Genomic DNA, 226,337 nt, shown 5'->3' on the forward strand with positions numbered 1-226,337 from the left:
TCCCAAAAAGCAACAGAAATATGAGTTAACAATTTTATTACTGAGCTCTTCCAGACATTTAAATAAAAAAAAAGTATTACTTTTTTTGTAAAACGTAGAGTATAAAGATAATAGAAGAAGCAGTAAAGTGTGACAGTGTGAATTTCAAAATAAAGGTGCATCTTCAAGTGTATGTACAGTATGTATCGATATTTTCAATTTGCATCGATCATATTAGATCGTTGGGCATTGAATCGATATATCGATCCAGATCGATGTATCGTTACACCTCTACTGCTGCCTTTGTATGATTATACTTTGCTGATTTGCCTTTATATCAATAGATTCATGTATTTGTGTCTAAGCAAGGGGATAGGGACCAAGTACCCAGGGCCCCAACATGGAGAAGGCCCTCCAAAAGCCTGGAATGGAAATTATTGGAATTACTGGAAATTTGACATGTGCTAGTGTTAATGTTTTAAAATCTTTTACATCCTCACAGTGGGAGCTTCACACAGTCTTACAGTCTCTCCAGTGTGTTAAGAAAAGAGGACTGAAATATGCAGAGATTTCACACTGACTGTCGGCACTTGCAACATCGTGAAGAGGAATGGCTTTTTCTTCAACAAAGATCAAATCTGCCTCAACTTCAAGCTCCTGGATCAAAGCCTGTATGGAGTACAGAAACAGCCAGGGTCTTCCCACGGCACAGCTGCGACCCTGTACATTCTGACCTCAGACCGGACAATGTGGGCCGCCAGCAGCAGCCACTGAAAGTCAAATGTATTGACTTTGCCCCGGTAGGTCCTGTAGTCTGCTGTTCAGCCTGGTGTCTGTGCGCAGACCACCTGGCACACAGCACCAGAGCTCATGCTGCCTATTCCATTTAATGAGGCCATCAACATGTGGTCTCTGGGCATAGTAGCTGCAGAGCTGGCTAGTGGCGGCCCGCTCTATCCCGGGGAGATGGATTATGACGTGCTGAGCTTCACCGTAGAGACTCAGGGCCAGCCAGCAGACTATGTGCTGGACCGTAGTAAAGGAACAGACAGCAGTTAAAAAAAAAACAGAGCAGTTTCATTACAAGCTCAAGAGACAAAATACTTCCAGCTTGAGCGTCATGATGAACTTGTGTGCAGGTGATGAAGATGGACTGTGGACCAGCATCTATATTCCTAGATCTGGTCGAGAAGATGCTGCAGCTGAATGCAGACCAGCGCATCAAACCCTTAGAGGTTTTGCATTAATCAATTTCTTTTTTTTTTTATTACCGGTATGTAGTCTCATTTTAAAGCCCCAATCTTCATCAGTGATCTCTGTCCCACATCCTGCACAGTATTATTTCTAATTAGACGTGTTATGTAACTAATGAGGTCTATACCATAGCTCCTAATTAACACAGTGTATAATTAATATGAGCCGATTAAAATGACTGATACCTTTGGACTGAAATGATATGAACTAATGGGAATCAGCACGAAGTGACACGGGGTGCAGGGACCTTTATTGTCACTCATATATAATGAATATAAAAAAGAATCTGCTGAGGGTTTAAATATAAGTCCTCTTCATATTCTTATGCTATAATGCCATTATCATAATAAATCTCCACAGCCCTCTCTATCCTGGTATATGACTCTAATTGCTGTTTTACGTAAGAATGAATTCCAGACTGTATATTGCGTTGCATGACTATATTTAGAGTGCAGCTATGAAAAGCCTGCTGTTTAATATATCTCCCTGGCATATGGTATTATGATAATTACGCAGCTATTACTTCAGCACATGGGTTTGTGAAAGTGAATGGGCGCCGGGGCCCGGGGCGTTTTGTTGCTCCCTTTAACCCCACTTCAATCTCTGTGCATGTCTGGTGTGAGTGAGTGACTGTGGGCATGTGCATGTTGCCCCCCCCTCTCAACACACACACACACACACACACACACACACACACATACTCACAAACGCATACCTTGCCATCTGTTGACATGTGCAACTTCAAAAATAGCCTTCTACCAGAAGCTTCCCTTAATGGCCCACAGATAAGCAGAGCAGGATTATTTCCATGTGGCATTGCAAGTGGTTGAGTCTCTACGATGACCACGTGTTGGCCGGCAATACTTACCACCGCAAGACTATTTGATTGGCAAGTTTCAGTAAGCCTGTCTCGGTTTGTTTTGTTTTTTTGACAGCTATCCAACTGAAAATGGAGCCCTTTCCTGATCAGTTCATGGAATTCCACCCGATCCATGGTACAAACGTCAGACTGGACCACTCAGGAACCCAGGCCACCCGGGTGGAGAGTTTCGCAAATGGTGTGTGTTTCAGCAAACGGCCTCTGAAGCCCGGGGAGATTTTTCTCATAGAGATCGAGGATAAGGAGCTGGGCTGGTGCGGCCACCTCCGAGTCGGCCTGACTGCCAAGGACCCCAGGAGCTTAGAGGTGGTACCTGAATACTCCATCCCAGACCTGACAGACTCAGGGGACAGCTGGATTTTTGCCATCACTCGCAACCACAACAAGATCATAGAGGATTCTGGAGCAGGGGGTCAAGAGGCTGGAGACGGAGGACTGGCTGGGGGCCGGAGGCTCGGGCGAGGGGAGGTTGAAGATGGAGCTGTAGGCGAGGGAGATAGAGGAGGAGGAGGCGGCAACAACAACAACAACAACAAACCAAAGACTTTCTTCACTGACTCTCACTTGCACATTGAGAATATTCGGATCCCCAGAGACAAGCTGGTGGGTCGGAGCAGGCCCGGACGCTACAGCCACATTTTGGATGACTTGTATAAGACCAACTGCCTGCCTCCCACGGCCAGACGCAGCCGGATAGGGGTACTGTATGTGCCTAAAGGGCAAGACCTGGCTGATATGCACATGGTCATCAACGGTGAGGACATGGGAGCTTCTGCAAAGGGGATCCCCTCCACCCAGCCTCTCCATGCTGTGGTGGACGTCTTCGCTGCTACTAAGTGTGTCCGAATCGTCCAGGTGGAGTATGGATGTAAGTGTCACAGTGATACTTTTTATCATGCGTGGATTGTAAAACAAAGGGCGCCCGGGCACAGGCGTGTAACTGTGTAACATTTTGCAGGTGATCCACTCGAGACAAAAACGACTTGTAGTCATTTTGGGCGTCTTTGTGGTCAATTTGAGTCTCTTTAAAGCTTTAGTGCGTAACCTTTTGATATTAATAAAAGTCCGTTACATTCAAGCCATTGCAAAATGAGTTGATACAAAGCTAATCAAGACTATGGCTGTGTTCAGAAGATTGTGGCGTCCGTTGACTTTCCCACGCAAAAACGCAAGATAATTACCTCTTCTGAAGAGTCTATCATGTTTTTTTAATCCTCCATGGCTACTAGCAACTGTGTGGGGGAGGGCGGGTGCGCGGTCACGAAAGGCTTGTATCATGAGGCCGACAGTGTCGTTGTCATTACTTAGAATTCTTCATGGGGGCGGCAGAAACTACGCACTATAGCATTAGTTGTTTTTGCATCTCTTTGTACTAATTTGCATCTCTTTGTACTAATTTGCATCTCTTTGTATTTGTTTTGAGTCTCCTTGTATTCATTTTGAGTCTCTTTGTAGTCACTTGGTGTGAGCAAGGTTACCTCCCCTTTCTCTGCTTTGCCTGCCCAAAGAATTTGGTCCACCCATGAGAGAGAGAGAGACATCATGGCTTTCAAACGAGCAAAGTGGCAGTTGGTCAAGGCCACACCCCCACCCTCCACCTTGCCCCTCTCTCAATAGCTACAGATACAGAAATGGCACATACTAAGTAAAGCTCATTGTGGGACTGGCTTTAGTGGCTGTAATTCTGCACCAAGGCTGGATTTCGGGAAAGAGACTTCAGATACAGTATTAGGGGACCACTAAGGTCTATATAAAAGCATCCAAAGAGCACCATGTCATGGGACCTTTAATGCATATTTCTTCATAATTTCTTCTTAATTTCTTTTCAGTACTTTTATTCTGCTAATCCAGTCTTTTGTGGGGTTTTTTTTTGTCTCCTTCCTCTGTTGCTTCAGTCTCGTCCTTGCAGACGTTGTGTAGGAAGGCCATCCAGAAGCACATTGTCCACAGGATGGCCATTGACTGGCTGGAGCTGCCCGAGGCCCTGAAGCACTACTGCAAGTATGAATAAAGGATACAGACCTGCAACGGACAGAAACTCCAGTGGTGGCCTAAAGGTTAGAGAAGCGAGCTTGTGACCGGGAGGTCGTACGTTCAATTCCCAGACCGACATGATAAAATCTGGGTGGGCAAAGTGAAAGTCGCTCCCTCATTACCACCACTGATGTGCCCTTGAGCAAGGCCCCTAACCCCAACCGCTCCAGCGGAGCTGCTCAGACTGTGGTTGTACTGGGCAGCTTCCAGGTATGTGTAACTGCGTCAATGTGCTCAGGCCGTTCCTGCAAAAGAGAGGCTTTCTCTCAGTGAACCTAAAAGTGAAGGTAAAAAAAAAATTATAATAATAATAATAAAGAAAAACATTTATTTATTTTTATGATGGAAGTCTGTGTTTCATTTCTAAAATAAAGAGGGTTTTGACAGTTATACTCTTGATACCTGCCAGATACTTGATAACGCTGGAATCATTTCTCTGAAATGGCAACTGTTAACACTATTTGTCTACACTATTGTCACACTATTTATTTAAATTCACACTATTTCATAGGTTGTCTCTCCGTGGATTGTGCATCTACTTTCTCCTCACAGTGTAAGTGTTAGGAAGAACTATGATATGATTCGTCATTACTTTCTTTTCCTCAAGAACATAGTTGACGTTACTTGTAAGTTACATGATGATAATGAAAAGATATATTGATGAACACCAGTTTACAAAAACAGTGAGCCATGTATTGTCTACTGTGTGTATTGTGATTTTAAACAATGTGTATAATTTAACAAGTAAATCATTCAAGTTGTCGCAATGGGCATGGTTTCGTCTCAGATCACACAGAACTGCAGTCTTCTGTGTCTACAGGGATCACACCGATACATTTTCTCAGAAGTTGAAAAATCAGAAAACCTCAACACAACAGAATCCAAATTCACATTTTTTTGGGATGTCTCCTGAGTTTGGTTTTTTACAAAATAGTGTGTGAACGAAACCTAGTCCCGATTGTTAGAATGTGAGATGAAACGGTGACTATGAGGACAAACAGACTGACTTGACTGTCAGTATCTTATTTCTTTGAGATCTTTGAGATATTTTGATTCTTTTCATATTTCCATTTGAACATGTATTCTCTTACGCCTAACTCAGAATCGCTAAGTAGGTTTTCACATACAAGGAATTTGTATTGGTGTTTCAATAAACATAGTAAGAGAAAACTAAAGAGAAAAGCAAATACTGCTACAGTCAAGAAACATAAATAAAATCACATTATCTTTTAAAATGTGGCCAATATCAGATTCCAGTGTTTGCGGTTTCAAACTGACCTGCATGCACAAAAGAACAACAACAATGACATCAGACACAGCATGCTGTTGCACTAAAATTAAGGAGGTTATAGAGGAAGTAAGCATTTTCGCTTTTATTTCAAAATGTTTGTGTAATGGCAGCTGTAACATTGATGAGCGTACACTAATTAGGTCTAACGCCTCACTCTCACCTCATTGACTTGCTCCATCACTGTTCTCCATTTTGTAGGCCTAGTCAAGTTTTTAATTTTACTGTCTGTGTCTAGGGCTAACCATAGGGGCTAACTCCCGCTGGCGCATAATTGTGACAAATGTCGATGTAGATTGACGTAAAAGTCGCATCAAATCCGCCTTGGTTGTTCACACTGCGGCCGCATTGAAAAAAATATCAGACCTGGGTCTGATTCAGGACCACATATGGAAGATCGAAATCTGATTTGAAAAAATGTGGGCAAGATTTGAGTGTTCACACTACTTCTGTCTGATCTGGTCTCTTGACCCCCCCCCCCCCCAAAAAAAAAAAATGTAGGCCAATTTTTGCCTGCAGTCTGAACGTAGCCTATGTCAAATGAGACAGACTGTGGGGATGATGCCATGTAGTAAATCTGTTTTAGGGGTAAACTTTTGACTCAGCTAGTGCTATGGCCAGTAAAATGCCTCCATCATGGAGCACAGTGCATCCACACAGTGCACTCCTGTTGTCCGACACTGCCATCTAGTGTGGATGCGGGTAACTGCAGCGGGCGGAGCTCCCGTTAAATCTCTTCACACGAGAGGAAGAGAAACAAGAAGAGCGTCACATCATCTGGCACTGCCGTTGGAAAAGAAACACTGAACCCGATTGAGAGTCATTTTGGGCCTTCAGCTGATCCGTGCAGACACAACAGCATGTCTTTCTGTCACTTCTCCGGCGGGGAGGTCTACAAGGATCATTTCAAACCAGGTGAGCTGATTGTTGAGAGCAGTGCTGTGATGTAACCTGCCTCCCTTTTTAGTCTGGATTACACAGGACACAATTAACATTCCCTTTTTATGTTCGGCCTAGGTTTGCCTTCAAATGAAGCACTTTTAATGGACAATTATTATTATTATTATTATTATTATTATTATTATTATTATTATTATTATTATTATTCAACTACTGTATTGTGTAATATCACAGTGATGAATAGAGAGGAAGGGCACGTGGTGTGGCATTATTGGCCATATTTTTATTATCCCATGATATTTCAGATTTGTAAGATTTAAGGGAAGTTTATAATCGAAATTTAGTAGTAATCATAATCATAATCAAGCTGCTGTTAATGATTGTGGTAAAACACAGCAGTGTTTATGTTGAATACTGAAATCAACTTGTACTACTATTAAGTAAAATGACCTTATAACAGTGTTTCCAAGCTTTTTTGTCTTTCTTTTTTTTTTTCACTGCTTAAAATAAAGCAATTCGGGACCCCTCATCACATATTATAGCCTATGTGTTGACACACGTTTCCAGCTGTTTCTCAGATTATTCACATGTAGTGAACATTTCAAAGAAAGGGAAGCAAAATGACAGAAAAATAAGAAAACAATGAATTCATTAGGTTGTTTTTGTGTTATTTACGCGGGGGGGGGCGGGGCGGGGCCGGTGGGGCCTTGGGTTGGGGCTTCTTCCTTCCCTCCCCTCAAAGCCCACACAAAAAACACACCCAACAAAAAACAACACCACCCCGCGGCGGGGGGGGGCCCGGCCCCGCCCCCCCCCCCCCCCCCCCCCCCCCCCCCGCGGCCCGGCCCCCCCCCCCCCCCCCGCGGGGGGGGGCCCCCCCCCCCCCCCCCACCCCCCCCCCCCCCCCCGGGGTGTTTTTGTCTAACTCACTGCCTACAAGGTCAGAGTCTTCCGGGCCCTCTTTGATTTACTGCTGCTGCATCATGCACACGGATCAAACATTTCACCTTATTGCTTTTTATGTTCCATCATCATGTGACCCAGGAGGTTGATGTGATTGTGTTTCACGTACGCAGGTTCTGTGTGGAAAGTGTGGCAGCGGGCTAGGCCATGAGTTTGTAAATGACGGCCCAGAGGAAGGAGTCTCACGCTTTTGAATATTCAGTCACTCGCTCAAGTTTGTCCCCAACAAAGGTAAGATGAACACAGACATGAGTGATTGTGCCATTACACTACAATTCAGCAAATTTGCAATATCCAGAAGTGCAATTTCCCAGCTTTTTTAGTGTTTTTATAGATCACAGCAAATGCATATTTTTTTAAAAAAATATATTTTGATTTTTCTCTATTTGTAATTATTTTTCGAAATGTGTAAATGCACCGTCAGCATTGCTACAAAATTTTCATCGTGCAATGACAATAAAGGGAATCTATTCTATTTTGAGGGTGTGTTTGTGTGCAGAAAACATAAATGGAATTCCATTCACCTGCATTTCTCTGCCTTAAAACCAAATATCAAAATACATGGCTAAATATGACTGGGAGCATGTGAAAAAGTGTTTTTGTGTGATTTAAGTTCACTGATATTTTAGCAGGCAAAAGTATGAATGCATCTGTGTAAAAATATCCCATTACAAGTAAAACGGTCCTTCATTCAACAGCGTACTGAAGTAAAAATACAGTAAGTGTTAACAGAATAATGTACTTAAAGTAACAAAGGTAAAAGTACTCATTATTCCTATGCGGAATGGCCACTTTCATAGGGGTATATACTGCAGTATATTATAGGATGATTATCAGCATTATTACAAGGTGGATAGTTGCACCAGAAGAATAAAAAAAAAGAAGGTTCTTTTGATTCTTGATAAAAGTGGATTTGCATTGAAAACAGGCTGAACTATTTCTCCTACATTGGCAGATGTGTTTTTATAAGAAAGTAAAACTTCTTCCAGAGTAAAATGACTTGAATAGAGGGAGATTTTTTTACTCGCTGACCACTACATGATATTTTAGAAGCCGATCAAATGTTTTTCTATGAAATCCTACTATTATAATAATAATAATAATAATAATCAGCAGAATATTTAAAGTAAGCTTAAGTAAACGTGTTCAGAAACTTTCCATTATATTCTATATTTGTGACATCTGAGCTTAACTAACAAAAGTGTGTGTCTCTCTTTTCCAATTTGTCCACTCACCATCAATGCAACGTTCTGCTGCTGACGCTACACATTCATCTATTTTTGTACGACTTGACTGACAGCAAGTTTTTGTGTAATTGGGAATCAACATTTTTTTCTGGCTTCGCATAAGGGTGTTTCTCATTTGTCTCTCTCTCTCTCTCTCTCTCTCTCTCTCCCAGGCAAGGACAAGCAGTAAAGAGCGAGGTGCATGAGTTTTGACTCCAGTTGCTGTTATCTGCTGCTCAGTCCAGGAGCAGCGAACGGGTCGGGTCAGTGGGTGACGTGGACGGGACAAAGGCCTGACTGGGACATCCTGTCCACTGAGGAATCTTTGACCAGCCTGTGACACTGTGACAGGACCACACCTCTGCAAATATTCCTTTAAGTAAAAACAAATGTTACATTCCTGGAATACCTCATATTTTAAAACATCTTAACTTTCTTGAGCTTATATCTTATATCAGTAGATTCACGTCATTTTAGCAAGGAATTAGGTTTTTGTTTCTGTTTGATTTTTACGTTATATTGCTGTTATCCTTCACTCCCATTCACTTCCCAAGGGCAAATGTAACCATATTATCTATGCACTGAAGAATTAAAAAAAAAAAAATTGTCAGTCTGCTCTTTTGATGATCTGTTTTGTATGTTTATTTCAAGCCGATGCAACAGCAAAGAAACTAATAACTGTTATAATCAGCATTTTCCCTCCTTTTTGTTATTTACTCTAAGCCAGTGTACATGAACAGATACGAAAATGCTAAAGTCAATGTCTCAGAACTTTTGTACATTTGCATTTTATTTTGAAAAGCTCACATTAGAGTCAAGAGTTTAGTGGACAAATGCACATTTTGCACATGTATGCTCCATACAGGATATTGACGCTCGCATGAAAGAACAAACAATAAATTCTAGTTTGATAGATTTTCTCTTGTCTTTTGTGATTTATTTGCAGCGGGGTGACCTCAAGTCTACTTAACCTTGTAAAATACTTGAGTACTTCTATTTGATGCTGCTTTAAACTTCTAATTCAATCCAATTCAGAGGGAAATATGATACGTTTTACATTCCAAACATACGTATATGAACATTTAAAGCATGATGCATTGTTATAGATTAAACAAATCTTTGTTACCAACAGTATGATTAATTATTAAAGTCAGGGCTACTTCTGCCTACTATAACATTAAAACGCTACTCTAACAGTAATAATAACCTAATACCAAAATGTAAGGGACCATTTTTCTTGTTCCCCAGACAGACCTGTAGATGGAGCTGTCATCCTGCTGGATCCCATTCACTCCTCTCCAGTTAGTCTGATGTTAACCATATACAGTAAGTGATACTATCGGTGGTTTTTGTATGTGGTGTAGCCTATTACCTGTACGTGTAAAAGCTTGCTTGATATGAACACAAGCTGTATGTATATGTTTGTTGTCTTGCATTAGTTATGAATGCTGGTTGTTTCAGTAGCTAACAGGGTAGGCCTGCACGATAAATCGCGATGTCGATTCACCCCTCTTCACAATTTCATTTTTAAATGATTTAGATTTTGATTTTTTTTTGTCTTTTTTAAATTTTTCTTCAATTAATTTATTGAAAGCATTTGACATTGACATTAACATGTTTTAATTACGTAAAGACATGTTCAAGGAGTTCAGATAGAGCCTGTATCAGGGCCATATTTAGTTAAATGTGTTATATGTCACTAATTTTGGTAGCCTACTGTACTTAAATGGCCAGTATGTACTTTATTTTCTTCATTCATTGAAGCCTCTATGTTTACAGGTTTGTGGTGATGTGCAATGTGCTATAGGTGCCAAAAGAAATCTGTTTGGTACTGCCAAACAACACCGATTTGTTTTGTTTTGTCATGGTTCATGTGTGCAATAAACATTACACAAAAAATCGTGGCAGAGAATCGTGATATCAATTCTAAGCTAAAAAAATCGTGATTCATATTTTTCCCTGAATGGTGCAGGCCTATAACAGGGGCTTAGGCTCTCTCTGTGGCCCAGCAGCAGGCCACATTCCCTGGGCTCCAGGGGTTGGCAAAGACCATGAGGTTCAGAAAAGTAGCCTGGCTGCCTGGTGAGAGAATGAGGGCTGTCATTACAAAGGAAGCACACACACGCACGCACAACACACACACACACACACACACACACACACACCCACACACACACACACACACACAGACGTGTGTGCCAATCAACACATTGCTCTTGGATGTCACACACATCTCACAAGTCTCTTTTCACCTTATGTTATGACATGCGTTGATGTCTTACACACTACTTTCGCACACACATGCCGAAACACAAACAAAAAGACACGCACTGTCCTCTATTTTATTGGTCTCATGGTCTCACCACAGACAAGTAAAGTTTGAAGTATATTTTCTTTCAAAACATCACTTCTTGTAGTGTGCAATTATGAGAGGTCATCATAACAGTCGTAGATGTCATTGAACTCTCAGCATCAACAATTTGAATATTCTGGAGCACCACTCCACATCCATCCAACTGCGCTTCTGCACGCGCTGCCAAAGGTACTCAAAATGAATTTCAGCCCTCAGTGTGGTGGAAAAGCCTGCATTGAGCTTGTTATGGCTGAGTAAATTTCCTCTTATGTTGTCTTGGCAGGCAAACGCTCAGCAGTTTATTCTTTTAACATTTGGTGGATGTTTTTACCCAAGCTGCCTTACTGTAGGCTACTGGGAGTGCGTGCAGTTTGAGCTAGGTGGTCCCGCTAGTAATCTAAGCCACAGCCTTGGCAGTGGTTGTGTTGTCCTCTGCCCGTCAAACTGTGCAGGAGTGTCTATGTCTGATAATCATAAAACAAATATAGGGAGACGAGAATGTGATTGCTACGTCTGATAAGTTAGGTGAACTCTAATTAAATAAAAGAAACAACCCTTGGATCATCTTGCACTGTTATTACATCGGTCTGTGTGAGGTTTGCTGCATTCCGGTGGTAATTTTAATGTTAACGAGCCCTTTATGGGGTCGTCCCCATGTTCCTAGGTTCCTATGCTCCTAGGGTCCTATGTTCCTATATGGTCTGTACTTGATATAACCTAACATTGTGAGCTTGGTAAGGGCTATCTTCACAGTTTAAATTGCAAAAGAACAAAGGGAGATGGTCTTTTTGAATGTAGTTTGAATGGTAAAAATACGGTAACACGCTCAATAAGCAGGGAACAGTTAAACAATAAGCAGGGAAGAGTTAAACACAGTCCTTCACAATGCATTCAGACACTGTGGAAATATTGATGTCTAAAGTCAAGAAAAAATGTCTTTGCGCTGCAAATTTGAGAAATTTGCCCTTTGCTGCGTGTCATCCCTACGGAAGAGGACTTTAAACTCTGAATTCTGAGAATTAAATCAGAACTCAAATACATTTTTCAACAGTGGCCCTAATCCTCTTCCGTACATCCCCCATCTCTCTCCCCCTTTCAAGTCTATCCACTGTCACTTCATAATAAAGGGGAAAAGCCCCCAAAAATGGATCTTTAAACATTTTTTTTAATTATATTGAGCTAGGGAATAGCACACACACAGATGTCAGCTGTAAGCTAGGTAGCAACGTGTGTGTGTTCTTGTGCATGTTTTTGTTCTTTCAGTTATTTCCCGCCAGTCTCTCCTTTCTCCTCTCAGCTCTGTACTGTTGTGAAGATTCATTCATGCCACTATGGTTAAAACCTGTTGCTGTACTTTACTTCTTTCTTTTTTTTTTAACTCAGAGACTGAACCTTCCTTCTAATGGTTTTCCTTTTCTTTCTTTCTTTGCCTGACACCTGGCTATATTTTTTTATGAAATGATGTTATCCTCGGGGTAAAGAAAACACACCTTGAGACTGTGCTTAATTGTTTTTCCTTTCAGGTTGATGGAGGTAAATGATAGTCACATTCCTGTCAGTGCTTTATAATTCTATTTCCCAGAAAACCACTGTTTTGGCAATAACAAAGTGGCATGTGTCTGGACCACAAATATGTTGACTACCAGCTGATTTGCACGGAGATGCGGTTCATAAAATGCTTCCTCCGTGCATTTTATGCTGAACTACAAAACAAATAAAACAAATACATCAGCGATAACTTATTTTCTCATCGCTGATATTACCAACTACATGACTCATATTTTATCTTCAGCAGCATTTTGGGGTTTCCCATTGTGTTTTCCCTTGATGGAATGAAAACAAATCTACAGAATTGAAGTCTTTTCTCAATGCAGTGTAAATTCAAGACACCTTTTTTTTGTACCACTGAAATTGAGGTTAATGGCGAATCTCCGCAGAGGGCAGACGGTACGCTGCCGGGTCACATGGGCACTGCATTAACCCAGCTGCCCTGAGACGTTTTAAACACGGGGTTAATGTTTGATTCAATGGGGGGGGGGGATGTTTGCGTAGGCAGGAAAGAGCTATATACACAATGTTATAAAAAGAAAGGGTAATCAGAGGACAGCTGTATCTTCTTAAAGGTCATTTTCATTGCACTGTTGCATTCAAGGACCCACACCTTTCCTTTTCTCAGCTGTACAGGTGACTCTTCCATTAGAAGTGAACAGTTCTGGTGGAAATCCCCTTTACACAAAATGATTGAAAAGGTAAATGAAACCAAATTTGTGTATTCTACAAAAGTAAATGCTTTGGTCTGTAAAACAAACACGTTTTCAGACTTGATAAACATTATTTCAGAGAAATGTACCATTATCCCCAAAGTGGATAAACCCCCGGGGTATTTCGGAAAAGACGACTTCTCACATTTATGGTTTGTAATTTCTTTGGGTTTCAGCTCATGAGCTCCTGATCAGATAAGATGATTATTCAAAATTGTCCCATCAGTCATCGCGGCCCCCGGGGCCAAAAAACAGGTGAGTTACATCATGGTTATTAGGGCATATTAGAGCAGGATGTCGTGCCAAAACACACAAACACACACACACTCACACACACAGACAATGGTTTTGTTATGGGACAGTGGAGCGCTATTCTCTAGATCTAGATTAAGATTAAACCATTAAACATTCATATATATGCCTACTCATAGGGGCAACTGCTACACACTGAAAGCTTTACCACACCAGCATCAGGGCATGTTAGTGGTATCCTGTCCGACAGGAAGACTAGTCTAATCTCCTTTTTCAGGAGTATTATACAGAATCTAACCTGGTTAAGCAGGTTATTAGTGTTATTATGAAATGGCCACCACTCCCTCACCAACCCTCAGCAATGGCTTAATGGGCCTTTGAATGTCATACTTATCAGGAAGACAGTCTTATGCAGGTAGATATGACAAATACGTTGTAATTGACATTTTTGATGTATTTTGTCTCAACCTGTTATGTCCTACATTCCCCAGGCCTCAATTTGCTTTCACTCAGAGGTATGTGATGTAAAGGCAATGTGCACAAAGGCAGTTATATTCTGCTTAGCTTCTGTGGGCAGCCAACTAGTGTTTTAGCAGCAGGTTGTGTCTATGATGTCAGCAATGTACCTCTTATACTTTGATGAATTTCCCCATGTATGCTTGTTGGGTTAAGGTAACATAGGGTTACATTGGTGCAAAATTATGACATTTCATGGATGCAAGTTCACCTTAAAAGTGCAATGTGGGACAGTATGAAAGTACTGGTGCAGGGCAGTGTTCGTTCATTTGTTTAGCAGTCCTTACTTTGCAATGGGTGTCAAGTTTGAAGTTAAAAGCGGTTTAAGTATTGCACTTAGATAAAGTTAGAGGAATTAATTTAAAAAGGATTAGCCATAATGAATGCAGCAGTGGCCGAGATTTACTGACTTTTGTCCCCCCATGTGTCAAGGTCCAAAAACACCGGATCCAGATAGTTGCTGAAAGCTGAATTTAACCAAAGTTGACCCCAAAAGTAAAAACTAACTTATTTAAGCTGCAGATTGTAAAATCAGTTTTCTAAACAGCATAGTCTTTAGCAGTGGTGTAGTCTATGTGATATGCAGGTATACAATATACCCACTAAGAAAGCTCCATGATATACCCATTTAAAAATGCCCAATGACACGCAACAACATACTTTCCATTATAGTTTTGATATATTTTGTTATGAGATGATAAATGAATGTCCCAGTTGGTTAATGTAATTTGGTTGTTGTTTGGACAGACCTGCCCCCACTGCTAAAAAAAAATCCTAAAGGAAACACTATATATAGCACTTTTCACAGATAAAAATCACAAAGTGCTTTACAAAATTGGAATATAATAAATAGAAGACATAAGAATACAAGGAAAACATAGGTACATAAAATCAGACCATAAAAGCCTGTTGGAACAGCCAAGTCTTCAAGTCTTCACTTATACTAGCTGTAGTCATGTTGTAATTGTTCTTTAATATATATATATATATATATATATATATATATATATATATATATATATATATATATAGTATATATAAAAACATAAATATTAGTTATGGTGCTAAATCATAAAAATAGTTATCTCAACCAGAATCATTGAGTGCTGCAGTTTATGACAAATCGACTGGGCGCACTAGTTTCAGTGTTCAGTTGTCTTAGAGCGTTTTTTAGCAGTGAAAAGTCCAGTATAGTACCGTATGAGTTACTTAATTTAGATTCTAAAATTTCTATTCAAGATGATGCCCTACCACAGGGCTCCAGACCAGAGAGGGAGGGAGAGCATGTGGAGCATCGCACAACAAATGAAACAGGTACATACTGAGGGTGGTGAGTTTTCCTATAAAAGGGCCGCGTCAGTAAAAGTGTGATAAAGAGAAAGCTAGATGCTGCGGACAATAGTATTCTTAATTTAAAGCTACATTATGGAACAGCTCCATCTTTGAAGGGGTATTGCCTTTTTTCCACTGTGCACGTCCCTGCATGTGACAGAAATGTAAGCTCTCTGATTGGATGTTTCTTGCACTTTGGGAGTCTCAACTTTGCTCAAACTTGTACCTTTTGACTTTTTAATCATAGAACCAGATCATTTCTAACCAGTTGTTAATATTTCATATATATATATATGATTTAACTGGGAGACTTTCATGCTGATCCAAGCTGTAGAAGAGCTCCATATGTGAGTCACATAAAACTGTCTATGGAAGAAAAAAAAAAAGAAATTGGACTTTTACTTCCGGAAACCAGGGGCACCCAAAATAGCTCCTTCCACTTCGCAGAGCCACAACGTCCTTGGTTTGATTCCAGCCTGGGGCCTTTGTTGTATCTCATACCCCTCGTTTCTCTCCATGTGTTTGAGGGTTAGGGTTAGTAGTAGTATTCCAAATGACGTGTAAAATCGTGTAAAATCTGTAAAAACTGTTGATGTTATTGGCAATTTCAGAGAAAAATAGCCCCTACTTGCAAGAACACTCACCGGTAGCTGTTTCTTTACAGTGTTCAGGCAGTGGTAGCCTTGACATTAGTACAATTAAAAAAAATGTAATTGTTAATTAGTCTGAAAAGTGTGTTCTGTCATCCTTTTCTGGTGTGGGAGGATTGTGTGGTCTGCAACCACCATCATCCCGCAGACAAGTATCCTGTCCATCAGTGGGACAAGAGTCACTTAGCATCTGGGCTAAATTATGCTCCATCCTCTGGACACGGATTAAATCTCTACCATCCATCTTGATGTCCTGACATGTGGTGCCTGTAGACTGCAGCGCCCAGCTCACCAGGTCTGCTGGGTGTCCCCAGTGTCAGCGGCATCTCTCGGGTCCCTGCGGGCCCCACGCACGCATCGCCATGCATCATACTCGGAGATCCAGAGCATTGAGCTGCCGCTCAATAAGCCAGTTAACAGGCTCCATGGACAGAGAGGTATCGACACCTTTTAGCTATTGATGGGGTTTGAGTTAGAAAGCAACAAGGGGCTTACTGACTTATTGCCTTCATTTCTCACAATGACTCTGCTTGTGTAAACAGTGTTAGTCTTAAATGTTATACATGTGTCTTTATAGGCTACAATGCTCTATGCTCTATGCCACCACACTATATCCAGGTGTGCTTGACACAAACTAGTTAGTACAAAGTGTCATCCAGCCACGTCTATTAGCATAATACCAAATGACCATACTCGAGAGTTACAAAAACAACAGTGTAGTTACCAGAGTGGGGTTTATGGTTGACACCTTAAGGCCGGATACACACTGCTCGCGTCTCGCGAGCGTGGCGTTTCTGTTGCGTCTCAGCTGCGTGTCAGCTGCGTGGATTTTTCTGTGTCCTACATACCAGAAGCGTGTCTGCCGCGGCGCTGCTCCTGCTGCTAGGTACAGGGAGGGCTGATCTCGGGACATAGTGCCGACAGATTCAAACTCTGATAAATGGATAAGTGGGCTGTCTGAACAACTTTGTGTAGCTGTAAAGAGCCTATATAGCCTATCTGATGTTGGACCGTCACTCAGAACACACACTACGTTGTTATCGTAGCCTATCCTACCCTTTATATATAGCCTACTGATTTGATTAAAGCAAGACAACGTCGGCAGTATTGACTGCAAAATAAGTTACAGAATATTTCGTTCTGTATGACAGGTGCAATATTTGAAAATCTTTTCTCTGAAATTTTGTATTACATTTATATCTACATTGATGTCAAAACCTAGACTTTCAAACATCAATATGTCATTTATTAATATGTATTTGTGTCTAAATGACATATGAACATATTTTCCTATTCTATTTTGCCTGGAAACGCTTCCAACACGCTCGCGTCTCGCGTGAAAAATAGGCGTCGGTTCTATTTCTAGCAGGCACGCGTCTAACGCCGGCAGTGTGTAAGCTCTAACCTGTTAACAGGGGAGCCGAAATATAAACGGACACGCCACGCAGCTGACACGCTCGCGATACTTTCGGCGTCTCCTCTATTTCTTGCGCGAGACGCGAGCATATGTGTCAAGCCAGCCAGGTAATCACATACAAGAAGACCACAGTGCAGCTGGATATCTTACCAAAATAAACACATTTCAAAATAAAACCGCCAGGTTTATGGTGATTTTGGCTGTCTTGACTTCTCACAGCGAAACACGCGATCAGGCACACGGAGAGAGAGAGACCGACGGACGGACAGAGAGAGAGAGAGAGAGAGAGAGAGAGAGAGAACACACGCAAAAACACATATAAGCTACAATTACCACAGTTTCAGTTTTTCTGTCTCTTTCTATGTGAGAGAGAGAGGGAGAGGGAGTGTTCCAGCTGTAAAGGCCTTTTTATGCTTCTGCGTAGAGTCGACGGTGTACCCCCAACAGACCTCTCTGGGTCTACGCCGGACCCTACGCCTTAGCCTGACGTACACCTCTCGAAAAATGTAATGGAGCGTTCTTTTTGTCCACCGAAGTCGTTTTACGACTCGTCAAGTCGTCTGAACTCAGAGGACCCCGAGCTCACTTTCAAAGATGGCTACGTCGTGCATCACACGTAGTAAACATTGTGGTTATCTACAATTTTAAGCGCTTTTGTCTTTGTTGTAACCAAATGAAGAAGTCGTACACATAGCGCTGTATACTGCTACCTATAGGCATGTCGCTACAGTCTTATTATGTTATTTTGTATTTTGTAGCTTGTGCAGCTGAAATTGGCTAGAGACGCTCGGTTGCTATATGACAACAATGGCTTTAAGCCGAGTCTTGAGCAGAAAGCAGAGCAGTAGCCTAACGTTAACGTTAATCAAAACGTAATTTTCATGTATCAAACTGTGAAATATATGCGTGTAATATGTCAATAACTGGGTGAATAGAATCCTAAATGTTACTAAAAATGTTACAAAAATCCATTTTTTCTCCGACTCGTAATATTGTGACAAAAAGAATGCAACAACCCGCGGTTATTCGTTTTTCGACACGGATGTGACGTCACGCTCGAGCTACTAGTCGCGATTGCAAGACAAAAAGAACGCACCATAACTACACGTCGCAGCGACGCACGTCGCCCGGCCGTGGCTTGGTAGCGTTGCATTTCCCCCGACTCGTTTCCTGGTTCTCCTTCTCCATAAACAACATGAAATCAAAGAGAGGGTTCCCTTTTCCTGCTACAGACCATGGTCAGAAAACACACTGGAGACACTTTGTTTCTCTCACTATGACTCTAGAGTCGCTACTCGCTCCTACACTCTCTCACTTCTCCCACGCAATAACACACTCCCCAAACACATACACACACATGCCAGCTCGACGCACACACCAGCGCACAAACATCAGGCCACTTACGTAGGCTACAGCGTAAGCTCTGCGTGGAGCCTACGCAGAACCATAAAAAGGCCTTAAGGCTGCATTCACACCAAATCACGCTGCTGCAAAAATACCAGTCTTCCCGTTCATTTGAATGTGGGTATGCATTTAGGCCATGGTGGCGGGGATCGCAGGGGATGCTGAAAGTTGAAACAGAATCCACTTTTGGAGAAACGCAACCTGACGTCAGCCATGATCAGGCCAAACACAATGAAGTGGGGGAACAAAATGGAGACACTAAAAGGCCAATTGACACTCCCACACCACCGCACAACCACCGCATCGCCGGATTTGGTGTGCATTGCAGCCTAACCCCGAGGCCACCCACTGTTTGAGTTTTGTTAAATGTCATTTTTGGATACTTTGAGCCACAGAAATGAAGTTCTATTCACTTCCATCGGGGTAAAGAAGAAACTTCAAAGACGTCGTCAAATCTGTGAAATATAGTGAGAAAATAGGTCGCCACGTAACTTTGCGTTAACAGACATCAAATGAAAAAAACAGGGACAGCCACGAGCCGATTCAAAGTTTACACAAAGTGCTTTCATGGCGTGTCTGGCAGCAGCAGGTAGAAGCACATCCAGACTTAGAGCTCCATCTGCCCAGCCATCACCGTCTGGTTTGCCTTCTGCTCAGCCACATTTCTGCATCACCGTGGATACCTCCTGACAGCCTTTGCGGACTGTTTGTAAACACCGTCTCTGAGCTCTGTCTAACCGCGTTATCTTCAGTCCCGAGAGCAGATAACAGCCGAACACAGCGACTGGCTTCAAAGCTGCTGAGCGACGCACGCTCCCAAACTATTTAATCAGGAGCTTTTCTCTTGGCCTCTGCTGCAGACCTAGGAACTGTGATACGCTCTGAAAGCAGACGTGTGTGTGTGTGTGTGTGTGTGTGTGTGTGTGTGTGTTCTTGTTTAACGATATTTGTGGGGTCCAAAAAAACGGGAATACAGTATACTTGTGGGGTCCGGACAGCTTTGTGGGGCCAAAATGCTGGACCCCACAACTTTAAAGGGCTGTTTGAGGGTTAAGACTTGGTTGTAGGATTAGGGTTAGCATTAGGTTATGGTTAGGGTAATGGTAAGGGTTAAGGTTAGGCATTTAGTTGTGATGGTTAAGGTTAGGGTAAGGGGCTAGGGAATGCATTATGACGGGTCCCCACAAAGATAGTGAAACACACTGTGTGTGTGTGTGTGTGTGTGTGTGTGTGTGTGTGTGTGTGTGTGTGTGTGTGTGTGTGTGTGTGTGTGTGGTGTGTGTGTGTGCGTGTGTGCGTGTGGTTGAAGGGGGTCATGTTTGTTTAGGCTGCCTGTCTCTTTCAGTGGGTCAGGCTAAGGCTCATAGAGGTATAATTCTGTGGTGAGACTGCTGAAGATCTTGCTAGTTTTCAAAGTTTTCCCGAAGCCCCTCGTGCTCCACAGTCCAGTGATTTCCATAGCTTAAATTGTCACACACAAAAAAAAAAATCTAAATCAAACGTTGGATTCTATGACATGTTGATGAAGTTATAACTTTCAAAAGCTCGGCATCCACACAATCGCCGTATCAGAGGCCGATGCTGGCATTAGTCATTTTTGATTCCGTCCTTGGGTTCTGCAAGTACCTATCAGACGGTCTACCAGTGCTGTGTGTCTGTGTGTGTGTGCGCGTCTATATTTACAGCCGCGTCCAGCATCTGATATATCATCCTCCTCTGTGGAGTTTCATAGCAGAGAGAAGAAGGGACCAGAATGATTATAGGCCAGTTTTTGTTGCATGAATGACATCATGACTGTAGATCATGGAATCGTATGGTTTTGGAAATCCTCTATACACGGTGCAGTAAATCGCACAGGAGCTGTGGCGTGCAATCCAAGATTCTTGGCTAAATGTTTGAATTTGATGCAGAGGAAAATGGAAGGTCAATGAGGGGATGCCTGCACGCAAGAACACACACACACACACACACACACACGTGTACTGTACTCACATAACCTGGGAGTAGAGTGCTGATCAGCACTTTTTACATGGTGGCCTTATTACCGTGAGTTACAGCTGTCAGATAAGCTATCAAGGAAGCTGATTGCTTACTGCTGTGAAGTGCAGCACAGATCAGCTGATAGCTCTGCTGTCATTAAAAGAGCCTGACGTCCCCTGTGCTGTAACTCCACTCCTGTGTTTAGATCTTACCTGTTTGATGGCTTAACTTGTTTTTGTCCAACTTTAAGAGAAGGGTTTTTAGGTCAAGGAATAGTTTATGAAATACGTTTATTAGCTTTCTTGCTGAGTTTCGGATGAGAAGATCGATACCGTCTCATTTTTGTCGGTTAAATATTAAGCTAAAACCAGGACACAGTTATAGCTCAGCTGGAAAGTAACTGAGCACATTTAAAGGGACAGTTCGATTGTTTGCGCAAAAGTGTAAAGTGCAACAGCTGTCCTGGAACTTTGGATTGAATCACTTGGACTGACTCAGGCCCTGTTTACAAGACAACGCTCGCGGGTAAAAACGTAAAAAAATATCTTATTAGATGTGCCTTTCGTTTAGACTCTGACGGCGTTTTTGGGGCTTAAAAACAGGAAAAAAAGTGAAACCACCCTCCAGAGTGGAAATCTTAAAAACGCTCCACCGTCGCGTTCCCGTCTAAAGGGTAAAAACGCAAAAGTCTGCAGCCTCTATTGTTGCGGTGGCTGGCGACCCACCCCATATTTCGTTACATGAATCAAAATATAGAGTGATTACTCGCCCATGGCCACTCCGCCGTTGGGTATCCACAGCCTGCCTGTACTTGGTCCAGATGGCTGTCAGCTTTGATGATATTTGACTATTACAGATAGCGTCTTTCTCTTGTGGATATGACGTCCCTCCAGGTACAGGCTACTGCTGAAGAAATTCGGTCCAATGTGTCTATATATTTTGACTGGCAGGGCTCCCAGTCTACGCCCTTTAGTGCCACCTCCTCGTCTGTCCAGACAGAATTGTCAGCTTTCATGTTTTGGTTTCGCGCTACTAGGGAGAGAAGTAGAAGGAAGGTTCTACGCAGGCGCGCAGACTTGGTGGTGTTGTGTGGCAGTGCTTCACACTACCACCTAGCCGCCTGGTGTGCATACTACATCGAATTTCACACACTTTTGCGTCACCATATGCACGCAGATTTTTCCCCCCCCCAAAAAAAGCTTGTCTAAACGCTAAGGGTGTGACGAGATCTCGTTTTACGAGATCTCGCGTGACGAGATTTATCGTCGAGGTGAAAAGAGTGAAAGAGTGACAGACAAGACAAACACAATATGTAAACATTGTAAGAAAAATGCCGTACTACTAACTACTGCACCCGCGAGTCGCGGGTGCGCAGTAGTTAGTAGAGAGCTGTGGTGGTGCTGTAAGTGTTTTTGCATAGTGCTCCGTGTTAGCCGCGTAACCGGCATTTTTTCTTACAATGTTTACATATTGTGTTCGTCTTGTCTGTCACTCTTTGCCGCTTTATTATTTCCGCGAGGAAAAACCAAAATGTTGCCACACAAATGATTTAAAAGTGGCAGGGGATTTTCAATAGTAATTCCACGCTCCATCACGCTGACATCACATCGCCACGCGGACAACTTTTCACCTCGACGAGAAATCTCGTCTCGTTCTCGTGAACCCAATCTCGTGATGTGTCTCGTCTCGTGGAGTAAGCGTCTCGTCACACCCCTAGCTTGTAACCTTGGTTCTCTGAGTAAAGACTATTTTTCCCAGTCATATTTCTTAACTGAAGTTTTCTTTAAATTAGTGTTAAAATCGCGTCTCGCTCTCGTGACCCCAATCTCGTGTCTCGTCTTGTCTCGTGAGCGAGTGTCTCGTCACACCCCTACTAAACGCGGAATAGAAAGTGAGAACGCAACGCCACTATTGCGTTTTCTCTTCAGATCGTTTCTGTCTAAACATAGCCTTAAAGAAAACCTGCATGTATCTCATCCTTTAATCCGTGCTGGCCTTCAGTGATGTTGATCTCAGGGGGAATTTGGTGACATGTTTCTCTGTGTGTGTGAGACACATTCCATCTAGTGGAGCAGGCCAATTTGTAGATTTATAAAGGGATGGGTTGTTTTTTTTGCCTCTGGACAGAGCCAGACTACCTGTGTGATCGAGAGAGTGAGATTTGAAACACTGAACTACTTGAAAAATGTAACACCTGCTCCTGCAGATAGAGATCAATTCCTGGTACTGCGGTCAGATAAAGGCCTTTGTAATTCCCATTTTAGAAATAGTTGTGTTTTTATAGTTGAAGGACTTTTAAAAGCTTTGGGCGCATGCAACCTTTTCGAACTCAACGGCCTCAAACATGCACACAGTTCCTGAAAAGTGGACATTTTGAAAGCCTTTGACCACTCAACTTGTAAACAGAAGTGTCTTAAATCTTTGTTTGAAAAGAAAAGAGAAGAAAATCTCACTTTTGAACCTTTTTATATTAGCGAAACACATGTATACCCTTTCCCAAACGACCCGTCATCTCACTGAATGTAACATTTAGTGTCACCCGTCTTCTCTCGATCTTGTAGCAACAGAGATGTCAGATGTCAGGAGATAAGCCGATTTCTCTCCGTGTTGTTGTGTCTGCCTCGCAACACTGCATGACACGCCTGAAGCCCTATCTCCTCCTGCGTTGTTTTTTCCACAAGGTTGGGATTTGGGCCCAGAAAGCTGGAAGCATGTGATTGGGCAGCATGCTGTCAACACAGATCAACAGGGGTCTCATTTATAAATGGTGGCGTACGCACAAAACGGGGCTGAAAATGTGCGTACGCAAAGGTTGTAATTTATAAAAAATTTAAAAAAACTTGCTTTTCCCCCGCCAGTCGTCATGATTCGGCCTAACGAAAGAACAACTGCCAGGGTCATTAACGTACTGATCAGCATTCATGAGGTGCTTTGCATTGACTATTTATGGTTATAAATGGGCGTGTACAGGGCGGGATGAGAGGCTGATCCACGTACGCACGCTTGTGGGTAATCTGTGATTCATAAAGGGAACATTGCTTACAGATGTGTGTACGCACACTGTTTTTTTTTGCCGTTCACCATTTTTGGCTTTTGGGCGTACGTACACTTTTAGTAAGGATCATATGCACAATTTTATAAATGAGACCCCTGATCATTATGGATTCCTCCTCCCCACCCCCAAATCCTGTAACACAGGGAGTACATTTAAAATGACTGAATGACAGTAGGGCAGCAACTAACGATTATTTTCATAGTCGGTTACTCTGTCGATTAGTTGTTTGGTCTATAAAATGTCAGAAAATGGTGAAAAGGGTCGATCAGCGTTTTCCAAAGCCCAACATGGCGTCCTCAAATGTCTTGTTTTGTCCACAAAAACATATGTCAGATATATTAACTGTCATATAGGAGTGAGGAAATAAGAATAGTTTTTTTCTTGTACATTTTTTTTCATAAAAAAATGACTAAATCCGATTAATCAATTATCAAAATAGTAGACATTTAATAGTAGACTGATTGAGTAATCTTTGCAGCTCTAAATGAGAGTCAAAATATTTATTTTAGTGCAAAACCAGAATGTTTCCACTAAGGAGGAACCATCTGTAGCTCATCTGTTCCCTTCCAGTTTTTCTCTCAACCAAGGTGCTTTTTTTTCCTTCACAGTTTACACAATCAAAAAAGACAAAAATCAGACAAGACATAAACAACAAGCTGCTATTGCTCCCTGTAAACAGCCAGCGCAGAACAACTGGGAGTGGTTTTATTAGAGACGATGGCCACAGGTTAACCACAATGACCTGCAGTAAATGTGGAAATATGATATGACAGGTCCCATGGAAGCTGCTGCCATCACCTTTTCCCTTCTGTAATGACTCAGCTTTTAAACTGATAAACAGTTTTTATAATTAACCTCAAATATCCCCATGTCACACACAGTGAGGCGATGATCCTGTGCAGGCATGCCTGGCACTCTACATGCTTTCTTTCTTTCTTTCTTTCTTTCTTTCTTTACTCCTCAATTGAAAACATTTTTTGAGCAGTGAGCTCGTAGCCACACCCATGTGATAATGCACAGTGCTGCCGTGCCCTATACTTACCCAGCTCGCCGCAGAGCTCTGCCCTGCAGTTAAGGCTGAGTATATGGCCCTGCCACTGGCTTTCACACAACACACAGGCTAACAGTGCACAGACACTATAGGACCGTATGGGCTCTCTCATTGGCTGGTGCCTGCGCCGTGTCTGTGTGTAAGAGTTTTTAAATGGCAGTCTGCCGGGGCTTTGTTTTCATGTTGACATCTTTGGTGCCGAGCACAAATCCCTGCGTGGTTTCTGCTGAACGAGAGTAGCTATCAATCAAAGAGTTTTGTCCAGTAGTTCCTGCAACATTTTTTACCTTGGAAGTTTTGTTGATGGAGTAAGAGGTGTGTCCAGAATAGTTTATGTCCCAGGAGTGGCTCAGCATCGCACTGTAGCAGCACGGGGGTTAAAGCACAGATAACCAGCAAACAAGCATTCACTGTCATACAACCGGAGGCTTAAAATGATCGTATTTTGAGGGGAAATGATCATATGCGAGACATAACCACAAGAACAAATAGGCATAAATGTGTAATTTTACAAAACTTGCCTACAGATCGGGGTGTTTTTTTTAAGCATGCTGATGTAGCTATGATGCATGGAAGGGGGTGTGCCTATAAATCCATCAGTCTGAATTTTTTTGTAATTTAGCCTGCTATGACAAAATGAAATTACGACTGGAAGCCTGTTCATATTCTAGGTAACTCGACCTGAACGCAGCATACCTTAGTGAGAAAGTTCAGCCGTGCTCGCGAGTCTCGTTCATACAGAAGAGGATTAGGGCCACGTGTGAAAAAAATTTATGGAGTTCTGAGTTTAAAGTCCAAATTCTGAGAATAAAAAATAAAAAATTAGACTTTTAAAAAGTCAGTCAGGCTTTTTTTTTTTTTAAAAAAAATGTTCAGACTTTAAAACAAAAAAAAAAGTCTGAATTCTGACTTTATTCTCAGAATTCTGACTTTAAACTCAAATCCGTTTTTCACACGTGGCCCTAATCCTCTTCTGTATGTTCATCATAGCCGACACCAAGCATGATTGGCTGGAAGAAGAAATGCGTATCCATATATCTATTATAGATGCTACATAATCATGTCGGGAAATAAATTAAAATGAGACAGCACAGACTAAAACCAACTTCTAATTGTAAGCGTCACAAAATAGTCAAATTATCGTACATTATGGCACTTTCGGCATTATTGACTGTGCATCATACAGAGAGAGAAATGCTTGCACAAATAATTAGTGTACATATGGCTTTAGCCTCTTTATGGCGCTTACACAAGATTGGCGGTTCGATCCCCAGCTCCTCCTCAATTCAGGGAATAAAAAAAAAAAAAAAAGCTACACACTTATTTCTGGTTTCATTGTTTAACAAACTGTTTCAAATGCTAATTCCTGTTTAATTTCCATTGGTCTGGTGAGACGTCAGAATAACGGAAAGTTGTTCTGTTCTTCCCATTCTGCCAATATGGCACTGAAGTAGTTTCATATGATAGAGTTGCAAAATTCTGGGAATTTTCTCAGTTGGAAACTTTCCATGGGAATTAATGGGAATAAACAGGATATGTTTCATATTGCTTGTTATAATCATGTTAGTCTATAACAGGGAACTTAAATGTAGTTGAAAAAAAACACATCTTGCAGCTTAATCTTGGTTAAAACAATGCGATTTAATGCAACTTTGTTTGAATGTCCTCACTATATTCGTCAGTGACATGCACTCAGGCAGTAATTAGCATAGGCTACTACATACTGGGCAACATTTAGTTTTTAAAATACGGGAGTTTACATAACCCATTGCTATTATTAACCTATGTGTGTTAATTGTATAGCCCTCTAACCATAGTAAATAAAAATTGGAATGTTTCCAAAATTCCCCAGCTAAACTTTCCATGGAAAGTTTCCAGAAATTCACTGGAAAATTCGCCCCTTTGCAACCCTAATCCTTACTGCTGATAACCATCTTCTTCTCATCTAATATTAGTAACTGTGGTTGCTGCTGACATGTAAGGCAAGGCAAGGCAAGGCAGTTTTATTTATATAGCACATGTATGTTTGTAGGTGTGGGTGGTTTATAATGTAGCAGCAGATTAGAAATGTAAAATCACTTGGAAAGTGTAACAGCTTTTCCTGAATTTGGGATTAATTTACTTGGACTGAAAAAAAAAAAAAGCCTGCATGTAACTCATCCTTTAATCCGTCCTGGCCTTTAATGATGAGCTTTGTGTGTGTGTGTGTGTGTGTGTGTGTGTGTGTGTGTGTGTGTGTGTGTGTGTGTGTGTGTGTGTGTGTGTGTGTGTGTGTGTTAACAGGCCATTTGAAGAGCTGAGGCCTGTACTACGAAGCAAGATTTGGCATTAACGAGGTAACTTCAGGTTGAACCCAGGTTTTTTTTTTATGTATCCGGTGGGTCACTTGTTACCGGGTTAAATCGCTGTGGTAACTTATGCTGAACACCTAACCTGCTCGGGAGCATTTAGAGACCGACGACCCCGTTAACACTCCCTGATGGGTATTTTTATGAAAGATATAGATTTTGAGCGGAGGGAATTACGTATAGGCTATTTCTCAGGCTTATTGAGCCGTGTGTTGCCAATGTGACATATCGGTTTGAATTATGTTTTTACATTTTTTATTTGCTCTCACGATCACTTACCACTGCCAGGGTTGCAACTGAAATAATAGGCTAAAGAAACAACAGTTTATGGAAAGCACAAGTGTAATTATGGTCAGATCATGTGCCTGACTGATGGGGAAGTGATATTGATAAGCGTTGTGATTTATGCATTTACAGCGTCGGCTATTTTTTTTTTTGCCAGCTTTCCTTACTGTTTTAGGAACCAGCGACTGTGTTGCGTTTTGCCTGTAAAACCGTGTCTGTGTTCTTCATATTAATACAGAATTATAGTTTGCTCTTCTTAAGTAGAATATGCGGCTCTGGTAGATGTTTGCGATTGGTCGTGCTGTGCAAACGCCGCCTCTTTTATGTGAACGCGCGCGCCGCTGGATTGGGAAACCCTGGGTTGATTGAACTAGTTGTTAACCACCGTCGTGACACAGCTTATGCGGGACCGCGGTCGTTAGGTTAGGTGAAGCTGGGTAACTGAAATCAATCCAGAGCATGTTGATCTTGATTGGTAGTACAGGCCTCAGCTCTTCAGTAGATAGTCGCATGTATTGTATCCTCAGTGATCCAGTGCGATGCTGGGACAATGCTCTGTATTCTCCTGCGGGACAATGACTGCAACGCCCTCGTGGACAACTTGAGAAGCCTGGTGTATTCACTTTGACCTGAAACGGTGAGGGGATTAGCTATTGTAGGGAACACAAAACAGAAAGCCTTTTAAAAGAGACACAAAGGGGAGCCCGGATAGCTCGGTTGGTAGAGCGGGCGCCCATATATATATAGAGGTTTACTCCTCGACGCAGCAGGCCCAGGGTTTGACATGTCTTCAGCTTTCCTGTCAAATAAAGGCCTAAAAATGCCCCCCAGAAAATAATCTTTAAAAGAGACACAAAGCACAATACCAGTGCATGCATTGGTTTAAAATGCATTACATTTCTCGACCTCTGAGGAAAATCCCAGAGCTAATTGGTTACGCGATACAATTTGGTTTCGGTTTCAGAGGTGAAATCTAATATTTGCTGCAGCCACACTAGTTTGTCTGGGGGTAAAGTCAAGCTGTTTTTATATTTGTAACCGTTTTGAACTGCTCTTTAACGTTTTTATGTGAAGCACTTGGAAGTGCCTTGCTGACATGTGCTGTACAAATAAAGCTGCCTTGCCTGGCCTACAGGTTTTTGTAGGACAGTACAACATCTGCAACGCACGGTTTAAATAGCTTTTTTTTTTAAAGTCAGTTAGTTGGACTTTTGAGTTGAGATTATATTTGTAACACCTGCTTGTTGTTGTTTGGTGTCCTCCCCCAAACTCCCAAGTATGCGAGTCCGAATTTGGGGTAGAGTATCTGTATTGAGAAAGGCCTTCTGTCTTTAAAGCAGCCGCCGCGGGTCATCACAGGGACTTCACCGAGGATTACAGAACACAGTCACTGCTGAGCTTTGTACAGCTGTCTGCCTTCCCACAGCCACAGACCTGCCACAGGTATTCAACACCTGTGTGTGTGTGTGTGTGTGTGTGTGTGTGTGTGTGTGTGTGTGTGTGTGTGTGTGTGTGTGTGTGTGTGTGTGTGTGTGTGTGTGTGTGTGTGTGTGCGCTCCACTGTAAACTAAAAAGAGCAAAGTTCCCATACATTAGAGATTAGACTGTCATTCAGGATTAGACAGATACTGTACATGATGGCTGATATCGGCCTACACATACAACACACATTGCAGATATGGCGGCTTTGTTTTGTCTGCAGCAGCTACAATATAGTATAACAATAAACCAGCGAGTGTGTTTTTTTTCCCTTTGCACATGTTGATATATGTTGAATATTTTAGTTTGACTAAAAATGTCTCAGTATTAATCAAACCAAAGTCAAGCACATAGACTCAGGATGAAAAGATACAGATACAAGAAAAGATACAAAGACAAAATACAATCAAAATAAAGAAAATGGAGAACAAACGTGACAAAACACGTTTTTTGTTGTTGTTGATTTTCATTTTCGGCTTGCATCCCATATAGATTACAGAGTGCCCTTATTAAAATGATCTTGCAGACAAACAAACACATACGAGTGTAAAACTGCCTTCAAACACCTAAATCCTTTGAGCCGGCACCTATAGTAAAGAGAACACAGCTCTGTAATGGCACACATTAAACAAAACAACGCAAGCCCACATTATTGATCACGTTGACTACAGAGTGGCACGTCTCCGATTTGTTTTTCAAGATCGCAGTGGATCAATATGGAGGAGTGCCCGGAGAGTACAGAAGGGTAAATGATGCCTTCTCTGTTTAGAGACTCGGGGGGGGAAATTGACGTACTGCCAGGTTGGAGGAGGCCTGGGTCGATAGATATTGTCATCCCCCTTCAGATTTATCATCCGTATGGATGTGTTGCCATGTAGCACCTCACTTATATTTCAACATACGTATAGGGTGAAAGTGCCAATAAATTGTGATTTATACTGTAACACATGTATTGTCAAAAACTATTTTGGGAAAATGGGTTTAGTATCCAGAAGCATCCATTTCAGAACAGTCTGACACGGACACTGAAGGCTCATTACGTTTTTGGTCAGTTTAGGATTACTCCACTATATCTTACCTGGAATTCCACAGTACATCAGACATAATATCATCTCCCTAGACAGTACAAGGGACCCAAAGGTGGTTCTCTATGTGCGGTAGAGAGAACAACACTGAAAATCTATGTGACAACAGAGATTTGCACTCCACTAACAACAAACCAGATTCCAGTTGCAGTTGTTTCTGTCTGTTCTATTAAAGTGCTCATATTGTGCTTTTTGGCTTTTCCCCTTTCCTTTATTGTGTCATGTTTCTTTTTTGTGCACGTCATAGGTTTACAAAGTGAAAAAGCCCAAAGTCCACCCCAAAGGGACTTACCATCTCCAAAAGAAAACACTGTTCACCAACTGCTCCAAACAGCTCTATTGTAGTCCAGCCTTTACTTCAGAGAAGAACATGCGTCACTTTGTAACACACGTTATAATACTCGCCTAGCTGCTAGCGTGGCACGCCCTCATACTCTGCTTCTGACTGGCTAGTAGTCCTGTCCTAGCTACTGCGCATGTGCCCAACGAAGATGGAACACAAGTGCGATGCCTCACTCTGTAGCTAGAACAGAGAGCTCAACGCACAGGGTGAAAAGAGGAGCTGCAGCAATGTGCAGTACAACAAAAATATGGCGTTTTTTGAAAATTAAACCATGTAAACCTATTCTGGTACAACCTCTAAATACAATTATGAATCTGAAAATGAGCATAATATGAGCTATTTAAGGTTTATGTGGGGTTTGGAACTAGTCTGTCTCTTCTGTCTCCTTCCCTGTGTTATTGCCAATCATCAGTGTCAAATGGATATGGGAAACTGTGACAAGACTGGAAACATGGTTTCTCCATTTTTGTTCTCCATTTTGACTAGTTTGTTTAAAGGCACAATGAGCAGGCTCTTTAAAAAAAACAACTATGGACTCATTCCAAAGTAATTCCCTCAATCGTCACTTAAGCCCCACTAGAAGTGTGTGGCGGTGTCTGTAAGTGCAGAGACCCCGCCTTCTGCCGGTATTTTCTTACTTTGCTGTGTTCAGGACATTTCTGGGCATCAGTCTCTACCAAAACAAAGCGACCAGGTGCCAGATCGTAAGCAAGAGGAAGCTAAGAAAACGGTGGAAAATGCGCAAGCTGACACTTGCAACAAGTCCTCCGAACCATACGACGACGTATATCGTACATTCCCTCTAATAGGAGCCACAGGAGCGTTTCATGAATTAGCGCCCCTAGCGGTGATGGGGAAATACCACCTGCAGGAACGCTTTATCTAAACCAGAGACCGTTAACGGTTGCCATTTTAAACACGTTGTTAACGTTGTGAAACGGTCGCAGTTTGGTTAGGTATGAGCACAAAAACTACTTGGTTATGATAGGAACCAAAACGACTTAGTTAAAGTGATGGTATGTAATTTAGCTTTTTCACCTGGATCTAACATTGGGCGAGTTAGCGTAGAGTAGCGTTAGCCGCTGAATAGCTTAGCGCAGGGGCTAATGGACCCACGTTTGTATCTCGTAAATGACCCAACTAATAATGCCCGAAATGATACCAAACGTCTACAAGTAGTACAAATAGGTTATGCTCTCATAAAACGATGGATTGGAAAGTTTGTAAGTACACAAGAAGTTTATGTAAATAACACTTGCCTGCTGGCTTCTGCTCTCTGTTGCTGCTGCTGCTGCTACCTGCAGTTAGACGAGTGCTTAGGGCTGTCTACAAATTACTACACCGAAAAGAGATACAACAAAAATATGTATTAATTTAATGATTAAATAAGGTAATGTCTCCAAACTTACCTCAATTATTACTTGTCTCCTGCTAGTTATATTACAGCACTTACTTTAAAAAATAAGTTAAATTAAAAAATATTTTTGTTGCATCTCTTTTCGGTGTTGTAATTTGTAGACGTCCCTAAGCACTCGTCTCACAGCAGCAACAACAACAGCAGAGAGCAGAAGCCAGCAGGCAAGTGTTATTTACATAAACTTCTGGTGTACTTACAAACTTTACAATCCATCGTTTTGAGTGCATAACCTATATATACTAGTGTAGACCTTTGGTATCATTTCGGGCATTATTAGTGGGGTCATTTAAGAGATACAAACGTGGGTCCATTAGCCCCGCGCTAAGCTATTCAGCGGCTAACGCTACTCTACGCTAACTCGCCCAATGTTAGATCCAGGTGAAAAAAGCTTCTGGGGGGGTGTTTGGCTCGAGGTCATGGTGCAAAGGACCCTAGGGTAAATTACTCCGAACCATCACTTTAACTAAGTCGTTTTGGTGCTCTTTAGTCTATATCCTTGACGTTCCATTTCCGGGATTGCTCCGTTGCTGCCGGAAAATCCGCCGGATTTCACTCATTAAGGCCGGATATCCGTTGCCTTGGGCTTCCTTTGTGTTGGAATTTTAAACTCCGGTCGATTTATGAGGACTATGGTTAACCTTTTTTTTGCAGGGTAAATCCAGACAGCTAGCTAGACTATCTGTCCAATCTGAGTTTTCTGTTGCACGACTAAAACAACTTTTAAACGTACACATGTTCCACCAAAACAAGTTCCTTCCGAGCCTATTTTGCAGCGGCACCGTGGCTTTTCTCCGGTGCTTAGCACCGCCCAAGACGATTGTGATCGGTTTAAAGAAATGCCAATAAACCAGAGCACGTTTTCCTCCCATCCCCGAATGCTATGTGGAGTAGCCAGACCCTCCTCCAGCGCGCTTTGGAGGAGGGTCTGCAAAGCGAGACTAGGTGCTCTTATACCTTGTCACCTTACTTTCTGCTTTCCCCCGTCATAATTACTATGACCACTAGTGGCCGCCACCACTACAAACGTAAATATGATTCGTAATTGCTGCTTAAACAAACGACATATGTGGGAGTTTTTCGGGTGAGGGCAGTCTCAACACTTGCCATACAGTAGCTCTGTTGCTTTAGCTGTCTATTGGTTGTTTTGCTGCAGCAGGGAGTGCAAAATGTGCAAAACTACTCATATGTCTGTAAGTGCCAAGAATCCCTTGGGAACACAAATCTCAATTGTGACTTCATATTGTATCTCACAATTGGGGGGGAGCAATAGATGATATGGCAACATTTAAAGTGATTGAATTGGTAACTTTCGACAAACCAACAGAACAAAGACAAAAATATGTGCACAAACTGATTCCAAAGAAATGTTTCTAATGGATGTAACAGTGCAGCCATGTTACTACAGCTTTTAAGCCACTCAAAGGGGGGATTTTAGAGGGGAATATTGCGATCATATGGGTTCACAATAAAGTAAAACAGCTGTAAACTGTGAGGATGATCGGTGCAGCAGTAGGCTACACCTCCAGAGAGCGATCGGGACATTTTTATCTGTCTGTGTCAAAGCTGAAAATATTATCTGTGTCCTTAGGCTTTCTTGGTAAGATTCAGGAACAAATGGATAGATTCCAATGTCATATACAAAGATTTTGTTCCAAAAACCTGCATATCAGCAAAAGCCTCAAATGACCACTAAAACTGTTTTAATCGGTTATGAATGTTGGTTTTAAAAAATGGTTATTTATTTATTTTTTGATTGAACAATATATATATATATATATATATATATATATATATATATATATATATATACAGTACAGGCCAAAAGTTTGGACACACCTTCTCATTCAATGCGTTTCCTTTTTATTTGCATGACTATTTACATTGTAGATTCTCACTGAAGGCATCAAAACTATGAATGAACACATATGGAATTATGTACTTAACAAAAAAGTGTGAAATAACTGAAAAAATGTCTTATATTTTAGATTCTTCAAAGTAGCCACCCTTTGCTTTTTTATTAATAAAGGAAAAAATTCCACTAATTAACCCTGACAAGGCACACCTGTGAAGTGAAAACCATTTCAGGTGACTACCTCATGAAGCTATATATAAAAACAAAAAAGTGATGAGGAGAGAAACTGAGGGTGGTCTGGATTACTCCATGTTTATAACCATGGAGCCGGGTTGTTAGAACTGTGGTCTCACACACACACAGACACACACACACACACACACACACACACACACACACACACACACAGAGGGAGAAAGGAATTAGTGAAAGCTAATGACACCTGTCTGTCCATGTTGAGCAGGAGTGTAAAGGTTAAATGTGTGTGTGTTATATAGCTGGCTCCATGGGTGTGTGTGGTCAGGAGGGCTAGCAGACAGCAGGTGGCCACTACCAGCCCATCCTACAGCCAAACAATTTGGGCAAAGACAGTCACAACCTGGAGCTCATGCATCACTGGTAAGGCAGCAGAAGTGGTGATTTAAAGGGGAAATGAGGGGAAATTGCGTCCTGGGTCTGCAATCAGAAACTAATATCCCCTCTTCATCACGTTCCCCTCCTCTTCCAATGCGTTGAATACACTTAAACTAATGGCTACATTTCTCTAAAATAACAACAGTTTGATATGCGAGTTTCTCCCTCTCTGACAGCTTGGAGAGAGTGCATTGTCAATTATTCCTCGGTGTTATTTTAGTGTGGCCCGGGCTGATGATGGAAGGGGCGTGTGTGTTTGATAAACAGGGCGTGGATTTGGCAGTGAGACGGGAAAGGGTTGTTGAGGGTTTCCTATAGAGCCGCTGCCGCTGCTGCTGCTGCTGCTGCTGCTGCCAGGGAGCCGCACGGGAGCGCACAGAAGGCACGGAGCGCTGCGGGACATTACTGTAGTTATTCACAGACACCTTTCAACTACAACGTCGCTCGGAGTTGGCTCAAGCTATTTAAACATCAACAAGTTGTGTGTTGATGAGGAGTTGACGAGAGAGAGAGAGAGAGAGAGAGAGAGAGAGTCAAAGGGCGAGTGCGATAATCCGAGGAACATGTGGAGCTTTTTGACGCGCGGGGGCCAAGTTTTGCGCCACTTGCTGTTGTGGCACGAGCGCGGTGATTATTTAAAAAGCGTTCTCAGTTCTGAGTGACTTTTAAAGTAGACTATGCAGTCCCTTGATGTGGCATGTTTCCTGCGTTGTGTCCCCGTGCTCAGGATTGCGACTCATGGGATGTAGTAAATGGAGAGCTGCGCTCAACTTTGGACACCTGAGGGTGCAGTCCAAGCTGTCCGTCTTCTTTACCATGATCCTTCTCTTCACTTACCTCTTTTACTGCCTCAACGGATACTGTGACTCATTGCCCAGGCCAGTATATGACCAACAAAGTCATTTTCAAAACAAAATCCTCTTAAACGATGGACACGAAGCGTCGTCGCCGCAGCAGCAGCAGCTCGGCGCGCATAACGCGTCTCAGGTTGTCCGGGAACAGCTGTCGGACCTGTCGGACAGCGACGCTCCATCTAACAACATCTCTATAGCGAATAATTTCGGCAGCAAAAAGTTCCCTCAGGCCATCATCATCGGGGTGAAGAAAGGTGGCACCCGGGCTCTGCTGGAGTTCTTGCGCATCCATCCGGACGTGAGAGCCGTCGGCTCCGAGCCGCACTTTTTTGACCGCTTCTACGAGAAGGGACTGGACTGGTACAGGTAAGCAGTTCTTCTTTTCTTTTTCTTTTTTTTTAACTTAATGATAAAACAAGTCATTAAGTCGAATAATAATAGGCTTACATTTAATTAAAATCACCAGTTTCCCTGCTTTGCGCAAACGGGGAAGTGACCGAAATAGCAATGAACTGGAAGGGTCAAAGTTCAGGGCAGAAGTCATGGACGCGTGATTAGAAGTTGTAGCTGCTTACTGTCCCTTTTCAGAAGCTCCAGACTTTTCTTTTTTTCTTCCTCAAGATGCGTATGATCATGTACAAGGCCTTATATCTTACGTTTATTAAGCTAAGGCATTGATTTAAGGTGAATTAACTCAGTAAATCTAATGATATTATTAATGTGTTGGGTTATACATTGTATTATAGGCCCAGCTAGTAGTGTTAATGTGCAGTAGTAAAACCAGGTCAACGCAGGGCAAGTAGAAGAGGGCCCCCACTACAAGTGCCCAAAAAAAAAGCCCCCTGTTTTTCTCTTTTTGATTATTATGAATTCCGCTCTGTACTGCAACATGTGCATGATGACATATCTTTTATCTTCAATATTGAGTCACTCTATAAGTGTTTCTCATAGATCCCGTCTGATGGGGTGGATGATGAGGTGTGTGATCAGGCAGATGTACACAAAGTTACATCTCATTTAGTTTCTTTGGAATCCGTTTGATCTTCAGACTTAAAATGTAGAAATAAATGATACAGCATTTAAGGATTACAAATTGAGAAGTGGGCAGTTTTTACACTTTTTAAGTGCCATATCGTCACCTTCCTAAAAATAATGGCCTATGTCATTTTTTGACAAAACTTTTTTTTTTGCCTAAATCATCTTATGGTGCTGTCCACCTCTGGTACATCTTCATTTGAACAGGTCATTTGATTCTACTCCTTTAGCATAATGGCCTATGTCAAGCGTGTGACTTAGGCTGTTCAGTTTTTTGTTTTCTGAAAGACCTGAAAAAATACTTTATTGACAAAAAAGATTTTTTTGCCTAAATCATCTTATGGTGCTGTCCACCTCTGGTACATCCTCAGTTGAACAGGTCATGTGATTCTACACCTTTATTATAATGGCCTATGTCAAGCGTGTGACTTAGGCCATTCAGTTTTTTGCGTTTTCTGAAAAACCTGAAAAAATGACTTAGCCCATTATTTTGGGAAGGTGACGATATGTATAAATTACTTTTTCTCATACTTTTAATCAATCTGGGGCCACAGTGGGAAAAAGGTGGCATTTTCATGTGCTGTCGTCAGATCATTATGTATTTTCTAGTTCCCTTTCAACAGTCTATAATGAATGACGTAGGCCATGAGCATGATGTAACAAAAACAGCAACATTTCAAATACACTCCCCACTTACAGTATCAGTCCACAGGAAGCATGTTTTTGTGCAGGCCAACACATCCTCTCATGCGTGCTGTGATCAGTCCCTCTCCTCTCTTCATTAATATCCCTCAGCACCAATAAGAGGCTCTGCTGATAGCTACCAAGGATGGCAGCGTATTCAGTCCCCTGCCAATAAATTGCTGTTTATTGAGCTGACACACTGCTTCCCTAAGTGTCCCATGTTGGTCCCCTGAGGGCCTGATCACAGAGGGAGGATGGGTCGTTGTGGACGGTGGTAGTGCGGATGACCCCGCAGTCAGGTGTTTGTTTGAGGATCAGCCGAAATGGGCTTTTGAAGGCTGACCGCGATATTTCTCTTGTCACAAATAGCCTCCATTTTATTTTTTCCAATGAAACCCGGACACATGATTTTTTTTTCTTTCTTTTTTTTGTCTCGCCGGGATAGCAGCACGCAGAGAGACACGAGTCTGAGTTTATGGACTAAAATGTTTAAACGGATAAATGAAATGGGTGATCTTTGTTGTTGAAATGTTAAGAGTGGGTTTTTTTAGTAGCTATTGTTAGAAGAATCTTCATGTCTTGGGTGGACATGAATGCCTGATATCTGATAGCACCGAGATGAGAGAGAAAGGAGGAGGGGACTATTACAGAGGAAGGATGAGGCAAAAAGATCTGGTGGATTAAATGACGGTTTGATAAAGTGACAAGTAGAAGAGAGAGGAGAACACGGAGGTGTGGCAGTAAAATGTCGGGTGGGAGGAGAAGCAGAGATCAATAGAGCCGGGTAATGTGAGGCTCAGGTGGAACAGCACTAACTGACACAGAGATCAAAGTGTGTGTGTGTGTGTGTGTGTGTGTGTGTGTGTGTGTGTGTGTGTGTGTGTGTGTGTGTGTGTGTGTGTGTGTGTGTGTGTGTGTGTTAGTTCTTATTACTCAGTATGTTTTTTTCTGGAGGAGGCTGGGGTTTTCCTGCTGCATGCAAGCTACATCAACATTTCCGTTGCATGTGCGATGATACAGTTAATGAGTGATGTGGGCAGCAGCTCGAGGCAGTTTTTAACTTTGAGTTGATGAATTACTAAAACGGTATCCCCTGGAATGTTCTTAACACAGACATGTACATTTTATCCATCTGTAAAACAGCTGTTTGCAATTAGTTTTGCATAGAGGCGAAAATGCAAAAATACAGGATGAAGTGTTGAAGAAACAGATTCATTTTAGTGAACTGTTCTATCTATAAAATGTCCGAAAATTGTGTTTCAAAAATGGACATCATCATTTCCAAGATGACAGCTTCAAATTTATTTTCTTTATCCCACCATCAGTCCATAAGCCAAATATAGCCAGTTTACTATCATACAAGCAGAAAATCTTCACATTGGAGAAACCGAAATTAGAGTATGTTTGGCATTTTTGCTGGTAAAATAACTGAAATGATTTATTTATTTATTTTCTCCAGCTCTAATGGACTGTTTTAGATCTTTATAACTTGTTGGGATTTAGGGAAATGTGAATAAAATGATGCACAAACCATCTCTAATTTCAACATTTAATATAAACATGAAGCTATAAAAAGGTGTAGAAAAGAAGGAAAATCTAAGGCACTCTTCTTAAAAATTAAAAAGCCTTTATTTTATTGGCTATTTCATAGTAGAAATTTTAAAAGACCTAGGGAGAGGCAACCAGAAATATACATAAAATATATAAAAAGGTTCCTGAATGTGCATGTTTTACCCCAAACAAGCATGATTTGTCTTGAAGGAGAAATTATTTTTTTACTAAATGTGCCCTTTTATTATAACATTACTGTCCTATTCTTAGCAGATGTAAGGGGATATTTAGGGAAACTTAAGGGTTCAAGAGACTAGAACTGTGAGACTTTAGCTGTCCTTTATGTCTGTCCCGAAATAACCGACAGGAAATAATCCTACAAAGCAGCAACTATAGGATACCATAGACTACATCATGATATTAAACAATCTCAAAATACATTTTCGAACCTTGTATCCCTATCCTCTCTAATAATTTCCGCCAGGCTTCAGATTTAAACTCAAGTCGGACATTAGATTTACAGAACGCTGTGAATTCAGAGATTCCACTGTCTTCTCTTCAGTAAAAAGTATTGGCGTCATAACTTCCCAATCCTTTTACAGTAATACCACAATCCCATTGGACGACTGTTGTGGTCGGCATGGGTCAAAGTTCAGTTTAGTTCAAATTTGGCCTGGCGGAAAATCAGCGTGGTGCTCACCACAAAGGCCTGCGACTTTGCTTTTCACAATGCTATACATGCACTTTTTAAAGGTATAGGAGACCAACTGCAAACAGAAACTTTAAAATGCATAACATATGATCTTCGCTGATAAAATATAACAGTTTTCTTTTTTTTGTGTGTGACGGTAAAACCCAAACAATGGCATGCATTTTCAGCTGCTCTTTAGGATCTGTAGTTAGCAGAAGTGAAAGGTGAGAAGACGAGCAACCTTTACGTGTTCCTTTTACGGCTTTGTGTTGACGTTAAACTGACCTTACCTTGTACTCTCTTAGCACAGACATGATTTATTCACCTCTCTTTTTTCTCTTCCTCTCCTTTTCTCTTCTGAAGGCTTAATGAAACGTGTGTTTTTGCTCTGTCCTAATCCGCCGACAGCTCTTGTCAACACTGTGTGAATTGGACCGGTGTAATGACAGGTCAGGCATTAATATGGACAGCTCAGGGACATGCAGAGTGGCTGAGAGGGATTAGGCCCCCACTCGCAGTTAAACAAGGCTTTATGAAGTATTAGTCAACACCCCCACCCAGCCACATCCTCATCTCGTATAGCACTGGGCTAGGATGAGCGCTTCACTATTCCTTTAGTGCTATAGGGGAAGCTTATTGTACCCAGGGGCTGTGTAGTTCACTGGCTTACAGACAAGAAACAAGAGTCACTGGGACTTTTATTTTATTTTAATATGAGACAGTTGGAATTGTTCGAAGCATGTGCAAGTAATGTATAGTCCGGGGAAAGATTGTGGAGTAGGCTCAACTTATTTAAAAAAAAAAAACAGAAACTATTGTATGATTTGATTTTAGAAACTATAGCTACGTATTGAGTCAGACGTAATCTCGCTTTGCCAGACCTTCCTCCACAGCGCTGCGGAGGAGGGGTCTGGCTAGTCCACACAGCATTCCGTGACGGGAGAGAAACGTGCTCTGGTTTATCGGCATTTCTTTAAACCAATCACAATCGTCTTGGGCGGCACTAGGCGCCCGACAGAGCCACGGCGGCGCTGCAAAATAGCCTCGGGAAGGAAGTTGTTTTGGTGGAACGTGTGTACCTTCAAAAGTTGTTTTAGTCGTGCAACAGAAAACTATAGTCAGATAGTCCAGCTAGCTGTCTGGATTTACCCTGTTAACCATTGTCCTCAAAAGAGTTTAAAATTCCAACACAAAGAAAGCAGTAAGGTAGCGGACACTTCCGGGTGAAAAGGAGCAAGCATCGGAGCAATCCCGGAAGTGGAACCTCTTTGATGTAGACTAAGTCAGATGTAACACAAGGACTGTCCTCCCAAGACAACCACAGAATCGGCCTTTTCATTCAGGTGCCAGAGCCCTCCAGCGGCTGTAGGTATTGTGACTCTAGACCAGGGGTGTCAAATTCAATTTCGCTAAGGGACAGACTGGAAAATAAGAATCACATTAAGGGCCAGACATGTACAGTTTATTGACGGGCTTTTATTGAAGAGAAAAAGTTAAATATTTTGACTGTATTATTGCATGTCTCATATAGCTTTCTCACTTTGAGTTTGGGCCCCCAAAAAGTCAGAAAAAAAGTTGCTTAGCCATCATAGAAAAAAGCGCCAACATTGTCTAAAAAAGCGCCACAAACATCAGAAAAAGGGGCAAAAACATCGGAAAAAGTGCCTTTATTTATTTATTGTGAACCTATATTGAAATGCGGGCCGGATCAAAATCTGCAAGGGCCTCGGGCCTTGAGTTTGACACATGTGCTGTAGACCCTGAGGATAAAGTCCACAGAGGGATGTAGTCGGGGGGGGGATCGCTGGCTCCACGGAACGTCGGACGTCTCCATGAGAGACCTCTGTTCGTTTCCCGGTTCCTTCTGACAGTCAACTTTGGTTTCTTTTGAGCATGACCACAACCACTCTCTAAACTTAACCCTCTAGTTATTACTGTAACCATGACAACGAAGGTCCCAAAACCTTAACAAGAGTAGTCACAGGTCGCATTTTACTGAATTTGTAATTTTAAATGATTTCAAGTGGCAAATAAATACATGGATTGATCGAAGTAGTTAGCTTAAGTAATGGTACATTCTCCTTTCCCTGCCTTTCCTTTAGCATCGCATGACCTAACCCATCACACATAGTTCTAAAAACAGTATTCATTTAGTTTAATATTGTGTTAGGTATTGATATCTCAACATTGACTCTCCATATGTTGTGGCTAATGAATAACCAGTCGGCACAGTAGACTTCCCTGTGCCTTCCTACTGTCCTTTCTTCCTTCCCCTTCTGCCCTACTGCCTATTTTTCATACTTCCAGATATTCATTTAGTGTAATCACATGTTAAGTACCCAGTGATTCACATATATCAATTTGAAACAGAATCGCTGTATGTGAAGCCAACAACATCATCTGAAACCGGGCTGGAAAGTATCACTTAAACATTTATTCTCTGACAGAGCTCTTCATCTCAAAGTGCTGTCTGTGTCTTTGAGCTCGGAGAGAGAGAGAGAGAGAGAGAGAGAGAGAGAGCCTTGGCCCCTGTCCTTAGCTGGTAACCAAGTAAAACACATGGACATCCTTAAAGGAAGCATTTGGCAAATTGTTTTTCGAAAAAATGCTTATATGTGGAAAAGCCTTGGCCATCTACTGGAAACGATTGTGTGGTTTGGTGGTGGAGAATGAGGGTTTAGACAGCCATGGTGTGCAAAGTGAGTGAGTGTGAGCATATGTGTGTGTGTGTGTGTGTGTGTGTGTGTGTGTGTGTGTGTGTGTGTGTGTGTGTGTGTGTGTGTGTGTGTGTGTGTGTGAGCTCGGATTCATTCACACTGCTCCAGCTCTACCTGAAAGTCCGTCCACTGCCCCCTTCTTCTTTCGCGTTGCTTCGCCTTTTCTTGACACTATAAATATCCAAGAGATATAAATGTCTTTTCCCGATATCGATCACCTAAAATAGGTTCTTTCTATTGATCTCTCTCTCTCTCTCTATGCCTTTATCACGCTGTTGCAGCAGAAACGAATTGACTTCTGAATATTCAATCTTGTTGACAAGGAGCTGTTACTCCCTTCCACAGCTGACATTTATACCCCACAGTGTGAGTGTTTGCTGGGCCTGGATTTATAAAGCTTGTTCAGGTCACTCAAAGCGTGCAACGTAAAGCCACTGGACGTGTCTTCGCTCCTGTTAGCTATAGAGTCAATGTTTTTTTTCCTCTCTCGTCTGTTAAATCTCTTTCCTCATCGACTCCTTTCTTTGCCTCATAGTCTCCTCTCTCTCTCAGGACGCCCGATGTATGATTCAGCTACCTACACAGGAATGTCCAGGTTTTATTTCCCGTCAGACTTTTCTACCAATCACAGGGGATTCTCCAGTTGAATTCCTCTCCGCTCTGCATTCTTGGAAGCTGCGCGTTGCAAGAGTGTTGTTCAGACTGACAACGGGTGTTTTGGAGAAGAAGAGAGGCTTCCAGGCAAGAATTTGGAAAAATGGGAAATGTACAGATCTCGCTAGAAGAAAGAAGGCTTTGTGCCGAAGACGGGGCTGAATGCTTTGCGAGTATTTGAAGCCGCATCAGCGCAGGAAGGGAAAGCTAGTCGGTTATACATATGCATGAACATGAGCAGCATTGTACGGCATGTCTGTCAGAGCCAATAAACATGACATGACACGTGCTGCTATTTACATGTAAAGGGCTTTTTTGCCAGAATAAATATGTAAATGAAGTTGGAAAACTATAAGGATGAAATCTAACATGACTTGATAAATTGGTGCGAGACGGATATGGATTTTTACTCGGAGAAAAAAAAAAAAATCCAACTCGGTCATCAATATTTTGACAGCTCGTCATTGGTTGACCTTTCGACTCCCAGCACGCCGTGTCTCATCCAATCAGAAGTAATGCAATCAGATGCACGATGAGAGGACCACTGGTGGAACTCTGAACCTCGCCGCACTTCAATCAGTTAGAGAGCGCAGGGAACGGTTTGTGTCGCCCATCACTGTGGCTGGTTTCAATTTCAGCCGTCTGGGTTTTAATTCCAGACGGTCAGGCTGAGAGGCATTTTAAAGAAGACTCAAGACATGCTGTTACATACTTTTGCTTGAGCCACAAACTCCTCAAAGCCTGCCTTTCCTTGTGACACAGACAGAGATCAGGACGACTGACGAGCCGCCGTGTTTAATGGACCACAACAAAATGATCTTCTGTCTACTTCCTCCATCTTGCCTCGTCTATGTCGTTTGCTTTCGTTTCCTCTAAACGTCTTCTCTTTTTTTATTTCTTCTCTTTTTGCTTTGTGTCATCGGCCTTTTGTTTTGGATTAGCGTGCGTACAGGAAATGAGTAAAGATGAGTAAAGATTAGAAAGAAATTAGTAGTAAGTAAAGTAAGTAAGTACGTGCTCATAAGAAGACGAAGGTGAAAGAGGAATAGAAAATGGGAAAAAAATGTTACACGACAGTAACAGACTAAAGTGTTGTACAGTTACTAGTACCGTTTTCTCACTTTAACTTTGTACTCCAATACTCCTATACTATAGTTACTACTTTTTCAAATGAATACTTGCAATACTGACGATCGGATAATAAAACATGATGTCCTGATCAGTAGGGTTGGGCATTGAGAACAGATTCCTATTTAAATCGTTTTAAAAATATTACGATTCCAGTGGAATTGTTTCTTTATTGGAATCGTTTGGAGGATTTGGTTTCAAATCTGATCATGGGTTCCATATTTAACATGCGCAAGTTTGCGTGTTGCGTTGCAGCCATGGAGCACAGTAAGCAGCGCTCTAGTGTGCCTTTATTTTACGTTGAAAAAGCCTGGTAAAACTGCAACCCACCATTGAATCAAAATAAAACTTTCCTCTTATTTGTGAAATAAGCACGTGACCCGTTTCAACTCCACCCCTCAAAGAATCGGAATCGAGAATCGATAAGAACCGGAATCGAAAGGAATCGCAATTGGAATCAGAATCGTTAAAAACGATGCCCAACCCTGCTGATCAGGTTTGTAGTGCTGCCGCAGCGCACCGGAACAACGCTCTGCTACTTTTTCTTTTCTGTGAAGTGAGGAAATAGAATATTCTCCGATCGCATAATACGGTTCAAATTCATATTTTTCATAAAGTGCTTACGATCCAATCCTCACTAAAGCGTATGTCACGCAAGAGGGACAATAAAATCAAATGGAATGATCAAAGTTGTCATATTGACTTTTAAGGCGTGCTGGTTGATTCATGACGTCTACTCATGCATTGAGTAACAACGCAAGAAAACATTCCACCTTAAAAGTTACCGGTGGCTGCCGGCGGTAGCCTTTGAGCGGCACATTGAAGGAAAATAATTTTTCAGTCTATAGCTATTACTGTAACTGTTAACTAGTAAAGCTGACAAGGCAGCAACACATCCTTTTCATTTTATAGTTATAGTTGACTAATGTATGTAAATATTGTATGCCACCGTAGGAACAGTAGTTACATAACCTTCCAAACAAGCCAAAATGTAACCGTGCGTGTGCATGTATGGAACTTGAACAAATAGCAGTATACCCCTGGACCTGATTGAACAACACATTTTTTTAAGTCTGTCTTAAAATAATTATCATATAATCATATAAGAGTTATTGGTCACTGTAATCATACTGGCCACTAAAGGGATAGTTCAGATTTCTTTAAATGGGGTAGTCTCAGGTACTTCCATATGTCAGTGTATTACCTACAGTAGTAGACCAGCAAATTAAAATAAATTGAATCACACTTCTTTTTCTGCTTTCTTCTGGCTCTACGTATCAAACTGTTTTGCATTGAAGAAAGGATCTTAATACAATATCAACTCACTTTCTCCATTTACATCAATTACTTTGAAATGACTGAAAAGAGATGGGTAACTGACAGTTACTTTTTTTAATTTTTTTTTTTATTTATCCTTTATTTTACCAGGTGATGTCCCATTGAGATAGTCAAATCTCTTTTACAAGGGAGCCCTGGAGACTGACAGTTACATTCATACATAGTTACTGCTGGTTGGTTGTGATCTGGTCTGTCTGGAGAGGCACGTAATTATTGTGCGTGTGTGTGTGTGTGTGTGTGTGTGTGTGTGTGTGTGTGTGTGTGTGTGTGTGTGTGTGTGTGTGTGTGTGTGTGTGTGTGTGTGTGGTGTGTGGCCTTGGACCTCTCACTGGTGTCTATCTCTGTTTAATGTCTGACTGGCTGGCTGGGTGGCTGGGGGGTCATGAGAACCTGCAGCCACCCTGAGAATCTGACAGAAAAAAACACACCTTTCTTTGTCCGCTATAAAACCTTCCTAGAAAACTCCAATCGGTTTGACTCAACCAACTTGAACTGGTTAATTGTCAGTGATGCCTGTGCTGGCTCTGGGAGGAAATGAGATTAATTATGCCTGAAACTCTGGCACTGAGAGCTGGAGCTGAATTCGAGGACAAGTAACACATCAAACAAGACGCGGTGATGGGAGGAAATCTGGAAACCGACACCAGCTCCCTCTTCATGTCCATCCAAACTCGACTGTGTCCTGTATGTTTGATGTGTGTAAACGTAGCCAAGGCCTGCTGAGTCCACTCTGATGAGTGTGATAGACGGCACTAATAGCAGACCGCTGAATGGACTGTTTCCAGTTGTAAAAGCCGTGTCTCTGCCAGCAGTTATTTCCGTTTTTAGCTTAAGACACTGCTAACAATGAGCTGAGAAACCACAAGGAGTGGGAGGCTGAAACTGCTAAGAAGTTGGTTTTCAGCATCGGACAGTATCGAGTGTTCTTATTGGTCGGGACCTGAGGAGTTGCCAGACGAGCAAAAGTCCATATTGAGTCGATTACAGTGTTTCTGAGGTGTGTGTGCACATGTGTGTGTGTGTACTCATTTAGAAACGTTTTTTAATTAGTGAAGAGCTGGTTGTTTTCTGTCTCCTGTGTGAACTCAGAGAGGACGGTAAACATTAAAGTATGTACATGTTGACTCATGTTTAATCTGCTAAATCAATCAGTCTATCTATCCATCTAACTAGCTATTAATATCATATTGAAAGGTGACAATGTATCTGTGTGTATTACAAAATATGGTGAGTTCCTCCAAATATAAATAGCAACTAACGTAATATGTGTATATTTCAGAATATTCCCACTTGTCGTGTATGTATTCCATATTCCTCATAACTAAAGTATTTAAATCTAAGAAAAAACAAACGGTGAGGTACAATCAGTATACTGTCATAACCTAGCTACTATTTATGTTCTATTAAGTAAGATTCTTAATATGTTTAATACATGAATATGTGCTCTGGCTGCAACAAATGTGACATTTTCTTAAATAATTGATCAATTATTTGGTCCATAAAATGTAAAAGAAATGGCAATTACATGTTCCAAGAACCCAAGTTGACATTAAGCAAGTTGCTTAAAATGACTTAAACAATGAGTCGATTATGAAAATAATTCCCAATCAATTTTCTGTCAATCAACTATTGAATAACTGACTAATTGCTTCAGGTTTAATGTGCTGATTTCAGGGTACATTTAAATATGTTTTTATGTCAAAAGACCTCTTCCTGATTAATTTGAAATTTAAATGTCCACATACATTCATCTTACTAACAGCCCAATTATGTAACTGTGGGAAGGACGTTGTGACATCACTGGGGTCAGGATCTACCCGATCTACCCCTCCCTCCATCCTGTATCGGATGAAGGCAGGGTGGGGCCCCCGGGGGCCCCGGCATCTCTCTGAGATAAAGCCACACAAGTAGGCCACTATGGGCCTGGCAGGAACAAGACTGCAGATTTTCCCATTTGATAAGTAAGGATGTGGGGGAGGTAGCAACCAGTGCGCACACACACACATACTGTACACACACTTACACTCACTCATATGGTATATACACTGTGTACTATACTATGTCACACACAACAGGTTTAATCCATGTTCCATCATTACACGTTGTTACGATAAGATAAAAGATAAAATCACTGCATCCCCTCTTCCTGTTCTTCATTTCATCTCCTTTTCCTACTGTGGTCATTTTAAAGTATAAAGTACCCTGTTAATATGTTTGGTGCTCATAATCATTGTGGTGATATGTTTGCACTTAACTTCCCAGAGATAACTTGTCACCTAATCATAATTTATATTTGGATGATAAATAATCTTATCTTATCACTGTATGTCTGTATGGTAAATATAAGGCTACAGCCAGCATGCTAGTTATCTTAGCATAGCATAAAGACTGTAAACAGGAGGGGAAAGCTAGCCTGGCTCTGTCCCAAGGTAACAAAATCTGCCTAACAGCTCCTCTAAGGCTCACTTTTCATGGTAACACTTCATATCTTACTTTATGCTGTTTTATGGGGGGGTTATGTACGGAAAATTGCTGTTTTTACTTTTTTTACAAATTAAACAAACAAATATAACGTGTCAGCTTTGGACAGAGCCAGGCTAGCTGTTTCCCCTGTTTTCAGTATTTGTGCTTAGCTAAGCTAAGCGCCTGCTGGCTGACAGCTACATATTCTTATCTTCTCATCTAACTCTCGCCAAGAAAGCAAATAAGCATATTTGCCAACATGTCCTTTAAAGCTATAGTGCGTAGTTGCTGTCTCCCCCATGAGGAATTCTAAGTAATGGCAACAACACTGTACAAGCCTTCCGTGGTCGCGCTCCACCCCCACCCTTCCTCCGCGCAGTTGCTAGTGGTTTATGGAGGACACGGAGGATTAAAAAGACACAATTTTTTAAACATAGCCATACTGAGAGACACAGAGAGAGTTGTGTGGAGCTGATAGGCTTAATTAGCTTTGTATCAACTCATTTGGCAATGGCTTGAATGTAACGGACGTTCATTGATATAAAAATGCTACGCACTAAAGCTTTAAGACAAATGATTATCGTGTTACATCAGTCAGCAATTAAGAGATCGTTCGAACAATTACAAGCTGTACTGAAGGTTCAAATGGCGTAAAATTAGCGTTTGGTAAAATTCACACACAGACAAATAGATCTCCCTCTGTCATTAGGGCTGTCCTGGTTTCTCAGAGGAAACTCTGACTGACCACTTCTCACTCACTCACAGCTCTCAGGCCCTGTGATGTCTCTATTAACCGTTACGCCTCTATTTTTCCCCTCAGCTAGACACATTCTTCATCTCTTTCCTACCGACCTACCCCAGTGATGCAAACCTCCTGTAGTAAAAATACTCCTCACCACCCTGGTGCGTCAGCCAGACGGTAACCTTCGGAGTGTATAATGGTCCGCCACACACACGCTGAAGAGAGATACAGTAACATGAGCTGTGGGCAATATGGGTTTATGTAATACATATATTATGTAAGGGGCTGATGGATGATATCCTGTGCTAATATTCAGTGTAGAACAGGGTATCTGCAGGTCTTGAAAAGTCTTAAAAACCCATACATCAGTTCCCTCAAATAAGGCCGTGTAAGCCTGCTATAGACAGCAACATTATTTTTAATCAATCTATCAATTTTCTGCTGCTTATGTGGGTCCAGGTCATGTTAATTGTTTAATGATATTACTAGGAATTATTGTTATACAGCACTGGGAAGTGCTAACACAAATGTGACATACAGTATATGTCAATCAATTAATATACTTAATAAATTAATGTAGGCCTTATTGTCGTGACTGGCTTTCTGTTATTCTTTGACCGTAAAAATGGTATGAAATTGCATCCTATGTGGTATTTAAAAGGTTTTAAAAGTCTTAAATTTGAATTGTGTTGACACTGCAGAAACCCTGTAAAATGTTGACTCTTCATTCCTAAAACTTTTAAAGTTTAGACCATTTTCATTTAAATGTTCTTCTTTACAAGAAAAGCCTCTGAAACTTCAGGTAGTTACAAAAACTCTGCAACGTAAAACCAGATGCAATTACTTATCATTAATTACTTTGACCTTAAAATCTCATTTTGGCAGCCTGATAGCCAGAATACCTGAAAAAAATGAGAAATGTCCAAGAAAGACTTTTTCCTCTATTTTTACATAGCAATGGATACATTTATCAAAAAGCTCAATTTAGGCCAGAAACATCATCCAGCTAATGTAATGGCCCGACTCCAACAGACACAAAGAGAAGTACTACTTTACCTCCTCTTTTATTGAGTTGCTTGCAGTCCCCGCTGACTTCTAATCAGCCCACAGAAGCTCCTCAGCCCTGTATTTGTCGTCAGTAATGACAAACCTGTCCCTCCACGCAGCAGCTTTTGCACATCTTTGAACACATACAGGCAGACTGTATCTGTCTCATGTGTCCCTCTGTAGTGGTTGAAGACGTCGATGTGTCTTACAGTAAAAATTCTTTCAGACGTGTCAAATGTATTCATAACAATCTTACTTTGAAAGATACAGTAGAGGCCAAGTGGAAGCTTTAAAGTTGTAAGAGGGAGTTGTAGAAAAGTGAAAAAAAAGGGAAGGAGAAATGGAGGGATAGAGGAAGGAAAAGAAGGGGGTTACATCGCATGTACGGGAGAGAAATCTGCACATGATGACATGTTGCATTACATGATCCCCTGTGATCCCTGGTGGTCTTGCCCTCTGAATCACAACCATCTGCCTCTGACCGTCAGGGTGGAGGAGTCCATTTCGGCGCGGGACAGGCTGGTGGGGATTAGGAGGGTTCGGGGGTCTGGCCTCGGCCCAGCAGAGCCGGTATGGATCACAGATTTCGGAGCTCTGAACCCCCGGCACCAGAGGGAAACTTCCTAACTCAGAAACACTTCCCTCATCTCCGCCCCACACACACACACACGCACGCACACACAGACGCACACGCACACACACTCAAACTGGACTTCATTGCTCCCAGATGTGGAACCATCCTGTGGCTGGAGTGTGTGTTTCCCACTAGAGAAGAGATAATAGCCACCGTGTTTACCGTACCTGCAGGTGCCCTTTTTACTTTAAAATAAACACACATACACTCACATTTGAGAAGCACTATAATGGGTGAGCCCTTTTATGCCCTGCAAAGCCATAGAGCAATAACTACAGAATCAGTGAAGTGAATTGCAGGGATTTTCAGGCTGCAAAACAGATGTTGTAATGCAAAACTTTGTAATGCCTTTGCTTTACGCCCTTTTAGATGTCATATTTTGTCATAGTCCATATAGGGCTCAAACGATTCCTCGAGTCACTCGAATAATTCGACAAAAAATCTTCGAGGCAAAATGATTTGCCTCGAAGCTTGGTTTAAACAACGGTACAAATCGCTCACGGTGTTTCCGCACGGAGGATTATTACTTTCGCACACCGGGCCTGTCGCTGCTGCCATGTAGACAGGACGGCGCAGATTACGAAATGAAGAAAGAGAGCGTAAATAGCGAGGGGCTAAGAGAAGAGACAGGCTGGAGGAAACAGACTTTAAGTGTCCAAAGTTTGGAATCGGTTCAAACGTAATTAAAACGAAAACTCTGTACAGGGTGTCTACTGCGAAATCCAACTAGCTTACCACAATAATAGCACGACGTCAATGCTTCAGCATCTCAACAGAAAACATGGAGTCTAACTTAATCATCCATTCCACGACAAAAGTAAATCACAGAGTCGTGTGGACGATGAAACTACACCAAACACAACAACTATCAAAATCAAAGACAAGAAAATACGGAGTGGTGACCACGATCTGATCTAAAGAGCCGACTTGTTGACTATCCCTTCGGAAAAACAGCTGATTGTTGCGCGCCATTTTCTCTCACTCTCTCTTCACGGAGAAACAGCTGATCAACCATCTACTAGCATAAGTGTAACAGAGCTATGTGACATTGTAATCAAATATATACATGAAAATAGGTTAAGTAACTTATATATACTTATAAGCCTATATACAGATCAACTTGTAGTTCTGAAAGTTAAGTTGCACAACTTAAGGTAGTGTTTATGTTTAATGTATGCCTTAGTTTGAGGTTGTTATTGCATTTTTTTAAACAATGTAACATGGCACTTAAATGCACTTAATATGTTTAGTTGTTTTTTTTGAGAGATGATATTGTAAGAAATGTAGGCAATAAAAAAAAAGTTTTCCTGTCAAATCATAACAGACGTTATCTCAGGACACTTTAAAGATTAGGTCTAGACCACACTCTATAATTTACAGAGACGCAACAATTCCCCCAAGAGCAATTGCATATGGCGGCGAGGGAAAACTTCCTTTTAACAGTCAGAAACCTCAGGCAGAACCTGGCTCTTGGTGGGCGGCCATCTGCGATAGAGAGAGAGATAGAGAGAGAGAGAGAGAGAGAGAGAGAATAATACCTAACTAAATATGACTCATAATTATTATAGCAGTGGGTATAATGGAATGGCATGATTAACAGTGGCTATTATAGTAACAGTAAAACTAATAGAGCTATGGCTATTAATATTAATACAGTAGTCCGTTTTACTGTGTCTATCTTTCAGTCTTCCGTTTGTTACAATTTTTTTTATTTCAGCTATTTAATATTGCACTGCATAGTTGGGAACTGTGCAAAAAAGACATTTTAAGAAGTAATGTCAAATTCTATGCAGCTGACGGTTTATTCACTAGCATGGGTCAAACTCCAAAAATGCTATATCCTACATTTCCCATCATGCAACTCAATAGCATTTTTCATACAACTTCCTTGGCCTTCTTGACATACAACTTCCTTGGCCTTCTTGACATACAACTTCCTTGACTTCCACCCACCTCTTGCCCCATTCCCCTTGGTTCGTATTGCAGGCTTTCTTTTCTTTAAAAATGTGTAGTCTCCACGCTGAAGCCGAGTTAACCCTGATGACATCACACCACCATTATATTTTCAAACTTTAATAAGCTCCTCCAGAAGGCTCAGTTGTACTCCCTAGAACTGATGGAATGCCCTTTAACAAGATCAAATTGTGTTAACTCAGTTTGAAGCCGGAAGGTGAGCTAGCCGTTACTAATACTCTGCTATGCTAGGCTAGTTACTAAACTTAAGCTGTTTTTAGTTTTTTTCTCAGTTGTGATTGAATTTAGCAACTGCACGTGTATCAAGATGGCAGTTCATCAAGGTTGATATTCTTCAATTACAGATAACAGCTAGTGGTAGGCAAATAAACTAAATATACCTTTAGTTAAGGCTAGCTGTGGCTCGCTAGCTTTGACTTGATATAGCCGTCTCTCTGTGGCAGAGAGTGCAGTTTACCAAGCCAGAGTGCAGAGTGTGGTTTGGCTTGTATTTTACTTGTATTCTGTAAAGGGTTTTCATGAGAATGTTTTTTTTTTATTATATTATTGTAATTTTTGGGACGTTTTATATAAAATATAAATCAGCCTTTTAGTAAAAAAAAACAAAAACATGAATGATGTGCTTACTAGCCTATAGATAAGGTAGTCACTAAGGTAGCCACCCACAGATCCAGTTAATGCTGAGGATTCCTTGTGCCACATGTATGTTTAACATTAAAACATGATTTATAAAATCATGCCAACAATTATTATTTTAATAGCTTAGTATTCTACGCACTGAAAGGGTATGTATAAAGGCTTTAGGCCGCCCACACGTTATTGTACTATAAGTTTAATATGCAACTTCATTTTATACAATCTATGTCTCAGTCTGTCTCTCTTAGTTAATGGGTCTTTGGCTTAAAACAGGTTGAAGGTCCCTGATGTAGTTATCTCAACTTGGCTTGTAGAGCAGAAATGGAAAATGCTATTCAAACAATCTGTCTACATCACATGAAATAGCCCCTGCTTGTCACCTGACCTGTCACTTTTGTTGAGAGGCGGACGCGGGTCAGTGTACACAGCTCACTCATATTCTAGTCATAAACAGTGGCCTATTAGCCAGCCGTGCTTTAAACAGGCCCTAATAAAGCTCAGCCCACCCACACAGAGCACAGTTAGAGTGTCTGGACACATTTGTATGCACAGATAAACGCACATCTGAGCACTTTCAAAGCCGACCGCATTCCTGCTCCAGATGCTAATGGTAAAGGTGTGATGAAAACAAACATCGGGTCGATAGGTTTCCCTAAACACTCTGGTATCAGATAAAAAGAACAAACGCTGTTTTCATCTTCATAAGAGAAAATGAGATTAGATGCGACTCCAGGTTAATGAGAGGATTACAGTAAGCTGCTGTTTTTCTCCTCTCCATCTGTGCTCTTATCTCTCATTACCTCCTTCCTTTTATTCATGCCCGCTCTTTTTGTTTTTCTCTTCTACTTCTTCTTCTTCCTCTATCCCTCTTTTCCCTCCTCCCTTTACTCCACCACTGTGTGGCCTCCTCCTGGGCTTTCTGTTGTAGCCGGGCTGTTCTGTGATTACAGGCTAGTGGTTCAAAATGTAAACATGATGTCAATGGGAGCCCCACTCGGCCTCGAATGGAACACCATGGCTTCCATTAGACTGATTGGATGAAATCAAACATCCATTTAGTGCCATAAACACACTTGCAAACACGCCGGCACTTCAGTTGTTTTTGCTTTCAGATCTGGTTGTGGGCTTCGGATGTCACTGCATTATGCAACCACAGAAAAAAAATGAAAAAAAATGAAAATACCTTGCATATCTGGGCCCATATTGTTGTTCTGTAGTGTGTTTTTCTTTGCATTCTTTTGGATAAAAAACAGATGATGCCAATCGAGGTTTTTTCCAGTCCCTTAAAACCAGAGAGATTATTTCTGCAGCCACCGTTTTGCACTGATGCACACCAGTCATACTGGGAGAAAGCAGTGGGAGTCCACTGACAGTTATATTGAGGGACCCGAGTGCATCGCAGCCAAAAATATGTTGATTAAAGGATGCAACGGCCCCTTTTGCTGTACTGGAAATACTTAATTGCTTAGGCATGTTCTCTCTGGGGTTGTTGGGAGTCAGTTTCTAAAATGTAGGAAACGCAGGTAGACTAGGCAGGTAGAGGAGAAGCAGGCGAACCAAACCAGCATGCAGTTACCACAGAGTAACCTCCCAGATTGATGACACATTAGAGTACAAACCGTTCTCATTCCCAGCTCGTCAAATACTGACGCTCGGTCAGTGGCTCTCAGCGTCAGGTTCAGATGCAAAAATCACCCTTTAGCCTCTGTGTAACAACACAGGACTTTCACCCAGGAGACGTGTCCTGTTCTTGTCCCGCGTGTCACTGAAACGTACATTTTGTAACCCCATCCGCGATCTTTTTCAAACCCTAACTAAGTGGATTTACCCTGCATGGTGAAAAATGATGCCAAATCAGGCCCAACCAAGCGCGAAAAATGTCACCAAAGGCACCTGACGGCATCAAAAAATGACGCAAAAGGCACCTGACCAAGCGTCGGTTTTTTTTTTTGGACGCGCTGGGAGTGCGAATGTGTTGGATAGTAACAGTATCAAAGGGTGGAATTCCCTCTCAAATCCAAACCTGCTCTTGGATCCAAATGAAAAATGTAGCTTTAGATTCACTTTAGAACTATGTTGCCACTCACGTCATGTGGTGACCTGAAGTGAGCCCCCCAACCCACAGTCTCAGAGACTTGGCTTCGGAGCGATAGGTTGCAGCTTACGCTTTGGCTTGAAATGCTCATTGTAATACATCCCAATGTTAAGACTAGCCATAGAAACAGTATTGAGTTTCCAAACTTTGCTCCCTTTGGTATTTGCTGTATTTCTCTCCATTTTTGTTAGGCCCAGGCTAAACAAAGCTCAGGTTTTTTTAGTTTTTTTTTTTTTTTTATGAATACCATAAATTGTGTATTTGGTGTTACCCTTGTAGTTTCATGCCAGGGGACATGCAGGACTTGGATCTGACTGTGTGTCTTGGATGAAAGAGAGAGAGAGAGAGAGGAATGGAGTCGGCTCCATCACCACACACCAGAGCTCAGAGCCCCATAAGCCCTTCACTTAGAGTACAGACCAACCACGAAGACTAGTCTCCGACCCAACCGTCACCACATGCCTGCTGAGGAGGGAGGGGGGGAAGCATGGAAATTAGCTGAGGGATCTTTCACAGTTGCAATTCTGGCATTCCTCATTGCTTAGATTTCAAACAAACTGAGCATGAGATTTGAATCTCTTCTTTAAACTCAACAAAATGGGCTATATTTTGTGTTTTGTTTTTAAGAGAGGAAAATTGACAGGATATGTTTTTACAAATTAGGTTATTAAATTCCATTTTAGCGTTACAGTAGCATTTGAATGAAATAAAGGACACAAGGCAAATAGTTTTTCCTTTCCCTTCCATTTCCCTCGTTTTAAATACAATCTGCTCTGGCACGTTATAGGGACTCTGAGTCAAGCGCAGGCTTTGGTCAGGGTTTGTTGAATTTTTAGAGGTACTACTATGTCTTCTCAGCCTCTGAGTCATCTAAGTAGGGCTAAAGATCTAAAGGAAGAGGGCAGCCAGTCCTCTTAGAGCCAAAGTGTGCCTAGAATACTTCTACCACTGATGATAATAACAATCTGTGGGCCAAAGGCAACAGCCAGGATTGAATGCGAACACATGGCTACCATAAGACAACACTCAATTAACCTGTTTGTTACGGGATACCTTTGGACTTTTGCCTGTTAATTCAGTAGGAATTACTGCAGCCAGAATGTTGTATGTATTGCATTTGGTCTTATTTTCCTAAATTTGGTCCTCATTTCTATCAGCAATGATAACATTGTACTCACTACATTTATTCTGGAAGGGTGGCAAGGGGGCAAACAAGGGGTCAGACAATTCAGTTAGAAATAGCCAAATGTTTTGCCAAATCATCTAAACCACTTTATTCAGATTTAAAAGTGTTTTTTTCTTCCATTTTTTTTAAAGCAATATGCTTTTAAGCAAATAACATGAAACATGAACATGAAAAGCAGAGGTGTAATTAATAAAATTACACCTCTGATTTTCATGTTCTGCTTTGGTTTCCGAGTCTTGGCATTGGTCACGCTGGCTCTGTCACACTGTCATGGCTTATGGGGACACTTGATAGAACAGAGCCATCCTTGCATTGTTAGTAACACTGTGCTTTTCCCTACTATATGACAAGTCAAAATGTCTGTGAAAAATGCCGATCAGCTTGGGCAGAACATTCTTTTCATTACCAATTCTATGAAAACTATAAGAATAAGATAGGGTCATCGCTGTTATAAACCAGAGTTATTCTTAAAACTCTTAATCATCTCTTGTGTAGTTAAGTAGGTTACTGCTACTACTAACTGCTGTTTTTCCATCTTTTTGATATGATACAAAATATAATAGAGAATATGTGATGGATTTTGAGGATTTGGAGTTGTTCACAGGCACTTCAGGCAGAGCGGGGCTAACGTATAATGTAGCTAACTTTAATTGTTTTTGCTGTTGAGTAATTAGCAATGTAGCGTAAATACTTTTTCAATGAGTAAAATGTCATGGGTCATTTATTACACTTTTCAAGCAATTTGTCGCGTCAACACTCGTGATACGGATTAGCTTGTAGCTAGCTAAACAAAAGGGGAAAAGGAAGGAATTAAAGTGAATAAATGTAGTACATTGGAAGTAACAACCCTACTGTAAGACTACAAATACCAGTGGTGTGACAGAAATGTGGCTATTATTTCAGTCCTGCGGGATGGTCCCCCAGCTTCAAGGACTAAAAGCAGAGAAAGAGTCCAGCCTGTTTAGGAGGAGGCAGCGGATGAGAGGAAATTACTTTCCTGAGGTTAATACAGCCATGTGGTTTTCCTACAGTAGCCGCTCACAGACTCCCTCCCAGTCTGTGCTGACATGGTCACTCCATCAGTGCCAGTAGCTAATGTCATGTTTATCTCCCTCTAATCACAGATTTAGCCAACTAATTACAAAGCAAAATCCAAAAGCCTTCAAGGCAAGTCAAAGGAATGCTATGTAATTATGAGAAAATGAAGGGAATGTATTAATTTCTTCTAATATATACAGGTTTTTGTAAAAGACATACAGTACAGGCCAAAAGTTTGGACACAGTTTCTCATTCAATGTGTTTCCTTTTATTTTCATGACTATTTACGTTGTAGATTCTCACTGAAGGCATCAAAACTATGAATGAACACACATGGAATTATGTACTTAACAAAAAAGTGTGAAATAACTGAAAACATGTCTTATATTTTAGATTCTTCAAAGTAGCCACCCTTTGCTTTTTTTATTAATAAGGGAAAAAAATTCCACTAATTAACCCTGACAAAGCACACCTGTGAAGTGAAAACCATTTCAGGTGACTAGAACACCAAGGGTTTGCAGAGTTAACAAAAAAGCAAAGGGTGGCTACTTTGAAGAATCTAAAATATAAGACATGTTTTTAGTTATTTCACACTTTTTTGTTAAGTACATAATTCCATATGTGTTCATTCATAGTTTTGATGCCTTCAGTGAGAATCTACAATGTAAATAGTCATGAAAATAAAGGAAACACATTGAATGAGAAGGTGTGTCCAAACTTTTGACCTGTACTGTACAGTATGTTGGCATTTTCTTAAGAATATTCCCATGGAATATTTTATTAATGGCAGAATCTCTTTTTTTCATGCAGGAACCTGATGCCTCGTACTCTGGAGGGTCAGATCACCATGGAGAAGACGCCCAGTTACTTTATCACCAAAGAAGCCCCTCGCCGCGTCTTCTCCATGAGCCGCCACACCAAGCTCATCGTGGTGGTGCGTGACCCCGTGACTCGGGCTGTTTCTGATTACACCCAGACTCTGTCCAAGTCCCCCGGGCTCCCGTCCTTCCAGAGCCTGGCCTTCCGAAATGCCACCACAGGCCTCATTGACACATCTTGGAGTGCCGTGCGCATCGGCATCTACGCCAAGCACCTAGAGAACTGGCTGCGCTTCTTCCCGCTCTCACGCCTCCTCTTTGTCAGCGGCGAGCGCCTTGTGACGGACCCAGCAGGCGAGATGGGCCGGGTTCAGGACTTCCTGGGACTCAAACGGGTGGTAACAGACAAGCACTTCTACTTTAACCAGACCAAAGGTTTCCCCTGCCTAAAGAAGCCCGAGGGGAGCAGCAGGCCGCGCTGCCTGGGGAAGTCAAAGGGCAGGCCCCATCCCCAGATCTCCTCTGAGGTCCTTCGTAGGCTCAGAGACTTCTACAGACCCTTCAATCTAAAGTTTTACCAAATGACCGGCCACAATTTTGGTTGGGACTGAACGGCTACTCGCTAAAGCTCTTCAAAACTGTTAGTAGCATTGTTGTTGTTCAGCCAACTGCCAAAACCAGCCAGGACTATCTGGAAGAAATTCAGTGTTTGCCAAAGCTTTTACTCTGCAGCGTATGCATTTCCTTCATTTCTTAAGCTATGAAAGCACCTGCCTTCCTCCAGATCGATAACAGCCATGCTAACAACGTTTGTGAGAGCTTTGATCCATTTGAGCCACTTTAGCAAGCAATGCTAAAATAAAGCTTGTGAAAAGCGCTGGTTGCTGCCACCAGAAATATGCCAATACTGCAAAGAGATGCCTTAAGTTAAATCAAATGGCAGAAGAGTAACGAGCCTTGACAGCCTGGCAAAGCTAAGATAAACCAAATGACATATTGGAGCTTTTTGAGGGACATGACACGGGAGCTCTGCTAAATAAAAACATTTTTAAAAATTAAAAAAAAACACAGACTGCAAGGAAAGAAGCAAAGGGTTTTGAATTATGCACAATGGCACAATCAAAATAAATGTAAAAGTGGGATTTTGAGACAAATAAATTGTTCACAATCATTTAATTTCCATGAGCGTTGTACAGTTCGCCTCTGTCATGTTTACAGTGTATGCAGTTATTTTTGTTTCAGTTCTTTTAATGCAAGCTCCTTTTTTCGCATTATCTTTGATAAAAAATTGAAGATGTAGCATATGCAGGAGGATACCTGGTACTGGTGAAAAAAAAGCTACCAGAAATGTAAAACACAGTCCACTATGTGCTGTAAATTTGCTGTTATTTATGCTGCCAATACAACGCTTGTATAAAATGTTCCCTACAGATGACACCTGTACATCTGTGATTGTTTTCTACTTCATTTAAACAACACTCACCTCCAAAAACGGTACTTACATGCAACTGTATATTTCTAAAAGCTTAATTTATAAGATGACAAACTATTGTTGAGATGTTTTCTCTAAGTCTTTTGTATTTGAACTTCAGCTGGAAGTTGTGACTAAAACTTTTATTCTGAAACATGTGTTTTGGGCTCATTTTGGCTCTGCATTTCTGAGAGGCACTTAGTTCATCCTCTTTGTGTTTATTCCAAACAAACCGATGTTGCTGCTGCCGGGAATCTAAAATACATCTGTTTAGCAGATGATTTTGTTTTGTAGGGACCTACTAGAATTCGGATGATTGGAAAAGAAAATGGAACTAATCACTGTTGTGTGATTTTAAGCTGATATTTATTTACATTGCTATAAAATGCTATGGATTGTTACTTTAAAGTTTAGTCTTTGCTTATTTATAAAAGCAAGTGTTAAGTTCACAAACACCATGACTAAAAAGGTTATTTAAGGATTTTAATGAATAAAGAATATTATTCACATCAACAGTTGAAGCAACAGCCATGTAGCTTAGCTTAGCATAAAGACTGAAAACAGTTTGCCTGGCTCTGTACCAAGGCAACAAAATCTGCCAACCAGCACCTAAATGTCAGGCAGGGCTGCCAATTGGGCTACTTTTGAAGTGTTGCCACGGGTTGAATTTTTTTGGCCGCTGGTTGGGTAGACCAGACACACAGCCACAGCGCGCGCACACACACACACACACACACACACAGCCCAGCACCGGGTGCTGCCTCTCTAGCGAAGACAGCAAACGGACTAGTAAGCAGTTTACAACTAGCGGACCGATAACGGATGACAACTGAGCTAGCAAAGCTACAGCAAACAACAGGTTAATTTGTGCATCAGTGAAATGCTGTACAGAGCTATATTTATTTATTAATGATAACATACTGTCTGTATCTGATTACACAAGGCCCCTTGAGGACCTAGGTGAACTAATGTTTAGAGAAAACTGCTTTTAATGCTGGTACACTAAACATTTATGTGTTACTTTGTGGATATTACAATACATTTGGCAACTCTAGTAATGCTGTTGGACTTTAGAAGGAGTGTATATGTTTTGGCAGGGGCATATTTTGAGTTCTGGTGTTGGGCTGGTTTTACTGGCCATTGGGCTGGTTTTGATTGGCCATTGGGCTGGTTTTGTCATACAGACCTGGCAGGTTTCATATGGCTGAAGGGGGCTAAATTTGAAGTTAACATAGAACGGTGGCTTTTCCAATGCGTAAGCAGTCAATTCACTGGGGTGATTGGAGACCTTTTGGGACTGGACAATCTTTGACCTCCTCGCTCCCCCTTTGACCTGTGATCCTGGCCGCCATAAACTGCTGACCGCTACCACAACGCTGGGTAATGGAGTCGCCCTGCATGAGCTATGAGCGTGGATGCATGCGCTCACACGCATGCACACACTTGCACACAAATAACCACGCACACATAACAACTCCACCCTGATCCATTAATATTGCATTCTCAACCTCTGGGACCTCCACTGAAGGGAGATGGTCCCGATCAATAACTGCCTGTTTAGTTTATAGGCGGCGGGGATATGTGCTTATACGTACCATGTCCCACTGTCACTTTGATTTAACTCAGGGGTCGAGCATGGGTCGCTATCATACATTTGTAAAATATTATTTAACACCTGATATATCTTCCATACATCTGTAATCGATGCAGGGCCTAAACGCACACAAGGGAGCGCACATGGATGCTGGACCAGGGAATGACTTTAATCTTTCCATGGTTTCTGTTCCATCCATCTACTTTGTTATTTATGTCGTGGGTTGAAGTTCATGTTTCATTTTATTACAAGTCAGTGGTGGTATCAGTTTTATTATAATTATAAATAATTATAATTGTTACCCAACTCTGCAGTTCCCCCTCGGCACTACAGAGCATTGTAGCGAGTTTCAGCTTGTTGTTTTGGTTTTCCAGTTCGAACCTTTGCAGTTGTGATGTTTTTGGCTGCAGCAGGCAGCTGTTTTTACCAGAAATACAAAGAAAAAGCTCTGATGAACCCACTGTATACTACCTGTCCAGCATCAAACAGGAGACAAATTAAGCAACTAACGTTTAGCTGTTGAACGTAATGGAACATTAGCACCAAAAGATATCTAGATATCTATTGAATCGAGACCAAAACCAGAGCTAAAAGGAGGGTCAATAATGAACTTACATTTGCCAAGTGTCCGTACTCCAAATGACTGCTAATGTTGCTCCGTATCTTCTGGATTGTTTGTTCCTGCTGCCCCCAAACAGCAAAATAACTGAAAACAGGATTAGAAAACCTTTAATATCATCATAGCTTCACATCAAGCTACACACATCACATTTCAAAACTCAGCAGCCACTTTTACAGCCAACTCCATTTTCAAAATAGACTTTAGATCAGGGCTCTTCAACTTTTTTTAAGCCAAGGACCCCTTAACTGAGAGAGAGATAGAGCAGGGACCCCCTACTGCATATATTGTATAATATTAAGTTGCATAATAAACTGGGCCTACAGTAACGTGTAAATACTAAGCTATTAAAATAGCCTAATAAGTGTTGGCGTGATTTTTTAAACCATGTTTTAATGTTAAACATACATGTGGCACATTGAATCCTTAGGATGAACTGTATTTGTGGATGGCCTTAGTGACTGTACCTATAGGCCAGTAAGCCTATCATCAGAGGGGAGTTATATTTGCTAATAATATGTTAGATTAATGTTAAGACTTTTACATTTTTGGAAAAACTAACAAACAACACAACACAACAATTAACAATAATTTGGAGGTCCCCCTGCATTGACTCTGAGGGCCCCCTGGGGGTCCCAGACCCCCTGTTGAAGATCCCTGCTTAAGATGATGATCAGGTACATTTTTACCCCAAAACTTGCTTGCATTTGATGGAGGTGGATGGTGTTCATTTTCCGCCCTGCATACTCTCCAGTTATAGAATATCTTAAAGTCACACAACCCCATTCATGAGTGAGGAGTGCTTAAAGGGAGCCAGCCAGCTATGTCACCGAGCTTCCCGCTGGTGAAAAGTTTCCTTTATGTCTCTCTCTGCACCAAAGAGCTCTGAGACTTGAGATAGCAGCAAATCTCTCATTCATCAGCTGACTGAAGTTATTCAGGCCTGAAGGTATTGATATGCAAACAGGATGGTTCAGCTGCAGGTCTGCAAAACAGGCCTTTATCCAGAAAGCCCTGGCTCCATTCCTGATACATTTCTCTGTCGCTCACACAATGACCTCCCTGTCAATGGTCCATGTGAGCGTCTGGCTCCACTGAGGGTGCATGGGATCCAAACCTGCACGGATTAGACCAAACCCGGATATTGGGATGGATGGGCGAATGTCACCCCTTCAGATCTTTACACCCCTAATGAAAGTGACTGGTGACCCTTGTTGGGTAGGTCAAGTGTCCTCACTTGGGCGGGAGAGGAATGGCTGCTTGAGGACTGCCTGCCGGTTTGCCAGCCTGCTTACGGGCCACTGCATGGGTTTAATCAGGCATGGAACAGCTGGAGGACACAACACTTGCCAGGCAGTTACACAACTTACCACATAGTGCCTACGCATGTCCACACTGGTGCAAATGAATCTTTATTTCATTTAGTGAAATTACACCATCCATTCTGAAATACCTATCACCAACATCAGAAGGATACATCACCTGGAAACCGTGGATATCTGTACCAAATTTCAGGACAATTCATTAGATAGTTTAGCTATTTCAGTTGGGACCAAAGTGTTGGACTGTCTGACCAACAGATTGACAGACATGCCATTACCGTGGCAAAAAAAATGTGCAAGTTGAATTAGGCGATAAAATAAATGTAAAACAGAGTTTATGTAAACATGAAATTGAATATACAATTTTGATAAAACACTAGTGTAAGTGAAATAAAGTGGCAGCTGTGTTCTTTCAAAATGTGCACCTCCAAGTTCTTTAATTCAGTGGTTCCCAAACCTTTTCAGGTCAAGCCCCCCCTCCCCTCCCTAAACTGATAAATTAGACCAAGCACCCCCATTTGAGAAGATGTCCTAGGGTCCCCCATCTGGTAGGGTTTTTGCTTTAATTAAGATGTTTTATTACAGAAAGTGAATGAAACCTATGACCCAAAAAAGTCATACATTCTGTGTTACTTTCTGAATGGAATTATAGTAAAAACAAATGATTCCCCTTTTTGCCGGGGAACCCCTGGGACCTGCTCAAGGACCACTGGCGGTCCGGGGACCCCACTTTGGGAACTACTGCTTAAAATGACCAAATCCCAATGACTAAGCACTGAAATGCCCATACTGACAACAGGCCTGATTTGCTCCCATTTACTGTCCACATTCTTCTTTAATGTCTGAAACAACATCTCCTCTCAACCCTTGAAATGACTTGAGCAACTGGTCACTGCTCCGCTCCACCGCTTGTTCTTCTCTGTGGAGGTCAGGATCAGCCCCCTGGCCTGATCAGAGGTCAGAGTTCAAAGTGCATTCCACCACCAGGGTCGCTTATGGTCATTTGACCCCCATATGCAGAGGGTTATTCTCAGACTGATGAGGGGAAAGAGATTACGATCTGTTACCATCCCCGTGTAATGGACTCATTTACTGTGAATGATAGAGCTAAATTGGTCATTATTGTGGAAATTGCTCAGGGAGTACCATTATTGACATTATTATGTATGATCCCTTATGTTTTGCCAGATTGCGGCTGAGTGTGACTGTGGTTGGATTTCAATCATCAATCTGAAATGTAGATCAATCAATGAAACATAACCTGAAAAGAAGTAGATTCTAATGAAACAACTGCCTACCGGAGTGATTTCTCTGTGGCTCGGGTGTGTATGGTGGTCATTTAATAGAGGAGTCATCTGTTGCCCTTTGACCTCAAAGTATGGAAGTGTGAGGAAGAGGAGAGTCTGCTGTCAGCCAGACATTCGTCTGACATCCTAACTCTATCACTCTCAACACTAAGATCCTTTATTAACGTGTAACACATTTTGTCTGACACTTTTTTTGATTTTGGCAAAATCTTCAGTGCTAAGCGTTAAATATCCAGTTCCTCTATTTAATATTGTTGCCAGAAACCAAAGGATCTTTCTCAGGATATACCACCGGACACTGACTGACCACAGACTGAAACAATTCTCAGATAATTACTACGCTTCTGTCAAAAGTTTAAGGAATCTTGGCTAAGAAACTAACATCAAAACATGCATCTCTGTTGTAGAAACTATGCCGTGCCCCGCCTACCAGAGTCAGGAGGTGATAGGCAGTTGGCTTGTTAGTATTAGGGGTGGATTACTTATATGGGCCTGGACCAGAACCTCTGTATGAAGTGACTGTTAACATTTCCATTCCAGTTTAACAGTCAATCGAACGCCCACAAAGAAATACAGAATGACTACACTGAGACTACAGAGAGTTGGAAAACAACTACTAGAGACACAAAATGACTACAAACAGACTCAAAACACCTACAAAGAGATGGAAAACAACCACAAAGATACTCAGAACTACTACAGAGAGACTCAAAACGACCCCAAAATGAGATACAAAATGACCACGAAGGGATGCAGTTGGAAAACGGCTACAAAGAGGTGCAAAATGACTACGAAAGATGCAAAACGACAACAAAGAGATGCGTGATAACGTCAAAGAGACACAAAACGACCACAAATACATGCCAAAGGACCACGAAGAGACGCAAAAGTGACTGCAAAGAGGCACAAAATGACCACAAAGAGATGCATAATAACTTCAAAGAGACACAAAACAACCACAAACAGAACAAGGGATTTAAATTTGAGTCTTAACACATATTTACACTTTACTTTTAAAAATGTGCTCTACATTCAAAGGTTTTTAAATATACCCCTAGAGGGACCACACTGGCAGTAAAGTGATTGAATTAGAGGCCAGTTCTGTGAAAGAGGACTGTTGTATCTCGCTCGTACCCTGCAAACAAGAACTTGGTCAGCTCCAGAGGGAACTGGAATCAAAGCCTTGAACATCAAAAAGGTGTCCTTCAAACTCTCAGTCCTGATGTTGTCTGTTTACCAGATCTGAACTGAATGGACGCCAAATCATACAGCCTGTGATTGGTTTAATATGAGGCCTTCTCTGCTTTGACAGGCACGCTTCAAATTAGGAGGAAACGCTTGGTTCTCTGGCTGCAAGAGCCGCATTCCTCCAGCGAAGCGGAGAGGATTTGCACCCGTGTTTCCTCTCTAATTAACAAATCAAGGGAGGAACAAAGACACGTACCATACATTAATTACAAATCACTGGGAACAAATCCAAGTTCCTGTGTTACATGCTGGTATATGCTATTTTCCATCTGACCTGATGACAGTTTGCTTAATGAATGGGCCCTCTCATTGATTCCACCATATGTTCAGCAGAGCCAGTTCATTGAGGTTTTGTGTTGTTTGGGATCCAAGATGTTTGGTGGTTTAGTCATTGAACGTCTCAGGAAAGGAAGGAGATGGAGAAACAGCCAAATGAAGAGATTTCAGAGAACAGGTTGTAGAAAGAAAAAGAAAGAAGCTGAGTTAATAATGTATAGGTATAAAAGCACAGCTGACAACTTGCCCTCAGGGAGGGTCATTAACACCTAATGAAGCTGACCCCACGGGGGGGTATCTATGGATGACCTTTGACCCTTAAAGTGCATTTCAAACTCCTGAAGCAGGCAAATTCTTAGAGAAAGGCTAATTGTCCAACTGGGAATATGCAGTTATTTTTGATAATGAACCATGGCTATTAATAATTAATGATTTATTATGATCATTACTGGTGATTTTCTGAAATTATAGAATGATTGTGTAAAAAATAAAATAATTTAAACAACACAATGTTTTGCATACTAAAGTCAATATGATATGATACATATTTTCAGTCCGGTAGCCAGAATTTAAGTGGAGCATATAGGAAAAGATAATACGGTTATTCGCTAAGATATGTAGTCACAACATACCTAAAATAAAAATATTCTACATGTTTAGCTTGACATAGACAGTCCAGAAAGTTAAACTAATATCTTAAAAAAAAAACAAAGCTATAGATACACGTAAGCTTAAATAAAAGTTTTGTTAAATAAATACTTAATAATTAATTAATTTAATTTAACAGATTTATTACATTTAATCTTTTATTTTTGTTTAATTGAATTGAATTTGAATCACGTCATTACAATTTTCATAACAGAAGAGCTGAATCAATGTGAGACCTAAGAACCCTGGATGACCTGCCCCCCCCCCCCCACCTCCCCACCTCGCCTACTCACTGTTCTTCTTCCCTATAGTTTACTCAGTGTTCATTAGCCTGCTCTGTCACTGTGAGGGAGTTACTCCATGTGAGGGACCTGCCATTACACAGCTGTTTCTGGAGCCTGCACTTGGACAATCCAACAGGCTGCTCACTCCAGTTTACTTCCCAGACAGCATGGGAGACTTTGTTTTAGTCGGTACACACACTGCAAGATGCATTTCTCAGTGCCAAGTGCTCATTGGAGTTGTGTTTCTGGACTGGAATGGAACGTGTGTGGGCTGTGATGTGTTCTTTCATTTCTTTATATACGTTATTGTATCTCACTTCCTGTGTATGTTGAATCACTTTTTGTGGGGCATACATGTTTATAATAAATGCCATGCATTAGGCAGTAGCAAAGATGGAGTCTAATACACACACACGCAGACTTCTATTTCCCATTCCCCACCCTATACTTCCCTTCCACCTCCCTCCCTCCCCTAATGTCCTTTGTTTTTCCCTCTGCACCAAAAGGTAAATTAGATGCCATTCCACATAACAGATGTCTTGGGAGTCAGGTTTGCTCTTGTACGCTGAAGTCTCTCTCTGAAGGCTCTCCTCAGGTCAGATGGAGTTTCCTCTCGCTCTCACTGAGGAGAAGTAGCATGTCCTTAAGGACCCGATCGTCTTTCAGCAGCTCAGGGGGGGAAGCCGCAGAGAGGAAAACTAAAACCTCCTGCTTGTTCGGAAAATATGCTGTTGCTGTTATTGATGTGTGTATGTCCCAGGTTATTAGAGGCTCACCTGACAATAGTGAAATGGTAAAAACAAGATTTAATTGTTTTCATTTTACATCCATCTTTTAATTTATTAAATAGATAGATAGATTTCTTTATTGATCCCAAAAAATGGGAAATAACGTTGTTGCAGCAGCAAAATATCAGACACACAGCACACATACAGAGTATACATTAAATAATAGGAAACAATATATGAAATAATAATAGAATACTACACGAGCAATATTTAAAATATATACAATTTGGAAATAAAATGTACATCTGTTTCACTAGATATAGATAAACTTATAGATCCAGTTGGGGAGTAAAAATGTGCAACTGTTTCAATTCAGTTTTATTTAATTGTCTTAGGGTTAAGTTTTTGAAACAATTTTCATTAGTTTATTTTCTACAGAGCCCCTAAGGGGATATGAGCAAAAAAAAAATAATCAAAAGTTTAGTTTCATGTGCTCACACGAAACCGTCATGTGCGCACATGGAACTTTTTCGTGTGACCACGCAAAACTTTTGTGTGAGCACATGAAAGCCGTATATTGATGTAGCCCAGGCCATACTGGAGACAGTGACAGCTAGAGAAATGACTAGGAGTTAGTTGCACTATATTTTAATCTAGGTCTTCATTATAAGGACATTGCTGCTTTGATTGCAAGTCGTCACCATTATATTGTTTCGATACAACATTTAAAACAGATTTTAAAGTCTTGTAATGGGTTTCAAAGCGTGCGTTTTCGGCGCACGTGAAAACAAATCTAAAGTTTAGTTTCAAACTTTCATGTGCGCACATGAAAAGGTTTTCCGTGCACACATTAATGTTTCACGTGAGCACATGAAAGTTTCGTGTGAGCAAATTAAACTAAACTTTAGATTTTTTTGGGCTCATGTCCCCTTAGGGGCTCCGTATTTTTCTATTGAATTAGGATTTTAGTTTTTTAGTATGTTTTAATTTCAGATGATGCATTTAGTGTCCGATGATGGTTTAATGCTTTTTCAGATGCTGTCCTATGGAGACACTGACAAAATGCAGTAAAAGGTCATCAGACAACTCAAACCCATAATACTGAATACATCAATAAATTTTATTGTTGGTTGGATAATTAAAATAGAGTGTAAAAACAATTGTAAGGATTCATACTTTTCCTTTAATCAGTTAGTTAAAAAAAACGTTTTATGTTGTTTCTTGTACCCCTAAGCAGTTGATAAAATAAATTCATATTGTATTTAATTCACTTTATTTTCACTTTGTGTGTCGTGAGTGTGTGTGTGTGTGTGTGTGTGTTATATCAGTGGACCAATGAGAGGAGTGGGTGGTTAGCTAGCTTAACTGAAAACACTACAGTAAACACAATGAGGACTAGCCTTTTCAGCTAGCTATCAAGCTGAAGTTAACTTTTGTCATAAAACTACACCAGCCAGTGCATGTAATGTTACTCATCCGTATCCTGCGTTCTGCAGTGCATACAGCATCACAACTCTTGTACCAGTAACTAAAGCATTTTAGCCGGAAAGCTAACACTTACAAAGTTAACATTAGCTAGCTAACGCTACTTGGATGCTCACCAACGCTCCATTTTCATAACATCCATTTTCAAGTGCATGTCTCTTGTTTTCAAGACCACAACTGTCTATCAGTGCTTTTTATAATACCTATTAGTTTTATTTTACCTTTCAAAATCCCTACAAAAGTGTAGGGCTTCTTATGCTGACTCACTGTATACTCACTAAATGTCAGTAGCTCAGTCAGAGTAAATATTATCCGTCAGTATGAGAAAAGATCATGAAGCTTTATTATCTCCAGCGATTTCCCGAGCACATAGAAGACAGTGTCCTCTTCCTGTGTACTGCTGGGAGCCAAGCTGCAGTTAATTCCCATTTTGGAGCCAGAGATGGGAACAATATCACATCTCATCCCTCGGGGGCCTGACAGGGGACCAGATCACCTCCCCGAGTCTCATTATTTAATATCAGAGTGCTTTACTCAGAGGCTGCAAGGAGGTCAGAGATGTATTGTCAATGTTCAATAAGAAGCATTGTCACACACACACGAGAAAATACAAACACAGACGCACACACACCAGCCTACGATTTACAGACACTAGTTTTGCTGCAGAAATGGCAAAGTGATACCGAGATAGAAAGAAAGAGACAGATTATTGCAGATTCCGACAGCACAAACAGGTTAACTGAGAAAGAGAGGGAGAGCAAAAAGCTGGGATGAGGGCGATTAGACAAGGATGGAGAAAGGGGGAATGAGTCCAGTGTCCAGGTCAGGCCTTAAACACCGGGGAGAGAAATGAGACGAGAGGTCCCAAGAAAAATAAAAATGTTTGGCCACACACACTTTCCATCTTTCTTTTCCCTTCCCTTCACAATAAGAAACACACAAGCCGAGATAGAAAATCACCAACGGTAACTACAAACAGATGTGGTCATCCTTCACAATTCAAATTATTAAAAAAGAATATGAGTGCACTGACAATATAGACGTAATTACTATTCATCTACTCGAAAATATCACATTGTTTCCAGCCATAATGGCCGTACACTGCAGTTTTGTCATTGGTGTCACTCTGGGGACTTCCTTTGTTGAGTAATAAGACAAACATGAAATTAACAAAGAGAAAAAATCACATTGCCATGTTTTCTGCCATTAAGCCCAATGACTTTAAGTAGCACTTGGAAAGACAAACATTACTACTGATATTATTTTTTAATAACATTAAAAATGACTGCTGTTACTGATGGTCAACTCGGGTGTCTAATTCATCAGTAGGCCCACAACACTAGGCACTGATACCGCTGCACATGTTCTACAATTAAGGTTAATTTTCATACTATAAGATATGTTCTATATCTTGAAGTCTGGTATGGAAACAAACACAAGACCTGACACCAGACTTAACATATACAGTATTAGACCTTTCAATACAAATTTGATATTGGCAAGTCATTCCTCACTGATATGATAGTGGTTAAGATTTTATTTTTCAGCTTCTTGGAAGAAGTCATGAAGTCCTCATTCGGTCAGGATGTGGCAGAGTAATCTAAAATCAAGATTTCAGTGGGCTGTTCGGTCTTACAAAATGTTAAGAGGTTGTTCCTCTCTGAAGTCACTCTCTCCTTGCTATCTAGTTCCCCATATGTACTTTCCACCATTTTATTTGAGTGTTGGAATACTGTCATATATAGTGCCCTGAAACCATAATAAAATGTTGTGCCGTTAGCATGTGCAAGTTTTTTTTAGCAGCGCAGCATGGCTCTAGGAATGGCAATATCAGTCGATCGGTAAATATCTCAGCTGTCATCTGATGGATTGCAATGAAATTTTGAACGGACATTCTTGGTCCCCAGAGGATGAATCCTATTGACTTTGGTGATCCCCTGACTTTTTCTCTAGTGCCACCGTGAGGTTTAGATTTGTTTTTTTTAGTGAGATGTCTCAACAACTATTGGATGGTTTGCCATTAAATGTAGTACAGACATGTATGCCTCCTGCAGATGCATTGTAATAACTTTGGTTATCCCTTAACTTTTCATGTAGTACCTAATCAGATTTAATGACATTCCCATCAGCCTCAGCTATACTTTTTGTTTTGGGCAAATTCGCAAATGCTATAGCATACAATCTAAACTAAGATGGCGAACTCTTTTTACTTAAACCCTATAATGCAATTCTTCCTTCCTTTTTTTAACATATGAATTAATGTCATCATGCAACACAGTACCTGTAAAATTGGTTGTCTGTAAAATAATTGTGATAATGTGTCCAAAACCCTAATTTACTGCTCCCTAAACTGTATTGAGAGTTTTACATGGTTTGAATAGTGGATTAGTGAGCAAGGGGGGGGATTTCCACACATCTGTAATCTGCGTTGTTTTCGGTATTGTAATGGTCATTTTAAAATATAATAATTGTTAGAATTGAATTCCACCTTCCACACTAAGCCATATCTTTTAGTATGAGCCTTTAGAAATCCATACCGGTCAAAACCGAATCCATACATCCTATACAGGCCATCATAACATGCTCCAAATGCCATAAGGCGTCCATCTGTACCAAAAGACACTTCACATTCCCAGAGATGAATGTGTAGGCTGGACAAACCATCAACCCCCACCGCCCCAGCCCTCCCATGATGCTCACTCAATCCCACCACCCCGATCTGAGAGGCTGACACTAACACACAGGTAATAGAGCACATCGTAACCAGCACATGAACAGCCGCTGCAGGCATGATCAATAGGCAGCTAAAGGAACAGGTAATATGATATTGACAGAGCCACAATTACAAGGATGGGGAGCAGATGCATGTGATTTTATGTCTGTGTGTATGTGGTAGCTCTGCAACCGCCAATGCGTGCATATGTGTGTCTGAGTTAATATATCTTTTTACAACACAAATGTAGCTTTAGCCAACTTGACATGCCAAGACATGCATTCAGAGCAGCTACTTTCCAGGCTGCAGCTCCCTGGGGCTGATCAGTCTGACACACTGGAGTAGTCATGAAGCCTAAAGGAAATCAATTACACAGCGACTGTGCTGTTAATATCAGGACTGCATGGCACATAAGTCCCCATTTACACATATATCAGTTGTTATTGAAAAATAAACAAGCAGGGACATTTCCCTAATAATCTTTTAAAGAAGAATTAGCTTTCACGTCACCAATGTTCTGTTGTATACAACAATCTGCGACTATTCCTTAACATTTTCTGTATCATTTTCTCATCACAACAGTGTGCAATAGCAGGAATGAGCAGCAATGAACGCTTTTGAGTGAAAATCCTTATAGTTGTAATTATTCCTACATATACTGTAGGCATGTAATCCCAAGGCCAGAGTGAAATACCAGAAGTCCAACTCTGGTGGTCCAGAGTATAACGTCACTGACAGTGAAGGGGAAAACGACTTAGAGGTCAAAATAAATGTCCCAAAAAGAGAGTGGGAAAGCAAATCAGGCGAGCTGGTGTCTTCTAATCCAACTATAACAGACGTCTGCGTAGGTTCAATGAAACAGACCCGTTTTAAAGACAGACAGAGACGATGAGCTGGCATGGAGGTCTGTATCAAGTGACCAAACACAGTGAAAGGGTGACGGAGAAGGAGACAGTAGCAAAATTGTTGAATTTGAGCTCCAAAATAGCCCAGACAGTACCCGGCCAAATATAAGCCTGCCGCCTTGAATCTCAGGCAGAGATTGAAATGGTGACATAGAGGTCAAATTCAGAGAAAATACAACATAACAGGCAGTGCACTTGTCCTGATGGAGCCATTAGGATTCCCTGCATTGCTGTAGGTCTGAACTAACCTGTCATCTCCTGCGCTGGTCGCCAATCTAAGGACAGACGTGTCACTGCATATTGAGCCTGGGGTTAAGGCCAGGTCTGCCCACCCAGGAAGCACCAGCACCCACTTTCACTGCCATCCGCTCCGCTCATGTCTTCATCCGCTCTGTCATTCTCTTAATCAAGCTTGATTGACTTTTCACATTTACATAAATAGACAAGAGGCAATACGGTCATTAAGGTGGTGGGGTGACACTCTGAGGTGGTCTCGGTGGTGGGGTTGAGACCCCCATGAGAGGTGAAATGTCAGGGTGAGGCTCCCTGTAAGTGGCAAAGACAATTGTGTCAAATAAAATAAAAGAAAGATTTTTGCCTACACTAAATGAAATGCAATTTTAATGTGAACACCACAAACTACATTGTCTTAACTGGTATTTACTGCACGGTTATTGTATTATGTTTTGAGGTGTTTCTGTTATTTTGTCACTTGTGGGCTGCCAAACTGGTATATGGAGAATTTATATCCAGATGTCATTGAATATTATTTTAATTCACAAATAAGTAGGGGCGAGCACTCGCAAATGTTCTTTATGCATTTGACTTTTTTATTAAAACATTAGCAACAGTCCACTTACTGTATGTGTGCAAGTGACCTGTTGCTAGTGATTTAATAAAAGAAGAATGGTAGAAGAACTTTGTGAGTGCCTGTCCTGCTTGCTTGTGACTTCAGATAATACTTTTAAAGATGTGAATATGTGTGTCCCTGTCCCACTTGTGGGTGTAAGTGGGCTGCTGCTTTTGATTTAGTCAGAAGAAAATTGCAAGAAGAGATTTGTAAGTGCTTACCCTATTGTATATGAACTTAGTAGATCTTGGCCCATGACGACGTAGTACCCTCAAGCAGTGGTTCCCACTATTTAAGGCTTGTGTTTCCATTTAAAACAAAGCAATATCTACATGTTTAGCATGGTATATAATAAATGTACCCTGTGGAGTGTTTGACCAGAAGTACCGCAATATGGGTGTAAACAAAGCAGGATTTAAAGTATTTCAAAAATCATGTTTACAAATGATTTATAATATATATATATATATATATATATATATATATATATATATATATATATATATACACTCAACACATTCAAGGCATTATGATTAGTAACACTAAATGTAAACTTTTGTACATTTACTTAAAATCTTCCCAGGGCACCTTTAACTTCTCTTTAAAGTTCAATTTGAATAATTTGTAGAGGCATAAAAAGGATAAACTGTACATGTTTTGTTTTTAAACAAATAGCAAAGATTATAGAAAAGTCATATTTTTTGCTTCTTTTCCATCCTTATCTTTCATTTTTATTGCATCCTCTTTGAGAACCAGCACTCTATGAGATTTTAAATGAAAGCAAGTAAATCCCGTTCTTTTCTTCTTTTTGACTATTATTATTTAAAGTCACTCATGATCAATCACTTATTCAGAAAGTCAATCAACTCCGCCGTCAGTTTAATATGTCTCGTCTCCAGTTTTACATTCCTGCAGCTCTACATCTTCCTCTCATTCTCGGTGGGTTCTACACTATTTAATCACCAGAGACTCCATGCGACTCACTTATTTAGCTGAGCATGACATACTCTGACTTCCATTTTAATCAAGACTCGGCTTAACATCCTTTGTGAAACTGCTGTTGACGTTTCATTAACCCTGGCAGAGCCTGTCTCTGTGCTGCCCACAGGCTTACTCTCTCTACATATCTCTCTGTGTGTTCCCCCTCTCTCCACCACAGCATAGAACCCATAGAGCCTTACTGGTTATTGCCGGGGAACTTGGCCCTTCCCATTCACATTCTCCCCCTCTCTCTTTCTCTCTCATCCCTCCCAGTCTCTGCTGGTCTGGACTGGCTGCTTAGGTCACGCTAATGCGCTGCAGTACATGATGGCCCTGGCTGGGATGGGAACATAATTCGTTCCATTCCTTTTTATTAAACCCATGGCCACACTGTTATTAGTGCTTGGTGAGGAGAGCTGCTCTGTAACAGCATGATGTCTTCCATATGTGATGTTAGTACCATCCCAAGTGGAGAGAGCTGGGAGAGACAGATGAGACGGAGCCTTTTCCCTCTAATGGCAGAGTTTGGTTTGAAGAAGGCCTAAGTAACATCCAACAGGATATGGGTTCGGAGTGGCATGGCTCGCTCTTACAGGCGTCTAATGCGTGAGTGCAGCACTGCAATGCAAGACTCATTATTGACATTTCTGCAGTGGCATAGGCCTACTGGCATTAAAGAAGTGTACCTTTAATGCATTGCACTTGCATTAATCTTACAATCGTATTAAATTACAGTTTTTACTTCCACATTAGCGAAGGCAACACATCTCTCAGATTACTCCCTGCTACAGAATTTGTGGTGTCTTAGAAAACGAGAAAACATTTATTTTCCCCTTTTACTGTTAAAAATGTTTAAATATTGATCTAAAAATAGACTTTGTTAGTGACATCAATATTTTTTTACTATACTTTACAATACTTTTCTGCTTCACTTTTTCTCTATTTGGAATAGGTGTTAAAGGAATAGTTTAACATTTTAGGAAATACAGGTATTAGCTTTTTTTTTGACGAGAGTTAGATGAGGAGATAGATACCATGTCAAGCCACACCCTAAATATGACGCTACTGTCAGTTAGCTAGGCATAAAGACTGGAAGCGGGGGGGGGGGGAGCTAGCCTGGCTCTGTCCAAAAGTAAAAAGTCTGCCTACTAGCACCTCTAAAGCTCACTAAACACATTAAATCTGATTAGTTTAACCTGTACAAAAACAGAAGTGTAAAAACGACAAGCTGTGGTTTTACAGGGGCTTATGCGGGAAGTTAATGCTAAGCTAACCAGCTGCTGGCTGCATTATTACAGGCAAGACAATTAGGCTATTTCAAGTAAAATAAATTAAAATAGAATAATGCTTAATGGCGGAGATATCGAAGAGAAGATGGATACCACTCTCATATCTGTGTCTGTCAAATATGAAGCTACAGCCAGGAGAGGGTTAGCTTAGCTTAGCATACAGACTGGAAACAAAGTGAAACCTGCTAGCCTGGCTAGCTCACTTCTTAAGATGTTATAGTTTCTACAAAAACCAAAGTGCAAAAGTGACAGGTTGTGGTTGTATGGGAGGTTATGTGCTAACTGTTAGCTAAGTGGCTGCCGGCTGTAGCTTCATATTTAACGGACAGATATGAGAGATTGCAGGACATGGTGTACAGAACAGACAGCAGAGATATCGTGTTAATAGACAGAATAAGCTTGAGATCTTGAGAAATCCAAATATCCACGGATTTGGTGGTCTCTGTTACTAGCCAGTAACTCCTTCAGTAAACAGATATGATAAGTAAAAGGGAAGGACAAAAGAAGAGAAAACAGAGACACTTCTAACCACATTATGAACATAAACAATGGATATGCAGAAAAAAATACAGATCTGATCAATTATATTTTGTTTTATATTGTTACTATGAGATTCTTGAACCTCTCACTGTGTATTTCTAACCATGGCACTAGAAAATTAAAGGACAAAAATTCCAGTGTGTTCATTGTTTGGAAATTGGTTGGAAAGTCAAACTCTTACAATAAGTCCAATAATACACCATAATAAGTTTTATATTACAAACAGTAAGCACTTTACTAGACTTGATGTCACTGTTATTCAAACATTGCATACTTTATTCTCTAATGAAACTCTCACAAGGCAATATTCCATTATAAATAATAGAAAAGCCGTTTGTCTGCATATGTCGATGCCACACAGATGATGCTTTACACAGAACATCAGTCCCACATACCATAAAATCAGCACCTAAACAAAGCAACACTGAAATAATTTAACACTCAGCTCATAAATGTCATTATAGCGTGGAAATGTGACCTGCTTTGTATCACTTTTAGGAGCGATGCGCCAGAATATAATGATTTCATTGTTCAGTGGAACACATGCGGCAAAGAAATGAAAGCTTCTGTTTCATATATCATTCTGTAATAATTGAAGAAATGTGTTTCTCCACTCATTTGAGGAAGAAAAAACACTTCAAAGATTTATTTATTTTAATTTGGAGAAAAAAAAAACTCTTGGGGTCAAATGTGGAGCGAGATATTTCTGTCAGGGCTTGTCAGAGGGGAACTATACCTAAACAGTGGATGTTATGAAGGCGTTTGTGATAGACTGGGACAGCAGGGCGGGCTTTGATGTAGCTGAAATACAGCTCTGGGCCCTTCCACAGTTAAAAATGATGAATGGGTGAAAACTTCTCTGGGTAACATTAAATTGACAGTGGCAGTATATCAGGCAGGATTTTTTGTCCAAGTGGATAAAAAGTTTGAATAGAGAGCTACTGAAAACTATGTATGTGCACACATTCAGGACGAGTAAACCGTACCCCACTGTTGTCCATAAAATATCTCATACCAAACATCTTGTTCCAAATTCAGATTGGAAAGAAATGATATACTGTACTAGGAGCTGAAGGTGTGTGTGTGTGTGTGTGTGTGTGTGTGTGTGTGTGTGTGTGTGTGTGTGTGTGTGTGTGTGTGTGTGTGTGTGTGCGTGTGTGGGGTGTAGAAAGTGGTACATATGTGAAAAAAACACATCCGTTTAAATATATATTATCTTCAAGATCCGTAGTTTTTTTTTAATAGTTTTCCACAGGGCCACCACTTTGGTCCAGACTGAAATATTTCAACAGTTATTGTATGAATTGACATTCCTGATCCCCAGAAGATGAATCCTAATGACTTTAGTGATTCCCTTACTTTTCCTCTAGCGCCACCATGAGGTTGACATTTGTGATTCAGATTGAAACTCTCAAGAACTGCTGGATGGTTTGTCATTAACCCTTGTGCTGTCTTCCTGTTGACCTGCAACTTTTAGTTTTTCTGGGTCAAAATTTTAAATTAAAACTTTTTTTTTTCTCAAAACTTTTGTCGCTTTTTCTGATCTTTTTGTCGAATTGTTCTGCGCTTTGACGTGTTGTTGTTTTTTTTCCCACGTTTTTGAAGCTTTTTCTGACATTTTTGTCATTTTCAAATGCTATAAAATTCAATAAAACACCCAAATTCAATGAAAGTAGCGACCTGATCATTTATTTGACTTGTGAAGAGCATTGTTGTGAACCATCCACATTATATTTTTTGAGAATTTGGATGAAAAAAAAAACTAATTTCTGATATAGAAACTTTTTAAAAATGGGTCAAATTTGACCCGAGGACAACAGGAGGGTTAAAATTTGGTATGGACATGTTCCCGATGTTCCCGATGGGATGAATTGTAACTACTTTGGTGATTCCCTAAAGCTGGAGTGTGGAACTTTTGTCTCCCCCCTCTGGCAGCGAGAGTAATCACACAAACAGTGTTGACGTGCTTATGACTTATGCATGCAGGTGAGCTCAATGACTTTAATAGTCATTTTTTGATTACATTGTTTTCTCCATTATCTTTACACAGCAAATTCTCGACTCCATGATGGCACTAGCAGTGGTTGCTGAAAGGTTTGTGAAGCAATGCCAGACTGAATTTCTCCGCCCATCCCCCACTTTTTCTAACTTGTGTATGAGGGCACCGCAGCTTTGGATTAAGGCCATAACTGAGCGAGCCAGACAATATAAAAAGCATGCCTCAGTTGGGCGTGTAGGTTGTGTTACCTGTTTTGTGTAGACGGTGATGTTAGAGCGCCCCAACCACAAGCTGCATCAAACAACATTCATTTTAAAGGTTATTTTTTGGGGGCATTTTGGCCTTTTTATTTTTACAGGACAGCTTTAGACACGAAAGGGGAGAGAGAGAGAGGGGGAATGACATGCAGCAGGTCGGTGTCGAACCTGGGCCCGCTGTGAGGAGCAAACCTCTATATATGGGCACCCACTCTACCAACTGAGCTACCCGGGCGCCCAATGAGCGTTCATTTTAACATTCGGTTAGAGCGTGGTAATGTTCACTGAAAATGCACTACAATTGAAAAGAGATGTTGTTTTATTTCAATTCAATCAATTCAATTCAATTTTATTTATAGTTATCTCAATAAACTTTACAGATAGAGTAGGTCTAGACCACACTCTATAATTTACAAAGACCCAACAATTCCTGTAATTCCCCCAAGAGCAGGCATTTAGTGTGACACTGGCGAGGAAAAACTTCCTTTTAGGGAGAAACCTCGGGTGGTGAGGAAAACTGTCATCAGTCATGTTTTGCAACAGAAATGTCATTTTCCCCCCATTTATAGTTTATCGTTATTTTTTGTCATGTAAAACGTTTCCTGTCTCACTTTAGTCTCATGGGTTAAGACTCGTAGCAATACTGTAACATGACCAATGCCGCAGTGTTCCTAACATTACCTCAACATGGTGGCATACAGTAATAATGGAAACTGACATCATGCATGCCACTGATTTCTGTCTTTGTCCTGCTTTTCAACAGCACGTTATTAACATCATTTAACGTTTCCTCCACAGTGGTACACCTTCCCCTCACTGGACACGGGGATTAGGAGACAGACTGCATTGTTCCACCAGAGCCCAGCTGGATTCAATGGCTGTGAGCAGACCCAGCGGTGCAGCAGCAGCAGCAGCTACAGTATAGTTAGTCACACAGGTGGCAGGGAAATTACAGTGTACACACATACTTGTAGTTTGGACGTCTTCCACTTCTGGAAGCCAATAAAGACTGCACAGGCTGCTGCCAACGACTGCAAAAGCTATACTTGGATGTAGAGGTTTGGGCCATGCCAAGGTATTGCTCACCGTTCAGAACTATATGTTTTAATGATCAGGTTCAATAAAATAATAACGATTGGTTCCATTAGATCCGTACGGAATATCTCTTTTAAGAGTTGGTGCACTGTATTTCATTATTAAACAACAGCTCTATTGTCTATTGCATGTGAACTAAAACCTTTTGGTTCACCAACCTAAATACTACAACTTGTCTGCCCACTTCCTGTATTCCTGTGTAGGGGTTTTTGGTACATCACATGTGGATATAGTGTGAACACCAGTTCGTAGACTTCCTGATTACAAATGGTCATTTAGATCAAACCATAAGTCTGTGCAGCTCGGTTGTTAGACAATGACCGAACACACAGAAGACTACAGAGGGACTATGTAGCTGTCACATCCTTTCAATCCCCGCAGCTCTAAAAGGACTTGGCTTTGTGTTGTCTTTGTGTTGCCATGCCTCTGAGCACTCGCTGGTGTCTTTGCTTCCTTCTCTCTTCTCATGTTTTACACAGGATGTGCAGCTAAACCACAAATCTCCTGTCTGGTGCCATTGTGGAGGTCCAATGGACAGTTGCTAAATATGAACAGTAGTGGAGGAAGTATTTAGACTTTTTTACTAGCAATACTGCAATGTAAAAATACTTAATTACAAGTAAAATTCTTACATTAAAATTTACAAGAATGTATGTGAGCAAAATATTTTGAGCAAAATATACTTTAAGTCTCACTGGTGGCCGATACAGACCTCAGTGTCACTGTCTTTACTACTGATGCACTAACCCCGATTTATAGTTCCTTCATGAAACTGCTCACAACCAGGTCTGTGAATTAACTTGAGTAACCGGCCTCATGGTTTCTGGAAAGAGACATTGCTATTCATTTGTTCAAATGTATTTTTTGGCGCTTTGCGCACCACAAGCCGAGTGCCGTCTAGTTCCATTATATTGGAGAGAAGAGAGGCTTGACATTGGCTATACTTTTTATGTTATATTTTCTAAAAACATTTCTTATACCCAGGTGAGGAAGATACATTTTCTCTTTTACAAGAGAGGCTGAACCAAAAAAGCAGTATACAGTTAGTCACCTAACAAAATAAAAATAAAATGACTTATATGTAGCAAGCATATAAAGCAATAACATAAGGTGTAAGTAAAGAAGAGAACTTAACCGTTAAAAACAGCCATATATTTTCATGAAACATGTTTTGAATGTGGTGTTTAAATGTCTGGTGTTATGCCTTCGTTCCCAGATGAAGTTATCTTATTATTCCAAGCCGAGGGTGTGCAGCGCACAATGCAGTTTTCACAATAAGACGTTGATTGATGTATCAGTGGCATAATATTGAATTCCCTCAAAAGAACAGCACAGAAATCTACTTAGTTTAGTTGAGATGGACAAGCTACATACCACAATCAGCTTAAGTGTTTAGGACCTCCAATATGGCTGCCTGCAGGTGTGTTAATGTACATTTGAAGGACTACTAGTATTTTAACCTTACAACTTCAAAAAGTATCACTTCTGATTGCAGTTATCATACTTGCCTCATGTTCAGTGGAGACTAAAAACAGCCTTGTTTTCATAATGCCTGTGTCACAATGAGCATGGTAGGTCTACACACAACACATAACCTTATGCATTGACATGCATATGGAAAAGAATATACACACGCACGCGCACACGCACACACACACACACACACACACACACACACACAGTGAGATGATGGATTAATAGCCCAGGAGTGGTCAGACGGCTGCAGGCCCTCCAGGGAGCCGACCTGTGGCAGAGAGGCCACCCAATCAGAACACATTCCTGCAGTGACTGCATGTGTTTGCAGCCCTGCAGATATGCCACCCTGCAGGTACTTCCTGCTTGGCTATGAATAAAGTCTCGCCATCAGAAGCGACAAGCAAAGACCCGATGTGGCTGCTTGTTTATCATGAAGAAACTCAAATAGTTTATTCAAATCACTTTTCAGGAACCAACTGAATATCGGAAGAAAGTGTGATTGATGAAAGATTAACTGAGGCCATGAATTCATTATGGATAAGTCATTGAAGCAAACGTGAGTTTCACTTGATTTATCTGATGAGGATTTACAGTGCTGCTGTGATTAATGGACTCACAAACTGTAGTCAGAAAAACCTAATGAAATTACAATTTGAAATTTGGTTTCATTTGAATAGCCAGGCACTGGTGCAAATAGCAAATCGATTCCTCTGCGTATAGCTACATGTCCAATGTATTTAATCAGTTCACATTATACAACATTATACAAAGTCTATCAATACATTGATGGAACATTACACACCAGGCTGTCTGCTGATAAATAACCTCACCATGCTGTCTTATTGTGTTGAAAATGCTTTTATTGCTTCTACTGCACTGTGTTCCCTCAGCGATTAGGAACACATTGACTGTAGAATCACATCAACAGACATATTACTGCCTGAAAATCAACATTAGTCACAGGGATGAGATATCAGATCCAAAGGCCCGACTGCGAGGATTAGTCACAGTGGAAGAGGAACAAGGCTGTGCAAAGCTGAATAAGGGTTTACTGTTACAGCGTCTGACTCCTGGTTAGGTGTGTGAGACAGTATCACACTTCAAATACAGCGTTGTGCTATCAAAACAAACCAGGAAACTGTCAAATTCATCTCAGCAAAGCTGTCTGAGAACAAATCCCATGCTGTGGATGATGACTGGGATGGATTAGCAAGGTGATATCAGAGTCTGAGCTGCAGGGATACCTTTCACAGTAGAGAGTTTAAAAGAGATGACTCACATAGTGTTCAAATATGATTTGTGTCCGTGAGGTTAATGTGTGTATAATTGACAGATACCAGTCAGAGATAGCAGTTGTTTTGTTCAGTCCCATTTCATGCACGTTTGCACAGCTGTACAGATGTTTACTGTACTGAATGGGTGTTGAAACTGTAGATTTCATCCTGGGCAACATCATGTAAAGTCTGTCAAAACATTGCATCTCTCTCTCTCTTTTGATTAGAAAATACATTTTAAGTGACCGTAGTTGTATCTCATCAATCAACCAATTAAGTACATTCTAATGTTTAAATTAGCAGGGCAAATTATGCACTTTTACTAGGATATTAGCAAATGTAAAAAATGTTTTGGAAATGTTTATGGAGGAAAGAAAATATGGTAAAATAATAGACTTTTTCATACATGCCCACTCACAAAACTAATATAACTCCATAAACTACACCCATAGAAGTCTTTTTTCTTCCAGATAGATTAACTGGGGAAAAGGAGTGCAAGCATATTTGCCTCTGTGCGCTTCTCAAAAATGTCTTGCTCCATCCATGAGTGAACTCCAGCTCGAGCATTTAATGCAAAAATAATACTGTAAGAGAAGTAATGGTTTAGTAAGTAAAATATAGTAACTGGTGGTGGAAGTTGCGATGCAAATTACTTAATCTTGTGTTATGGAGGTTTATTTTTGCCTGTAGGATAATAGCAATATCTACTAGCTCCTAATAAAAGGACCATAACCATAGATCTATGACCATATTTACCTTATACAATATATTGCTAAAACATGTCCATCAGTAGGGCTATGTATCAAATCCACGACATTGTCAGACATTTTTACTGCGACACTGACCTTTTTTCTTTATCAGATTAACCCGATTTGAAATTGTATTTTTTTCCGAACTACATTTGAAGGCAGCATTTGAGCTCCCCAGATTCTGTCGCGTGCGGCAGTTTTGCCGCGATAAACCATAGACAGTATATAAGAGCGATAAACTCGAATAAACTGTGAGGAAAACAGAGCAGCAGGTAAGAAAATAAAACTAGTTAAAACAGAAAAAAAGGTCTTAGGTATTGCTGAAATGAAGCTATTTTAATCAATAATGAATTACGAAAAAGTAGAATCTCTCCAAAAACTCACCATGTTACCAGTTAATGTTAGAGGTGTGATATAACAGTGAGTCGGCTAGCTAACGTTAGCTAAAGCTAGCCATGTTTCACTCTTAGCCAGCTAGCTAATAAACATAGCTAACAAAGTTCTTTGTGTATTCGTTTTAAGCTACAGTAGCTAAGTATTAGCTAGATCTGGGGTAACAATAATGTTAGAAAACGAGAAATATGCCTAGCTACTTCTTATCCAGGAGGAATCAAACTAACGTTATATGTGTTAACTCTCATTGTTTTATTTGTTTTTCCTCATTTTACAGAGTCTGTAAATGTAATTAAAACTGGACTGGATAATGATTTAAGTTATGAATTAACATGGCTGCTCAGACCTTCATTGCTATATCTGAACTGCATCCCAACTTCTCTCATCCGGTAAGTTCCGATGATTTTCAGCCAATTACAGCAATGTTATATCGTTTTGTTCTTGCAGCAGCCCTCAAAATGAGTGTCTAATAGTCAGAAATACTTTTCTTCAATTGTGGAACTCAGGATGTATTTCAGGCCTGTATTTCTGTTGGCTTTGTAAGCTGTATTGAACTGCAAATGTCTGCACACTGTCATCGCCCTTGTAATATTTTTCAGAAAGTGGCAGGCATCGTCATTGGGAAAACTGACGTCAGAAGCTTTCCTGACAGAAAAAGTTAGTAGCTTTTTATATTAGTGCATCTAAGCTGTTACTTTCAATTACCCATGTTTGTATCACTGCACCTCAGTGTCTTGTATACCATCTCCCTCTGCTGGACATTTGATATCCATTCTCTTAGCTTTTTTTTCTCCTCTTCCTTTCTATTGAACAGAACTGCAACACTAACCGAACCTATACATCTGATTTTCAGATATTGGTGAAGACAGATTCACTTTTAGCTTCACCATTAAGGACTCACCTGACTTCTTCATCAATGTGACATCCTGGGGTAACGATGGATACATCAACGGGCTCTCCAGCAGCTTCAGCACCGGAGACTGTGGTGAGGAAGTTACCCTCAAAGTCGCAGAACGAAGCCTTAAAAATCCTTGAGAATTAGTGGTTTGTTTTCGATGGAATTTTTTATCAATATCTAGTGTCCAGATTCATCAATATCACTAGTACAAAACTAAGCTTTGGCCATGTCCAGCTTGTGATGTACCTAATATCTTTAGGCATAGTTGTAGAGTGATAGTCAAGTAACCCAAAAAAACTTAATAGAACGAGAACAAAAAATTCATTTTTTTATTTTAAAACATGTTTTGAATCTAAAACAAAAATATACTCTTAATGTCTTTGCGCAAATATTGTTTCTTATTGTTTTTCCAGTCATCATTGAAAATCCTTTAGTTACCAACAAAGACCCGGAGAAAGGGGACAAATTCTGTCCCACAACACCAAGGTAAAATGACCTTTTAATACAGACATTGTAGAAGAGTTAGTCCTGCTTACCCTGTGGTGCTTTAAACAGCTGAAGGTGAACACAGTGTAATGCTGTGTAAAACATGATGTAACATTGTGTCAAAGGACTTACTGGTTCAAAGGCCTGTATCTGCTGTCTTAGCCTCTACAGGCTGCTGGTGACAGAGGCTCATTCCCAGGTGAGTCTGTGTGCTGACATGGACGCCATCGACAGGCTGCTGCCACTCATCCACCTGCCAGTGAAGGACTGTGCAGATTTCTACTCTCTGGGAGACATTATGGCCAACGGGCAGAGCCTGGATGGCACAATGATAAATATACTGGCTGCAGTGAAATCGGTAGGGCACCTTAAAGTCTTTCAGCCTGAAATAATATTAAAGGAGAGGATCACTTTTTAATACATTCACACTTTGATATATCAGTTATTTTGTTTTTTTACTTGTTAGTCTTGTTTAGCTTTACTATGTTAGTTATTTACTACATTTCCTAGAATGCGTTTCTCGGGCTATCAAATTAGCGTTGCTTGTCGACTCAATCCCAGTTCACACTGGTGATGAAATTCTTGGTATATATTTTTTCAAACAGGGAATGAGAAAGAAAGTCCATAAACTAATTGCGAAACAAAAATATATTTTCCAACTTTTTCACACACTGGTTGCATCAGCTGCCTTTTTCTCCGCAGTAAGCTCAACTATAGTGGAAAATAGGCTGTTAAAGTTTCCTGAGCTTTAAAACAACTTTACCAAGAAGGGGAGGGTTGTTAAAAGGTGGTCTGATGTAACATTATGAAAGTCAGTCATGGAAAAGTTGTGGAACCTATCACTGAGGCCGGGGTGGAAAGCCTGATAAACATGAAGTGGGACATTTTTGACAATGAGTGTGGATCTGGAGCAAAAATGTCCTTGGTTTTCTAAATTTACTGAATTCATATCTTATCAATGTCCCAATAAACTACATTGTGTTTGTTTTGTCTTTGTGGATCTATGGTGGTATGCTTGTTGTTTGTCTAATAGTGGCCCCAAAGGCATGCCTCCGAGTTCAGAGAGAGGCCAGACCCTGCACTTAATGTCACTGCATTTGTTACAAGAAGGGACGATCTTGTGATAGGAACTTTAGATGATTCTGTTTACATTTACAGATTGGCGAGCTGAAGCAGTTCACCACTTCAGACAGTCGCAAAGGGCAGAGGCTGGAAGTGAAGCTCTTTGATGACTCTGTCTCTTCCTTCCCTCTCGTCTGGTGCGTCATTTTCCTTTATTAATTTGGAAAATGAATAAAGATTTATGGATTTTGTTGCCTTTGTGTCATATTCCATCTTATTGGCCCTGCGGATCACTGCTTTGTATCTTTAGGTGACCACAAATTTACTTTGGTGACATGAAGCTTTAGATTAACTTGCTGAACTCCATGTGTGTTTGATTTTCACTGAGTAACTCCCTGACCTCTGTTTCACTCACAGCTGGGACAGAGAAGCCATTCAGCTCGTGCAAACTTTGATACCCAAGGAGACGGGTAGGTCAACAGCTGCTGCTCATTCTCCGCCACAAAATGAATATTTATTGAACTGTTATTCCTGCCTGTCACGTCCCATTAACATACTGTACTGAAGAGAAACATGGAAGTGGATATCTGAGATGTAACTGCACATTTATGTTAAAGATAGCTTACTGTTGTTTTAACTTTTATTTTTCATTCAAAGTGCTCTTCATCGCTGATGCAAAGATAAGCTTTGACAGCTTTCGCAACGGCATGACAGCATCCGTTAACTCGAAAACCATTATCACTGTCAATCCCGGTAAGATATCACAGTGACATTTACAACAACGTAGGATCTCCTATAACTGTGCAATTGACCATAAAAAAACATTGTAACAAACCAAGCAGCCACGGTGTACAGTGTAAGTAGAATATTGTCAGTTTGTTGCTGTCCAAGTCAATCGCAATGTGCTTTCAGACACCAGAGAGGCCAGTCTGCTGTTCAGCTACGCTAAAGAGGCATCAGAGTCTGGTGTTCTGGATCAAGATGAGAAGCCAGAAGACATGCCTGGTAGGTTATAGTGAAGAAATCCCTTTCGATCCGATACTGTGAATATTAGAATGAGTAGAAGTCCTGCTATATCTTACTGTAATGTAAAATGTTTTTCGTATTCTAGGCCTTACCTCTTATTTTTGTCTTTTCTCTTACTCTTTTAAATTTCCCTTTTGGGTCATAATGTTAATAGATGGTGCACTATGTACTGTAACTGCACTCCATGATACATGTAACTTAAATCAAAAAGTGTCTCAAAAGTGTATTATGATGAAGTTATTTGTGCTATGTAGCTAAAATCATATATATATATATATATATATATATATATATATATATATATATATATATATATATATATATATAATTTATTTATTTTTGCTGTAAAATGAGTCTTGTAGTTTTGTAGTTGTTCTTCAAATAAAAAGACTGCAGGCATGTAATGTAGTGCTGCTTTTGTCTCTGCAGTGGACTCCATCACTGACGTGTACACAGTGAGCCAGGTGAAGCAGAAGGCCCAGGAGAATCCTGAGGTTTTCTTTGGCATCACATACGGCTTCATCTCCAAGCTCGACCTCAACTCTTCCGTTTCAAAAGTCATCAAGACGCGGTGGTAAGTTCACACACACAAGTGCATAGAGTGGATGCATTATTAAATAGTTGCTGTATAAACTTTTTCCCCTCACAACTTTGATGTTGCACTTCAATTATTTGAACATTAACTGCAGAGGCTAAACCCAAGCTTTAAGCCCCGGAGGTGCTGTTCCACGGGTAGAGTAATTGACACACTTTTTTTAAAATCTTTTTTGATCAATGAAAGTTAAAGTCATATTTGCAGTTAAAACCGTTGGTTCCATGTATTTCCATCAAATCTTTGGATTTCCAGACGAACTACGGCGTGTGTGTGTCTCTGTGTGTGTGTGTGTGTGTGTGTGTGTGTGGTCAAAAACTGTATGTGCTTCTGGGTTGTACCTGAGGTACCAAAGATTGGTTCCTATTTATACCAAGGGCACTAATAGGCTGTTACAGAACATTAAAATGATTTTTTTTTTTTGCCACTCATGATGAGCTATAGCTAATGAACAGTTCCTTGATCAGTCTGTTTTCTCTCCTGTCTCAGCTCCAGGTGTAAGTTTCAGGTAACTGAGGACAAGCAGACCTGCACCAACCTGTTGTGTCCAGGGAGGGATCAGGCCTTAGCATCCAGCACAGGCTTTGACCTGCTGGTGGACATCACGGACCACACCGGCACCCTTTATTCCTGCGCGCTCAAAAGCCCCGTGGCAGAACAGACACTTGGCTGTACGGTCAGTACCGCTTTACACGAGGATGTTTATTCAGCCTCAATTCTACACGCAGTAGCCCCTGTGTGAAGGAATTAAAGAACATGAGAGAAGAGACATGAATACCAGTACAGGTTGAAAATAATACAAACAACACTACACTGTGTATGTGTTTAAAATTTAATTTGATGAGAGGTTTAGCATCTTCAGATGAGACCAACAGCATTTCCACCTCATCTGTTGCAGACAGAGGAGTTTACCAGTTCGACTGATGACGAGCGGACTGCAATGAAGTGGAAATTTCTTTTGGAGAGATGCAAAATACATGTGAAGGTACTGCAGCTTTTGGTGTTAGCCGTGTGTGTTAGCACTAAAAGCAAACCACCAGTTGAAATATTCTTTGAATATGTTGTAGATACTCCCATCCACTAAAATGAGGACTGGGATCAGGGGCCTGATCCTGGCCTGCTCAGTGGCTGACCCCGGAGAGGTGAAACAGCACATGTCTGCCCTGCTGCAGCGGCTGTGATCACAACACACACTGACTGAGCAGGAAAGCACTTATGTTGCAGTTGGCTGCTTTACCTGCTCTGCCGTACTGTTCTGAGATGTTAACAAAGGCAGTAGTCGTTTATACATGCGTTGTGTTTTGTGAATAGATGCTTTCTCTGCATTATTTATTTATTTATTATACTTATTTATTTAAATGCATATATGAAAGAATGTGCTGTTGGCTTGATTGCTTTTTTTTAAACTGTTCAATAAACTAGCTTGTATGTATCAATATGTGTCAATCCACCTTTTTTGTTCCATGAAAGGATATTTAATAAGCAGCCACTGTCACACATAATAGGACAATGATAAGACTGTTCTTATTTGTTACTGTTGTTACATTTACCATTTACCATCTATAATGCCATCCTGTTTACCATGTTTTTATTTAAAATAACATCCACATAAGAGTACACACTTTGTCAGTGCTATGTCAGTATGGTTAGACTACATTTTCATAACACCAGTTATGTATTCATTACACCAGTCAATTTAACCAGTTGTAAATGAAGGCAACAGTTTAGCAACAAGTTTATTTATTTTTTTCCCTGGATGCTTTGGTACTTCTTTTACCAACAGAATCTTACAATGTCATATCCACCTGTTTCCGGGGGCGTGGGTGCTAATGTACATGACAGCACAATAAACAACAGAATATTATATAGAGTTGAATAAAACTATGTGTGAGTTAAAATAACACGTCTCTGTCTGTAAGAGACTTCGCAAACACTTTGATCATTTTAACCCCCAAGTAGTCATTACATGGCTGTGGTCCATTCGTCCTGCGATGATCAAATAAGTCACTAGATGGCTGCAAAGAGCTGGTTATCAAAACGGAACATTTGAAACGTCGTATGTTGCCAAGGGAAACTTTACGGGGACGTACTGATTTGTCGTCAACACCAAAGGTAATCAGAAAATGTCCTATTTATTCTGTCAAGCAGTCGAAGTGGTCGTAACATCATCCAGTGAAATGTCGTTACAGTCACAATGTGTTAGCTTTTGAAGTAGAAACGTTAGCTAGCTAGCTAACTGCCTGCATTGCATGGACATACACATAGCGTTAGCTAGGCTACTTTGCTAACGTTACCCTGCACCTTATACGTTGACTCTTTTATGTCCACAATATGACAATAAAATCAACCACTTTCCTGTTTAAAATGTTCATTTAACGTTCGGAAAACTGCAGCAGCTGACTGTCTCCTGTATTTCCGTGCAGTGTCCTACATGCCTTCACTCTGAGCACTGACGGCCAGCAGTCAAGCATGAATGTGAACCAGGGGACGGTGGGCAGCGACCCGGTCATTCTGGCCACGGCTGGATACGACCACACTGTCCGGTTCTGGCAGGCTCACAGCGGGATCTGCACCAGGACAGTCCAGCACCAGGACTCCGTATCCTCTCAAACAGTGCGCTCTGACAAATGCCATCTGGAAGAGAGTTTGTACTGTTGATATTTAAATGATTTGGGCAGTTGGCAGATCATACAAACACAGACATGGTTGTCTTAGCTGCAGTGATGTAGTCTAATGTATTGCAGTGGGTATAATGTACTATATATTGGCCAGAATCTGCCTTTGGAGGAGGGGGGTGGGGGGCATATCAAAGTGGGGGGTCTGGGTGTCCTCCCCCAGGGAAGTTTTGAGCATCAACAAGGCAAGGCAATTTCATTTATGTAGCACATTTCAGCACAAGGCAACTCAAAGTGCTTTACATAAAACCTCACAACATTAAAAAGCAAAGAGCAAAAATAGAAAATAAAAAAATAGTAAGGAATACAGATTTAATACAGATAAAAACAAGAATAAAATTCACAGTTCAGTATAAGAATTAAGGAAAGGCAAAAGAACGGTCTTAAGCCTTGATTTAAAAGAGCTGAGAGTTGCGGCAGACCTGCTTAATTAACAACTTAATTTCCTGCATTCAGATACCCTTTTATGCACCAATTTACGGTGGAAATACCTTTATTTAGCCTATGTGAAGAAGAAAAACACAGATGACAACTCAAAATATATCAAAAATATAATTTAAAGTATGTTGTTGCTTGTCAATGAGCATTTTTAAGTGGGTATATGGAAATCATGAGGGTTTCTTAGTGGGTATACTGTGTATACCTGCGTATCACGTAGACTACACCGCTGCTAAGCTGGAAACTAAGATTTAAGTTTCCACTGACATATTTCTTTGGAGTTGATCAATTAACAGCGGGAAAAGAGACTATATAAAATAACCTTCTACTGTGTGTAAAATCAACATGGATTCTGTCAATGGAGCTGTTGTTCACTGTCTTTGGAGCGTCTCCAGGATGTGTCTGTAGTGTAGATGGCATCATCACTACAGTGTGTCCCTCTGGTGTTAAGTATAAGGAGAGGACTACTTGTAACCAAGCTGTGAAATATTATAGAAATAACCTAAACAATCCACTTCCTTAACATTTGCTCCCAGCAAGTGAATTCACTTGAGGTCACACCTGACAGGAGCATGATTGCAGCTGCAGGTTTGTTTAAGAATTCTCTCTCAAAACCTTCTCCTTCTCCTGGATTGGATAATTCAACGCATAGCTGCTATATATATATATATATATATATATATATATATATATATATATATATATTCACAGTGATTTCCACTCTGCTTTTTTTGTTTTTTAGGTTATCAGCACATCCGCATGTACGACCTGAACTCCAACAACCCCAACCCGGTGATCAACTACGATGGCGTTAGCAAGAACATCACGTCTGTGGGCTTCCATGAAGACGGCCGCTGGATGTACACAGGAGGAGAGGACTGCATGGCTCGCATATGGGACCTGAGGTACTGCAAAGGACGCTCGTTGTGCTAAAACACATTCGCTCTGCGTTCACCCAACCTAACTTTGATCCCTACTGCTCCTCCCCAGGTCGAGAAATCTACAGTGTCAAAGGATATTCCAGGTCAATGCTCCGATAAACTGCGTATGCCTGCATCCTAACCAGGTGATACTTTAAACGGATTCATCAATTGGTTGTAAAATGTTTGTTTACTACTTGTTTCATTATAAGTCTGAGTATGTGCAAACTGCTGGAAAATGTCAAGACAAAAGTCAGTGTTAATAATACATTTTATTTGTATTGCACTTTACATTTCAACAATCTCAAAGTGCTACAGAGCATGTAATAATACAATTTACTTAAAAAAAAATATAAATGTTGTTGCATGTTTTTCAGGCAGAGCTCATTGTCGGAGACCAGAGTGGAGTGATTCATGTCTGGGATCTGAAGACCGACCACAACGAACAGCTGATTCCTGAGCCAGAGGTCTCGGTCAACTCCGTTCACATTGACCCAGATGCCAGTTACATGGCAGCGGTCAACAGCTCGGTCAGTACCCAAACAGTCTGAAAGAGTGCTGTGTATTGATACTTTTGGTGTGTTAAGTTATATTCAGTGACGGGGTGGCCTCTATGGCTCACCTGGCAGAGCGCGCGCTCTGTGTAGGCTCAGTCCTCGCCGGCGGTCCGGGTTCCAGGGTTTCCGCTGGGTCTTAAACATTCTTAAATTCGTTGAAGTATTGTGTTCTATGTCTTAAATCATTTTAAACAGGTCTTACATTTCCTACGTCCGTGCAGCGCTGCCTCTAATGCTCTTTATTTCACTTCCGTGGGGTTGTAGTTCTTTCTTCGGCTAGTCCAAATATCATTTTTTTTTTTTCTGTATTACGACTACAAATGAGACCAACGTGCAACTTATATTGCAGCCAATCAGCTTTCTTGTTCTTGGCATGGCGTCTCTTTCGGATTGTACCACAGACATAAAACAGATTTTATTCTTGAGTGATACTTGGCTTGGAAAAAAAACTGAACTTAGGGTTTAGTTGATGTTGATGAGGTCTTAAATTTCATTAATAATGGTCTTAAAAAAGGTCTTCAAAATTCTTAAATTTGACGTGGTGAAACCTGCAGAAACTCTGGGTTTGAATCCGACCTGAGGCCCTTTGCTGTGTGTCATACCCCCTCTCTCTCCCTTCAGCTGTTCTAAATAAAGGGGAAAAGCCCTTTTTAATTATATTAAACGATTAAAACATTATCTCTGTTCTCCTTAACAGGGAAACTGTTATGTGTGGAACCTTGCTGGAGGCATCGGCGATGAGGTGACTCAGCTCATCCCCAAGACTAAGATCCCCGCACACAAACGCTACTCCCTCCGCTGCAAGTTTAGCCCCGATTCCACGTGAGAGCCCTCCTCCGCTACACAGTATGAATTGTTCTCCGATGCTGTCGCTGATGTAACCCAATGTGTTGTGTTCGTCGTCATCTCCAGCCTGTTGGCCACCTGCTCAGCAGACCAGACCTGTAAGATCTGGAGGACGTCCAACTTCTCCCTGATGACGGAGCTGAGCATCAAGAGCAACAATCCCGGAGAGACGTCCAGAGGCTGGATGTGGGACTGCGCTTTCTCTGGAGACTCCCAGTATATTGTCACTGGTCAGTACATGAGCCCTGGCGAACGGCTTTTTAGCACTACATTGCAACGTCAACCGCATTTCTATAATGAGATCCTAAATGATCATCTCGCGATCAGAGCAGCGTTACTCGCCGTGAGACAGTAAACACAAGGATCACACACTCCGGAAAGTCCTGCTGTTTTGGAGTTAAGCTGTAAAAATTAGATCTTTTTTTTTGTCTACTGAAAACGTGTGGTACAATATTAGATTATAATTTATGTATAATCTCGAGTCGAAAACAGATTTTCAAAGACACAGCATTTGGAAAACAGGTTTCCTAAAGCAGGATTTGTGGTTCTGAGGAGGCTCCGCGCAGAGCTTTGGCCGTAGCCGAGTGTGTGGAGAGTGTGTGGTAGAGCGAGTGAGAGCGTGACGCTGGTTAGCTTCGGAGCGAGTAGCAACTCTAGAGTCATAGTGGGAGAACCAAAGTGTCTCCCCTGTGTTTTCTGACCACGGTCGAAGATCTGTAGCAGGAAAAGTGAACCCTCTCCTTGATTTCATGTTGTTTATGGAGAAGGAGAACCAGGAAATGAGTCGGGGGGCACGTCAGGTGACGGCGTAGGGTCCGTATTTAGACGTACCTACGTGCGTACAGACGTACTAGGGGTGCAAAGATTCACCGCTACAGAATCGGTATCCGGTTGTATTATAACAGATGCGACTACATCCATACACTGACCCCTGGATCGGTCTAAATCAGGGTTTTCCAACCTTTCTTCATCTAAGGGTTACTTTAAAATAACGAAAGTGGTCAAGAGCTACTTGGCATCACATCGCTTACATTTATTTACATAACACACATAAGCTGAATGACGCTACTGTTTGCTTATTTATTTATTTCAGGTTTATTTAACAGGGACACTGCACACTAATAATACATATAAAAATGTAAAGTGTGCCAGAATTAGCCAAAAGGCTATTTTACATCTGCTGTCCCTGGACAGATTGTACAATGTCACACCTAAAAAGATAAAAGGATTATAATAGTACATACAGGTTTAGTCCAGTACAAGTAAAATTGATCAAGATCAAGCATATAAACAAGAACAGTTGGTCAATATCAACACCAACACACACATACACACACAAGCCACACTGTCGGTCTATGTAACAGACAACCTCATAGGCATAGCACAAGTGGCACAAACAGGCAGGACAGGAAAGACAAAATAGCAGCAAGATTTTGTGACTACATGTAATGTTGACAGTCCTGATTACCTGTTAGCCACTCCTTTAAGTTAAATTGAAAAGAAACGTAAGTTTTAAAATTCCTACGTGCTTTGGAATGAGGTTCCATTCACGAGCAGCCCTGACTGCAAAAGCTGTTTGGCCGAATGCACCTCTTGCTGCACTCCTTGTAGATCTGTAAGCATTTGGTACTGCGTTTACAAACTGGCTCAGTTCATGAGGAGCCAGTCCATGTAGAGTTTTGTACATAAGACAGAGATCGGTATATCTAATCGAAATTGCAATACCGAAAGCTTATGAAACATCTTAACTAACACGTCAAGGTTCCTGTCTATTTTACACTTCTTTTAGCCCACATAGCTGGCTACATCACTGAAAATATTCCAATCACGGTCCAAGAAAAAATGACCACTGTACACGTCTATGGCCCACAAAGTTAGCGACCTCACTCTTAATATCGGGGTCATTTTGTGTCTCCGCTTGTCAACCTATCCGCGAGTTACTGGACACCCGCTCTCGCGAGCTGCCGGTAACTCGAGAGCTCCTTGTTGGAGACCCCTGGTCTAAATGGACCAAGATCCGGCCAATGGCCCGGTTCTAACGTTACCAATCGGTAGACTGAAGCTTTGCTGTCAATCCAACCAAGCTGCTGCAGCGTTTGCAATGCTGTTGAAAGAGGCGGCTGGTCCCTTTTTTACAAAATATATATTTATTTGAAGATAGGCAATGCTTCTTTTATAGAATGTCGAACATATTTTTTATTTGTAATTGGGAATGAACGTGTGCACTTTAAACGAATGTTAACTGTATCTGTCAGAATGAATCGTTCCATATTAAAATGTATCGTCCCTGAAGCGTATCGGAGCCCATATGTCTAGATACGTATCGGGTCGTCTTATAAGGGAAAGACGCCCACCACTACCACGTACGTTCCCACGCCGTCGATTTAACGCAGAAGCAGAAATCGGCCTTTACACTGCAGTGATGCACACTGAGTTCTGTTGTTATGTGCATTTGCTGTCTTTAAAGTTGCAATTGAAAAAGATTTTCACGAGGAAGCCTTGGAACAGTTTGTAAGTTAATGAAGTCTTTTTCGGTTATCAAGTTTTGTTTTTTTGGATTAGGCATGCACATATAGCCTCACATTGCTTTCATTAATGTTATTTATGAATATTTGCAGTACAGCACAGTATATTTGCCGTGAAAATGTCTTCTATTTCGTCCTATGTGGAGCTGCAACGATTAATCAATTAGTTGTCAACTTTTAAATTAATCGGCAACTATTTTTATAATCGAATAGTCGGTTTGAGTAATTATTTTAAGACAAAAGTTCTTTGATTCCAGCTTGTTAAATGTGAATATTTTCTAGTTTCTTCTCTCCTCTGTGACAGTAAACTGAATATCTTTGAGTTGTGGATTTTCACCATTTTCTGACATTTTATAGACCAAACAACTAATCGATTAATCGAGAAAATAATCAACAGATTAATCGACTATGAAAGTAATCGTTAGTTGCAGCCCTAGTCCTATATTTCATCAATAAGGATGTTTTTTTTGTTTTTTATTTCTCCATAAATACTACTGTATATTTCGGCACAGATGAAGTGACGTTTAGAGCCTTTTAGAGAGAAGCATGTAAAAGTTTGAAAACGTCAATACACTTGAGGTGAATTTCAGGTTTGTGACTCCTGCTTCCATCCGCAGCCTCCTCAGACAACCTGGCCCGTCTGTGGTGCGTGGAGACCGGGGAGATCAAGAGGGAGTACAGCGGCCACCAGAAGGCCGTGGTGTGTCTGGCCTTCAATGACAGCGTGCTGGGCTGAGGAGGAGGACGAGGAGGACGAGGAGGAAAGAGATGAACAGACAGGAGATGGCAGGCAGTCTGTGCAGAGGTGAAACAAGGACAGAAAAGTATGGACTCTTTGCAGGATGCGCCTCAATTGGGAATTATTAATAATTTCCCCAGAAATGATCATCTTGAGAAAGTGGAGACTTGTGTTTGAACATCACGATGAATCTCAGCTGCGCGTTCCAAGATTTCTACCGTGCTCTTTCATGCCAGATGCCCTTAAGTACTCGGCATAGCAGCAGAGCCGAAATATCTTAAAGGGCCAAGCACACCATTTTGCACCAAATATAAGCCGTTGTATGGGAAAACTTCTGTACCAAGGTTGTAGAATTCGGTATAAGTCAGATTCAAATAGAAAGTATTCTTCAACAACCCTAGATGTTTTTAACCTCATCGCTCTGTGCACAATAGGAGAGCCTCTCAACTCTTTGTTTTTATAGTGCACCATATTTATTGTATCAACCACATTTCACTTCAACTTGGATGTGCAGCGGAATTGATTTATTCCTCATGTGTGATAATGTGTAATTCATTCGATACTCTTTATTCCAGGTTAAGTCATGCTATTCCTAATAATCCAATGTGCATTAGGAAGTGTCAAGAGAAAATGATGTACAGAAATTGATTCCGCAGTAAAGTCCTTACAGTCTTTGAGTTTAGTCATTCCTCTTTTCTTTTCGAGTCTAATGAAGAAAAATTGGCCACAAATACACAACAGTCTTTTATTAGACGGATCAAAACACTCTTGTTGCGACTGGAACGGTTACACATAATTATACTGCAGCAGCGGGTTACAGGAAATACAATTGGAGGCACATACACCCCAAAAAAAAAAGAAAAAGCGGATCTTTCTTCTGTAATCTCTGAAGTGTCCACCAGAGAGGGTATTACAGATGAAGAGAGTGACGATGGGGCTTTGGCAATAACCATGACAGCCTGTCTCCATCTCTTCTCTCTGGAAATGGACTGGAAGGGTTGGCTGCTTCACTGGTTTACTGGCAGCTGTATGGCACAGAGGAAACGGTCAAAGCTGGCTTTTGTTCTGCTATCTTTTTCTATTTTTTTTTCTTGTAGAGGGAGCTTAAAAGACAACTTTGTTTCCCTGATCTTATGCTGGGAGGGAGATGAAGAGAATACACAGTCACTCTGGCAGGTAGTAGAAGCACACCGACACGCAGATATTGCTGGGAAAGCAGATGTCGATGCAGAAGTAGACCAGCCTCTGTTTCCCCGGGCCTGAAAACAAGACCGAGAACACGGTGACTCGAAGAACATGACAGAATCCTTGACAAGACGCAGATCATTATTGTGGAGGCAGCGCAGCATTTACTGTTGAATATGGTAGAAAACTATGAAGGATGGAATAACCTGAATTCAAAATGTTATCAATTATTAATTCCGCAAACATTACCCAAATGTCACTCTTTATAGAGAAAAGCGTACCCCACTTGCCTTGACACACGAAATGATCCGTCACAAGTTTAAGGCATGAATAATAATTGAAAATACATTTGTTTTTCTTGGCAGTAAAAGCAAAAATTCACCAAAGCAAAATTCCTCGTATGTTTCCTCATACCTGGCAAATAAAGCTGATTCTGATTCAGTAAAGCTTATACAAATTATATAACCGATTCACGAAAGTCATGTACCGTAGTGATTAATTGGCAATTGACAATTTAGATACACAATTTATGGTCTAACGGCAGCATGATTAAAGTATGATATTAATGCTACTTCTGTATTTGGAATAATGTGGTGCCAGCACCACATGTAGACTGTTGAGTGAGTACACTGTAGGTATAATGTTTTGACCAGCCATTCATTTCCTGCAGCAGTGGAAAGGTCACTGTACGTCATGCTGTACATTAGTTTTAGGTTTCAGTCTGACGAGTTGGTTGCTTATGGAGTTGCCAGCTGGCTCGTTTTATTTTAAAAGCTCCCTTCGTACAGTGTCAACTTCTGCTGCGTAATATGACCATGCATACTTTACTGATAATTAAGAGAACGTGCCATTCAACCCTTTTCTCCAAAATGTCAAGTGTACAGCTACATTTAAAAACACAGTATATCATCATAATGTTCAACAGATAAAGGCTGGCATTAGTCTGTATTTTTCATATTGTCAGCAAATGCCATGACAAGACCAAAACTAACGTTGTTAGTCTATCTCCAAATACTTTGACTTCTCTAGCAGTTAACTTGAACCCAATTTATTTCTACTAAATACATAAATCTCAAGTCAAACAAGTCAAAATATATATTCTATATTTACATATAGTATATTATTTAAAAAAATACTAAGGCTTATGAGGCAGCTGGGCACTCTAGCTTTTAGCAAACAGTTAAACAGGACTAAATAGGGCATTTGTCGGGGACTATTTTCAGTGGCGGATTAACACACATTTGGTTCTTTCATGAGTATTTACAGTACGGCAGCAGGATGGTGTATGTGGGCTTGACTTACAGTGCCTGTGTTCATGCTACTGAAGGAACTAACACCCAGTGCAACATTGTGGCTCACTGTTCATTTGTTTTTGAACAACAGTAATGGAGCCCCATAGCACTTTTTTTTTTAAATTACATTTAATGAAGTTTATGTCAACACAAGCCTGGCTGTTCTCACCCTCGACCCTCCGGGTCCAGTGGATGGAGCTGTCCTGACACAGAGCCTGGAGAGGCTCGTCCAGCGTGGCCAGGTCCACCTGACTGGCTGCCAGCACTCCCAGGTACTCCGTCTGCCTCCGGGTCTCATTCCCCGACAGCTGGAACTGACTCTGCTAGGGACAGTATCACAACATCTCAACAGAAAAAATAAAATAAAAAATCCACAACAGACCAAACAGTTTTGTCCCCTGCGGGAATTTGAATGGCGACTCGGGAGCGGCCGTGTCATTTAATAAGCGTGAGAAATCATATCGCAGTGACGACGCGAAATGAATACATTGGAGTCAAAGCGAGAGAGACGTGAAGAAGATGACCACGATTGAAACCGGAGCTGCTGCTGGCCTGACGTCTTCGCTGATGAGATCAACGCGGCCGCGCATTTGCGCTCTTCTTCGTCACAAAGCCTGGGTGTAATTGCACCACTTACACCTCTGATTGGCTCTGATAGGGAACCACTTAAAGTACTGTTGTGCTTGAGCGGGTCACGTAACAACCAGTTTTCCTCTGCTGAAAACGACCAAGGAGGCCATTGTGCTGCAGAATAGAGGGACAGACCACATCTACTCTCCATCCATCCATCCATCCATCCATAAGGGCCCTTCCCCTCTTATCATAGATTAAATGACCGCCATCAACACTGAGGAGCTGTATGAGATATGTGACACCATAAATGCTCAGAGACTCGACCCCGTGTGGAAATAACGCTATTGTGCAAAAAAGATAAGGCAGAGAAACAGAAATCTCATCTCAGTGTTCTTGCAAGGCCCCACATCGCGGCTATTCACAGATCATATCTGAGGGGGCTTAATTCAGAGCCGAATCAATTTGAGAGATCCAGGTATTTGACACACACACACACACACACACACACACACACACACACACACAGGCCCTTCCCTCACTAACCGGTGTCGGGCTGTATTTTAATCCAACAGAGGAGTCTTAAAAAGCTAAAAAGCCCTCACACAGAGTGGCCATTGTGCCCGCTCCAGGGCTCAGGCTCGCTGCCTCCTGTAAGCAGATCCCGGGCACGCTGAAGGGGGTCTGGAAGGATCAGATGTGCTGAGGAATTCAGCCGTGGAAGGCGGGGAGAGGGAGACTATGCGACTCTTCATACGGCCCTGTATGCTTGACCCCTCTCTTTGTAGGGCGGCGGGGAAGTCATGCAAAAACCTCTGAAAGCCAGCAGGTCCTGGCTCAGTGGCGCTTCTGGGACAAAGCTGTGAGTCACACAGTCAAAAATGCCAGTTCACACATTAGTGAGGCAGTGACTTTTTAAATCACCTGGCACACAGCTAAAAGGGCAAAGCCCTTAACTTTCCTTTTTTTTCCCTTCATTAGCCCAGGTGCATAATCTTAAGCTTTGCGGTCTCGCATGTCCCGAACGCAGCGGAGGAGGCCCTATAATGTGACACGAGCGTTCAGCTCTCTCGTGTCGAAATGTCGCCGTTACCTTGTGTGTCGACTCGTGGAGGAGGGACTGCACGTTGTCGTAGTCAGACTTCTCCATCTTTCGCAGGAAGCAGCTGTCCTGGTCGACAGGCTTGTAACATATCAAACCCTGCAACGGGACAGCAAGACAGTCACACATCTCTCCCGTTGCGAACACAGTCAGAAAAGATCACTGCCAATAAAAAACAACATTACAATCTGGTGCATATCCCCTGGACGTACGCGTTTGACATCGAAGAGCACAGTGGACGTCTGATTTGCAGGTGAGGTGACGGAAAAAGTCACCAGGTCATTCTGCTGGTCCACGACGGCGGACTGGTTAATCAGAACCCCGGTCTGATCTGGAACGGTGATTCGGACAATCTGTGAAGACTGCAAACAAGCAGACTCGGATTAATGCGAGCAATGGCCATCTTAGGTCAGAAACGATGTAGGCGATATCTGGTGCGGTGACAGTCGTATAACATTACATCTCGTTTAGCTGATGCTTTTAACCAAAGGGATTTCCAATAAGTGCATTCAGCCCCGAAAGGTACAAACTCAGAACAGCAAGAATCCCCACAGGAGAAGTAGATTAGCGCGTGCGTACCTCAGAGTGAGGCTGCGACAGCCCCAGGTTCCCCGTCAAACCGAGGCCAATGATGACCAGGAGCAGAGAGGCGGAGAGGCTGACCCAGAATGCCTTGTGTGGGAAGTGGGACTGGGAGGACGCAGCAGAGCCCCCATCCTAAAGACATGTGTTCACACACAAGAACCAGTGACAGGCTATTTAAACGGTACTTGACATAAAGCGTCAAACTGTAGCAGGGTGGGAAACCAACACAAGCCACCGGCCGGATAGAAGTACATTCTGACTGCGCAGCTGAGATTTTTTATTTTTTTTTTTTTTTTTAATATACACATAATGCAATATCTGGAAGTTCAAACCCTATTGTGCAACTGTTGCTGGCTTCCCTAGCAACACTGGATGGATTAACTTGTAAGTCAAAAACAAAGAGTCCTGCCATAGAAGTTAAATGAAAAGCCATCTGCTTACCGTGCACTGTGCTTCCTCCAAACGGGTTTCTGAATGTTTCCAACACCTCACCATCCTGTGTCCCTTGACGGCTCCTCACTCGGTCTGCTCCCTTGTCGTAGCTACCGGCATTGAGCTGTGGTCATGACTGAGACTCAATACACCTTGGCTTGCTTCTCTTTGTCCCTGCAGACCCCCCCTCCCCAGGCCTCCTCCTCCTCCTCCTCCTCCTCCTTTGGTCTCCCTGTCTCCCTACCAAAACAGTCAGCCACTTCACACAGAATCTTCTGAATCTTGCCAAACTCAATTTTCAAGTTTGGTCTTCCTGCAATTTCCTCCTTTTTAAAAAGTCTAATATGACTTAATATGCCTCTCTAACAGTATCCATCTTCCCATAGCCCCTGGTCCCCCTTTCACTCAAACACACACTTACAGGAGAGGAATTGGCCTCCCTCCCCAGGCCCAGACAATGGACAAAGGAGGTGAGGCAGGTGCAACTTGGAAAGCCTCTCTCATCAGGTGAGAGAGGTGATACTCTGTTCTGGCTGTTGCAGCATCCAGCCGATGACAGCCCAGGGTGACTTTAAGCGCGGGACTTTAGAGGGGAAGTTTGCCGCGTTCACTTTGAACTTAAAGCCACAGAGAGTAGACGCCGATTTAGGAAAGATAGTTTGTGTTTTTTTTATTTATTACAGATTTAAGCATTGCTTTCAGTGATTGGGTGAGTCAAGGACAAGTCAGAACACAGAAAGGTAAAAGGAAGACTGGATTACCTTAAAAACATGTATGCCATTCTATTAAATCACATTTTTTTACTAATGATGTACTGACATGACACAACCGGTTATCATTGCACCATCCCATGAATGTTACTGCAAATGTTTGCACTTTCTGCTGAGGTGTGAACATATACATAAAGAAACAGAAAGCTCAAGTTATGTGCCTGTTATTTATAGACTTTTAAAATAGCTGTAAACCTGAACAAATGTATTACCAAACTGTTAGCACATTCGACTTGTAGTTGCTTAAGGGGAGATTGCATCACAGACTGGGTCTTTAAAATACACTTTTTTTTTTTTTTTACTCCTTTCCTTAAAAAGGAACGATTGAAACAATACTGTAAATTATTGTTCTTATGTTATTTATAATACGTTGATCACTTATATCACGTTAAATTAGCACGTCTTAATAATGGTTTAGTTAAATAAATTAGTCTTTTTCTCCTCTGCCACGCATCAGCCAGCTGCATGGTTGTGACTTTGTTATAGAAATAATTTTGAATTCTTCATGAAAAATATTCCCTTTTAGAAGACGGTGGAGTGTGGCGTGTGACAGGCTTGGCCAAATCCCTCAGGTTTGAAGCCGATACGCCATCACCGCGCAGCTACGCTCCGGTCCCGACGGCCTTGCAGCGCCTTCATCCCTGCAGAGCTGGAAGAAGCTCGGCGATGCTCTCCACGTAATAATCCGGCACCATCCCCTGCCTCTCCGCGCAGCCGCTCTTCTGATGGGCCTCGGCGTCCGCCACGGTGCTGACCCCCGTGAGGGTGAGCAGGGTCTTCAGGCCGCAGTTGGAGCCCAGCATGATGTCCGTGTCCAAGCGGTCGCCCACCATCAGGCAGCGGGCGGGGTCCACGCCGAACTGGGCGGCCACGCAGTCGAACATGAAGTGGTTGGGTTTGCCCACCGTCTGGGCCTGGCGCTGGGCTGCAGTCTCCACGGCCTGCAGCAAGCAGCCTGTACCTGGGGGAGGAGCAGGAGGTGGGGAGACCTTTTTACTCAGTTCCCCTACACATCCCAGCTATTTGACCTAAATTATCCGTTTTGTTAATTGACCGTTTCATTGACAGGAAAAGCAATACACTTAGATAACATATATAGGTTCTTGTGTGTGTGTGTGAACTTTCTTACAACTTATTAGGTTGGGCGATCTAATACTTGCTTTGTCTTGAGCTCACAAGCATCTGCATCAGGTAGATCAAATCAGGCTCAAATGTCTGATAAGCTTTGAAACTAATTTCACATAAAATCTATAGAAATTCCCATCGGCTTGGGTGAGATATTAGGCCTTGTTTAGTTTTGCAGTTAAACTTTATATACTGAAGTGTCAACTATTAAAAAGGTCCCATGGCATGAAAATGCCACTTTATGAGGTTTTTTAACATTAATATTAGTTCCCCCCAGCCTGCCTATGGTCCCCCAGTGGCTTGAAATGGCGATGGGTGTAAACCGAGCCCTGGGTATCCTGCTCTGCCTTTGAGAAAATGAAAGCTCAGATGGGCCGATCTGGAATCATGAAGCAGAAATGGCACATACTAAGGAAAGCTCATTGTGGGACTGGCTCTATTGGCTGTAATTCTGCACGGAGGCTGAATTTCGGGAAAGAGACTTCAGATACAGTATTAGGGGACCACTAAGGCCTATATAAAAGAGACTTCAGATACAGTATTAGGGGACCACTAAGGTCTATATAAAAGCATCCAAAGAGCACCATGTCATGGGACCTTTTAAGAGCATTTTGGATTTAGGTTCAGATAGGTGCCAAATCATTTACACATTTTAAAGATATGCTTGTGGGTCCCCGTACTAATAATAATAATAATAATAATAATAATAATAAAACTAGGAAGTACTAGGAAGAAGACTTTATCTTTGTTTTGTTTTTTAAAGTATGCATCTGACAAGTGTTTGGTATTTTATAGTTTGACTGAGTATTCAGCGTGATTTCCTTGAGAGTCTATGCAGGTCTGAGTGTATAGTTTTCTTAGTAATAAGCCTCAGCCCTCTGTCCCTGCAAGGGTGCTGCAAGTGTTTGATTGTGTTGAGTCTCAGCCTCAAGTGTATAAACTAACGACTGTGTTACTAATCTGCTTTAAGCCACTGTAATGCGTGTGCGTGCATAGTGAGTACATGCCTACCTGGGACAGCCTTGCCTCCCTCCAGGGGCAACCTGGTGTCCCTGTTGGTCCCCACAAACAGACAGCCCGGCTGGGTCAGGTACTGCATGGCTCTGTTCAGCTTCATGTAACTGAAATGTTCGTCGAAACCGACAACCACAGCCTTCACCTCGGGATCCAGAGGCACGTTGGCCCAGTCGGTCTGCTTCCCGAGGACGTGGTCGGGTCCCACCCCGGTCTGCCGGAGCCCCACCGCCTCCAGCTCCTCTCTCATCGCGTTGCTTCCTATCAGGTACACTTTGCCCTGCAGCTGGCACACAGTCTTCAGGTACATGGCGGAGCAGTACGCCGTCCCGAACACCTCGTCTTCTTTCGCGTCGAACCCCAACATAGACAATTTGTCGACGTACATCTTCCTCGTCTTGGTGCTGTTGTTGGTGACGAAGAAGACCTTCTTGCCCTTTTCCTTGAGCAGGTTTATGACCTGAGGGGCGCCGGGGACGGCCTGGTCCCCCCGCCAGATGACCCCGTCGCAGTCGAACAGGACGCTGTCCACCGAGTCCAGAACTTGTTTCGCCAGGGCTGCGCTCAGCCGTACACATTTTGACCCAGACATCGGGGCAGACGCGCTGTCACACTTAACAATGAATAACTGTTGTCCGAGGAGTCACGCACGTAGAGCTGTCATAAAGTTCAGTGCTACTGTATGCGAACACGCCTAGCTTTGCCTTTTGTAGCAGCTGTTTGGTTTGATAATCTAGTTTTGAAATTCAACGGAGATAAAAAAAAAAAAACCTGACCTTCCACTGAGTGTTGCATCCATGGATGTAGGTTGGTTGCATCATTGGTTGGTTGCATCGTTTCAACGGTTACTTCCGCACCGGCTTAAAGGGGCAGGAACAACATACCAACATGTCCTCACTTCTGGTCAAGATTCTTTCACTACCACACCCCTGCTCACGGCTCTACAGTCTATGCTCACAACCTGTATTTTTCTAGTCCAAAAAAATAAATAACCTGAGATAATAATTCTAAACTACACAGCTACTACTTTAAGTAATCTCCTTAGCATCAAACTACAACTCCCATAAGCAGGGGCCCCTTTTTTAAGCTGCTATATTGGGGTGGGCTGGTAGAAATCCTAGGTGGGCAACGTGGGTAGGCAGCCCAAAGGTTAAAGAGACAGACTAGTTAGCCCAAAGGTTAACCCTTGTGTGGTCCTTCGTCCCAGTGACCCGAAGGACAACACAAGGATTATGTACTTCCGTTTACTTTGTTGAGAATTGCTCTCTAAACAAGGGTTAATACAGCACCTTAGTTCTTGTTTGTACAGCATTTTGGTCAGCTTAAACTGTGTTTAAATGTGTTCTAGAAATAAACTTTACTTACTTACTTTACAAGAAACAGGATTTAGAGAGCAATTCTCAACAAAGTAAAGGGAAGTACATGATCCTTGTGTTGTCCTTCGGGTCACTGGGACCCGAAGGACCACACAAAGGTTAAAGAGACAGACTAGTTAGCCCAAAGGTTAAAGAGACAGACTAGTTAGCCCAAAGGTTGCAGGTTTAAATGACAGCAGGCCTATCATGTGGTAGGTTTCATTTCCACATGGGTGGGGACACATGAAGTGTGTGGGGGTTGAATTAAAACTTCAAGGCACGATGTAATCTCATCATACCTTAGCAAGCTTGAGGGCAAAAAGATCATACATCTTTTTGTTATTTTCCTTTTATTAATGCAATCACAATACTAACGCTAATGCTTTGTTTTGAATGTACAAACGTTTTTTTGAAACCAGTAATGTTACGTGAAGAAAGTTCATGCAGTAATTTTTTATTCTTCTTTAAAATTGAAATGATGCTAGGATTTGATTATATGTACTATACATGTGCGTGTGTGTTTCAACTATTATTCTATTATTATATATATTATATAACTATTATTCTTTTGCAGGTGGGGCTACCAAAGAACACTTTGTGTGTGTGTGTGGTCTACTTGTGTTTCTGGCTCCACACTTCTTTTTTATAAGTCCTGTATGTATGACTTCCACAAAACCGAAGGCTGCTCACCCAATCAGAAGTTAAAAACAGTATTTTCTGTGCTAGTTTTTTTCTTCTTCCATTGGCTGGACACATTTTCCTAACTTTTTGATTGGGTGGGCAAGACGCATGTTTAGGTGGGATGAGCCCACCCCTGCTCCTAGCTACCACCAGTCTTGCCCATAAGTCTTAAGGGCAAAATGTTCAAAACCCAATGGGAGCTATGTTTGATGCTAAAGAAATGTAGGAAAAAAGCTACCCCCAACACAGTAGTACAGGACACAACCATATCAGAAAACACAAATAAAGAAAAGATACACATGAACAAATTAGACAACACCTCAACATGTCAGTGTGTTTCTGTAATGTTGCTGTGTTTTGTAAAATACTGTTTTATTTTGTCAGTGTATTGTCCCTATCCCGCAGCATGTAAATGCAAGTTCCATTTTGCTTCTGGGCTGTCCAACTAGCACACGTGTTTAATAACACTGTTGAATTGTAATGAACGTCAGTGTAGCTCCCCCTGCTGGCTTTATTGACCCCTGACACAGAATTTTAACTTTAGAAATTATTTAATTAAATAATTTATTTTTAAACCCTACCTAACCTTAAAATATACCCATGCCTGATAAAAAAAAAATACATAAAGTAAAACATATTCAAAAGCGTAGTCCTAATGCCATGATCAAGTATTGAGAAAACGACAATGGGTGGACATATGTTACAGCTTTGGAAGCATTCATGCTTTAGTTGATGGCAGGCAAAGAATAAAAAGGAGTGAAAAAGGCTTACAGTTAGAACATTTAATTACCGGGCAATGATTTCATCCAACAAGAATTATTCTGTATTTGCTGCCAAGGTTGCCTGAGCTTTCCTTGTGGGAGATAGACACGGGAGTCCATAAAGAAATCACTAACGTAAACTTTATTTCTTCAGCCAGTAATAGTCCTTAGGGACATTAAATCCAAGGGGATGTACAGTAAATGCAGCATAACAACACAGACGGCAGTATCTTTTTTTTTCTTTCAGTTGTCTTTTTTCTTAACTGGTTGTAGAGGAAAGAAAATCTCTCCCAGGTTTCGGAGTAGCCCTCTGCTGTAGTAGTACCTTTTAGAGTGGTCTGGTGCTGGGCTAGACAGATGGTCTGCTGTCGCAGTTGGGTGGCAGTGCTGACACACGTAGCCCCGACTTTTGTACCACTCATTGGAGGTCTGGTTGACGAGAGCCAGGTAGGAATGGAAAAGGGCATAACCCGCCAGGAGGAAGAAGACAAAGACCAGAAATCCAAGCATGAAGATGATTCGGGGGAAGGTCAGAAACAGATGCTGGACGGACAGAAGGAAAAAAGGAAATAAGTTTTGTTCAACGTTGAGATATATTAAATTGGAAATGAACATGGCTGCAGCGTTTGATACACAGTAGGTCAGCAGTGCTGAGTCTCACCTGTACAACAAACAGAGGCCCTGCTGGCTGTTGCTGGCCGTACTCATCTAGGTAACTGGCTCTCAGAAGCCCTGACCGCAGTACGGCATGTAACAGCATGTCTCCTGTTAGTACGGCAATGTCTCCCACCATGGCGCACATGCTAAAGAGGTAAAGCAAGAAGTAACGAGTGTTCTGGGCACCGATGCAGTTGTTCACCCAGACACAGTGGTGGTCAAAACGTTGGACACACCTGTTGCAGACCCCTGAAATACAGACAGCGTTTACAGCAGTGAGCACCGAATATGATTCAGTGTTACAATGTGTTATGCTGATAAAATACACAATATTTACTATGGTGCACGTGTATTACTATTTATTTACTCACTGCAGTGTTTAGAGCGAGCCGGTTTGACGAGTTGGCAGGTTTCACAGGAGACTCCCGGGTGAAACAGTCTCCTGTCATACGGATAGATGTGCAGCTGTCCAGCGAGTTTCTTCTTCGTCACTGTGCCTGCCAGAGCCGAGAGGAGAGAAAAAAATAAGTGTAATGACTTAAAACACTGTCTGAGAACTAACTTGACGGTGATTTGTTTGGGCTATACTTGTAAAACGCCAGCTGAAATGATCTACTTTACTCTGAATAAACTGGAGTCATTCAAAGTCTATTAAAAATGTATACTTAATGCAACTGCTTTTCTGAACCCCCACAATCTACAAGGGCCTTATAACCAGTTGTAAGGCTGACCAGCGTCACTCTTCAAGACTAAATTAAATGATCCTTGTAGGGAAATTAATAGCCAAGAACAAAACATTCAATAGAGTGGCAATGAGCACACTGCATCTGGCATTCCCAGCCTATTTAACTGCACCATGGGTGATGCTGTGTATACCTGTCCCTTCATTAACAGACTCCTCCAAAACACAGTTTTACCCTCCACATGTCAAAATGAAATTACTGATGTACATGGGTGGTACGTAATTACCAACATATCTAGTTATTACTCATACGGGTCTAAAATATGTCAGCACACAGACAAAGAATACATTTCAAATCAATGTGTAAAAGTGTTACATATGCCACACCTCAACAGCCACATATACTATGTCCTAACATTGCTGTCAATAACAAGTAGGTTTGAATATACTTCAGCTCATATAATATAAACCTGGATCTTTCTTGATGCAGAGGTAGAAGAAGTAGGTCTTGATGGCCAGCAGGACGTAAGGCACACACAGGCTGGTCAGTGTGGTGTCCATCTGCCTGCAGAAGCCAAACACCTCATAGGTGAACTCTGCACACACAGCAACCTCAAGCAGGATATGCAGATAGATGAACATGTTGTTCCTGCAATTAGAAGCAAATGACAAAGAATGAATGCAAATATACAGGATTATAAGTGATACTGTAAGGGAAAATACAATATTAGACCATTATACAGATAGAGACTTAAAGGTGCCCTGCAACACAAAACCGTTTTTACTTGTATTTTTTTTTTTAATATGTTAGGTCCATATGTGTTTGTGTTATGTCGTATATGTGAAAATGAACTGCTACCTCCTTTGTCAGCTCTAGCCACTGAAAAGAAATAAGCGGAGAAATCCGGCCAATTACAAAAGCTGGTCAGTCTGATGTGGTGTTGCCTGAGCTCATTACTATTCATGAGCTCGCCCAGTTGTGCTGGGTAAAGGATGCCGATAGCCAGGCTCTCATTGGCGAGCTGTTAGCCAATCAGAGTCAAGCAGCTTAGCTCAACTGGCACAAATCGAGCTGAGTCTTCCTGCAGGCTTTCTATACCACGCTAGAATTGAAACAAGGTAACCGAGGCCGATTGTTTCCACAAAACAATGTGACAAAGTCCATGGTAGAACTTCAGACTAGAGATGGCCCGATACCATTTTTTGCTTCCCAATACCGATTCCGATACCTGAACTTGTGTATCGGCCGATACAGAGTACCGATCCGTCATATATTTTACTATGTTTTAACAACTGTATACCACTATCCCTGTATGGATGTGATATGATTTCTATCTTTGTTGTCTGTCTGGCTCAGGTTAAAGTCTTTGTAAAACATGAACAAACACAAACAATGAATGCCACGGAACTTTCTTTTATTATCCAGTTTGACAGTCAGTTATAACGGAAAAAGAACATAAATAACGTAGATTTTCTTTAGGGCTTTATTACATGGTATCGGATTGGTGCATAAACTCCAGTACTTCCCGAGACCGATACCAGCGTTTTAGGCAGAATCTGAGCCGATATCGGTATCAGACCATCTCTACTTCAGACATTACCACAAAGTAATGAAATACGTGTGACAGGGCACCTTTAAATATATATTACAACAATGTTTTTATTTCTGGAAACACTTCAACTACAAACCTTTGATGAAACAACCTGTGCAAGGTCCATTGTGAAAACTTTTGGAGCCATGTTGGCGTGAATGGCGCAACTACCTGTGAAGAGAAGTGTCAGCAGCTTTAATTGCAGTGGACCTGCGGTCTTTGTATTGTGATAAGTTAGTCTAACTGCGCCACACAGTGTCCGTTTGTGGAAGTACAGTTAAACTGCTTATTTTCTTACCTTTCCTACATAGTTGAAGATGATATTAAAGGGAGTCTGCTGCTGGCCTGAGTATTTGCAGACTAGGACTATACATGTCAGCACCACTACGACGTAGACAGCGAACAGAGTGAGGAAATCCATGCGGCTACAGAGAGACGAAACAACAGGTGTCTATGGTACAAACTCACCACGAACAGGTAGCAAACTCAACAAGAAGCGGTAGTAGTGTTACTATTAGGGGTTTCTGTTTGTTCAAACACGGCGAAGACTTGTAAACGAAACAATGTAGCTCAGGGTGTCTTCTTAAAACTACTACTCAGATGAACAAGTTTAACGTTAGCATGCTAACCTAGCTATGTCAGTACCCATCCCAACGTTAGCAAACCTGCATATCCATTCCCGCTTTCTTTACTTCCTGAAGCCATAAACTCATTCATTTCCCCGTTACCTTCTAGTCGAGGTCACGCATAGCTGCCTTTTAGTGTTTTATCTCATGTCAACATAGTAGGTTTGGTTAGCGCTATGGCCACTAGCATCACTTTTGGTGCTGCTCTGTAAACAATGCTACTTCCTTAGCATCGATGTAGCTAAATTCCAAGCTAACAGCCGAGGGGTTGTGCTAACCTTCTGAGGCTGGCACAGCTGCAGGAGGGTGGGTGAAAGGATGTGTCAATATGAGCTATCTTCAAGTCGATATAAATGTCCAAATATGAATAGTTTTATATACTGAATATTTTTTTATACTGTGTATACAATGCTAATAAGATCCACACAAATTTCAAGTTTTCATAATGAATAGTCAGATGTTTTAATGAATAGTCAGATGTTTTAATGTTTTCACCCATTTTAGAGTGTCTTGGAAGCCATCACATATTCACCATCACAGCCAAAAGTAGCCAGTCTCCCATGTGTTTATCGAAAAATTGGGTTGTTTTCTGAATAAAGAGGAGATTTGATGCACTTACTGTAAAGCTTACACTTGGATTTAGGAGTTCAGTTTATTACCTGCAAAGATGACATTACTTCCTCCAAGTCAGACTTAAAATCCAGCAGCATTTTGGCTCCAGCTACTTAGTATTGTTTTCTCTCTGTCACTGCCATCCAGTGCTCCACACAATGCAAGAAGGCATCACAAGACACCTGTTGGATCTAGTTGCCGACATGGCCCAGCACTCATATTACAGCTCGCAGTGCTGGAGAGGGGAGCATTACTCTGGAGCTGTGCATGGACATCTATGGATGGTGTTTAAAAAGGTATGAGAGGTGTGCATGTGCTTTGTGGGCGTGTTGATCATTTTAGATTTTCCTTATGTTAGATTTGTGGTCGGTCACAATGCATTGAGTGTATTTGCAGTTACAGTTTGAGGTCGAGAAGCGTTTCAAAATACTAATACCCCATTTATGACTAATGACGTGCCAGTTTTGCTTGGTATGAAGATACATTATTTCAGGTCCCTTTTTTTATTTATTTTTTATGAAAACATCTAAACTATGTATGAAGATACATTATTTCAGGTGCCTTTTCAAAATTTATTTTTTATAAAAACATCTAAACTATGATGTAGAAATGCTGAAACGTATGACTGATTTGTTTGAGGAAAAATGAATTACTTATTTATTACTTACTGAGTGAAAAGACTGACAGTTTTGTCAGACTCGATTGCCTATGAAATGTCAGTTTTCTGTCTGGTCACACACGAGTAACTGTCTTGTCCTGTCTTGTAGTGTAAGAGGAGAGTTTGATTGGAGTGAGCGGTGTCTGTTTGTAGAAACAGCCATTTGTGTTTTAATTATTCAGTTGGCACCCGGACTGCCTGTTGCTTATTGCGTGCTTCCTTAGGACTTTCTCTTCAGCTGTAATGAATTCCCATTTAAATGAATTACTGACTGCAACGTGTTAACTGCTTTTATTGACAAACCTGCTACTGACTTAACATCATATGAGAAGTGTATCTGAGGTGCCCTAACAATAACATGATATAACCTGTTTTTGATATATTTTCCCTCTACATAATCTCTCATATTTAATATCAGTAAGGTTAAAGCATTTCTTCTTGAGTAGGGCATTGTGACATTGTTCCACCAACTTGCCAAAAGAAACACATCTCATTTTAATTAATTTCTTTTTCTATGACATGATGATTTTACTACCTCAGGGCTCTACAGCTTATACTCTTTCACTCCTTATTTGTTCTGTATAATATTTTGTAATATATATATATTTTTTTAAAGAAATATTTTTTGGGCATTTTAGGCCTTTATTAGACAGGATAGCTGAAGACAGGAAAGGTGGGGAGAGAGGGGGGAATGACATGCAGCAAAGGGCCACCGCTGCGGCAAGGACCGAGCATCCGTACATGGGGCGCCCGCTTAACCAGGTGAGCTATCCAGGTAGCCTGACAAGCCAGACCTATTTGCTGCCGATAGGGTGCGTCTAGATTTCTAGGCTATCCAGGCGCCCCCAATATTTGGTAATTTACAACGTAAAAGTCACAAGGATTAAAAAAAAATTATTTTTAAATTTGGGTTAAAAAAAGACACTGTCAGACAACAATGCAAAGCTGCTACCAGCTCACAAATTCAACTCGGGTATACATAATGTATGGGTTGAAATCAACACATAGACTCCACCCATTTTTTGTTTTTGTTTTTACAAACAAATTTCATCAGAAGAATTTGGATGATGCTACTGTATAATCCGCTAATACAAATATTGGCTTTAAACCTATGCTTCTGTCGCACCTGCTGTGTGCTGTTAGTCTTAAATTGTGAATGTTTACACTCCAGCTTTGACCTAAACTCAGCCTTTGATACAGACTGTATCTTCACACTTTGGGTGTTCTGTCACTCATTCGGACGTACCACCAGGTAATACATTTCATGCTGTATGCAGAATTCCTGTATTCATTAATGTAGGGGAGCATGTGTTCCTGCAGTATTAATGACAGGGGGGTGGGGTGTGGGGGGTGGAGGAACACTGAAGATTCAGCTCATAATCCTACTAATCCCACAGGCTAAGTTTTAAATTGCCCCTTGCTCCTTCTCAATGGACTGAACATTCCAGCGTGCTCACACACATGGACACACAGCATTCCAGGCATGCAGACGCTCCAATTAATACTCATCAGGCTTTCTTGCAGCGACACAGAGCGATTCTGGGCCAGGAGCGGCCCCTCCGAGAGCCACCTAGCCAAGAGAGGAGGAGGAGGAGGAGGAGGAGGAGGAGGAAAAAGACACATTGGTGTATTTATAGAAAAATGAGGCCTCACAATACCCTTTTTGGAGAGAGAATGATTATGGAACTGAGGTGCGCGGGTGCATGCGTCCCAGTTTTCTGATTAACACTGTGCAAGCAGGCTGGCCCTAGGATGATTCTGGGATGAGACGCAGGACTAACTCCTTGACACACTCACAGAGAGACTGCGCTCGCTTCTCATGCACACTCACCCTTTGCTCATGTGGACACTGCTGTGATATAAGGGTGGAAGGATGGGACAATGTTTTAAGTTCGTCAACCTTTCTGTTTGACTTTGGGTTGGTTACATGTTTTTTTTTTTTTAAACGTTACATTTGAGAAGGCTGGATTGGATAACAGGCTGCTAGCAGGCCGACTGCTATTTGACATTCAAGATGAAGAGATTTTTGCAAAACAAAAAAGGCAGATACTCTTTCCGCCGGGGCTCTCGGTGTCCATCTAAAGATTTCTGTAAGTCTTTTTTTTCAGCTTGGTCCACTGTGTGAATCCTGCTGCGCTGTGGCTTTAAAAGCTGTGGAGCACATCATTAGCTTCCAGAGGGGTTAGCCAGAGGGTTTATAGTTGATTATATTCTGCAAAACGCCAACATGTCCATTTTTGTAATTTGGTCATATTGGAGATGTTTTTGAGTCTGTCACATGTGGATTAGCTCATTCTCATTTTAATATTTCATTCCAAAGTTTGGCCTAGAAGTGCCAAAAGTGCCTCTGTATTTGCCAATTCACCTCATATGGTTGTTATTTGATGCCACTTTGTATCTCTTACCTGCCTAGACATGATCAGCGCAGCCAGTGGTGTGCACTGTTGCATAATTACCATTTAACAGAATAGACTTGCATGTGCACGGAGTAATAATAGCTGGAGGAACTTTAGTCACTCGAGCTAATTAGGGTCACAATCTCTGCAACACTTTAATTTTATTGGCTGCTTTGGAGTTTGTGAACCAGGTCACGGCCCCCCTGAGTGTGTCATGGTTCAGGGTAGAGGGTTACAGAGCCACACTCGATAGTACAACTTGAGACACGGGAGTTAGCAGGAGGGAGAAGAGACAGGGCAGGAATTCTTAGAATTGGAGCTCTTTTAAAACATGCAAAGGATTATTTGATCCAAAGGTGTTTTTGCGATGTCAATAGACTTGAATATTTTGGCCACAGTGGGTAAGTGCTTGTGTTTAAAATGTCTCTGTGTGTGTGTTTTTTTTTTTCTTTTCTTTTTTTTTTTTTAGCATAATGTCTCCTAACCTCACAGATTTCTCTTTGCAGTGAAGCTCCAAAGTGCAGGACCCCACTCTGTGAAGTCCTTGGATTATGAGTAGTTACTTCAAAATCAAATCTTCACCTATTTCATCCCATTCTCTCATCCCTCAAGTCCTCAGCATGCCGTCGTCCAACCAGGGCTGGCCTGAGGAGTTTGGCTTCCAGCTGGGTGGCAATGGACCCAGCTACATCCTGTCTGTGGAGGAGGGCAGCAGCGCCCACCTGGCGGGGTTGCAGGCTGGGGACCAAGTCCTGGAGATCGAGGGCCACAACGTGTCAACGCTGGGTCCCCAAGCTGTCGTCGCCATCGCCCAGACTCAGAAGAACATCCCTCCCAGTATTGGAGTGGTGTCCCGCATACAGCAGGTCTTACAGCTTTTGAATCCATCACAGCAATAATGCATATGTGGGTTAATGCCTGGGGCGTTTCATGTCATATAGTCATATAGCAACATGGAGCATACACTCCCGGATAGGAGAAAAAACGCTCTGGGTTGGTTGCATTTCTTTAAACCAATCACAAACGTCTTGGGCGCCACTAAGCTCCGAACGCAGCGAGCGTGGCTCTGCATTATGGTTTCGGTAAGGAACTTGTTTAGGTGGAACATTTGCACCCTGCAAAAGAAAACGCCACATACATCACATCACATTAAATTAACTGTTCACACAACGTGGGCTATTTAAATTAGCTGGATACATGGTTAAACGTAATTTGTTCTTACCCGTGTATCGCCGTGTGTACTTTGTCCATAGAAAATCCCCGCCAATAGGTCCCAAAACGTCCCAGGTTCTCGGAGGTTGCGGTTGCCGGAACTAATCCTTCGTCGATCCAGACGACACGTCACAGCGCTGTGACTTCACATCCAGTCTGATCCAGAGCCTTTTGCGAGTATGTTCTTAAATTAAATACAATTCATGTTTATTTTTTCCTGCATTACAGATGGACATCATACCAGGTCCGGACGGTCGTTTTGGGTTCACCATCGTGGGAGACTGCCCCCTGTTGGTGGAGGACTGCTCGCCTTGCTCTCCAGCCGGCCGCGCAGGTCTGAGGGCCGGGGATTACGTCATGGAGGTCAACGGCATCCCCGTCAGGCAGCACGAGACGGCTGCGGCGCTGATCAAGGCCTCGCAGGGTAGGACGCTCCGTCTGGGGGTGCTGTGTCTCGGCCCAAGACAGAAACGCAGCGTCAGCATGGAGGACAGTCAGATGGGAGGAGAGGGGGCGAGACTGGACCGTAAACATAAAGCTCTGGAGTTCAACAGGAGGGTATGTTTCAATAATACACAATCACAGCTGAGTCCAGGTTAATTCCTATACCTGGTCCAGTTGAGTTGGGCAGTTTAAAGGCCCTGAATACACATTTTCTCAATCACCTTCTGACTGTGAGCAATGGAGTCCTACATAAACACGCTTTCTACCAAAGTTAGAGCAGGTTTGGTTACAAGGTTCACAAGGTTTTTGTTGTGCTCCTCTTACTGGTTTAAAGTGGGCGGGGATCAGTTAGAAATGGGGCATTTCTGAGCACCAATCAAAATGTAGCTATACTGTATTTGAATCTGCCTATGGTGTGTTTCGTGTGCCGCGATTCCGTACAAAGTCAAATTTAATTTAATTTGCATATTGGCGCGAGAAATGTGCCACGAAATCCTATCAGTGATTCTCGTGATCGCCGTGAATGTGTTCAGTCAAAAATGGAGGAAAAATGGAGCGTAGCCGTCTGTGGGCACCCTGAGCTCTACGCCTCCAGATGATGTTACGAACCCAGACACGACGGCCTTTTTAGGTTTTCTGACGTATCGGGGACTTCCACAACAGGTACTAAGCAGCGATAATGGTTATTTCGGCTATGGTTGATGATGGAAAGAAATGGCATACGTTACTGGTATCTCCATGGAGCCCCTCATCCTCTGTCGCGTCTCGTGCGAGCAACACAAATAAACACAAATGATCTTGCGGTCAAACTTGTGTGAAAATTCACTTTGTGTTTGGTGTGAACACAGCATGGGTTGTGGGGTTGTGGGGTTGTGGGGTTGGGGCAAATGTTATAGCAATATTTGGAGTTTCCTTAAAATACAGCAGCTCTGCTAAATCCTTCAACATTTAACAAGTGCATGTGCAGACATGCATACAATGCACAGGTGTGAGCCTTTAAAAAGTTTATAGTGCAAGAAAAATAAAAAACAGAGGCCCACAAAGTTGAAACTTTCTGGATGGATGGGAAATTATACGAATATAAAAGCGACTAAGACCACGACAAACTCAAGTAATAGAACTCTGAGTAAGGCTATATTCTTTTTTTGAACTGCAAATTAAGTGTTATGGTAACAATGTGGCGCTGTGTAAAAACTATGAAGTGACAGCATCTACCCTGTTTTTCATTTCCCCCCCCCCCGACTTGTCCTCACACTGTCCTCCCAGCCTCTAACATCGTTGTCCTCTCTCCATCAGATTGAGCAGATTTTAGGCGACGAACCCGAAGTGAAAGAGAAACTCTTCACTGTGCTGAAGCAGTATGCAGCCGAGAAGAGAGTCGAGTGGCTGGCCTCGGTCCTGACCGACATACTCACCACTGATGAGCATCGGCAGCTCATCTCCAGCATCAGGTAAGAGCCAGGCGTTTCAGATTGCCAAACACAGTATAAATTAAACTGCTGGTACAAAGTAAAGGAAAGACTTGAAAGATAGCTGCATGCTTGTTTGGCCCGGCCTCTCTAATCCACCTTTTATAACCATGTGGAAATGTATCAAAGTGGCCAACCATTGTCTATAAAAAAGAAACTATTCTGTGCAGTCTGAGACGCCTATAACGTAGCCAAGACATCCCTTGTCTGAATATTTCTGGAGTTGGAGGACCCTTCTTGCATGTTATCCCCCTCTCTGTCTCTCCCCATGTTTCCTGTTATTCTTAGCTGCCAAACTGTCCATTAAAGCCAAGGACAGCTTGTGCTTCTGCAAAGCTTCCAGTGTTGTTCAATTATAACTCCCACTCTTGGTATTGTATCACACACACACACACACACACACACACACACACACACACATCCCCATTTTGTCATTTTCAAGTCCCAGTGAAAAGTAAAATAATCTGCGGGGATTTAATGAGCACGTAAACAGGCTTTTCCTGTTGCTCATTCTGCAGGATGGATTAGAGGGGGTCTCGGCTGCTGCCAGCCATTTCAGAGCTTCGCTTTAGGTTTTAGGTGGGCCCCATCTGCCACCCGGGGTAAATCCACAGTGACCCCTCCAAGTCGCTTAAAGTCTCATCGGTGTTAGTGAAACTGAGAGACTGAACTGACGTGGAGGGGCCCGAGCTGAGAGTTTTTAGCGGTAAATGTGGATTGGCAGCGTGAACCAAATTCCCAGCATGGAGGTGTCTGTGATGAAGAGCCACAGACAGATTTAGTTGTGGAAACATAACTTAATAGTGGTAGCCATGCCACTCTCTATCTCCTTCAAAAAAAAACAAAAACAAAAAAAAAACCTGGAGCTACGCCCAACAGGGTTTTTTTTTTTTTTTTTTTTTAAATGTGTGTTTCCATGAAGTGGAATAATGCCAGATAACTAAACATGAAGAAACCACTCAGGTAGCCAGTAACTGTAAGTGGTTGTCCATGCGCCAAAATGACCAGCATTCCTGCCTTTTCTCTAAACCCCCAGACAGTTTGTCCACAGATTGCGCTTCCTCCACAAGTAGAGCCAATCAAACTTTTTTTATTCTCTTACTACGCTGGCTCCCCTCCACTACTACACCACTTTGAACCATTTTTAGTGGTATTAATATACTGTAAGAAGACTTTCCAGCAGTGTGAGTTCAGTGTTGAGGTAGTTTTCGTTATCCTGAAATGACGACAGGATTTTTCTGCTTTAAATTGGTTATGAATAATTCAAACACTGAGAACTCCTCATTGGTATTTGTATAATAAAGGACACTCCTATTGTTGTGCACGCTCCAGTAATAAAATTGATGCTCTCCCGTTGTGGTTTTTCCATCCCCCCACCCATCTCACAACTCTCTTACCTCCCTCTCTCTCCCTGTCTCTGAGGGGCTTTTTTTATTTTTATTTTTTTTCTCTGATGGGATTTCTTCTCATTATTCCGCTCAGAGCTCGGGCTGTTTCCTGCTCACTCTCTGTGGTGACCGTTTTCCCTTGACACTTAGTAAAGACAGCCTCCTGCATGCACCAAGGTCCCACCATATCTGTTATGCCCCTCAGGCAGCACTGAAGCACTAGGTGTGTCTGCCATTCTGCTTACTATTCGATGCTGTCAACTTAGTGATTAGTTTATTTCTGAGCTATGGGTTACTGCTAAAACGAACATGAATTGTCTGGGGTGAGTAGACCTTTTCATTCTTTTTTTATTGAATGAATGCTTTTCTGTGGTTCTGTTTGGTTGTTTATTTAATTTTTTTTAAAGAATTTATGCATATTAACAGTTCCTTTGGGTCTGCACCTGCACCGCTTTTGCCATCAGTGTAATTATGTATGTGGGGGGATGAGGGAATATTTAACGCAATCTGAAACAGAACGAGACGATGGCTGCTGTGCACGTTTGATATTTGATGTTTTTAGCTCCGAAATCCTCACTTCCCTACAGTAGTTGTTTTCTAAGCTTTCTTCAAGGTAACTTAAGGCTTTAAATCTATAATTTTTGAATTCAAGCGAACCGTCAACAGCGTTGTTCACAGAGTTTGATGTGATGGGACCCCCACTAGGATGGACAGTGCTCTAGTAGTAACACAGTTAGCAGTACAAAGGCATTTCATTGTGCCTGCCTCTCTTAAGTTATTGGAGTCATTAGGTTGAGTGATGCTCTGCTTTTAGGATGTAATCTCTTGCCATGTGTTTGAGCGTGTGTATCTGTGTATGTCTGTGCCTGCTGTGGAGCTGAAATTTCTCTGTTTGCCTGTTTAACAGTGTGTGTTTGTGTCTGGCACGTTTGGCTTTTGTGTCCAACATGATGTCTGCCAGTAACTGGTGCAGGTCCACCTTTTGAGCTATGTAGAAATCAACTAACTATCTTTATTACTACAGTCAGTGATAGTCGTTCCATATAGAAGAAATAAGAGTGATTACAGTATGATCATGGTGGGTCTAAATGCTCCACATATCTGTGTTTATCAGCTCCACTTGAGCCGATGGTGCACGCTGTGCACAAAGCTTTCTTCTTCAATAGTGCTGATAATGATGGTGTTTAATCTTAACTGCAGGAGTCGGTGGAGCTTGTTTGCAACTACTGCTGAGCTGCTACAACTGCACAAGATGAGAAACATTAGTGGCTCCCAAACGGCTTGCACCGAAGTGGGCGATGATGAGCACAAACGGTGCTAGAGCCAGTGCATTCATAAGTTGGAGTGGAACGAGTTGTCTTTTATGGTTGTTGGTGACATTCGGCGCTGCTTTTTTTTTTTGTGACCAGCTTGTTCACAATGGATCATCCATGACAGTTTGCTTTCAAGCCAGGCTCGTGGCTCTAGGGACGGCAATGCCGGTCTGTCTGTCGGTCAGTCGGTCCGCCGCTGTGGTCCAGACTATAAATCTACTACAGCTGCACAATATGAGGACAATATGAGGAAAATATGCGATATGCGATTACATTGTTGAACGTTGCAATAACGATATTACTTGCAATAAATAAACATATGTACTCAGTTTTGCCTTTCTGCTGCTTTCAGTATTCTGCTAAAATACAGCAAATGGCTTGTTGAATTTAAAAACCGAAAGAAAATAATTTCCAACAATATTTTATTGAACAAATTGAATTGAACATAAAATGCACCACTAAAAAAAGAATGACTTACATTTTTAAAGTGTAGTTTTCTACCAATACTCTCCTTCAACTAACTAAAAAAATCTCTGTCTATTGTGATATTTCGCAGTCTTTCGCGATAGGTTTATTGCGCAAGTTGATATCGCTATAATGATAAAAACAAGAAGACATATTGTGTAGCCCTAAAATCTACCACTGGATGAATTGCCATTCAATTCTGTTTGGGTAATTATGGTCCCAGAGGATGAATCCTACTGACATTGGTTGAGCCTTTGACTTTGCATCTAGTGCCACTACGAGGTTGACATATTTGGCTTTTTAGTGAAACTAGTGCAGTGCCTGTTCCAAACGGGCCTGTTCGGAACGGGCCGATTGCTAGGCCTCCGGTAATGCTGCTTGCAGCTTTCTCAAGAACTGCTCATCCAGACAAGTTCACACTCAGCACTGCACTTCCTTGGGTCCTGATCATTACACCTGCCATGACATAGTTGTGTCCCCTAGCAATGCTAGTCATCAATCCAATTATCTGTAAACCGCTAGCTTGGGACCAGGCTATTTCCGGCAACAAAAGCGTTCATTCCAAAAGTTACATCTCTGACGCTTGAAACGTTTGACTTTGCCACAATGTAACATCTCCGGTCTCTCCGGTCTTTCTTTCTTTATCTGTTCTTCAGTGTACTGTTAGCGAGTGACTCTTCGTTAATAGGGGTCCCCTCTCAATACACAACACATTGTGTACATAACTCACTACTAATAAATGCCTCTCGTAGATCTAAAGACCCCGCGCTGGACACCGCATCTACTTTGGTCCTCAGCGATACGCCCGCCAAGTGTAAAGTCGATTGGATGAACGGTTGTAGAGAAAATCAAAGGACAGACAGAGACTCAATCCATTTCAGTCAGATATCTTGAAAGCTAATGGACAGATTGCCATGTATACACACATTCATGTTACCCTCAGGATTAATTACTATAACTGTTCATGGTCCTCTGCCTTTTCATCTAGCGCCACCATCAGTCTCAGTTTGTCCAATACTTTGATTTCTGGACAAATACATGTTCCCATCAGCCTCGTCTATACGTTACTTTTTGTGCTAAATAGCAGTTTTTCTGTTTCATTCTTAGTTTTTTTTAATTCATACTTTGATCACACATATTGTTAAGCCCATTTATCCAGTGTGGTCATGTTTATTCAGTGGATCAGATATGGCTGACCTTTTTTTACTAGCACAATTTTTAATCATCTACTTTTGATAAGTTCCTGGACTCAGACCAGGCACCCAGCGATGCTCCTAACGGATTTAAAATCATATCATTATCTTTTAATTCCACTGGCTTTATCCTTAAATGGGACCTACCACTGGGCTTTTTTTGGGCAGTGTTCAAGAGAAGCAGAACAAATAGATCATGTTAGATCAATTCCTTCCAACACATTCTCCATTGCTTTTTTTAAGCACGCACGCACACACACACACACACACGCACACACACACGCACGCACGCACGCACGCACGGTTACATCTCTATGTGTGTTTAGACATGGTCTCAGTCTCACGCTTTAGCATTACACAAGCATTTAAGCCACATCTGGACAGTTGAAATGAAATGAGGTCTCCTCTTTGTGGTTTTCTGCTTGTCATTCTTCCCTTTTGAGAAATCAGTCCCTTCCTCCCTGCTTGCTTCCTCCTCCACAACCCTCCTTCAGATAATTATAGATCTCTATTCTCTATAAATGAGGTCAAATCAGAGCACTCATTTAGTTTCCAAGAGTTGACGCGGAAAAACTTTTTGCGATGAGGTGGCTGTTTCAACTGACGGTTGTGCATTTTGAGGTGGATGAATATCTGCATTTATAAAAGGATAATGCTGATAGAAGCAGACACACACACACACACACACACACACACTTTCACAGACAGGTTCTGTATCAGTGTGAGAGACGGAGACATAACAGTGCTGTGATATGAATAAATGGCAAATAGCAGAGAAGGGAAGATAGAAAACAGAGAGGAGCCGTGTGGGTTGCTACACCTACATCACGACAGAACATTTATTTATATCTCAGGAGTCTGCTGATTGTGGCCAGTAGTCTGTGCTCAGGCAACACTGTCTCAGGCTGCAGTCAAGAATCAGAATCTGCAGAGACAGTGACAGCAGGCTAAGAATATGTGGCCTATATCTTCAACTGAACAGATTTGTTCCAAAAACATAATGCCCACCATTTCTAAAAAAAAAAAAAAAGTGGCATCTATTCTAAAACGAGTGTTAGTATTAAATTTAAATAAACCATTTATGTTTTAAAGGGATAGCTGAAAACCAAGCTTTTTTCAACATTGCGATAGAAACATATAGAAAAATAGATACGATAGACATTTTAATATCTTTTTGGCGATTGGCCACTTTGTGCAGAGTCTGTAATTTTGGCATCTTTCAGAATAGTCGTAGTAGTTGCCAAAAATATAAAAAATATGGTGCACCTTTGCAAAGGTAGATCTCAAGCCCTGGGTGGAGATACTCAGATGGAGGGCGGTATATATTCTAATGAGCCTGCATGTGACTGAGGAAGGGAAGCCAAATCTGAATGGCTTGTTGAATCCCATGTTTTCTGAACTAGGCAGTCCACCAAAAACTGACCGGGGTTGTCTTAATTTACAGTTTGTAGGTTGGTAGGCACTCCAGATACCCAAATATCTGTGCACAAGCACTGAAAAAGTGAGTTCATGTTATGTCCCCTTTAAACTTTAAACCAGAGTGGGCAGAGAAACACTGTCTTTTAGCCTGGTGTTAAGTTACTCTTCAAAGGAGCATTCCAGTGATGTAAAACTGAATTTCCATACACTTATGGGGCTTATGAGAGGCAGATTACATAAAGATTTCACTTGAAGAGTAGCGCTCCCCATGACAATTAAACAGATCTTAATGTGTACAATTGTTAAAGTGCCCCTTTCATAAGTATTTAATTGGCTCCTTTAATCTTATCGCACTACACTGGGCCTGCTGTGAGTCATGTAAAGTAAGAAAAAATACATAATTCAAGCAGCGAGGGGAAAAGTGTCAGAAATAATAGGCTGCTGCATTGCTGATCTTTTGTCTTGTGTTGTTGTGGTGCTGAATGGAAAGCTCCTGCAAAGAGGGGAGCAGCGCATTGTTGTCTACTGCAGTGTATTTAGTAATGCAACCACTGGGTGGCCCACAGGCAGAAATATCTAAATTCTGTCTACAGTCTCTATGCTTTTGAGGTATGGATCTGTAATGTAGCTTTTTGCAAGGTACAGTGTCTCCTCTGTCTGATTACCTTCAGCATCTAATAAAAGTGAACTTGCCTGAGCTCAGCTGCAGTGACAAGCAGCAGGAGTTGTCTTCAGTTTGCATAGTCCATCATCTATGGGATCTATGAATATATCAGACCTTTTGGCAGCTTCGCCGTACATCTCATAAAGAGATCAGATAGGTGGTAGATAAAAAAAGGAAACTATCATTGATGTCAATATCAGTATCGGCTTAACAAAGAAACAATTGTTCAGGCTCTAAGTACATCCTTTCTATCTCTATAGGCCTACAAAAGAGTGAAAATCTGGTGTACAGCTTCTTTTTAATAAAAAAAAGAAAAAAAACTCTTCATACAGGCGACCAGTGTTGTTAACAGAAGCTGTGACATTTAGGTTCCATGTGGGATTGAGACTTCATTATATGCCACACGGCAGGAACAGCACAGGGCTGGAGGTGCTTTATACAGTATTACCTGAATACCTTTTTGATACAATTCTGAATAATGAAATGCTGTGAAGTTTTTCTCTCCCCCTTTCTCTCCTTTCTCTCTGTACTTTACGCGTGTCCTAATTGCTTTATTTAGCTGTCAAAGTTGTTTCTGTGCGGCTTAATTAGCTTCTCCGAGACATGTTCAGTGGTAGCGGTTGTCTCTCTATTGTCTCTATCAGCGTGTTTGTTGCTAATTACTCCACTGGTCCTGTTTCTTTTCACAGACCGGGCTACAATCCTGTCTGTTCATGGCTGATTAATCTATTCAAATGAACTTAGTCAGAACACAGCAGACTAGTGTAGGTGGGAATCCAAACAGTTTGTGCAAATCTGTTTGGGGCTCCGATCTCAGCTGGAACGTAACGCAGCTGTGATTCAACAAACACGGAATCAAATAATTAACTTCTGACTCGCTTGATGTAACAGCTGGGATTTTGGGTTCTCTTTAATTCACCTTACCAGTGAAAAGAATGATTACATTTGAGTAATTTAATAATTTGTAAACATATTTACTGCTTGTTGTTGTTTTTTTTCACATTTTATTTAGGTCTTGGTTTGAAAAATACATGGTGTTGATGCATCGCACATGCTGTGTGTTTATATTAGGCGTGTTTATATGTAGGCTACTGTACATGTTCTTGTTATTTTTCCTTTTAAGGAGAACACGTCGTTGTTTTAATAAATCCTACAAAATTATTGATTGATGATTTTAGCCAGTTTTCACTACCTGAAGGGACTAGTTGAGTGGGCTGAAAGCAATAGTTGACATTTTGGGAAATGCACTTGTTTCATTTCTTGCCAAGAGTTTCATGAAAGAGAGTAATACCACCCTCATACAGTTATCTTAGCTTAGCTTAATTCAGAATATAAAGACCCAGGAACAACTCTGTCCGATGATAACAAAATCTGCCTACTATCAATTCAATTAAATTTTATTTATAGTATCAAATCATAACAGAGTTATCTCGAGACACTTTACAGATAGAGTAGGTCTAGACCACACTCTATAAATTCCAAACACCCCAACAATTACAGTAATTCCCTCAAGAGCAAGCATTAGCAGTGGCTGTTGCAACAGTAGCGAGGAAAAACTTTTAGGAAGAAACCTCGGCAGACCCAGACTCTTGATAGGCGGTGTCTGATGGGTCCGGTTGGGGGTGTGATGAACAGTGGCAAATAATAGGCACATTAAAGATAATGGAACAGTGTCTATCAAGTTAGCTGTTTCTGCCCATTTCCAGTCTTTATGCTAAGCTAACTGGCTGGTGGTGGTAGCTGCATAAGTATTCACAGTACAGACTCTCATCTTACTGGGCAAATAATTTCTCAAAATGTCATTTTATTTTTTTTACATTAAAATGAATGATAAAGAAGTTCAGGTTAAAGAAGAAGAGCAGCTTGTCCTCTCATATACCGTCTATCATCAGTCTGTGATAGTGAATGAATCACAGATGTTGTGATTTACTCTGTTGGTTTTCAGGATTTATTTTCCCAGAATGACTGTAACCTTTTACTCAACAATCATATCTTCGTCTACATTGCAATATATTAATTAACCCAGACATGCAGTTACATCACTATTTGTGCCCACAATAAAACAGTGAATTTATTGTTTTAAGGTTACACATGCCTTAGAAGAAATTAAGATAACTGTTAGAGTGGTAGAGTGTGAATGTCCTCACAGGTATAGTTATAAATATTGTGTGTGCAAGCATGTGTGGGTGGTTGCCTTGTCTCTTCGCAGCAGTTGTGATCACATGAATGAACTGTTTTCTGTTGTCAGCTGAGTCCTTGTGTGCGGGGGCCGACTCATTTTGTTTTGTTCTCATAGTCTGCACTGTTGTTTGGTAAACAGCAAGCCCTCAATATGAAACCGCATGTACAGTCCACATTCATCCACCCTCTTCCACATTTGGCTAGTTTATAAGTGCCACAAAAATGCATGTTTCAGTCTGTTTACTGGGCTTGGTATCGAACATCAATACTTTTGAGCAGAATGTATCTGTAACATAGTGTCTTAACCCTTGTGATGTCTTCCATTGGACCATGAACTTGTCGTCCTCTCGGGCCAAATCACAAAAATCCACACTTTTTCTGACGTTTTTGCTTTTTTTTTTACCCTTTTGGTGCTTTTTTCAATGTTTTTGGCCCTTTTTTTGATGCCGTTTTACACTTCTTTTCACTGCCATGTATGAACACCACTAACACCAATTTATTACTAGTTTTACACTTATTTTTGGAATTCATGGTCAATAAACCTCATTTATTGACAATTATACCTAATCCTTGAGTTAAAAAAGCAGAAATTATGAATTATTCAGACTAATAATAAAGGAAGGATAATCACAGACTTGTATATGCCAACGTTCAGTCAGGACACTGTTTCGAAACGTTTCAATTTCTTTTTCAAATGCAAAAGAATTTAACAAAACACCCCGAATTCAATGAAATTAGAGATCCGATCTTTTGTTGTACTTGTGAAGCGCTTCGTATGGAATCATCCATCCATGTTATTTTTGGTTAATTAAAATTAGGAAGTTAAAAAGAAAACCATATTTGTGATAGAGACATTTAGAAGATGGGTCAAATTTGACCCGAAGACAACACAAGGGTTAAAGAACCAAGTCAGATTTGTTGTCTTGTTTACATAGTCTTTAATCAGATAGTTTGTAATTGAAATCTTAATTTTTCAGATTTTCGACAGTTTTCACATTGGCTGCTTGTGTATAGACAGAATTTAACATTACAATTTTGGGTTCTATTGTTAAATAAAAAAGTGGCAACTTTTGAGAAGTTTGGCTTTCTGCAAAGTAAGTATTGGAAAAACATACAAACAAACAACTTGTCCTGAAACCTATTCAAAATCTTTGTCCAATTGTTGGCTAAACTGTCAGTAGTCATGTTTCCATCTAAATGTCAAGTGAATTTTAAGCAAACTTTTAAAATGTGGCAAAAAAGAAAATGCGAATTAGAAACGTTTCCATCAACTGGTTTAAAGCAAATAAACTGGACTACGCAAAGCGTAGTTTCGTCACAAGTTGTCGTTACACGTGGTTGTAGATTGCAAACCGGCTTGCTAAATCAAAGAGTTTAGAAGTTAAGTTATTTGGCTAAATGGAGAGAGGTAGCATTGTACAAGTTGGCCACCTGTGCAGAATACAGGGTTAAGGCAGAGACATTTGGTGTCAGCGAGACAACCGTTCACCGCTGTGTATACGCGGTGTGCAGGGCCATACGATCCAAGCTGTTGAACCAATTCGTCAATTTACCCGACGTGGCTGAAGCACAGGCTATAGCGCACCGCAACTCCACCACGCACCTTGTGCCACATGTATACGGCGCACTGGATGGGACCCGCTTACCGATCCTTTCCTCATCCGATGGATACTGGGACTATAGTCATGTGAGTTACATGTTCGCTACATCACAACTTATTCAGCTGTTTCCATCTCCCATTTGCAATTTAACTCTTTTTCGAAGAAGTCAAAAACCACCTCAAGCGAGCGTAATTTTTTATTTTTTTTGCGAATATGAGGATTTTTTTCTCGAATTTTGCCGTTTCCATCAACATTTTCTAATGCAATACTTCAAAATGCGCATAAAAATAGGTTGATGGAAACATGACTACGGACAGATACAGTAGTTTGACATTTTGGGAAATACTCTTATCTGCTTTCTTGCCAAGAGTTAGATAAGAAGATTGTTATAACTTATTATTTGTTAAATCAGTCAAATGCCAGACAGTCCCTGGCTCCCGTGTCTCAAATGTGAGACATTGTGTTCTATAATTGTAAACCAAATGTCTTTGGGTTTTGGACCATTGGTTGGACAAATCGAGCAATTTGGAGACCTTTTGATTGGTCTTTTTCACTCTTTTCTGACATTTTATTGACCAAATATGACACAAAATAACAAACGCTAACACTTTACTTGAAGGTATCTACATAAGAGTGACATGACACTGTCATGAACACATGACACTGTTATGAAGGCATGACACTGTCATGACACATGAACCCTAACCCTAACTCTTACCCTAACCCTAACTTGTCATGACAAAAAGCAAATGACACTTAATGACAGAAGTGTTATGTCTTGTTTATAATGTTTATGACACATCCATGACAGTGTCATGTCACTCTTACGTAGATGACTTCAAGTAAAGTGTAACGATTGATACATCTTCTTGTCTAACTCACGGCAAGGAAAGATTGATACCACAGGTTTTACTCTTCTTATCGAACGCTCGGCACAAAAAGCAGGAGCAGAAGATATGAAGTTGCATTATGGGAATTGTAGGTTCCAGCATTTTTGCAGCTTGACCCCCATACTATGGACTAAAAGTCAGCATGTCTCGGGCTCTGCTGTACCAATTTGTCCCTCATTGTTATGGACGTGCAATACAAAATCTCTGGACTACCTCTTTAAGAAAATCTGAGACACTGAATGTTGAGGTGTTTGAGTGTGTTACCCTTGTTGTTGTTAGTATGTAATGGAAATTTCATCGGCTTAGCTTTTTTATTAAGAGATGAAGCTGCTGGAAAAATACTGGACTCTTAATTTTAAATGAGAATGATCAATTTAATTAAATTCTATCCACCTACTGAGTGCCGCTTTGATTAGGTCTTTTACCTCCATAAAGCCAAAAAACAAACAAAAAAGTGCGTTGAGTGTCTTTTTTTTTTTTCAAAATGGTAAGGTCTGAGATCGATAAGATGATGAAAGCTTCCTGCTCTGCGCTCGCACTGACGGAGTGACACAGAGGTGAAGCGTGGACGGAAGTGTAGGAGAGCGAGAAAGCGAGAGAGTGACATACTGTAGATGGAGAGAGGGAGAGAGAGAGATAGCGGAGGAGGAATCCCATGCTCGCTCACTCACTCCCACACCTTTTCCTCTTGCTGTATTCTGGCTCTGGTACCTCACGCCGCTGCAGTGAGACACCAGCAAGCAGGGAGGGACGCCAAGACTTCCTCGCGCGCTCGCTCTCCTCAGAGAAAGAATCTTTTCTCTCTGGCTTCCCTTTCAACTTCTCTTCTTTCTTTTTTTTTCTTCTCGTCTCTGGGGATAGCAGTCACGTCCAGAGGGAAAGACCCCTCACCTGTCCATCAAAAGCCTTTTTCTTTGAGTCTTGAAAGACGGAGCCTGTTGATTTAAATTAGTGTGGACTGCGATTGTGAAGATTATTTCAGCAACGTCACTTTGTAATCTCTGCTCATGCCGGAGGTCTGACTTACTGTTGTTATTCCACTGGAATCCAAAGTTTTTGGTTCTGGACTCAAAATGGATCGAGGTGGATCTGTGATGTAGATCCATCCTCTTTCCTACCCCAGTTTTTTTTTGGACTCTTGTGGACAAAAACTAACATCACACAACCTTTTATTTCCCTCACATGCCACCATGTTCGCCAGAATCTTCATTCCCAAGAAGCACCGGCAGCGCTTCGACGAGGCCGTGTCCCAGAACGTGATCAACCGGCTGTGTCGCAGCAAGAGCATCAGCGAGCCGCATGGCCGAATCCGGCGCAGTCGGAGTGAGGATCACTCCGAGCGCCACCACGGGTCCAAACGGGCCAGCTCAGTGCCCAGAGATGGAGAACCCGGGGGGAGGGGGAACGGGGAGAGAGACCGGGGCTTAAGGAAGTCCGTCTCTGGGATACCCGCACATCCCCCCATCGGACCCAATCAGAGGTGAGCACACAATGTATGAGATACTGTATGATGTTAAAGGAGTCACTTTGGCTCTGTATTAAGTGTTGTTTACTGTTGGAAACCAGATACCACACATAATGCAGCAGCTAAAGATTGACTTTATTATTCAGATGTTTACAGGCAGGATGTTTTGAAAGTGTGTATAAGACAGTATCTCTTTTTCCATCCTTGCTGTTTTCCTGTCATCTCCAGATTCTTCCATCCTAAAGCTCATGTTTTCCTCTGAGTCTCATCACGAAGCTGAACTTTATTTATTTCATACTTTAATTTGTGTATATTAAGATGTTTTTACACCCTAAAATATAAGTTAGAAAGTGCCCAGTCGCAGTTTTTATTCAGCCAAATAACCACGTCTCCTTTAAACTGAAACTGCCATCTGCTTGTCTGCATCTCCTCATCTATTGAACATGTCAATCCTGAGCGGTTTTCGAGCCCCTGGCCGCTGACCCTCCACCCGCTAACATGCTGATTACACGACTCTCCAGTTAATAACACCACAGTGGACTTAGTGCAGGATTACAGAGGTGGCGGTACACTCCCATGATCCCACACAGACTAACTAACTGAATCCCAAGATCTTCCTGCATCCACATGGGAGTGAAAATGTACAGCACGCCTTCCCTGGGCTAAACAATGTCCCTCAAGAGTGTTGTGTTACACTGTTTTCACAGTAACAAACTAGATAGATAGATAGATAGATAGATAGATAGATAGATAGATAGATAGATAGATACATCGTAACATTTACTCATTTTTACAAAATGACCCATTGATATCCCATTGATACTCAAAATCAATCACTATAGATTCCCAATTGTCTATTTAAGCCAATATTGGCCTACATAGACAATTGGCATCTGGTTCATTGTGCCGCAGCACAGTAGTTGCATAGTTCATGTGAAATCACGTCAAAGTGTTAAGTGCAGCTGGTGTCGACTTTTGGGAATCAGTTTGTCAAGTGTGCTCAAGGCGGATGCTGCCTCTTCTTGTGGCTGCACAGCCCAACACACACACACACACACACACACACACACACACCCAATGCGCCGATCTGCATTTAGCTCTACTTACATAACACACCAGTAATCGCGGCTATCAAAGAACAGATCTGTCTGTTTTCTCTCCCCCCCCACTTTTGTCTTTTTTGTCTTCCCCCTGTTTACATATCGAGGCAGTGTTGCCTTGAGTCGTTTCCATGGCAACACACTGGTGGATAGACACCATAAGTGTCTCATCTTTGATGTTACGGGAGGCTCCACCGTGTACTCCTCCACTGGGAGGAATTAAAGCGGAGCACCAGCATCAGCAAAATGTCAAAGCTTTTTTTTAAATGTTGAGTATGTCCTAAATCATTTTTGTTTAGGCCGGAAGCCGGAGAATAAAACCCACAGAAAGATGTGTGGAGTGATCTGGAGTCGAGGTGGCACTAGTTGGGATTGTTGTGTAAAAAAAAAAAAAAAAAAAAAAGCCAGGTTGTGAGCCTAAATCACAAAGTTGGGTTGCAGTAAAGACAGACGTCATGCCGCCGCTTGTTCAGACTCCCACCTACAGGAAGTGACCCATCTAAACAAAAGCGAAGAACAAACAGCTTTGTGAGCAGCAGTGAGTGAGTCTTCCATCTTCCAGAGACAGCTGGGCTTCCCGTCCATTCACAGAACGGTTGTTAAATGATGTCACAATTTATGCTGAAACGATTTAATGACAACAATTGTTATAACTTATTATTTGTTAAATCAGTCAAATGCCAGACAGTCCCTGGCTCCCGTGTCTCAAATGTGAGACATTGTGTTCTATAATTGTAAACCAAATGTCTTTGGGTTTTGGACCATTGGTTGGACAAATCGAGCAATTTGGAGACCTTTTGATTGGTCTTTTTCACTCTTTTCTGACATTTCATTGACCAAATATGACACAAAATAACAAACGCTAACACTTTACTTGAAGGTATCTACATAAGAGTGACATGACACTGTCATGAACACATGACACAGTCATTTTAACTCTAACTCTAACCCTAACCATAACCCTAACTTGATCATGACAAAAACCGAATGACACTTAATGACAGAAGCGTTATGTCATAAACGTTTATGAGTTGTTTATAATGTTTATGACACGTTCATGACCGTGTCATGTCACTCTTATGTAGATACCTTCAAGTAAAGTGTTACCAAACAAACTTTATGATATTGTGTGTCGGCTAAAGTTGGGGAACATTTTTTTTTTTGTAATGAACTATTGCGCTCAAATGTATTATTTAATTGGTATAAAAAGTCAAGAATTACACTTAAGACACTGTCTGTAAATCTTTTGTTTAATTGTTCATCTCACTTCCGGTCTTTTTGTCAGGATAATTCGTGTCTACCGAGGGAAGAAGAACTTTGGCTTCACGCTTCGAGGTCACGCCCCCGTCTGCATCGACTCGGTTATCCCAGGTACTGCTTCTATCTTAAAACCCGTACAGTACATTCCTAGTAGATGCCTCCTCTCTGTGTGTGTGGTGGTTTGACCCAAACATTGTTCTGCGTTGGCTGGCGAAGGCAGATGTATTTTATGCGGGGGAACCCGTTGTTGTGCCAGCCGCTGGGCGTTAAAGGTGATCAGGAGGTGTTTGTGTGTGTGTGACTATGAGTGTACCAGGAAGTGGATTAGTCTGACTCACCAATGAATTGTTAAGAGGAACACACTTAGAACAGGCTGTTTTGTGCTGGAACAGGCGCTTAAAGCAGTCAGTGCTACGCAGTTACATTCACGTTTGTTTTTACGTTCAGCACAATGATCACATTCACATGATGCATTATTGTTTTGTAGAAATTGATCATTTAGGAAAGCAAATACACCTTCAAAACTTGTACAAATGGCGTATACAATAAATTAGATGTCATATAAACATCACACACATAACTTGTGATTTTTTTCAGATGCTTTTTAGTTTTCAGCTTGATTACCTTTTTATTTCTTGAGTTTATCTAATGGATGCTCTGTAATCCTTCTACAACCTTAAATTCACAGACAACCAAGATATAATAGAAGACGCCATTATGTAGAGATATCAAAATAATTTCTTTAAAGGTCCCATATTACCGTATTGCAAAGAGTGAGTCTTTCTTTATTATAAAGCAGGTCGAGGTGCTATACAATTCCTGTGAAAGTATCAAAACGCTCAATTTAAGGCTGACCAATCAGAGCAGCCGGGGTTTTTTTGGGGAGGGGAGCTTAAAAAGGCAGGCGCTAAAACGGAACATTTCAGACAGAGGGTAACAATGTACAGGTATATTCAGACAGACTGTATGAATATAAAATGAGTTTTATGAACATTAAAGCATGCATTAAAGCACATACAAGTATGAACCTGAAAATGTGCATGATATGGGACCTTTAAGAAATAGAGATTTGGGGATATACGCTTATTTGCTTTGTTGCAGAGAGTTAGACTAGAATATTGATACCACTTTCATGTCTGGCTGGTACATATGAAGCTACAGCCAGCAGCTGGTTAGCATAGCTTAGCATCAAGACTGGAAAAAGGGGTGTGTTTGGGAGTAACAAAAATAACAAATATTGTTTCTTTTGTAATCAGTAAGGTAGCTGTAGCCACAGCTGGAATATTTGCACTGCTAAATGAGTGTTTGGATAAAACACCACTAGCTGCTTTTTTTTACCAGAGAGATTATTGGCACAAAAATGAAATTCACTGTTAAATATTTGTCGGGGTAACTGCTACTAAGAGCTTTTGGTGAAAAATGTTAATTACTTCCATTTTGTGATTTTCCTGCGGTCAAATGTTATTTAATTAACTGTTATTGCTTTTCTAAATAAAAGTAGCAGACAAGAGAGGCAGTGAAGCTACTGTTGAGGGAATTTGCCAGGTTCCTCCAGTGATAAGGGAGGTGTGTGTGTGTGTGTGTGTGTGTGTGTGTGTGTGTGTGTGTGTGTGTGTGTGTGTGTGTGTGTGTGTGTGTGTGTGTGTGTGTGTGTGTGTGTGTGTGTGTGTGTGTGTGTGTGTGTGTGTGTGTGTGTGTGTGTGTGTGTGTGTGTGTGTGTGTGTGTGTTGACAGCACAGTTCCCGCCCACCATCATGTGCTGAAGCGGCCCGAGCCTGACTGACTCAGTGGGCCTTATGGAGGTTGATATGGAGATAGTGGGGGCGGATAGCATGTCTCTCATCGTGATCTGAACACAGATCCTTCACTGACAAACTGCCGTGATTCAAAGTCTGTCTCGTGGCCCGTGAATGTGCAAGAGTTTGTTACATCCAAACTTTGTGTTTAAAAAAACAACCAACCAAAACAATGACATGACATTCAGTTTGGGGAAAATGTAGCAGTGAGTTGACAGATGAGGAGGCGATGGTCGATGGGTACAGTGTAGTCAGAACAGATTCCACTGGGGATTTGTTTTGACAGTTTCCTTACTTAATAAGAATTTAGCATGGAGATCATCTCGTCTGTTGATGGGCTTTGTTGGATGTCAGATTGACAGAATCACATTAGTCACCATCTTTCCCTTCTGTTCAGTGGACCTTGTTAGCTGGTGAGGTTGTGACAGGATCACTTTGTCAAGCCCGGATTCATTTAGAGTTGCTGCATTCTTTTTTTCCCCTTATCAGATAGCCCTGCTGAGGAATGTGGACTGAAAACAGGCGACCGTATCCTCTTTCTCAATGGACTGGACATGAGGTTTGTCTTTAATGGATAACATTATTATTATTATTATTATTATTATTATTATTATTATTATTATTATTATTATTAGCAGCAGCAGTAGTTGTAGTAGTATTTTGTCTTTGCCTTCTGTCCAAGTTCTTGAACTGAGGCAGTATATTTAGAAATAGCTTGTTTTTCTCCAGGAGAATCCATCTGCTGCTACCATGAAAAACATATTTCACAGTGCCAAATAATCCATCACAGAACACATGACGCTTTTATTTTGGTTGTAGTTTTTCCCTTTAATGATAATTTTACTGTTTCTGAGCTGCTTGCAGGTCAGTCATCGTCAGGAGAAATGAAAGTCTCAGCTATGAAAAGTACTGGTAATAGGCTGAAGCTTGTGTGTATATATATATATATATATATATATATATATATATATATATATATATATATATATATATAGGGCAAAAGGATAAGAAGATTGACTTCTCATCTAACTCAAAATATTGAATGATTCAATAAACTATGAATGTCGCTGTATTCTCATTGAACCTTGGCGTGTGTCAGTGCAGGTACAGTATGTATGTATGGGCCGATGCACGTGCCTTTATGTAATCTTCTCTTGTGGGAGTAGTCCTTGTCGTGTGTGGACTTTACAACTTCTTGACCTTTTGCCTCTTGATTTTCCGAGAGTGAGTGTAGGAGTGCAGATAAGAAATCCAGCGTGGATGAAGTTGAATAGTACCTATACGCACTGAGTAAATAAAGTGTACCGAGCAAAATATAAGCCAAGATATTACCCAGAGCTGTGTGAAGGAAACAGTTTTACTCATTCTGCCCCCCTCCCTACCCTCGATAGCCATTTGAGAGAAGAACAGCTGTTCCCATGGCTGCCTGATGTACTGATTTGATTGGCACCGTATAATTTCGCTGTTCTCCCTGATAACACAGCGCTGCAGCAGTAGGAGGTAACCAGCAAAAGCAGTGGGAGTATTTCACCAGAGAGAGAAAGAAAATAAAGCACAAGATATATGGAAGATTTCAGCTTTGTGTTTACAAAGGGAACATATGTATGGTGTATGTATGGGATCTACGTATAACAATGGAAAAAACGGTTAGTTAGTTGGTTTACAACAGGTAGACCTTTGTAACTAGAGAAATATCCTTGTTTTAAAGGGTGACAGGTAAAAAGAACAACCACTGGCTTATATTAATTACATTATTTCCTCAGTTTGTTAGAAGTCATGCAATAGATTTCATTACTCCACTCCATCTGCTTTAGCCAAAAGTCCATCAACCCTCCAATATTTACATCTGTCCCTCCCTTTCTTCATCTCTCTCTCTCTCTCTCTCTCTCTCTCTCTCTCTCTCTCTCTCTCTCTCTCTGTCTCTTTGTAGGAACTGTTCCCATGAGAAGGTGGTGTCCATGCTGCAGGGCAGTGGGGCAATGCCCACTCTGGTGGTGGAGGAGGGTCCGTCTGAGTACTCCTCAGACCAAACCGACCCGGAGGAGTCTCCGAGCCTGGCCCCCACCACGTTACCGCGCTCCAGGTTAATACACACCGCACTAACAAACCTGACATTTCTAGCAGCTCATGGTCTGTATAGCTACAAGCAAACTAACATCAGACCCCTCTGTCAAGTGACGCTGCATTTGTCGATAAAGATGTCAAAGGAGAAACAATACTTTAGTAAGTATACATGTATGAATGACAGAATAATGGTAATCTCCCACTCTGCCCGCGGTGCAGGTCCCCAGCCCTCAGTTCTCTGCAGTGGGTGGCAGAGATTCTTCCGCCGAGCATCAAAGTCCACGGGCGGACCTTCAGCCAGCAGCTGGAGCACCTGCTGACCATCCAGGAGAGGTACACAGTCTGCAAGTCCCTGGAGACCTTCTTCCAGCACAGGTCAGTGGGACGGAGGGGGAGAGAGGGTCTATAAAAAGGAGTAGAAGACAGAGTGCATGGGAGGATGTATGAGGAATAAGAAACACGAAGGTCTGCAGTCTATAGCAGAAAATAATGTAGCTTACAAGTTCAGTTCTCAGCATTTGTCAAACTATCTTGGCGGCAAGACTCTTGTTAACTAGCTAGCTTTTATTGACATAGGTATAGCTGTTGCCTGGGAAACTGTTCTTTTATCATACTCAATGTAGCTTAATACAGACGAAAGAGAGAGACGTGGAGTTAATGATGGTGATAGGACAGTGAGAGAAAAACCATAAAAAAAAATAAAAAAAACGAGAAGAGATGCATGGAGCAATATCTCTGCCGATGATGCAGATGCTGCAGGATTATGAGCAAAATACCCATTGAATTCTACAGTACGTGCATACAGTATAAACCCCCGAAGGCCTCCTACTGTACTGTACCGTAACTGACATCCCTGTTATCCTCCCACCTTTTCATCTTTTCATCCTGTATCTCATTCTCAGCTATACGTGTCATTACAGATGCAAAGAATCTAAATCTCAGCTAAATCCTTACATCATATGCTAACCAGCAGTAAACAGGGGTTGGTTTGGTTATATAAAGATGTGTGCTAAGGATGCATTGTGTGTGTGTGTGTGTGTGTGTGTGTGTGTGTGTGTGTGTGTGTGTGTGTGTGTGTGTGTGTGTGTGTGTGTGTGTGTGTGTGTGTGTGTGTGTGTGTGTGTGTGTGTGTGTGTGTGTGTGTGTGTGTGTGTGTGTGTGTGTGTGTGTTTGTTGCAGGAATGTGGACACTCTGATAGTAGACGTGTTTCCAGTGTTGGACACTCCGGCCAAACAGTTGATCTGGCAGTTCATCTCCCAGCTACTGACGTACGATGAACAGGAGCGCTGCCAGGGCAAGCTGTCACGCTTCCTGGGTTTCAAGAGCAGTGGTGAGCCAAAAACACACAAGGTGGAAGTGATGCACATACAGTTTCAGCACCCAATCAATAAGTTGCTTGTTGGATTTGATTGAAAATCAAGCTTTTGTTATTAACCACCTGGTAATAGATTAACACAGGCACGAAAGAGCAGCTGTGTTTAATTAGCTTGTAAATAATTTTTTTTTTTAAAACTGCGATGATGTATGCGTGTGTTTTGCAGCCGCGTTGGAGCCTGACGTAGGCCCGGAGCACCACCGGCGGAGCAGCTCCATGCGCGTGACGGGGTCGTCCTATCGCGGCATGGTCCGAGAGAGGAGCTCTGACGACTGCATCATCGGGACTCACCTGGGAATGGGTACGCTGCACGTGACCACAACAAGAACAAGGATTTACTGCCGTGTAGCATAAAATCAGTGTGATCGCCACAGGCTTGGTCGGGTTTATACCAAGGTTTCTATTCGCTTTCCCACTCAATTCTGGATCAAAAACCTCTCACCCAAATGGGCGTTTTCAGATTTCCTGAGCTTACAGAATGGGAGCTGAACAGATATTGTCCACTTAAAAAGTGATGACATGTCAGCATTGTGTTCACATCTTGTTGCTTCCCCCCAAGCGGTCCAAGAAAATCAATTATTACAAGTTTTAACGACGACTGTAAAGTGAGTGGGTTATTTTGCTTTTCTTATGAAATCTCCTCTTCATTATTAATTCAGTATTTATTGCATCGTATTTGGGGGTTGGGATCCCTGGACATGCAATGAAAGTCTGGGTAGAGATTGTAAATGTGCTTCCTTCAGCAGTTACTGTACTAATAATATTCCCTTGGGCAAGGCATCTAACCCCCAGTCTCTCCAGTTGAACTGCTCAGAGCTCGGTAACAAGGCTGCGTGCACACTGGTCAGCTCCCAGATGGGAATGTGTGTAATTTGTTAGACTGTTGCTGAAAAAGATGTGTGCGCGGCAAATCCTCTGTGGATAGTTGAAGGCTACATAAGACAGAAATGGCCATTCTACATTCATACATTAACTCCATATCTCAGCTGTGCTTTTGATAGTGTCCCCAAGCTATCAGGTTGGAAACACATGCATTGTTTATTTCCAGCAGATTTCATTCATGGGCATTACATCAACCATTTGCTAACTCCTCCACCAGGAGCCAAGCTTTTGCTCCTCCACGCTGTTCCTCTCTACTTCATCCTCTCTCCCCTCTTGGCTGGGGGGTGGATGGAAGGAGGAGGCTTACGTCCATGTGTCACTGTTCATGCCTTATTGTGCTTTAGGAATTCATGTGGATGAATCCGGGAGCCCGGAGGAGAGGCAGTCAGGAGATGGAACCTCCTTCCCCGAGTCCCCTGACCTCAATCATGTAGGTATAACTGCAGCTTTTCAGCACCAAGCTGTTAAGCAACTGGCACAATGAATGCTAGTTATGTTATCTGTGCTCTCCGGCCTCACATCATTTGAAGGTCTGCTCGAGATGACTGCGATTCAAAGCATGTTCAATTTGATTCGTGGCTGCAGTTAACCTGCGGCGTGCAAATTGTTCCTGAAACGCTTTAAAAGCAGCCGGCCTTCAAAGCGAATGTGTCGCAGCGATTGTGTGCTAACCAGCTGATCATGCCTCCACCCGTAGATGACAGGGGTGTACACGGAGCTGGAGAACGTGTACGCGGGGAAGAGTGTGTCACCACTGCGGGGGGGCTCCTCAGCAGAGCCCGAGAGGCCGGGACAGACTGAGGCCTACGGGCGCTCTCTCTCCCCCCTCACACTCCCCCCTCTAACAGGTACCCCTGGGGCCGACACACACACGCCCAAACACACGTACACACATGCACACATATATATATATATATATATATTTACACACACACAATGTGCGCATGCTTTCAGACGCATGCTCTCATCATTGGTTCACAGTCGCTTCCATTTAGGCTTGATGCATTTGCAGAATGACTTACTGAATGCAGATATACTGTAGTGTTTGGCAGGAATGACAACTGCAATCACTTTGAGCCTCATTAGCACACGACTGATGCCATGTTCAAGTCACGTTAGATTTGCTGTAAATACAAGCTGCAGAATAGGGAACAATGCTAATGTGATGGACATGGGTCATTAAAGGCGACAGGCATGGCATTACATCCACTGACCTACTAAAAATGTCACATATATTAGTAAGGTTCACATGAAGAAGTCCACGCTACGGAAATACATATCCTCTCATCTGCAGCCTTGTGTTTACGGTTGATTTAACATGAATGAAAACATGCAAGCTTTTGAATGTTTAAATGAGCTGGTTTTTACCAATCTGATCATGTAAACATAACACGAGAACCACCGAACGTGTTTAGGTTAGAACTCATTCAAAATCTACAGTCTAAATATGTGCGACCATGAGCCTGCAGTTTATCTTTTTGTTGCCATGGTAACCCCTCAGAAGAACGGACACCCAAGGCGACAACATGGCCAAGAATGTCACACATAATTTCTTCAGGGAATAAGTAGCATAATGTTGGCTATAATTCCAATTTAAAAAATGATCTGGTGGAAACATGTGCAGCGTGAGCGTCAAACACACACACGCTCACGCGCGCACCCCCCCACGCTGACGGCCACCATCTTTGATTTCCTTTCCTTAAAGGTAGCCGTAAATCCGGCCTGTCCCTGTCCTGGAAAGAGCCTCTCCCCACTCCTGTGTATGAGATCCACCACCAGAGCAGCGTGGACTCCAACCCTTACGTCAGCCTGGAAAGCCCCCCCGCCTCCCCTCAGCCCTCGGACGGCGGCCCCAACACGCTGACCCGCCGCAAGAAGCTGTTCACCTTTTCCCGCCCGCCTCGCAGCCGGGACACAGACAAGTTCCTGGACTCTCTGAGCGAGCAGCTGGGCCACCGGGTCACTCTGGTGGATGACTTTGTACACGGAGAGAATGACTATGAGGAGGTGAGGAAGACCCGCCTCCAATCTACTGCATCCTCAGCTGTAATTATGCGCACACACACACACACACACACACACACACACAGAGTACATGTTTTTTTATTTTAAGGTGATTTCAAGTTGTTTTTAAGCATTATTTGTTTTTGCTGTAGAGTTAATCTGGTGTGTGCTGTAGAGCAATAGCCTGGGTCTGCCTGGGTCTGACCCATTAGCAGATAATGTAAGATGCACTTTAGAGGCGGATAGTTACTGTAATGGTGTTCATAGCAACTGTACTACTGTCTCATAGTTACTTTTCTAGCGCTAAAGTATAAAATATAGCATCATTTCTAGACAATCTTACTGTTGTGCATTTGCTTATTATCACATAATAAGCAAATGCACATTTCACTAAAGTAATTACGTTGTAGTGTTGCATGTTTACATTAGAGCGGCTCTAATGTACGCTACAATGAACACTTGTGTCACATGAACAGATATATCAAGGTGGTTGTCTTGGTTTCAGAAGAAGAGGGATGCCTGTAAGTAAAACATGATACTCAGTTGTACAGTATAGTCTAATTTAATCTAAGGTTATAATAAGATGCTGGATGACGTTAAATCTTGTTCCGTCTTTGTCAGGACGGTTTTGTTTTGTGTTGGTTTTGTGGGGAATGCAGCGTATTGTACTTAATTCACTTGGTTGCACGTATTTTAAAGGTCCCATGACATGGTGCTCTTTGGATGCTTTTATATAGACCTTGTGGTCCCCTAATAGCGGATCTGAAGTCTTTTTCCCGAAATTCAGCCTTGGTGGGCAAGGTGGAGGGTGGGGGTGTGGCCTTGACCAAGTGCCACTTTGCTCGTTTGAAAGCCATGATGTCTCTCTCTCATGGGTTGGCCAAATTCTCTTGGGGAACTCATATTAATGTTAAAAAAACCTCATAATGTGAAATTTTCATGCCATGGGACCTTTTAAAACTGATCTTTTTGAGTATCCTTTTCAGTATTTTACAGTAAACACATTTATTGCATCACATTTCTTGTGGTCCATAAATAGATGGATTTGGCTGGAGTACTGATCATATTTAAGTGCATGTGTTTTTAAAATAAGGTTATTTAGTTTTATTTTGTGTGGCTTTTTTTGTCCCATAAGTAGGTAAAAAAAAATGATTGCAGATTGATAAGCAAGAGTGTAAAACTACAAAGAGCACAATGCCTTTTTAATTTTTTAATTTTCCTTTTGTATGAGAGCATGTGGAGGTGAAAGTTGTGATTATCAGGGTGTGATGGTGCCCCTCTCCTCCCTCCAGATGAGTTTCCAGGAGGAGCAGGACATGGGCTTCGTGCCCCGGCGCCTCAGCAGCGGCAGCAGCGAGGATCACAGTAGCAGCGACGAGGCCTCCTCTCCCTGCTACTCCTCAGGATCGGAACTCATCCCGCCACCTCCCACCCAGAGCCCCCCGCCTCCCCCACCTTTCCAGTCTCTGATACCGCCCCCTGTTCAATTCACTGACCCCGTGCCGCCAGTCCGCTTCTCCCCTGAGCACGTCCCCCGCAGCCGGATGCCCTTCCAGCCGCAGCACCCCATCATCCCTCCTCCGCCGCCCCCCCCGAGGACCCTCCTGTCCAACCGCTCTCCTCTACACAAAGTGCTCCCCGCCAGAGAAGAAGCTCATCAGCGCTTCCACACGACCATCACCACCACCACCACCCGCCTCTCGCACGGCCACAGCGCCCTGGGCTCCAGCGCCCTGGGCTCCAGCGCCCTGGGCTCCAGCGCCCTGGGCTCCAGCGCCCTGGGCTCCAGCACCCTGCGCTCCTCCCAGCCGTCCCGCCCCTGCTACCTCCCCCGGCAGTTCAGTCAGCCCCAGCCTATCCTGCAGCCGTCCCCCCAGCCCTCCCCTCAGCCGCTGAGACCGAGCCAGCTCGTCCTCCAGAGGCACCACCAGCTCCACCACCAACACAGCTATCAGGGCCCGCTGCCGCCTTCCCTCCAGGATCACAGCTCGTCCCACTGTCCGAGCCAAGGCCCCGGGGGCTCCCCGCTGCACTCCAAGCCTCCGGCCTCTTACTCCACCCTCCCCAGTCACACTAAAACCTATGAAACCCCAAAGCAGGAACAGCAGACACAGCAGGTAACATCTGCATTTACTGTAGTTTTTAAAACATTATGAGTAATATAAATGTTGCTCCAAACCTGACCTAGTTTTCAGCCAGAACAGAAAAATCATGGAAACTTGAAACACAGGGGAGTGCAGCAATTACACGGCAACAGAAGTGTCACAGAAAAGAATTGGCATCATGCAAGCTATACTTTTTTTTTGATGATATATATTTGGCATCACACAATATATATGTGCATGCAAATGAAAGATGTTGAGTTTGACAGGACAAAAACCATACCCCAACATGATAAAATCTTATTTATTTATTTTTTTTAATTTTTTTTTTAAATGTGTCTGCTTAGAATATAGGGTTTTGTTGGTAGTTGTCATTGTTGTGCTGGTTTACCAGCGTAACCATGAGTTAAGTGACTGTTACATTTGATAAGAACAGCTAAATAGTCTTAACGTATTATCCTGTGCGGTAATGAGCTTCATTAAGCCATCTATCTGCAGCTTTACTCTCGCAGGGGCCCCCTTCTCCTCAAGTGACGTAAGTTTGGCGGCCCTTGAGGGGGCCCCCTACTCAGTCTGGGGTTTTGGGTCGGCCACACCCACGCACCCACGCGATCTCTGCTTATGAGAGTATCAAAACAAACTATGAGTGCACTGCATCCGCTGACGTTTTGGCGTGTAGTGGGGAGATAATTCTACCACACAAAATGCTCCCAACTCTCTTGGTGAAAGCTTGTGAGCTAAAAAAAATCTCTCTATATATTTTGATCCCCAAGGCCGCTCCGCCCCCACCTCCACCTCTGCCCCCACCCTGTGACCCGCCTCCGCTTCCCAAGTCGGACCACCACGCCTCGGACACCAACCACATGAGTGTGAAGAGGCTGCGCTGGGAGCAGGTGGAGAACTCCGAGGGAACCATCTGGGGTCAGGTGAGTCTGTCACATTAGTCTTAGACAAGATGGGATTTGGGAAGAAAAAAAGCATGCATGGGTCTGCCTAAAAAAATAAAACCTTACATACAGTAAGTACAGTAAACGATATCATGACTTGTGAATCTTCCCACCTTGGCTGTGAATTTTTTCACTCCTACATTTCTCTTCCCATATTCGGAAAGACCTACTCATCCAGTCTGTTGTGTCTCTGATGAGTCATGGCAGCATCGGAGCTCAAATCTTGAATCTTTCGACAGCTACTTTTAGGTTGCAAAGCTTTGACTGTGTCTTTGAAGAGTACAGAGTGTATTCTTGTTCTATGTTTAGCTCGGAGAGGACTCAGACTACGACAAGCTCACTGACATGGTGAAGTTCTTGGACCTCGATCTTCACTTCGGGACTCAACGGCGATCTAGTAAGTAGTCGTGTGCATGTGATCACCCTTCATCATACTGCACCATCATCGTCATATCTTTATTTACATCACGCTGGATGTCATACAGTGACAATATACCATCAAATGGATTATGAGAGGACTATTTCACTGTAAAAGTGATGTGATTATTGTTTGACATCTCCTGTTTTGTTTGTACCTTTACAGTTATGATGTTCTCCATAACCTGTTTTGGAGCTGCTCCATTCACCTGTACATCAAATCCATTCTCCATAAGGCACCATCCCCCCTCCACACTCCTCTCCTGTCTTGACCGACCTCAGTAATAACACAGCTCTGCCAGAGGAAACACACACACCTCACTGTTATTTATTGTAGGTCTCCCAGACGTTTGGCCTTTAGCGACTCAAATGGCAGAGCTGTGTTATTAACGCATCAACCTGCCACATAGAGCCTGTGTGTGTGTGTGTGTGTGTGTGTGTGTGTGTGTGTGTGTGTGTGTGTGTGTGTGTGTGTGTGTGTGTGTGTGTGTGTGTGTGTGTGTGTGTGTGTGTGTGTGTGTTGTTTCCCGGTGCCTGGAGAACACATCCTTAAACTGTTGTTAATATTATCAGTCTCTCCTCCAGAGCCAACCTTCTTGCCAGAGAACTTTAAAAAGAAAGACGTGGTGGAGATTCTCTCTCATAAGAAAGCCTACAACGCCTGTGAGTACCACAAAAACATGGCTGCAGGTCACACCTAAAAAGGTCTGGGCTCAAGTATGTGGCATGATGATGAAATAACCCATATTAATAGTATTTTACGATTGCTTTGAAAAGCCGCACTGACTCACTAAATTCTTAAAGTGTAAAACACTACAGTTTTTCTCCATTGACTTGATGCACTTCTGCCAACTACAGTATGTTTTAAAGGTGCCATATTGTCTTTTTGATAATAAAGCAGGTTGATATGCTGTATAAATACTGTGAAAGTATCAAAACGCTCAATCCACAGAGAAATGCACACAGCCCATAATCAGAAGATGTGCCTTTAAATGAGGCTTCCGTACGGTTGTGATGTCACATCTATACTATATGTAGGTAGAAAGTGCCGCTGCAGTGCCGTTACAATCATTCCCCAGCTGCAATGACGGTGCAGAGAGCGCAGATGCGGAAGACCCGGTAACACTGACCAATCAGAGCAGACTTGGGTTTTTCAGGAGGGGGGTCTTAAAGAGACAGGCGCTAAAATGGAGCTTGCAGACAGAGGGTGAATACAGGTATATTCAGACAGACAGTATGAGAAAAATAATGTGTTTTTTGAACATTAAAGCATGTAAACATGTTCTAGTAAAAACGCAAAATACAAGTATGAACCTGAAAATGAGCATAATATGGGACCTTGAAGACTGCAAGTTCAAATGCATTCACTTGTAATGCTTGCTGGATCCGTCCACACAATTGTCATTTCTTTCCACACAACTATCGCATAGAAAAATAGTTTACAAAACACAAGTGCAGGCCCTGAAGTGTCCGGTCGGCTCACAATATTCTTAATCTCAATGAAAACGGAGTGAAGTGCAGCATGTCAGGAGAGACTCAAAGCCCATCCGACAACAACAATTGGCATGAAAGTGAGACTATTTTTGTCAGTGTTGGAAATTTACAAACACTATGCAATTTCCAATTCAGGTTACACATAGGTCATGGCCTGTGGTGACATCACTGCAGTCGTGACAAGATTGGATTTTGTCACACAAAGCTTTTCTATTCAAGGTGTCTGTACAGGAAACATATTACATTAGGTGTGATGCGGATGAAAATCTATGACCTGATGTAAATGACATAACAGATTTAAAGATACCGAGCAGTAAAGAAACACATATTTTGTTAATTATATTATGTTTATAACTACCAAATAACTGCAGGTTTGAACTTGATGCACTGTGTTGAAATTGTTATTGTCTTGACTGAGGAGTTTTTTCAAAACTTCAAACTTCAAATGGAACTAATTTAGGCTAACTTGCTGTTATCAGGCTAAAAGAATCATCCTGTTAATTCTCATCCAGCTAATTTGGCTCTTTGAGATCGAGGACTGATGTGTTAATCCTGTATGTAGTTATCGTAAATAAGTGCTCTTATTTTGAAATAAAGGCTAAATGAGCAGGGCGCTGAAACCGTGATCAGCGTTCATATGATTGCACATCATGTGATGAGGTAGGTGTGTTGGGAACCCTCCCAGCATGCACTGGGGCAATATATTCAAGTGTCATTTCATGTGTTCCTGCATTGTTCCTGGTGTTATTTTGTTCTACGTTGTGCTGCACAAAGTTTCCACACGTTCATCACTGGTAAACAGTTAGATGTTACCAGTGAATGTGGTCAGACAACAAGTTCAGGTTCCCTATGGACATGAAAGATACTTTTTAGTGATAATCAGAAGCCTATTATAAAATTGAAACCCACTAAACTCGTAAAAAGCTGCTCTAATTGCACAAATTATTTTCAGTTCTACAGTTAATTATTTAATAACTTTTAGTTTACAAAAATTCCCATTTTAATGTCAAATGAAATGCCATATGTTGTGCCTCCATTGGTCTTTAGACAGTCGGAATCTTTCAGTTGAGGTCATGTCTTTTTGCTCACAATATCTCAAACTCTATTTTGTTATATATTGTTTAATATATTTCTATGTATTTAACCGTGTATAAGTATAGGTGCATCTATATTATGACAATTGAATTGTGATAATTCACCAACAGATTATAATGATGTTTCAATAACCTGCATGCTCATTGAAAATCCTAATTACATCAACACATCTTTCATTATAAATCTAAGAAGGAGAGCCATCTGTATTTGAAAATGAGTTCATGTATGGAGATCCGATCATGGTCCAGAGATAATATGCTGTACTTGTGTCTGTGATACTGGTTGACCTGCTGTATCAGTTTCTTCTTCTACTGTAAAATGTCTTTCTTGCTGCCGTGTTTCTTCAATTGTAGAATGGCAAGGCCCTACTCACTGCTGTCATCCTCTTCTTCCTGTGATTGAGAGAATAAATATGTTCTCTTGATGAAAACGTGTCTTCACTTGGTGATCCAAAACAAAACAAGTTCCACTTTATAAATAAGAATAATAATGACTCTATTCTTTACCATTTTCTTCATGCCTGATTAGAAAGTTGTACCAGGCTCTCTCTCCTAATACATCCATGGGATCAATAATGCGTCAACATCAGTAGTAGTTTAGTAGTCTAAGCATATTTACACGTTAATATCCGTTTAACAGTGATGACCGTAACAATGCAGGAACACATTCAATGACACTTATGTTGTTATGTTGAATCTATTGCCCCAATGCATGCTGGGAGGCTTCCCATCACACCTACCTTGTGTAAGTGCAACCACACGATCAGCACTCAGCCACTCATAAATGCTGATCATGATTTCAACTTCATTTTGCCTTTATTTCAAAATAAAGGCATAAGAGCACACTGTTATTCAAGATAATTTCAGCCACGATTAACAAATCAATCCTCAAATTGTGCTCAAAAAACCTAATTAGCTGAATAAAAATGAGCAGGATTTTTTTTTAGCCTGTTGTTAGCCTGAATTAGTTAGGCTTTTAAAGAACAGGGCCCAGATGGGAGGCTAATATAAATACAGTGAGTAATACATTAATTGAACAGTAATTGCAAGTGAAATCATTAACTCTGCTACACTATTTGTACATTATTTGAGGAAATTAAACTGATTTGATGAAAATTAACTATCAGCATAATATGAGATAAACCATTCTATTTTTAAATGCAACGCTGATTAAAATGATAAAAAAACAAAACATTTTGTGTTAAGAGGTTTGCAATTTGAAGCCAAAGCAACAGTACAATACTGTAATACAAGTAAAAAGCACATTGTCTTTAATTTATTTAAGTTTCTGATGTTAACAGAGTTTATTTCTTAGTGGTAATATCTTGAATGCCCTTTTATACAGGGAGTACAAAAAACATACTATATAATATAACAAAGGAAAAAGAAAAAAACCTCTTGTTTGCAAAGACATTTCTCTATAAAACAATCCGATGTGACCCTGTTATGTTATGCAGACTATACTACATTATACTGTGGATGATGGGTTCATTTCTCTGTGGAAGAAGGATTTGTTCTGCTATTATCACACCCATAATTAGTTTTTTATTGATTTGCTGTTGTTAATTACCAGGTTTACACTGAGATTTTGGATTTAATAATTAATCTGGCATCACAGAAACATAGTACGGATTATGAATAACACAGTGGGAAATTACACATCATCAGAGGGGGGGGTGGGGGGGTGGTAAAAGGTTTTGTCTGCATTCGGGAACACAGTGATCCTCTTTGTAACGTGAAAAAACAGACCTAAAACCTCCGTGTGTCTCTCTCTCTCTCTCTTTTTTTTTTTTTTTTTTTTTCCCCCTCCCCACCCCCTCTCCTTTCGGCAGCCATCCTCATCGCCCATCTGAAGCTCTCCACCGCCGAGCTGCGTCAGATCTTGTTGAACATGACGACCGAGCGGCTGGAGCCCGCTCACATCAAGCAGCTGCTGCTCTACGCCCCGGACGACGACGAGGTCAAACAGTTTGAGACGTTTGAACAGGATCCGGCCAAACTCAGCGAGCCCGACCAGTTCATTTTCCAGGTACACAACGACAACAAAATCACTTTGGGGAAAAAAAACAAAAAAACACAAGATCGTAGCGCTCCTTGATGCTGAAAAAAATAAAAAAATCATAATCGCGATTATTTTTGGTCAATATTGAAATCATGATTATGTACCACGGTTACTCATTGACTTTTGGAAAGATGTTGCGATTATTGAACTTAAAAAAAAAACAACAACCAGTGAAACCCCTTGAACTGTGAAAATTCCCTTCCCTTTTTCATTCACAGCACAAGACAAAAAAAAAGAGTTCACGTGCAAATTGTAACGTGCAAAATAATCGTTTCTCTCGATTGATCTGTTTTGGTGATCATTATTGGGCAGAAATCCCGATCGCGATTAACATTTTGAATACAGCCGTACACGATGGAATGATTTGAGTTGAGTGGTTGTTTTGTGTGTTCCAGATGTTGACGGTGCCCGAGTATAAAACCCGTCTGCGGAGCCTCCACTTCAAGACCACCCTGCAGGAGAGGACGGAGGAGATGAAGGTCGCGTACGATTACATCTACAAGGCTTCGGTGGAGCTCAAGAGCAGCAAGAAACTGGCCAAAATACTGGAGGTAAACCTCCAGAGCAGGGCGAAAAAACAACATGAAGCGGTTCCACTTTACTTGAAGGACTCTACATAAGCGTGACATGACACTGTCACGAACGTGTCATAAACATTATATTCATATGTTGATGACCGTGTCATGTCACTCTTATGTAGATACCTTCAAGTAAAGTGTTACCCATGAAGCTATCAGTTTTTTAATATCAACAGTGGTTATTAAGTGCTGTTTTGCCCACAGTTTGTACTTGCAATGGGGAACTACCTTAACAATGGTCAGCCCAAGAGCCACCGGACAACCAGTTTTAAAATCAACTTCCTAACCGAGGTACAGCAGCAACGCCTGCGCTTCAACCACATTATATTATCTTAGTTTTGTGTATTTATTTTTTTTTTTTTAAATCCTTCATTCTATTATTTTCTATCTCGCAGTTAAGCACGACCAAAACGGTAGACGGGAAATCCACCTTTCTGCACATTCTGGCCAAGTCTCTGTGCGAACACTTCCCCGAGCTGCTCAACTTCTCCAGAGACCTGACAACAGTGCCTCTGGCAGCCAAGGGTACGATGCCGCTACGGCAGCAGAGCTCTTTAACTCGGCTTTTTCCTTCCTGAAAATCATTTGGTAGCAGAATGTAGTCGTTCCATCCTTTTGGAATGCTAATTTCTACACAGTACTCAGTGTGCTGGGTGTCACTGCCGGCCAGGCAGACTTTGCTAATAGCATCTAAATGAGTGTTGATTTCTATTGTTCAATTGACTGTTTTAATGTACTGTATGTCTTTTATAATAACCTGGTTGTTAAAAAAAAAACCTCTGATTTACACATTTATGGGTGTTTCATTAATGCTAATGTTTTGGTAACTCGTCACCTAATATTTCTTGTTTAGTGAACCAAAGGGCCATCACAGCAGAGCTGAGTGATCTGCACTCCACCATCCTGGACATCAGGAAGGCCTGTCTTAAGATCCCGCCCACCTCCGAGGACCACTTTGCCTCCGTCATGAGCGTACGCTAACAGCTTTAAATATAATACACTTCAAACGCAAAGCAGTACACACGCGTGTTCGTGGAAGCTACCGATTGCGGACATTTTGTGTCATCAAAGAAAAAGTTTCAATATTTTGGGAAATTAGCTCTCTCGCGAGTTAGAAGAGGAGATCGATATCACTCTCATGTCTGTACAGTAAATATGAAGCTGGATCCAGCAGCCGCTTAGCTTAGCTTAGCTTAGCTTAGCTTAGCTTAGCATCAAGCCTGGAAACGGGGAAAACAGATAGCCTGGCTCAGTCTGAAGTTTAGAGAATCATCCGGGGCAAAACTGTATGGTTTTTTCTGCTATTTATACTTTTTTATAATATTAACCTTTTTTTTACATAGGGCCCACACTCTCCCAGGTGAGTTAGTTTTTACCACATTTTTCGACATACTATACTATGACTTGTTTCAACGTTCTATACTTTGACTTTTTTATGAAATACTATACAATTACTTTTTATCACTTTTCTCTTCATACTATACTATGACTTTTTTCAAAATACCATACTAAGACTTGCGGGTGCATACCACCATAGACATAATTATGCATACCACTGCACCAGCAAGTAGGCAGTGCAGACTCCGACCCCTGGTTGACTTTTTTTTATGACTTTTTTTCAACGAACTTTATTTAGTGGCTTTTTTTTATATCTTTTTTTGACATACTATACTATGACTTTTTTCCACATACTATACTAAGACTTTTTTATCGACAATCCATACTATGGCTTTTTTCGACATACTTGTATGACTGTTTTCAACAAACTTTATTTTGTGACAAGGTGGCTCAGTGGTTAGCACTGCTGCAAGTAGGCATTGCAGGCTCTGACACTGGGTTCAATCCCCACTTTGGGCTGGGCCTTTGTGCGTGGAATTTGCATGTTCTTCCGCACTTTCTTTGACATTTTTATGACTTTTTTCGACATACTATACTATGACTTTTCATGATTTGTTCAACATACTATGACATTTTTTCGACTTGCTATACTATGACTTTTTAGGATTTTTGTCGACATACAATACTATGACATTTGGTATAGCTCAGTCTGTGAGAAGACAGGTTTGGAGTCTAAGGTTGGAGTTTGATTCCCATCAGGAGTTAAAATCTCCTTTCGACATGCTATTCTATGACTTTTTATGCCTTTTTTTTCAACATTCTATACTATTATATTTTTGGACATACTATACTGTGACTTTTTATGACTTTTTTCGACATACTATACTATGACTTTTTTCGACATAGCATACTATGACAATTATTATAGCTCAGCTGTTAAAAGACATGTTTGGGAGTCTGAGGTTGGGAGTTTGATTCCCATCAGAAGCTAATATCAAACTTGATTTTGACATACTTTACTATGACTTTTTAATGAATAAAAAAACAAAGGAATTAAGCACTGCAGACTCCAGTTCAATACCCGGTCCAGGCTCTGGAGTTTGAATGTTCTTCCAGACTTCCCTTGACATCCTATACATTGATTTTCTCATCACTTTTTTTCAACATACTATACTATGACTATTTTTCGACATACTATACCATGACTTTTTATTACTTTTTTCGACATACGATAATATGACTTTTTGGGCTTTTTTCGACATACTATGACTTTTTATGATTTCTTCAACATATTATCAATAATTTTTTTGAACACTATACTATGACTTTCTTCAACCTACTATACTATTACTTTTTGTTTCCTTTTTTCGACATACTATACTATTACTTTTTATGTCTTCTCAACATACCATACAACAATTGAATAGCTGAGTCTGTAGGAAGACTCGTTTGGGAGTTTGATTCCCATTAGGCTCTAAAATCCTATACCAAACTATAACTTTTTTGACATACTATACTATTACAATTGTTATAGCTCAGTTGTGGGTCCAAGTTTGGGAGTTTGAAGCTAAAATCATATTTCTTTTTGATATACTATACCACGACTTTTTTATGACTTTTTCGACATACTATACTATGACTTTTTATACCTTTTTTCTACATATTATACTATGAAATTTTATACCTTTTTTTTTTTTTCAACATAGTATGCTGTGACTTTTCATGATTTTTTCGACATTCTATACTATTACTTTTTATGCCTTTTTTTCAACATACTATACTATGACATTTTTTTTACATACTATACTATGACTTTTGATCACGTTTTTCGACATAATATGCTTTGACTTTTTCAACTAACTTTCGTGGCAAGGTGGCTGAGCGGTTAGCAATGCTGCAAATAGGCACAGCAGGCTTTGCATGTTCTTCCACAGTTTCTTTGACATAGCGAATTTCGCACGTCTGTATAAACTATTTAGTTGATTATATTTTAAACATTTTTCATGCTAAATACTAAAAAGGATTTAAAAACTGTATTCTTGTAAGGTTGGAAAAGCCTCTAAAACAACATCATATGACACTTAAACCGTTTTATGTTTAAGTTTGTTCTGAATAACGTTAAAGCCTAATGTAAATGTGATGGGATACAGTTCAGCACATGTTCAGTTCAGGTGTCATGTTCTTCAGCAATTCAGTTTTCACTTCCATAAAGTTGAGAGAGTCACAAGACACTTATATTATATATTAATAATATAATATGTTGTCAACGGTAAGAATTAAAGCAAACAGAGGCCGAGATATCCTGACTTTTAGTTCCTGGTATGAGGCATGCCCCCCGACACTTTGGATACTACATTTCCCATAATGCAACTCAATAACATTTGTTTGATTTTTGGTCTGCAAACCCAAGATAAGAAGACATAACCCTGATGACATAATCTGATGACCTGATGTCTCAGACTTTAGGAAGCTCCTTCAGAGCCATAGGAGACATTTGTTTATAGCGGCTGAGTAGAACTCCTCCTCATGTAAACGGACTTTGATGTGTAAACATGGGCGGCGGGCCTCTTTTTGATGTGTGATCCTTTTGCGCCACAGAGCTTTTTGGAGAACAGCCACCCTGCAATCCAGTCTCTGGAGTCCCTGCAGACCCGAGCCATGGAGGAGTTCTCCAAGGTGGCCTCTTTCTTCGGAGAGGACAGCAAGTCCGCCAACACGGAGTCCTTCTTCGGCATCTTTGCGGAGTTCATGTGCAAGTTTGAGGTGAGCTAATACAGTGGTGCTCTCCTCAGCGCTGTCAATGGAAGCGGCTTGGATCAATTTGACTTGTTCCCGCAGGTGAGCAGCTCATATTTGGATGTCTGCAGCAGGTATTCAGCGGGAGCTCTCACACAGACTGACAGCAGCCTGCAGCTAGAAAGTGATTAAGCTGCAAAGTGCTGCCGTCTGCGGAATAACCAAATGTGCTCCAAATCTGAAAATAATATGGTAAAATGAGTCTAAATCTCATGTGATTATGGGTTTGGTCTTGCAGAGAGCTCTCAGCGAGACCCAGACTCCAGAAAACCCCAGAAGCCCCAGACTATCTTCCCCTCTGGCCTGGTAGAAGCAAGAACCGCGGGCGGACGTCGGGCCAAACCGACAGGCCGGTCGGCTCCATTTTCACTCTGCTCTCCACAACCAAAGTGCCAAGATCACACACAGAGACACTCGGACCAACGGGAACAGAGACCACGTCATCTATAGCAAACAGAATGGAAATGCACTGTATCTATTTGTAGATTATCACGGCTAGTGAGTGCCCCGTGTGCTACATTACTGTAACTTCAGGTGCTGGGTAGAGCCGGCTTTACATGATGGACATCTTTTTAGCACAAACATTACACAGCAGGAAGAAAAAGATACATTACAGAAACCATCCATATACATTTCATTGCTCCGGTGCATTACAATGAGATGTAAGTCGTGAAATCAACTGGTCTGGATATTTAGATTACTTGCTATGTTTAATACATGACTATATAAAGTTTATATTTTCTATCAGATCATATTTGAAAATTGTAAAGATTAAGCGTATATGTAGACAGACGACAGTTATCTAGAAGCAAGGTGATTCACAAGTGTAGTTTAGTTAGCGTGTACAGAGCCAGAGAGTTCATACAGTAGTGCGCTCACTGCCTCCCATACAGCACAAAAGAAAAAGTAGATATCCGAGTTTTTTCCAACATTGCTGGTCTGGACTTACAGATGTGGTCATTTAACCTACTGTGAATTTAAAGGGCATCTATTATGGGAGTTATAATAAAACAACAAAGATAATAGTTTCCATCTCCATATACAGGGAGATAAAGTCATCCACAACCAGCTCTGGTTCACCTTTGTCCTTTTGAAAATTACATTTCTAAATTCTCTTTGTCGATCAGTCAGTCAGTCATTTCTACGGAAGTAAAAAAAAAAAAAATGCCGTTAAGATTTAGACTCGAGTCATCACAGCCCAACTGGACTCGATCCTGATCATACACAGCCCCTGAAATCTGTCCAATCAGGCCAGTTTGCAGCGCATCAACTGGACAGCCTTTAAATAATAAGCTTGAGTCAGCATCAGCGTTGTCATTTTTCTGCCTGCGAGGACTCTAAATTTATCCGATAGCACATATTTATTTGCAAAACATCATTTAGAACACATTTCACAGTAAGGCAACACTGACTACATCAGCACATGGTGACATGTGGCTTAGACATCATCTGTTTAATAGACCGTGTGGGTGGAACGCCTTGTTTTAGTCAGTACAGAAAGTTGAGAGGCAGCTGAGCCGTTTGCTTCTGCTAATAGCTCTGCACTTTGTCACGTATCTCTCGAGTGTTGTGAACGCAGCCCGGCTTCAGCAAGTGTGTGGCTGCTGAATGAATGAATGTCAAATGCATGTAGGGAGAAAAAAAATAAAACGTCCTACTGTAAATGGTCATTTCCTGCTTTTCCAGTCGTCATGGTGATCTGACTCATCTACAGTACAGTGTACCTGTAGCTGTGTTGCTATTTGTCAATTAACTATTGTTGAGATTGTACATTGTTACAGTTTTTTGCTATGCACTGCTCGTCATTTTTTTTGTATCGTATGCTTGTGTGTCCTACAAGTCCTAGTTTATTTTCCTATTCAGGAGTGTCATCAGGAAATGTACCATTTTATTTATTCTTTATGCACAGCTTTAGTCAGGCTTACGAGGTGACTGATCTCGTAAAAATGCAATTCTAGGCTGCTACTAGTGTAGTAACGGTGTTTTTTTTGTCCAATCGATTGCATGTTGGTGCGGTTCATGTATTAAGATGTGCAGCTGGTAGCATTACCCCTCCCTGGATATTTAGGTTTAAAATAAATACAGTTCTGTTGGTCTAGTTAGGTTTGCGTATCAGTTGCCTACAGGCTCCCTTTTATATTCGTTTTATATGTTTTCATGGGAAGTTACTCATGTTTGGAAATTGTTTGACCTTTCATGTTTTGTTCAATGCTTTCAAACGAAGGCTATGTTTTTGATCTATAAAAATATCATGCTTGAAAGTAAAAACGGCTGTGAAAGTTTGTACACAAAAATATAAACCAGGATTTAGTTTCTTCATATACTTTATTTTCTTTGGAAAGGGGGGGGGGGGTATAACCAAGCATTCATGTAACATGTTTTTATTCCATATTTTAAGCTCACCAGACGGCATACATACAAAACTACGGAGCTTAAAAATGCAGCATTATCATTTCTAGTTTAATGGCGTTTGTTTGTTTTCCGGAGCCTCGAGATACCGAGCTCGCTTGATGCACGGGGGATAAGGCAGCGAGGTACAAGAGCAGAGAGAGAGGAGGGGATTACGCTGCTTGATTGACTCTGAAAAACCAAACCCTGTTTTCAGGGCAACTGCAAGACTTTTTTTCTCCATTGGTACCATATTGGGTCAGTTCTCTGGGAACCGCACAAAAAAAAGCAAAGCGTACACAGAAAATAACAACAAAGCGTTTCTCTTTTGACCTGGCAAAAAAAAAAATCTAACACCACATCACTACTGAGGGCTCGCAGCGCCGCGTGCTCTCAGCTCAGTGGGAAAGACGGCAACAAAACGATCCTCGGGAAACCAGTTCGCTGAGAAACCACTCGCTGGCCTGCGCTCAAGTGCAACATCAGCTGTTTATGCGTCTTTTCTGTTCGCGGCTGGTAAGAACTGTCCTTTTCGCTACATTCACTCAAACGCAGCCTGTTGCGTTTAATGCCCTCCCCGGGACGAACACCGGAGAAAACACAAATATCGATCGATGGGAAAAAAACCAAAAACAAACAGAAAGGCAAAAATACTGACTGTGTCCAGGCTGGGCGGGGGGTTAACCCTGCTACTTCTGCTTCTAAAACCCAAAGAAATCAACCACAAAAGACACATTTAAATACAGAAACCTTTGTGGAACAATACAGAACCATACAAGACTTCGATTGCAGAGGGTCAAATCACCTTCCTCGCGTCCCTGAAACATACTCGTTGCCAAGACAGCTTCTTGGAAATACTGTAGTACTAGGAGCCAAGTATATCCTCCATACAGTAAATATATAATGCTTATTACACGGTTCGGGGAGGAACCCATAAGGCATGATTTACATTTTAAAGACTGCATTAATTACGTCAAGCCACAGGGAATGTGTTTTTTTAACTCGGTAAATAAATACAGGAGGGGGGGGGGAAAAAAGAAAAGAAAAAAAAAAAAGATGGGGTTTCCATACAAAAATCAAGTGTTGGAGACGACTGGAAACCTGCAGTCACCAGCTACACTTTGAGCAACAGTTTGGGTTTCTACGTCACTCCCCCCCCCCTCCCTCATTTTCTTGTTCTAAGGCAATTATTCAACATAACAAAAAAAAAAATTTAAAATACAAAACCTCACACCAAATTCCAAACGAGTCTCGTCAGTCCATATTTTTGGCATTCCCCCGGCCAGTTCCCATGTGTTATAGGACAGCCGTCTGACGGCCCTGTGCTGTGTGATTGTCTGGCGCGCGCGGTATGAAGATAGCGGTGGCGTGGGGAGAGAGTTGCAGTGTGGAGGCTTTGTGTCTCGTCATGATCACATCTGGCACCATCATGGAGGTCAGGTCTGTAGGTCAACAATGGCTAGTGACCGCTTCAACCGGGAGACGGCTGCAGAGCGCTGTGGTGGCGTGGCTGGAGGTGAAGTAAGCCCAATATGGTGACGTGATGGGAAGGGCCGCAATTCACATTATTCTGCTGATTATTTTCTCAATTAAATATTAGGTCTATAAAGATGTCCAACAATGGGGAAACATGCCAGTCACAATTTCCCAAAATCCAAGTTTACATATGAAAGCTGCCTGTTTTGGGGTATTTCCACCTAAAAATGTCTTATTGATTAGCAAAATTGGTGCAGACTGATTATCTATCGACTCTCGGCTCCAAATATGACAAGTTACATAACATATATAATATAAAGAGAACCTGACAGGTATGGATTTTTGACTTTGGAATCCAACTAACTTAGCTAGTGATGGTAATACGTGCAGTAATTGGTTTTCCAGTTAAAATGCTGACAATTATAAACACATAAATCATCAGATTTGTAAAGTACTGTAGGGAACGTGAGCAGTTTCCTTCAATTTTTGTCGCGGCGGCCCTACAAACATAATCTACTTACGTAGCCATTGTTTAACAGGAGCAGCGGACCTCCATCATGGCCGCCAGAAGGTGCATTTTGTCACATTTTGTCATACAAGTGTCCGTCACGCAGGCTGGACTGGCAGAACGTGGTGGTGGCGGCAGAGGAGGGCTGCAGACACGGGGCTGGGACGAAAACCCGAGCAGACTAAATGAGGGGTGTGTATGAGGAGAGGAGTGGCATTGGGGTATGTGGTGGTGGTCTCCTCCCTATAGGACAGTGCTCTCCGTGTCCAGGTCACAGTCTTTGAGAGGAAGCAGGCAGGAGGCCGCCGCCGCCGCCTGCTGCTGTTCTACAGCGAGCTCAGGGACCAAAGCTCGACTCAGCCCTTTGAAAGACATCGCCGGGTCTGGAGAGCGACACAAAAGATGGAGGAAAAGATAAGTCACATTAAGTATACAGGGACTACTATCACGAACATGTTCTTTTTACTGAAATTGCACTCGGCAAGACTTGCGGTACAAAACGGGGGGAATGTGATGACATCAACTAGAAAAGACGGGTTCAGTTAGCGTTAGCGTTAGTAGGTAACGGTTAATATGTTTGTCATGCATGCAGGCATTCAGGCACACAGAACACGACACAGACATCCTCCAAAGATAAATGCACTATTTCAGCACACGTTATACAAACAGCGGCCGTAATGGCAAACATGTGCAGCATCGTCCTGGTGTATGAAAACGTTTAAAGCGGTTGCAATTATGCCAGCCAATGCAGCTGTGTAATATTTTCCATAGCTTAAAACAGCAGTGGGGGGTGGGGTGGGGGGGGGCTCGGCAGTGAAACAGCAGCGCAGTCAGGGCCAATGGTTGAACAGCAGGTGGCGTCGTTTGGCCAGGCAAGCAGGGAAAAGTGGATGGAAAATGTGAAGTGTGGGGTAATTTGAAGTGACCAGTTTTGAATTTATGTGATCAGAATTCTAGAGGGAAATGGTGTTGGTGTTGGGGAACCCCCCTCCACCACTTTACACTGGAATATAGTGCTTGACAAAAGAGCTAAAACTTTGAACGTGTATGCTGGATACAAGCTGGCTGTACAGTCGGAATATGTGCATCATCTTGAGCAAGACGAGACGAGAACATGCATGTCTGTCAGAATTACACATACTCCATACGGGCACACTGGTTTAAAAAAAATATAATTATAATCAGAATCATCACAATACCTACAAGGACAAACGATATGAAATGCTTCACATAAAAAAATAAAAAAATTAATAAAAAAAAAAGAGTCTACCCGCAGTCTAGAGTCGAGGATTTGAAAATGACCAGTTGGTAAGTTCAGTTCTGCATGTGAAACCTGGATTTGGTCTCCGTTTCAAACGCTTACAGTGACTGGGAATGATAAATGATAGATAGCCCTGATGGAAGACATGTCATGGTGCACGTGCTGGTCTTTGATTGTCACCCAAATGAAGCGCCCATTGCCTTTTATATTTAATATGAAGTTCTGTATTAGATGGCTGTTGGTTCAGGAGCTTTAACATCGATGGAAGGAGCATGTAAAGCAATACAAAACAATGAAGGGATGTGGCTTGTTTCATTGTACACTTAGAGTGGTATTAAACATCAGAAACACGGTGATACACGGTGTGACAGTCGTGCATCAGGGCTGGGTACACGATATCTGATGGAGGCAGCAGGCAGAACTAAATGGCTGTTTGGTGATTGGTATGATTTTTAGAGGCAAAAAAGTGCAGGTGCTGCTCGTGTAAAGGTCGATTAACCACAAACCTCTCACAGGTGCCTCTTTAACCTGCGGAGGTATTACAATGCAACACTGTTAGTATTCAGCAGTGAATAGAACAGGAAAAATATATATAACTGCACGAGAGACAACGCTCACCCATCATCTTGTACGCAGTCGGGCAGATCCCGTTGCTGTCAGCGGCCAGGGCGGTGGGCTGCGGTGGGGGTGGGATGCTGGGCCTGTTCCGGGGCTTGGGGACGGGTCGCGGCCGGGGGAGGGAGCCCGACTGGTAGGGAGACGGGGAGGGAGGAGCTACATCCTGGGTGGCAGCGGAGGGCGGAGGGGTGTCTGGAGGGGTCGGGGTGCCTGGAGGCGAGGGCTCGGCGCTCAGCTGGCCCGGGGCGGCGGGCTGCGGCGGAGGGCTGGCCTGCGACGGAGGCTCCGGAGGGGGGTGGCTGGGCGCCTGGATCGGGGGCTGGTTGCTGGAGTAGCGTCTGGGTGTGGCACACGGCTGGAAGGTGGGAGAGGTGGGCGTGGTGGGCGAGTGGCTGGACAGGGGTCTGGGGGAGGGGCTGAGGGACTGGGACGAGGAGTTACAGGGCTGGCCGGGGGGAGGGTTCATCGGTTTGGGAGGGGCAGGAGCCTGCTTCTTGGTACCTGAAATTTGACGGGCAACCTTGTGATTATGGGTGGAAAAATAATAACAGTATACAGCCATCTGTAAATGTTACCAGATGCAACTTAGAATACTTTTGATGCAATTTATAGAATATGTATATGGATAAGACAAAGCTCCCACTGTAATACTAATACCAACACCAGAAATATGAATACTAACTAAAAAAATGTAATAATACAACAATAAATTAAATTGAAGCCGACAATAAAAGCTGAGAGGAGGCAAAACAACCGGTAGTGTTAAAGGAATAGTTTGACATGTTGGGAAATACACTTATTCACTTTCTTGCCGAGTTTGATGAGAAGATTGATGATACTCATGTCTGATACTCATGTCTGAACGGTAAATATGAAGCTAGCATCAGGAGCCAGTTAGCTTATCTTAGCATAGCATAAAGACTGGAAACAGCTAGCCTGTCCAGCCACCTTTCTTTGTCCAAGAATCCACCTACCAGCACCTCTAAAGCTCACTTCTTAACACTTTACATCTCGTTTGTTTAATCCGTACAAATACTGAAGTGTAAAAACAACAATTCACCAAGGTGACAGACTATTTCCCAAAATGTCAAACTATTTTTTTAAGAGCTTAAAAAAAAAGGAAAAAGACAAATGTGAATAAATAAATGGTGAAATAAAAAAAGTGTGTCAGAAGGTCTTCTGAGTTCATAGCTGCAGGCTGGGGCTATACAATAGTATAGCATTGTAAGTGATCAAAAAGGCTTTAGAGCCAATTCTCTGTTTTAAGAGGAAGAAAGCGCACGTGACGGTGGAGTAAAAAAGATCCGAGCAGTTGGGTGTGGCAGCCACGTGCTGGACTAGCTCGGCCTGTGGGGAGGTTGTGGGACTAAGAGCAGCGCCGAGTTCCAGCAGAACATCGGAGGTCAACTCAAAAAGGATGGATTAGCATTCCGAGGTTCTAATACAAATGCTAAAACGTGGAGAGATTTGCCAAGCGGACTCTTACCTCTGCGCATCATATGCGGACTGGGCCCCATGGATCCAGCCCCGGGGGTCCCAGCGCCCAGCTGCCCCGCAGCGGGGGCCCCTCCTCCGGAGCCGTTCCTCTGGAGCAGAGGGGTCGGGGCCGGTGTAGAGTCACGTAGCTTTGGGTTGCTTTAGAGAAGAAGGGGGGGAAAAAAAGAAGGTCTTTAAAACCGGCAAGCTTTCTGAAATTCAGGGTGTTTTTTTTTTTTTTTTAAATTGAAGAGAGGTATTACATTAGATACAGCCCAATGTTAAACAGCTACAATGATAAACCTCACAAATCTAATCTGGGTGTCTCATCTGAATCTACCTTCCCAACAGAGTCTGTAGGACCAAAAGAATGCTGAACTGGACAGTGCTATGCTATCTGTCGGGATATGAAGGTTGCCCTTTCACCAGCTAAATCAAAGGCACCCTTCAGTCGCTGCATAACAGGCCCCAATGTCCAGGCTTTTCAAAGCAGTTTGGGCCAGTTAGCGCGAGGTTCCTGCTGATTCCAGTGATTTGGGGAGGAGAGCAGAGGGACGGGAAGCCGAGAGGCCCTGGGAGTGACTGTTAGCAGAATGACAGCAGCTATTGTTGTGCCGTGTCTGTGGGCTGAACGCAGACAAGTCTGCATAGCTGGACCTGGTGGTGGTGTAAGAAAACTTGTGGTTTTGCAAAGAGGAAAAAAACAAGCTAAACCATAGCGACCAAGAGGAGGAAATATGCATGCATTATTAATCCACTATACTTCAAGAAGCCAATCAGACGGACCTCACAGAGAAGGCACTAATTCCTAGAACATCAACACGGAAAGTAAAAAAGCATGTGTTTGCGTGTGTGCGTGTGTGGGTGTGTGGCATGCTGCGTCCTCCCCCAGCAGCAGAGATGCAGCCCTTACCTCAGCTCCTCTGTGTGCTGGGCTAGAAGCTGCTGAGCGGCTGCCAGAGCAGCCAGACTCTGTGCCAAGCTTTGCTGGGCAGCGTCAGGCCCCGGACCCCCTGATGGAGCTTGCGGCTGGGGCTCAGCTGAGGGCTGGGGGACCTGCGCAGCCCCGTGCCCCTGCCCCGGAGCCTCCACAGGGGGTAAAGGAGGCTGGAAGGCAGGCGAAGTGTGCTGCTTTCTACCTAAGGTGTTACTGCCTCTACGAAGGGTGTGGTCCGAGTGCTTGTTAGGGGTGCTACACAGGGGAGGAGGGGGTAAGAAGAACGGGGAGACAGTGAAGGAGAAAAAAAAGAAACAAAAACACCAACGCTTTGATCAAAAAGTCACAGATTAGTCCAGTAAAGAGAATCACCGTAAGTCCAGAGAGCACAGAGAGTAGCAAATAAAAACAGTGTTAAGAATCATATTAAAAGGGATTCCTTCAAATCTACCCCAAAATGTACAAGAAGCAAAAGAACAGGGGTCAGGGGAAGCAACTGGATTAAAAGGCAAAATTATTTCTAAAGCAATTAATTATCTTATTAATTATTGGAGGAAGTAATGAAATGCTGTGGGCCAGAGAAGTCTTGGAAACAAGGAGGTTCCAAAGAGGTTAACTGTTGGAAGGAACTGCAGGCTGATTACTTGTCTTTGCGTGTCGTGTCGTTCTCTGGTCCGACCATGCTGCCAGGCCTCTTCCTCTCAATGGTGCTGCAGTCGTAATCAAGGTGATTGTTGTGGTTGGATGCAGGTGTAGGCATCGCAAACATGCCGGACACATTGAACTCCACATCTGCAGGAAAGAGAAGACGAGATTTAACCAATACACACTACTGTAATACTAGGGCTGGGACGATGTGCTTTTGTCCCGGTACATTGGTGCCGATTCAATATTTATTGCGATTTTCACTTGTTGCGATTCTAGAAGTACTGCGATTGGACAGTATTGAGTATTGCGATATTCTTTTTCTTCTTTGACAAAAACAATAGTTGAATAATACACGACATCTAGAGACAATATATCATGAGACATATTTTAAAAAACTAATTGTTTTCTAAAAGGAATGCACATCACATGTCAGTCAGACATTGATTTTATTTGTAAAGAAGTACTTAACATGGATGTTCAGCATTTTCTGCTTTCGGTCCGTTTTGCGAGATACGGATATGATTTAGTCATCGTCGGCAGTACCGTATAGACAGAAAATATTTAGGTGAATCGTAAAAAAATAAACAAATAAAAAATATTGATTCTAGGGAAAATAATCAATTTTCAAAATCGTCACCCCAAAAAAAAACACGCTACGTATGTAAATCGAGCGTGCCATTAAAATCCATTGCCTCCTTTTGTTGCAAACGATGATATTTGAAGTTCATGTTCAGATCCATTGGGGTTGTTTAAAGCCTTGCTGAAGGACACCTCAACATGAGACGTGGGGTGCACAACTCATTATTAAACACTAGACCATGCGTGTGTCGGTCTTTATCCAAGTGAGCCCCGCTGTGGGTTGTTGGCCAGTTTGTAATCTGAATCTAAATTCAGGAAACAAGCCCAAAACACAAGGTTTTCTGGGTAAAAGGAGTTGACATCAGACGGACAGTTACAGTTCAAACTAAATGAAAACTGGGCAGGCAGTCAAGTCACGATCTTCACAGATGCTCATCATCAGCTTTATCTTTGTTATTAACTGGCATGTATTCCTTCATTTTCCTTTTTTCTTGTTTGTGCAAACATCCTTCACAGGTCAACAGTATATCGCAGAAGAGACATGCTTAGATTCATACCAATTATAAGGCTCCCATCCTGAAATGGTCTAGAGACTGTGAAAGAATCTCAGACACAGAAATAGCCAGTAATTAACGGAGGTTGTTATTGTTTTAACATGACAGCACAAGCCACTGACACATTATATTTCTCATCATCACCTTGGCCTGACATACCGGGACTAAAGGCACACTGGCTTTGATTAGCCTGCTAGATACAAAATGATAATAAAGCAAAAATGTTTAGACCAAAGAGGTGAAGCTGTAATTTGCAGCCTGTGATAAATTTACAGAAGAGCACGCAGACTTTGGTATAAAAATTCATCTTTATCCAATAATGGTGGTTACAAACAAATTGGATTTATGGAAAATATCTTGAAAAAGGCAGCTTAGTGGTACTTGAATGACTTCTTCAAGCTGAATTAGGGGGAATATATGACATCTGTTTTGTAAGTTTTCATTGTAGCCTTTGAGCTGACCCTCTAAAGTGCAAACCACAGTTGGAGCCAGGGCAGACACAGCAATGATTTTAATTGGTCCTAGGCAGCTTTGATTACTGCTGACTCGCTTTCTTGCTCGGCAGTTACAATCAATCATATTCACCGTGAATCCCTGGTGTAAAACAGGCCCTGATTGGCTACAGAGCAAAAAAAACGAAGGAGGTCAGACTGCAATCGACTGCTGCAGAGAAAACACAGAACCTACCCTCAGGAAAGAACCAGTCAGCATGCTGGATGATGGGCTCCACGATGGCCACCACGTGCACAGAGGTAGCTGCAGCCATCTCAGCCAGACTCCTGGGTGGACACGTACAGATGAGCAAAAATGAGATGGTTTCTAACAAAATGAGGGACAGGCTAAAATACCAGGCTATCCTCTCCACCACCCTAGACTAAGAAAGAAACGAAGAGTTTTTTGGATTTGCTTGTTTTAAAAGATCCCACATTGTAAAAAGTGAGATTTCCATGTTTTTAAATTATGAATCAAGCAGGTCGAGGTGCTATATAAATACTGCAAAAGTATCAAATCGCTCAATCCACAGAGAAATGTACACGACACGTATTCAGAAACGCTGCTTTTAAACGAGCCGTCAGGACTTCCGTACGGTTGTGATGTCACAACTATACTATATATATATATATATATATATATATATATATAGGGAATGCTGCTACAGTGCTGTTACAGTCATTCCCCGGCTGCAATTACGGTGCAGAGACGCAGAGAGTGCAGATGCGGTTGACCCGGAAACGCTGACCAATCAGAGCAGACTGGGCTTTTTCAGGAGGGAAGCTTAAAGAGACAGGTGCTAAAACGGAGCGTTTCAGCGTTTGGCGAATACAGGCACATTCAGACAGACAGTATGAGAAAAATAAAAAATAAAGTGTTTTTTGAACACTAAAGCATGTAAAAATGTTCTGGTGGAAACCCAAAATGATGAACCTGAAAATGAGCATAATATGGGACCTTTAAACAGTCACTACATGTAATATTGTATTAGCAACATTATCGTCCCGTTCCTCTCGACCCCCTCTCACCCCTCAGTCTTGGCCCACATCAGGTTGGGTCCCAGGACGATAGCGATGTTGCTAGGAGTCATTTTGTTGACCTCGCTGTCCTGAGCCAGTTTGGTTAGAAACTTCACCAGATACCTGCAGGGAAACGACGTATTTAATGAGCTGTGTGCGGTGTAAACATTGTCTCATACAACCGAGGGAATTGAAGCATTGCCGTCATGACCGCTCTCTCTCGTAGGTTTAAACAACTTACCTCAGGTTGGTTTTGTTGTTCTTTGGTAGCTTATCACATACAACCCAGAGGGCCTGGAGCCTCTTGTCTGGGTCTGACACACTGGAAAGAGAGAAAATTATTAGTCCAGTCTCCAGATGGCTAAACGCCCCAGATGAATCATCCTTTTGTTTCTCATTGCTGTACAGTGATAGACCCATTCATTATTGGTACATTTTATTCCCAGTGAAAATGGTTTGAGCCTTGCCTAGATGCTTGGATCCATTCATCATAAAGCTGGTAAGACATTAGAGGTTCAGGGAGTTCCCTCAGGTAGGACTTAAGTGCTCCTGAAACCACAAATATATATTTTTTTATTATTATTTTAACCACTTTTCCAGGCAAACAAAGTTTCATTATAGCATTCAAACGGTTTAGTGAATTATCAAATTCATTTAGTAAAATATTAAATACAGTTCAGCCATTTTTAATTGGGAATTCCTACGCCATTCAAACATTTTAGGGGGCAGGTTTGAGACAGTGGCTAGTACATTCTGAGATGACATGACAACACAAATACTGACGTTTAAATTCATTTTATTGCTGTTAAACAACCGTTGTTTTTTTCTAGATTTTAAAACGAAAATAAATCAGAAAATGTATCCAAGTAATACCATCAAGAAACACAGAAATGAATTCTGGTTTGGGACGTACCAGCGACAGCATGGGGGTCAGAGTAGAACTCCTCCAGTTGGGAAGTGGAACAGTCCAGCGCTGCCTTTAGCTTCTTTAGCTTGGACGCACCTGCTGCGATTCTGAATAGACCCTGAGACACAAACACGCGCAAAGACAAAAAAACACTGTAACATTGCCGGCAAACAACAAAGATACAAGCAGGCATTCAATGTGCACACAAGACACTGTGCTTTCATTGAAACCTACACATTTACACACACTTTCCTAACACTCAATTACAGATAGACTCGGTATGAATCCACAACATAAACTCCCCCTGCCAGCTGCAAATAATGAAACCTTAAAAGTAGGCAAACAAACACACCCACCACTCACAGCAGAGCGATCTCTTTACTTTGACACATAAACAAAGGCCGTCTTCACACCATAATGACACAGACTGGACTCACCCGGGAATGAATAGGCCGACAAATAATGTGCTTTGCAGTCAACACTAGCACTCTCTCTCTCTCTCTCGCTCTTTTTTTGCACAGACACGTACACACACCAACATGAAACTGATTTATGAACAGGAGACAAGTAGATTCTATTGTATTCTAAATGTGTATCGGGGAGGGGCATCACAAACATTTCATAAATCTTCACTGTAGCATAACGGGCAACAGTTTCTTTGGAACAGCATCACAGAGATGTTTACAGTTTGTCTCCTTCCTGCCAATCTCCTTGGGTCTTAAGATGTTCATGTGAACAAACAGTTTGAAGTCTTGGTTTCAATTATGTCAATGACCAGCGGAGCCGCTAATCGCAGCCACAGCTCCATGTGACCTTTTATGAGCTACGCCAGCACTTCTTCTTATTTACATGGCAAGACAAGGAAAACAAAGGAGCAGTCAAGTCATGCTATAAAGTACTGTACGAGAAAATAGCTTGGCGTTAGATAAGAAGAGACCACTAAAGCATGAATGTCTGCTGGTTATCATTTAAAGGAGCTGTACTCAAAATGCTGAATAATACACACAGAGGGAGTGTGACTTCAATCTCTGCACAGGATGCCATTACTCAATTATATATTTGCATTAGGCCTGTTTCACACCGGCTGCGGGAGCGTGGCGTTTCTGTTGTGTGGCGTTTTCCATGTCTTTACACACCAGAAACGTGTCTGACGCGGCACTGCTGCTGCTAGCCTTGTCTGTACACATGTACAGTATGTTTCCCATTGATAAAATGAAATAATAGCGTGTTCTTCAACCTGCGTGAAAAATAGGCGTCGCTCCTATTTCTAGCAGGCACGCGTTTTTCGGCGCCTGAGACGTGCGTGTCACGCAGGCAGTGTGAAAGCTCTAACCTGTTAACATGGGAGCTGAAATAAAAACGGACACGCCACGCAGCTGGCACGCTCACGCCACGCAGGCAGCGTGAAAGAGGCCTTAGGGGTGTCACGATTCTCCAAATCCATGATTCGATTTGACTTAAATTTTTTATTTTTTTTAAACTTTATTTTTCCCAACAGGGACAGCAATGCCACAATAAGAGCAACTAGATGGCAGAAGGTTACTTTGCAATAACAGTTTAACGACGTGCACATGAATGTCAAACGATTTTCAATTTAAAATCTAAATTGTGACACCCCTGATATACACAGCAAAAAGTTGATCGCTGCTATATTAACAGGATGGACCATATCAATTTCATTTTACTCATCCGATCAATACTTCTGCAATTCTACCCATACAGTAGAATAATCATGTCGGATGCTACGAACAGGGCAGGTTTCCTTATACTGTTCCTGTCTAATCTCTTTTCACTGCTTAACTTCCTTACCTCTTCCTTCATGCCAGTCTCTAGGAGCATCATGACGCAGGCTTCTAGTGGCAGGGCGATCTCCCTTCCACTCCTTTTCAGGTGTTCATCCAGCCCAGTGCCAAATGCAGGCTTCTCTGTCCACGAGTCTAAACACAAAGAGAGCAATCAACGGTGAAGAGAGTGGCAGCGATGCTAGACTGTAGTTTCGTTTGCATGGTTTCAAATCTGAAGAGACATAAATCAAGTGTTGTAATAAAAGAGGCTGCGGATTATTTGTAGGACCCGTTTAAAGAAAAAAAGAAAAAAAAGTAAAACCGCACTGGCCCAGGACTCAGTGAACAAGCCTGCTGCTGGTCTGGATGGCAGATTCAACAGGTCAACAACTTTCATTTAGCACCACTTTCCTAACCAGTCCTCACTCCCCCTACAGGGTGCTGTCAAATAATAACCACATGCTCCTCGTCAGCAGGGGTGACTGTTCTATCCTCTTTCTGTGTGCATGTGTGTGTGTGTATGTGTGTGTGTGTATGTGTGTGTGTGTGTGTGTGTGTGTGTGTGTGTGTGAGCTAATTTGCTAGTGAACAAAACCCAGGTGGTGTGCAAAACCCAGGTGGGTATGATGGGAGAAGGGTTGGGGTGTGTGTGTGTGTGTGTCTGTGTGGAGTTTGTGAGTCATCGCCACATGCTAAGAGACCAGGCTCGTCTGTTTTAGACCACATGTGTTTAATACAGAAAAAAACAAACAAGCTCTTGAACAAGACAGCGTCAGGACTGCAAAAAGGCTCTGAGAGGAGACATTATGTTTGTAAAAAAGGAAAATCTGATTATTTTTGGAGAGCGGAGCGGTGGAAACAAAAGGCTATTCTTTAATATCTGGACCTCGGTTGTGGCCTTTGACAATTACCACAGCTGATGTAACTTCTGGTAGTTAGAGAAACAGACCAGAGTGATGTAATTGAAAAAGGTACAGTAGCTGGGTTTCATGTCTCAAGCCAGTTGGAAGGAGTGAAAAAGAAAGTGTTTCTCTTCCTAGCAACTACATGTCAGCACACCTTTGGGACAGCTTCTCAAACGTCTCTGGGCCCCAACAGGAAAAGGTTTGTTTAAAAGGGACCGAACAACACAGGAAGCGAAGAAAAACAGGGGTAGTCAAAGGTGCTTTCTTCAGGAAATGCGTAAAAGGAGGTCCCATATTATGTGCCGCACAGAGCCTTCTTGTATGTAATCATTTTTTTAACAACGTTGTAGTGTTAAATGGCTGTTTGCATAAAAGGTGCGTTTGCATGTAGTATACCTTGCTGATCCTGGATGGTTGGCAAGACATTTTCCAGAACAGTGAGAGACTTTCTGTGGTAATCAGCTTGAGCTTCTAAGAGCTAGAGAAACAAAAACAACACAGAGAGAAATAGATTAGGGGGCGAGTCGAATAAGACCAGCCGTGAAAGACATGACAGCAGAGTAAATAAAATAGCTGGCCAACGTCAGTGTTCCCCCAGTTACTCTGCAGCTGTGCGCTTTCTCACAAAAAAAAACCTCATGCAGACACATTTTTGGCTTGCTCATGACACGCTGTACTCACGGTTACGAAAAAGCGGGCATAGTCCCCTTCTTTTGAGAAAAAACTGTACATGTCTGCAGCAAGTTGATCCTGGATGATAAAAACAGAATTTTCAACTGTTAGAGCACTTCAAAAATCGATTAAAGAAAACAATACTTGACCAATACAGAAAGGAGGAGACCTGAATATAGGAATTGAAATGTTATGTAAGTGTATATCTGTATGTTGTTTTATTGTTGTAAGTGTAAGTGTTGTATGACCTACAATCTATTGGATTTTTTCCTGTAATAATATGATATTGTGAAGTAGTGGCAGGACTATATGAGCATTATGCTTCCGCCCTGCTCCTTCTCAAACGTATCCCTTTTTTTTTTTGTTCTTTGGTAAAAGCTGATTTGTCTATGGTTGTGTTTTTATCTTTGTGTTTCTGTTTTTTCGTTTTACAACATACTGTTTGTTCGAGATAAATACAAAAAATCAAATCAAACATGATAGCCATAATCATAATACAGTCACAGACAGTCTGTAAACTCTGTAGTAATTATAGAGATTAAAGATCTTCCATCTCCTCTACACAGTGGCATCCATCAAATGAATGTGTATTTCAGGTGGCACAAGGATAGACGTTAGCGGTCAGCTAAGCTGCTGGTCTGCGTGCTACGTGAGTCATTAATCCTCCTGTTGGCAGGACTCAGTGGTACTGGGATGGAGAACTTCTGAGGGGAAACACGAGGCTGGACCCTTACTGGACAGAAAACCTGACGCATCACGCAGCTACTACACACTAAAACTCTCCAGTGATTCAGTTCAACACACACACACACACACACACACACACACACCCCCCACACACACACAAGCACACGCACGCGCTCATGCACACACGCTGAACTGACGGGGCATTTTCAGTGTTGTGCGTCAGCAAACTGGGTCAGAGGGCCCAAGGGTCTTGGGAAGTCCAGTTGTTGCTGTGGCTATTCTTTTCCCAAATAAACTTCTGACGAGACCTAACTCCAGTTTCCTGGCCTGCTATGATCTTGCTAAACAAGACTATAATAAAGCAATAGCTTCTACATATAAACCGACGATGAGGTATGTACACCCATGCTGGTTACCTTGCAAAGCTCCACTTTGTTCATGGCTTCATCCATCTCCTCCTTGAGTAGGTCAGCCTTGGCCGTCAGTGCTTGAGTGTTTGTTCCTGAGATTATTGACTTGGTTGCCTGCAACCATCTGAGTTGAGAAAGACAAGGGAACATTGGAAAAGGGAATGAGACTAGTACCTGGAGTTGTTTTAAGTCTTTAAAAAAACTGTTACTCTGTCTGGATGCATCCCCGGACACGGCATTAAAACTCCACACATAGAACCTGATGAAAGAGAGCGAGCTGTAGACGGACAAACCTTGCTCTGGCAGAATCATAGTCCAGCACCAATTTGGCCAGCTGTTTCCTCTGCTTCAGGATGTTGGGAATGTCCACCTACAAAAATTAGATCCAAAACACCCACAAGTCAATGAGCCTGATGAGTTACAATGACAAAGATGTGACTGTTCTTCCTGGATGACTTTCCTAGTAGCCTATTAGCCTTTTTCTTTTTACAGTAAAACTCCCGGGATTGCTCCGTTGCCGCCGTAAAAACTGCCGGATTTCACTAATTAAGGCTGGATATCCGTTGCCTTGGGCTTCCTTTGTGGTGGCATTTTAAACGCCGGTCGATTTATGAGGACTATGGTTAACCTTTTCCCAGATCTCTGCAGGGTAAATCCAGACAGCTAGCTATACTATCTGTCCAATCTGAGTTTTCTGTCGCAAGACTAAAACAACTTTTGTACGTACACACGTCCCACCAAAACAAGTTCCTTCCTGAGGCTATTTTGCAGCAGCACCGTGGCTGTTCTCCGGTGCTTAGTGTTACCACCACGATTATGATTGGTTTAAAGAAATGCCATATAAACCACAGCATGTTTTCCTCCCATCCTCAAATGCTATGTGGAGTAGCCAGACTCTCCTCCAGCGCGCTTTGGAGGAGGGTCTGGCAAAGCGAGACTAGGGCGTGTGTGCGACTGCACTTTAAAAACAAGCCAAGAGCTTTGAAATAACTTTAAATATTTAACTTGTGTTTCGTTTCCGTTATGTCTAGCGGGTGTGAGGTTTCTTACCTCAGCTAACTGGCTGAGGGGATCCAGAACATCTTTCTCTATCTGCAGCTCATGTTGCATCAATTCTGATGCCAGGCGATTCTCTGCCTCGCCGCACACTTCCATCATCTTGCTGTTAACACACACATCAGCACAAAGAAAGAGAAAGAGGTTAAATTAGCATTCAATCTTCCTGACTAAACATGACAACTCTGAAGGAAAACAATGTGTTCCCAGTCAATAAATGAAAACAAATCCAGGTTATTGTGATGTAATTATTTCCAGCTGCAAAAGCCTGGAGCATAGTGGCCTAGTGGCACCTCATCTGCGATCATGAATCAGGGTTTTGGGCCACAGTTTTCCCAGGAATGAAACCCCTAAGACTCTAAATATTAAAAAAATAACAGTCTCAGCTGACAATCGACATGAATGCATCACATTTACTAGCAGAACACCTGACGTACTTTCCCTTCCTCATTACTTCCAGACAGACACATTGCTGCTGTGAAGATTTGGAGGCATTCACTTTCTAGATCCTCAACTACAAACTGTCTGCTCCTGTTTGGTGCGTTTCTCTCGGTCACGATGAATGATCTGTAAAAAGGGAACTACTGAAAGTGTCGTCAACACAAAACTGGGCAGATTGCTTGCCCTTGGATACGTGGCCTCATATTTCACGCTCTCTGGGGTGCATCTGCTCCATTAGCAACAGTTGCCAAGGAGGAGCAATTGGTTATCTGGCCCGTCATTCAATTACAAACTCACCCAATCAAGGAGTCTTCTCCCAACTGGTTTCCGCCTTCCACCATTGCCTGGGATAGTGCAGTCAGAGGAAGCTTTTTCTGTGTGGAACAGGGACAGATGCAGACAATGATTAGACTTATATCGAGACATAAACTACTTCAAAATATGCAGAAATGTACTAATTTCTATACTGCAGCATCAGTATTTGACATTCAAGTCAATGGAATTTCAAGGACTTTCCATTGAGGAGAAAATTCACAGTCAGGAAGAGAGCTTTCTGAGCAAAGGAGGAAAATATAGATGTTAAATGGGAAATAAGACACAAACTAGGGAAGTGAGACGTCTATCAAAGGACACCACTGGAGCTCGTTTTTACGGTCACACGGTTTACATCTGTGCAAAACATTTATGAGTGTGCAACATCCTGTTTTTTTGACCAGAGAATCCCAAAGTGCCATGCATAGTGAGAAAAGATGACAGATGTCTGAATGGGAAATGGAGCAAGTGGTGCTGACAACCAGAGAAGAGGAATAAGTAATTAGTGTTTTTACCTGACCATTTCCTGTATAGAGGCGTGGTACGGACTGTAGTGCGTTTTTGGGTGATGTGGGGTAAAGAACACAAAAGGGAGAAATCATGGACTGTAGGCCTACTGTGGACACTTTGAATGAAAACATCTCAACAATTGTGTGTATAAAAAAAAAAAAGTTATTACACATCGTGGAACAGTTCATTGACCTGGTTAGTTTGTTTGTGTAAAAGGTCAACTGGAGCTTTGACAAAGGTTTTATTGTAACACATCTTGACGTCTTACATGTCTCTTCTCTGCGTCTGCGCCGATGTGTCCCTGTAGACATGACACCATCCTCTTGTGTGTGTTGTGGGACACCACGCGCACCAACTCCATGCGCCGTTCAATCTGTGCAGAAGACAAGACATGCAACTTCAACAAATCTCTACTATATACGTGTCATAGGTCATCATACGTGATTTTGTTGCAGACATTTTGCTTTGTAAAAATTAAAACACAAGCTTTATTTTGATAAAGCTAAAGTACTTGAACTGGACTACATCCTGCCGGGTTTCTTCAGGTACTGTACAAAGAACAAGTACATGAAAACACACACATGGTGGGCAGTCTTTATTACCACAACCACTGGCTCTGTGTCTCTATGAACCATCACAACAGTGTGCCTGCAGTGTTGTTGGTTGATGAGGTCCAGCTCCATGCAGACATTTAGTTTGTAGCTGCCTTGACTGAGACAGGGGTCAAAGTTCATGCATGATTGATAAGGCTTGTCCCTGCAGAATAACGCTGGAATGTTATCTTTAAAAACACATGACTCATCGGAAGTGTCTCTAGGGCAACGATCTGTGACAGAGTGAGGGGTTCTTTGTCTTTAAAAAAAAATAAAATAAAGAAGGCCTTTTGATTACACAGGCTTTCTCCTGTCTGCTAGCCTAACTACACAGATCCACTCTGTGCTTTTAGCCTCACAAGATATAATACTGTCATTGATGGGAGTCACAGCTATTCAGACTACTATAGGACAGAGATCAATGATTTTCAAGTCTACTTAAAAGTCTGACGATGCAAACAACTGGTGTAAGTTGGCAGCGCTTGTGAGAAAGTCAAAAGCAGTGTGTCTTTAAACATACCAAACCTCGCAGTTGACGAGAGTCTTTAAGTGTCTCAAACGGACAAACATGTACTCAAGACTTGAGACAAACAATGTTCCAAATATAAATGGGAACACGGAGGTCTGGAGGGCAAAATGTGCAGAAATGGAGTGAGACAAATGCAGAGGGAGGATCAACCAAATACCAGACAATTGTGTTCCAAAAACAGAATGGAGTGGGAACTCAGGAATTCCACAGCAGATATCGGCCTCCATAGGTCGCCCCGTCCCCTCCTTTCCCTTCCTCTTTTCTCGCACTCTTACATCATTCCCGACCCTTGGTGGCCCCTGGCATTCGCAAAACAGCTGGGTCACATATAAACTTGCCAAACACATGCATTCCCTCATAGCCCTTCAATAAGCTATGGGCGTTACAAGCTTAGCCCAGTTAGTACCTGGCACAAAAAATGCAGGGGATTCCCCTCCCTGTGCTCTAAGAAGGACGAAGTTCCTGTGTGGGTGTATTGGAAATGTTTGGGTTACATGGCACTGGGAGTATACCTCTTCCTTTCATTGTAACGAAATGGGGTTAGAAACGCCGTACAGCCAAAAAATAAAATATGCGGAGGATTGGGAGAACCTAGGCCAATAAGTCCACACAGCAGGCAGCAGGGTGTGTTTTTCCTCCTGCTATGTGATGAGGTCAACACTTGGTCAATCCCATGATGGCGTCATAGAGCAGGGAATCCCAACAATAACAGACAGAGAGGGTGTCTATCTGTGGGCCTGTGTTTGTTTATTGGTTCCTAAGAGAGGATGTTAACATGTCTGGACAAGTACAGAATGAACAAAAATACCATAACATGACGCATTAAGGGGGGAATTATGCATTGATAAAGTGTCTCATTATGCAGTAACAAATTAATCTGTTTGCATAAGGGATATATGACAAAAGTGTTAAAAGCAGCTGGTTGCGACCTAAAAAAAAAGCTACACACAACTACATGGGTGAGTGCAAGCAGGCACCCTGGTATTTCTGGAGCATTTCTGTGGTAAACCCACTGTGGATGAGCTGCTATGTAAAGAAGCAGCTAGGAACGGACAGCTGGCACAAGAATGCTGGGGGGCTCTTTGGCACCCTGGAGGACCACATACAAAAAAAGTCTTGGGAGTGATTAAAATAAAAAGTACAGTGTGAAAATCCTGGTAAATATCTAATATCTAATCTCCCCTTTCTCTCAAAGATCCTTGAGAAGGTAGTCACCAAACAGTTATGTCACTTTCTACATAACAAAAGTTTATTTGAGGAATCTCAGTCAGGATTTAGAGTGCATCATAGCACAGAGACTGCACTGGTGAAGATTACAAATGACCTTCTAACTGCTTCAGACAAAGGACTTTTCTCCGTACTTGTCTTACTAGATCTTAGTGCTGCAATCGACACTATTGTCCATAGCATCCTTTTACAGAGACTGGAACATTTAATTGGCATTAAAGAGATCGCACTAAGCTGGTTTAAGTCCTATTTATCAGATCAATCTCAGTTTGTTAATGTTAACGATGAATCCTCTAGGCACGCTAAAGTTAGCCATGGCGTTCCACAAGGCTCAGTGCTTGGACCAATTCTATTCACCTTATATAGGCTTCCTCTATTATTAGGAAACACTCCATCAACTTTCACTGTTATGCAGAGGATACCCAATTATACCTATCAATCAAGCCAGACGAAACCAGTCAGTTAGTTAAACTTAAAGTATGCATTAAGGAAATAAAATCCTGGATGACCTACAATTTCCTGATGTTAAACTAAGACAAAACCAAGGTTATTATGCTGGGCCCTGAACACATCCGAACCTCATTATCCAAAGATATAGCTACTCTGGTTGGCATTGCCGTGGCCTCTAGCACTGCTGTCAGAAATCTTGGAGTTATGTTATTTTTGATCAGGATATATCCTTTTTTCACCTGCATAAGATTGCCAAAATTAGGCACATCCTGTCTCAAAACGATGCTGACAAAATAGTCCATGCATTTGTTACTTCAAGGCTGGAATATTGTAACTCCTTGATATCAGGTTGCTCAAATAAGTCCCAAAAGACTCACCAGCTGATCCAGAATGCTGCAGCGTGTGTGCTGACAAGAACTAAGAAAAGAGATCATATTTCTCCTGTTTTAGCTTCTCTGCATTGGCTTCCTGTAAAATCCAGGATAAAGAGCTCATAGTACCTTATTGTCCCACTAGAGCACTGCACTCCCAGAAAGCAGAGTTACTTGTGGTTCCTAGAGTCTCTAAGTATAATTCTAAGTAGAATGGGAGCCAGAACCTTCAGCTATCAGGCTCCTCTCCTGTGGAACCAGCTCCCAGTCTTGGTTCTGGAGACAGACACCGTCACCACATTTAAGAGTAAACTTAAAACTCTCCTCTTTGATAAAGCTTATAGTTAGAGAGTGAGGAGTTGCAGCATCCGCCTAGACCGGCGGGGGAGGGGGTATGTTGCAGACACGGCACACCTTCTCTTCTCTGCTTCTCTTCATAGTCGTCCGATTCATCTACCAACCCTTATAGAGCTGGCTCAGGTTTGCCTTGGACCAGCTCTTAGTTATGCGGTTATAGTTTTAGACTGCCAGGGGACTTCCTTTGACACACTGAGTTCCTCTGTCCTCTTTCTTTCCATCTGTGTGCATCCATGTCCCAGAAATGCTTGTTACTAACTTAGCTCTTCTTGTTCCCCAAGTCCTTATGTTTATTCACCCCGCAGTTTTCGTAGGATTAGGGTGGCACCTAAATCATGGTTGCAGCTATCGCCATGGTCCTGCTCCGCACCCTGCTATGCCCTGCTACACCCTGCTATGCCCTCCAGTGCCCTGCTATGCCCTGCTACACCCTGTAACGCCCCGCGGTGCCCTGCTACGCCATGAACTAGTACAACTACTATTTCAAGTCATAGTTCCATTATCTTTATTGTGACTATAATTGCCACTGTTCATCACACCCCCAACCGGCACCATCAGACACCGCCTACCAAGAGCCTGGGTCTGTCAGAGGTTTCTCCCTAAAAGGAAGTTTTCCTCACCACTCAAGGTTTCTGCCTAAAAGGGAGTTTTTCTCCGCCACTGTCGCACTAAATGCCTGCTCTTGGGGGAATTACTGGAATTGTTGGGTCTTTGTAAATTATAGAGTATGGTCTAGAGTCTAGACCTACCTGTAAAGTGTTTTGAGATAACTCTTGTTACTATAAATAAAATTGAATTGAAACCAAGAATATTTTGTTGTCGAGTGTGGTTGAAGAAAAAGTGGGAAAAGAAAGGGGAGGCTGAGCAAAAGTGAGGCCACTAAATCTAAACTGAAAGTCAAAAATAGTTTACATAGACAAACACAAACATTCCAGGATGGGTTTTTCTTCAGGATAAACAGAGTTTTTGTTTTGAAGGCGAGGAGCGACACAGCCGTCTCATGATTAAGGGGTCAAGTGATTTCAATCTCTCTTTCCGTCCCTCCCTTTACCTTCATCTGACAGCAATGTTCCTATGAAATGAAAAATGTCTCAGTCTCAGGCTGCTTTCCAGACAGAGGCAGAACAATTGTGTCTCTGAGGAACAGTGAAAGTCACTTGTCAGTCAAAATATAACGTCATCTCCTCGGTGAAAAGCACCCTAAGCGGTTAGTCACTGCTTGTCCGCTTGCATTACACAACTCATGCTGGCTCTGAGTCGGATGTTCTAGCTGTCACTCAAATATATTTGTGCCTGTATACGGCCCATATTTACAACACCTGAGAGAGAAGAAGGTATTCAATGTTATGTTAGTGCTGTCTATTTATGCACAGGCTACAAAAGAGGATGGGGAGAAGATGAACAACAATAAAGGGTGTCGGACATTGTGGCCTTGGCTGTTTTCAAAGAGTAATGCAAAGCCAGCAGAGTTTTTAACCTTCCTTGGATCTCAACCCCACCTGCCGTGTACCTCAGACAGGTTCAGCGGCTGGAGAATTTCCCCAGAGGAAATCCCTGCACCAGTAGCTTTCACACACACACATGGAGCTATATTAGACATACGTGCATAGATACATCCATAGCTTCACCGACTCCTGTGCAGCTCATTGAGCCCTAATTGTTGCTACGGAAGTGTCAGCAACATTCCCATGAGCGCAAATTTGAACCAAGCACTACACCCACTGATTAGCCATCTTCAACCTGAGAGGAGGACCTAATAAGTGCTATCAGCTGCTGTTTAATTGGCATGAAAACTTGCATACTTTTGAGCTTGGTCAGCACATGGTCCAGCTGCTCTTTAGGCTTCAATCTGACTCTTTCCTAAAGAAAGAATTCCCAGAACAAGAAGGCAACACAAGGCATGCCAGGGCTTCTTTTATCCCTGTAGCCATTGAGAAGCTTAATTTACTTCATTTACTTGCTTGCTTTATGTGTATCCGTGTTAGATGGATTAGTTTGGATTGCTTATTTATTTATTCCATTCAATGTTGTACTTGTCTCTGTACAGCACTTAACATGCATTTTTTTTACTGTGCTGCTTCTAATGCTTTTAGCTTGTTTTGTAGCTTCTGGTTCAGTATGGCAGGTGTACCTTGTTTTCATTTGTGGTGTGGAATTTTTCGGTTATTTGTTGCTGTTGTCGAAATGTTGTTTGTCATGGTCCTTGATGTGATTTGATGCCTGCTGCAGATCAAATTTCTTTCGGGATAATAAAGTTGAAGTTGAAATCTAGACTAAATGTTGCATCTTCTGTTTCTTTTATTTATAAAGCGCCTTTCACGAAACCCAAGGACACTTTACAGAATTACTGTGGCTAAGCTAAACTAAGGGAGGTTGTGGGCTGTGGTGAACAGGTGGTGTTTGAGGAGTTTTTCAAACTTGTCCAGGGATGTAGCATTGCAGATATCTGCAGGGAGGGTGTTCCAGGTGGACGGGGCTGCAACACTATAGGCTCTGTCTCCAAAGATAGAGAGTCTGGTGTGGGCAACGGAAAGCAGGCCAGCGTCTGAGGACCGCAGGTTTCGGGGTGGTTCGTATGATGTGAAGGTTCTCAGTCATCCATGTCATGGGTGGTGATGGCGCAGTGGATATGACACATACCTTTGGTGTGGGAGATCTGGGTTCAATTCCTACTGCGATACATCAACCAATGTGTCCCTGAGCAAGACACTTAACCCCTAGTTGCTCCAGAGGTGTGTGGCCTCTGACATATACACTATAGCAATTGTAAGTCACTTTGGATAAAAGTGTCTGCTAAATGACATTTAATGTAATGTCATAGTTATCCAAGGAAGGTTAAAAACCAAGGGCAACTGGACTTGGTTAAAGGTGCTCAAAGACGTTTCATCTCATCCCAGGAAACTTAACAAATGCTCACATTTGAATCCCAACGATGGCCTATGGTGTTTCCAACGACCATAAGAGCACTAACTAATTTTTAACCTTCTTTGGGCTAAAAAAGTAAATGCTAACTGTTTTGGTGTTCTGCATCCAATACTGGTCATATTGTAATATTAGGACAAGTAAATGCAGAGAACAGAATTTGAAATGCAGAATTTCCTGGGAAAAAAGAAAATTCTTACAGATTTTGGGAACAGAAAATTACAGGCGGTAAAAGTACAGGCATGGGGGACTGCTTGTCAACAGTTTGATGATTTTTCCAATGACTTAATTTAATCCCACATATAAATACTTTGGGAGCTTTGTCAACCAAACTGGTTTGATTCAGAAGGGACAAAATGTGTACTATGTACCCGTAGCCACTGCCCAACAGACGCAGCCATTCCACTGTTAAGCTGGTCAGAGCTCTACAGTCAGATTGATGATTTACCTGTAAGAGGTCATCGCTGAGGACTTCTGTTTTCTCCGCTCTGTGAGTGAGAAAAAACAACAAAGAGCACACAGATTAGCACTGACAGACAACCACAGCACATAGTTGTACTTCAACACACTGTGCAGTCACTGTGAAAATATCTGCGAGACAAATGACACCGTGCCTGAAAGACTGGTTTCAAGCCGAGAACACCAAAATAGTGACAGGTATTGACCTGGGCATCCGTGGGAATGTTTTCAGAGAGGGTGAGTCTCTCTAGTTTGTTGCCATGGCTCAACCGGCCTAGTAAGAGGCTGGGGGAAAACATGTCTCTCTTCAGACTACACTACTGCATGAAGTTGTTGTTTTTTAAAGTAGTGAATTGTGACAAACTTGAATTATATTTGATAATTATAAAACATTACAAATGCAAAGAATCTGGTAAACTAAAATCACACGGAAGGCATGTTTCTGCTGCACAACGAGTTTTGATTTATTTAAGCTACAGCTAGCAAGGCTCATGGTGCACAGGGCAGCCAAGCAGCCCTGCCCTGCCTGAGCCTATTAATAGCAAACTAATACTTAGACTTGAAGAGGTCAGACAGATTAGATTCACTTAAAGGGAGAAGACTGGGAAACACGGACTCAGCTCCTACTGCTTATCAACACCTTCACACAGGCTGCTGGCTTCGGTGGCTACTGGGGGGCAACCCTGCAGTCAAGATGGTCGGGGACTGGAGACTAGGGATGCACCGAATATTCGGCCGAAAATGGCCCAAAAGGGCATTTTCGGTTTTCGGCCGAAATACTTTTATCACCGAAACAATACGGCCGAAAATGTTGTGATGACGTAAACAGAAAACGCGACCTGCACGTGTGTCAGTATCCGATCCACCTGCAAAGCGTCTCCTAAGCAAAGAGGTTGAGACGGACCACGGAGTGAAAACAATGAAAAGTGCTCTTAGAGTCTGTCAGCACACGTTTCACTGAGATCTGTTCGGATCCTCTGCACTTCATCGCGACTGTACTTGATCCAGCGTTATAAAGACCATTACTTGGATGCGGAAGTAAAGCGGGACCGCGAGAAATGATCCAGGCCGCGATGGATCGGAGAACCCGCGTTGAGACGGAGACGGAGCAAGCGCCCAAGCGCCAGGAGATCAGAGCGCAGAAGAAGACTTGTCTCTCTGCACCAGATGAGGGGCATGCACCCTCGTTGTCTGATATGTTCAGTGAAATCCTGTAAGAAAGTGCCTCAATTAATAATAATAATAATAATAATAATAATAATAATAATAATAGGTAAGCTATTCTGTTCTTAGGCTACTGTATACTGTATGTGACTATCAGATTGTAGCCATATTTCTGCTAGATATTTTTTAAATTAAACTTTAATATTAATTTATACAATTGCAATGCCTTGATTTTAGTAAAGTTAGTACACAGTCATAGCCATAAATGCAATGGTACTAATAATTGGCATAATTTCTTTCGGTGTTTCGGTTTCGGTTTTCGGTCTTGGTTTCCTCTTTTTTCGGTTTTCGGTTTCGGCCAAGAATTTTCATTTCGGTGCATCACTACTGGAGACAATATATCGATATCAGTATACGATGCTGGATATCGTCTTCAATTTTGGATATCGTATTACGTGATATGACAAGTGTTGTGTACAGTAAAGTGAGGTCATTTTCTGAACTTACCAGACTGTTCTATTATTTGCCTTTGCCCACTTAGTCATTATATCCACATATTACTGATGATTATATATCAAAAATCTCATTGTGTAAATATTTTGTGAAAGCACCAATTGTCAACCCTACAATATTGCCAAAATATCAATATATTTGGTAAAAAATTTGATTTTCGCCATAATCGCCCAGCTCTACTTGTCCAACTGTAAGACAAGACTCATTTAGCAAAAAAGCAATGTCTAGATTGCAGACGGATACTTTAACAGCTGCTGTACTGTTATTTTTTGCAGGTACAGATGTTATATCATGAAGCAAATACATCCAACTACATCAATCATGCACATGCAGGAGGGCAAACACTTATTTTATCGGCCCGTTTATCAGAGAATTGATGCACCGATCCAACTTTTACTCTATTGATGCCAATTCTGATACTTCAACTCAGGGTAACTGCCAATACTGTATAACATGAGGCCAAAGATTGATGTGGAGCTGAAATGAGTTGACAGTGAGCCATAACTTGATGAATGTTCTGTAATGAACTGATGGTGGAAACACTTAATTTTATTTGTATTTGCTCAGATATCTCGGTTCCATCCTGAGGACTCGCATCACAGCAAAACAAAGATTTAAAGATGAATAATTTCCCGAACACGAGCTATGGTACAAGACATGCACAACATCAGACGGTGTATTTAAACAAAGAAAATTATGTGTAAGTAAATTACCTGGAGAGGTAGTCCAGTGTTCCACATAATAATAACATGGATTTTTTTTTTTAAGATTATTTTTTGGGCTTTTCCGCCTTTAATTTTTGACAGGACAGCTAGGTGAGAAAGGGGGGGAAGACATGCAGGAAATCGTCACAGGTCGGATTCGAACCCTGGACCTCTGGGTCGAGGCATAGACCTCACCTGTGCGCCGGCTCTACCCACTGAGCCACACATTACATGGATTTTTAAACGTATAGCGTAGAACAAACTTTCTCTCTTTACTGTTGCGCACAATGAAGACAATGCAGGTATTGTTGTGTATAACTTATGTGCAAACTTTTCCAAGTGCAAGTTCAGCCTTCCGACTGAAGTGATGTGTAGACAGTGGCTTGCCTGCATTTTGGGAAACTTGAGCTCTAAACGAAGCTTGGGCCCTCCTCCAAAAACTGCTCTCTATGAACTATAGTAACCTTGTCACAGCTGCTTTCAATTTAAAACACAGCGGCAGGGAGCCGGGAGAAACAGAAAGAGACAAGATGATAGTTTGGGGGGTTTGAAGAAAAGAAATACAAATACAGAGAATTTTTTTTTTTTGTTAAAGACTCCTAAAAGTGCCAAACTAGAATAATCTAGACGGCCGGGAATGAATGGAAAGATTTTTTTCTGGAGGAGAGCCACAGCCATGTGGGTGAGCGAGTGTGGACCTATAACCCACAAAAACCTACAGACAAGACTTCCAGCTAGCTGCAGGGCAAAAAAATTACAAATACACATTGTAATGCACACACGCATGCAGAGCGTTATTATAAAGCCACAAAATGGAATCCATGTTCTGGTGTAGTCTAAATGCTGATGAACTCTTCATGTGGTCCTGTCATGAACCTAATCTTAAAAACCAGTGCATACATCAAGCAGGCTTATCCTGTCATGAATGCACGCCCATGGATCATACACCGCCTGTGCACTTTGCTCATTGAGTAGGTTTATATGCACACAAATAACTTGACTTATCCATTTGCTAATTGATCTTACGTCCAAGGGGATTTTTAACAGACTATAGGATACAAGCAAATAGGACTACGCCAGAATAATAGAGCTAACATAACTGGCTTTTCACTATTAACTGAGTTCTGCTTACTGACATTAATGTGAGCAAGAGAACCTGGTGTGGGCGTTTCCATGGCATCTGCAAATATTGCCCTAATCTGGATGCAATTGAATGATCCGAACACACGTGAAGACACTTAGATTAATAGCATAATAAAAGCAACACTTATGTGAACCAACCATAAAAAAAGCACTGTGTCACAGAGGCAAAAAAATTAAAATAGGCTGCGAGGACGAGCGACAACAAACAATTGTTTTGCCGCCATCAGCTGACATAGAGCGAATAGAGCTGACCCCATCGTGCCTCACCGGAGCACCAGCCTTTACAGAAAGTGTGTCACTGTGCACCGCATGTGACTTCTTAACAACATGAGATCCTCGCTGCACAGCCGTGGCAACTACATCAGAATGGTAACCATGGCGATCTACTATTAAAGTGGAAAGGGGAGTAAGTGAATACTGCAACCATAAGCACAATAGAGCGGCTGTTAGCGACCACCCAACACAATCAGCGGGCTGAGAATTAGGGAGGGTCTGCCTCTCACGGCTGCAACAGTTGGCAGCTTAAGGCGTAAGGTAATGGATACTGGACCCAGATAAAAGGAGCTGGGAGAATAATAGAGTGACTCAACTCATACAACCTCCGTAATACAGCCGATTATGTGAGCTGTTACTCTTAACATTAGACCTGGGCAAGAACGAGCAAAAGAATAAAGATAAAGCGAGGCTAAGCTAAACGTCGCGTCAGTACAAGGCAGGCTTCTTGCTTCCTGGCACAATGTCGTAACAATTAATAAACATATATATATATACACAGGGTTTTCCCTACCATTATAAAGCATTTAGGAGCAGCACCCAAGCAGTCTTGGGCACCACCTAAGCTGAATGAATGTAAAAATTATTGATCATTTAGATCTAATGATTGTGGTTGGTCCCCAGTGGACTTCTTTAACAAGTTTTGCCTTCACGCTTTTTGAGTGTTATTTAATTATTATCTGCTGTAGCTTTTCCAACGTTTTAGACACAAAGATGATAATACATTGTGTCCAAAATTATGTGAAATTGCATTTCTTTTGTTTGACAAATGTTAACATTTTCTTAAGGGAAGGACCTCTAAACTCTATGCCAAATACGTGCACCGTAATCTTTCCCAAACCTAGGGAAAAAAACTGATATAACTGAACAAAAGTCGATCATACGTTCCCAAAACACCCCATGATGTCATTAAACAGCTTGTTTTGTCCAGAACCCAAAATATATTTAGTTTACTGTCGTATAAGACAAAGAAAAGCAGCAAATCCTCACATTTGAGATGCTTAAATCAGCAAATATTTCACATTTTGGTGTTCAAGGATTCAAACGATTAATCAATTATCAAAATTGTCTTGTCGGCAATTCATTTTCATCAAATAGTTTCAGCTCTGTTATCGTGACAATTTCTTAAACATTATTTTTTTTTTTAAATCCTTTAAGTTTGAACATGAGATGTGTTCAGTTTCATAAACACTGTCCCCGTTTGTTGAGGATACTTTGGTTTGGAAGACAGCACAATAACACGTTAGCTTCCTGTAACTGAGGCATATTTATGTTATGATTAAAATAACATCCTCATTTTTCCCATAGTCATGCCACATTTTTCTGCCTTACTAATTCAGAAATTAGAAGGAAAGCAAAAACGACTGACAGTAGACAAAGAGCAGCCTAGCCTCATACTGTAGGTCTCTTCTATCACTAGCAGCACCACAAAGGGATCCCAGCTGACACGCATCTTTGTTCTTGAGGCACTGGCCTGGTGAGACACAGGGAGAACGCCCAGAGTCACCTGTCTTGGTTAATTTAACAGTGCCATTGTGCTAATCCCCGTGGAGAAAGTGGCTTTTCAACACAATTCCCCCTTGAGTGAAACAAGGACTCCAAAATACAATAGGTCCACATTAGATAGCACAACAATGTGCCAGAAAGAAAATTGTTGTTTTTAGATATTAGGGCTGGGACGATATGCTTTTGTCCATATTCGATTCTTTCATGATTCGATTTGTATTGCAATTTTCATTTACTGCGATTCTAGAAGGTTTGCGATTCGATAGTATTGAGATTTTCTTTTCCTTCTTTAACCAAAACAAAAGTTGAATAATACACTTCTAGGTACAATATATCATGAGACATTTCTAATTGTTAACTAAGAAGAATGCACATCACATGTCAGTCAGTCAGTCTGAAACTGATTTCATTTTTAAAGAAGTACAGAACATGTATTTTCTGCTTTCGGTCTGTTTCCAGCAAGACCGAAAGCAGAAAATGCACAAAATACATCATATCCGTCTATGATGTAGTCGCCGTCAGCGGTAAAGTATAAACAGAAAATATTTAGGTGAATCATTGGTTGAAAAAAAATAAAAAAATAAAAACTTCAAATTCTAGGGAAAAAAATTCACGATATATACACAATATTCTATTATTCCCCCCAACCCTATTAGATATGGCATCAAAAAATTATGCTCGATTGAAGTACAGGGGTTTGATAAGTCAACCATTTGTGATTTTGTTGACCCCACTGAGCTACAGGACGGGGCGCCTGTAGTTAAAATACATTCATTAATCACATTGCTGTAAGCTCATGTCTGTATTGATGAATTGATTGGCATTACTCCAATGTAGCAACCAACCCAGCTAAACTCAAAGTGAGCGTTGTAACAGGGTTCAAATAATCAAGTTGAGGCCCAAGTGTTGACACTTGCACAGTATGCTAGCTTTTTTTGCTGACTCCATTCTAGCATCTATCCTGTTTCCCTGTTACCAGTCTTTATGCTAAGTGGCTGTAGCATCGTATTTTCCTGAAATTAAAAACTATGGCTTTAATAAGCCTAAAAATCGAATCGTTTCCAAAGACAATAGCGAAGGCCCTCCTTATTTTAGGCGAGGCAGGGCACCTCCACTCTAGAACATGGCAGGAAACGCAATTCATCACAAAGTGCCACTCTGAAATGTTTGCAACTGCAGAGTGATTTCTACTAGTTGCCAGTAGTTCACTTGATAATTTTAACAGTTCAGGCGCCCCAAATAATCTCAGATATGTGTTTTGTTGGTTCACCTTATTAGGTCCAACAGCTATAAGGCCTCCTCCTTCTCTTGACCATTGTACCCTTAACCTTTGGACGACCCATTGTTAGAGGCCTCTGTCCACACTTCTTGATTGGAAGATTATCAAACACCTTCCTCAGCTACAGAAAAACTTATCTAAGGCGGTTTTCCTGATAGCCAGTGGTGAAGTCATTGTCACAAGCAAAACGGAGACAATTTTAAAAGCAAACTTAAACATCACATTTAAAGTGCAGAATAATGAGCTTATTCTCGGTCTGTGGAGCATAACTGTTATTTTATCTTTATGCAGATATCAGTTAAAGCCCATGATATCCTATGTACTGTATATGCCATCTTCTTTAAAAGGGGTTAACTATCTGACCACGTTAACCTGCAGCAGACATGCATTTATAGGGCCAGAGAGTTAAAAGATGGCAAACTGAAATTCCCTTCCACAAAGACATAAAAATCCTTGACATGTTCCCTGGCATGAGTCACATGCTGTTTTTCCCCTGCACCTCAGTTACACTCTCTCTCCACATCAATCTCCCCAGATTTCTCTCTCCTGTTCTCTAGAAAGCGCCGTCTCTGGGAGGCAGCTTCCTGTTTGCAGAAGAAGAAGGAGAGACTTCCTCAGAACGGCTGCATGCTGGACACAGTGTTCTGGCTTTGCACAATCACAGGAACCCAGGGGGCAGCTGAGAGGGCCTTTGCACTCCAAACGTTTGCAGATGCAGATACACAAGCAGGCACAAACTTAATGGACAAAGCAGAGTATGCACGCTTATTCAGAAGGCCATGTATAGGAGTGCACGAACCCTATATATGCATACAAGAGACAAGAGCAAGGCACTACTGAATGCATTGCACACACACACATACAAGTGTCTGTTTTGTGCATTACATTGTCTTCGGTTCTAATTTACTGCTGGTATACTGCAGTGAGGAAATTATGAGTATTCCAGCTGTGCCCCAAAGTACCAGAGCCCAAAGTAATTTCTTAAAAAAGTTTGTACCTCTGATGAAAGGCCATAGCCCACACATCCTGCTTTAATAAATACATAGAGCTATATTCTTTAAATCGCAAATGTTATGCCTTATTTTTTTTCTATGAGCATCTTGTCCTCTATTATTTATTCCCTTTCAGTTTATATGAAATGCAGGAAAGATAAAGCAACTTTTCTCTACCTATAAAAAGGCAACTGAAATTCTATGTTAACCCAGAAATATTTCATGCTTTTTAAATGTGGAAACTATAATCTACGTGGCAAGGCTGCCTTTGCCTAATTCGAAATGACACATTATTGTTTTCAGCCTGTCAGTAGCTTTATCTGTTACCATTCAGACAGTACTCGGGTGCACCCGCTGTGCGCCTGAGGTGCCAAACACTGTTGGCTACCAAAAACACACATTGTCATTGACAATCACAAAATAGACATACACACAAAACGCCACACATCATCAGAGCCAAACTCTCATGATGAAAACATCATTTGGTGTGTCTCGCCCTCCTGTCCACACAAGGCCAGGCTGGAAGCCAATGCTACTTTAGATATCCAGTCACAGAGGGACACTGTGTGTCATCACACAGCAGCATGGTGGCTCTAGTTAACAAGCCTAAACACTGCTGAATGCATGGTCATTGTTCGGCTTTATATATTTTCAGAGGGTGGACTCATTCACTTAATAGCTTAGACATTGCAGTGTGTTGTGAGTTCAGAGGGAGAGAATGCTTGGAGTGGAGACAGACACTTATCCATCACTTACACGCATTAATCCATTTTATATGTTTTAAGTTTGATGTCTGGTTGAAGCTGAGCGTCTAGTGTTTCACAAATGGAGAAGGCTCTTACTGCCACTTTATAAGCACGGACTGAAAGTGAACCTTGCTGTATGGTGCAGAGAATAGTATAACAGCTCATCCACTTCTGCAGCATATTTGTCCTGTTACACCCTCCCCGTTTACTGGACAGCAATGGTCTGGCACCAATATATTGTCATCATTTGGTGCCTGTTATCAGCTTATATCGGCTTTGAAATCCTAACCAGCGTTATCCCAATAGACCTGTTTCACAGTACACATTTTGACTTGTCATAGTAGGAAAAGATAACATTAAAGATGGCTCAGTTCTAATAAGTGTCCCAGTATCTACTCCAGTGAGCCAGCATGCACAATACCAGGACCTCCCCTAAGTGGAATGCAGCCATCATTAATGTTATTGAATACACCTGTGCTTTTCCTAATATCACATATCAAAAATGTCTGCCGTGAAAAGGAGTCTATAATACGTTTAACCTTTGACAATATTTGGCCTGTTGGGTAACTAGCATTTTTGTGATATTTGTGTTGTTGTTGTTGAGGACATCTGGGTTCAGAGAGCAGTGTGGAGGAGTATTGCACACATCAAGGAAAGCATTCCCACATCCAGTTTTTATTTAATTTAAGTGGCATTTAATGGAAGCTGGTTTTCAGCCATTAAAATCAACGGATTCATACATGAAAGACCTTACGGTCTATCTACACAGCCAACTGATTAGATTTTTTATATTTGATAATGTGATTTGATTTTCTCTTTTCATTTCATTGCCATGACTGATAGGAAGCAAGCCAAGTAAAAGTATAAGGGACGGTTAACAACAGGTAAATTAAATGTACAAGCCCTGGGGGTCAGAGGAGAAAGACCAAAAGAAAGTGCGTTTGCTAACGTTAGCTTTCTGGTGAACCGTAAACAACGCTTGACTTCAATACTTGCCTGCCAACTGTTTGATTGGCGAGCTGTTTCATCCGATTGAACTGCTTCTTCATTTTCGGTCCCTTGTCAGTCTAGTCTTCCGAAGTTACGCTTCAAAACCGGGCTTTGGTTTGTCATGAAGTTCACAGGGCCTCTCCCTGTTTTAATTTCCCAAACTGTCGCTATGACAGGGAAAAACAAGCAGGAGCCATTGAGCCCAAAGCCAATTAAAAATAGTTTGTAGCCTCGCTTAGCCCCTAAGCTAGCCTTTCCCAAGTGGAAATTCTAGAGAAAAGTTCCCGTTGGGGGCGACGGCATGATCCGCGAACCTCCTTCTTTGTATATTTCCGTACATTAAAGTCCCGAAATAAGCCCCGAATAGCTTTCACCGGCTCCAGCGGCTTTTCATGGCTCTTCTCGGTTGCGGTCTTGACCCGTTAGCCAACGAGCTAACGTTACCGAGCTGGATAATCCGTCGGCCGCTTTCTCCCAGACCAGCGTAGGGCAGAGCAGGAGCCGAGTGAACAGCAGGCAGCAGCGGCTCACCTCTGCCACTGCCAGCACACGGAGAGCAGCAGGAAGTAACGTTAGTGCACAGCAGCATCTGCCAGACAGCACCACCTCCCCCTGGACACTGTCAGGACAACCCCGCTCACATATGGAGCACTGTAGAAGTGATGGAAAAAAAACTCCTGTAATACAATGATAATACAATAAAAGTGGCATCATAAAAAATACTGACGAATTAAGAATCCTACATTCCTAATGTTGCCTGTTTTGTTGGTTGAACTCTAACAAAGTAGTATATGAGTTTGTTTTTTTTAAATTGGTTTTGCATGTAAAAAGCTAGGCTTAAGCTCCTGTTTTGCAAAGTGCATACCATCATCAGATAATGAGCAAAGTAACATATTTTGCATTGGCAAGGAAATACTAAATAAAAGTTCTAGCATAGCTCAAAATTATACTATTATATTACAATTGTACAAAAAAAGGTAGGGGTGCACACTTTATCTGCCAGTGTATTGGTAACATGCAACAATTGGTAATAATTGCTTGCACACACTGGAATCAAGATATTTATTTGGGTAAATATGACAATTACCCATCATTTTTGAATGAATAAATGAAGATTATTCTGTTAGATTTCTACACACAATTGTAATGATTGATGCATCGGTGTGACAGTCAGCAGCATTGTACAGAAAAGCTGTCAGAGATCCACACCTGAAAAGTGGAAAATGTAATAATAATATAAGCTCATATCACTGTGATTGCAGACACTTGGTGGCAATGCTAGAAAAATGATCAAATATGTGTAAAATATATCATGCATCTAAATTCAGAAACAGTAGGCTACTTTATATTTCAAGAGAGCATAATGGGCCACGAGAAAAGAAAGTCAGATTTAATATTACAATATATGTTATAGTCCCTGGTACAAGCTACAAACTACACAATGATCACCTCCAAACACTTTCAGTAGCTGTTTTGATTTGTTAATCCTACATAAGTCCATTATAAAGTATGCCAGACTAAAGATAAGCAGACATTTTACCATCTCCAATGTGTTGATATTATGTGGAACAAATTGTTTGACACTTTGGACACTTTTTGAACACTGATTTATCTGAGACCAAAAACCCAGATTACTATTCTTAATATGGCCATACAATGTTCTGGAAAGTATGGTATTATATAACATAAGATGATTTCAAAGACAAAGTACCAGTGAAAACATTTTACTGGAAACAAGAGTCAGTAGGCCTACACCTTTTTTTTCACTAATAGCAGCAGTAAAATGACTCAGACAGGCTTCTGTCAGAGGCCAAATGCATTATGCCTTATGCATTATGCTTTGCAGCTGTATGGTTTCTCCCCCGTGTTGATCCTCAAAAGGATTTTTAATAAAGCTGCTGAAGATTCTTCCACAAGGACAGGTCCCTATCTCTTTCATGTGGCTTTGTACATGCTGTATGTTCTCTTGAGAGATTCAGACACACTCTACAGATGCCACACTGGAATTCTTGATTGTCAGAGGGACACATGGCGTCCTCAATGAGGTTGGCTTTATAATGGCAGGATTTCCCCACACAATTTGCAAGGAAATGTGCCAGAGTGGCTTTAACCCTTGTGTTGTCCTTCAGGTCCCAGTGACCGAAGGACAATACAAGGATTATGTACTCCGTTTACTTTGTTGAGAATTGCTCTCTAAACAAGGGTTAATACAGCACCTTAGTTCTTGTTTGTACAGCATTTTGGTCAGCTTAAACTGTGTTTAAATGTGTTCTAGAAATAAACTTTACTTACTTTAAAAGAAACCCGGTTTTAGAGAGCAATTCTCAACAAAGTAAACGGAGAGTACATAATCCTTGTGTTGTCCTTCAGGTCACTGGGACCCGAAGGACCACACAAGGGTTAAATTCCATATTTCACATGGCATTTGATGAATGTCCTGTCACTGTTCTGCACCTTTTTAATGTGTGATAAAAGGATGATAAAAGTGAAAACACAAAGGGGGGGGGGGGCCCTTTGTGTTTTCACTTTTATCATCCTTGCTGTCTTTGCTCTCTTCAGAATAAAACAAATGGAGGTGGTCAGCTGATTCTGGTGCATCGTTTACTAGTTAAATTGATTTCTGACAGCAAAATCTCTTAAACTCCATTTTCTGAATTCTGAATTTGGTGAAGATACCTACTAACAGAGACAAGAAGAGGGGTAAATAATCATTATAAATAATGGCTTAAATGTAAAGGCCATTCAGAAACCAAAGTGACCCTAAGCAAGTAAGGTAAGGTAAAGGTAGCCTAAAGGTACTTTATTGTCACATACACATAGCACGTCTCTATAAGACAGACTCCACAAACCATCTGTCTTTGCTTTGGCAGGTTTAATGACAATATTTGTCAACGTCAGGTCAACTGTTGCAGCTAAAACCTACCAAAGGATGATGCTTAGTGCAAAACAGTAATGAGCACCTCAGACAAAGGTGGAGGTGCAATTGGCTTATAATATAATATGACACATATTTTACTTTAAAAAAAAAAACAATGCTGGGATTGTGTGGTAGGTTTATTTTATTCGTTTGCAAAATGAGCACTTTTGCTGTGATACTTTTAATCTGAAAAATACTAACCGGAAGTGTTTATCATATGGGCGGAAGTGTTCTTACATTTGTTGCTAGGAGTTGTTATTAGGAATAATATTACTCCCTCGTTAAATTCTGCGTATTTCCACCCAACTCGTAGTTTGTTTACTATACACAAGTAGTTGAGCAACCCGACTACGCACATAGTTTTATTCTTCTTCTTCTTCCCCGTTTCGTTAAATAACCCGCACCTGTCAACATGGAGCTAGCCAGTTAGCTTGTTGTAGCTAGCCAGTGTAAAGCAGGTGGACGAGGTTAGGCAGCGCTTACAGTTTTAATGTTAACTATATAACGATAGAAAAAAGGATCATTAATGGCGACTCGGCAACCCTTCACAGACTCGGATACTGCCGATGAAGCAGTGAGGGCGACCTGTGACGATGCAACCATATGCAAAAGGTAACAGCAGGATACGCAGCAGCAAAGTTTAACCTTACAAGTCCTTTGGATTTTAATTGCATCGTGTTAAGGTGACTTAAGTTGAAGAAGTGAAGTAGTAAATGCATATTTAAGGTAATGCTGCATGAAACGATTAACCTACTACTTCAACGTTATAGTGCATATAATCAAGTAACGTTTTCCAACATTAAATGAAAGATCTCAGTTGTAATTTGTGTAAGTTACTAGTATGACAACATACCACATAGACCATAGTATGGACAGCAAAACCAAAAATAGAGCAGAAAAGTAGACGGATATAATAGAGCTGGGTCTTAAATCCTTAGTGCAATCAGCAGAACTTTCAAGGGGGTAATTTGATTAAATGCTAATAATAAAAATGTTGTTTCATTAGAAGCTTAAAATATGTATGTCACCTCCTCATCAAATTTATAATTCATATACTAGGTTTGCTACCAGTAAAAGCTACTGGAAGGACCCCTATATCCAGTATTTTGTAAGATCTGTAGGGGAGCGGAAGGCACCTGAAATCAATAGAGGTAAGTGATACACTATTCTTTCACACACATTTTTATTTTATTCCTAAGTAACTCATTAACTTGGTAAATTGAGTCATGTCATCATGATGTCCTCATCATATTCACTTCAGAGTGGCACTACAAGTCACAGGATCAACAGTACATAAAATGAACATCTCGTCTGCAGCAAGTCCCTCATAAGCGCCATACTGTGAGGTTGAAAAAAAACGTGTGAAGGCAGTGCATAAAGTAGTGATGACAACGGTCTATTTGACCAGCTATAAACACCTCCCTTTACAATGTGGTTGGTGAGGAGTTGTCAGCTGTAATGTTTGTGATTTTATTAAAATCGATACAGCATGGTATCACCATATTTTCCATGTCAAGTACTGTATCGATACACAAGTATACATCAACTATCGATCTTTTATTATATAAATTGCACGTGAGAATTTAACTTTTTCGTACAAAAAAAATAAAATCTGCTTGACAATCTCATTTTGCAGGGGTGAAATAAGCAAATATTGTTTTAGATAAAATAGATGTTTTCCTTTGGGGACATCATTTGAATTTAGAAAAAGGTCATACATTGCAATATATCGCAGAATATTGCAATATGTTTAAATGACCAATCGCATAATATCGTATCCTTATTAGTTTAGTGATAATATCGTATCGTCGGGCCTCTGGCGATTCCCACTAGGGGTGTGAATCTTCACTGATCTCACTGATTCGAATCGATTCAATATCATGACTCCTCACGATGCGTCACCTCGTCAATATTATTATATATTGCTACACATGGTTTTCATTAACAAATTCAAGCAGTCAGATATATATGAAACTCCCCTTTGTATTGTACCTGCTCTTAAAAAAGACACTTCCTGAAAGTCTGAACACAGCAGACAGACAATAGGCAAAAACAAAGAGAGGCAGTGACCAGAAACGAGTGACATCAGTAGGCAACGATAGCTTATGGTCTGTCACTGCATCGATGCAGAATCGTCCAGGTCCGCATCACGATGCATCAATGCAATTCATTTCACACCCCTAATACTGATAGTATGTAAAATGCTACATTGCTGAGCCGCATTGCAAAATGGTCTGAAGAATGTCTATTTGTATGTGATGTAGCCCATGTGTGTGTTTTATTAGCTTATTTTACTGTCTCCTTATCTCCTCTGACAGGTTACTATGCCCGCGTTCGAGGAGTTAACCATCTTCTTGACGCGTTTATAAGGAAAGCAGAGTGCGACTGTCAAGTAATCAACCTGGGTGCTGGCCTGGACACCACGTTTTGGAGACTTAAGGTTTGCAGCATTGCAGCTCACTGCCAGGACTCTGCTGTAAATGTGACTCACCATTGGTCTGATGTGGCTTTTTGCAGCGCATACACTGGACTAGCCTCAAAGTAATTGTGTGTGTGTTTTTTTGTGTGTGTGTGTGTGTGTGTGTGTGTGTGTGTGTGTGTGTGTGTGTGTGTGTGTGTGTGTGTGTGTGTGTGTGTGTGTGTGTGTGTGTGTGTGTGTGTGTGTGTGTGTGTTTGTGTTTTTATAGGATGAAAACCTCATGCCACGGAAGTTCTTTGAAGTTGACTTTCCAACAGTTGTGGCCAGGAAAATACACTATATCAAGTAAGACAACCATGCTAACTATTATTATTATTACTTGTTTATTTTTTTTATCCCCCATATCGTGTGCCATACGTGAACCAGATCAGCCACAATCTACATAGCAGAAGATCTGGTTTTGATGGTTATATATTATGCAATACCTCACTGACGATGAGGAAAATCTCATTTGAATTTAATCTTTAGGTAGTTAGTAGTACTGTCATTATAAGGAAGCACATTAAGCAGCGCAAGTGGTTTTTTTCCTTCTTTTTTTGGTATTGCAATGTCGGGTCAAGATCAGTAGAGGGAGACAGAGCTACATTTACAGCTGCTGTACGAAAAAATTCAAGGAACAGTCGCAGTGTGTTTATAGTGCATGTTATCATCACATGTATGTAACGATGTCTATTATATATTATATGTGCTAATTCACATTAAGCTCAACATATCTTCATCAAAAACAAAACATATTTGATTTATTGTATGTCGAGGTGTAATGTACATATGTATTAGAGGTGTGAATCTTCACTGATCTCCCGATTCGATTACGATTATCATGTCTTCGATTCGATATCTCGATGCGTCAAATACATTTTTCTATTAAAGCCATGTAGGATATTTAATTCATAGCTTTTCAAACTTCAAAAACAAAACATTCTGCAGTGCTCTAATACTAAATAAATTGGTTACATAAAACTACAGCACTGAGCACATGGCACTTCCTGAATGTGCAAAACATAACCGAATATGTAAACAGAAATGTTGTTAGGCCTACATTAAATTGTAAACAGAAATAATCGATTATGAGCCTGCCGATTATCGATGCAGCATCGTCCATGTACACGATTCGATGCATCAATTATTTGATTCATTAGAACACCTCTAATATGTATAGACTATATATCCTAGTAACTGAGTGTGTGTACATATACATATATTATGCTTTTAGTAGCAGAGAACTATCAAGAGATGGTATAGCATGTAAAATGCCTGATCGTAGTGTAGCTAGCCAAGTTTATTGTTGCTGTTTGGGTTATGAATTTTAATGGTGTTTTTTTTTTTTTTCTTTAACTAGGACAAAACCACCCCTGTCCAAACCCCTCATTGAAACCCACTCAACAGACTCCTTACTGCTAGGTAATGAACAAAAGTTCCAATCATTAATATCTATGTGGTTTAGGTCAGGGACTCTTTCTGTGGGTCTGTTTAGTATCTTTTCCAACTTCCTCACAATGTGTGTTTTTGTTTTGTGTTCGCTCAGATGCCCACAGCCTTGACTCAGACCGTTACTGTATCATTGGAGCGGACCTCAGAGACATCTCTAATTTGGATGAAAAACTGAAGAAGTTCCAGCTTAATCCAGAGTATGTGAAGATATATTTTTGTCATCTTAGTTTTTATCTCAATTTCATGCTTCATACTAGTCGTGCTAGGCAAATAATTTCAGTTTTTGGAAGAAAGCGTATACTAACCTGAGGTTATTATATCTTATTTTGTTGAATTAGTCTGTCTATCAGTTGTCAGTTTTCCCAGCAAGTCTTTAGAAATCCAAGAATTGAAGCTTATCTTTCTGTTTTCTCACAGTGAGTGACTCTAGATAACAGAGTCACTAGAGTGAGCGTCTGTATGGCTGTAATGCAGATACTGTATAATTTCTGACGTCTGTAGCCCGATTTGAAAAGATACCCCACCGAAAATGTATGATATGAGTATCAAACCTCCTGGTGACTTGAAATGTGGCTAAGATATTGCTAAATATGCGACTTCAAGGAGAGTGGTAGCATGACATGTAAGCAGTGTATTCAAGCACATTTTGATAAATTTCTGTGTAGGTTTTGATCATTTGTTCCATTGTGAAAGTATTGGAATCCACTAGGACTGTGTATTGGCAAGAATCTAGCAATACGATACGTGTCACGATACATGGGTCAAGGTACAATATATTGCAATATATTTCGATACTGTGCGTAAGGCGATAATATTGGGATTTTTTTTTAAAGTATTATTTTAGAAAAACTAATATAAAAAAAAAAGACATGATGTTCATAAAAGTCAAAGAAGTTTACTTTAGGTAAACAATTCAGTACACAGAAAATCAAACTGCCAGTTTGGGATTGTGGTTCACAGGTTCTTAGTGAGCAAATGTTTATATGCTAAAGTAGGCCAAAGTTCAGCCATAGCTACATTGTTAGCTTCTAGCAAAAAGTCAGGCACTGTTAGGCACTGTTAGGCAAGGACAATAGTGGTGCATCTCAGCATAGCCATCTAATGGTAGGGGGGTTTAAACACAACATAAACGTGGACCACTGTCTTACATCAATATTTTTGAACGTAAACGTAAACTTAAAAAAAAAAAAAAATTGATATTGCGTTTTGGAAAATCTATACATTATTGCAAAATAAAATATTGCGATACTCAAGTGTATTGATTTTTTTCTTCCACCCCTAGAATCCACCCTAACTGACATGGATTGAGTTATTTGTGAAGGAGCAAACGACAAACATCCTAAAGCCACAGGGCTGAGTGTTTGGATTCCTAAATGTTTTTAGGTGGCAGTGGTCCAATCCACATGGCTATTTTAAAGTAGTTGGATGGCACAGATATCCCTTTTTTGTATGATGGGATGTTTTCTATGGCCCCAGCTCGTAACTCACACATTATTACCTTTATTTATCCAGGGAAGTTTGACTAAGAGTGAGGCTCTCTTTTTTTCATTGAGCTGCCAGATATGAATGTGTAAATGCAGTTGTTTTTTTTATTAGTCCTGATTGTTTAAGAGCAAGAGACTCGTTTGTGTTCTGCCTGCCCACACTAAAGGTTGGAGTGAAAATGCAATATTCCTCTGTGGATATGATAGATTTTGCATAGATGATAAGGAGACAGTTGTTTTTAGTCTCTATGTTAGTAATTAGCAAGACCTCTCAAAAACATTACAAATTTCAATGGAATTTGGTGCAGAGGGGAACTGCTTTAAAGTCTCTCCTGAGCCATTTATGTTTTCAACACTGCAAGATTTATGAACAATTTCACTATTTTCGACTGTGCTTAGCTGAATAAAGAAATGTGCATTATGTTCAACATTGACGTGTCTGGATCCAGATAACGGAATAAAAGATTATAAAAATGAAAACAAATAATTAAAATATCAGATTTAGAGGCTTGTTTGGCCTTGGCAGAGTTACTCTGAGTGCTTTCTGATTATGTTGTTGTGGTTAAGTGTACTACTGTTCTCATTCCCAGATTACCTACGCTGCTCCTGTCTGAGTGTGTGCTGGTCTACATGACGCCCTCCCAGTCCTCCAATGTAGTTCACTGGGCTGCAGAAACCTTCCACACCGCCATGTTCATCAACTACGAACAGGTAAACAAGACCGATGACTTCATCCCGTACAGCAAAAGAACACAGTTGTTGCCTTCTGTTATTCATGTGACACCTTATGCAAGTATCTTGGGTTTTATATTTATATAAAGGTATTCAAATGGACAGAAGTAGAACGGGCGCATTTGAGCTGAGATTTAATAATGTAACCTAACGTATGGCTTTCATCCACTCAACATGATCTTTGTGTCCAGTTGAACATGAGCGATCGATTTGGCCAGGTGATGATCGAGAACCTGCAGCGTCGGCAGTGCATCCTGGCAGGAGTGGAGGCCTGCCAGTCTCTGGAATCTCAGGTAACCCACCCCCCACCTACTCAAATGCAATATTTTACAACCAAATCAACAATGAAGTCTTAGTTTTCCAGAGGTTTTTGATGAGTTGAGCGGCTCTGTGAGGCCAGTAACTGTCATATCCAAAATGTAAGAATGATTTGAGGGTCTGATGTTCGAGAAATCAGTAAAGTGTTTTAATGTGTGTTTGCAGAAGGAGCGGTTTCTTAAGACAGGCTGGGAGCATGCTGATGCTCTGGACATGATGACGGTCTACAGTATGCTCCCCCAGGAAGATGTGGGAAGGTAATGCAGGCCAAAATACTGCTTAGTACTCCATTTAATCCAGTTTTACAGAAGCGGCAGTATTTGTCGGATATACACTTTGCACATCTACACATTATCGTCTTATCCATTGTGATTTATTCTTCTCACCACAGCTGTCAAATCGTATCACCATATGTGATTAAGAGTCATCAGATGTATCTCAGCTTTGGCTTGGAGAAACGTTTTTAACATAAAAGCTGCGTCATAATCTGGGGGGTGTGGAGTTTAAAGGAAGTGGGCATATATCAGGCGGAGGGTCCAACCAAAGATGTTACAGAGTTGCATTATGGGAAGTGTAGCATCTGGATTTTTGGAACTTGAACCATAGGAACTAAAAATCAGAATATCTCAGCCTCTGTTGCATCAATTGTGGCTACTGGTATTCTTTTTTAATCTGTCTCTCGCTAGTTCACCAAATTTGTGAGAGTCCTGTACTGTAATATAAACTAAATTGCTAGAATACCCCTTTACTCTGATTTAGGAATGTTTTAATAATGGAGTTGTATACCGTATCTCAGACTTAAAGGGGTCGTATTTTGCTCATTCAATGTTCACACTTTTGAGTTTCTACTCGAACATGCTTACATGCTTTACTATTAAAAAAAACCACATTATGTTTCTTATAATGTCTGTCTGAAACACCTTTTTTTTTTTTGCGCCTGTGTCTTGAAGCCCCCATCCCGAAACAGCCCAGTCTGCCCTGATTGGTCAGCGTTTCCAGGTCTTCCACATTTGCGCTCTCTGAGTCTTTTCACAGTCATTGCAGCTGGGGAATGACTGTAACGACACTGTAGCAGCAACGCTTTCTACCTACATATAGTAAAGTTGTGACATCGCAATTGTACGGAAGTCCTGACTACACGTTTAAAGGCAACAGTACGGGCTGTGTGCATTTCTCTGTGGATTAAGTGTTTTGATACTTTAACAGCATTTCAACAACCAGTAGAATTGAAACACTAAAACATCCCATTCGGTGAAACAAACAAAATACGTGATATTTTCACACTGGTAATTTCGAATCTTGACTGTTGGTGCCTCAGTTGCAAACCCTGCAGAATGATTATGTCATCTGTATATAGCCTGACATGAAAGATCACAATCCTGAACAGATGATGAAATATTTATTTTATTTCTTGCAGAATTGAGCGTCTGGAGTTCCTGGATGAGAAGGAGCTGTTGCAACAACTGCTTCAACACTACACCATCTGCTGGGCCACCAAGGACAAAATCAATCTGGGTAATGCACAGTTATGTTACACTTCCATTTAAATGAATTGGGTATGTTAGCTGTAGTAGGAAAGAAAAAAACTATGAGTCAGTTTCAGGGTCATCTGCGCCATACAGTATGTTGGTTTATTGGCTTTGCGTTACTTATATGTAGGGCTGGGTGTGATAAATCCATTTTCTGATTCAAATCGATCTTCATTTGAATGATGCGATATCGATAAATAAAATCCAGAGATCTATCTTTGAAGCGGCTCCGTAAAAAAATCTAGAGTGAAGATATTGGTATCATGAAACTAGATGATTTAAGGAATCCATGTCATGCTAAATAACGCACCAAAGTTAGGCTACGTTTTGGCGAGGGAAAAACTTGTATGGCCATTTTCACAGATGTATGGCTTTAGGTATACTGTCTCTGCATCACACCTTGCCCTAAAGAAAGCCCTTGTAAATTTTTTTCTGTCTGTAACTTTTTTGGGGGTCGATTCTTATTATTAATATTTTTTTAATAATGCACCAGGTTAGAGGGTTCCTTGTATAATTTACAGCATTAGTTTTATAAGAATATATTTTATATAAGCACAATTTGTATTGTAACTAAAATATTCCTAATCAAATTGATATTGTATCAAATCGGGGCCTTGTGAATTGCAATCGATTCAGGAAATCAGTGGCGATAAATGTGGAATGTCTTAAATGTTTCATATTTCCACCCATCCTCCCAGTTGGAATGTCTGATGTGTGGTCATTTACAAGAACGGGTCATGTTCTGTTTCCTCAGGTCTGTCACAGTTGGCCTTTTGAGTGTGAAACTGCCCCACTGTTGGACATGCGTTTACCTGTATGTACACCACAATCAACAACCGGAGAAGAGGTGCGAAAGGAGACATTGGGGGGGAAAAGGAAGCCTGTATTCTCCATCAAGCCCTTCTTGGGGAGCTGTTCCGCTATGAAAACTTGCAGCATCAGCAGAATGTCATTTGATAAGCGTCCTTTGTGACCCTGTACATCTGGAAGATAAGAGATGATTAGATTAAGAACTGTGAAGAGGTGTGTCTTTACACTGGCACTGAGTTACCAACTGTAAAATGGCTGAAGTGTGTTTTATTAATTTGCTTACAGACATATTTTGTCTGTGACTACGCAATCACTTAAACAAAAGTATCATTTCAAAATCTGCTCGCTTGTGTTGGATATTAATGAATGTATGACGTTTTCAGATGTCATATATTTGTCCTTTTCTGGGTTTTATTTGCCATTTTGTTTTTATTTATTAATCAATTGCACTTCCAGACTCATTTTCTTACAAAACATACATACATACATGCATGCGATAGAACTAGTGTCAAACTGCAAGAAATGCATTACATTGCAACTACTTGTTGCAACTACTGGTTTATTAACATTTGCCCATAAAATGTTTTCTATTCTTGAGCCAAGTTTCAAACAGCACAGAGGACATGACACATTAGTTTGTGATGGAATATATTTGATCATAGTGGTTTAAGTGTAGTTGAATAAAAATGTACTTTTGTGTAAGATTGTGTTGCTGTGTTTATTTATGAACTCTCTCTCATGGACTTTTAATCTAACTATCAGATGGGTTATCTGCAGTGTGAAGGACACGCTGATATCACTATGTACGCTGAATGAAGGCTTTTGTGTGTTAAGTTAAATGCTATGAACTGGATTGTGTTGTAAGGCCCTACATTTATATAGAAATCTATCTTTATATTTAGTTATTCTCAGAATTTAAAGCAGCTTTAATTCATACTATATACTATACTAATGGATCCAATTGTGGTGTTTTTTTTTGTTATGTTTTTAAATTATACCTTCTGCAGCTTTAAGTAAAATATTTGAATACCTCTTTCACCACTGCTACTACCTTCACCATATCAACTTAAAAGTGATAACGTATCAAGTGTTGTGTTAATAGCTTGTTTCCGCTTCCGAAAAGTGGCTAAAAAATCAGTAATTGCAGGTCTAACATGAAAAAACAAGTTTTACACTCTTCAGATGTATTACAATGATTTAAAAGATAGAAAACAAAAATATGTGTTGCTGTTCTGCTAAAACTAACTAACAGTACTATAATTTTATGAGGTTGTCCGGATTGCCTTGGAGTATAAACAATTGCAGGAAGGTGGGGCATCAGAGAAAAAAAAATGGGGATGTGCGTATGTCCTTTATGGATCATCCTAACAACTCATATAGATAAGTGTACACTCATCAGACCACCCAGTGCGGGCTGTGGTCCACCAGAGAAACAAGGCGCACAGGGTAGAACATTTTTTTTTCTTCATTATGGCGGGGACAAAAGCCAAGACAGAGGTCTTCACAATAGCTGAGATGGGAGAGCCGTCAGCAGAGAGAGGAGACACCAACCAGAAGAGATGCATCTTTGAGCTGTATGTGCAGCCCTGCCTGGCTGAGCTGTTCGGGACCACCATGTTTGTGTTTGTGGGGTGTGCGTCTGTTATTGGGAATGTGGGAGACGCTGGCGTCATCCAGCCCGCTGTGGCACACGGACTGGCTCTGGGAGTGCTGATTATGGTCCTCGGGCAAATCAGGTAAACAATGTCAAATGCTTGATATTGTATGTGTTTGAACTGACTGATCATTTCTTGTATTTACAATATCAGAAAGGTTTTAATTTCCTCCCAAAAGCACGTGTGGAGACAAAGATAACATACATTGACTAATTTAAAGTATAATTCTTATTTTAAAGTGACTTTTCCTGGACATGTTAATGTGTTTACTGAGATTTAGATAGCATTCAACCATATCAAAGTAGGCAAGACTAAGCTTCAAATAGTTTCTCTTTTTTGTCAGTCACCGACTTCTTCTATTTGATACAACAGAATCATTTGCAAATTCATTTCACCCCATGTTCTATGGATAGGTGTCCTCGTTATCAGTTTATAACACCATTTAGAGACAGAGTAAAGTTCATTATGTTTATTGCAGTGGAGGCCACTTTAACCCTGCAGTGTCTCTGAGCGTCTACCTGTGTGGAGGGATGGGGCTTTCCCTTCTGCTGCCGTACGTCCTGGCTCAGATGTGTGGAGGCATGATCGGTGCTGGTTTGACCAAGGTGAGAAAAATCTAAATAAAAATATCAAAATATAAAAGTTAGTCATAATAAAACTCATTGTAAGCCAAAATGTTAACTTGCACTCATTTAGTCAAAAATATGAGATATGTTTAAATATTATTTTGACTTAGCATTCCGTAATTTTGATTTAGTAAGTTGCAATGTTGACTTATCGCTTCTTTTTTTATTTATTTGAAATAACAGGTAAAAATATACAAAATACAAATTTTGACTATCTCATGATTTTTAAGTTTCATAAGTATTTTAAGATTTTGACTTTATATCTTGTAATTTTAACTCAGTACTGTAAGTCAAATGTTTGATTTATCTGCAATTATGACTTAGTAAGGTAAACATTTTGACATATCTCATAATTCTGACTTATTATCTCATTATTGTGACTTTTTGTTGAAATTGTGTATCAATAAAACACAATTTATATCTTTTTTTTTTAAGATTATTTTTTGGGGGCATTTCTGGGACAGCTTAGACATGAAAGGGGGAAGACATGCAGGAAATTGCCGCAGGTTGGATATGAACCCTTGATGGTCTTGATTTCCTGGCATGCTTTGTTGGGTAGAAAAAAAAAAAAGGGTTTAAAATGAATGAAAACTATTGCCGTCAGTCAATTTTATCATGCACTGGATGATATATATTTAATTTGTTGTACTTTTAGGTAATCTACCCCACTGATGTGTATAATGCTTCCCTTGGAGGGGCCTTTAACGTCAACAATGATCTGGGTAAAACCACTGTGGCAGAGGTGATGATGACCCTCTTCCTTACCACTGTGGTGTGCATGGGGGCCGTCAACGGCCAAACCCGCTCACCGTCGGCTCCTTTCTGCATCGGCCTCACCGTGACAGCCAACATATTTTCTGGGTAAGAATCTCTGAAGAAAAGTCATCACTATTTATTCCATTCGTCCATGTCTATCAGTTTTTCAGATCATAGCCAGAGCAGAAGCCAGAACTTTTGAAATACTGAGGTCATGACAGCAAAAAGAACAAATAGATTTTCCATATTTAATTTGTTTATTTAGCAGTTCAATTAGATTGTCTGCAAGTTTCATTAAATGTAAAAAAAAACTGTTTCTATATAGTGCTTTTCTAGTCTTAACAACTACTCAGAGCACTTTAACATAGTACAGGAAATATTCACCATTCACACACTGTTGCCGAGGCTGCCATACAAGGTGCCACCTGCTCATCAGATAACACACGTTGACACTCCGTTGGCACAGCAGGGCCAGGGATGGAACCACCAACCTTCCAATTGGCAGGCAACCTCTCTACCACTTAGCCACAGCCACCATTCTTATTCCTCTGGACATTAGGGCTTTGACTTTTGCCCAAAAATCATATTCGAAGTTTGTTTGTTTATTAATATTAATATTCAAGTATATTTGAATATTTATTAATAATATTTTGACCATTAAATGCCTTCAGTAAGACCTATATTCTTTATCAAACTTAAGTTGTATATGTTCTGTCCACCAGAGGGCAGTGTATCAGTCAATGTCTATAGGCAGACAATGATGTTTTCAGAAGGAAAACACAATTATTAAAATTGTTAATATTATTAAAAGTCAGACCCTGGATTAAACACAAACAGTGTGCTTTCGACAGGAAGTTCGGAGCTTTCACCGTAGCCTACGTAAGTGGTCTGATGTTGCATCTGAATTGAAAAAGCAAACATATTTACAAAAAACAATGTCCATAACAGATTTGAATATTAAGGGCTGCCTAATATTTGTTCGAATATCATTAATCTTTTTAATATTCGAATTATATTCGAATGACGAAGTTCGGAGTCAAAGCCCTACTGGACATCAATAACTTTTATAACATTATCAATTTTCCTTATAGTACAGCGGACAAGCTCTCATATTATAAAAATTGTGCATTTTATGAGAAAAGGACGACATTTCTAACATAGTTAGTGCATACCATAAGGTGTTTTTATTTTTTTTATCCAAGATGGCCGCCAGTCCCCCAGGTCTAATGTTCAAAAGTGTTAGTAGTAAAACACTTAAGGTGTATTTTTCAACCAAATTGGGGGTGCCCATTCATTTGGTGATACTTTTGAGATCACCAGAATTTAAGGAAGTGCATTTATATCAAGGTCAAGGTCAAATTACGTTAAAAACTTCACTTCACATTCTTTTACTAGTACGTTTCTCTTTGCTTGCAAATTGGATTGGACCTATGCAATATAGTGAAACTTCACTTTCAGTTTAACACTATAGAGATAAAACAAAACAATTAAGGGAATAGACCAATGTGCTAGTCTATTTTAATACTATATTAACAGTAATGATGATAATGGTAATGAACAGAAGTACAGTGCATTGCATTTAAGTGCAGCTTTGGCACACTTGATCAATGACTTCGTCGGTCGTACATTAGCACCACAAATGGCTCTAGCAGTAACTTTTATCCTTCACTGACCTCACTTGGCATACTCATCGAAAGCATCATTCACTTCTGGGAAAGATTTCAAAGTTTCCCAGGCAGTCTTCTTTCCTCTGCCAACAAATGCAGATACAGTGTCACACTTGGTGAAAGCATGAAGAACTGGGAGAGTCAGACACTGTGTTGGACCAATGTGTTGGACCGCCACATCAGTATCAACAGTACATATGGTCACCTTTTTACAGCCCTTTTGCGCAGCATCTGCCACTTGCAGAAGAAGAGTGTCAGACTCCTCTTGCGAACATGGGGCATGGCAGGCCAAGTATGACTCAGCAAGAGAGCAGAGGACTTCCATCTGTTGCATACAGTTCTTTGCCCTCTGCTAGTGGAAGATGAACAGCTACGCATTTAAGGAAAGCAAACAATTCGGTTTTGTTCTGATTGCATCAAAGGAAGTTCTTCCAGTTCTTTGGCATCCCAGTCAAAGAACCCACCTGTCTCCTGATGCCATTTCCCCTTTTCTCTCTGGTTGAGGCTTTTAGGCTGGCAGGTAGGTATACAGTACATGCCAGACAAGATCGATGCGGCTAGTTTTCTCAAGTTGAGCAGAGATGTATGGTGCAAACACTCTTTCTCCATACTGCAAATCACCAAATGTTCTTGATTTTGTGACGTTATGATCCAACCGATTGTTTACTTGACGGTCTTGATTGGGGAGTAGGTATGGTCCTGCTTGGGTCAAAGGGCATAAAAGGCAGGTAAAACAACAAGGAAAACGGAAGAAGAAGGGAGTTCCGGTGTGAGGTGTAATAGTGTCCACCATTGGCAGAGCTCAAGCGTTTTGTAACCAATCTCTGGTAAAATCCTAGACAATAAGAGCAAACAGCTACAGGGTTGGTTTATACCGTCACAATGTTCCAGGATTTAGCATTTGAACCACAGCACACCATCGAGAATTGTTGCATCAGCAACAGGCACAGCCTGAGAGAAGATATGATTCCAGGCAGTGAAGTAAATCTGCTTTAAAACCAATCAGAATGTTTCCTCCAGCTGACAGAGCTGGCTGTGCTGCACGGTTTTCATGGGAGAAGAAATTGTTGATGTCTCCATCTCATGTTTGACAGGAGATGTACAGTCTCAAAAATAGAGCTGTGTCTTCTGTTTTGAATTAATCTTCACCAGTAACCTACTGAACAAGGGCAACTTGTTCTTTTGAATTGTTTGCGCGACAAGTGTTTTACACTGTTCTAGTCTTTCTGTTACAAACTTGGTGTACTTCTAGATTAGATTCAACTTTATTGTCATTGTGCAGAGTACAAGTACAAAGACAACAAAATGCAGTTTGCATCCAACCAGAAGTGCAAAAAAAGCAGAAAAGTGCAATGCGATATTCTCACCAAGGGTCTCGATCCTTCTCACAGTTTCAGCCACTTGGGTGTCCATGATGTCCCTTGTGTCAATGACTACTAGGTAGGTCTTGGCTGTGTTCTATAAATGGATTCCCCATCTCTTCAAGCACTGTCACAAGTGTCTTAACCTTCAGGAATAATGCTTGCACTCCAGGTTGCTGGTCATGGTGATGGTGTCCAGTGTCACTAGCACCATGCTGTTGCTTTATTGCCTGTTGCCCAAAATCTGTAGTCCTGCTACCATCCAGCATCTGAGTGCTCCTGGATTGCCAGTCAGTTCAATAGCCCTACCAGAACCATTCACCTTTGCATTGTTCTGCTGGTGGGACTGGTCGAGTGCCATGGCAGAGAACTTGTTGCTGGGTTTGTGCACCACAAAATTTCCAGACTTGAATTCTGCTAGGACATCTGGGTGTTTTTCAGCTAGAGTTATAGCCCACCTATCCCCAGTTTAGTCAGGGGAGGGCTCTGAGTTCGTTAAATCAGTTAACGTACAGTAGTTCCCAATAAAGAATACCTAAAGTAATATAGTGCTATTTCTCTTTTACCTATTTACACTTTTAAATGTATTGAGTTCCTTTAGCTACCTTAAATCATGTTACCTTAAGTTCAGGTTCACACTAAACTCAGTGGGCCCAAACTTCAAGCACAGACACAGACAAACACAAGCCAACAAACCCCGTTTGCAGGCCTGATGCGACGCTCAATAATAGAGAAGTCCACTGTCTTTTCCTCCACTTCACTCAGAAAAGAGCAATAAAATGATAAAAGTAGCACTAACTTATCTCATGAATCTTCAAGTTTCATCATTGAAAATGCTTGACTGGAGCCAATAGCGTTAGCTGGGTTAGCTACGGTGGCTAAGAGTACATTCACTTTGCTAATGAATGCTAACAACCTACAAATATTGGCTAATGAGCTAGCTAGCAACGTGTCTGAACAACCGATAAACTTCGAGTAGAAATAAATCCAGCTGGTTGCAGAAAATATGTAGACTGAATATCTGGGTGAAGACTGTTGAATTGATAGTCTAAGACAACTAGCCTTCATACTTTTTTGTAAAAACTTTTACATTCCTCATGTTCCTACTTTGTCAGTCAAACCATCACTCTTAACACCATTAACACACGTTCTCACACTTTTACTTCCTGTTTACCTGTGATTCCACCCACCTTCAAGGACAATTCCAGTCGAACCACGAACGCCGTGCTTGAGCTATGTTACTGGTTACTGGTTGCACGGCGTTCATCGTTTGACTGGTCATGACTGTTTTCCCAAGATGGCGCCTGCTTGTATACCCGAACGCTACTGTCTTTATAATCTATTTTTTTAATAAACTGTCTGTACACTTACAAAGTTCTCAATGCTTCGGTTTACATGTAGGGACCCTCATTATGCTACCGTTGAAGTGTGGTGTTATTTTGAGCCTTGTTAATGGTGTAGAAATATCGATTTTTTTTTCTTTACCCTCTGCCCCGACAACTAGCTTCATAAGCTAATCAGCGGTTTGCGCTATCTTGTTTCAAGCTAGAGACACATTCGATTAGCATGAAAACATATCCCAGCGGTCGACTCGGTACACATATGTTATTAACCCCTAGGTTCATTTTGCGCCGGAATTGTTCTTTAACCAATTGATGACCAGTATCATTCACGAATACCACTTCCTCTTACAACCATGAACTCTTCAAAATAAAACAAGATATTTAAAACTATACATCTGTGTCTTTTAAACTTATTTATTACACTGTACTTTTTAACCCTTTCATGAAATAACTTTTTTTTAACCATGTATAACACATAAGTGACATATTTTATCAAATACCTTTAGGTTAATATCATTTTTATGACAATGTCTGGTATTTATAACCTGGTTACAATGTCATGGATGTGTACCGGAAGTCATCTGGAGTAGTGCGTGTGATCTAGGGCAAAAATCCAGGGCTTTGCTGTTCCTGAACTTGCAATGTAAGCCTGTACCAGGGCGTTTGTCCAGCCACTGTCTTCCAGCCAGTCTCCCAGCAACTTCAACATGGCCATCTCAATGTGTAGACCACCGAAGATGATCACTAAGTGATCTCTCTGTAAGGTGCCTGGCTAAGTCCACTGGACTTCTTTAGCAATAGCATACAGTGGTTGCACAGCAGCAAGGACAGAAATCTGACCAGGGTTCACATGCTGAACTGCTGCCTTGACAATGTCCATGGAGTGTTGTATCATTGCCACTGAGGTAATAGTGCTTTGATTGCTACTGGTGGGATGGCAGCTTGTTGTGTGTCAGCGTGGTAGGCAGACCATGATATCTTGCTATCCATGGTAGACTTTTCAACAGCTGTCTTGACTTTGCTGAGCCATGCACTCACCTTCTGTGGCAGCTGCAGCAGCCAGGAGGTTGGCAGGACTCACAGGACCTTCTACAGCTGGTGCACTGAAGTCCTTCATCTAGAGGGCAGCTGGTGGCACAATTGTTTAGGCTGATGGCACACCATTTGTGTGTGATGGATGCAGCATAAGCGAGATTCCAGTGCCATGGAAGGAATCTTTGGCTGTTGCAGAACTTGGATTGTGGTCAATGTTGTCCACAGCATGAAGCAACTTTGGTGGGCACACTACATCTTCCACCCTGAAGTGCTGGCAGACACCATTGGCAATGTCTGATGTAATTTGTAACAGCCTGCCATGGGAAACACACACACATGCACAATCCCAGATTGAATTTAACCAGCCCTCTGTGTAACTGAATGGATCTTTAGAGTCAGATAGAGTGGGGGTGGAGTTTCTCTGCTGCTTTTAATGAACTCCTATCTATGCCAAGTGAGGTCAGTAAAGGATCGATGTTACTGCTAGAGCGATTTGTAGAGCTAATGTACGACCAAACCACTGAGACCACAAAAGGGAGCGATGCAAGGACACAGGTCTAGAACTCTGGAAAACATTGCTCCAACCCAGGCAGCACTTAAGCAGCACATCAAGTGCACTTGCTACCAGGCCAACTGTTGGAACCAGGCGATGGTCCATAGATGCCAAAGCCATCTGACTGGGGCTGGACAAAGGAAACAACTGGGTGGCAGCCACTTGGAACCACTCTCCCTGAAGCATCAAAATTGTGCCATGAATTGATTCGCTGTCGCTGTGAGAAAGTGTGGTTCCAAAATTGAACGTTTTTGAACATTAGACCTGGGGGACTGCCGGCCATCTTGGATTTGACCTTTTAACGGTCCTCAGAGGTAAAATCTGACTTCCCTCCACATCTGAAAATAAACCTTAGGCTATGTACTAACTATGTTATAAATTTCATTCTTTTTTTTCTCCTAAAATGCACAATTGTTATGGTTATCTCTACTATTAATTAGTATATGATATGTAATTCTCTCCAGGACACTTATGGACCCATAAAAATAGTGTTAATGTTTTATTACCTTGCATGAAAGCCTACATTTATGGTGGCATAATACTAAATCATCTAACTTTTGTTGGCCTATAAGTATCCAAATTTACATATACTAAGTCTGTAAATACTGGAATCAGCATAAAAAGAATACAGGTGGTAAACAGGCAGACGGCTAACCCCCGGATTACCGTTAAAAAGATACAGATCGCAATATTAGCTACAGCTCTGGCCACAACCCTCCTCCACACCTATCATACATATCAAATGCCAAGGTTAATGTATTACCTTCATAGGCCAAGGTCTCATTATCTCATTTATCCACATAAACTATCTAGGGAACATTTTTGATTGAATGAACATTCTAATTTGTATAATAACAAATCATGGGCAGAATTTGAGATTTTAAAGTGCATTTAAACAACAATCAAATCACTATTGCATTACTTCTATTTTGGGTGACTCTGTTGCTGAAAATCTAACTGCTACTTCCATACATACCGTTGAGCTGCACCACTGTGGTCCCCAGCTGTGTGACAGTGTTGGTATGTGCCTGCTGTTGTTTCAGAGGGATGGTGTCTGGGGCTTGTATGAACCCTGCCCGAGCCTTTGGTCCTGCAGTGGCTGCCAACCACTGGAACCATCACTGGGTCTACTGGGTGGGACCTGCTTCTGGTGCACTGCTTACTGTCATGTTCATCAGGTATGTATACCGTAGTTAAGAACACAGTGGTAGTTTTTCATTGTTACTAAAGGCTTTCCAGATTTTTGTGAATGTGATACAACCTTAAGTTGGTTAACTGTTGTTGAAACCTAAAGGTAGAGCCTTTGAACACTAGTGGCGCTATGGAGCAATGTTTTTACAAGTGGTTGACATTTTGTGGGGGGTATGGTTCCCATCCTGCTAATGGTGGAGCCAAAGAAAGCATATAAATGAAGAATACAGAGATGGCAATGGTGGTTTCTTTTTTAATTTATATGCCACATGCTGAAAGGTCAGCAGTGCAGGGGATAAACAGGAGAATAGACGATGGGCTAGATTAAACCTTTCCACTCCAATGCTTAATTGATTTGATTTTTGGTAAATTAGTAACCTCTCTCCTCCTTTTCCACTGGACTTCAGTCTAACCTCACACAGAACCAAGAAACTGTGCTCCTGTAGCTCCACCCAATGAGCTTTAGCTTTATTACAGTCTGTCCTCCCAACTACTTGCCTTTTAGTTCAGTCAAGATATTACTATTGAACCTATAGTGCGTAACATATTACTTAGAATTCCTCATGGGGGCGACAGAAACTACGCACTATAGCTTTTACTTCTTAACCACAGAGGGATTATGAGACAGTGAGCCCCTGGGCACAGCCACAGACAGAAAACTTCACGTCATTTTGTGTCTTTGTAGTGGTTTTGCCTGTGCCCGATAGGCCCGTTTTATTAGTCCATCCATGTTCTTAACATGATATTAAATCATACTTTTGTGAATGACCAATAATTGACGTATCACTCTTTTGCAGGTTGTTGTTTGGTGACCAGAAGACTCGAGTTGTGTTGAAGTGAATGTGTTATTTATAAAGGAGGAAGAGACAGGACGTCCCGGCTGACAATGATGACAGCGTTTCCATTTGGATTTACATTACTCAACAATTGGACTGTAATATTTAAATTGCTCAGCTAAATGGGTGCAAATATATTTGTCCTTGAACCAGTTACAACTTGTTGAAACCTATTCAATGACATGTTTGTATTACAAGATTCATAAAAGTGTTTGATGATAGGGATCTGATAGCTACTCCTACTTCTAACTTGGACTTTCCATGCTCGATGACTGCTGGAAAAAGTTTGAGTTTCATACAAATGATCACACTTTCTGTGGCTGTTTAGCTCACTTGGCAGAGGTGGTGCACATGTGCAGAAGTTTGTTTTTTGATGCAGAAGGTCCAGGGTTCAAATCCTACCTGTGATGGTTTTCCTGCATGTCTTCCCCTCTCTCTCCCCTTTCATATCTCTCGGCTTTCCTGTCCAGTAATGGCAAAAATGTCCAAGGATTTGAAAAAAAAAAAAAATATGATCACGTTTTCTGTTATCTATTAACAGTCTTTTTGTACTCAATGGAAAACCATGCTTTGATGAAAAACGGATTATACTTTAGTACCCTGACCTTGATAGCATTGTTAAAAGAAGGAACATGGCCAGGACACTTCACTATAACATTTTAGCTTGATTAGAATCATAAACTGGTGTCCTTAGATCAGATGAAACAAAGCAGTAAGGTAGAATGAATAGCTTTCTAAAAACAGAAACGGATTTCAAAACTATACATATGCATCCTAAAAAATGGATGATGATGGTTTTAATAATGATAAAGATGGAACCTCAGCACTGTACTTAGTGTGCAGGCACAGGAAAGTAGCAATCACACATAGAAACTGCATACAACATTTTTTATTTCATTAAAGTAGTATAATCAAATGCATGCAGTGATGGCAAAAAAGAGATTGAATAATATACCTACAAAAACAACATGTAAAGGTTATGCAATACAAAAATTATTTATGAATATGAATAAAAAGGCACATAGTTAAAAACAGATGGACAAAGACAAACATACATACAACATAAAAAAAGGTGTTAGGCCACTACCGGTCTGCAGAGGGATGAATTCTTACACGGGATATTATCTCATCTGGTGTCACTGGTGGAAGTATTCAGATACTTTACTTAAGTAACTGTAGAAGACCACAATGCAAAGATAATACATACCTGCATTCAAAAGTGTACTCAAGTAAAAGCAAGGAAGTGGTATTATCAGCCAAAATGTAATTAAAAAATAAAAGTACTTGTTACAAAAAATGACTCGTTTGATGGTGTTGTATGATACATATTGCATTATAGGGTTACTGATGTATTAATGTGTAAGTAGCCTTTTACTGTTGTACTTGATTGAGGTGGAGCTAAGGTTGACTACTTATTTTCAAAGTAGCTAGCTGCATTAGAATTATGAAAAACTTGTAAGTTTTTTTTTTTAAAAGTAGTCAAAATATTACAAATATCTTTATTGCACTGGCAGATGTTTTCACTTTTCTTTATAGAAAATAAAACAAGACTACAAGGACTCAATTAAAGACTAACATGACTTGACACAAAGAGTAAAGTAGCATCAAATAGAAATACTCCAACTACAAGTACCTCAAAAACCTCAAAAAGTTTATTCTTACCTTTCCACCACTGCTTGGTGTTTTGATGGTGGTGAACAGGTTGATATCTGGTGAGTGCCTGCCATACCATATGATCATTTTCATACACATCAAACTATTCAGTAACCCCTCATGCTCTGTCTGCATTCTTTCTTTCTCATAGTTTACACAGTTTTGTCCTGCAGATTGTAAATTACATTTGTTGTTTACTTTGTTACTACGTTTCTTAATTTATTTTATTTAACCTTTATTTAACCAATGACCGATTGAGAACAAATTCTCATTTGCAACGATGACCTGGCCTAGCCTGGCCCCGCCCTACGTACTTCCGCTCAATTTTCATTTTCCTTCAGTACAACGTCTGGGTTTGCGGTATATTCTTGGGTTTTCTCCGGCCAAATCTTTGGCAGTCCAATCAGCGAACAGAGGGAGTGGCTGAGAACGATGACGTTGAGGTCGTGCGCTTGTTTGAATTTTATGGTGCGTTCTTTTTGTCCACCGAAGTCGATCTACGAGTCGTTTTCCGGAGTTACGAACCGGAAGTTGCAAAAAGAACACCCCCGAGGTCGTATATACGACTCGTCAAGTCGTCTGAACTCAGAGGACCCCGAGTTCACTTTCAAAGATGGCTACGTTGTGCATCACACGTCGTAAACATTGTGTTTTTCTACAATTTTAAGCACTTTTGTCGTACATGAAGAAGTCGTACACATAGCACTGTATACTGCTACCTATAGGCATGTCGCTACAGTCTTATTAGGAGTTAAATACCGCCTAATTAGTTATTTTGCAGCTTGTGCAGCTGAAATTGGCTAGAGACGCTCGGTTGCTATATGACAACAATGGCTTTAAGCCGAGTCTTGAGCAGAAAGCAGAGCAGTAGCCTAACGTTAACGTTAATCAAAACGTAATTTTCATGTATCAAACTGTGAAATATATTTGTGTAATATGTCAATAACTGGGTGAATAGAATCCTAAATGTTACTAAAAATGTTACAAAAATCCATCTTTTCTCCGACTCGTAGTATTGTGTGACAAAAAGAACGCAACAACCCGCGGTTATTTGTTTTTCGACATGGATGTGACGTCACACTCGAGCTACTAGTCGCGATTACAAGACAAAAAGAACGCACCATAAGTTCCATAATGTCGGCGGAGAAAGATGCGAGCGAAGCCGTTCGGTTTGTTGTGGCAACGTGATGAATACCCAGAAGTTAAAGCCCGAGCAAGAACAATCTTTGCTGAGTTTTGTTGGTGGGTTTGATTTTCCAGCTTGCTCCGTTAGTGGTGAAGGAGTTAGCTCAAGTTAGCTAAGGCGAACGCTAGCGATGCTAAGCCGACGTCACGACCAAACGTTAGCAATTGGTTATGGCAGATCCAGAGTGGCTCTGGGCAGATCCAGTAGTTTTAAATTTCAACAGAGTACCCGCCTTCAAGGAAGTTAACACTTGTCAATGGAGAGTGGCCAGACTCTGTACAAATGAAATGCACAAGAGTCTGGTAGGACCAGGCTAGACTTGGCCAAGACAAGATATAAAATGTGCGAGACAACATAGAGTTACACATGAAATACACAAAATATAAACAATCAAAAAATACAATAAAGAGTCTACAAAAAATACAGATCAAATATAAATAATGAGTGTAATACAGAATCTGTATACAGTTTGTGCAAATGGAATAGTGCAAAAAGCATTAAACAGATATTAAACAAATATGACAGCAGTGCAGGTAAGATTGTTCCACTATACAGTGGAGCATAAAACTACCATACAGCAAAAGCACCTTTACAACAATGTAAAAATACTACATTACAAGTAAAAGCCCTGCATTCAAAATGTAACTTAAGTAAGTAAGTAAACTTAGTAAAAGTAGTCAAGTATTATCATTAAAATGTAATTAAAGTATCCAAAGAAACAGTACTAGTTCTAACAATGGCCCCAGCCTGTGTTATATTGTAATATATTACATTGTTATATTGTTTAACTAATGCCGCAGTGTATTATGTAGCATTTTAGTGTGGTAGTTCGTCCAGCTACGTTTTACTACTTTAAATTATTCACTTAGGCGCAGTGGTGCCCAACCTAGGGGTCTGGCCCTGTCTGAAGGGTCACAAGATAAATCTGTAGGGTCGTAAGGGCGTATGAGTAATCTCACAGAGCCAGACCTATCTTCGCAGCACTGTGTCAGCGCTGGAGAAAGGTCTGGCTGCACCCATAATCCCCCTTCTCTCTTCTCCCTTTTCTGTCTTCAGCTATCCTATCAAATAAAGGCCATAAAAGCGTCAAAAGGTAATCTTTAAAAAGTCATCTTGGGAAGAGCCACAAATGTTGGGAAGCACTGGTTTTTATCTTTTGTAAGAATCTGTTGTATTTTCTTTTTTTTTTTTTAAATAATATCTTGATCTGCAAAGTGACTATAGCTAACTATGGCTGTTCAATAAATGTAGTTGAGTAAAACAGTACAACATGTCCTTCTCAATGGTAGCACAGTAGAAGTATAAAGTAGCATAAAATGGAAATATAAGAAAAACGTTTCTTGAGTACAACAGTGTAAAATGTACTCGGTGAACCTAATTACTCGAGTATAAAAAAAGGACAACAGCGTCTATACCGCTTGAGAAAATTGTACCATTTTCATATAGACAAGACCATGATGACATTATTTTATCATGCCTTTATCGAATCCATCGTATATCTTTCTCCTTAGTGTCATGGTTTGGGTGTGTCTCAGTTAAGCACAAGAATCGCCTAAATCAAATTGTAACATGGTCAAGTAAGCTGACTGGTGAGTCCCAGCTGCACCCCACACATCCCTGTTTCCTGAATAACTACAGCGGATAGCTATGGCCATCTTAGAAGATAGCCTACACCCTTTGAATAGGGAATTCCAGTATCTCCCGTCTGGATGGAGGCTAAGAGTCCCTGGTTGTAGAACTACAAGATTTAAAAACTGTTTTGTCCCAGCAGCAATCACTCTGTTAAACAAACTGTAGAATTATTTGCACACAATGCAAAAGCACTTTGGTCATGTACTGTTTTTTAATCCATATGTTATGTTTCATATGTTTTAATGTTATGTGGTGGTCTACAAAGTTTTAAGGATGTCCTGCCTCTTAGACTGTAAACCTTGTTTACGTATGGTTACCAATAAAGTAACCTGACCTGACCTGATCTGATATAATCCCATTTGTATAGGTGTGTAGAGTGCACACAGGCACAAACCCATATGGAGCAGTGTAAAGTCTATGGTCCATGTCTATCTTATCTATATGGCCACTGTTGTTCCATGCATGCCTTCATCCAAGTAAGGAATTAATGATGATTAATAACGAGCACTTATCTGACCCCAAGGACTGAGGTTAACCTTTAACAGCTCGGGTCTTATTTTGAAACCTTATTTCCCTTTACAAAAGGTTGCCCTGAGAACTCCTACGTGGGGCTGGCCATGTGTCAAAGGGTTTGGGGTGGGGATTGTATAGATACGATGAATCTTAGAATATCCTTTGCCTTTGTTTTTTTATGACCCGTGATGCAATTCCAGTTCAGTGTGCCAGCTGCTGCAAAAAAATATAAATAACCACAGCACCTATCAGTTCCCTTGACTTAGTGTGCAGTCTTGGTCAGGTGTAGGTGCCGGAGGTGCAGTGTTTCCTTTAGGCAGAAATAAAAAAAATAAGAAAGCAGCAATGGGAGCGGAGAAAATGGAAATGGAAGACGCAGACTCTACTCTGATGGAGAAGGGACGGAAGCCACCCGCGCCCAAACCTCCCAACAAATATGAGACGCTGTTCCAGCCCTGCCTGGCCGAGATAGTGGGGACCATGTTCTTCGTTTTTGTCGGCTGTGTGTCTGTCATCGAGAATGTGCCGGCGGCTGGACGGCTGCAGCCAGCCCTGGTGCATGGACTGGCTGTGGCGGTGATGGTGGCGGTCATGGATAACATCAGGTAAAGGTGTAAAGAATAGAACGTCAGATGCAGGCATTTGGCAGAATCATATATATTTTGAGTGGAATAGGTAAAAGGAAAAAAAGGTTGAGTTCCAAATTGCATACTTTTTCCTTTTACTTTTGGTATGTACTGCAGCTGCCCTTACAAAGCATGTAGTGTTGTATGCAGTAGGAATACAATTAGGACACTTCATAACATTGCGCCTTGAACTTTGACCTGTTGTGGCAGAAGGTATACAGCTACTTAAGATTAGGCACCAAACGACTAGTTAAGTCTAGGAAAAAGATTGTGGTTTGGATTAAAACCCTCCCGAGGAACGAACATTTGTTTCCTGGGTGAAATAATTAAAATTATATTATTAGATTAGATTAGATTAGATTTTGCGAGATATTGCTTAATTTATGTCTGTAGCTGTATCCATTCTAGCCACAACCACTTTCACCCTCTTGCTCATATATGCTGAGCAAAGGATTGTGGGTCAGAATAGCCAGAAAAGCATGCTGGCTTGCATACTAAAATATCCGACCTGGTACTTTTGGCATACTACATTTGACATACTATATATTGATACATAATTTCATCTTTTTCTGGCATACTAAATAGTATGGTATGGTAGTATCGGTATGCAGAAACAGTTTACAATCTGGGACACGTTCAATCTCAAAACGGTGTGCATCGTTTTGATGCAGTTTCCATGTTGAACGACAAAATGCTTCCCCTTCCTCGCGTCTAAGTCCGTCCCACCGAGGAAGCACGGAAGAGAGCCGGAAGGAAATCATGGGAGGAGAGAGGAAACAAGGAAATGTGCTTTAAAGGGATGAGGCTTCCCTTCCGTGTTTTTTTGGCATTTACTGTGATAGCTAAGACACGAAAGGGGAGAGAGTGGGGGAATGACATGCAGGTCAGAATCGAACCCATGGCCTCTGTGTCAACACTGAACCTCTCTATATATGGGTACACTCTACACCACTATAGGCCACCCAGGCACGGCTTTCAGCTGCACGGTTTACGGGAAGGCTGCTCTCGTGTATCCTGACTCATGTAGCTCCTCGGAGATCCCTCCTCAAAGCTCGCTCCTCGCTGCTCGGCGCAGGAATAAGAGATTTTAGTTGCCTTCACGAAGGAGGGACAGAACAACCGAGGACCGAGGAGCTATCAAATAAGGGAAGTGGGATGCACCCTATGTTTTGGGACACACTTAATCTTTTGGTAACATTTTACTTGAAGGTATCTACATAAGAGTGACTTGACACTGTCATAAACACATGATACTGTCATGACACAGTCATGACACATGAAACCCTAACCCTAACCCTAACTTGTCATGACAAAAACCGAATGACGCTTACTAAAAGATGCGTTATGTCAACGTTTATGACTTGTTTATAATGTTTATGACACGTTCATGACAGTGTCATGTCACTCTTATGTAGATACCTTCAAGTAAAGTGTAACCAATCTTTTTTCTGGCATACTAAATAGCATGGTAGTATGTAGTGGAACGCAAGAACCGTTTCTCATCCGATCTCAGGGCCACGTTCAGCCCTGACAAAACATAGCAACACAGGGTGCAAGCGCGCCGCCTTTTTATTACCATAAGTTTACATACACGCCTCTGCTGATTGAGTATCACCTGTGACACACCCACCAAGCTAGAGGAAACATACCTCAAAGCCTGTTGCACACCGTTGCGCAACGATCCGAGGAAACAGGTCGTTCAACCCGGAAACCGTAGATTGAACGCGTCCCAGCTCCTCACTGCTGCTTCTCTGTCTCTAGCGGCTCCCATTTCAACCCTCCCTTCACTATCGCCATCTACCTGTGTGGAGGCATTGAGCTGATGATGGTGGGACCCTACCTGGTCAGCCAGCTGATTGGAGGAGTGCTGGGAGCTGGAATGGCCAAGGTGCGTTGAAAGTGAACTACTTCAAGTGCACAATCTTCTGAAAGGATGCATGCGTAGGTCCTTTTTTGCGCACACTTAAACATGTCAAATCCAATAATCGAATCCTTAATAATGCATTTTCATAGATCAGTGATTCTCAAAGTGGGGTCCGGGGACCCGCAGGGTTTGTGGCAGTCTGCTAGAGGGTTGGTGAAAAGTTTTCAGATTCATTCATTCATTGAAATGATCATGATCATTTTTTTTTTTTTTTACAAAAGGCTTCATAGTTAAACAAATAATATTTTTAATGTTTCTATCTAAAGTAGTTCATAGATTACTTTCTAATCTATCATAGGCTATCTTTAACTCTCAGACTCTGCTAACAGTGGTGGAATGTAACTAAGTACATTTACTAAAGTACTGTACTTAAGTACAAATTTGATGTACTTGAGTCATTTCTTTTAATGCCACATTTTACTTCTACTCTGTTACATTTCAGAGGCAAATATTGTCCTTTTTACTCCACTGCATTAATCGGACAGCTTTACCTTACAAATTAAGATCTTGGCACACAAAACACATGTAGTTTATAAAATATGATAAATTAAACTACCCAATAATATAATGGCCTACAAGTACAGCTGAAATGATTAGACCAATAAACACATAACTGTTTTGATGGTTTCTAGCATTGAGTACAATTTACTTTCAATACTTCAAGTACATTTTTCTCAATGATACTTACTTACTCTATCTTAAGTAACATTTTCAATGCAGGACTTTTACTGTAACAGATTATATTTACAATGTGGTATTAGTGCTTTTACTGAAGTAAAGGATCTGAATACTTCTTCCATCACTTGCTAGGGGGTCTGTGACATGTTTTCAGATTCATTCATTAACATTATCATGCTATTTTGTTTTCTTTCTTTTTTTTTTTACAAAAGGCTTTATAGTTAAACAAATTATATGTTTTATATTTCTATCAAAATAATTAATAGGGTTACTTTCTAATCTAGCATAGGCTATCTTTAACTCTCAGACTCTGCAATTATGTCTAATAGGCATTTGTCTTGTGTTGTTCTTTTACATAACATAAATAAGACTAGGCCTATATATGTGTAAAAAAATAAAGTAAATTTATTCCAAAGGAAAAACATGAGGGGGTTCCCAGTATGTTCTTTATCTATCCAGTTAGGTAGGGGTCTTTGGCTGAAAAAAAAAAAGATTAAGAACCTCTGTACATAGATGATGACCCCTGCAGACCGCTACTTAAACGCAACGGGAGCAGCGTTTGACATCCTCAAGTCAGAGAGCCAGCTGTCCGGAGCCATCTTCGGGGAGGTGGCCATGACCTGCCTGATCACCATGGTGGTGCTGCTGGTGGCGGTCAACAGCAAGACCAAAACCCCGCTGGCTCCGTTCCTGGTGGGCTGTACCGTCATCATCAACGTCCTGGCAGGGTGAGATAAACCAACAGGGCGATGGCCAACACTGGTAAACATTTACACCGGCAGGGACTTACCGCAGGCTGGATTCGAACCCTAGGACTCTGCGTCAAGAAACACATTTTTTGCGATTCACGGAATCGCAAAAAAAATCCGTGGTGGGGCCCACGGAGGAATTCCGTGAAATGAACACGGCCTCTTAAGTTAAAGAAAGCTCGTGGGTGGGCTTACGTTTCCATGACACACACGGGACAACAACGGGACGGTTGGGTTTAGGAAAAGACGCTCTCTAATTGCTGTTATTTGTTTTCTTAACGTAGGCTTATTTCTGGTATTTGAAAGTTACTTTGTGGATACCATTTGAAAATACTAATCCAGGTTTGTTGTACCAAATGGCCTAGTTTCCATCCTGTTCAGTGATTTCGAAAAAAAATTAGCCCATTATGAAAAATATTTAATGAAATTAAAATTAGTAGCCCATTTGAAAAATCACTATTTCAATCAGCGTTTGGGAATCGATTAACCAATACTTGAATTTACACTGAATCTACACAAAATACATAGTTTTGACATGCAAGTCAATGTAGCTACATTAATTTAGGTTCCACTGTTGTTTTATACAGTCCATCGTTGTTATCCATATTGGTTTGTTTTTTAACCTCATTTCTTATTATTAACATTTCTGACCTTATCTCCTAAAAACTTCAAATGGTGTAACCATGAAATTCCAACTCTGGCTGTATTTACTAATGTAAAATTTTTTTCTTTTTAATAACCACATTCATATGAATAATACGGCGACATAACTTATGTTTTGCTGCATCAGTTGTATCAGATTTGAACAAACAACAATTTCAAATTGTTTTAATAATTCAACTTAAAGTGCTCATATTATGCTTTTTGGCTACTCCCCCTTTCCTTTATTGTGTTATATATCTTTTTGTGCACGTTGTAGGTTTACAAAGTGAAAAAGCCCAAAGTCCCCCCCAAAGGGACTTACCATCTCCAACAGGAAACACTGTTCACCAACTGCTCCAAACAGCTCTGTTGTAGTCCAGCCTTTACTTCAGAGACGAACATGCGTCACTTTGTAACACGTTATAATACTCGCCTAGCTGCTAGCGTGGCACACCCTCATTCTGATATAACCTCTAAATACAATTATGAACCTGAAAATGAGCATAATATGAGCAATTTAATTATTAGGCTAATTAAACTTGTACTTTCTTGCCGGTGTAGAGGTGACATATCCGGAACGTGTCTGAACCCTGCCAGAGCTTTCGGACCAGCTCTGATGACCAACTACTGGACCTACCACTGGGTTTACTGGGTGGGACCCATAGGGGGGGGCCTGGTGGCAGCTGCTTTGCTCAGGTGAGAGAAGCCAGATATGACTGGCTGAATTAAAATAATGAAATAATACGCCATGGCATGATAAGAGTCACAATGTATCTCTTCTCTTTCAGGCTCATTCTGGGAGATGATAAGTTACGAGTCGTTATGAAATCATAACAGCCTCTACTGTTCGTCCATTGGCATGCAGACGGCAGTGAACATGTCCGTCCCACCCTATCAGCTACACTCTTGACTCATGTGGCGTCATAGTGACGTGCGGTCAGTTTGATGCTGTTGTACTTTTCGTTGGTTTTCTTCCATGCCAAACTGTGTGATCACTGTGAATTTTTTTCAGTATTAAAAGATGAAGAACAAAATATGTAGATGATCTCTTCATCTGTTCGCCCTACCCATGCAGATCAAATAAATGCTTGTTTTTGTTACTTGTGTGTGTGTGTGTGTGAAGTAAAAATTGAATACATAATAATAATAAAAAATAAAAATAAAACATTTCAGGAGAACTGTTTTTGGCGGCATGCAGTTTATTTTATGACTTTGCACCATGAGTTACATGATCGCTGGTAGCAGACCGCATTTCGCACTGCGGGCAGCTTAGCGGTATTTCTCAGCCAGAGCCAGGGCCACAGCGGAGAAGAATTTATCATAGGACAGGTGGGCCTCAGGGGTGAACTCCTTTGGGAAAATGGTGGCGAGCTCCACAAGAATGCAGTGGGCCAGGATCTGCGAATGACAGCGGACGAAATTATAAAGCAAATAGACCTTTTAACACTGCAAAAAGAGAGAAGAGTTGGCTATTTTCACTCTCCTCCCATGTAGCTCCCAACATCCGAAATGCCAGTGCATTGAAAAAAAGAACATGCTTCGAAACTGGCGAAGCGGCTTTGAAAACAAAGATGTCTCCTTTTAATTAGATTTAAGAGAAATTAAGATTTTGGGACGGCAAGTTTTTGTACAGCAGACATGCGTAATTCATGCGAACAGTATAATAATAATAATAATAATAATAATAATAATAATAATATTTAGGCTACTTTTATTTAAACTTTTATTTATATTATATATATATATTTTAAACAATAACAAATACAATAACATAAAAACTTGAGGGCTTGTAAAAGGAACCCGCATTACATTGAAATTAAAGACAGCTGTATATGTTTGCCACCAATTTGCAAAAGAACATAAATATTTTTAAAATATTTAAAGAAAAGAAGAAAAAAAAAACGTAATCTCCGCACATATCATGATCTCCTAATGTTTGCTACATTATATTAATAAACGGTGTCTCACCTTGAAGTTGGCCGGGTCCACTCTCAGCGTGAAGGCGTGCTGCTCGCTGAGCTCCAGCAGGCCCGCTTTCAGGTCGTCAATTTTGGACACAGCCAGTGTTAGTCCACCCATCACTTTCTTTCCGTGGGCCTTGACGGGCTCAGAGCCGGGGCTCAGGTCTGGCCAGTGGGCGAAGTAGGTCTTGGTTTGCGGGTAGACGACAATCATCCTGTGGAGGTGGAGAAAACGTTAAGTGGTTTGACTTTCAATATTTGTCTGATTTAGAGTTGTTGAGTGCTCCTTCAGAGAAACGGCTCCAGTGGCGCAATCGGTCAGCGCGCGGTACTTATAAGACAGTATTCAGCCGAGTAATGCCGAGGTTGTGAGTTCGATCCTCACCTGGAGCATGTCTTTATGTGGATGCTAAAGCTCCACAAGCACTGGAACCATTTCTAAATTGACACGCATACGTCTGTGTTCTGAGAAGTAGTCTCACCGGTAAGTTAGGCCACGTTGTAACGCGTTACCTGGACCTACTTTGCGTTACCTTTGAAAAAAACCGGGTCAAGTCAAAACACGTCATACATTTTTCTCTAACATGAAGTTGAAAAACCACGGGTAAACGTGACACTTACCTGCCCAGAGCTTCAGCGCCAACAACATCCGCTGACTTGGCGATTTTGCCCCACAGGGCCTTGACGGTAGCCTTGTCTTTGTCGCTCAAACTCATGTCGGCTTGGTTCTCTCACTCTCTTACTCTACCAGAGTCGGATGATGATCCTCGGGCAGTTTGGACTTCTACTTAAATCCATGTGGCCGGAGAGCCGCACCCACGGGGGCTGATGCCAATTCGCGTATCAGAGCCTCCCTCCCGGCCTGATAGAAACTTCGGTGGACGCATGCCAGCACGCGAGGCGGTATCAGCTTGAGGCATTGGGCGACAGTTGGCGACCAATTTGCGTAAAACGAGTGCGTAATGAGTCCCCCAAAAGGGGGGAGTGCGTAATGAGTCCCCACAAGGGGTCCTGCTGTGGTTTGTCACTAACGAAGGATGGAGAAAAGATTAGCACGTGCAGAGCAAAGGCATATCAGGTCACAGGAGAATGGAGCAGCGAGGTAGGATGGGTGACGTCAAGTTAATATCAATAACCCTGATGTTAGAAACACATGGTCTCTCGCACCGCAGAAGAAAAGTTCTGTATTTTTTTTACACAGTGTGAGGATTTCCCGTTGGCAGGCTTATTTATTTTAAACGCTGGCCTGTACAAGACAGTTTAGGTTTTGATTGAGACTAAAATCGACACAATAAAGCCACGAAGGCCTTTTGTTTTAACCCTCGTGTTGTCTCGGGTTGTGTCTTCCTGTCGACCATTAACTTGTTGTCCTTCCAGTTCAAAATTCAACTTTTTGGGGCGCTTTTCCTGACATTTGTGTTGCTATTTTTGATGATTTTGTTACTTTTTTTCAACGCTTTCTCTTATTCGTGGCCAATTAACCTAATTTAAATGACCTTATACCTAACTTTTGAGTTAAAAAAAAGCAGAAATGATGATGACTAATAGTTAAGATCAGAGGATGTTGAGTGAATCACAGACTGGTTTATGTCAAAGTTTAGTCAGGATTTTTCAAATGCTATGGAATTGAATAAAACACCCAAAATTCAATGGAAATAATCATTCATTTTAGGTAAAATTAATGATGCATGCATCCAAGTTAATTTTTGGGAAATTTAGTTGTAAGAAACCCATATTTCTGATATAAAAAAACAACTTTGAAAATGGGTCAAATTTGACCCGAGGACAACAGAAGGGTTAATTTAATTTCCACAATTTATTTAAAGCATTTGATTTAACAAGTAGGAGAAATAATGCGTGTTTTAAGGATGGCGTTAAGAAATCAGATGAATGGTTGCACATATTGATGCATTTGATGAAATTACTCCAAATTAAGCAACGCAAGATTATTTAGACTTTCTAGCCTACAGCGTGTAAACAGGATGCGATGGATCATATTCTACAATTAAATAATCACAGTCTTATGGTTTTGCAGCTGTGAAAGCCGTGTAATATTTAGCAGATTTTCTATTTTTTAATTATAGGCGTTATTGCCATGAATCAATTTCATATCAAGAGGGAGGGAGGAAGGGGGAGGGGGGGGGGCACTCGCACATAAGGTGGGTGTAGGCTGCTTCAGATAACACGCGCGTGCTTTCCTAGATAACACTCTGGCATCAAACACTCTTCAGCTGCAAATTCGGTCACATTGTTTTTACACGAAGTCTAATAAACACAAATGAAAATCATATTTTATCAGAAATTACACTCGTTTTTTTATTCCTGTTTCCTATCTTATATTAATAATAATATTACTGAGGAATGCTGCAATAGCCTACACTTATTATTTTTTGTTTTTTTGGTGTTGCATTATTTTGCAGGTAACAATAACCATCAGTGATAAACGGTCATTTGATTGTAGTTAAAATGAGTTAATAGTTGTGTTGTATTATAACATTACTAATAATGAGTGAGTAAAGTTTATATCTAGAGCACATTTAAACCCAGTTCAGGCCGACCAAAGGGCTGTACAGAGAAGCACTAAGGTGCTGTGTAAAAGTACATGTGAAATGTCAAAAATGCAAAGAAGAAAGAGAACGCGAAAAGAACATCCCAACGACCACAACAAGCAGCAAGTCACCAACACAGACTTACAGACCAGATGACAGGTGAAGAGATGAGTGTGATGGAAAGGCCAGGGAGTTCAAATGGGTCTTTAAAAACACAAATGGAGGGAGACATTAGTAGACATTAAAAATCATTGATTCATTTATTGTTAATAGTAAAACAACTAGTGGGGACAAGATCTTCATATGGAAATACAGCAAGAAGATTGGGCTTTTATTTGCAGGAAAGTACAGAAATGATCTTATAATTAAGGCATACATTAGCACTATTTAAGATAATGCACAGGGTTTATTATAGTCCAGAGGAATTAAATAAAATTAACAGTGATGTTGATGTTGCTGGCGTTGTAAGAAATATAAAGGTACTTTTTTAAACATGCTTTGGTCATGTGAACAACTTTCGTTATTTTGTTACCAAGCTGATATCTCAATGCTTAAATGGATCTGTTCCCCTTTCACCTCGTGTATGTCTTTTGGGAATTAATATGTCTGACAAGTGGGATAAGTACACAGATCTTGCTTTGATGGAAGCTAGGAAATGCATTTAAAATCACTCTTTAAAATGGAAGGCTTCTAACCCCCAAAAAATAAAAAATAAAAATGAAAGAATATATATATATATATATAT

At 41.3% G+C, this 226,337-nt stretch overlaps 14 protein-coding genes, 1 long non-coding RNA gene and 1 other non-coding gene across 28 annotated transcripts; 10 read left to right on the forward strand and 6 right to left on the reverse strand.

Moving 5' to 3' along the window:
* The first annotated feature begins 1,972 nt into the window (after positions 1 to 1,972).
* On the forward strand, positions 1,973 to 4,461 carry neurl2 (neuralized E3 ubiquitin protein ligase 2). The gene is made up of 2 exons (XM_039787387.1): positions 1,973 to 2,981; positions 4,009 to 4,461. Exons 1-2 carry the CDS (start codon positions 2,183 to 2,185, stop codon positions 4,122 to 4,124), a joined length of 915 nt encoding a protein of 304 aa, XP_039643321.1. The 5' UTR covers positions 1,973 to 2,182; the 3' UTR covers positions 4,125 to 4,461.
* Positions 4,462 to 6,158: 1,697 nt separating this feature from the next.
* Positions 6,159 to 9,440, forward strand: msrb1b (methionine sulfoxide reductase B1b). The gene is made up of 4 exons (XM_039789148.1): positions 6,159 to 6,381; positions 7,260 to 7,275; positions 7,412 to 7,529; positions 8,698 to 9,440. The coding sequence occupies exons 1-4, from the start codon at positions 6,296 to 6,298 to the stop codon at positions 8,712 to 8,714; spliced, it is 237 nt and encodes a 78-aa protein (XP_039645082.1). The 5' UTR covers positions 6,159 to 6,295; the 3' UTR covers positions 8,715 to 9,440.
* A 25,133-nt stretch (positions 9,441 to 34,573) lies between these two features.
* si:dkey-121b10.7 (heparan sulfate glucosamine 3-O-sulfotransferase 6) lies at positions 34,574 to 59,147 on the forward strand. The gene is made up of 2 exons (XM_039787173.1): positions 34,574 to 35,457; positions 57,515 to 59,147. The coding sequence occupies exons 1-2, from the start codon at positions 34,928 to 34,930 to the stop codon at positions 58,131 to 58,133; spliced, it is 1,149 nt and encodes a 382-aa protein (XP_039643107.1). The 5' UTR covers positions 34,574 to 34,927; the 3' UTR covers positions 58,134 to 59,147.
* Positions 59,148 to 82,636: 23,489 nt separating this feature from the next.
* Positions 82,637 to 88,472, forward strand: meiob (meiosis specific with OB-fold). Its single transcript, XM_039787389.1, has 14 exons — positions 82,637 to 82,904; positions 83,303 to 83,414; positions 83,625 to 83,682; positions 83,879 to 84,010; positions 84,337 to 84,409; positions 84,572 to 84,767; positions 85,568 to 85,668; positions 85,889 to 85,941; positions 86,129 to 86,224; positions 86,384 to 86,476; positions 86,927 to 87,071; positions 87,579 to 87,765; positions 87,988 to 88,074; positions 88,157 to 88,472. Exons 2-14 carry the CDS (start codon positions 83,358 to 83,360, stop codon positions 88,268 to 88,270), a joined length of 1,392 nt encoding a protein of 463 aa, XP_039643323.1. The 5' UTR covers positions 82,637 to 82,904; positions 83,303 to 83,357; the 3' UTR covers positions 88,271 to 88,472.
* A 610-nt stretch (positions 88,473 to 89,082) lies between these two features.
* Positions 89,083 to 96,466, forward strand: mlst8 (MTOR associated protein, LST8 homolog (S. cerevisiae)). Its single transcript, XM_039788679.1, has 9 exons — positions 89,083 to 89,201; positions 89,513 to 89,687; positions 90,739 to 90,790; positions 90,945 to 91,107; positions 91,193 to 91,268; positions 91,500 to 91,652; positions 92,377 to 92,501; positions 92,592 to 92,755; positions 95,668 to 96,466. Exons 2-9 carry the CDS (start codon positions 89,559 to 89,561, stop codon positions 95,784 to 95,786), a joined length of 981 nt encoding a protein of 326 aa, XP_039644613.1. The 5' UTR covers positions 89,083 to 89,201; positions 89,513 to 89,558; the 3' UTR covers positions 95,787 to 96,466.
* Positions 96,467 to 96,520: 54 nt separating this feature from the next.
* bricd5 (BRICHOS domain containing 5) lies at positions 96,521 to 101,386 on the reverse strand. 3 transcript variants are annotated; one of them, XM_039788681.1, is made up of 6 exons: positions 100,965 to 101,386; positions 100,518 to 100,655; positions 100,124 to 100,300; positions 99,930 to 100,037; positions 98,436 to 98,589; positions 96,521 to 97,048 (listed from the first exon to the last, which is right to left on the reverse strand). In XM_039788681.1, the coding sequence occupies exons 1-6, from the start codon at positions 101,016 to 101,018 to the stop codon at positions 96,954 to 96,956; spliced, it is 726 nt and encodes a 241-aa protein (XP_039644615.1). In that variant the 5' UTR covers positions 101,019 to 101,386; the 3' UTR covers positions 96,521 to 96,953. The 3 variants fall into 3 exon arrangements, with proteins under 3 accessions (XP_039644615.1, XP_039644616.1, XP_039644617.1); XM_039788682.1 differs by having other exon boundaries at positions 98,436 to 98,586; positions 100,965 to 101,385; XM_039788683.1 differs by having other exon boundaries at positions 100,151 to 100,300; positions 100,965 to 101,384.
* Positions 101,387 to 101,599: 213 nt separating this feature from the next.
* On the reverse strand, positions 101,600 to 104,639 carry LOC120551333 (phosphoglycolate phosphatase). The gene is made up of 2 exons (XM_039788680.1): positions 103,862 to 104,639; positions 101,600 to 102,686 (listed from the first exon to the last, which is right to left on the reverse strand). Exons 1-2 carry the CDS (start codon positions 104,454 to 104,456, stop codon positions 102,361 to 102,363), a joined length of 921 nt encoding a protein of 306 aa, XP_039644614.1. The 5' UTR covers positions 104,457 to 104,639; the 3' UTR covers positions 101,600 to 102,360.
* A 1,961-nt stretch (positions 104,640 to 106,600) lies between these two features.
* zdhhc4 (zinc finger DHHC-type palmitoyltransferase 4) lies at positions 106,601 to 110,472 on the reverse strand. 2 transcript variants are annotated; one of them, XM_039787233.1, is made up of 7 exons: positions 110,321 to 110,472; positions 109,891 to 110,017; positions 109,690 to 109,763; positions 108,471 to 108,649; positions 107,690 to 107,815; positions 107,323 to 107,567; positions 106,601 to 107,204 (listed from the first exon to the last, which is right to left on the reverse strand). In XM_039787233.1, exons 2-7 carry the CDS (start codon positions 110,011 to 110,013, stop codon positions 106,905 to 106,907), a joined length of 1,047 nt encoding a protein of 348 aa, XP_039643167.1. In that variant the 5' UTR covers positions 110,014 to 110,017; positions 110,321 to 110,472; the 3' UTR covers positions 106,601 to 106,904. The 2 variants fall into 2 exon arrangements, with proteins under 2 accessions (XP_039643167.1, XP_039643168.1); XM_039787234.1 differs by having other exon boundaries at positions 110,258 to 110,472.
* Positions 109,944 to 155,138, forward strand: grid2ipb (glutamate receptor, ionotropic, delta 2 (Grid2) interacting protein, b). 5 transcript variants are annotated; one of them, XM_039787221.1, is made up of 27 exons: positions 109,944 to 110,069; positions 110,978 to 111,126; positions 114,497 to 114,750; positions 115,325 to 115,654; positions 116,837 to 116,991; positions 129,325 to 129,603; positions 131,974 to 132,059; positions 134,234 to 134,303; positions 135,675 to 135,827; positions 136,028 to 136,183; positions 136,988 to 137,139; positions 137,351 to 137,485; positions 138,411 to 138,496; positions 138,764 to 138,914; positions 139,772 to 140,112; positions 140,547 to 140,591; positions 141,363 to 142,187; positions 142,946 to 143,098; positions 143,429 to 143,516; positions 144,110 to 144,199; positions 147,957 to 148,153; positions 148,582 to 148,737; positions 148,969 to 149,055; positions 149,160 to 149,289; positions 149,618 to 149,736; positions 152,701 to 152,865; positions 153,137 to 155,138. In XM_039787221.1, exons 3-27 carry the CDS (start codon positions 114,505 to 114,507, stop codon positions 153,206 to 153,208), a joined length of 4,467 nt encoding a protein of 1,488 aa, XP_039643155.1. In that variant the 5' UTR covers positions 109,944 to 110,069; positions 110,978 to 111,126; positions 114,497 to 114,504; the 3' UTR covers positions 153,209 to 155,138. The 5 variants fall into 5 exon arrangements, with proteins under 5 accessions (XP_039643155.1, XP_039643160.1, XP_039643156.1 ...); XM_039787226.1 differs by lacking the exon at positions 140,547 to 140,591 and having other exon boundaries at positions 139,772 to 140,073; positions 144,122 to 144,199; positions 153,137 to 155,137; XM_039787222.1 differs by lacking the exons at positions 109,944 to 110,069; positions 110,978 to 111,126 and having other exon boundaries at positions 114,505 to 114,750; positions 144,122 to 144,199.
* Positions 155,139 to 155,204: 66 nt separating this feature from the next.
* LOC120550617 (rho GTPase-activating protein 17-like) lies at positions 155,205 to 189,353 on the reverse strand. 6 transcript variants are annotated; one of them, XM_039787230.1, is made up of 22 exons: positions 188,763 to 189,351; positions 179,436 to 179,475; positions 172,807 to 172,911; positions 172,544 to 172,576; positions 172,014 to 172,090; positions 171,270 to 171,381; positions 170,513 to 170,589; positions 170,226 to 170,343; positions 169,132 to 169,200; positions 168,847 to 168,928; positions 167,571 to 167,698; positions 165,768 to 165,879; positions 165,322 to 165,403; positions 165,096 to 165,176; positions 164,864 to 164,977; positions 164,031 to 164,122; positions 162,207 to 162,354; positions 161,539 to 161,817; positions 160,636 to 160,784; positions 159,150 to 159,650; positions 159,038 to 159,059; positions 157,529 to 157,653 (listed from the first exon to the last, which is right to left on the reverse strand). In XM_039787230.1, exons 1-21 carry the CDS (start codon positions 188,813 to 188,815, stop codon positions 159,055 to 159,057), a joined length of 2,457 nt encoding a protein of 818 aa, XP_039643164.1. In that variant the 5' UTR covers positions 188,816 to 189,351; the 3' UTR covers positions 157,529 to 157,653; positions 159,038 to 159,054. The 6 variants fall into 6 exon arrangements, with proteins under 6 accessions (XP_039643161.1, XP_039643165.1, XP_039643162.1 ...); XM_039787227.1 differs by lacking the exon at positions 159,038 to 159,059 and having other exon boundaries at positions 155,205 to 157,653; positions 188,763 to 189,352; XM_039787231.1 differs by lacking the exons at positions 159,038 to 159,059; positions 161,539 to 161,817 and having other exon boundaries at positions 155,205 to 157,653; positions 188,763 to 189,353.
* A 2,525-nt stretch (positions 189,354 to 191,878) lies between these two features.
* On the forward strand, positions 191,879 to 201,158 carry lcmt1 (leucine carboxyl methyltransferase 1). The gene is made up of 11 exons (XM_039789285.1): positions 191,879 to 192,285; positions 192,733 to 192,824; positions 193,992 to 194,113; positions 194,361 to 194,437; positions 195,492 to 195,553; positions 195,678 to 195,780; positions 197,658 to 197,778; positions 197,991 to 198,092; positions 198,283 to 198,374; positions 199,535 to 199,632; positions 200,401 to 201,158. The coding sequence occupies exons 1-11, from the start codon at positions 192,200 to 192,202 to the stop codon at positions 200,421 to 200,423; spliced, it is 978 nt and encodes a 325-aa protein (XP_039645219.1). The 5' UTR covers positions 191,879 to 192,199; the 3' UTR covers positions 200,424 to 201,158.
* Positions 201,159 to 201,832: 674 nt separating this feature from the next.
* Positions 201,833 to 212,731, forward strand: aqp8a.1 (aquaporin 8a, tandem duplicate 1). Its single transcript, XM_039787216.1, has 5 exons — positions 201,833 to 202,192; positions 202,590 to 202,716; positions 203,393 to 203,598; positions 210,496 to 210,630; positions 211,441 to 212,731. Exons 1-5 carry the CDS (start codon positions 201,927 to 201,929, stop codon positions 211,481 to 211,483), a joined length of 777 nt encoding a protein of 258 aa, XP_039643150.1. The 5' UTR covers positions 201,833 to 201,926; the 3' UTR covers positions 211,484 to 212,731.
* A 4,077-nt stretch (positions 212,732 to 216,808) lies between these two features.
* On the forward strand, positions 216,809 to 222,116 carry aqp8a.2 (aquaporin 8a, tandem duplicate 2). The gene is made up of 5 exons (XM_039789003.1): positions 216,809 to 217,068; positions 218,851 to 218,977; positions 220,205 to 220,419; positions 221,644 to 221,778; positions 221,871 to 222,116. The coding sequence occupies exons 1-5, from the start codon at positions 216,809 to 216,811 to the stop codon at positions 221,914 to 221,916; spliced, it is 783 nt and encodes a 260-aa protein (XP_039644937.1). The 3' UTR covers positions 221,917 to 222,116.
* Positions 220,079 to 221,464, reverse strand: LOC120551520. Its single transcript, XR_005637888.1, has 2 exons — positions 221,405 to 221,464; positions 220,079 to 220,411 (listed from the first exon to the last, which is right to left on the reverse strand). It is a non-coding gene; the product is annotated as an uncharacterized LOC120551520 (long non-coding RNA).
* Positions 222,117 to 222,261: 145 nt separating the features above from the next.
* On the reverse strand, positions 222,262 to 223,822 carry hbae5 (hemoglobin, alpha embryonic 5). Its single transcript, XM_039789004.1, has 3 exons — positions 223,665 to 223,822; positions 223,051 to 223,258; positions 222,262 to 222,480 (listed from the first exon to the last, which is right to left on the reverse strand). The coding sequence occupies exons 1-3, from the start codon at positions 223,757 to 223,759 to the stop codon at positions 222,352 to 222,354; spliced, it is 432 nt and encodes a 143-aa protein (XP_039644938.1). The 5' UTR covers positions 223,760 to 223,822; the 3' UTR covers positions 222,262 to 222,351.
* trnai-uau lies at positions 223,343 to 223,436 on the forward strand. The gene is made up of 2 exons: positions 223,343 to 223,380; positions 223,401 to 223,436. It is a non-coding gene; the product is annotated as a tRNA-Ile (tRNA).
* Positions 223,823 to 226,337: the final 2,515 nt, after the last annotated feature.

Source organism: Perca fluviatilis, chromosome 21 (assembly GCF_010015445.1).
Source record: "Perca fluviatilis chromosome 21, GENO_Pfluv_1.0, whole genome shotgun sequence".
Taxonomy (NCBI): Eukaryota; Metazoa; Chordata; class Actinopteri; order Perciformes; family Percidae; genus Perca; species Perca fluviatilis.

Coding starts and splice junctions, on each gene's coding strand:
- aqp8a.1 (XM_039787216.1), top strand. CDS start 201,927: ATGGCGGGGACAAAAGCCAAGACAGAGGTCTTCACAATAGCTGAGATG. Junction 202,193..202,589: donor ATGGTCCTCGGGCAAATCAG/GTAAACAATGTC, acceptor TGTTTATTGCAG/TGGAGGCCACTTTAACCCTG. Junction 202,717..203,392: donor TCGGTGCTGGTTTGACCAAG/GTGAGAAAAATC, acceptor TTGTACTTTTAG/GTAATCTACCCCACTGATGT.
- hbae5 (XM_039789004.1), bottom strand. CDS start 223,759: ATGAGTTTGAGCGACAAAGACAAGGCTACCGTCAAGGCCCTGTGGGGC. Junction 223,259..223,664: donor GGCGCTGAAGCTCTGGGCAG/GTAAGTGTCACG, acceptor CCACCTCCACAG/GATGATTGTCGTCTACCCGC. Junction 222,481..223,050: donor TGGACCCGGCCAACTTCAAG/GTGAGACACCGT, acceptor TGTCATTCGCAG/ATCCTGGCCCACTGCATTCT.
- LOC120551333 (XM_039788680.1), bottom strand. CDS start 104,456: ATGTCTGGGTCAAAATGTGTACGGCTGAGCGCAGCCCTGGCGAAACAA. Junction 102,687..103,861: donor GGGAGGCAAGGCTGTCCCAG/GTAGGCATGTAC, acceptor CTCCTCCCCCAG/GTACAGGCTGCTTGCTGCAG.
- LOC120550617 (XM_039787227.1), bottom strand. CDS start 188,815: ATGAAGAAGCAGTTCAATCGGATGAAACAGCTCGCCAATCAAACAGTT. Junction 160,785..161,538: donor CAGCACACAGAGGAGCTGAG/GTAAGGGCTGCA, acceptor TCTTCTCTAAAG/CAACCCAAAGCTACGTGACT. Junction 159,651..160,635: donor TCCGCATATGATGCGCAGAG/GTAAGAGTCCGC, acceptor GTCAAATTTCAG/GTACCAAGAAGCAGGCTCCT.
- meiob (XM_039787389.1), top strand. CDS start 83,358: ATGGCTGCTCAGACCTTCATTGCTATATCTGAACTGCATCCCAACTTC. Junction 84,410..84,571: donor TTCTGTCCCACAACACCAAG/GTAAAATGACCT, acceptor CTGCTGTCTTAG/CCTCTACAGGCTGCTGGTGA. Junction 86,225..86,383: donor CATTATCACTGTCAATCCCG/GTAAGATATCAC, acceptor ATGTGCTTTCAG/ACACCAGAGAGGCCAGTCTG.
- bricd5 (XM_039788681.1), bottom strand. CDS start 101,018: ATGGTGAGGTGTTGGAAACATTCAGAAACCCGTTTGGAGGAAGCACAG. Junction 100,656..100,964: donor TGGAGGAAGCACAGTGCACG/GTAAGCAGATGG, acceptor ACATGTCTTTAG/GATGGGGGCTCTGCTGCGTC. Junction 100,038..100,123: donor CAGGGGATATGCACCAGATT/GTAATGTTGTTT, acceptor GTCCCGTTGCAG/GGTTTGATATGTTACAAGCC.
- neurl2 (XM_039787387.1), top strand. CDS start 2,183: ATGGAGCCCTTTCCTGATCAGTTCATGGAATTCCACCCGATCCATGGT. Junction 2,982..4,008: donor CGTCCAGGTGGAGTATGGAT/GTAAGTGTCACA, acceptor CTGTTGCTTCAG/TCTCGTCCTTGCAGACGTTG.
- aqp8a.2 (XM_039789003.1), top strand. CDS start 216,809: ATGGGAGCGGAGAAAATGGAAATGGAAGACGCAGACTCTACTCTGATG. Junction 218,978..220,204: donor TGGGAGCTGGAATGGCCAAG/GTGCGTTGAAAG, acceptor CTCTGTACATAG/ATGATGACCCCTGCAGACCG. Junction 220,420..221,643: donor ATCATCAACGTCCTGGCAGG/GTGAGATAAACC, acceptor TTGCCGGTGTAG/AGGTGACATATCCGGAACGT.
- lcmt1 (XM_039789285.1), top strand. CDS start 192,200: ATGGCGACTCGGCAACCCTTCACAGACTCGGATACTGCCGATGAAGCA. Junction 192,825..193,991: donor GGCACCTGAAATCAATAGAG/GTAAGTGATACA, acceptor CTCCTCTGACAG/GTTACTATGCCCGCGTTCGA. Junction 195,554..195,677: donor AACAGACTCCTTACTGCTAG/GTAATGAACAAA, acceptor GTGTTCGCTCAG/ATGCCCACAGCCTTGACTCA.
- grid2ipb (XM_039787221.1), top strand. CDS start 114,505: ATGCCGTCGTCCAACCAGGGCTGGCCTGAGGAGTTTGGCTTCCAGCTG. Junction 140,113..140,546: donor AATCTACTGCATCCTCAGCT/GTAATTATGCGC, acceptor TCACATGAACAG/ATATATCAAGGTGGTTGTCT. Junction 140,592..141,362: donor TCAGAAGAAGAGGGATGCCT/GTAAGTAAAACA, acceptor TCCTCCCTCCAG/ATGAGTTTCCAGGAGGAGCA.
- zdhhc4 (XM_039787233.1), bottom strand. CDS start 110,013: ATGGATTTCCTCACTCTGTTCGCTGTCTACGTCGTAGTGGTGCTGACA. Junction 108,650..109,689: donor CACAGGTTGTTTCATCAAAG/GTTTGTAGTTGA, acceptor TTCTAATTGCAG/GAACAACATGTTCATCTATC. Junction 107,816..108,470: donor CTGCATCAAGAAAGATCCAG/GTTTATATTATA, acceptor CGGCTCTGGCAG/GCACAGTGACGAAGAAGAAA.
- si:dkey-121b10.7 (XM_039787173.1), top strand. CDS start 34,928: ATGTGGCATGTTTCCTGCGTTGTGTCCCCGTGCTCAGGATTGCGACTC. Junction 35,458..57,514: donor AAGGGACTGGACTGGTACAG/GTAAGCAGTTCT, acceptor TTTTTCATGCAG/GAACCTGATGCCTCGTACTC.
- mlst8 (XM_039788679.1), top strand. CDS start 89,559: ATGAATGTGAACCAGGGGACGGTGGGCAGCGACCCGGTCATTCTGGCC. Junction 90,791..90,944: donor GAGCATGATTGCAGCTGCAG/GTTTGTTTAAGA, acceptor TTTGTTTTTTAG/GTTATCAGCACATCCGCATG. Junction 92,756..95,667: donor CTCCCAGTATATTGTCACTG/GTCAGTACATGA, acceptor TTCCATCCGCAG/CCTCCTCAGACAACCTGGCC.